At 36.9% G+C, this 225,000-nt stretch overlaps 1 long non-coding RNA gene across 1 annotated transcript; it reads left to right on the top strand.

Moving 5' to 3' along the window:
• The first annotated feature begins 85,546 nt into the window (after nucleotides 1-85,546).
• LOC122788322 lies at nucleotides 85,547-183,336 on the top strand. Its single transcript, XR_006362637.1, has 3 exons — nucleotides 85,547-85,659; nucleotides 108,204-108,260; nucleotides 183,213-183,336. It is a non-coding gene; the product is annotated as an uncharacterized LOC122788322 (long non-coding RNA).
• The last annotated feature ends 41,664 nt before the right edge of the window (nucleotides 183,337-225,000 follow it).

Below are 225,000 nucleotides of genomic sequence, written 5' to 3'. Positions count from 1 at the left end.
ATTCAGTGTTGTACAACTTATACACAAAGGTATGGCATTTAGGTCCATGGAAGCCATTGTTCCAGTGCATTTGGCATTCAGACCTATCATTGATTACAATGCCCTCTTTATTATGTACCTAACCAAGCACATCCAACAACTAGAATGTCCATAGAGGTTCATCATTAAAAGAAAACAGGCCTTAATAACATGTACTATGCAGACCGCCTCAAAGCCATGTCCCTCTTTTGTCTCATACAGGCTACTGAGGGGAGATTTATGCCTGGCATAAAAGACATTGTTGGCCCTCACTCTGATGGACCTCCTTCATATCTACAAAACAAACAGCACTGCAATTACCCATTCTAAAGACTTAAACTTTCCTGTGATATAAATAGGACTTGCTGGAGAGACAGTTATGTATCCCAGAGACTACCCTGTCTTTGGAACAGGGTCCCCATCCATGTGAAGCAGAGTTCCTCCATAACCCAGTTCAGGTGTAACTTGGACAATTGGAAGGGAAACAGGAAATTCATCCCTGGTTTGGAACTTATGTCTCAAATGAACAAAGGCAGCCCAGGTCTCTACTTGTAAATATTTCATCTTGCAAGTTCCTCCTTACACTTATCAAGGGTCAGAGATTTGGGATGCATGGCTGGGCTTAAAAAGGCCCCAGTGATCATTAGCCAAGTACATACCTGGAAACCTATGAACCTATGCGCAGTTACAATGACGTGTATAAACATTCTATAAAATTCAAGATGTCTACAAGGTTGCTATTCTTTGTTTAGTAAAAGTAGAATGTATTGAAACAGACCATTATACAAGCGTTTTTTTGAAATGAAGGAGTTGTAGTAGCAAATAAAGTTTGGAGCATATTTTCTACATGTATTACATAAAATATTTTAAAACTAAAATTGAGATGTTGACAATAATAAGATGGTGTTTTTGTGAAGTGCTAAGAAATGTGGTTACATAGATGTTAACCTATTTAAATCAAGTTTTAGCAAGCAGTAATTGATTGGTTAATTTTGAAATTCATGTGTTTGCAAACAATACCTTTAAATGAAATGCAGTTAGGTTCAATAGTCTGACGAAGTCCAGTTGCAAACTATGGATGACAAAACTAATTCTTTATATATAATGCAGGGGATTAAGGATATAAATTATTAATGAGCTGTTTCCTGTAACCAAAAGATGCAGGGTTTGATTCCTTCCACCTCCTTTTGCCTACAGAGAAGAGTCTGGTGAGTTAGTTACTTAACCAAACAGTGCTCTTGGATCTCCCTCAAAAAAGGACTGATGCCCAGTGGGTTTACATGATAAATAAATGTGTAAAATAAAGGTAAATCTGCCCATGTAGCTATCAACATAATATACATATATATATAGATATAAATATTTGTCGTGGGAGTTCTTCCAGTCAGTACTTTCACTGAAAGCTATCCAATCAAATGTAAGCTTCTACTTATTATTCCCTGAACTGATGAGTCCCCAAATACGTTAATTGCTATTTTCTGTACTGTGTAATCTCGGTACAATGGGAGTTACATTTTAATGCTTGCAGGGTGTTTCTGTTTTCCAGTTGCCCATGTGTCCATGGAGTCACCACAATTAAGTAAGAGTAGTATGGAATTTTCTCCCTCCCTCAACAGGGGTGCAGGCAGGCTTGCTTCTGCCCACAAAAAACAGTACTTTTCACCTTTTACTCCTAGGATTGGCGGGTTTAATCAGTGAGAATGCAGTTGATGAGGTGTGCAAGGATTTTTCTAAGCGTCTCCTTTGCACACATTTTGTTACTTGAGTAGCAGACCTATCTGCCTGAAATATTTCATTTGAGAACCATATGTCAGTCTTTTATCTATTCTTCTCTTTTTCTTTCTTCCATTTGTAGCTTTAGATCTCTTTTCCCTTGCAATGTCCTTATATCCCTACATACAAACAGCTTGCAAAGTGAACATACCATGTGTACTGTAGTCTATAGGTATTAAGGATATTATCCATCTCTGAAAGAGGTGTCCTGGTGCCTTAAGTTGGGGCATCATATGTTAGCATTTCTGTAGTGCCATATTATCATAGTGATTTTTAATCAAAATGCATACATTTTGTTTTATGCTCCACTCATATTAGGTTTTTGTATGGGAATTTGAGATCACAGAATACCCCACGGTCTGTGAGCATGCCTCCCCCGAGCACGATTATTAGGTTTTTGCATGGGAATTTGTGATCACAGAATATCCCACGGTCTGTGAGCGCGCCTCCCTGAGCACGTTGTGAAAGGCCTCCTACTTATTTCTTGATTACTGTCTCTCACACGTTTGCACATCTCTTCAAATGCACCTTTTTGCATACTTTACCCTAAACTGCAATAAAAACACAAAGCCGTCTGCATCGGGTTGAAAGTGAAAATGAGGACGTTTGTTACTTTCAAACTACTAATTCTGCTAGTAGCTTTTAAGCAAAACTTGTAAATTTCCAGTGACTGATGAAAAAAAGCACTTCATGCAATTTATGTAATTTACCACTAACCTTCTTTGATCAGGTTTTTGTGCTGTCTATTTCTAAACTGCATTCTGACTGTGGTTAGAGTATGTATATATTTTTAGATGAAAAGGGGTTACTGGCACATCCTCCAGACTTAGCATTCTGATTTACATTAACACTTTAGTACTTCGGGTTCACTTTTTATGCTTTGACGTTTTCTTAATACAGTAAGAAAGAAAACCGTGGTGTCAAACTGAATGATGGTGCTGTAGTGAGATACATGTGAAGAAAACATTGCACATTTGACAGAGATATTCATTCAATAATGATGTAGAAACAAATGCAGTTAAATGCCACATGCCACAAAGCATTTTAGTCCTTTGCAGGTAATAACTGGGTCATTTGTTTAAGCAGAAAAACAATATTCTTCCATCATTTTGCATACCTACAACATCAAATTTAATGCCATAGGGATGGAGCCTAATTTAAGATGCATGGACATTCACATGCATATACACACACACACACACACACACACACACACACACACACACACACACACACACACACACACACACACACACACACACACACACACACACACACACACACACACACACACACACACACACACACACACACACACACACACACACACCTACATCCAGACATACCCACACAGACAGACAGACAGACACACACATGCACATGCGCATCCACTATAACACTTGCGGTCAGTTATACATTGGCAGTTCGGCCAGTTTATATGCATGCAGGTCTTTGAAATCTGAGAGGAAATCAGAGAATTGGAGAGATATTTTTAGTGTATCTATGTGATCTGAATAGCTAGAAAGTTGCTCTGCTGACATCGACCTGACTGAACCTGGCTTAGTAGATGTCTTGACATGAAAAAGTATGTGACAACGCACATGGCTTGTATAGTGAGTCACTTCAGACACAAAATGGGCTTTTCACACTGCCATAACAGATTTTACAAAATCTCACCAAGACAACACTGATATATAGACTGTATTTTATATAACATGGACAAAAGTAGGTTAAATAATAAAAAAAAGCCAGCTGGGTGCACAAGTCCCAGGATAAAAAAGTGCCCAATCCTGGTAGGCAAAGTTGTGCCAGGACTAGAAAAAAAATAACAGTGTAGAATCCTGAAGACATGAAATATTCCTAAAATGGGGCTAGGCCAGGGCCAGGGGGAGGATGCCACCCCCCCCATTGTAGAAGGAAGTAGTAGTCCAAAAATAACTCACAAAAACTGACAGGCCAATAAATAGCTATAAATATGATAAAGTTGACTATTGAGGATAATTAAGAAATTATGTATTGCTACTACTATACTATTATGCAAGAAGCCCAGAATTTTTAGACAGAATACATACAAAAAGATTAAGAGAGAGAAATCAGAGGAAAGAAAAATACTTGCTCAAGGAAAACTGCCAAAAGCATCAAATGCAAATTTGTGTTCATTAATACAACAGATTCATGAAAAACATTTTATAGACCAAGAAAGTGTGAAAATATAATGAATAAAATCTAGAGATTTTTGAAAGGAATAAAAAGGAAATACGGATGTAGGAAAGAAAGACAGACTTGAGATGGTGCAATATTTATGCAAAGGAAAAAGCCAAATTAATCAATACAAAAAAATGATAGGTATCTGAAGAGAAATAGAGACAAAGGCAACCAGACATGGAAAAGTTTACAATACAAAAATCCGATCAAAAGGGGGAACATGGAACAGAAGATTTAATAAATTAGAAGTTAAGAAATAGAAGCTGAAGTTATGGGATACCTGCAAAGTGAAGGATTTAGTATTGAAAGTCTAACACAGGTTATGTCGCAGCATGATGGAACAATGAGTCCTCCAAGTTAGGAGAAACAGAAGGAGCAGGAGACATCTGAAGAACAAATACAGACATGGGCAAAAAGGATTTAATATGGTGCAACATTTATTCAAAGGAGAAAGCAAAACTAATCAATACAAAAAAAAAGCAGCACCAAAGATACAGGCAAAGACATTCAGTCTTGGAAAATTTTATAATACAAAAAATAAGAAAACAAAAGGGGGAAAGTAGAAAAGAGGATTAATAATGGAGAAGTTAAAGAAATAGAAACTGAAGTTATGGATTACCAGCGAAGTGAAGGATTCAGTGTAGAAAATCTAACTCTGATAACAACACAGCATGATAGAATAATGAATCCCCACTAAGGAAAAACCAGTGGAGTGGGGAAACATCTGATCAGTTGCCATATTAAGATAATTTGGAGCCTTCCATAGGAAACCAGCACAAAAGTTCTGTGGGAGTTGCACAGCAAGGGAAGTAACAGGAAACTGCGGCAACTCTGACGCTGTCAATGTGTAGTGATAGGCAGGTAAAGTCCCATATGAAAGAGCAATGGATGACACAGCGTTAAAGCTGAAGAGAATATGGTACAGGAAAACTTGCTCAAACTTTCTGTAGAATGCCCGCAGGAAACAGAGAACAAAGAATGTGCCCTTAATTTAGAGGAAATGATCCAAGGAAAAAATTGCTTGATTTAATAGAAATGGATAGACATATTAGGCTCAATGAAAGAAATAGACTACAGAAAGTTAACAGTCTGATAAAACATATAACCACAGTAATCAAGACTGTTCATAGAAACTCATACTCTATAACAAATAGGATATATTACTGTGCAGAAAAATTAATAACAGATAAAGTGTTACCAGAAAAACGGGACAGTAAGGGAATGGAAGGGGAGAAATCAAATGCCATCATGGAATTATCGAGCAAACTATAAAGCAATTAAGACAAGAAGTGTCACTGTTAGAAGATTACAGAAGAGGGAACAGATCAATAAAAATACTCAGAAAGAGAGACGTGATAAAAGCAATGCACAGTGTCAGAACAGACCAGGATCTATCGTACTCTTTTGTAAATAATAAACTAAATATATCAGCACAGGCAGAAAAACTTAGAAAATATGCAGATAAATATAAAGGAAAAGTATAATATAAACAATTTATTATCCAAAATAGTTTTATAGAGAATTGGGAAACAAGGCAAAAGGAATAGAAACACCACCAAAAAAGAAGAAATAGACACATTTTGGAGAAATATCTATAAAGATCCTGTGGAACATAACAAAGATGATGAATAAATAAAACTAAAAAAAAAGACGTTTAAATGTACAGGATATGAAATGGGATGAAGTAACGGATAGAGAAATTAAAACAAAATTTTAAAAAGCTCCTAATTTGAAAACTACAGGCTCAGATGCAGTACCTAACCTCTAGCCAAAAGTATTAACATCTTTACATGATGATTTAGCAATGAGTAAGAACTATTTATATGCGCACCCCAAACAGACACCAACCTAGCTAACAGGAAAGATCATGCTCCTACTTAAGAGTGAACATGCAAGAAATCCTAAAATCTATAGACCAATAACATGCCTTTATCCTAAAATCCATAGACCAATAACATGCCTTTATCCTAAAATCTATAGACCAATAACATGCCTTCCAGCGATGCATAAACTATACACTGGAATTGATCCTGACAGAATTTATGTTCGTTTAGATGAAAACATCATAGCAATAGAACAAAAGGGTAACAAAAGAAAGTCATATGGAACAAAGGATCATTTGTTGTTGAATAAAGTCATAATGGAGAATTTTAGTAAGTGGAAGAATCTAACTATGCCATGGATAAACTACAAAAAAGCATTTGACAGAATCCCATATTCATGGATAAAAGAGTGCTTACAAATGTATAAGACACGCTCTATACTGATTGATTATATTACAGTGACCATGAAACAGTGGCAAACTACTTGGAAGCTAAGCCATGATAAAGGACAAGTTATTATTTCAGGGATAACAATTCAAAGAGGGATATCCCAGAGTGATTATCTGTTACTGCTGCTCTTTTGTCTTTCCCTTAACCCAATAAGCTGTCTACTTAACAGATTAGGTCATGGCTACAATTTGGCTTCCAGAAAAATAACAAAGTGTAAAGACTTCTCACTTTCTTTCTGTGAATGATTTAAAACTGTATAGTTCATCAGACAAGGAACCAAAACCACAACTGCAAGTGGTCAAAACTTTCTCAGATGATATAAGAATGTTATTTGATCTTGATAAATGTGCAAAAGCAATCCGTTTGGTACAGGAATGTGATATAAAAGAACTTGAGCAAGATTTGGGAATTGATGAAGGATGGACAATAAAACATGAATAAATGTGAATGAAACTTAGTAAGCAATATTTTAGAAGATCAAAATTAATACTAAAAACAATGCTGATGTTTAGGTACAAAGTCCGAGCTATAAACCAATTTGCTCTTCCTGTTCTAACTTACAGTTTTAGGGTGATTGACTGACCCCAAAAGGTATTGGATCAGCTGGACAGGAAAACAAGAAGGATGGTCTATGCTTATCAAATAATTTATAAAAATCAGTGTATAATAAGATTATATATTCCCCATTCTAAAAGAGGTATGGGCCTCCTCAAAACTGATTACATGTATAGATCTGCAATCATAGGACTTCATACATGTTTGCTGACCTCAGAAGATCCAAACATAGAGAAAGTTTTAAACTATGAGGAGAACAAGTCTAAGATGACTTCCCTGCTTAGTTTAGCAGAAGCACATCAGTGTCAAGTGGGAATGGAAATCAAACCAGAAGTAGATAAAAATCAGGCAGCAATTGATTGTGCCAAAAAACAAAAGAAAGAATATAAGCTGAAGGATCAGATGAGAAGGCAAGAAATGTAGAAATTGCATGAATATAATTGCAAGTACAGAAAAATTCCTGGAACAACCTCATGTTGATCAGGATTTAATGCAGATGGGGTCCATTCCCATCATAGTATTAGAAACCTAAATGTCTTGGCGAAATTAAAAAGGTGAGCAACCATAACTATGAAATACCAGGGCAAGCAATGAGAAAGAAGCTGAAAGCAGAGACAGCCAAACATCCTCCAGAAGCCTGCAACAGCAACTCACATGAATAACTCTTTGGTACTGGTAGGTAATGAGATAATCTTGAACGTGTTAGTGGGCACACCACATCAAGTTATTGCCAGGTAGGCATTAGTATCAGCCAGACTTATGCCCACTTGTTTTTATGAAGACTAAATGAAGAAGACCATCCTATAACCATTACTATGTCCTCTGCACTATTCCTGCACCCTCACCTCCAAAGATATAAATAGTAACTTAAGTTCCAAGCACTTAATTAAAGACATACATATGATAATACTGAATGTTTGGGTTTAAATGGTGACCTTGCCCCCACTGGTGGCTCCAGGTTCCTTTTGTTGTCAGGACACAATATAGGCATAGTTGGTAGCTGGTGGGGCACATGAAGACAACAAAGTGTGCAAAGGTGTAGAGGATGCAGAGGAAACATACCATCTTGTAGCCAACTGAAATATGAGAATAATTTTTTCAGAATAATATGTCATCACCCTCGACTACTACACAATGTACTTGCCAGAAATTTAAGGAATAATTAATGTTTTCTCAATCTAGACTTTGAAGCAAATGTTGCAGAACCTTATACTTGGCTTTTCTTGATCTGTATCTATTCATGGAAATAACCTTTGTCGTTATTTTGTAAAGCTCTTGCTCATGTCCACGCCACTGGTACCTGTAGCAACGTCTTCCCTGACCACCACCAACAAAGAAAGTTAAACTAACCTACGCCGTTTTTTGATTACCTAAAAAAGGGCCTGGGCACGTTAAATCACTTACGTCTCATAAATCTAGTGAACTTATTTGGTATCCTCATGACAGCATGACACAAGACAAATTGTCTAAACACAACCTTTATATATTTAAAAATTCACAAGGCAACCTCTACAGAAGTACATGGAGTTTCTGAAGGCTAGGCACTTGAACATTCACCATTCATAGAGTTTAACTTCCTATGCCCATTGTAAAACAATTATTTATATTCACATTATCTGATCTTCTTTAGAAATGCCCCATCACTGTCCAGCATATATTTTCATGTTGAAGATGTTTAATAAAATATGCACATATCTTCCACAAACTACTCTTAACAAAGTACACTTGGGGATGCAAAAATAGAGGTATTCCAGTGTGTTTTAACATTATGAGAATATGTAAACATGGCTGTTAATCCAGGCTCTGATACCATATTTAGAATGAACCCACAGTTTAGAGAGTCATTGAATAAAGAGAATGGATTAAAGGGATATACAACTCCATCTGACAGATGCATACTTCCATCTAGATTTATTTTATTTACTTAATTAGTTTTTGTTAACTTTATAGGTAGTCCATTTAAACTCATCTTTTTTGAGCTGTGACTTGGTCACAAGACAAATGGAGCTTCACACAACCAATGAAACTAATCAGTATAATGCAAGCATGAACCTCATTAGAGCTGATATACAAAGCACAAAATGAACGTAATAGGAAAAAGTTTAGTTAATGGGCACTTTATTCAAAGTGTAGTAGTTTAAAATGTATTGCTGGATTCCTAATGCCTGAAGACCAAGTCAGAAGGCCAAGTGTTGAGAACCTTGCAGCAAATGCCTGAAGCTGAAACTATTGAATATATTACTGTGCAAACATGCTTAAACACTACATGTCATACATAGAATGGAAACTTGGGCCTGTGGTTAAACAGATACCTACAATCTTAAGGGACACTACACAATTGTTAAGTGACATTGAACAATATAATAGTGAATATATGGATGGTGAAGTTTTTCTAGTTACGTTGGATGTTAAGAATCTTTTTACCACCATACCAAATGATTATGGGATAAATGACATTAGGGATGTTTTGCATAGCTTAACTTGCATGAACAATGATGAGGTGTTTCTGATTTGCACCCTTCTTAAGATGGTACTTACTAATAACGTATTTGTGTTTGAAGACGGTCTTTATTTACAACAACGGGGTGTCGCTATGGGTACCCCATGTGCGAATTCTTATGCCTATCTGTTTGTGTATTTTTGGGAAACTTTACACGTTTTCAAAAGCGTCTATTATCCACACATTCTTTTATATAGATGCTTTGTAGACGATGTCTTCTTTCTTTGGAAGGGAGATGCTTCCTTACTATGTGATTTTGTGAAATACCTTGAGTATAGTACTAACTTCTTGAAATTTACATCTATTTATTCTATGCATAAGATAGATTTTCTTGATGTTTCTGTCCTCAAGAATAGCTCTGGACTTCTCAGTACCAGGCTGTTTCGAAAACCATGCTGGAGAAATGGGTTGTTGCATTTCAGTAGCATGCATCCCAGATTTATGTTCTTGAACATTGTAAAAGGACAATATCATAGAATAAAAAGGATTTCCAAAGAACAAGAAGCCTTAAATGATGAAATTGCAGACCTAGAAAGGCTGTTCAAAGAGAGGTTATATAGATAGTGTAATAAAAAAGGCTAGAGATCAAGACTTTAAGGATGATAACTTACTTATGAATAATTCAGCTGCAATGGAGTATGCTGCTTTTGGCAAACATACGGATTCCTATGGTAAGAAATTTAGTTTCATTATGAAATATACTAATGACAATGAAGCTGTTACTAGAATTACAAAACGAAATTGGCATGTGTTAACTATAGACCCTCCTACTGTAGTACTAATAGGAAGGTCACCTAGTTTTGTTTATAAAAATAGTTCTAACTTGAAACAAATTTTATGCAAAGAAAAGAAACAGTGGGTCAGACCGAAAACCATGATGACCTTTGGCACGTTTCCATGTGGATCTTGTAACATGTAAAAAGTGATAGATGATGTCAAAAGTTTTTGTCACCCTACTCTAGACTTTGAGTTCTTGCCTAAATTCTATGCTACTTGTAATAATAGTAATCTTATATACCTAGCTACATGCATCCGCTGTAGCTGTTTCTATGTTGGAAAAACCTCTAGAAGGCTTAGAGATAGAATTTATAATCATCTCTATGATATTAAGAATATTAATATGCAAAATGCTTTGGCAAAGCACATCTCTGAGTTTCACACACAGGCTTTTAGATTTAAAGTATTCCAGCTAGTTTTTGTCAGTCAAAGAGAGGGTAATATTAATAATTATTTGGAATGTGTAGAACTAAGTTGGATTTTTAAGCTACGAGCACATGTCTCCCCTGGCCTGAATTCTTTTATCAGCATCAAACCAGTTTTGGAAGCACGAGAATTTAAATGAATTCAGTGTTTGTTTTTATGCTGTCTTTTTATTTAAACAGTTCTAAGTCTTTTTACTTAATCAATTGAGTATTAGTCACCATGGTGATGTTTGATTTTAAGCTGTGGATTTGATGTATAAGTAATAATTATTTATTTATTTATTTAATTAATTATGTTAGGAGAGTTATTTAAACTGTAGGTTTTACTTCTGTAATCGAGATCTGAAGAAGCATGGTTTCCATGTGAAAGCGCTCATCTGTTTGTTTCATTAAATTGCTTCTATTTGGATATTTCCATTTCATGGTGGTTCTTCCTTGTCTGTTTGGTTAACATTATGAGAATATGTAAACATGGCTGTTAATCCAGGCTCTGATACCATATTTAAAATGAACCCACAGTTTAGAGAGTCACTGAATAAACAGAATAGATTAAAGGGATATACAACTCCATCTGACAGATGCATACTTCCATCTAGATTTATTTTATTTACTTAATTAGTTTTTGTTAACTTTATAGGCAGTCCAATCTAAAATGATCTTTTTTGAGCTGTGACTTGGTCACAAGACAAATGGAGCTTCACACAACCAATGAAATGAATCAGTATAATGCAAGCAGGAACCTAATTAGAGCTGATATACAAAGCACAAAATGAATGTAATAGGAAAAAGTTTAGTTAATGGACACTTTATTCAAAGTGTAGTAGTTTAAAATATATTGCTGGATTCCTAATGCCTGAAGACCAAGTCAGAAGGCCAAGTGTTGAAAACCTTGCAGCATATGCCTGAAGCTGAAACTATTGAATATATTACTGTACAAACATGCTTAAACACTACATGTCATAAACCTCACCCCATTACTTTGCAAAATGAGGTTATAATCTCTAATAGAGTCTCTACCCTTGGTTAGGTATAAACAGGACAACGTTTAATCTCATCAAGTGTATTTTCCTGATCTGCAACTCCGTCGCTGTTTTTAGTTTGGAGTGATTGTTTGTAAGGTTTGTATTAGTGTCTTAGCAGTGACTCAAAGATTTTGTGATTTTCAATCTTGTTGAGTGGTGGGGAGAGGGGTATATGATTCTGGAGATGATATATGTAAATAAAGAGGGTGTAGAAAGGAAATCACCATATGGAGAACACAAAAGCTCTTTGTCACATACAAAATGTTTTTTTTTCTTTTCATTTGGTTGAAGCTTCTTCAAATGGTTTATTTCATCTGGCTGAAGCTAGACTCAATGGGGACTCGTCCAGATATAGTGGAACCACCTCGGTCAATATAACAGACTGCGATGATGTTAAAGCTAAAGTTGACTACAAATTGAACTTTATAAAACACTTTCAATGAAAAAAGGTAATGAAAAAAATTAATGAGGTCCATGTATTCCATTCAAATGATATTTCATATGAAAAGCACTGTGGGAACATATGAGGTATTGAAGTAATGTAAAGTAGTTCAAAGTAAAAAATCATGGACTTCTAAGATGCATAGTGACCCAGTGTTCTGAGATGGTACATTAACTTTGACTGTGAAGGAAATGAATACATTTAGTGGCCATTTTGCCAACTGACAAATACTGCTCCCCAAGTGATCCTGTACTGGTATTTGCTTTGGTACATCACCTGCCAGCCAAAAATGAGACCCATACTTTCATTAACAGAATGAAAAAATACACAGTAATGTATTTCTACTTGCTGCTATAGGGAACTCCACCCCTACATCCAATGTCATAAAAGTAAAATAATTAAATAAATAAATAAAATAGATAAATAAATACAAATATATTGTGCTGCAGGCAATGTGTACTGACATAATGTAGCTCATACCTAGCTCTACGCTAACTTTTGTTTTTGAGGTATGTTGCATTTTCTATTTTATCTGCCTGCTACAAAAAAAAACACTTCTTATAATACAAGTACTATCATTCTTTGCTTTGTATTCTTATTTCATTCACATTTTGTTCTGTGCATCTTAATTTTCTGTAATTGCATTACCACTGCTTTTTGAATTGTGTCGGAATTAATTATTAACTATGTTAAAATTTGTTCTTGTGTCTGTAAAATATCAGGAGCTTTTCTCCTCGAGTCTCCACTGAAAATGGGCCTCTGGCTCAGTTGGACCAACCCAGTTAACAAATGTCAAATAAATAAATAAATAAACAAACAAATAAATACCACTGCCCTCTGACCTTTCTGGTTTTCTGGAAAAAAATATCTCTTTTCCCTTGTAATGTCCTTATATTCCTACATGGAAACAGCATGCAAAGTAAACATACCAAGTGAAGTGTATATAGTCTATATTTTCAGACACTAAGTTCCATCTCCACACCTCACCCAGCCACAAAAATGATCACTTTATATCAATCAAGCCTCAGTTTGCTATTTGCAGTTTTTCAACTGATTGCCTTCAAAATGTGTAGTACTACCTCTAACTCGGTGGGGAACAAATGGGCAAAATGTGGAACACAGAATACTTGCTGAATTCTGCTATGAAGTGTAGCACTTTCTTCATACTTAGTAAGAAGGTTATTTTGATGACATAATATGATTCAATATTATTCACTAAGACTGCTCATAAAAACCACACTGACTGTCTTATAGACCTTTTCAATGTGGAACTGTGTGGTACATGGAATCTTAAACATTTTTAAACATTCAGAATGAAGTACATTCCTTGTAATGAGGTACAGTTGAGAGGAATCCTTCCTCTCCTCACAGTCAGCCATTCAGTTTTGGTGATCAGCTATGATCACCAAAAGTGATAAAAGAATATCTATGACATGCATGCTTCTGCAGAAGGCTGAAGGTGCTACAATAGGGAACCAGAACAGCAAAAGTGATAATAGAATATCCATGAAATGTATGCTGCTACAGAAGGCTAATGGTGCTATTACAGGAAACCACACTTCTCGACTGCCTCCGATTCTGAAGAAAGTCACAGATTTTGCTTTATATTTTTGGCCTGTCCCTCATTTTCTAGTAAATCAACAAATATTACAGATATGTCAGTACTGAAAGACATTTACAATTCTTATTGCTAAGAAAGTGCATGTTAATGCAAAAGTTGCTGTTTTATTAACTTTAAGTGAACTAGAGTAATATTTAGAAATTATCCCGAGTTTTGGGGCCGTTACCCTCCTCATATGTCCATAATTCATGAGCAAAGAAGATGGGAGGTATGTAGCAGGAAACAATACCGCTCAGCTGGTTCTGTTTTTGCAGAACTTCTCTAATTTTGCTTAATATTTTTTGCCCCATCCTTGATTTTCTAGTAAATCATTGAGGATTAGGGAAAAGTCAGTAATGCCTGACATTAAGATTTCATACTTATTATTCAGAAAATGAATGTGCATAAACTGTTGCTCTATTAACTCAAAGTTGTAAAAGACAGATGAGGAATGCATGTTGCTGAAAAAGGCAGAGGGTGCCAGTACAGTGAACCATACTTCTCAACTGACCCTGATTTCACCCCATATTTTTGCCCTGTCCCAAATTTTAGGGCAAATTACTGAGGATTAGAGACAAGTCAATAATTCCAGACATTAGAGGTTCGTACCTATTGCTTACAAAATGCAAGTTCACACAAAACCTGTTGCTTTGTTATGTTTTTGAGTGACTTAAGTAATTAAGATAGGTATTGGGAGGCAGTGAAGAGTTACCAGATAGCTGTAGGGTTGCCATCTTCCTTCTTGGCTAAAACTAGAGTAAAGCCACACCCCTCGCATCACTACTAACCATGCCCATCCCACCCCTCTCCCACCCACATCCTGCCCATTTTCTGACATCATGATGATATCACTTGGCAGGGAACGCCCTCTTTTTTCATTCCTGCTGCCTGCTTTCTGCTGATTTACTATGCTTTTCTGTAAAAAAGCATAGTAAATCAGCCTATTTACAAACTCTTATAGTCTGTTTCCTTTTTGAAACAGAATACTGGAGTTTGTACAGTGTTTTCCGGACTACCAAAAAATCAGTTTGATTTCCGGATAGTCCGAAAAAAAAAACGGAGGGGTGGCAACCCTAGATAGCTGGGCAGGAACAGCAGAGGTGGTGACAGCTAGAAAGCTGCTTAGTGGGACATTTGGACAGAGGAAGGAGGACAAGGAGACCTGGTGGTGGAATGAGGAAGTACAGGAGATTATACAGAGGAAGAGGTTGGCAAAGAGGAAGTGGGATTGTCAGAGAGATGAAGAAAGTGCACAGTAGTACAATGAGGTGAGGTGTATGGTAAAGAGAGAGGTGGCAAAGGCTAAGGATAAGGCGTATGAAGAGTTGTATGAAAGGTTGAACACTAGGGAGGGAGAAAAGGACCTGTACCGATTGGCTAGACAGAGGGACGGAGCTAGGAAAGATGTGCAGCAGGTAAAGGTGATAAAGGATAATGAGGGAAATGTACTCACAAGTGAGGAGAGTGTGTCGAGCAGATGGAAAAAGTACTTTGAGGGACTGTTGAATGAAGACAATGAGAGAGAGAAGGTTGGATGATGTGGGGACAGTGAATCAGGAAGTGAAGCAGATTAGCAAGGAGGAAGTAAGAACAGCTATGAAGAAGATGACGAATGGAAAGGCTGTTGGTCCAGATGACATACCTGAGGAATCTTGGCGGTGTTTAGGAGAGATGGCAGTGGAGTTTTTAACCAGATTGTTTAATGAAATATTGGAAAGTGAGAGGATGCCTGTGGAGTGGACAAGAAGTGTTTTGGTACCTATTTTTAAGAATAAGGGTGATGTGCAGAGCTGCAGTAACTACAGATGGATAAAATTGATCAGTCACAGCATGAAGTTATGGGAAGGGGTAGTGGAAGCTAGGTTAAGAAGGGAGGTGATGATTAGTGAGCAGCAGTATGGTTTCATGCCAGAAAAGAGCACTACAGATGCGATATTTGCTCTCAGGATGTTGATGGAGAAATATAGAGAAGGTCAGAAGGAGTTGCATTGTGTCTTTGTGGACTTAAAGAAAGCATATGACAGGGTGCTTAGAGAGGAGTTGTGGCATTGTATGAGGAAGTTGGGAGTGGCAGAGAAGTATGTAAGAGTGGTACAGGATATGTACGAGGGTAGAGTGACAGTGGTGAGGTTTGCAGTAGGAATGACAGATGCATTCAAGATGGAGGTGAGATTACATCAAGGATCAGCTCTGAGCCCTTTCTTATTTGCAATGGTGATGGACAGGTTGACAGACAAGATCAGACAGGAGTCCCCATGGACTATGATGTTTGCTGATGACATTGTGATTTGTAGCGAGAGTAGGGAATAGGTGGAGATATGCTCTAGAGATGAGAGGAATGAAGGTCAGCAGGACAAGACAGAATATATGTGTGTGAATGAGAGGAAGGATAGCGGAATGGTGAGGATGCAGGTAGTAGAGGTGGCGAAGGTGGATGAGTTTAAATACTTGAGATCAACAGTTCTGAGTAATGGTGAGTATGGAAGAGAGGTGAAGAAGAGAGTGCAGGCATGGTAGAGTGGGTGGAGAAGAGTGTCAGGAGTGATTTTTGACAGACGGGTATCAGTAAGAGTGAAAGGGAAAGTCTACAAGATGGTAGTGAGACCAGCTGTGTTATATGTGTTGGGGACAGTGGAACTCACAAAAAGACAGGAATCAGAGCTATAGGTGGCAGGGTTAAAGATGTTAAGATTTGCACTAGGTGTGGTGAGGATGGATAGGATTAGAAATTAGTATATTAGAGGGTCAGCCCAGGTTGGACAGTTTGGAGACAAAGCCAGAGAGGTGAGATTGCATTGGTTTGGACATGTGCTGAGGAGGGATGCTGGGTATATTGGGAGAAGAATACTAAGGATGGAGCTGCCAGATAAAAGGAAAAGAGGAAGGCCTAAGATAAGGTTTATAGATGTGATGAGAGAGGACATGCAGGTGGTTGGTTTGACAGAGCAAGATGCAGAGGACAGGAAGAAATGGAAAAAGATGATCTGCTGTGGTGACCCATAGGGTCTATATTATAAACTCAAAGGTACAGAATTTTTACAACTGTTTCATTGACACATATGTGTCGAAGGTCCACTTCAGCGAATGGCCACATCATCAATTTCTTTCCAAGGGAAAGAAATCGGTTGGGTGTTATTTTAAATCTGCCTTTTTTCCCCACTGTAGTGTGATCTTGGAGTTACTGTTTTTAGTTAGGGGGGATGTGGGGGGCACAGCCCTCCACATTGGGGGTGTGTGTGGCAAAGCTCCCCACTTTGTAGTTTTTGTCTAATGCAGTCATAAAGCAATATAACCCATCTTTTCCATTTAGACTGCCATATGGCATTGGAGCAGTCATTCCATGTGTTATAGAAGATTTCAGTGAGAACCCTTTAGAGTTTACTTTATTCTCTTATCCACAGCTGAGATAAATTATGCCTAAACCAATAGAGAAGTATAAATGTCTCATATGGGGTGTCAAGAGGTTTATGCAGCACCTGTTTGGTAGAGAATTTAAGCTTACCACAGACCATTAGCCATTGATCTCACTTTTTAGTCCACAAAAGGGAATTCTCATCACAGCAGCTGCTCAGATGTAAAGGTAGGCATTGTTTTTAAATGGGCACCAATATAAAATTGAGTAAAATACAATTTTTTTTGTTTGCCATTACAGACTGTAAGTGATAAACATGAAGATGAGGAAACACGGGATATGTTTTCCTTCAGTCAAATTGATCGCCTGGCAATTACAGCAGATATGGTGAAAAAGACAGGCCAGACATGAAAAAAACTTATCAAGAGTGTCTATTGTGAAAATAACTGGTTGAACTGCCAAACACAAATCTCTACTATCTGATTATTATCCAGGATGGGATAAACTTAAATTAAATGCCAGATGTGTAATATGAGGGTTAAGAACTGTCATACTTACTGCACTATGACCCATAGAGTTGTAAGAACTTCATCAAGGTTACCTTGAAGTAGTCAAAATCAAGGCACTTGGCTAGAAGTTGCATGTTCTGTCCAAGCATTGTCAAGGGATAGAACCACTGGCAATGAAATCCTGTGGCTGCCAGATGGTTCAGAATGAATGAGAAAGTTCACCAGTTATAGGAAAGAGCTATATCACTTTGGCAGTGGATCCATGTGGATCATCTTGGTATGTTTATGGGGAAAACAATTTTGCTGGTAGTTGATGCAGGCTGTAAATGGCCAGAGTTCTTTACCATGAGCTCTACTATATCTGATCACAACAGTAATGTTAAATTTTTCTGACAGAGACAAATGCATATATTTTCAATACAATATACATACTATTGATCACTGTGAACAATGATTTAACTTTAAGTTGGACAAAAATACAATTTTGTACTTCTGTATCAACATGCCACTCAAAAACCTTTTTTTATAAAGTGTTGAGTATTTCTAAAAAAATGAGCGTGTCTCCTTCAAAAGATGTGTAAAGTTTTTTTCAGTAAAGATTGACATCAGTTCCATTAGCCAGCTTCATCTTAGAACAATCAGGTGCACAGAAGGTGTGGTGGCACTATTATGCAATTTATGAAGACTATACAGAAGCAGAACAACTGATTTACTTCCAGAAATGTAGTCAAACAAATCTGTTGTAATCAATCCAGTCAAATTAAAATCATACATATTAGCTTTTACATTGAAAATAATGTAATTTATTTTGCAGTCCTCTCATAAGCATCTCTGTCCCTTAAAAGGTGATTCATCTGATTCAAATAAAATATTTTAACCATCACTGCCTCTCTCTCACCCTTATCTCCAGGCTTTATAGCAATCATCATTAGTTTTCAAAGTTTCTAAAGTGGATAGTTTATCTGAAGTCAGATTGCAGATAGATATTTTTGGTATTATTCATAAGCTTGTCGATGTCTTGTTCACAGGCTTGTAAAATGCTTCTGTTAGTGGATAATTATCAGGAATAAAACTAGTTGGGTTTCAAAAACTAGTAGGTTTTAAAGGTGTTGGTGAAAAAAAAAATTTCAAATTCAAGTTCTGTACAAACAAATAGCAATCGCTTATACAATTAATTAAATTAGAGTCAGATGCTGGCATAAAGAAATATCCTTTATTTGTAATGATATCTGGTAAGGTGATAAAGAAACTGAGGAAATATTAAATGCCAAATGTTCTGTTATTAATATAGCATACTCTTGATGACCATTTGACAGTTTTAAGTGTTCCCAACTGTGCCACTTTGACCCCCTCTGCTACCCTTGCGCTTGCTGCAAGACTGTGCTTGTACTGATATCTGTTGTTATCTTACTGGTTATGATAATTCTGGAAAATCCCAGCCAGTCAATATAGATGTTTAATTCTATATTTGAACAAGGACATCTGTAACATCTTCTGAAGAATGTACATTCAATATACTGCTTGCAGGAGCTGTATGGGCATATATATTCAAGGACATATCTTCTTTCTTAGGCTAGGAAAATGATTTAAATGTTAATTATTTTTAACACCATGTTATTTATTATGTTGATTGTTTAAACCATGAACTAGCCTGTTACTATTGTGCTGATATAATTTCATTTTTATGTGAACAGATGACAGCACTCAACTATTTTAATAAGTGGTCATTAGGGAGGCATTTTTGCTCAAGTAGTGTTTTGTATTTATTTATCTTACTTCACAAGCAACAGTTTTGGCTTTAGTTGTTAATCTTAATAACATATATGTAAATAATGAAAATTAAATTCAAACCCAGTTTGAATCTCAAATCCATTTATATAAGTATTTTGTCTTATGACATTAGGAAAGGGTTCAACTATGTTGTAAGCAAATAAGGAAATTTTAAATTTATATCTATTATCAATCTCATATCCTTTAATATGTATTTATTTGTCTTAAGAGATTAGCAAAGGGTTCAACAAGTTGCATGGCAGTTGGTACAGAAGATTAAAGCTATGAGCTGTTATCAAGTGACTTCCTGTGGCAACCAGATTTGATTCCCTTAATCTTCACTTGCCTACTGTGTGACCTTGAGCAAGTCACTTAACCAATGAACTAAGTGGAAACAATAAAGAAGACATTACTTTATCTTGTCTTTATCCATTAACAGTAAATCCAATTTGATCTTCAAAAGTCTATAATGGAATAAAGTCATAACTGGCATAAATATTTTATTATCTAGATTTAATAATGAGCTACAAACTTCAGGGTTTTTAATCTTATTTGGGAGTTAGGACTACTAAAAGTACTTCTATGATGGACATGGGCAACCTGGAAATGGTTCATCTCCCAGACTCTTGATCGTAAATGTTTCTTCTCCCAAACCCCTGCTTACACTTGTTAAGGGTATCAGAAATTGTCAGAGATTTGGGATGCATGGCTAGGCTTAAAAAGGCCTTTGTGGTCGTTCACCTAGTAAATGTTTATGAACCTATAAGCTGAAATGTTATGCCAGATAAAAATATTATAACTGACATGCTCTAAACACATTCATGGTTTACAAATATTTTCATAAAATGTATAACAAATTATAAAGATATATACAATGTAAAGGCAAAACAATAAAACACTCAAAGCAATCATATTAATTTACATAGATTCATAGTACATCAGCAACACCTAGGCATTTTGACATCATAAATGTAAGAAATTTTATACAGCAATGCTACCTATTTTGTCTAGCAGTTATTTTTTCTCTCTTTTGCATAACATAGTAGTTAGATACAGAAAATATTTAAAGTTAAAAGAAACATCATTCTTCCATAGCTTTCTGGCAACTGACACCAAGCTTCATAATAATATATTTTGTTCCTTCTTTAATTTTTTAATAAACAATTTTCGGAACATAAAACTTTAAAAAATTCCTATTTCTGACAAAAATATTTGTAACTTCTTACAATCTAAGAAATATGTTGATTGTTGGTTTCATCTCTTTCTCACATAACCAGAATTTACTTGTACTTACTTTATATATTTTACACATTTTATCTAATATAAAGAGTACCATATGAATATATTCCCAAATAAGAACTTTCCAGTATAAACTAATTGTTAAACTTACTGATTTCCCCAATTAACTACTGTTATTATTGCTATTTTTATTTTCTAGATTACTCATGTTTAAAAAGTTATGCAACAGACTACACTCCTATGATACAACTCAGCAGTAGCCACCACCAAAACATGACACTCTTTAAGGATAAAATTAAAAAAAAAATTAATGAACAATAGATACACTTTGTGTAGATGGGGAGGTTGTTTAATCTGTTTTACTATATTTATATTTAATTGACGTAATTAGAATACATTTTAAATTCATATTATTGTGTATATATTTTGATATGTATTTGAAATGTGATGATGGTTTTGATTGGGTGAAACTGCACATGTGACTTTGATATTTTTAAATTCACTTTGTATCATGATTGTGCTAGTTCTGATGAAGTCCACTGTTGTTGAGCTGAAACTGCTTAACTATTGTTCATTAAAAGTTTTTTTTTTATTATATCCTTAAAGAGTGTTGTATTCTGGTGGTGACTACTGTTGAGTTGTATCTTAGGATGTTTAAAAAGTTTCAACAACTTTTTCTAACTTTAGTGCTGCCATACTATTAATGTCTATAGCTTAGAAAATCTTCTATTTCTGTTATTTTTACTTTTTTATAATGGAAAATATACACAATTCAATAGATATGGGCTTTTCTTCTTTAGTAATCATAGTCTACAGCTTACACATAAAATGTTGCCTTATCTTTTTAACAGCCATTCTAAATTTTAGCTTTTATACAAGATGAAATGATTGATGAATGTTTTTATTTATCCCATTATAGGACATGCTCAGTGGCCCAACTTTTATTTCTGTCTCCCACCATTAAGAATGGATCAACAGTTACATATTAACTATTTAATCACAATCACTGTGTTGACTTTAAAACAATCCAACCACAATATCAATAATGTAGTCATTATTTCTGTATTTGTGCTTTTCAAAAAACTATTGTATTAGCTATATGAACAGACAATACATTATAATTCCTAATAATTTTCAAAGTTGTTGTAATATAATTAGCATATATTTTACATAAAAATGCCATTCAAGTATAGCATCATGATCTATAGCATTCTATTGCCTGCTGTGTCTAAGGAATTAACTAGTTTTCTTTCCTGTACTACACACACTACAGATATGTTCATGAATATTCTTCCATTGTCTTTCATATGATTCATCAGTCCAGTATACCAAAGTTTTAAATACTGATGTAATGGCATAACGTTCAGTATCAGGGAAACAAATTTCTTCCCTTTTCCAATTCTGATATGATTATTAGGGTCTACTACATGCTTGAAGCTTGTGACACACTTACTCGCTGCCACTTGCTCAAAAAAGCAAGCTCAAACTCCCAATATCCAAATCTCTCACATTTACATTGTCCACCAAACATCTGACCTTATAAGACCGCATAACATTACCAGAACCTAAACTCTAACCCTGGAAGTCCCACCCAATTCCCAACCTGAGTCCCTGCTCTCTTACTCAAACTCCAACCCTAAAGTCTTCAATCATTCCTGAAACCTAAAACTCCAACCCCCCAGACCTAAATTCAAATGAAAACTCCCTAAACCTAAAACCTCATTATGCTCCATAACCTTAAAACTCACTTCCTGCTCCCTTGTCATAAATCTCTATCACACTCCAAAACCTTAAAATCCACCTCCTACGCCCACCTCATGACTGCTTTCCCAAACTCATATTCAAGTTAAAGCATGAGCAGCAGCTTACATGAGGTACAAGAAGCGCAAGTCTCTGGCTTCAAGAGAGTGGATTTTGAATGCTTGGGACTGGAGTGTTTGCAGTGCTTCCAATTATATGTTGTTCTTGGATTAAGGAGTGCTACTAAGATACATCAATAAATTATTAAGTATATTTAATAAGTTAAGATTTTGTTTGGTATTACAGGGGTTGCTGTTATATCATAATTTAGGAAGTATCATGTTTATTAACACTGAACTTGTCTTCAGATGTGAAAAGTAAATTATTTCATTTTAGCCATGCTATATACTTCTTCTGCAAGAATCTCAAAACTGCTTCAGATATTATTTAAATCTGCAGACATTTTTTTATCCCTAGATGTTTAATTGATTGGTTGTTCCATTTCATTTCACATTTTCTACTTAAAGATGACTTTATTTTTTATTTTTAATTATTTGTTTTCTTTATTAAATTTCATTTCAGAATTTTTTGAAAAGTTTTATAAAGTCATCAATAGCTTGAATTGATTTATTTATATCTCTCACCACTAACATTAGATAATCAACAAATAACTATTTTGGGTTGATAGTCCTCAGTAACTTTACAGACTTCAGTTTCTGGACTATTTCTAATATGGTTAGCAAAAGATTTTATAACCAAAGCAAACATCAATGGACAGAGTGGACTCCTTTGTTTTATTCCTTTATTTATTTAGTGATAATAAACACAGTGGTGCAGTGGTTAACATTGTCACCTCACAGCAAGAGGTTCTCCGGTTTGATTCTCGGCTGGGGTGCCTTCTGTGTGGAGTTTGCATGTTCTCCCTGTGTTCGCGTGGGTTTCCTCCGCGTACTCCGGTTTCCTCCCACATTCCAAAGACATGCATCTGGAGCATTTCTCCCCGGGCCTCCGCTGAAAACAGGCTCTGTGGACCCTAGTCGGACATTCCCGGTCAACAAATGTTAAATAAAATAAAAAATAAATAAAATAAAATAAAATTTAAATGAATGAAGTGATATAAATTGTTCCATCTTAATATAAGCTTTAGACACTATATAGATATTTTTAATCCATTTATTAATTTTTCAGGACATTCAAAGATCACTACTGTTTTAAATAAGAAATTACAATTCACTGTATCAAAAGCTTTATATATATGTACAAATTTATTATCACTAACGTCTGTTTTTAATGTTTGTATAATCATCTATTGCAATTACTCTCTTAAGATTATCTTGTGTTAGTCTACCACTTATAAAATCTGTTTGATCTTTACTTATTAAAGAATCCATTATGTATCTAATTCTAATGATTAGAATTGAAACAAGCATTTTGTAATCAACATTAAGTAAGGAGCTGGAAATATTGGCTATGATGGGTATATTTAAAGAACATTTCAAGATGGTAGTAACTATTTTGTGTCTTGCACTAAGAAGAAAGCACTTTTAATCAAGGTTATGATAAAAAAGTGTATAAAATTCTATAATAATACCAGTTGATACTAATACCTTACCCATTTTATTTGTTTTTAGTGTGTCTTGAATATCCACTAATGAGACTCCTTTAGTCATTTCTTTTAATCTGCTTACTGTTTGATTTTATACTTATATTTTTGTTGATTGTCTTTTGTAACACTACTGCATATAACTAGTATTTTGATATGATTTACATTTTTATAAGCATTCTATAAGCATTTCTAGATATTTAGAATTTCTAAATGTTCCAAAAGATTTTGTCTATAGCTGATATATGTTTTATTTCTAAATTAACTATATTATTAATTTGATTTGACCTATACAATAAATTAGATCTGTTTGCTAGTCTGTGCAACTCATTCAGAGTCATACCATATGTATGCAGTTTAATCAGTTATAACATATGCTTACAATTTATTTTCTCTAAAGCCAATTCAGCTTTACAATGTAATATTTTCTATTATTACTTTAATTTTCTAACCATATTAATATAATTGGACGCCTACTGGACTGCTGTATTTTATATATGTCCATGTCTCACTGTATGTCTATTTTATGACACCAACATTTCACTTTACAGCTTATACACATTTTAAAGGAGTATCCTAGGATTATATCACTTACCTCTCCATCATTATCAAAAATATTTAATTTCTTTTATGAGATATTCATTAAAGTGCACCAATTCAATAATATAAGCTGAAATCATGGAATGTAATATAAATTTCTTTATAATTGCTGTAATTTTAAAACATACTGCATTATTGTCAGATAATGATATAGGGATTACTGTAACCTCATCAATTTTACTTTTTAAAACATTTGAATATATACTCTATTGATCCTAGATGCTGTACCATATATAGATGAGTAACAAATAAAGTATAGTAAACCATTTTCTGTGTAGTTCACAATATTTTTATGATTTTAAACAATTTTGTCCATTTTTAAGTATTTTGCCAAATCTTGCATTTTTTTATTTTGCTTTTGCACTTGTATCATTACTATTGGTCATAGGGTCTATATTATATCATCGAACGCTTAAAAAAGCGAACGCTGATTGATCGACCTAATTTAAGCGAAAGCTTACAATCTCGAACTGTCAGATCAGCAATTTTTTTCCCAGGGGAAAAAAATCGCTGATCCAAAACACATACACACAACACAAGCACACCAAACAAACAGAAATCCACACACATACACCGAAAATCTGATACCTAACCCTACACTAAACTATGCACACACCACTAACTACCCACTTACCTTAACCAAAACCCTAACCCTAAGGTCTGTCACTATTGCACACTCACCTCAATCGCTCCCTAACCCTAACTGACTTAAATCCGCCCTAACCCTCATGTCCACTCAATCGCACACACACCTAACCTGAGCTCTAACCCTAACCCACCTAAATCACCCTAACCATCCCATCCAGACAATCACACACTTACCTGAATCTGACTGGTAACTTTCCACCATAACACTGAAAATACCGAAGCAACAGAAACGGACAACCAAATTCTTTCCCTAGGAAAAAAATTGAGTTTTTGCTGCTTCGATATTTTGCAGTTTCGTGAAAATAAGTTTGATCAATCAGCGTTCGCTTTTATAAGCGTTCGAGGATATAATATATACCCTAATTATACAGTTAAGTCTCCTGCTAAATTGCAACTGCCTTTTAAAACTGCTTATCAGTATTTCCAAATATTGTTTAAGAACTTTTGCCCCTATGTCAGGAAACCAGTAGAAATTTGACAGGGTGAGTGTATGTGTATGTTTGTGCATGTATATAAACACACACACACACACACACACACACACACACACACACACACACACACACACACACACACACACACACACACACAAACACATATCAGTATAAATCCAACAAACAGGGAATGTGTAGTTAAAGAAATGCTGCCAAACATGTATCATATCAGATCTGATGAAGGACAGATGAACAGTCCGAAAACGCTTATCTTTTTAAGTTGATTTTAAATAAAGAACAAGTTGCTTTTATGTTACAAGCCTTGGTGAACACTGCATTCTTTTACATTGTTATAATATATATATATATATATATATATATATATATATATATATATATATATATATATAAAAATCTTGGTAGTTCAGCCACACCATACAATTGCATGCACACTCACACCTATAGCCAGTTAAGAGTGTCCAATCCACCTACTGCATGATTTTGGAAAGTGGGAGGAAACCAGAGAACCCAAAGGAAACCCATGTGAACATATGGAGGAAATTCAGACTCCACATAAACCAGGGAACCTTCTCCTGTGAGGGGACAACACTATCCCACTGTGCCACTTCTATATATTTATATATATATATATATATATATATATATATATATATATATATATATATATATATATGTGTGTGTGTGTGTGTGTGTATATATTATATATATTTATATGTGTGTATATATATATATATATATATATATATATTCAAAACAAGTAATGGAAGCAGTCGCAGGAGATCAAAATCATACAATTCACTATTCAAGTCAATGCACAAACAGTTCAGACTTCTGGCAGCAAATATCGAAAATAATCCAAGGTCAGATAACTTAAAAATAGTTTAATAGATAAACGTAAGCGCTTTCACGGGCACCCTTCCCGCTTCCTCAGACGTTAGTAAAAATTCAGCAGTACAGCTCATATAAATAGTAAAACAATTAAGCAGAATGAATCATTGCTAATTGAATAATTAAGCACTCCTCATAAGTTAATACAACCAGTGCACTCTTAGAGTTTTAAGACCTATACAAAGTGTTTAGAACTCAATGTCTATGCAAAAAACATAAATAACTCATTCTATGTAATGTTTTACATAGAATGAGTTATTTATGTTTTTTGCACAGACATCGAGCTGTACTGCTGAATTTTTACTAACGTCTGAGGAAGCGGGAAGGGTGCCCGTGAAAGCGCTTACGTTTATCTATTAAACTATTATTTTCGATACTTGCTGCAAGAAGTCTGAACTGTTTGTGCATTGACTCGAATAGTGAATTGTATGATTTTGATCTCCTGCGACTGCTTCCATTACTTGTTTTGAATTTATCGTTGGGTGCTTGGTTGTTTCTTACATATATATATATATATATATATATATATATATATATATATATATATATATATATATATATATACACACACACACACACACACACATATATATATATATATATATATATATATATATATATATATATATATATATATATATATATACATATATGATATATATATATATGGGTCTACTTTGATTCACTGAAAACTCATTCCACTGAATCACATTTCACTGAATGCAAGTACTGTTGGGCAAATAAAATGTATATGCCCTTTTCCCCACTGTAGTGCAATTCTGGAGTTAGTATATATAGTTAGGGGGTGTGGGGGCACAGCCCCCCAGATTGGAGGGTGTGGGGTGTAAGTTCCCCACCTACTTTTGGTTTTATATTGTTAGGTGTCAGTGAAATGAGATTCATAACTATAAAAGCTAAAAAGGTGGGGTCTATGACCCCCACACCACTTAATGTGGGGGGCTGTGCCCCCACACTTCCCTAACTATATATACTAACTCCAGGATTGCACTATAGTGGGGAAAAGGACATATACATTTTATTTGCCCAACAGTACTTACATTCAGTGAAATGTGATTCAGTGAAATGAGTTTTCAGTGATTTAAGCTTTCAGCAATTTGGTGTCAGTGTTTTGAAATTCAGTGAAATGAGTTTTCAGTGAATCAAAATAGACATATATATATATATATATATATATATATATATATATATATATATATATATAGCTAGGTGTATTTGTTTTCAGATGTTCACAATGTCAGCATCAAAATATCAACAAAAAATGTTAAAATTTGGAATGTTAACATGTACTTTGCATGCTCCAAAGGTTACCTTAGAACAGGCTAAACCAGCAGCTGTGCACTCTATACCCCTGCTAACTATGCACACGAATACCAATTTCACACAATCCCTCAGAAAATGGAATATTCTCTTACCTGGAGATTGTTGATCTACTGCACGTCATCCATGTATTCCTGTTGAACAACTGGTGTAGACCAGACAGACAGACAAGTCTAGGAGTTTTTGGGCATGTCCTACGTTGGAGATATGGGTTTCTTAGTTTACTGATGGGTAGTTAAAGTCACCCAAAATAATGGAATTTCTGCTAATGTGGAGATCATTATGAAATCTTTAGAACACCGAGGGCTCTTATATGGACATCAGGAAATTTAGCCCTCTTCAAAAGGATCCTTGACGATTGGATGGGAGAAAGGAAATTCACCCCAGGGGATCACGTCAGTCGCCCTGCTAGACAGGGTACCAGGGAAGTAAATATTGTGGGAATAAATAGCCAGGGAATTGTTATGGCTAGGCTTGTATAGGCCCTAGGGCCGATAGCCTAGTACCAACCTATGAACCTATGAACCTGTGAACAAAGAAGGTTTTCTATAGCAAGCTAATATTTTGTTTGTTATAGCTTACTTAGAAAGACCCCTGCAATGTATGATGTATTTCTGTTTGAGCACTGGAAGGCAAATACTATACAGGAATCTAATACTAAAAGTAAGTACTAATGAATATCAATAATTGATTTATTTTATTACACTTTGCTGACCACCTTCGTCCCACTAGGACTGTGACCTGTTTTCAGAGGGAAATCTGAAGCAGTATTCATATTGACTAGGGGAAATTTGTGCATTGCAAAGGGAAACTTTCCATAATCATTTGTGGGGACATTGAGCACATTTCTTGCTTCTGGTCTGAGTGCAGAGGTGGTTCGAAGAAGCAGGGAGAAGTATGGAAAGCAACAGCATGGGCAAATATGATGTTGAGAGTAGAGCAAATGATGGTGGAGTAAAGATGAAGGCAGCTGAGCCTTCACAAGGACATTTGCAATCAGAGCAGTGGAAGGTGGAAATAGTTAAGATTGTGGCAATGCAGGAGAAACAAGTGAAGGTGTTCAAGCCTTCACAGGATACTGAAGTGTTGTTTCAACAAAGGTTTTTTGAAGGAGATACTGAATCACATTGGGAATCTATTGCTACAACCGTCCAGTAGGGAGGGTTGTGGGATGTTTATTTAAAAGATTTAATAGATCAGAGTGTACCAGAATGTGAGAAGGAAGTGTTGTGGGGTAAAATAATGGACAGGATAGAAGAAGAAGAACTGGAAGATATAAGAAGAGAAAGGAAGAAGTCATACAAGCAAACCATAAGAGAAGGAGAAAATTGGGAATACAAAATGGAGTTGAAAAGGAAGTATTGTATAAAAGTATTGCATAAAATAAGTAGTAAGAAGAAGAAGGAAGTTGACAGGTATAAAATATGGGTCAATATTATTTTTTAATCAAGACAATATATGGAAAAAAATCATAGAACAATATGAAATTAAAAAAAATGACAATCCTTGGAATTTACATATTGTACACGCATTTAATAAAGGTGTGAAAAAGAAAATGTATGTACTATTGCATACTGTCATAGAAAAACAGATATTGAGAGACTTTTTAAAGACTGTGTGGAAAGATGTCATGGACATTACAAAGATATATGATAATAGAGGTTTATGGACTAGGCCTGTGAATGTGGGGTTGTTTTACAAATGAAAAACAAAAGAAACAAAAGTTTAATATATGTACCTAGTGTGATTAATGTGAATGGAAGGTTTGTGAAATACAGGGGCAACCAAAGACATGCTTCTTTTGTGCTAAAAATGTCCATTTAATTAGTAATTGTGATAAAAGAAGGTGTTTTATTTGTGGCAAATTAGGTCAGCAAGCAAAAATATGTGAACCTAAATGTATAAAATGTAAACAAACATGACGTTCATGGATGTATTATGTAGTAAACTGAAAGGAAACAAGGGAAGGGAATGAAAGCCATGTGGAAAAAAATTGTTTTAGAGTCCAGTACAGAAGTTGGACAAGAGGAAAAGAAGATGGAAGATATAATAATAAAAGTCAAATAATTAGAAGTAAATGAGAGATATAATCGGGTAGACAAAGAAAAGGATTGTGAAATAAGCAGTTCTAGTGAAGAGGGGGATACTAATTGCTTGATGACTAAAAGTAAAAAGAACTCCATTGGGAAGAGCGTTGAGGATAGAAAACATAAATTTAAGAATATAGGTTTGCGAGAGAACAAAAAGGAAAATGATCATAAAGGTAAATAATTTTGCGAACAGTATAAAGAATGTAAAAAGGAGATTAATTATATTCGAATGGTGAGGGTCACTTGGTATAGATATAATAATATTACTAGACATAAGAATTTTAACAGATGGAGAGGGAAGACAAGCAAATTAATTATTGGTGGGCAGTCAATTAATTATTGGTGGCAGTCACATGGAATATAGGAGAAGAAAGGTGTTCAGTTATAACAATTTTAAGTTTAAAATAAATGGAAATTTTGGACTGTACTTTAGTGATATTAGATAGCATGACAATATTAGATGCAAGATGGAAGAATCATATATATTGAATTATTGAATTATATGCATATGTGTTATGGAAAGGAAGGGAGATGATGTTTAGAACAAGTTTTAATTATGCTAGTGTTAATATGCCAATATTATTGGGAGTAGATTTTAAATGCAACATAGGAAAAAGGAGAAAAGAAGGGGCAGATGTCAAGGTAATTTCTGAGATTAAAAAGTAGAACCTTATTGAATAACAAACACTGGACGTACAAAAGGGGCAACGTAAGAACAGAAATTGATTATTTTATGATTTCTGAAAAGTTTGAAAATGTATAAAGGGATAAACATAACAGGGTTTTCAGTTCATGCAGCAATTTGGATAGAGATAAAAGAAAAAGAAGGATACATAAAATAGGTAGTGGCATTAAATGTATAAATGAAACATATTTAAATGAACAAGTTAGAGAAATTATTACACAGTTATGGACAGATCATATAGATAGAAGAATGTTTTACAGGGATTGGAGAAGCTGGCAGTAAAGTCTAAAAGAAAAATATAAAATAGGGGTTTTAAAATGGCACAAGTTAAAGAGAACACAGGAAAAGTACAAGTATAATTATATCAGTATCCAGGCATCTAAAGATATAATAAGTGATAGAGAAAGATTTGTTGAAGGAGAAAAACAGATATATGAAATGAATCAGGAAAAAAATTAAACAAGGATATTTTTACAAAGAAATAAAGAAGAAGTAGCACCTTACCTAAATAAAGTGGGGAAAGAAAATAGGATGGTAATAAGAGAATTAACAAATGAGAAGGAAGATATGGTTAATACACAAAAAGAAATAATGCATGTAATAAAAGAATATACGATCAAAATATTTTTTGAATATATAACCAAAAAAAGGACATCCATGGACAGTAAAGAAATTAACTTAAAAAAATAACAAGGTAATAGAAAAGAATATAACAATGGAAGAAACAGAAAATGTTTTGAATATAGTGATTTGGAAATGGCTACAGGATTGGACAGAACTGAATATTTAATGTACAAAGATATGCTAGAGTGGCAAAAATATTTTATAGAGGTGTTAAATAAATGGTTAGAGAAAGGGTTTGATGATGAACGAATATGTATGGGAGCACTGAAATTTATATGGAAAAAGGAGACAAAGCAGATATAAAAATTGGAGACTTATAGTGTTGAGTAATGTGGATTATAAGATATTTATGAAAATAATAGAGAAGGGAATAGAAATAAATAAGTCACTGAATGAGACAATGTTTGGGATAAAGAGAAAAGTAGTCAGAACTGTTGATGATAATAAGGGAAGTGGTAGACGATGAGATAAACTGAAATTTAGACCTTAAAACTTTGAGAGAATATGAGACTAAAGCATTTAATAAGATAAAACAACACTACAACATGAAAAATATTGGAAGATTTAAAAAAAATATTACTTAAGTAATAAAATAATACATTTATCTCAGTGTATAATAAGAATAAAGTCAAATTAGTTATAAGTTTTTTGCTAAATGAAGATGTAGAACTAAGAAGTGGTATAAGACAGGGATGTCCAGCAAGTAGTATTTTATTTGTATTAATTATGAATGCAGTTGTTAATGAAATAAAATCAACTTTGAGGGTAGCTGAATATTGTACAGCAGAAGGAATTCAGGTACCAGTCATGTGTTCCTTTGCAGATGATGTAGTACTAATTACTAAAAACGAGGAATGGATGAAAATAGCTACTGAGAATCTTAGTCAAGAGAGTTAAAAGTTATTGGTTTACGTATAAATAATGAACAAAGTAAGAGATTAGGAGCTTTAGGAAAAATAACAGTGATTCAATTTAATAGACAAGATATAGACATTTTAGGTATAAAATTTGGTAATGAGCAACAGAGAATAATACAGTGGAGGAATATTATTCCTAAAATAAGGAATATTTGTATGTTTGGAGAACATATACATTTACATTCAGAAAAAATCAAATTTAATAAATTCACTTATATTAGACAAAACTGCATATTTAGCAAGTGTGTTTATGATGCCATGAGAATATAGGAAATAATTATTGTCCCTATTGTTTTCATTTATTTGGGGCTCAAGATGAAATCTAGTTAAAATAGTGATCATTTATTAAAAAAAACATGAGGGAGGATTGGGTTTAATTAGTCCTATTGTGCATATACTGTCATTGAATTTATACCAAGTGTTGATATGGTTAAAGGAAAAAAAAACCAATAGATTGATAGGATAATGAAATAAAAGTATAAAGAATGTTAACATTACTATGGAAAATCAATATAGTTAATAAAAAACAATAGAAGACAACGGTGTGTAAATATACTGAATAAATGTTATTATGTTTTTCCATGGAAACATTTTGGAGAAAGAAAAATAAAAGCTATAAAATCAAGGTTAGGGAGATGTAAGAGATATGTTGAATATACACATTTTGTGTGAGAATTAGTGATAAGTCAGCTACCAGTAAAGGCAAATATGCCATGCAAAAATATAAAAAAAAGAATTTGTATCAATTGTAATGAGGTAGAGACTATTGAACACATTTTTTTAAATGTGAAAGAGTAAAACAATTATAGCAAAAATATATGAAAATATAAACATATAGATAAACAATTGCTTTGTATAGTATAGATTATGTAGAATGAAAGGATGACTTAGATAAAATGTAATGGAAAATGGACATTATCAGAAATTTTGAAAAAAAAATATAGTTTTGGTTGTGGAGAAAAGAGTGGGAGGAATTAATAAGGTGAATGAAAGATGAATTACAAAGGAGATTTGAAAGTCAAAAAGTGTAAATAGTTGTAAATAATTGCAAATATTTTGTGTATGTTATATATAATTTACATTATGGATTTTAATAAAGAACCCCTAATCCTTTTGAAAAGTGTCATGCCATCTTTTACATTCAGTGGAGCTACCACCAGTTAAGGCAGATGGGGCCTCGGTATACACTGTATCCATTGGAAAAATTAGTCCATCTACCTGATTTAGGAATAGAACCCACCTCTGTCTGTGCCAAAACTGAGAATACTGCATGTTGAGCTAGTGAGACTAATAATAATTATAATAAAAGTGACAGATACATTATACAGTGCCTTCCAAGGATATTGAGTAAACTGCCCCTACTATAAAATGAAATCAGTAGTTCAGATCCTTCCAACATAACCCTGACATATTCAAGTAATATGAGAGTCAGTAGTGAATCTTAGTAGGAGTCCAAGCTGAAAGGATTATTTTCTTATTTTACTCATTATTTCCATCTCCATTTTTATCTTTTAGGGTGTTTTATAGGAATATTTATTCTTCCATAGATCCCCGTAAAAAATTAAAGAATAAAGATACATTCCCTAACTGCTAAAATAATTTCACACGGTATTTCCATGTTGTAGTTAGTATACAGTGAGAGTGGCAGTGCCTATTGTTAGATGAGTTTAAATAATTAATTAAAAATTTACCCTTCACTATAAATTATTTTGTGAACAACAACAGAACAACGTACCTCCCGTGTGGAACAACACCAAAAAGTTCACAATATGATCCACACCAGTAAGTCGAGCCACAGAACCTTGTTTTAGCAAAATAAATCCACCGGAAAGGCTAAATCCACGAATGTATTTAATAAAAAATACAGCAGTTTCAAACGTTAAGCGCTTTCACTAGACGCAGCTAGCTTCTTCAGAACGGTTAAAACAGCTGATTCCACCTTGTTTTAAATAACAAAGCGCGCCAAAGTGCTAAAATACCTTATTTAAAGTCATATAAGCATTATAAAAATAATAATATCATATGTAAAAAACAATTTGTAAATACTTAAACAGCAAGTATATACAATTAAATAGCTCTATACTCAACAGAAAAATATATAAGATATTAACATCTGTTGCTAAATCTAAGTTAATTAAATTTACTATGCTTAACATAGTGAGTCTATGCAGGTACTGTAGTAAATAAAAATGTGTATATAAACAATTGTGATATAATGTTATTCAATTAATGTTCAACATCAAGAGAGGCTTGATGGTAAAATAATCATTGATACCTGGTCTTTTATTGGCATCCGTTAGGATTTGCCAATATAACTCTCTAAAGGCAAGGAAATTTTTTATATTTCCACCTCTAGGGTTATCTTTAACTATCTCTAAGATGGCAAATTCAAATACATGTTCAATACCCTCAGTTATAACGTGTCTAGCAAGTGCATTCTTAGTATCTTGTTTTTTTATACAATATAAGTGGGAATATATCCGTTGTCTAAGGAGTCTTTCAGTCTTGCCCACATAAAAAGATGGGCAGACTGTGCATAAAGCGATGTATACTAACATCCTAGACTTACAATTACCCTTGACCGGGTAAATTCTAGTGCTGTTCACATTACCCAATTTTATTGTGTTCTTAATACAAATATTATTGCACTGTCTGCACGTCCCACATCTCGATGTATGCGTACTCTCAATGGGTTTCAGATTGCCACCTTTTTCTAATATTTTCTTAACATTCAATCCCATTTTATTCACAAATTTGGGTTCTGTCCCTAATTTCTCAACAACAACTGGATCGTTCAATAAAAGATGCCAATTTTTGATTAAAATATTCTTAATGTGTTGACTATAGGGGCTGAATTCTAAAATACATGCTCTATGGAATGTAGTAACTTTATCTAGTGAGACAACCTGATTAGTGTCCTGCACATCCATAATATTAGTATCAGCCATAATACTAGGTGTACTGTTTGTCCCTAGTAAAGGTTTATATTTCACACCCCATTGACTTATCACGTATGCTGATATATCTACCATCAAATCATTATCATAACCTCTATCCAAGAACAGTGATGTGATGTAATCAATTTCCTTGACCATGTCATTATAGTTAGAACACATTCTAACTGCCCTGACACACTGTCCTTTATAGATGTTTCTCTTCGTCTTTCTGGGATGATAACTATTAAAGTCCACATAGGAATTAGTAAATGTGTCCTTTCTGTACACTGCAGATTTCAATATATCCCCCTCAGCTACAATCAGGGTGTCCAAATAAGGCACTCCTAGTTTATTAACCAATGATGTAAATTTTAAGTAATTGGTACTGCTATTAATATAATCAATAAATGCCTCAAAGGACTCTAGATTCCCTTCCCATAAAATGTATATATCATCAAGGAATCTAGAATAGTGTACAAGGGAATTCACATAACTCCCACTCAAGACATGTAGTTCTTCCCATTCAAGCATAACCAGGTTGGCGTATATGGGAGCGCAAGCCGCTCCCATAGCCACCCCCCTGGTCTGCTTGAATATTTCCCCTTCATGGAAAATAAAGTTGTTATCTAAAATAATACTCATGAGCTCTGCCAATAGTTGAATTCTATCCCAAGACATAGTTGTATGTTTTCTCAAACTATTGGTAAAAGCTTCAATGCCTTCATCCATAGGGATGGAACTGAATAAATCAACTACATCTATAGTACTGAATAAAATGTCATGATGGTACTTATTGACAGGAAAATGTGATAAAAATTCCCACGAATCCTTTACCAGATGTTTCACTTCCTTATAAATAGGCTTCAATAACGTGTCAATTCAGTCGACTGAATGATTCTGTAACGAAGCATCATAATTTGAAGGATTTTCTTGGAAAGGAGTGTAAATTTGACAATGACCGGTGGGAGACTAATACTGATGTACACAATGGTGATAAAGGAACTCTAAAAGACATGATATATTTATTTGGGAAGAAAATTAACAGTATAAATGCTGTCAAATTAGATAATGCTTATTTAAATCATTGTCTTGTTTTGAATATAGTTCCTATGGGGTTAAGGTTTTTTAAATGCCTCAAGGAATTGATGTAAATATTGAAGTAGAAACAGAGTTCAATTCCATGTTTGATCAGTTTGGATTTCAGTTTATGAAACTTTTGATCAAGCATAATGATCTGAAATTATGCAAACTTTTACTTGAGGTAGAGAATTTGAACAATCTTATCACCAAGGATTTAGCCTTCCCCCAATGGGAGAATTTGTTTCATAAACAATTTTTAACTGCTGATAGTAGAGCAAAAAGTGCTTTTGATAGGAAGTACAAGAAGTTAAATAGGGACAGAGAACAGTATAGGAGAAATACTTGTTATAGATGGGATTATAGTAGGCACGACACAAAGTATATGGCTACTGTTGATTGTGAACCAGATAACAGTAGGGATGAAAATGATGAGAGGTTTTTTTACGGACCCGGGGAAAGGAATCAGGGGAAATGGAAGAAAGCAGGGAAGTGGAAAAAGAAATGGTAAATATGATGGATGAAAAGAACAGTGCACTTATCCCTTTGGAAGATACTGGTATTGTGACTAACAATGCAGTTAATGAATATAAAAGTTTCAAAATATACAATTTTAGTAGTTTGAAATTAAGGTCAACACATTTTGACCTTTTGTCCAAGGGATTTAATTTTATTCCAACCCCTAAATTTAACCTGGTTGACAACATTTTAGAATTTAAGAAATATACCAGAAAATTAAATCTGGCACTTATGTTTAGTAATAATAAGGAGAACGACCAAGGATATAGTACGGGCACGTTGGGGCTGAAGAAGCCTAGTTCTTTCATCCCAACAAGTCATCCTAGTGTACAATTATATGATCAAGTAGTTACTAATGAGATCTACAGATTTCATAAACGTAAAAGCAAGTGCCATATTAAGCAGAATTTATCGTTTGAGGAGAGGAACACTTTACTGGAATTACAAAAGGACAGAAACGTACGTATTATGAAACCTGACAAAGGAGGCGGCATAGTTATATTTGACACCATTAGTTACAATGCCAGCATCCTGGACATTTTACATCATTCAGGTAATTATTCCACTTCCTCTATTAATGAGGTAAATATAGCGTACCATAGAATAGACATGTACCTTGAAGAATACCTTTTGGAACACCGCATTTCTGAAGAAATGTACAGGTATATGATAGTTGAAAATCCAGTCCTAGCTACCATCATAGGAATTCCCAAGGTACATAAAAATCAGGTGAATCCACCTTTCCGTCCTATTATTTCAGGAAGTAGGTCCAAAACGTTTCCAATAGGTGTGGTAATTGACACGTTATTGAAGCCTATTTATAAGGAAGTGAAACATCTGGTAAAGGATTCGTGGGAATTTTTATCACATTTTCCTGTCAATAAGTACCATCATGATATTTTATTCAGTACTATAGATGTAGTTGATTTATTCAGTTCCATCCCTATGGATGAAGGCATTGAAGCTTTTACCAATAGTTTGAGAAAACATACAACTATGTCTTGGGATAGAATTCAACTATTGGCAGAGCTTATGAGTATTATTTTAGATAACAACTTTATTTTCCACGAAGGGGAAATATTCAAGCAGACCAGGGGGGTGGCTATGGGAGCGGCTTGCGCTCCCATATACGCCAACCTGGTTATGCTTGAATGGGAAGAACTACATGTCTTGAGTGGGAGTTATGTGAATTCCCTTGTACACTATTCTAGATTCCTTGATGATATATACATTTTATGGGAAGGGAATCTAGAGTCCTTTGAGGCATTTATTGATTATATTAATAGCAGTACCAATTACTTAAAATTTACATCATTGGTTAATAAACAAGGAGTGCCTTATTTGGACACCCTGATTGTAGCTGAGGGGGACATATTGAAATCTACAGTGTACAGAAAGGACACATTTACTAATTCCTATGTGGACTTTAATAGTTATCATCCCAGAAAGACGAAGAGAAACATCTATAAAGGACAGTGTGTCAGGGCAGTTAAAATGTGTTCTAACTATAAAGACATGGTCAAGGAAATTGATTACATCACATCACTGTTCTTGGATAGAGGTTATGATAATGATTTGATGGTAGATATATCAGCATATGTGATAAGTCATTGGGGTGTGAAATATAAACCTTTACTAGGGACAAACAGTACACCTAGTATTATGGCTGATACTAATATTATGGATGTGCAGGACACTAATCAGGGTGTCTTATTAGATAAAGTTACTACATTCCATAGAGCATGTATTTTAGAATTCAGCCCTTATAGTCAACACATTAAGAATATTTTAATTAAAAATTGGCATCTTTTATTGAACGACCCAGTTGTTGTTGAGAAATTAGGGACAGAACCTAAATTTGTGTATAAAATGGGATTGAATGTTAAGAAAATATTAGAAAAAGGTGGCAACCTGAAACCCATTGAGAGTATGCATACATCGAGATGTGGGACGTGCAGACAGTGCAATAGTATTTGTATTAAGAACACAATAAAATTGGGTAATGTGAACAGCACTAGAATTTACCCGGTTAAGGGTAATTGTAAGTCTAGGATGTTAGTATACATCGCTTTATGCACAGTCTGCCCATCTTTCTATGTGGGCAAGACTGAAAGACTCCTTAGACAACGGATATATTCCCACTTATATTGTATAAAAAAACAAGATACTAAGAATGCACTTGCTAGACACGTTATAACTGAGGGTATTGAACATGTATTTGAATTTGCCATCTTAGAGATAGTTAAAGATAACCCTAGAGGTGGTAATACAAAAAATTTCCTTGCCTTTAGAGAGTTATATTGGCAAATCCTAACAGATGCCAATAAAAGACCAGGTATCAATGATTATTTCACCATCAAGCCTCTCTTGATGTTGAACATTAATTGAATAACATTATATCACAATTGTTTATACACACATTTTTATTTACTACAGTACCTGCATAGATTCAATATGTTAAGCATAGTAAATTTAATTAATTTAGATTCAGCAACAGATGTTAATATCTTATATATTTTTCTGTTGAGCATAGAGTTATTTAATTGTATATAATTGCTGTTTAAGTATTTATATTTTTTACATTTGATATTATTATTTTTATAATGCTTATATGACTTTAAATAAGGTATTTTAGCACTTTGGCGCGCTTTGTTATTTAAAACAAGGTGGAATCAGCTGTTTTAACCGTTCTGAAGAAGCTAGCTGCGTCTAGTGAAAGCGCTTAACGTTTGAAACTGCTGTATTTTTTATTAAATACATTCGTGGATTTAGCCTTTCCGGTGGATTTATTTTGCTAAAACAAGGTTCTGTGGCTCGACTTACTGGTGTGGATCATATTATAAATTATTTTGTGGTAAGACTTTAGAACATCGAAAGAGGAAAATTCTTGTATCATTTAAGCCAGTGATGCTCTTCAAATCCCTGTCTTGGGATATACAATGCAGAACAAGAGGCTTAATGTGCTATTTCCTTCTGTTGACATGCATGTTATAGGGAACATAAATGTCATGGCAGAGTCATGACCAGTCTGAGCAATTATTACAGAAGCCCATCCTCGTCAGGCAGTAATTTTATGACTTGATACCACATCCTACATGGAGAAGAAGCTCCTAATATAAATAATGCTTTGCTCACTGCTTTTGCCCACTGCAGGGTAGATGACTTACCCAACTACATCCTCAACTCAACTTCCCACAGTGCCACTATGGTTAGAAAGGCTTTTCACTGCTTCATTCACCTACAACTTCCGAATTGAATGTTCTTGTATGCACTACAGGTGTATGGTATCTTTACCCTTTAACTTTTTGTCATCTACATGTGAATCATTGTTCATAAAAGAGATGCAAAATAAATTATTACACAGTCCTACCTACAATTTTAATTTATATGTATTACTGTGATTCAGTACCTTAAGTCTGAAAAGCAACCTGTTATGTAATGATCAATTTTGTGACCCAAATTGGAATTTCCTGCCACAAGGCTGAAGCCTTTGACTAACAGCAGCTCAGTAACAGTGACGTTTACTCTGCAGCTTTTTAACTAGGTCAATTGATTTGTTTCACATCCCATTTCTTTATTCAACTGACTTTGCAGGTGGCATAAAAGCAGTCATTACAAATCTTGCATTTCCAAACTTCCAAACACATGAAGACAAAAAATAAAATGATCTGAAGTCTGACTGTGAAACTCCACCTCCATTTAGCACCTTTGTGTCATATTTCTTTGAAGACCGTCATGGTTTTGCAGTCCATTACCTAAACTGGAAAACATATACTTCCTAACCAGCCATCAAGTGAAGACATGTGCCTAGGGCATCACTTTTAATTAATCTTTGATCTGACAAACATTGTCCTTTCTTACCTTTTTAACTTTCTGGCACCTTTTATTTATTTATTCATTGATAAATGGATGAAATACTGATTTAGTCTGGATCTTTTCATCCCACAAACCAGGCTAGAGTAATGAACGAGTCAGCACTGTATTAAAGTGAGTTTTATGGCAAAGTAAACATATAACTTAGACAACAAAACTATTCATATAAGTTTGTTTCGAATGCTTCAACAGACCTGCTGCCCAGGCTCAGGTAATAAGGAGAAGTAATGGGCTATTGTTTGTATCTAAAATATTAATATTTTAACAGAATATCCCAATAAGTAATCTGTGCCATTCTTATCTTTGTAAATACAGGCAAAATCCATGCATAACATCAATCTGTATCATACAATACAATGATAGTTTATTCTGGTTGTGACAGGTACTTTCACAATTATCACTGATTGCAAAAACACTCATTTCAAATGAGTTCACTGCTAATGAAATCCCTTGTCCCTCAGATGCAGCAATATTTTAGTTTATTATATTATTTAATGGCTACAGGACAAAGGACATGCAGGTGAATTTCACCTGGATGGACGGTGCACCACAATTTACATCTCTCATGTCAATGTGGGATTCATAATCTAATTATTTCATTTTTTTTTTCTAATTTAAGCAGACTTTGCACTCCTGATACTCAAAACTTTGACATGGAAACTGTCCTTTTTATTTCAGATTTTGTTTTCACACCATTTGTTACTGCTTATATGGCATTCTCCACGTGGGAGTTTTGCCTTGACTGGGGGTTTATGACTGATCCACACACAATCCATATATAATAAAGTGAACAAACTCTAGCAAATTAATAAGCTGTATAACAAAATAGCCAATGGTTAACCCTGGCTAGGAAAAGCCACATAAGGAGGCAAGACTGCACGGCAGTCCTCACTGCACCTTACAGACAAATGAAATGGACAACGGTACCTGTCTATCTCAGGGGATGAGGTGCAACAAAGTTAAAAGCATCACACATGATGGACACATCCCACCAATGTTCAGCAAAGCAGCTGCAGCCTGGTATGAGGCTTCCAAAAAACTGAAGATTGTCACTTTGTGAGCTGACGAACTGGTGTTCCATACATTGAAACAAGGCCCTGTCTCTTGATGGTGCATGTCATTTTATATTTTCCATAGTGAGGAGTCTGAGTAGGGAAGGGCTTCTCTCATCAGATTGCTGGGGAACACCACCAAAATGCTCTGTCAGATTAGTGTGGACATGAACATTTTGCCACTTTGTTGTTGCTACAGATTTGGAGTGCATATGGACCATCCATCCATCCATCCATCCATCCATCCATCCATCCATCCATCCATCCATCCGTCAATTCATCCACAACCCACATGGGGTTGGGATGGGTGTTACTTCTGAATATAGACTGGGAACATTACTCAAGCCCTAACTTTCTAGCCCAACGGTTCCTGGAGTTCATAAATTCAAATACCATGGAACAGCTAGTCACTGTTCCCACGAGAGGAGAAAATATGCTAGATCTCATTATCACAAACATGGGGACAAAATGCTCCACACAGGAAGTATATCCCTCATTGGTGAGATGTGATCATAAACTAATCTCACTGGAAATCCACATCCCGCCCCCACCCCAAACAAAAAAGACCACAGTGAAGAACTTCTCTAAAGCAAACTTCACACTACTCAAGACTGGTGTGGTATCCTTCAAAGCCCCTGAGCCAGTGGAAACCACAACCCAAGCTACGGAAGCCCTTACAAATGCCTTCTATGAACACCTCCAGGACTGCATGGATCAGGCAATCCCAAATAAAACCAAGACTCTTTCCACAAAGGGCAAATGTCCAGTCTGGTGGACCCCAGCCATTAACAAACTTTACAATAAGAGGAGAAAGCTATTACATGATAGAACAAAATCCATAAAAGGGAAGTCACCCCTGATCATTATTAGCAAAAAAATATGAGCACTCATAAAATCAACTAAGGCCAATTTTGAGAGAAAAATTGCCATGGATTCAAAGGACAATCATAAGGCCTTTTTCAGCTATGTTAGGAACCTGGGAGGAAACTCCCAGATATGCTCAGAATTAGTCCAAAATGATACAAAAATCACTGAACCCACAGACATTGCCAATATACTGGCAGACAGGTTCAGTGCAAACTTCACCCCCCTCTCCCCCCCTAAAAGAGAGATAACTATTCCAGCAGAGTGTAGCCTCCCAGACATCTCAAATGCGCAGGTGAAAGCTGCTCTCTCTAAAGCTAAAAACAGCATCAATGGGACCGGATGGTGTCCCCAGCTGTGTGCTACATGAGCTAAATGAGGAATTAAACCCGCACATAAGGCAGCTGTTTAATCTCAGCCTTACCACAGGATACGTGCCCAAGGAGTGGCGTACGGCAACTGTGGTCCCACTCCACAAAGGCGGTGCCTCTACGGACCCTGGTAATTACCGCCCCATAAGCTTAACAAGTCTAGTCTGCAAAGCTATGGAGAGGATCATAATGGAGCTCATAAACAAAGATATAGGGGACTTGCAGACATTGGACCCGACCCAGTTTGGCTTCGTCAAGGGCAGATCATGCCTTTTGAACTTTGTCGACTTCTTCGAAACAGTCACCAAGGCCATTGATGAGGGAAAGGCAGTCCATACAGCCTACCTTGACCTGGCAAAGGCCTTCGACACAATACCCCACTCGGGTATTGTAGAAAAACTTACCAGCTTAAATGTAAACCCATATGTCACAAGATGGGTTGCAAACTGGCTTAAGGACAGAACCCACAGGGTTAGAGTTGCTGGCGCTATGTCAGACTCCAAGCCGGTCACAAGTGGTGTCCCACAGGGCTCGGTCCTTGGCCCCCTATTGTTCAGCATCTACTTCTCAGAAGTACAGGCCAACATGGGAGGACTTTGGCTGACAAAGTTTGCAGATGACTGCAAACTGGGCGCCATAGTGGAAAGTGCATCGGACACGGATATCCTTCAGAAGGGACTCACGGAAACAGATAGCTGGTGCCAGAGCCATGGCCTGAAGTTAAACGCCAAAAATGTATAGTCATACCCTTCGGGAAAAACAAGGTAACCCCAAGCTACCATATAGGTGGCAATCCACTAAGCACAGAAGAGGTTATCAGGGACCTGGGGACCCAGGTTGACAGTGGCCTTTCTTTTGACACTCACGTTGCTAAAGTGGTTAGAAAGACCTTCTACATTGCCAACCTGATCATGAAGGGATTCACATCCAGATCTAGTGAGGTCATTGTTCCCCTGTACTCTTCACTTATCAGACCAATGATCGAGTACAATGCCCCATTCGGGATGTATCTCACCCGACATCTGCAGCAATTGGAGAGACCCCAAAAGTTCCTCACCAAAAGGATAAAGGGACTCCAAAATCTGTCATATGCTGCCAGATTGAAGAAACTCCAGCTCTATTCAGTTGCATACCGTCTGCTCAGGGGTGACATGTGCCTGACATACAAGGCCATGTCCAACCCGGAATTAATGGACATGCTCCACCTCAAAAAATCCAAATCCACCAAAATCACTAGAGCAAGCGACTTAAACCTTAGCATGGATATAAATAGGACGTGCTGGAGGGATAGATTTATCACTCAGAGACTCCCTATGCTGTGGAATAAAATCCCGATCCATGTGAGGCAGAGCACCTCGCTGGCTCTGTTCAAGAGAAATCTTGACCTGTGGATGGGAGATCATAGGTTTATCCCGGGAATCATCTCTGTGTCACTGCTGGACAGAGGCACAACAAACTAATGGGCACAGTATTTTTTCATATAAGGGGTGGCGTAAGCCACAAAAATTTGGGCTAGGCTTATAAATGCCTTAGGGCAGATAGCCTAGTATAAATCTATGAACCTATGAACCTATGAACTTCAGCAGTGACAATCACCAAGGGTTACACATGGACAAATAGTCAAATTACATGCTGGTTCAGCGCTATTCTAGCATGAGACCTGACCTTAATAATGTTTAGAAGGGTGCTTAATAATTGTTAAGAACCCCCTATGCACTGTTAACATCACATCTGGCACCAAAAGCTGACATTGCCAGCTAGTAAACAGCAGTGGCAGTACATGAAACTGCTTTGTTTCAACTCCCATTTCTGTTTGCTGTCTGTTACATTACAGCCAGTATTTTGAATTAAACTGCTTCCCTTAGACAGGGAATAAGTAAGGACGTGAACCACTTATTTCATTATTTATTTATTTCTGTTTTTATCTGGAAAGTCCAACTGGGTCTAAAATAGCCTGTTTTCAGCAGAGGCCTGGGGAGAAAAGCTCCACAGAGTATAAATTTATAACAGTACAATCTTTATATAAGATACATAATGTGAAACAGTACAGATATTCTTACAAGATACATAATGTGAAATTAATATGAGGAACATAATGTAGTGAAAAAAAGGATAAACATACAAAATTTGTTTAAATAGGTAGTACAATAATAATATTTCAGACAAATATTCTCGGGGTATAGAGACTGTTGCCTGAGGAGATCAAAAAGAACCAGACAATAGAAGAAGGAGAAGATGTACTGCTAGGAAGGGAGTAAGTTAAGAGAGCAATAAGGAGGGGGTGAGATAAGGGATGGGAAAGAGAATCTGCCTATTTAGAGCAGCTAACCAGGATTAGTGCAGAAGCAAAACCAATAGATGAGTTGGCCTATTGGTGTATTGCACTGAGCTGTAGTTCAGAGGGTCCTGGGATCAAGACTTGGCAGGGCTGGTTATTTGGATGGGAGGTTGGCGTAATGGCTAAGGTATTTACCTTACAGACACAAGGTACATGGGTTGATTTTCACATGGGGTAACTGGCTAGGCTTAAAACAGCCCCCAAGGGCAGTTAGCTTAGTACTAGTCTATGAAGCTATGAACCTAAGTATTATTAAGATGTTCCCTCAGCAATTGTTTGAATTTGGTTGTGTTACTAATGTTGAATACATTGTAAGGTCTTTCATTCCAAGGTCTGGCTAGGACTACAGGGAATCCCCATGGCAATTATTTGACTTACTGACCTTCAGAAGCAATTTATTAGATGGTCTTAACATTCTGCTGTTGGAGTAGGGCTGTACTAGGTTGCTAATGGATGGACAGTTGTCTGGGTGATACAGGGTGGAATGGGTTAGAACTAGTTGAGTGAAAGTTAGAAGGTTGGAAAGTTCTATCCTGTTGAGTTGGTGTAGAACTTTGATTGATGAGTTCTTGCAGGCTGGTTGGAAGCAAATCAGGCTATTTTATAATAGCAGGATTCTACTTTGTTTGAGTCACATTTTCTTAAGTTAGTGAAAATGGGAGAGGCATATAAGAGTGTAGGCAGGAGATGAATTATACAGATGGCATGTCTGGTGGAATCTGTTAGGAAGGGCTTTACTCTGTGTAAGGAGCCTTGCTTGAAATGGACTTTCTTGATAACTATGGCTAAGTGTTTATCAAATCTGAGATCCTTATCAGTGGTGACCCCTATTACCTTTGTCTGATCCACTGGATGGATAATGGTGTTGTTAGATGAAGAAATGGGAGAAGTAGTAGGGACAATAGTTTTTTTTTTTTTTGCTACTGGAGAAGAGCACTAGTTTTGTTTTTGAAGGGCTAAGAATCAGTTGTGAGTTGGAAAGGTATTTTCCATGTCCAGGAAGGATTGTTGGTTTTATTGAGAAGAGCAGGAAGGGATGGAGCACAGCATATGAGGGAGGAGTCATCAGCATATTGGACTATTGAAGCATGCTGGGTGGCTGTGCTGAGTTTATTTTTGAATATGGTGAAGAGGACAGGACCGAGAATGGACTCTTGGGGTACACCATCAGAGATAGGTAAAGGAGACAATAGTTAATTTTGCCATTTAACTGCCTGATGATGGTTGGTTAGATAACTAGTGAACCAGGGAAGTGTTGAATGGGAGAGGTTAAGGGAGGCTAACTCGTCAATGAGTTTTTGGTGGGAAACTGTATAAATTGTGTTAGGTAGATCAAGGAATATGGAGGAGGTAAGCAAACCATTGTTCCTGTGTTGGTTGACTATGTTAAGGAAACTAATTAGGGCTGTTGTTGCACTGTGTTTAGGATGGAAACCATGTTGGGTGATGGATATAAGGCTGTTTTCCAGGAGATGGTTATGTCAATACATTTTCCAGTATTTTTGGTACGAGGGAGAGGATGACAATGGGTCTGTAATTAGAAAAGTCTGTAGAGGTGCCACCGTTATGTAGCGGGATTACCTGGAACACTTTCTGTAGTGTAGACACATATTGCTCAGTGATGGACCAATTTATAAGGAGGGATATTGGGTAAACAATAACACCTTCAGCGAGTTTAAGGTATTCTTTGGGCAGTTGGTCAGTGACAGTGGAAGAGTGTTTAAGTTTGCAAAGGAGTTTTTTTTTTATGTGGTAAGTTTGTATGGTTTGAATGCTGAAGGAGTCAGGGTTTGTTTCTAATGTTGTGGGTATTGATAGATGAGAACTGATATCATTTTTTTAATAGTGATAGTGTAAAGTTAATGAAATGATTATTAAACTGAGTGGCTGTGTTGTCAGAGGAGTCTTAATGGGACTAGGGGTAGTAGCTTGACCTGGTTTGAGCAGTTGTGGCTTTCAATGCTGGCACAACACATTGCATTTTTTTTTAAATCTTCGTTTGTCAACTAGTAGGACATGGAGCAGATAAATCTCCGTGCATTAAAAATAATTATGATCATCTCTCTGATCAGTGTAGTATTATGTGTTTTCAAAATGGCTGCCAAGATTCACCTCCCAAGCGAATTTCTTGGCATCCATGTCATGAACATATAATATACTTTTTAGGATCAGTGACCCAGTCATAATCCTCTATATTATTCACAAGCCCTCTGATTACATTGTATATCTCTCCCATCTTTCTCACAGACTGGACAGGCTCAGTTTTCTACTCTGTTTTAGTAATTAAAGTAATCATGTCTGTTACAATTTTAGTAAACCTGTTGTGCTTTCATTCAACATTTTCATAGTTATTGTCAACATGGGCCTTCAGAACTGAGTAGTATGCACTTATGAAGTTTTTATTTGTGGTCTTGGATAAGGCAGTAACTAAAACAAGGGGCAGTGGATAGGAAACTAATATGAATTATAAGGAACTCTGCTAACAGATTACATAAAACTCAGAAAAATGCCCATGGGTTAAATTTATTTATATTTATAGTATATTAAAGATATGGTGTACAAAATTAAAGTTATGAAAAAACTTTTTTCTAAGTTTTTATTGATATTTATAAAATAGCAGTAACATTGTTTACTTTATGCATTACATTTTTAAAAGAAGTGGCCAGCTTTTTGGCATGTGATCTTACATTTTTTTAATATTTGTTGGCTTTGTGATTTTGTAATCTACTCTATGTCCATTGTTACTAGACAAAGGCTCTAAATCGATGTAAGTGTTTGGAGGTTATTAAATTGTTGAGAGCTTTGCAGTATTTCTAGATGGTTTTTTTTTCACTATCCCAGGTGGAGCTTTAGGTTACCTTATGTTCAAAAGAACTTTTCTGCTGACTCTACTTCTTTTCAAAACTGAGGATTAAAAAAGGTCATTTCTGCTCAGAATAGCAAACCACTTTCTGCAAATGTATCATCCTACTGTTAAATTACTAGACACCTCTAAATACTTCAGCCTTAGCCACAAATATAGTACAAGCATTCATCTCTGCAAATGAGTATTGTACTCCTATACCATTAGCACCTCCTAATCATGTCCCCTAACTCCCTGCACTCAAGGCAGATGCCCTCTTTGATCTATCCCGGTTGCATCTCTGATCCTATCTACATAGCAAATGCAGTGGGTAAAGGTAAAGATGATAGGCAATGCTTTTTAGATAATATGAACATCAACGATCCAAGTAATGAGTGCTGAGGCATCACTTTCTTTACTTGTTGAATTGAGAAGTATTGTGCAATGCTCCGTTTTGTAGACAGCTGCAGAACCATTTTAATTTATTATTAACTAAACCATAGACTGAGTTCTAGTATGATTTATGAAATGTTTGAATCAAATGTTCTGAAAAGATCTACAGATATGGCTCATCAACCAATTTTTGTCCACAGCTGTCAGAATAATAATCAGTTAATAACAATAAAGTCAAACATGTGACACATTTTCTGAATCCATGCTGGCAAACAGTAGTAAGGCTGCAGGAGTTGAGAGAATTTTCAATTTGTGTATCGACAGCTTTTTCCAAATTCTGGACAGAGGTGATTTTCATATTTCAGAAAAAATGCCTGATGGAAGAACGAGGATTATGAGGTGCTCCACTGAAACTTCAATAAAGGCTTTGCAGGTCTGTATGAATTTAGGCATACTTGGTCATAAAGTGTTACTTCTTGTGGCCAGTTATTCACACTTGATACCTGTGTGAAATGAAAGCATAGAAACCAAAAAAGTTTTTGCTGTTTTTTTTTCATGTTCTATCCTTCTGGAGTATCTTTTCAGCATGACTGACGGCCAAATAAAGGGGCAGTGCAGTGGTTCGTTTTGTCACCTTACAGCAAGAGGTTCTCCTGTTCGATTTTTCAACATTCCAAAGACATGCATCTGGAGCATTTCAAACCGGCTCTCCACTGAAAATGGTCTCTGTCCCAGTCAGACTTTTCCTGTAAACAAATGTTAAATAAATAAAATAAATAAAGAAAAAAATAGCAACATACTCTGCTTCAGAATTAGCTTCCGACACTTCCTAACCATGATAGTTACTGCATGTTTAAATTACTTAATTTTCAATTCGTCCTTGCATGTCAGGTTTTTAATCTCCTTCCAGAAACTCCTTTCGTTTCCTCACAAGGCTTTTTTGATTCATCTTTTACAACACGATTGTACCTTTATGGACATCTTTCCCGATGTAGCAGCTGTACCTATAGTTAGCTAAACAATTGTCTTTGCATTTCATCCAGCTATATCCATGTCTATTGACTGACTGACAGACCTTTGGAGTGATCCAGAGGACAAGGGTCCATTTTGACCCTTTCACTTTTAATAGAATAAAATATCACGTGGAAATAATATTTTCATCAGGTGCATAGGTGCTACACTTCAATCTTTTTTGTTCATTGACATTTCTACAGTCATCTCAGTCTATAGACTACAAAGCTGACCTTCTGTTACACTTTTACTTAGCTATATTTAACTACTCTATCTCTGTATTTGTATACATGTGCTGAGTAAACAGGGGGTATCATACAGGGGTCTCTAAATGCGGCTGCATCCAACCTCTTATTATGACAGTTATTTGATGTGTTTGTGAAGACTTGGTCCAGTGTGGAGAGAACTGAAGAATGCTGATGGGGTCTTGTAGGTTTACCCATCAGGTTGTAGAAAGCTGAGTCTTGTTGGAGTCTAGGGAATGCCGATGTAATTCCACATCTGAGTTTAAGTTAATCACCCATCAAAAACATTATGACATTTAATACTGGTACAATGGATTCTGTTATGTAGTTTGCAACTTTAAGGGTTGCTGAAGGTAGCTACCATAACAAGCCAGGCTGCTGGAGGTGTGATTAATACTAAAGCTTGTTCATGTCAAGTTGGTGTTATTAGGCTCTCTTACATCACATATAATTATATGTGGCGATTACTGTCATATATGGGGTATATAGCCTTAGGTATACTGATACCTAGGTACATGGAGCTGTATGCCATTTGCCATACATTCCCTCTAGAAGTCAGTTTGAGTAAGTACCTCATGAGGGCACACAACACATCCAAATTATTTGATTTGTCATTCTGAAAATAGCAGTACATTTACATGTGTGAGAGGAGAGCTATGAGATATCTGTAAATATTCAGAGTAACTCCTCGTTTTGTGTTTTGAAGTACAGATACATAATTTGCAGTAATGCTCCCATTGCAAACAGTGAAAACTGTATCACTGCAATGTAACTTTGAAGAAACGTATAAGGTCCAGTTACTTCCTTGCTGCCAACGGAGTAGGCCAGAAGCCTGAAAAAGACAATGTGCCACATTTCTGCATTTTACCTTGGAAGAAGCTTTGAACATATTTAACTATTTTACTTTTCTTTTTCAGTAAAAAGTACAAACAACATGCAGATGGTACAAAAATGTGTAGAGCAGAAATAGAAAGAAGCAGGCAAAGCACTTAAACAGAGCTAAATCATTTAACAGCACTCAGCCTGGAGTTGCAAAGAGTAATCACAACAGTGTAAATGATAAAACATTATCTAGCTACAGTGGTCTGTGGGTGGAAAATGCAGTGAAGCTCCATCAATTAACCCTGCATTTACATGCTATGTATCTTGTGAAGGTGACATTTTACATACATTTTAAATTATTTTTTTAATACAGCTTAGGATATATGTGAGTTTGTTCAAGAGTTTACATCTGGGATGGCAAATTTTCTATCTCCAAGTGATAAAATGGTCTAATGCTACACGTAGAGTACCTCTTTGTGATTTAAATATATTTTTTCTTCACTGGTCACTGAAGGACACTTAGAAAGATGCATGAGTTTATATGTGAAAGACAACTTAATGACCGGAGGGTAATGAAATTCCAATCAGTGAAGTTTTCTTTGTGATAGTCAGTGGTGATTTAAAATAAAAGATATATGGAGGAAAACTTTGCATTTCTGTTGGATATTTGTTTGAACCTATTTAGTAAGGAGGAAGAAAATGTTAATTAGAAGGTTAGTAAAGTAGATCACGTTGGGGAAAAGATAAAAGTCAGCTATGTCAACACACATTGTATTTGTAAGAAATTGGCTAGTCTCATACAGTCTAGTACAGGAACGTATCTAATTTAGTTCCTAATGATATTTGTGATGTGCTCATCAAACTTTAAATAGTTGTCAAGAAGTGTCCATTCTGCTGTATGTGTATATATGGATACCTGAGACAACAAAGACAATTCACGTGTGCCAGTTGGTGTTGATCCCACTAAGTAGCTCTTGGTATCAGAGAAAATCATCTATTTTCTTTGAAAGCAAAATTAATATTTTAAAGTAATTTAAAGTATCACTACAATCATTATTTAAAGCTGAGCAGACAGCAATCTTCTGTGGTCAAGGAGCAGGGAAACTCATTTTTTTTTTTTTGGCTGATGTGGTCAAACATAAGCATAAGTCATCTGCAATGGTCTTTAAGTGCCATCAGTGATGGTGACCCGAGTGTGCTGAGCATTGTAATAATATTCCAGTCAAAGCTGGTAGACATACGTGAACATCAGAAAGAACTTACTTGCACTTTAGAGACTGGTTTTAGAACTTGTCTTTGAATAATGACTCATTGTTTGCATAAGCTTTGTAGTTTATTGAATCATTTTAATAACATAATGGCTTGTTTGATAATCTGGATGTCTTTAAAGTCTGCACCAGATGGAGCATTGTTTCTACCTGGTTCAGGTAGGACAACAGTGTTTGTTTTGGTGAAGTGGCTTCTTCTCTGCATTGTAGTATCTCCAATATGTCACATGTCACATTATGCCAAAGGTACTGACTGGCTCTTTGGCACCCATAAAACAATTTAGTGAATTTACTAACTGTGTGCAATAAACTCCAACTTTGGATCTGGTGTGTCTAGGGTTTCTGTTGGAGTCTCTTCCTATGGTTTACTTGTTTCTACTGTGCAATAAGAATCCAGGTGGATATTATGCATTATGGAAGCAGAAGCGAATATTTTGCAAGAGTTTTTTTTATTAAAGGAAAAGGTGACTGCAAATTTTAAACTGCTGCAGCACGTTTTACTTTTTCTAGCTATAACAATTTAACTTTGACAGCCTTGAGTCATGAAAAAAATTGGATTGACCCTTTATAAGAAATGCAAAGTTTTAACAACAGAAAGAATGACAACTATGAGAGAAGTAAATACCTCAGTTGGTTATTCAATTTTTAATTTTATGACACTAGGCTGCCCAGAGACATTATCCATGAAATGAGAACCACTGAGTTATTATACTCATATCCATTTAATATTTTATAATAATGTTTATAAAATACTATTATTTAATAATTTCCTTAGAGTTCCATCACATCAGCACATTTAAAAGTTTATCAGCATAATTCAATATTTATTCTTACCTGCATGGGGACTTTACAAAACCAGGAACCACTAATTGAGGATTTTATGGCAAAACATTAAAGTTGTTATTTGGAAGTCTGTTAATCTATTTAAAGGATTTGATAATGAATTAATTTAAGACGAGTCATGTTAAAACTAACAAGACAGTTTAGGTATATTGTGTCTTGCAATTTAGGTATACTGTACTTAAATTGCAAGACAGAATATAAAATTACGGTAGTAGAAAAAAGGGCCTAAAAAACGAGAAAATGTACTGAGTTTTAATTAGGAAATGGGGCTCTGGTCCCACATCTGAATTACCACACCCACTTTCCAAGAATTGTATTCTTTGGAGTGGAGATTATGACATAATAATGAGCAATAGTTAAAAAAATGAAAGGAGTAAGTTCCAATTAGAAGAAATACATTAAGTAAAACGTATTAAAGATGATCCTGAGAATGTAGAGAGGCATTTTAATGATAACAAGGTTAAGACGGTTGTGAGTAAATTAAACTGTCACAGCACATGGAATGGATAGTAAACAATGTATTGTACAAAAATCATATACATAAATGGATGAAAATTATATTGTTTTTCTTTAAGAGAAGGGAAAGGCAAATGTTGTAATTCTTGTTAAGGAGGTATAGTGATTCCAAATTTATAAAAAGGGAACAGGAAAGACACAGGTTTTTATCACCTAGAAAGTTGTTAGAGAAAATAAGAAGTTCCATGCTGGTCACCTAACAGACAGTCGAAATGCATTTGAAGACAGGTGTGTTACCTGTTACTGGATCAACACACGTTTTATGCTTACTTGAGCTTTTGGACTAAATATAATATCGACAGGCATCTTGTAATTTGTTATTCATTATATAAGAAGACCCGATGAAAGAAACAATGCAAATGAGATTGTGTAATTTGCAGTAATCATATGTAGAAAAAATTCATTAGCTAATGCCTGCTTTCCATTATATCATTTTATTAAAAAGTATATGGGCTTAAGGAAAAGGAAGTTGTTTTATCATTTTTATAGAGAGAAGAGTGAACCTGCACTAACTTAGTAATGCACGTTAACCCTGATTCTAACCTGCCACCTTACCTTATAAAAACACACACACACACACACACACACACACACACACACACACACACACACGCACACACGCACACACGCAAACACACACACACACACACACACACACACACACACACACACACACACACACACACACACACACACACACAGCCATGTACACAAACATTCACACAGGCATACACACACTCACATTCACACAGACACATACATACACATATTCAGACAGACAGACAGACAGACACACACACACACACACACACATGCACACAAGCACTAAATCTAACCTTTCACCTAACCATAATCCATAAATACATACATGCGCATTCTCATTCCTAATACAAACCAATTTACTTGTTTTGCCAACACAGACATCTGGCAAAAACAAACATTTGGCAAAATGTCCTTCCCTTTATACTTTATGAACAAATGAAAATTTGTTAAAGTATAGGAGACCGATATATATATATATATATATATATATATATATATATATATACACACACACACACACACACACACACACACACACACACACACACACACACACACACACACACACACACACACACACACACACACACACACACACACACACACACACACATACACACACACACATATATCAATAGATGGCTGTAGGATTCTACTCAAAAGGATGAAATATTGATGTTCATAAAGTGGATGTACAAACATTAAAAACAAACCATCAAAAGGCTACTGTGGATGCTCCAAGGATTAACACTGGAACACGCAAAATAAAAACTGTTTTTGCAGTGGGGTAAGCCCCCCTTTCATCCTCCATGTGTTTAGCCGCACCTCCACACCCTCTGCTAATTTTATATACTAATGCTGAGATTGCATAATCCCCAGGGAAAGGGCATATTCCCCTACACAGAGAGTGCTGATCTTGCACACCTGATGATCATCTCTTTCTGCCAACCAAAGTGTGTCGGCCAAACAGACGAGGGTTTTTCTCAAGTGTGTGTGTGTGTGTGTGTGTGTGTGTGTGTGTGTATGTATTTGCTATAGAATTTGTCTAAGGATAAAAAAACACAAAGTAAAACTATGAAAAATAAAAGCCATTACATCCACTCCAGCTGCCATTTCTCAAAAGACTGGGCAATGTATTAGAATCAGAAGGTTAAAGGCCAATGCCATTTTTTAAGGGAATGTCAGATGAGCTAGTAAGCAAATTCCTTTATAGAGCTTATCCATATGTAACTATAAATACATCTGATAAATTTACATCTAAAAGTGGTACAAATCTAGTTATAGGCCTTTCTTTAATTGCAGTTTCAGGTAAAATTACAGAAATTTTTAAAATAATCAATGTGTCCTTACAAGTTAACAAACGTGGAAAACAACCTAGTTTTATCTACAAGCAAAATAAGTTTTACAGGAAATGTTTAGTAAAACTGAACTTGATTAAAAAGATAATTAAAAATGCTGGAAGGAAATATGGGCTTATACTTGCATTTTGTTTTCTTATTTTTCTATAGTGTTATTACTCAGAGAACTCAGAGAACTTATAAAGCTCCTTTTAATCTGCTTCTCCCAGAATATAGTATAATTGATAGTTGCTCATTACTTTAATCATTTTATATCAGTATAAAGTACAGGATTTTAAAACATCGTTATACAATTAAAAACACAACAGTGCTCTGTTTAAACATTTTTGGATTTGTGATAAGTTCATACAGTGTTTTTTATTTGTTTATTTTTAATTTTGTCACTCTAAGACCTAGCGGAGGTGATATAAAGAATGCTTTTGCCAAGAAAAATACAGATAGCAGGTATTGTTAAATACTTGCACATTTGAAAGGTTAAAATGAACAATTAAACGTATTCTTGAAAGAAGAACGTGAGTGGTATTTTACCACAGGATATTTATTACTCTTTTCATCTGACATGAATGCAATGATCAAAGTGAGGGGCAAAGCCTAGAAACAACGACATGATTTCAGAAACAAAAAAAACAGCACTTGTTATATTTTAGAGAAACATGCAAATTACAATTGAAGAAGGACAAAACTACCTACCTAAGAGCACAATTAATATCCAAAGCCGCTAATACACTTTTTTTGGAAACTCATAAAGATAATATGCTTTTCCAGCTGCTGTGATACTGCCTAAATAACAATTTATTGACTGTAATAACTAAAAGGACTATAACATGAGAATGTAAAACAGAGTATGCTGTCAAAATAAAGGTTGTAGAAGAAAAGCTGAGGCCCAGGAAGAAGGAATTGTCACATAGAATAATAATACATATAAATTTAGCATTAAAAAGCCAGCAGAGGTACAGAGAAATTCGAAAAGATAAGAAAAAATAAGATAAGATTAATTTATTGTCATTGCACAAAGTACAAGTGAAATTTGCAGCAATCCTAAAGGTGCATTCACATATAATGGACATAATTAAATAGAAAAAGACAATACAACACAATACAATACAACACAATGCAACAGCTGAGTTTTTGCACTTGGGTATATTGCACATGTAAAATTAAAAAAATGTAATTAGTAGTGTTAAAAATAAAAATAAATAAGATGCAAGAGAATGTAAACATATACTTTAAAGTGCAAGAGTGACTGTTGTTTGTGCTGATCAAAATCAGTCAGTGTAATTGCTGACATTATTCAATTTTCATATCAAAGCAAAACCACCAAATGAAACAGCTGTTTGTGAATCAAAAAAAAAACTGAAAGGGATTAACGGTGTAAGGCTGAAATACTCTATAATTAGAACATGCCAAGAAACAGAGGGTTTGAAGAGAAGGACAACAGAAAAGAATACAGATCTAAGAGCAAAGTACAGGGGAAATGTGTGTGCGCGCATGCGTATCTCTGTGTGTGCGTGTGTGTGTGTGTGTGTGTGTGTGTGTGTGTGTGTGCGTGTGTGTGTGTCTGCAAATAATTTCTAATTATAAGAATAAAGCCAGCTAACATTAAAAGGTATGTCTCTCAAGAAAGGGAAAGAAGGTGATTGAATCTATGAAGAAAAAATTACTTATTTTAATTAACATGCACAATCCTACAGATTTATCTTTAAAAACTTTTCTTAAGGTAGGCAATGCTATTATATACAATATAAACAAAAACAAAGTTGGGCAGTTTTCATTACAAATTTGATAAATTTAATATCAAGTGAAAATGTGATCTTTTTTGATTTTGAAAATATCCAGGGAGGTCTGCATAAGTGAGTGAGATGAGATCTGCGATACTGTCATTTATTCTGCAGATATGCCCAATTTTATTTTTAAGAATATGTGTACTTTTAAACTGCATGCACAGGATGTTGTTTCCTAATAAAAATGTTATATTGAGAAAAACTTTTAGCCCTACATAATCCGTTAAAGTTAAGTACAAATAAAAATAAAGGACAATATATAATGAACTACAAGTGTAACACATATATAGAAATAAATCAGACGACACTATTTAGCGTCCCAATAATTTGTACAGATATACCTGAGAAGCTTAAGAAAGCCCTGAAATTCTTATTTGAAATAAAATTTAGACAACAAATGACTATTAGAAAATTTAGCTGTATGAAGCAAATACACAGAGCCTCACAGACAAATATTTGGTGTTCTAACAAGCTGGAAGAAGAGATCACTGTTAACATGGAGTTCTTTAACAGGCTTGAACAAATGCTCTACACTTGCTAACCTAGCTGGTACCAGCCATAGCAAGCATTCTCCCAGTTCAAATAAGCCTACTGTTAGACATCCCACTCCAGGGTGGCACTAAACATCCACAAGGAGCCTGGCAAATATTACTCGACTGAAGTGGAACATAAACGAGTACAAGGCACAAGGACAGTTATCCAAGTAGACATACTTTTGCATACTCACCAAAAGAACAGGGCATTCAAACAAAGCATCCCATTAACCATTCCAAAAAAAAAAAAAAAAAGATACCTAATGCCAAGCAAACACGCCACTTTATGTCAATCCAATATTTTACTGTGATACTTGGCAAAAGAAATGCAAATCTATTGATGAATAAATTATTACAGTTACTCGTAATTCAGAGTAAATGGTAATTGTTTAGCGTATGATGATTTGTTGTCTCTGCTGGAACTTTATTTATTTGTTCATTTTTAAAATGGGAAGATGGATGCATTCAATATCATTTTTCAGCCATGACTGTTGCCAGTGGGAAAGATTTTGTGAAATGAGTGCAGCATATTAGGTATAATCTTTGGTCTATGCATAATGTCAAAATAATTAAGCCCAACATAGTTAATGAAAGTATTAGTTTTCTGAAAATTATAACATTGTGAAAACTCTGTAGGAATAAAAAATACAAAAGAGATGAAAACAGTTGACACATCTGCTGGAAAGGTGAGGTACAGTTTTAGATTAAAAGCTAGGTTAGAGATAAAGAGTGTTGATGAAAGAAAGCTATACACTTAATAAAGGTAGCACTAAATGTTTTGCATGTGCATGACTGGTCAAGTCATGAGCAAACAAAGTAATTTGCAAGGGTCTGTAGCACCAGGTTGAAGTGCGGTTACACTGGGTCGTAATGAAATCAGTTAGGGGATAGAAGAATGAGGAGCTATTAAATTCGTCATTCTTCCTGAGGGCTGGCGGAATCCCATTCCATGTTACTGTTGTGAGTAATGCAACAAATGAGCACAGGGTATTATATGATATTGGGGCAACACCACAAATGAGGCAAGAGCAAGTACAGTAAGAATAGTCACTATGACAAAGAATCAGCCTGGGGAAGTGTCAAAATCATTGTAGGTAAATAGTTTGAATTAAAATATTAACACACATCAAAATCCCATTTATTTTGTCACAGAGTAGAGTGCTAGTTCATACATTTGTTTGATGCATAACAATGTGTGAAAATGCCAGCAGACGATCTCTGGCTTCAGAGTTAACCTGAATATTTCACCTAGCTCATCACATCTACATCCTCCATTTTTCTCTCCCACGCCTTTTAATGCATTTTGTTACTATGCCTTCAACCACCCTTTTAGCAACATGTTCCTATTGTACCACGACCAGACATGATTTTTCAAACTGAATGCTAACACAGCTCTGTTCCTATTGTCAGCTATCCACTTCATGAAACAGAACTTCCCCTTGCCCACCTTGAAATGAATGTTCTACAGCTACCTACTTTGTCCTGCCCTTTACGTCTTCTAAGTGTCCATGTCATGTCCCCCTCCCACCTGTCAAAGAGTACTTCCTCAGGTTCCCATTTCTTTCTACATTTCAAAGTAACATAACTTGCACTGATTGTTTCCATAAAAAAGTAGTGGGAACATAGACTATAGAAATAAAAGCAAGGAGGAAACTTCTGTGTACCCATTTTTAAAAGAATTTAGAGTCTAGCATGCTGAGATATGAATCATCAAAAATCATGTCTGGTCGTGGTACAATAGGAACATGTTGCTAAAAGGGTGGTTGAAGGCATAGTAACAAAATGCATTAAAAGGTGTGGGAGAGAAAAATGGAGGATGTAGAGGTGATGAGCTAGGTGAAATATTCAGGTTAACTCTGAAGCCAGAGATTGTCTGCTGGCATTTTCACAGGATTTCAGGCTGAAATTCTAAACCTACCACCCTAGAACACCAAAAAGGAAAAAAAACTAAGGGTAATGCTGCTCAATGCCAGAAGTCTCAATCTCAAGATGCATGCACTCGAGGCCCTTCTCAATATGGAGAACATCGATGTCTGTGCTGTGACAGAAACCTGGTTCAAGGCTCCTGAGAGCACCCCAGCACTAACAGGTTTCACCTCATATCATGCGTTCCGGCCCCAAAATCCGGACAACACCAAGAAAGGAGGGGGGGTGTCCATATTCATAAAGGACACCCACACCTCAAGGTTGGTGACAACGCACGATGCATCGGAGACCATCCAGGTGCAATTAACCATAGGCAAGACTGCTCTGCAATTTGTAGCATGTTACAGGCCACCCTCTCAAACTCAGGAACCTCACATGGCCTTCCTGAAAACATTGGAGGGAATAAATGTATCTCCAAACACCATCATACTAGGTGACTTCAACTACCCTAATATAGACTGGGAACACTACTCAAGCCTGAACACTCTAACCCAAAGATTCCTGGAGTTCATAAACTCAAATGCCATGGAACAACTAGTCACCATCCCCACAAGAGGAGAAAACATACTTGATCTCATCATCACGAACATGGGATCAAAATGTTCAACACCGGAAGTATACCCCTCACTGGTGAGATCAGATCATAAACTAATCTCGCTGGAGGTCCTCATCCCGCCCCACCTGAAACAAAAAGACCACAGTGAAAAACTTCTCAAAAGCCGATTTCACACTTCTAAAAACTAGTGTGGTCTCCTTTAAGGCCCCTGAGCCAGTGGTAAACATTACTCAAACTGCTGAATCACTTACGAATGCCTTCTACCAGCACCTACAGGACTGCATGGATCAGGCAATCCCAAACAAAACTAAGACTCTCTGTACCAAAGGCAAGCGTCCAGTCTGGTGGACCCCAGCCATAAACAAGCTCTACAACAAAAGGAGGAAGCTACTACAAGATAGAGCAAAATCCTTGAAAGGTAAGACACCTTTGATCATTATAAGTAAAAACTAAGAGCTCTCATAAAATCATCCAAGGCAAATTTTGAGAGAAAAATCGCCAAGGACTCTAAAGACAATCATAAGGCCTTCTTTAGCTATGTTAGAAACCTAGGAGGAAACTCCCAGATATGCTCAGAATTAGTTCAAAATGATGTGAAAATTACTGAACCTACACACATTGCCAACATACTGGCTGACAGGTTCAGTGCAAACTCCCCCCCCCCCCCAAAAGGAGAGCTATCTATTCCAGAGGATTGTAGCCCCCCAAACATCTCCAACGCCCAGGTGAGAACTGCCCTAAGGCAAAAAACACAGCATCCATGGGACTGGATGGTGTCCCCGGCTGTGTGCTTCATGAACTCAACGAGGAATTAAACCCACAGTTAGGACAGCTGTTTAATCTTAGCCTCACCTCAGGATATGTACCCAAGGAGTGGTGCACGGTGACTGTGGTCCCACTTCATAAGGGCGGTGCCTCCACAGACCCTGGAAATTACCGCCCCATTAGCTTGACAAGCCTTATCTGCAAAGCCATGGAGAGGATCATAATGGAACTCATAAATAAAGACATAGGGAACTTGCAGACTTTGGATCCAACCCAGTTTGGCTTTGTCAAAGGCAGATCCTGCCTCTTAAACTTGGTTGACTTTTTCGAGACAGTCACCAAGGCCATTGATGAGGGAAAGGCAGTCCATACAGCCTACCTCGACCTGGCAAAGGCCTTCGACACAATACCCCACTCAGGTATCATCGAAAAACTCATCAGCTTTAATGTAAACCCATACATCACAAGATGGGTTGCAAACTGGCTAAGTGACAGAACCCACAGGGTCAGAGTTGCTGGAGCCATGTCAGACTCAAAGCCTGTCACAAGTGGTGTCCCACAGGGCTCAGTCCTGGGTCCACTCTTGTTCGGCATCTACTTTTCTGAAGTACAAGCAAACACAGGAGGGTTATGGCTGACAAAGTTTGCAGATGACTGCAAACTGGGCCATAGTCGAAAACACATCTGACACAGATATCCTCCAGAAGGGCCTCACAGAAATGGATAACTGGTGCCAGAGCCATGGCCTGAAGTTAAACGCCAAAAATGCATAGTCATACCCTTCGGGAAAAACAAGGTTACCCCTAGCTACCATATAGGTGGCAATCCACTGAGCACAGAAAAAGTCATCAGGGATCTGGGGACCCAGGTTGACAGTAGCCTTTCATTTGACACTCATGTTGCTAAAGTAGTTAGGAAAACCTTCTATATCGCCCACCTGATCATGAAGGGATTCACATCTAGATCAAGGGAGGTCATCGTCCCCCTGTACTCATCACTCATTAGACCTATGATTGAGTACAATGCCCGTTCGAATGTATCTGACCAGACACCTGCTGCAGCTTGAAAGGCCCAATAAGTTCCTAACCACAACCATTAAGGGTCACAGAAATATGTCTTATGCTGCCCGACTGAAAGAACTCCAGCTCTATTCAGTCTCATACCGCTTGCTCAGAGGTGACCTGTGCCTGACATATAAGGCCATGTCAAACCCAGATTTGATGAATATGCTTCACCTCTAAAATTCTAGATCCGTCAGAAGCACAAGGGTGGGAGACTTAAACCTTGACACGGTTATTAATAGAACGTGCTGGAGGGACAGATTCATCACCCAGAGACTCCCTATGCTGTGGAACAAAATCCCGGTACATGTGAGGCAGAGCACCTCGCTGGCCTTGTTCAAGAGGAATCTTGACCAATGGATGGGAGATCGCAGATATACCCCAGGGATTACCTCAGTGTCACTGCTTGACAGAGGCACAGCAAAATGATAGGCATAGTTTTTATTCAAACTAAAGGGGTGGCGAAAGCCACATAACTATGGGCTAGGCTTATAAATGCCCTTGGGCAGATAGCCTAGTATGAACCTATGAACCTATGAACCTATGAATCAGATGGAGTTAAACAACAAGGTAATGACAAGTGTGTCCACATCAGACAGGTGAATGTGAGATGCTTGAGACAAAGGAAGGTGTTATACGCCTATCAAGGAGTTCAACTCCAAATTGGTTTCCACCTTGAAGCTTTCTTAAACACATCTCAGTTGAGATGTACTCAAGTACAGGTGGTCATTAACTAAAAGGCAGAGCATTAACTGTATCATTCTCTTAAAATGCAGCTACAGTAAACCAAGTGTGGTTTACTGGAGCATCTGTGGTTACCAGCCCAGATTTGTCGATTGTCTGATATACATAACACTAACCCAGTCAAGCCAAGCAATGAACACAAAGTCAGCTGTTAAGAGACATCATATCTATTATGTAATGAGGATGAACAGTGAGTTCAATGGACTGCTGTCCAGCGGTGTTTTAATATTACCATCTACAAGTCCAACTGAGTATCCTTACCTTCTGTATAGACACAGTGCTAAGCAACAACTTGCTACTGATAAAGTGCTATGACACCTTCACTGTAGCTCGCTTTCGGAATAATTTCATGATTATTACCAATAATATTAGTTCAAATGCAGATGGAACCTCACTAAGAATTTGAATTTATATTGGGTAAAGCAAATTTCATCTCACCGAGTAGTATTATGTACATGAAAATCAGCACCACTGTCGAGCAGAGACACAGAAGTGATCCTCGGGGTGTATTTCCTATTTCCCATCCACTCATCAAGATTTTTCTTGAAGAGTGCTAATGAAGAACTTTGCTTGACATAGATGGCTAGCCTGTTCCAGATTATGGGAAGTCTCTGGGATAGGAATCTATCCCTCCAGCATGTCCTGTTTATTGTGGTGACAAGGTTTATGTCCCTAGAGCGTGTAGCTCAGAGGGATTGGGATTTCTTTAGGTGTAGCATGTCCAACAGCTCTGGGTTTGACATAGCTTTATATGTTAGACAGAGATCACCGCTGAGTAGGCGATATGCTATGGAGTAAAGCTGGAGTTTTTTGAGGCGGTCAGTTGTAGGGCATTTGTTTGAGTCCAGTAATCCTCTTTGTGAGGTACTTCTGTGGCCTTTCCAGCTGCTCCAGATGGCTTGTGAGGTACATTCCAAAAGGGGCATTGTACTCTATAGTGGGTCTAATGAGTGTCGAATAGAGGGGAATGATGACCTCTTTTTTCCTGGATGAGAACCTGTTTATGATAAGGTGTGCCACGTAGAAGGACTTCCTGACTACTGTGGCAATGTGACTATCAAAGGAGAGACTACTGTCCACCTGTGTCCCAAGGTCTCTTATCACGCATTCAGTGTTAAGTAGATTGTTGCCTATGTGGTAGTTCATGGTTACAGAGTTTTTACCAAAGGAGATGACACTGCACTTTTTGGCATTGAGCTTGAGGCCATGACTCTGACACCAGGCATCGGTCTCAGAGAGGCCCTTCTGTGGGATGTTCACATCATTTGGGGACTGGACTATGGCTCCTTGTTTGCAGTCATCTGCGAACTTCGTTAGCCAGAGGCCTTCTGTGTTAGCCTGTACTTCAGAGAAGTAGATACCAAACAGGAGCGGTCCCAGGACGGAACCCTGTGGTACTCCACTTGTCACTGGTTTGAGGTCAGATTTGGAGTCTGCAACTTTTACAGTATAGGTCCTGTCAGTGAGCCAGTTGGCAACCCATCTTGTGACGTAGGGATTTATGCCTAGTTGATTGAGTTTAGCTATAATTTCAGAATGGGGGATGGTGTCGAAAGCCTTGGTGAGGTCAAGATAGGCTGTGTGAACCATCTTACCCTCATCTATGGCTTTGGTGACTGCCTCAAAGAAGTCAATCAGGTTCAGGAGGCATGATCTGCCTTTCACAAACCCGAATTGGGTGGGATACAGAGTTTGTAGGTTACCAATGTCTTTGTTTATGAGTTCCATGATGATACGTTCCATGGCTTTGTAGACCAGGCTCGTCAGGCTAATAGGTCTATAGTTCCTGGGATCAGTGGTGGCTCCCCCTTTGTGGAGTGGGATAACTGTTGCTGTGTGCCATTCAGTGGGCACAAAGCCTGATGTGAGGCTGTTATTGAACATGGTGCTTAAGTGGGGAGCCAGTTCATTCTGAAGTTCATGTAAAATGCAGCCTGGGATGTTATCCGGTCCCATGGATGCTGTGTTTTTGGCTTTAGAGAGTGCAGCTTTCACCTGCATAGTTGTGATTACAGGGACTCTGCATTCTTCCTTTATAGATATGGGCCCTTTAGGGGGTGGGGGGTGGGGTAAAGTTAGCACTGAACCTATCTGCCAGGATGTTGGCAATATCAGTTGGTTCTGTAATTTTCATGCCTTTGTGCTGTAACTCAGAGCAGATCTGGGTGTTGCCATTGAGATTCTTGACATAGCTATAGAATGCTTTGTGGTTGTCCTTGGAATTAGTGGCAATTTTATTTTCGTAGCTAGCTATGGAGGATCTTATAAGGGATCTCAGCTTCTTACTGAGGCTGACCAGGGAGCTCCTCCACTCATGGGATTTTACTCTCTTTTGCAACAGTTTCTTCCTTCTGTTGTACAGTTTGTTTATGGCAGGCGACCACCAGATTGGCTTCCTTTTTTTGGAGGATAGTGTCTTGGTTCTGTTTGGGATAGCACGATCCATGCACTCATGCAAGTGCTTATAGAGTGCATTTGTGTAGGATTCCACAGTTGTAACTGTATTGTCCATCTGCATGGATGTCATGAAGTTCACTACTTCTGTCTTAAGAAGCATGAAGTTGGCTTTGGAGAATTTTTTTACTGTGGTTTCCTTAATGGGGGGTGGGGGTGGGATGTGGATATCAAGGGTGATTAGCTTATGGTCAGATCGGACGAACGAGGAGTTGACTTCAGGTGTGGAACACTGGTCACTCATGTTGGTAATGACTAGGTCTAGGATATTGTTGCCCCTGGTGGAGGTGTGGATAAGTTGATCTAGGGCATTGGAGTTTATGAATTCCAGAAAGCGTTGCACTAAGGAGTTGGTACACGAGTAGTTTTCCCAGTTAACGGTGGGGTAGTTGAAGTCGTCCATTATTAGGGTGTTTGGTTGAACCCTAATATTTTCCAATACATCAAGAAAAGAGGAGTGGGAATCCTGGGGCATGGTGGGAGATCTGTAGCAAGCTACAATTTGGATTGCAGTTTTGCCAAGAGTTAGTTGCACTTGGATAACCTCGGATGCATTATGCTGAGCAACTAGCCTGGAGGTGTGCATATCCTTAATGAATATGGACACACCCCCACCTTTGGTGTTTCGGTCCAGGTTACATGGCCGAAAAGTGTGGTATGAGTTATAGCCTGGTAGTGCAGCTGTGCTCTCTGGAGCCTTGAACCAGGTCTCAGTCACTGCACAGATATCGATGTTCTCCATTTTAAGGAGTGCCTTTAGTGAGTGCATTTTGAAATTTAGACTTCTAGCATTGAGTAGCATTACCCTCAGTTTTTGCTTGCCTGTTCCTGTTATGGTGGTGAATTTGTTACTTGAACCCTGTCTAAAAAAGGCACTATAGGGGCAGCAAGAGCCTTTGATGTTACAATGACTTAAAAATAATGCAGGAACTCATTCACTTTAGGACACCAGTTGTACCAGTACTGAGTTGGTTAGCTGGTATGGCTGAAATATTAGAATTATAACTCGTTATTGTACCTGACATGCATAGAAAGCATGGCTTTGATTCCCATATCTAATAGCATACTGTACAGTTCTATTAATACTGTTTACTTTCCAGCCTAGGTCATGCACTAGACTATAGATGTATGTATGTATAGTGTTTGATGGGATTATCATGCGAAAAAATATGTACTATATATTGTTTATCAATAATTTGTTCTAAGCAGAGGGTCCTGGCCTCATTGATATGCCCCTTTGAAGTGTACTGTACTGTATCATCTATGGTCCTGCACTAATTCTACTGGTGCTGTGAGTGTTCATTGCCTTGAAATGGTGTGGTTTAATTAGTTCAGTGCTAATAGCAGAAACAAAAACGTAGCCATCATATGTTAGCATGGTCATGGCAGGAGCATAGAAAAGGATAGAGTATTATAACAGACCAGCCTAAGGGACTTCAGGCATTTTTATAAGTACTAATCTTTTATTTTACTGCATGACATCACCAAATGATATCTGCAGTCATGAGAAAACGGGGAAATTAATGTCGCCTGCATCTGGGTGTTATTTTTCAGCATTATACTGCAGTGTAACTTGCCAAAAACAGATATAATTTTCTGTGTTATTTTAAAATAGGCTAGCTCATTGATACCAGATACTTATTATTCAGGGTAACTTTATTATTTCACATAAAATAATACCTACAAGCAGTGACATTCTATGGATGTATAATTAGGATATTCTTTTGCGTAAGTGAGGTCAACGCATGGTGTTGGTAAAAGCAATGCAATATTTCCAGAGTAAAACAAACTGCAAAGTAAGAATGCTTTAGTTATTATTTTCAGAGTAAAACAAACTGCAAAGTAAGAATGCTTTAGTTATTATTTCCAGAGTAAAACAAACTGCAAAGTAAGAATGCTTTAGTTATTATTTCCAGAGTAAAACAAACTGCAAAGTAAGAATGCTTTAGTTATTATTTCCATTGTAAAACAAACTGCAAAGTAAGAATGCTTTAGTTATTATTTCCAGAGTAAAACAAACTACAAAGTAAGAATGCTTTAGTTATTATTTCCAGAGTAAAACAAACTGCAAAGTAAGAATGCTTTAGTTATTATTTCCAGAGTAAAACAAACTGCAAAGTAAGAATGCTTTAGTTATTATTTCCAGAGTAAAACAAACTGCAAAGTAAGAATGCTTTAGTTATTATTTCCAGAGTAAAACAAACTGCAAAGTAAGAATGCTTTAGTTATTATTTCCAGAGTAAAACAAACTACAAAGTAAGAATGCTTTAGTTATTATTTCCAGAGTAAAACAAACTGCAAAGTAAGAATGCTTTAGTTATTATTTCCAGAGTAAAACAAACTGCAAAGTAAGAATGCTTTAGTTATTATTTCCAGAGTAAAACAAACTGCAAAGTAAGAATGCTTTAGTTATTATTTCCAGAGTAAAACAAACTGCAAAGTAAGAATGCTTTAGTTATTATTTCCAGAGTAAAACAAACTACAAAGTAAGAATGCTTTAGTTATTATTTCCATTGTAAAACAAACTACAAAGTAAGAATGCTTTAGTTATTATTTCCATTGTAAAACAAACTGCAAAGTAAGAATGCTTTAGTTATTATTTCCATTGTAAAACAAACTGCAAAGTAAGAATGCTTTAGTTATTATTTCCATTGTAAAACAAACTACAAAGTAAGAATGCTTTAGTTATTATTTCCATTGTAAAACAAACTACAAAGTAAGAATGCTTTAGTTATTATTTCCAGAGTAAAACAAACTGCAAAGTAAGAATGCTTTAGTTATTATTTCCAGAGTAAAACAAACTACAAAGTAAGAATGCTTTAGTTATTATTTCCAGAGTAAAACAAACTGCAAAGTAAGAATGCTTTAGTTATTATTTCCAGAGTAAAACAAACTACAAAGTAAGAATGCTTTAGTTATTATTTCCATTGTAAAACAAACTACAAAGTAAGAATGCTTTAGTTATTATTTCCATTGTAAAACAAACTGCGAAGTAAGAATGCTTTAGTTATTATTTCCAGAGTAAAACAAACTACAAAGTAAGAATGCTTTAGTTATTATTTCCATTGTAAAACAAACTGCAAAGTAAGAATGCTTTAGTTATTATTTCCATTGTAAAACAAACTACAAAGTAAGAATGCTTTAGTTATTATTTCCATTGTAAAACAAATTGCAAAGTAAGAATGCTTTAGTTATTATTTCCAGAGTAAAACAAACTGCAAAGTAAGAATGCTTTAGTTATTATTTCCAGAATAAAACAAACTGCAAAGTAAGAATGCTTTAGTTATTATTTCCAGAGTAAAACAAACTGCAAAGTAAGAATGCTTTAGTTATTATTTCCAGAGTAAAACAAACTGCAAAGTAAGAATGCTTTAGTTATTATTTCCATTGTAAAACAAACTACAAAGTAAGAATGCTTTAGTTATTATTTCCAGAGTAAAACAAACTGCAAAGTAAGAATGCTTTAGTTATTATTTCCATTGTAAAACAAACTACAAAGTAAGAATGCTTTAGTTATTATTTCCAGAGTAAAACAAACTGCAAAGTAAGAATGCTTTAGTTATTATTTCCAGAGTAAAACAAACTGCAAAGTAAGAATGCTTTAGTTATTATTTCCATTGTAAAACAAACTGCAAAGTAAGAATGCTTTAGTTATTATTTCCAGAGTAAAACAAACTGCAAAGTAAGAATGCTTTAGTTATTTTGCTCTAGTAGAGCAGCAACAAGGTTTCCATGAAGTACATGCTGCCCTCCTTTCTACCTAGATTTACTAAACAGAATAGTCGATGCCACACTTAATCAGGAATATGAAACATTGTATTAGAATATAAAAATGGGTGTCTGCCTTCCAAAGACTTATATATCAACTCAAATATCAATCTAGGTCTCCCTTATGGAATTGGCACTGTCTCCGTGGTTAGCAAGAAATATGCATGCAAGATAGTGCCTGTGGGTCTCTATAAATAACACTTCTCTGTTGCAGCAAAGAAGAGAGAGCCTTTTCAGTTGATGCTTTATATTTCCTAATTTATAGGATAATTAATGGAGATTTGATTATTATTTATAGGTTTCATGGCAATTAAGCTATGGCTTTATTACTGGTTGCAGGTTTTGTACACCATCGATTTGCAACAAGAAATAATTTTTCCTTGGTAAGTCTACTGAACCTTAATAGTACTAAGGAGAAGTCATCTTTTCAGAGGAATGCTGGGAATCTGTGGGCCTTCTTTGTAGAAGGAAGGCAGAATGTTTGGCTATTTTCAATCAATTATCAATACTTAAAGAACAGGGTGTATGACCCTGAAATGTATAGAGATAGACTCTTATATAGTGTTCTTTTTTAGGCTATGAATTTGTTAACAGATTACATCATAGGTTGGTACTAGGCTATTGGCCCTAGGGCCTATACAAGCCTAGCCATAATAATTCCCTGGCTATTTCTTCCCAAAATATTTACTTCCCTGGACCTGCGTCTAGCAAGGTGACTGACGTGATCCCCGAGGTGAATTTCCTATCTCCCATCCGGTCGTCAAGGTTCCTTTGGAAAAAGGCCAAGGAGGCTCTGCTTGACATGTATGGGCAGTCTATTCCAGAGTATGGGGAGTCTCTGGGTCAGGAACCTATCCCTCCAACATGTTTTGTTCATTGTGATGACAAGGTTTAGTTCCCTGGAGTATGTGGCTGTGATGGATTGGGATTTCTTTAAGTGTAGCATGTCCAACAGCTCTGTGTTTGACATGTCCTTGTATGTTAAGCAGAGATTGCCTCTGAGTAGACGATATGCGACAGAGTATAGGTGGAGTTTTTTTAGTCAGTCAGTATAGGCTATCTGCTTTAGGCCTGTGATTCTTTTAGTGAGGTGTTTCTGTGGCCTTTCCAGTTGTTGCAGATGTCTTGTGAGGTACATACCAAATGGGGCATTGTACTCTATGATGAGTCTAATGAGGGATGAGTACAGTGGGACAATTACCTCATTTTTTCTGGATGAAAAGCCCTTAGTGAGGAGGTGTGCCACATAGAAGGATTTCCTGACTGTTGTGGCGATGTGGTTATTGAAGGTGAGACCACTGTCCACCTGTGTTCCTAAATCTCTTATCACACTTTCAGTGTTTAGTGTGCTGTCACCTATGTGGTAATTCTTGGGTACATGGTTTTTCCCAAATGGTATAACTATACACTTCTTGGCATTGAGCTTGAGCCCATGGCTCTGGCACCAAGCATCTGTTTCTGTAAGGACCTTTTGTAGAATATTCACATCATTTGGGGATTCAATAATGGTTCCCAGTTTGCAGTCATCTGCAAACTTTGTTAGCCAGAGTCCCTCAGTGCTGGCCTGTACTTCAGAGAAGTAGATGCCAAACAAGAGCAGTCCCAGGACTGAACCCTGAGGTACTTCACTTGTCACTTTTCTGGAGCTGGATTGGTAGTCAGCTACTTTTACAGTCTGGGTTCTGTCAGTAAGCCAGTTAGCAACCCATCGAGTGACATAGGGATTTATGCCCAGCTTAGTAAGTTTATCTATGATTCCAGAGTGGGGGATGGTGTTGAAGGCCTTGGTGAGGTCCAGATAGGCTGTGTGGACTGCCTTACCCTTGTCCACAGCTCTGGAGACTGATTCAAAGAAGTCAATCAGGTTCAGGAGACAAGATCGGCCCTTCATGAACCCAAACTGGGTGGGGTCCAGTGTTTGAAGGTTGCCAATGTCTTTGTTTATAAGTTCCATGGTAATGCGTTCCATGGCCTTGCAAATCAGGCTTGTCAGACTGATTGGACGGTAGTTCCCAGGATCCAAGGTGGATCCCCCCTTGTGGAGTGGTATAACTGTAGCTGTGTGCCACTCAGTGGGCATGAAGCCTGAGGTGAGGCTATGATTAAATATGACATTTAGGTGAGTTGTTAGTTCATTTTATAGTTCATGTAGTACGCAGCCTGGGATGTCATCTGGTCCCATGGATGCTGTATTCTTAACTTTGGAGAGTGTGTTTTTTACCTGTGTGGCTAGGATTACCAGAATTTGGCAATCTTCCTGTATTGAGATGAGCCCTTTAGGAGGTGAGAGGGGGTGAAGATGGCACTGAATCTATTTGCCAGGATATCAGCAATGTCCTTGGGATCAGTATATTTAATGCCATTCTGTTGTAGCTCAGAGAAGATCTGAGCATTACCATTTAGATTCTTGACATAGCTATAGAATGCCTTGTGGTTGTCTTTGGAATCTTTGGCAATTTTATTTTCGTAACTAGCTTTGGAGGATTTTATGAGGGATCTCAGCTTCTTACTGAGGCTGGTAAGGGAGTTTTTTGCATCCTGGGATTTTCCCCTTTTCTACAACAGTTTCTTCCTACCTTCTGTTGTATAGTTTGTTTATGACAGGGGACCACCAGATTGGCATCGTTTTTTGGAGGAGAGTGTCTTGGTTCTATTTGGGATGGCACGATTCATGCACAAGTGGATGTGCTCATACAGTGCTTTAGTGTAGGATTTGGCAGTTGAACTTTCAGTTTCCATCTGCATGGGTGTTATGAAGTTTGTCACTTCTGATTTGAGTAGCATGACGTTGTCCTTGGAGAAGTTTTTTACGGATGTTTCCTTATTGGGGGGTGGGGGTGGGATGTGGATGTCAAAGGTGATTAGCTTATGGTCAGACCTAACCAATGAGGGAGTGACCTCTGGTGTGAAGCATCGATTTCTCATGTTGGTAATGACCAGGTCCAGGATATTGGACCCCCTGGTGGGACTATGGATTAGTTGATCCAGGGCATTGGAATTTATGAATTCCAAGAACAGTTGGGCAAAGGTGTTGGTACATGAGTAGTTTTCCCAGTTAATGACAGGGTAGTTGAAATCACCCAATACTAGGGTGTTTGGTTGTATCTTAATATTTTCCAGTATGTTTAGAAAGGTGTAGTAAGAATCTTGAGGCATGGTGGGGGATCTGTAGCAAGCTACAATTTGGATTGCAGTCTTACCTAGTGTTAGTTGCACCTGAAGAATTTCAGATGCATTGTGTTGGGCAACTAGCCTGGAGGTGTGAATATCCTTGGTGAATATGGACACTCCTCCACCTTTAGTGTTTTGGTCCTGGTTTGGTGGCCGAAAAGTGTGGTAAGAGTTGTAGCCTGGTATTGCAGGGGTGATCTCTGGAGCCTTGAACCAGGTCTCAGTTACTGCACAGATATCAATGTTCTCCATTTTTAGGAGTGCCCCGAGAGAGTGCATTTTGAGGTTTAGACTTCTAGCATTGAGTAGCATTACCTTCAGATTGTAGCTGTTATGGTGGTGGTTTTGTCCTTTGAGCCTTGCCTAAAAAAGGCACTATAGGGGTGGCAAGAGCCTTGGCCAGTAACCTGAATCCCAGTGGAGACAGGTGCAGACCATCACTGGCAAAGCATCGTGGTTTGTCGATCATGTTGTCCCAGACAGACAGATACTGGATCCCCTTTGAATGACACCAGAAGCTTAGCCAATTGTTGAAGTCAATCATTTTGTCCTTATACTGTGGTATCATTCTGGGTGAAGGCAGGATGCTACTCAGGGCTAGGGTCATACCTGCCTGGGCCACATGATCCAAGAGCTCTTCCATGTCTCTTTTCATGTAGTCCAGGGAGGTACGTCTCAAGTAATTCACTCTAACATGGACAATGACAGAGTCGTATTTGTTCTTGTTGTGGAGTGACGAGTGCATGCATTATGTGGCAGATCCTGCCACCGGACAGGCAGCTGAATGTAATTTTCTCCTTGTACAGCCTGGTGAGTGGGACATCAGTGTGCCGGACTATAGAGTCACCTATGACTAAAGTGTTGGGTACGCTGTTACTGTGTGGCACACTGATGTTGTGAGCTATGCGATACTTTGGTTGTGATTAGTGTTTGTTTGCATTTCAGCTTCAGAGTTCCTTTCTGTTTGGGCAGGTTAATATTAAGGGTCTCAGCATATGTGGGTTTAGTGTGAGTATGTGTGGGTGTTGGTGGTGAGGGTTTTGAAGGGCTATGTGTTGATTGAGGTGTAGTGCAGATGTTAACCTTCTCCTCTTGATTGTCTAGCACAATCTTGGCTAGAGAGAGCTTTGCTTCCTGTTTGGCTATGTAAATGCATCTCTCGCAGGTTTATTGTTGGATGGTAGAAGGAGAGAGTTGTCTGTGTACAAGAGGCAATTGCTGCATTGCCCCAGTATGCTCAGATTCAACAGGTGGACAAGAGAAATCACTGGAAGCTGACCCTTGGACATGCCTGGTTAGGTGCTTTTTTTTTTTTTTTTTTTGTAAAGTGCAAGAGTTGTTTTCCCTTACCTTGGCAAGGTACTTTTCAATTATAGGCTGTTTAGTGCCTACGATTAATTTCTCCTTATTAACAAGGAGAGTTGAGTGCTTGTATCAGTTTAAGGCTTCCTAGTGCTTTCCAGCAGGATTTAGAGCAAGTGCTACTCACAGGGACTCCAACCAGAAAGAGTAAGAAATCAATGCACTCTGCTCCTACTCTCACCAGGATCAGAATATAAGCACAGATTCTAAGCTGTCACCTATAAAGCAGTTATCAAACTTTCTGGTAATCAGCAGTCTCCAGGAAATAATGTAACTGCACTCCTTCTCTCACTAGGAGAAAACAGAAGCACTAACCCCAAGATGACTACTGAGAGGCAGAATGTGGGCTCTTCAATAACTGGTGGTCTTGCAATAGATGCTTAAAGGTAAGATGAAAAAAATGGTTTATCCTAAACACTGCAGTCACTAGAGGAATTAGATGTGAAAGTAGGTAACTTAAGTTTTACCTGTCTAAAAAGTTAAGTTTTAGTGGAGAGTCACTAGTTTTAAAACAGCAAGATAGATTGAAAGGGGGTGGTTACTTTTGTATTCTGGTACTATGGAATACAGTAAGATGGCCAATAAATTTAAATAGTTGAAGGGGAGTGATTTCACAAAATGATAATGTTGTGCTTACTCACACAAGCCAGTGAAAGCAGAGAGGAAATGAGATATATGGTCAAATTAACATAAGAGGCAGGCAACTAGAAAGACACTGGTATTTAAGAACACGACAATAAGTGGATGGGTGAGTGGGGAAAAAAAATTCTGCCTGACTCACAAGAGACAGAGCTGTGGTCTCTTTTCAAGTTTTAACATGCAGTTAAAAGCAGAATACAAGTAAAACACAAGGTAAAGAAAACAAATCACAATATTCAAAATAGAAAAAGGCAATAAAGTAATACAAAATACAACAAATAAAAAGCAAACTAACCTTTCCCTCACAGCAAAGTATAGCAGAGTCTGGGTGAGCCTTGGGTAAAACTGTAGTGAACCATTGTAAAATTCATTATTTCATACTAAGGGGTTAAAGCATATGAATACCTGAAAGTTTCATCTAATTTAGCTGAATCTGATTTTTTTTTAAATACAAGCCTTTTAATCATAGGCTTCCTTCAGCTAAGTGGGTTTGGACAGTGAGGTAACATTGTGACAAAATAATAATGATGATAATAATAATAACTTGAATAATCCTTTAGCTGTATGGGATATAGTTACTTAAACTGATCAGGAGAAGTGAAGTCAAACCAGTCTGAGCTCATGAATGGTTGTAAGTAAAGACACAACACTGCAAGATGATCACAATATACTACTCAGTATTAACAGTTCTATTTTCATAACATCTGGCTAAAACTGTTTTTATTTTGCTTTTTCATTTTTACACACTATAATGAATATGTTGCCTTATATTATACTATGACTATTACACAGACATAGGTACCATTTAGGTGATCAGAAGCTCAGTGATTTGGTAATATATTCTACTGCAAAAAGCTAACAATGGTGAATTTACACAATTTTCTCAGAGATCAATCTTTGCTAGACTGAGTGTGTTGCTTGTATACTGTTGTACAAGATTACCGCATGCCCTTTCTTACTGATGTATGTGCTTGGAGTTTACAAGTATTAAGGAACAGGGATGTGGGGGTGTGGGGAGAGGGCTAAAGAAATGCTGCCATAGTTGGGAGTGAGCTAACGAAATGCTGCTGTAGTGGGGAGGGGTAATGAAATGCTACTGTAGTGTGAATGGGGCTAATAAAGTGCTGCTGTAGTGGGAAGGGGCTAATGAAATTATGCTGTAGTACTGAGGGGCTAATGAAATGCTACTGTAGTGGGAGATGGGCTAATGAAATATTGCTGTAGTGGGGAGGGGCTAATGAAATGCTGCTGTAGTAGGGAGAGGGGCAAAGAAATGCTGCTGTAGTGGGGAGTGGGCTAATGAAATGCTGCTGTAGTGGGGGATGGGCTAATGAAATGCTGCTGTAGTGGGGAGGGGCTAATGAAATGCTGCTGTAGTGGGAGATGGGCTAATGAAATGCTGCTGCAGTGGGGAGGAGCTAATGAGATGCTGCTGTAGTGGGGAGGGGGCTAATGAAATGCTGCTGTAGTGAGGAAGGGCTAGTGAAATTTTGCTGTAGTGGGGAGGAGCTAATGAAATGCTACTGTAGTGGGGAGGGTCTGATGAAATGCTGCTGTAGTGGGGAGGGGCTAATGAAATGCTGCTGTAGTGGGGAGGGGCTAATAAAATGCTGCTGTAGTGAGGAGGGACTAAAGAAATGCTGCTGTAGTGGGGAGGGGCTAATGAAATGCTGCTGTAGTGGGGGACGGGCTAATGAAATGCTGCTGTAGTGGGGAGGGGCTAATGAAATGCTACTGTAGTGCGGATGGGGCTAATGAAATGCTACTGTAGTGCAGATGGGGCTAATGAAATGCTGTTGTAGTGTGTAACGGCTAATGAAATGCTACTGTAGTGGGGAGGGGCTAATGAAATACTGCTGTAGTGGGGAGGGGCTAATGAAATGCTGCTGTAGTGGGGAAGGTCTAATGAAATCCTCCAGTAAGGATGGAGCTAATGAAATGCTGCTGTAGTGGGGAGGGGGCTAATGAAATCCTGCTGTAGTGGGGAGGGGCTAATGAAATGCTAATGTAGTGGGGATGGGGCTAATGAAATGCTGCTATAGTGGGGAGAGGCTAATGAAATGCTCCTGTAGGTGGGAGGGGGGTAATTAAATGTTGCTGTAGCGGGGAGGGCCTAATGGAATGTTGCTGTAGTGGGGAGGGGCTAATTAAATGCTGCTGTAGTAAGGAGGGGCTAATGAAATGCTGCTGTAGTAGGGAGGGGCTAATGAAATGCTACTGTAGTGTAGATGGGGCTGCTGAAATGTTACTGTAGTGGGGAGGGGCTAATGATATTCTGCTGTAGTGGGGAGGGCCTAATGGAATGTTGCTGTAGTGGAAAGGGGCAAATAAAATGCTGCTGTAGCGGGGAGGTGCTAGTGAAATTCTGCTGTGATGGGGAGGGGCTAATGAAATGCTGCTGTAGTGGAGAGGGGGCTAATGAAATGCTGCTGTGGTGGGGAGGGGCTAATGAAATGATGCTGTAGAGGGGTGGGGCTAATGAATTGCTGCTGTAGTGGGGAGGAGCTAATGAAATGCTACTGTAGTGGGGAGGGGCTGATGAAATGCTACTGTAGTGGGGAGGGGCTAATGAAATGCTACTATAGTGGGGAGGGGGTAATGAAATGCTAATGTAGTGGGGATTGGGCTAATGAAATGCTGCTATAGTGGGGAGGGGCTAATGAAATGCTGCTGTAGTGGGGAGGGGTTAATGAAATGCTGCTGCAGTGGGGAGGGGCTAATGAAATGCTGCTGTAGTGGGGAGGGGCTAATGAAATGCTACTGTAGTGGGGAGGGGCTAATGAAATGCTACTGTAGTGGAAAAAGGGCTGCTGAAATGCTACTGTAGTGGGGAGGGGCTAATGGTATTCTGCTGTAGTGGGGAGGGCCTAATGGAATGTTGCTGTAGTGGAGAGGGGCAAATGAAATGCTGCTGTAGTGGGGCGGGCCTAATGAAATGCTACGGTAGTTGGTAGAGGCTAATGAAATGCTGCTGTAGTAGAGAGGCCTAATGAAATGCTGCTTTAGTGGGGTGGAGCTAATGAGATACTGCTATAACAGGGAGGGGGCTAATGAAATGCTGTTGTAGTGGGGAGGGGCTAATGAAATGCTCCTGTGGGGAGGAGCTAATGAAATGCTACTGTAGTGGGGAGGGGCTGATGAAATGATACTGTAGTGGGGAGGGGCTAATGAAATGCTGCTGTAGTGGGGAGGGGTTAATGAAATGCTGCTGTATAATGAAATGCTGCTGTAGTGGGGAGGGGCTAATGAAATGCTGCTGTAGTTGGGAGGAGCTACTGAAATGCTGCTGTAGTGAGGAGGGGCTAATGAAATGCTGCTGTAGTGAGGAGGGGCTAATGAAATCCTGCTGTACTGGGGAAGTGGCTAATGAAATGCTGATGTAGTGGAGAGGGGGCTACTGAAATGCTACTGTAGTGGGGAGGGGGTAATGAAATTCTACTGTAGTGGGGAGGGGTTATGAAATGCTACTGTAGTGGGGAGGGGCTAATGAAATGCTGTAGTGAGGAGGGGGCTAAAGAAATGCTGCTATAGTGGGGAGGGGCTAATGAAATGCTGCTGTATGGGGAGGAGTTAATGAAATGCTGCTGTGGTAGGGAGGGGCTAATGAAATGCTGCTGCAGTGAGGAGGGGCTAATGAAATGCTGCTCTAGTGGGGGTTGGGCTAATGAAATGCTGCTGTATAGGGTAGAGCTAATGAAATGCTGCTGTAGTGGGGAGGGACTAATGAAATGCTGCTGTAGGGTGCATTAATTTAGTTGGTGTAAATTATGCTGTGTGCGAGCATGTTTATAAGGGGTATGTGTTTGAATGAATTCCCAGTAAGTGTGGAATGTTTGCTGACGTGTGGTAGTGTTTGATGTGTTGTGCGTTTAAACAGTTTTTATCACATGTTCAGCAATCTTATTTGTAGTCTGATTATTCAGGCATCTATATCAGAACACTGAAGAGGAGTTTAATCGAACACCTCTTCAGTGACACATAAAAAGCAAACGCACTAAAGCATGAATGCTCAGAACACCAATTTCCTTCTCTGGGAAAGAAATCAGTAGCACAAACACACAAACACACACACATTCAAACATAACAATGTGGGGGGCTTTGCCCCCCCCCTAACTAAATATACCATCTCCGACATTGCACTACAGTGGGGAAAGGGGCAAGCACATGGGGATGACCAAGCGATTTCTTTTCCAGGGAAAGAAATTGCTGTTTTGAACATTTGCTGTTTAGTGCGTTTGCTCTTTATGTGTCGCTGAAGAGATGTTTGATTAAATGCCTCTTCGGTGTTCTGATATAGACCCTTATTCAGTACTCACACACACCTGTCTTTATACTGTCATAAGTTTTGGTGTAACAGTGCATTTTCTGCGACAGTACTGCATGGCTCCTTAAGTGAGCTTTTAACACATTTCTCCTTCATGTTTCACACCTTGGTGTGGGATGTACTCTTTGAGGAACTTTAAATCACCTATCAAGTATGCACTGTAAGAAATATTTAAATGTCTTGTTTAATGACGACCTCCTTGCCTGATTTTGTGTGTTTGCATATGCTTTCGTTACTCTGAAAAGAAGAAGAAGAAAAAGGTTTACTATCATGTTTGTAAACGACAATCGGACAGCAGGTATTATGCCAAACATCAGATTGTTGTTCACAAAATGTGAAATGTATTGCAAAGTCAAATACATTGCATTCGCATAAGTGTGTTTTACAAACTGTATGGAGATTGTGGTACAGTGAGGTTTGAAAATTCATCCATATCTCCACTGTAGTGCAATCTTGGAGTTGGAATATATTGTTAGCAGGGGCTGTGGGGAGCCCCCCTGCAAAAATGTGATATGTTGTATAGGAGTTTCATTTACATTAACTCCTATATGGATATCACGTGATGTTTTCAAAGACAATGTCAACTCTGCTGAGTCAATCAGCTGAGTCGACATTGTGACTCAGTTGTGATTCTGGTTTCAATGGTTTACTTTGAAATTGGGAATGGAAATTATTAATTCCTGCACTACTTCTTCCCTTATACAATGCACTGATGGCTCAAATGTCATCTCTATCTCTGATAAAAACTCTAACCTTCTTTCAATCACACAAAACACTTTCACATCTATTGAAAAGTTGCTAACAGAACACCAATTTATACTTAACCCCAAAAAGACTAAGCTACTACTTTTCCTTCCCAAATTCCTAACCCACCACAAAACCTTCTTTACCATTCCTTCTCTCAATAACACCCCTATCAAAGCTGATCCGCACACCAAACTACTTGGAACTATAATCAATGACCAGCAAAATTTTGACATCCATATACAACACTGTATCAAAAAAACAACCAAAAATTAGGTTTTCTCTATAGAAACAAAAAAATACTCGCTCCCAATTCCAGACCCTTGCTGGCTCAAGCCTTTTTCTTACCTTTCCTTCTCTATGCCTCTCCTATCCTTACCCACCAGACATCCCTACTATCCAAACTAAAACAAGCTTGTAGCAACACAGCCAGATTTGCCTGTAACCTATCATACAAATCACATCATTGCCTTGCCCTTAACCAACTCCACTGCCTTGAATTCCCCTAGCTCCTGCTACTTTCCGGCTACAGCTCACACTTCCTACTAAATAAATCTAGGGCCTGTCCCTCTCTTTTTCATTAGTATCCCCTTGTACTCCAGCTTGCTTGCTTCATAGCTCTGACCAGAACCTTCTGGACATCTATAAACCACATAAAAATATCGGCAATCTCCTTTATAAACATTATCTCCCTTGCCTGGAATAGGCTACCCCCTAACATACGTAACATTAGTAGTACCACCTGTTTCAAAAAGTCAAAACCTTCCTCCTGAAATCAAGATCCTGCTGTTGCCATAATCCTCCATGAATGCCTATCTTCACTCCAACTTACTTCTTCTCTCCTTAATTTCACTGAACTTGCTGTTTCTCTCTGACAAAAGACTAACACTGGAATCATACTTCCAGGTAATGAATATACTCTAATAACCTCAGCTTCATCATATTGTACATTTTTATTTGAGTTTTGAGCATGATATTTGTATTAAGTTGTTACATTTTATTTTGCATAGTCATGGATTTTTTCGAACTTCTGCTGTATTTTCTACGTGACTTTGACATTTCTGTGTATCTCATTTATTTTTTATTGTATATGTACATTGCTAATTTCTTATATTTGACTGGTCTGTAATACTTATGCTGACTTTAGTATCCTGGAGTTTTTCTCCTCGGGTCTCCACTGAAAATGGGCCACATGGCTCAGTTGGACTAACCTGATTAACAAATGGCAAATAAATAATAAATAAATAACTGGAGCTATTATTTTTATAGTACAAGACTGAATCCAGTATGCTGTAAGACGTTCCCCTGTTATGCTGCTTTCAAGCTTGTTTTCATAATTATATTTAAAAGTTAAAAGAAACACTCTTTTGCAAAAAGGGAAGAAATTAAAGAAAAGAAACTTGTGCCTTTTTTCTTTTTCTTTGAAATATAAATAAGATCTTTTAACTAAGGGAAATGGCAGAGAATGTTATAGTCAACATGGTTGAAACAGCAACCCATGAAACATAGCTCTAAATTTCTTTAGCCAGCATTTAGTGGCAAGGCCAAAATGGGAAGGGAAAAAAGAGATTTTTTTTTAAATATAGATAATAGCCTGTTAGAAAATTAACACTTTTTATTTTTTTAATATGTATTTTCTGAAGAAGTGTATAACTTGTATAATTACAACAGTGCCATGATATGTTGTGGCTTGTTGAGCTGGAAAAAAATGTAGTGCATTGGATTCAGTTTTATAACATCCTGTAAACCTCTGTTTTGAGCAGGTGAAACAACACTGCATTAACAAACATGGCAGCTTTTATCGTTAACTGTTGTCTCAGTCAGAGGAAGTTTTCTTTATGGGAGTGGGCACTAACCTTCCTTTTAAAATGTTATAAAGCAAAGTACCTTGTAGGTAGGTAGATCATTCAGTTACTGTCAGCCTTCTGAGGTTCTTGAGTAGGTTGGGCCTACATGTCTGCAAGAACAGTGAATCTGCAGATTTTATTTTCTTCTACCTGTAATGTTTTGGTATTGTAAAACGAGTGAGAGATTAATAACAGAAGGTCCTGTTCTAATTTGGGGAGAAGTATATATTTGCCTAAGGCAATATCAGCAGATATGGAAAGAAGAGCTGAGATTCTATAGCATGATTTTAGTTGTGACAGCACCTTATTAATGAGATTGGTGTGAGTGGTGAAAAAATAAAGAAAAAGAACAAGTATTTATAATCGGTAATGAAGGATATTTATTTTCATTTTTTTATTTTTATTGGTTTCTGGAGTAAAGAACTTATCTCCATCGACCATTTTCAGACTCAGGAGTGGTGTCTGGTTAAATGACTTGCTCAGAGTCGCACACTTAGGAAATGGTGGTTGAGGGAATCAAACATTGCACCACTGGACCACAGAAAACAACTTGTTAATAGCTGCTTAATCCTCTAAAGCAACTGCCAGACAGACATAGCATTGTTTTGATTGTCAGTTATTTTAGGGCCTGGCGGTCATGTATGTTTATGTGGGGTGGCAAAAAACATGACATTAATTTTGCTGTGGTCGATGAGAAGGTAGTTAGATTCAGACCATGAGCAAAGGGCAAAGAAACAATGTTGAGACTGTGTTAAAGGATGGAGGGAGGGTTAGATACTGAGGCTTTAACAGGAGTGAATAATGAAAACAGAAAGGGGTCTAAGCTAGAGCCTTGTGGAACCCCTGTAGTAAGTGTGTGACAAGACGAAAGACTTGGAATGTTCTATTTTTGAGACAGCTTTGGAACCACTTTACTGTACTTTGACCAAAGTTAATTTTTACTGTCTTAGTGGTGTGAAGCAGGCTGTGTTTTACTGTTTTGAATGGCCTAGTCACAGTAAGAAAAGCACCTACTCTAACAAGCTCATTCTGATAGTACTGTATATGGAGTCTTTTGTTAACTGTATTACCATAGTTGTGCTGAAAGCAGTCCTGAAACTGTGTTGTTAGTCTGACAGAAGGCCATACCTACTAATTTGCTTTTGTTTATAAAGCATTTTTTTTCAAAAATTTAGGATAGAGTGCAAAGATTGAAGATTTGGTTGGAAATCTTTTTGAGTTAAGGTGAGGTTACTTTAGGGACAAAAACAAGTAAAAATACAAGTGGACAGGGGAAAAATAAAGGCATCCACTCCATCCTACAGGTAATGGCCCTGGTTCCTGGGCATCTTGCTTTTACTTCCTAGAAAATAAATATGCTTCCTTGCATCAGTATCTGTGACATCACTATATGAAGATGACAAATAGAATTTCCAGTAAAAAGAAACTTGTACTGATTGCGTAACAGAGTTTCATTACTTTTTGTTGACAGATGCAGTAGCAACAGTTTTTAAACACAAGTTAGATGAAATAAAAGTGTTTTTCACCTGTCATCCTCTGCAGAACTACCTCACACACAAAAAAACCCTGAACTTTGGCAGATGTTTATAATGTCAGGAATAACTGATGTTCTTTACATCAGCATTTGTAATATCATTTTGTGAAGAACACAATGATTAGGATTTCCAGTAAAAAAAAAAAAAAAAAAAAAATAGATGTTCATACTCCTTATGTAATTCAGGTCTTTTAACGCCTGCGTGTGGTTTTACACCTTTTTTCTTTCACGACATTTCAATGTGGTTACAAACAAAAGAGAAAGGTAATAGAACAGTGAACTGCTGACTGTCTGTGTTTTTGGAGAGATAATAAACTGCAATAATAAAATAAAATGCAACATTTATTTCTTTATTTATATTGTTTATTGGCTGATGTTTTTGACATAGTCTTACACATTTCGGAACAAAAAAAAGAGCTGTTAGTTTATTTATTTTATTTGTTAACTAAGTAGGTGAACTGATCCTTGAACAATTTTCAGAAATGACTTGAGCCAAAAAGCAGATCTAGAGATAAATATACATCTATTTTAACAACAGTTGCTGGCCAACTGTGATGTGAGCTCAGTTGTATCTAGTACAGCTAGTGGAACTCAGAACAACTGATATCGCATGTGTGGTCAGTTAATACTCGTAATATTTCAACATACACAAATACAGATTGCTGAAAGGAGAAGTGTGCGCCTTAACATAGCATTTATCATTATTTATTGTATGGGAGGCACCAGGCACAGCTACTGGTGTTTCCTCTTGACTGCGCTACTTTTTTGTGCAGCTTGCTTTCGGGTGAGAATACCATCTGTAAGGAGCCAGCATGTCTTCCTTGTGTTTATATAGGTTTTTGCTGGTTGCTTCAGTTTTCTCTCACATCCAAATGACATGATGGAGGCAAACTGCATTGTGTGTGTATCCAGAGAAAGATAGACATCTTATCCGGGATTACCTTTTCTTCCTCCCTATCAGAAGTGCAACGGCAGATATGTAACCTCCTCCTTTGAATATGATGTGGGCCTACTACAAGCGCTCAGGTCCCAGGCACTTGAAGACCACCTGTCCCTCATCCAGGAAATGGGGCATCTTGTAGCTCACTTGGCTGCCATTCATGCTTGAACTTGAGTATATGTCCAGACAAAGTGTGGCCATGCAGAGAGATAGACTGTAACCAGAACCTAGCAAGGTAAGTGTGGTGGGCAAGGGGATGGAGTGGGAGGTTATATTAGGGTCTCAAGCAGGATAGGAAGTTGGATTTAGGTTTAGGAAGGGGAGAGTTTTAGGGCTAGGGAGTGTTATGAAAGTATAGGGTGAGGGGAATGATGAGGGACTTTAGGTTTAGGTTTAGGAAGTGAGAGGACAGTTACAAGTTTAGTCAGTAGGGGGTTTAGTGTTGTGCAGTGGGGGTGGAGTTTAGGGTTTGGGAGCAATCCTGAAGTTTAGGTTTAGGAGCAGGAAAGGAGTTTTAGGTTTAGAGAGTCGGAGTAGAGTTTAGGGTTAGGGAATGAGAGAAGAAATTTGGTGTTTGGGAGTAATTAGGGACTTTAGATTTATCAAAGGAGTGGTGGAGTTTTAGGTTTAAGGAGCCACTGGAACATAATTAGGGTTACTGAGCAGGAGGGGAGTACCATGGTTTGGTTAGGGATCAAGTAGACGTTAAAGGGTTAGATTTAGGGGTATGGTAGGGCTGTGCAGTTCAGTAAGGTAGGGGGATGGGGAGGTTAGGTAAGTAACTAGGGTACACTAATGGAAGCTAGGAAGCTTGCCATTTACTGCAAGTGCCAGTGAGTAAGTGTGTCGTGTTACTTGTACATGAGGACATTTTGGTGACCAAGCCTTACGTTTACACTTTGCAAATGCTTTTGCAGGAATCAAGACTCCTTGTAGATTAGTGTTGAGGTTGTACCTACCATATCCATTTTAATTACATATACTAACTCCAATGTCACTGTACATTACAGGAAAAGCAAACTCCAAGGTACTGCCACCTCTGATGTACTATAAGTGGTCTTCATTCTCTGTTGAACTCATACCAACCCATTATGGTCTTCAGAATTACAATACAAACCCAGCTTCACTGTTTTGTACTGCCTGAGTACCAGGGTAGGCAGTGGGTCTCTCTGACTGTAAACTGGATAAAGCAAGTAGTGCTGAATGAATGAATCCTGTGTCAGCCGAGATATTAACAATGACAGTAATGAAGTTGGAAAGCAGCAGCATAGTTTGGGGTCTTTACCAGAAGCCCTGGGAATAGAAACTTAAGGCAATTAATAAGTATGGGAGAGACATAATAGAAACTCAAACATAGTTAAAAGGATTGACAAATCCAGGAAAAGGGGATCTTTTAATTTTGCATGTACAATGGGTCACCGTTGTAAAACAGGTATGTGTATGTGTGTGTGTGTGTCTGTGTATGCACAGTGGGGGCAGGAGCTGCAGGTGATCTGGAACAAGTTTGCTCGATGATTAAGAACATATATAAAGTATTTTTTTTTTCTTTGAAGGGGTAGTAAAATGAATGGAATAGCTCCCAGGGATGTTGTAGACTCGGGGCTATAGAAGAATTCTAGAATGGCTGGAAAGCCAAAAAGAAAAGTTCTGGAGAAGCATTAGAAAGAAATAAAACAATGGATTGACTATGCTGGATGCATAGCACTCAACCTCTTAATGTAAGCAATCCGGACAAAGCCTAAAACAGTGGGGGAACAAAGGTCCAAAAATAGGGACAGATTTTAAATATTGTTCTTATAAACTTAGAAATCTGCTAGAATTACAGGATTTATGTCAGCATGCATTTTCTGAAGGACATGAAGTCAGAAACTCAAATATGTGTCATCATTTGAATGTTTTTAGTCACTTTAATCCTTCATGATTTGACAGAAAAGCATAGATTTTATGAGGAAGAGACCAAATATTTCAGGCAATAATCTGGAGATTCTGCGAAAATCTGTACAGTTGAGAGGTATGGCTGGATGCCAAACTGCAGAGATTAGATATACCTTATCAAGCAAAATACTTTGTATTTGCATATTCATCAGTTTTGTCACATAACCAATATAATATGCCTAAAATTAAATAAGTTTCTTGTTTAGGGAAAAATAAATAGGATTTTTAAAAACATTTGTTATTAAAATATGTACCAGGTACCTATAACCTTGCAGCAATTTTCTCACTTCAACCACATCCTGTCCCCCCCTTCCCCTTGTAGTTATCTGTTCTTAGTGTGGTTTGTGGCTTCAGAGATGCGAGCTGATTTACCTACGTAAAAAGGGGATTTTTTTTAGCTGCACTTTAGTGAGACTGAGACATGCACCAACACCATTCAGTAATACTCCTTGCTCTGCAAGGTATGCATCCTCTTTTTGCAAGAAGTAGAACAGAAACAGCGCTTGATGGTTTTGCTTTTACTTTTGAGTCTGGCTCATTTTTGAGAACATCACTGTAAGACAGTTTAGAGTACAGTTGCATTTATCTTCATAATCTTTCATAAAGTGAAGTAATGAAGCCATACGTTTTACTGTCAATTCTCTTCATACTTGGTGGTAAGTGATACTGATAAATTATATAAATATTCAGACTGTAGCTTATCAGTTTTATCAAAACGATACTACATCAGTGGCAAAAAAGTGCTGAATACAGGTTAACCATAAAAGCTGATCTGATATTATAACTTCTGTCCTTTAAATAATGTATTTAGTACAAGATAATTATCAGTATGAATTAGATGCCAACAATTTAATACTACTTTGTGTGTGTGTGTGTGTGTGTGTGTGTGTGTGTGTGTGTGTGTGTGTTTCTGTGTATCTATGCAGAAGCATGTGTGTAAGTGTGTCTGTATGTGCCAACACATTTGTTTTAATGATTTCTAATAACACATGAAAAATATGAAAAAGTCTGTGTTTGATAATATCTTTTATTCTTTAAGCCTAAAGTATCTTTATCTGCTATTATTTCCACGGAATTTCAGTATTTTATAATGATCAGGCAACAAAAAACATACACACAAACATAGACAGATAGTTATACTGTGCATAGGAGATTAAGAGGAGATCTTTTTTTGGTTTGTAACACCTTAACATTTAACACTGCTTAGTCGTAATCTAAAACGTATGGCTAGACTGTGTAAACTGCAACAAGATGGAAATAGACCATCTAGGTGCATACATGCATACACGATAATATAATATTTAAACAAACACATACATACGCGGGTGTGTGTGTGTGTGTGTGTGTGTGTGTGTGTGTGTGTGTGTGTGTGTGTGTGTGTGTGTGTGTGTGCGCACACGCGCGGGTGTGAATGTATGGAATTATAAATAATTTTGCTGTATTGTTGTACATCATCATAGATTCTCAAGATAAGATGCAGATACTAAAATTAAAATATAAAACTACCCCTGCATTTTTTAATTGATGATTTAACAACAGTCAATAAAAACATAGTACAGAGCCCAGGATTTGGGTTGTGTCTGTGTAAATCCCTTCACACACACAGATGGACAAAAAGCTCAGGGATTTGTACCACTCCATTTTTTAAGCGAGGCAGATCTATGAATTTATTGTGGGGATTTCTGCAGTTAAAAATGTTTATAAAGTAAGAGAAACAAGGCCCACAAGTATCCAAATGAGAAATATTCAGGTGCAGGCATTTCTGTGATGGAAAAACTATGATCAGTACCTTACAAGCAATCCATCATTCATACTGGGACATCCTCTGCATGTTTGCATGACCTTTGTAGTAAGTGTTCATTCTAAGATGCATATTGATTCTCAGCTGCTGAAATAAGGTCATTTACCCAGTTAGACATTGTCCTGACAGGTTAACTAATCTGTTTTCTATATTATATATTTATTTGGCTACCTTTTGTTATGATGCTTAATTTTAGTAATATCTGTTATCCTTCTGACTTATTCATCCATGGTTCTACTCCTGCATTAATTAAAGCACTGCTAATACTGTATTAATGACATCACTTTTGTGTGCTGCACAATGTACGTTAATATTTGTTGTACTGTTTTATAACAAATTTATTGGACTTGTTAATGTATAGCTTATTTAACCTTTTTTGCTTGCATCAGCATTTCTCATATGGTTATGAACATCAAATCTTTGTCAATATATACATATTTATTTTTATTCTCTTTATTGTGTTCTATAATGCTATTGCAGGGACTAGATATATTTAGATAAAAGATTTCAGCTGTGTTCCTTTAACTATATTATTTTATCCTTGTCATGGTGTTATGACTTTTATGTAGCTTTCAGGAACTTTTCTTTCTGGGCCTCCAGTGTAAATAGGCTGAGCCTAACTGAATCTGCCCAGTCAACTATATCACTAATTAAATTAATAAATTATTGTACTATACTGTCACAACAAGCTTCTACTTCAAATGTGTTTGTTAGGTCTCTCTCAGCCCACCCTTCTATGATTCAAAAGCTAATTATCCAATAGGTATCAGTCAATAAAATGGCACTCCACACTCTTTCCGTACCACAAGGGTCTGTAATGGGTTCCTTCCTCTTTAACATTTTCACCAACACCCTCTACACATCCACAAAACAGGCCTTCCTAATACAGTAAACAGATGACTCCACATTCAGCTGGACATCTGACAATATGATGCACCTCCAAAATATTGTTCAGGAAGCTTTAACAGCAACTGAAAAATGGTTTTGTAACATATAGCTCATGTTCAACCCTTAAAAATACTGCTTTCCCCCCCAAATCCATCTCCCAAGAAAAACAAAATTTGAAATCCTCTCTTTTGATAATACAAGTATTGAAGTCACTTCTCATAGCAACTTATTAGGGATGATAGTGGATGATAATCTTAAATTTGACCTGCAAATACAAAATTGCTTAAGAAAAACTCATCAAAAACTAGGGATACTTTACAGAGCCAAAACTTTTCTCTCTGACGCAACTAAAACTACACTTGCCACTACTTATCTCTGCTCCACGTTTCTTTATGGTGCTTCCATCCTTAGCAACCTCTAGTCTTCACAAAAATTAAAACTTGAACAATGCTTTAACAAAGTTGCTAAATTTGCAGCAAATACCCCTTTCAGAATCCACCACTGTATGGCACTAAAAAGCCTAAACTGGTTAGAACTACCATATCAGCTAACACATACATACCTTCTTATCACCTATAAAATTATCCTGCATCCACCTGCTTGCCTAGCACAAAATAACATTCCCAAACTAAGTTTGCTGTTAGTATTACAAACCAATGACCAAAAACTTCTGTCTGCAAAACTATCAAATCTGCTGGGCATTGCCTTTATTTGTACTATGTTGCTAAGGCCTAAAACACCTTATCTGTATCTATCAATACCCTCACTCCCATCCTTTAAAACCATTCTGAAAGACTTCCGAGCCAAAAGCGGACTCTCCTCTTGCTCAACACAAGGATACACTATATCCCTAAATGTAAACAAATACCTAGTCATACCTTGCATCTCCTTACTTTCCCCTCTTCACTCACTTCCTTAGTTCTAAGTGTTTCTCTCTCCGCAGCTTTCTCTCTAGATATACCATAAGCCTGCTTTTCTCTCACTTTGCCTTGCAATTCCTGTTTGTATTATACTAACTTACCTTTCATTTCTCTATACCCTATAAACTAGCTAAACTTCTCTAACTATTTAATTCATTGTCATAAAACCTGGATCTATTCTTAACCAATGTTTTCATATTATGTCTAATTTGGTATAATTATTTAAACTGTAGTTGTTTTTTGTATTATTTTTGAAGACTGCAAACTAATTATTCTTAAAATGTTTTGTAATACTTTGGAGCTTTTCTCTCTAGCCTCCGCTGAAAATGGGATCCTACCCAATTGGACTTTCCCAGTAATCAAATGTCAATTAATTAATTAATTAATTAATTAATTAATTAATTAATTCTGCTAAAAGGATACAGGTGGCTGTAATAAATAATTTATTATGTCATTATTACTAAATTCTTTATTAAAGTCCTGGAGCTGGTGGCGGGTTTAGATCTACTACACTTTGTGAGACTGAATGATTACAGCTAATTCATTTCTGGGGGAAGGTATCACTTTTTGGTTAGTGGCTGAAGAACCTGCTTTCCCAACCCAACTGTAGGGTCTTAATGGATGTGGTAATATGATCAGCTCTGTATGCTAGTGATGGAAATGTCAGAACTTGTTCATCTGAACAGGATGACTAGAGTGTATTTGTATCAGTGAAAGGGAGACACATTGGTCCATTCTGATGTACAAATGAAAATTAGATTCGATGCAGTCTAATTCAGCGAATAGATGTCAGAAACATGACATTCATTTAAGTAACTCTGTATTAAATGACCAAGTAACCATACAAAAGCCAACAACACATTATTTTTATAAAGCTCATTGGTTAAGGCAAGCAAAGACCATGACCATCTATTTCTATGTAGTCCATCAGTGGAGTTACAGGTAAGTAACAACAATCTCGGCTCTTACTAGAGTAGCATATTTTAAGTTGATGTTTTTGTTTATGTTTTATGATACCACTGCTGGGCTTTGACCCACCCTGCAGTTGCATTTACTTCTCCCAGGTAACACTGCAGGCACCATTGCCGGTTGTTTAACTAGTGCACAGGGTCATCTTTTTCATTACCTGTCACATGACTACTGACATCTTAAACAAACAATCTTTACTCACCTTGCCTACCCATCTCTTGAGGGTGTGGTAGAATAAACATGTTAAATAAGATGAGAGCTTCGGTAGGTAATAACACTTTTGTATAAAGCTGCATATATTGTAACTCTGAACTGTGTTTTTATTTTTGTGGCTATTGAAGTATTTATACCTATCTGATTGTACTGAAGTTTCTGCTCTTGTGCCCACTAAAAAAAAGCAATTTCCTGCTTAGCAAATTATTACTACTAAAACAAAAGATGGCATAACTCTCTAGGTAATTAATTAATAGGTAATTTATAATTCATATGGGTAACACCAGATGGGACCATCACTTCTACTATTCAAGTAAAATTCAGAACATATCTGGATGGACAGAAAAACAAATCCAAACTGGTCTACAAACTGCTCAATAAAAAAGGAAGACTTGATGATTTTGTTGAATTTGTTACATAACCTACATAACTCTGATAACCAATGGCTTCGTCTTCTGATAACATTTGCTCCACTAATGCTACTGTGCTTTGATGGAACCAGGCACAGACAATGTACTCCACTGAATACAGAAAATATTTTGTATAATGAGGTCTACTAGAATTTTAGTAATAATAACAATGACCATGTTTGTCCTAGTTTATAGAGCTACGTTTTAACTGTTTTTTTTTTTTAAAGAATGCAAGGTTCTTTCTCTGTCTCTCTAAAATCTATATTCTTACATTGAAATTAAGGAACACTGAACTGCATATGGTAGACCATATGATCAAATTTCCTTAATTTCAAAACAAATAAAATAAGAAAACTCCATGTTTTTGCTAATTATACATATCAGTTCCTAGATTGTACTATAGTGGGGAAAGTGTACAATCCCCTATTCCCTCTACACTGCGGTCTTCACATAACTAATTTGAACATATGAAGTTTGAGTTTCTGAAAAGCTGACCTTCCAAATGGGATCCATATATATGAGAGTGAGAGACAGATATATATATATATATATATATATATATATATATATATATATATATATATATATATATATATACATATATATATATATATATATATATATATATATATATATATATATATACTAGACCCAAAAGAATGGTGCACGTATCCAACAAGGTGCACGGAACACCATACTAAATAGAAAATCCAAAAGACTTCCAGCACTCAAAAAAACAAGGCCACACGTGAGTTAAAGGCTTTATTTAGCCACACAGTCTGCCCCACAGACCGGTTTCGCTTAACAAAGCGTCATCATATATATATGGGTCTACTACACATTGCCGACATCTCAAAATGCCGATAACCATATGGCTGACACCATATGATCGACATTTGAAATACTGACAATGGAAGTAGACCGCGAAAAAGGAAAAAAAAACTTCCTTTACACTGCTAGCGGGTGGCTACGTCCCCCCACGTAACTTTAATATACCAACTCCAAGATCGCACTACAGTGCAGGAATGGAACATCTTTCCATTCTGCACTGTACTGAGATGGTGGTTCCACATTGTCGGCATTTCAAATGTCGACCATATGGTGTCGGCCATATGGTTGTCGGCATTTTTAAGATGTCACATGTCTATAGAACAAAAATAAATTTAATAAACATACTAAAAGGGGAATAGCCAACCTTGGACTGGTTCAGTACAGGACTTTTGGCTTGGTCATAGTCAGCCCAGCCTCCTAACATCCTGTGTTGCACCAGCTTTTGCATGACTGCACTTCTTGTGGAGCAGAGGAGCTGGTTGATATCTGCTATGGGAAACTGATGGTGACATCATCAAGCCTGGGTCTGTGGAGATGCTGAGGGATGAAACTGCAACCTAGGTGACAAGAGTTTGATTAGCAGTCTTGGCACTAGAAGGAGAAGAAGTGAAGGAGGGTTGTGTTGTGTCATGGGTGCTCAGCAAGCACACAGGGTGGTACAATATCTTTGATGGAGACTAACAAAACCACCATCTGAGCTTCAGGATGGAAGGGCATGGCGGCTTGCTGACACCACCACTTGTGAATGGGAGGGATAACCAGTGTGGACAGCCCATTGCATGCATCCTTCACTCTTGGATGCTAAACCTGCAAAGGGACGTGATGGCTGCCTAAATGATAGACCCTCACAATTGATCCTCATGCCAATGATAGGGAAAAAATGGAGCAATTAAGCAATGATCAGAAAGCAGTGAGGGCAAAGAAAAACAAAAACTACTCTTGTTGTCTTGGCTGCTATCAGTACATGCCTCACTTCAGACCATGACAGCCATGGTTTCAGCATGTAATCTTGTGCTGCATGAGCTGAGGAGGTCTAAATGTAGCATGGAGTGGAAAATGCATTGGGATGAAATAACCAATGATAAGCTTGTCTTGGATGATCTTTTCTCACTTTACCAGCCAAGATTTCCTAGATAAAGACTATTTACTTGTGCTGGTAGACCTCTGGAGTGGAACTCTGACCAGCTACCCTCTTCTGGGTGGTCATAAATCTGTGCAATATCTACTGCTTGGCTATATGCTTTTACCTTCTGAGGAAGGTAACCCGGCTGCTCAATGATTTGCCACTAAACTTGTCTTGATCACATGAGATTTCACACACACTGTATCAGCACAGCATGTAGCTAGTCTTATGGAAGCATTGCCATCTTTGAGATGGTGAGAGTACTTGCTGCTCAGTTATGACATCTTTACAACTTTGTGTCTCTTGTTTCCTCTAGCTATACTATACTATACTATACTATACTATACTATACTATACTATATTGTTTGGTCTAGATGAGCTGATTCTAGTCCTGCACCATCCCGTTACAGCTTTTCTATGGGATGGACGTTTTCCATTTCTACTGAAGGAGCCCTAGCTTACTACTATACTGAAAAAGCTGGCGTAGACCCCAGTGATTTGGAAAACTATAGACCTATCATCAACCTTCACTTTTTCAGTAAGGTTGTGGTGAAGGTGGTTTATGTGCAATGGGCATCTTATTTATGAGATTATGACATTTATGATCCATTATAGTCTGGCTTTCATGCTAGACAGTACTGAAATGGCCCTCAGTAATACCTGTATTGATATCCTTAGAGTCAGATATAGTTATTCTTTTCTGGTCCTGTTGAATTTCTCATCTGCTTTTGACTCAATGAATCATGATATCTTGTTTGACCATCTTAAAATCTTCTATGGCATTAGCGGTGTACTGTGGATTGGTTTGCATCTTACCTCTCTTTGCACACACAAAGAATAGTGTCAATGGTGAATTCCTCTGCCCATTACTTTGTTAATTGTGGTGTACCTCAGAATTTAATTCTAGGCTCATTACTATTCACTGTCTCTATGCTTCCTTTAGGAGATGTAATATGAAGCAGACATTTCCAAAGCCATTGCTATGCTGTTGACATGCAACTCTACTGCTCCCTTGTCCTTGGAAAATGGTGTCTGATGTTAGTAATCCAGCTGAAGACTTGGAATTAATCCATAACCGCATGGCAATCAATTGTCTGAAGTTGAATATTTTAAAGATGGCCATCATAGCTACACATACAGTATGGCAGGGTTCCTCTGTTATTTTGTCCCCTAACATTGCCTACAGTGGTAGCAAAATAGAATTTGGGTCAAGAATGGATAGTGTGGATGTTGCGCTTGAGAACAAGTTAGCCATGCAGAAATAGGTCTCTATTGATAAAGAATCTTCTTCTTTCCATCTCAGGGACATTGCATTTATTAAGTACCCCATTTGACCTGCAGACCATCCTGTAAGTTCTCACACCCTGCTATCACCCTGTTTGGTTTACTGACATTATCTGTACCTCATCTTTCCTCAGTGCATAACATAATTGCTTGCGGTTGGTTCAAAGCTCTGTGGCCCAGTTATTTAAAGTGATATGCCATTAAAACATAGGATTTCAGTTCTGTGTGAGTTGCTACCCTGACACCTCTTCAGATGAAAGTTTTAGTCTTGTTTTAGTTCTACTCTTCTATTATCTGGGCTTACATGAAACAGGTCCACTTTATTTTTGAGATGTTCTTGCATGGTATCAGACACTGTGTTCTTTGCAGTCAGCCACCCAGAGGTTGGCAGCACTTCTAGAGGTATGGACAGTGGTGGATTATAATAGGAGCAAATGGGCAGCTGCCTGGGGCCCACAACTTCAGGGGGCCCATGTTCAGCTATTTAAATAATTTAATTTTCATTTTTTTCATTAACTTATTCAATTTATGTGACCTCTGTCTTGTGACTGAAGGTCAAGGGACACGAAGTAGCAGAGGGATGCAGCGCAATGGGCAGACTGCTCAAGGCAGAAATCCCTCCTCTGTACTTGTTGCTTGAGTGCCTTTAAATCAGAAGAGCAAAGCATGGAGCATCTTTGAATTTCCTCCTCTTGTTGCTTGAGGACAGAACAAAGTATGCAACAAAGTATCTTTGAAATCATGAGGGCATTAGTCTATGCTAGAAATGTTACTGCACTGTACTATACAGTAAATGGAAATAATGGGTGCAGATGGGTGCAGAGTTGTGTGTGTGTGTGTGTGTGTGTGTGTGTGTGTGTGTGTGTGTGTGTGTGTGTGTCTGTGTGTCTATAGATGAACGTGCAATCTGTTTCCTTGTCACATGACCTCCAATAGGCATCATGTTTTTTGAATGAGATTCTTCATTAATGAGGAGACTGTAAATAATTGTGTCCCTGCAAACAGATATTGGATGTGATACTTTGCATCAAGATTCAGTGATCCAACTGCATTCAAACAACAGTTATGTAGCTGTTGTTGCAAGGGAAAAGGGAACAAGTGGGAGGTGGAGACCTTCAAGAAATTCATAACATTTTCCAACTTGGACACTAGTACTTGTGTTGAAAAAGATGTGGCTTTTACGTCATGTCAGTTATCAGTACTTAATACAGGCGTATCATTTTTCCTAGTGCTGAAGTGAATATTGCCAGAACACTAGTCAGTCTTAAAACATTTGCAAGGAATATACATTTAAAATTTATTATGAATGATGCTAATGCATTTGAACAGAATTTTATGAAGCCTTCTGTATTTACACCCAGCTTAATCAATACAAATATCTTAGGATGTTTATGGGAAAGATACAAGAATTATGTTAATTAGTAAAGTTAAACACATTTCTTTTACAATTTTACAATACTTCTTGGAAGAAAGAAATGCTATGTATAATTTAAGGTATATGAAAGCTGATGAGGAGAGTGGTTTTGTGATCAATGTGAGGATGAATATATAAAACGCACAGAAGCCACATTGGCTAATAATGGTGAATATACTGTTGTTCTTTATATGGTAGTCATAAAAGATGTAGTTCTGTTGAAATTGTGCTATTTGTTATCTCAAAGCAAATTGATTGCCATAATTTTATGAAAGTCAATGCTCCTAAGATATGTTCCCATCACCCTTTAGGCCTATTATATCAACTGCAGGTAGGGATACTGAAGGCATTCTTTATAGTTGTTATTTTTTCTTACTCTCAAAGTACAACTCCTTTCTTCTTATATAAAACATTCTTGGCATTTTTAAACAAATTAACATATTTTTCCATGAAAAAATAGCAGCAATAAAGACATTATGTTAACAGTAGAAGATCCTTCTTTTTATACTTCCTTCTCTAGAGGAGAAGGACTTGAGTTTTTTTAAAATCTTTTCTTAGTAGGTTCACAAGCATGAGCAATAAATTGATTAACATACTTTGTATTTTAATGGATGTTATGGAAAATTATTTTTATTTAATTCAAGATTTTATAAGCAACTTAAAAGAGTGGCTATGGGGATATTGCATTGCTCTCATTTGTCAACCTAATTATGGCGTGATGGGAGACATGCATTTTATTACCACTGATGCTTATAAGAATGTCATTTTTTTTTTAAATGTTTATTGATGACCTCTTTATGTGGCCTGGTTCTATGGAAGAGTGCAATATATATATTCATAATTTAAATATATGTATGACTTTTTAGAATTTTCATTAAGTTATTTTGGTTCTGTTGTTAACTATTTAGATATTAACATTTTATGAATTTTACAAATAGTGCTGAGAGCAAATTATTAAGAAAGGATACTTTTAAGAATAACTATGCACACTTTAGTAGCAATCATCCCCTTTTTAATGAAATATCTCAGAGAACAAATGATTAGGGCTTCTAGATTAATTACAGTAGACGGTGATTTTAAGGTTTGAGACTGAGACGATTTTTAGTTTATTTTCCAAAAAAAAATTATCCCCAGGATTCAATAAAGCCTATATGGTTGTTTTTCACTGTGTGCATGTCACAGCTTGATGCACACATGGTCGCGGAAAGTTTTAGATTCAGTAAGCACAGTTTAGAGGTGCACACCCCCTCGCAAACCAGGCAAACACCAAGGCATGCTAATTACAGCATAAGCATATGAATTACATACTAATCAACCAATCCAAACATGGTGGAGCTATTCAATAAGTTATAAGGCATCTGTGTGGACTCAGTGCTGGTTTGTCCTGCATATACCAAAACATTTGGAATGCAGCGATGGAAAGGAGTCTACAGAGACAGAACCATGTCAACTGCTGCATTTACAAGGAAAGTCTTGAACCTGGAGTGTAATAATAAGAATGAGTGGCATATCCTTGTATCACACTAATATAGCAACATATTCTTGTTTGTGCCATAACAGTAACTCACCTTTGCCTACTCCACAAAAGAACAGTCAATCCTTGTTTGTTCCATAACAGTGACTCACCTATGCTCACCCCCAAAAGAACAGGAAAATGACTCAATTTTGCTAAAAATCCTCTTAGAAATGCTAAATGTTTTATCAAAAGAACTCTCCCTGAAATATTTGTACATATTTATCAAAAAACATTCCATTTTCATGTCTTGGCAATCATGTGTACCTCTGAAATGGCCTGACAAACATGCCCATGTCATCAGTGCACTTCTAACTAACACATAGATAAAAGTGTAAAAGCCTATGCTTCAGATATTTCTTAAATACATTCCAGCATATGCAACATGTAGCTGACCAAATGGAAGCATACCTTCTGAAGTGCAGTACTTCTCTGTAGAGATATATCCTGAAGAAGTAGCATTATGTGCGGTCTTTCCAACATAAATAAGTGTCCCCACCATCAGTTTGCCTAGCTACATGGTTGCCTTTATGGTGTAGATGTTAGCATGGTGAAAATGAAGATGAGCTGTGAACTCATTAGAATTGCTGAATCCCAAAAAGCTGAATCCATGTAGAAGATGTAAACAAAGTGTAGGCACTTCATTGTTGTTTGTTTTTAGTGGATTGCAACTGTGAATGATTAGTGGTTGGGAGAAGGAAAAACACAACAGCTTTGCAGGCTACCTTAGTTAAACTGGGTATGTCAGGTTAGATCTTCAAAATGTTAGATGTAAGGTTGGAAATGTAACCAAGCAGCACATGAGTCACAGGTTGTGTTCCTTAACATCCAGCCTGCCCTTCATTTGTTGGCAACTGCATACAATATTATTTCCACTAAATATCCTCACACATCTTAAGGCCAATGATATAGAATGGCATTCTCACTGCATATCTCAGAATATTGCTCAGATAAATGAAGAATGGCCAACAAACACACAAATGTAAGACAGAGCTGTATATTTGCAAGCAATAATCATGACAGGTTGTGTGATCACTAGGTGCACTACATCCAAAACTAATACATGTACAAATACTTGTATGGTTTGATATCACTGTAGATGCTATTGCAGTTGGTTGTCTGCATATTGAGTGAAGTTATATGCTTCAAAGCTGTTGGTGTGGCAAAGAAGGATAAGGCACCCATCCTGTATTCTGATGGTGCACTGGAGTGAGAGTTCAAATCCAGACCTAAGTAGAAATATCTCATGTGTAATATCATTTTCTGCTGTGTATGTCATAGATTGCTTTTCCTCATTTCAACTACCTCTCCCTTTTCTTTCTTTTTTTTAATATTGGCCAGTGTTTGTGCTATGCACCATGTAGCGCAAACAGGGGAAATGAAGAAAAATGAATGTCAGGTTTGGCTGTGCTTATCTGGTTTGTGTGAAGTGCGGCAGTGTGCAAACTGGACAACTGGCTCACACAGGAATCAGACATGACCCAGACATCAGATAATGTAGTGGAAAAACTCTAATGTTCTTAGACTATCATAATGCAACATGCATGATGTAACTGTGGCCCATTACATCTAAATCCTTGCAGATACAGCAAGAAAGCAAAATGGGAAACTCATTTTTTCATGTAGGAGAGTGGTCCTCACATCTCCTCCATGGAGACATCAGTGTCCCCCTGCATCTACCCAAGGTTGCCAAAAGCTCAGACTAATGCTTTTATAGCTATTATTCAAACTACTTCAGAAGTGAATACCTGGTTTCCTGCCACAAGGTAATGCAGCACCTAACAGTTCTGGCGTTTCAAAAGACTTCTATTTTGAAAAGTACCAAGCTGAAAAGACTTCTATTTTGAAAAGTACCAAGCTGACAAATACTGGATCCCGATGGAATGACACCAGTAGCTAAGCCAATTCTTGAGGTCAATCATTTTCTGTAGTATCATTCTTGGTGAGGGCAGAATGTTACTCAATGCAAGGCTCAAATCTATCTGCAACACACACATTCAGAGAGGCCCATCATGCCACTCTTCATATAGTCCAGGGGGCTTATATCATAAACTCAAAAGACTAAAACATCGAATGACATAACATCGAACCTGAAACATCGAAGACTGAGATTATTGAAGCTGCGGAACATCGAATTCTTACCTAGGGAAAGAATTCGGTGGGCCGTTTCCGCGGCTTCACTATTACCTCCACTGTGATGCAATCTAGGAGTTGGTATATTTAAGTAGAGAGGGTGTGGGGGGCAAAGCCCCCCACATGAGAAATAGTTTGTAGTGTTTGTGTATTCCGTGTTTATATTGGAAGAATTGTTGTGTGCTGCTTTGCTGCTTTTGCGTTTACGATTTACTTTCAGTTGTGCACATTAGACTAGTTCACATAAATGTTTGCAGCTTAGTGTTATTTGGTGAATGGATGGTGTTGTGATTATTACAGAGGTGTGGTTGTGTTTGTTAGAGTTACGTTTCAGGTTGCACGGATGAGCAGATGGCCAACCGATGGTATTCAGAGGTTCCGTTTTCGAAGTTTTAAGCTTTCGCGGTTATCAGCTTTCAACATTTGCAGTTCCATGTTTTGTCATTCGATGTTTTAGTCTTTCAAGTTTATGATATGAACCCAGTTTAGGGAGGTACATCTCTGGTCATTCACACCACATGGACTATGATTGAGTCATACAGGTACTTGTGATTGAATGACCTGAGTGTCCATGTGATTTGGTGAATCTTGGCCTCTCATAGGCAGCTGACTGTAACTGTCTCTCCAACCTGGTCAGTGCCTGATGGGGGATTCAGCTATGACTGAGCTGTTTGAATGTGTGGTGTTTTGCCTTAGTGGCTTGCTTGTGGAGACACCGTGATGTGTATTTTTATGTGTAGTGACTGGTGTTGACTTGGTTTTGTTTGCATGTGGTTTCTTGTGGCAGCATATGTGAGACCTCTGAGATTTTGGTGAGTTAATTGTGAGTACCTCTAAGTCTGAGGGTTTTTGTGTTTTAACCATATTTAATGAGGGAAAGATATGCATGTGCTGACAACCTGTTTGTTATTTGATTTGTGAGTATGTGAGAGTATGTGAGAGTTGTGTCTCAATTTTCATAGTGTAATTACATCTCTCACATACTGTGTTTGTTTCTTTTAGGATTAAGTGGTTGTTAGTATACATGAGACAATTGCTACATTAACTCAGGATGCCTATGTCCACCAGGCTGGCCACAGTGATAGTAGGAAAGTGACTGTCCATGGTTTCAGTTTTTTACTATGGTTTTAACCAGGGAGATAGGTTTGCTACAGCCCACTTATGCCACAAGTGTACAGTCAGAAAACCCTGTTAATGGAAAAATGCTGGTTTTAAAGCTCAAGATCAGGGAAACCAGACAATCTAGATACTACAAGTCCTGTAAAAATTGCAGAAACAATGTAAGTTAGTACTACATCACCAGGGAAACAGTTTAGCTTTGAAACTCTACTAAAGTATGAGAAATACAGGATTCTTATGAAATACACAAAATAATCAGCAGAAGTGCAAAATAATACTTATTTTTATTTGTTTAGCAGCAGCTGGTTCATAGGGTCATAGGTTCATACATGGTTACTAGGCTAACAGCCCAAGAGCCCTTACAAGCCTAGCCATATTTATCCCAAGTTGCCCCAATTGTCAGTGGTGATGTGAGTGAAATTTGCAGAGGTAAGGGTCTATGGTAGTTAATACTGACTTCCTCTGTCCAGGAGGGACATGAGCACCACCCCAGGAGTGAATTTGTGGTCACCTATCCATTGATAAAGTTGCGTTTCATTAGGGCCAGAAGGTGTTCTGTTTCACTTGAATTGGAAGTCTGTCTCTGGGAGATGTATCTATGTCTCCAGCATGACTTGTTCATGTCAGATGCTAGGTTAAGATCCCTGGAGTGAGTGACTCTAATACAGTTTGATTTACAAATGTGTAGCATTTCCATAAGGGCCGTGTCAGATACTGCCCTGTAAGCCAGGCACAGGTCACCCCTTAGCAACCTGTAGGAGATAGAATACAGTGACAGGGCTTTCAGTCATTTGTTTTGTGTACCCTGTAATTTCTTGGTGAGAAACCTCTGTGGTACCTCCAATTGTTGCAGTTGTCTGGTGAGGTACAAGCAAAAGGGAGCATTGTACTCAATTATTGGTTTGATGAGGGCTGAGTATAATGGAATTATAATCTCCTTAGAGCTAGATGTGATGCCTTTACTTACTGGATGTGCCACACAGAAGGATTTCTCTACTACTGTGGATATGTGGTGGTCAAAGTTCAGGTTGCAAACAACTTCACTAACCAGATCATGTACCATTGGGTTTACACTTGGGGGGTGCTGTCTATAATGCAGTTAGCAGGGATGTCAGCTTTCCCAAAGGGAATAATAATGCATTTTTTTGCATTTAGCTTTAATCCATGGCTTTGACACCAATCATCTGTTCGCGTTAACCCTGTCTGCAGTATAGTAACTTCACTGGGAAACTCAATGATTGCTGCTAATTTGCAATTGTCACCAAACTTCGTCAGCCAAAGGCCATTCAAGTTTGCCTGGACTTCTGAGAAATAAATTCCAAACAGTAAGGGGCTCAACACAGAACCCTGTAGTATTCCACTGGTTACTGGTCTTTGACAGCATGTGTCCTGTCGGTGAGACAGCTGGCTACCCATCTGGTAATGTAGGGGTTAATTTCCAACTGGGAAATATTGTCTATAATACCTGAATGGGGAATTGTGTGACGTGTCTTGGCTAGGTCAAGATACATGGTATGCACTGTGTTTCCTTTCTCCAAGACCTTGGTGACTTCCTCAAAAAGTCAACCATGTTTAACAGGCATGATCTATTTTTAACAAATCCATAATGGGTTGGGTCCAGAATTTGGAGATTACCTATGTCCTTGTTAATATGGTCCATAATAATTGTTTCCATGGCCTTGCAGATGAGGCTAGTCAAGTTCATGGGCCTATAATTCCCAGGGCCGGTTGATTCCCTGTAATCAAGAGCAGTTCTGAGGAACTGAGCACAAACCCATACAAACACTAGGCTTATACAGGATCAAAAAAACAAGTTTCCCAAAAGCAAGACCTACAGACCAATCAGGAAAACACACAATAAGCTTTCAGCCAGAAGCCCACAACTCAGATAGGTTTGCTAGAGCACACTTCTGCCAAAAGAGTGCAGTCAGAAAACCTTCTTAATGTCAAAATGCTGGTTTTGGAGCTCAAGCTCAGGGAAACCACACAATCTAGATACAACAGTCCTGTAAAGGTGGCAGACACAATGTAATTAAGGTAAAATAAGTTAACAGCTTCAAGGATCTGGGAGAGGTGGTTGAGGGAAAGGAAAGTAAGTCTGAAAGATGATACCAAAAATTGACTCATAGGGGCTGAAGCTACCTACCACAGAATGTCAATGGTAGTGTATGACAGAAAAATGCCAAAGAAGCTGAAAAGTAAGGTGCACAGAACAGTGGTGCAACCAGTACTACTGTATGGTATAGAAACCTGGGCAGTAAAGGCAGAGCAGTTGAGGAAGCTAGAGGTGATCAAGATGAATTGCCTTAGATAGGTGGTAGGATGTATACTGTGGGACAGATGAAGACATGAGGACATCAGAACAGAAGCCAAAGTAGCTCTAATTGCAGACAAGGTCAAATGAAACAGATTATAGTGGTTCAGTCACATCTGTGGAAATGTAAAATAGAATCTGGTGAAGAAGATTTTAGACAGACAGGAAGAAGGCAAGAGGAAATGAGGGTATCCGGCAAAGAGGAAGCTGAATTCTGTGAGAAAAGACCTGTAGCAGTCAGTCATGAGTGTTGCAGAAGGTAGGAGAGTAGCAATGAATCTACAGAGATTGTGACAGTTGACATGATACCTCAACACCATGATGAAAATTGGAAAAAGGAGGGTTAATGATAAGGATGATGAGGGGGAGACAAAGGGGGGTTGGGGGAGAAGTACAGGTTGCAGTACTAGGGAGATGGCAGAATTCCTTGAGAAAGTCAAAGGTTGAGAGGTGGCCTTGAGAGATCTGGATGGTAATGGGGAGGAGGTGGGATCTCTGGATTTTCAGCCTGTGAGATTTACTTTCTGCCAGAAATATTTGGGTTTGCCTGGTAGAGCAAGTTTTTGAAATATTTAGTTTTGTGCCTGCTTGTTTAGCTAGATTATTTAGAGAAGTAAAGGCAGTACAATTGTCTGTCTCCTTGAAGACCACCTCATTGTTACCAAGTTTGAGCAGAGCTTATAGTTCAGTGGTAGCCAAGAGCTTTTGTTGTATTTGAAAAGGTGATGTATATGAGGTAAGAATTTGCCTTGAAGCTGAAGGAGGCCTCGTGCAAGAGCTGTGGCAGCTGAGATGGGGTTCTGTTAGTTGGTTATGGGAGACCAGTCGAAACTGTTAGGTGATTTTGAGGTTATCTGTGTAGATGGTTGTATCTGGGTCTGAAGGTAAATAGTTTGGTGGGCAGTTTTGGTGACTGGTGGATAATTTGGAAGATTATTGGTGAGAAGTTACTGAATGAGGATAGATGAACAGATGTGTTGGAGGTGATTGGAGGATTATTAGTGATTGGCAGATCCAGGAATTACAAGCACAAAATAATATGCTGTGCTATTCTGACATGAATGCACATTTCAGAACACTATTATCTTGCATAAGCAGCCTGACACAGCATACACTGACTTCATAATTCACTGAAATGTTCCTGAATATTTTCTTAAAGACAGATAAATGTACCCATCAGTCTCAAGGATTTACAAAGAATGACTTTACTGAATGATTTTGAAAGTGATTCGCTTCTGGGGGCTACTATCACCTCTGTTCAGAGAAAGGTATTTTTCAACAGTGCAAATCAAAGCTCATTAGTGTGCACATTGAAGAAAGTTACTTTGTATATGGAGCAGGTGGGGTACTGAATCTAGAGAGGTTACTTTGTACATGGTGCAGCTGTTCTACACAATGTAAAGAAGTTACTTTGTACAAGATGCAGCTGGCGTGAAGAATGTAGAGAGGTTATTTTGGACATGATGCAGTCAGTGTTCAGAATGTAGAGAGGTTACTTTGGACATGATGCAGTCAGTGTTCAGAATGTAGAGAGGTTACTTTGTACATGATGCAGTCAGTGTCCAGAATGAAGAGAGGTTATTTTGGACATGATGCAGTCAGTGTTCAGAATGTAGAGAGGTTACTTTGGACATGATGCAGTCAGTGTTCAGAATGTAGAGAGGTTACTTTGGACATGATGCAGTCAGTGTCCAGAATGAAGAGAGGTTACTTTGGACATGATGCAGTCAGTGTCCAGAATGTAGAGAGGTTACTTTGGACATGATGCAGTCGGTGTCCAGAATGTAGAGAGGTTACTTTGGACATGATGCAGTCGGTGTCCAGAATGTAGGGAGGTTACCTTGTACATGGTGCAGTTGGTGTACAGAATGTAGGGAGGTTACTTTGTACATGGTGCAGTTGGTGTACAGAATGTAGGGAGGTTACTTTGTACATGGTGCAGTTGGTGTACAGAATGTAGAGACATTATTTTGTACTTGAAGAAGTTGGTATAGAATACATAAAAATTAAACTTTACATGCTACAGTTGGAGTACAGAATGTAGAGAAGTTAATTTGTATATGACCAAGACTGCCATTCTTGTAACCATGGTGAGCTTGTCAAAACAGTCACAATGATGTGTACTGTACCTTTCCTCCAAGACATTACATCTGGAAATGTGTTTTACAGCTGTACATAAGCAGTGTGTCACCTGGATCAGCCCCAGTGATTTTATGCAGAAATGTGCATCACTGAAGGAACTGCTACATAACTAGAGGAACTTTTAAATTAAAGATTATTAATGGGCTTCGGCTTAGAAAACAGATGGTAAAGTATATAAATAATTTCAGACTTGGCCCCAAAACACCACTTATTCAAAAGCTTGATAAATAATGGTGGTACATTTCTGCATGTTGCACATACCTTCTCATCACCGTGTGTGGCACTGTAAAGTCGGTTATTTCTTCTCAATATGCAGACAGGATGTAGCACTTTTTGAAGTGTGCATCTTTCTGTTGACGCTTGAGGTTTTCCATCCCTCAAGATATAAACCATTTTCTTAGAGAAACAATTTTATGGGTCAGTGTATCATGCACGACATGAAACACAGCTTAGTAACTTTTAAGTCAGCCTTCCTTAGACAGTTCATTTTACACAATGACTGAATGTTTACAGGTTAATTAATCACTTTCAGCACCTCTGCAGTAAAGTAATCTTTGAATTTTGTTAATATGTAAATAATGTGTTTTATGTTGTATTAAGACCCCCACTCTATTTGTTAGATCAGGTGGCTGTAAAAGATCTTGCTGCACCTACCACTGAGGGAGGCAGATGGGGCTTCCATTTAATGACTCCTCTGAAGGTGGACACACTTAGGAGTGCAGCCCCCCACCCCCCTATACTGCACTGCAGTGTCAGCAATCAGTGTGAATTAATATATACATTTGCTGCAGTAAAAAGTCTATAACTCTCATTACTAAGGGACAGAGCTAAAATCTGAGTCAAAATCAGGGACAGTTGACAGGTACGCTTATAGATGGTGCAGAGTTAAGGCTCTTGTCTCCTGTAGCCATGGTACAGGATTAGAGCCTGAGTAAATCAATTAACTAACCTGTCCTTTCTAACTAGGGCAATACACACACACACACACACACACACACACACACACACACACACACACACACACACACACACACACACACACACACCTTATATCTTACCCTGCAAGTTCGTAGCATGCATAATACTGCTACATAATCAAAGCTTGTACCTCTTCCAGTTTGGAAATCATCAATAAGGCTTAGCTTCTACCTGTGTGCTGCTATTCCAGTTAGGAAATCAATAATTCTGTGCATTTCTCTACTGGACTGGAAAACGTATAATGCATTTGTCTCATTGTCTGGGCTATAAGACGACTAAATATGCAAACATTTCTGAAAGATTAGCAAAAGAAAAAAGTAAAATAAAGTAAAATTTTTACTTGATATTTATAATTATCTAATTAAATGAATGTTGCAGCTACCACTCTTCTAAGCAGCAGGCCCTAGGCAGTTGCCTAGGTCACCTAGTGCTGAATCTGGCCCTGATGGGGATAAGAGAAAACGTACCTGTCCCTGATGTTTTGTGGTCCCTTTATAGTCACAATGCTGCAATCAGTGAGTAACAATCACTGAAACTGCTCAACAGAGTTTTAAACTGACATGGACTCTTTACATATCAATACGTAAATGTCTATAAACATATGTGAGCAACACAAAACACTTCTAAAATCTAATAACATTAATTGCATATTATTATTATCACTCTTATTAATAAGTAAATGCATTTTATTGCTTTCTATGATTTTGTTTTACATAAGTATCACCAGGTTGTAGCCAGTAAACTCTCTTAACCGGCACCCAAGGGGATTGGTAGATGCCGGATAACTTTCGTTTCTGGTTGCTTGAAAGTTACTGTTAAAAATAGGCCCGACTAATACTGTACCCTATGCTATTTGTTTAGTTTGACCTGTTCTTAGGTTGGGGAGAGAGAGAATTGATTCCTATCTTCCTTTATAAAACTCTAAAAACATAAGGTATGTTTTTACGGGGGGGGGGGGGCAGAAAGTGCAATTCATGAAAATTGCACTGTAGTTCCTTGATTTTTTTTTTCTGGTTGCTTGAGAAATCTAGTTGCTTAAGTTCCAGGTAACTGAGAATTTACTGTATTATGGTTCTGCTTTAAATTAATTTATCTTCCTCTTGGTAGCTTTGATAGTAGTCATTGAGGCTCTGTTAATTCGCATTTCATTTTTTAGTATTTAGAGTACAGATTTGTGCTTCTTCCACATTTAGGAACAATATGATGGAAAACATCGGTGAACTGTTTACAACCCTTGATACCCTTCCTTAGAAATTCGGTGCATTTTATCATATAAGGCACATGTGAGATCAGCTGTTTTTGCAGCTAAATACTGTTTTGAATAGTTCTTTGTTCTAAGCAACTTTTCATACTGCAGGCTGTCCCATCTAATCTTTTCTTTAAACAGTTAAGTCTTCAATGTTCTCTTATACAGGTCTTACACTACATTACCGTGGTACAGATCAAGGAGAACTTTAAATTGTTGACATCCTTATGTGCTATGTGGCACGTGTCTTTAAAATAATCAAATGGTTGGCACTCTGTTTACTCCACCTTGGTTTTCTCTTCAGCCAAATTCTATTCTGCCAAATTTTGCTGTTGCCTTTCTTCATCATACCATGTTAAAAGCATTTGCTTCAGGATACCAGAGACTTTTAAAATCGCTTAGCTCATGCTAGTAAGTTAATTTTGAGTTCTTAAAAGCTTTTTAATTTTGGATAGTACAGGAGTTTGGTTTGTTCTGTTGTTCTATCTGTAATCTGGTTCTCTTGAGTTCTGCTGGCAACCAGGCCATCAATAATATTTTTATTTGTTTTTGGAGCATACATCTCAGTCATCTGATGACCTGCAGCTTTTGGTTTCTATTATTATAGATCATTTATTCCTCTTTGAGTGGCTTCATTCCTTTCTTTGATATAAGCTTGAACCCTATATTCGTCTTTATACCTGCTGTCCCTGCTTTTAGTCTGTACCAGTGATATTTCCACAAGGACTGTTGCTTTAATCAAGAATGTCTCCAAACTGTTCTTCCTTATCTCTTGCTTTATTTATGATGGAAAGCATACATTGTCTGACCTCCTAAAAGTCATATCATTTTTCATCAAAGTGCTTTTATCTTCTTCTCTGCACTCAGGAAAAACTGGAGGAGTTATGATGGGCCCACTGGAACAGAACACATATGTTTAGGGAACGTTGTGTACTTTCTCTGTTTTGGGGGTCAGTTGGATATAAATTGTTACTGATTTCTAGGTGGCCTGGACTTGGATCTTTATATGTTCTGAAGAGTTTTAGTATCAAGTTAGATGTCTATCTTCTCACTATTGTCATGGTTATCAAAAAGCCATTATTCATCATCCAAAATGTTTTGACCCACCCCCCTCGACCACTACTGCTGATACATTGTGGGTTCCATTTATCACGCAGCTGTGAAGGTTGCTCAAAAGAGGGACACTAAATTAAGAGGACCTTTACATCGGATTCTTTTTCTTGACTTAGTTACTTAAGTTAATCTGTCTAAGTAACACAAGTGGAATACATAGACCAGCATTTTAGATCTGGTTAGACTTTTTAACAATAATGCTGTTTATAGTATCGTCTGAGGGCATGCAGTTTTTCTCCACTCTCCTACTTCACTTTCTTCTTAATTAATAATTCAAAGTGTCATTTTTTTTGCCAAATCACTGGTTTTACCCTTTGCTTAATTGCTTTATTTGTAGTTGTGGATTGCTTTCTCACTGTTCTCAAGTATCCATCATGAGTCTGTAATATAGAGGACTGATGTACTTTTGACATTATGGTTGTCAATTTTTTTATTATTTGCAAGCAATAGTTTTTACATATTTTTCTCTGTGTCAAATATTTATGAGTGTTAGTGTCATATATTCATATTATTCATAAAATAAATAAAGCTTTGCATAAAATGTGTTCTTGCAGCTTTAATCATATTTGTAGCCTTTGTCTGACAAGATATCATTTAAGCTGTGTCAGTAGTCTACAAACTCATTGTTACATAGACAAATTTCCTAGCAGTAGCTGCAGAATTCAACTATTTCACAGTATATAGTTAACTATGACTTAGCACCTCTGTTTCACTTGCTGCCAGTAGTTGTGTAAATAACTATTAAGTTTCACATTGTTAGTTAGTAATTTAATTACTTCTGTACCACAGGTCAAACATTTGAATTTCTTCTGAGTTGTCCAGATGTCATATGGAGTGAAACAACAGGTACAGTAAGTACATTTTAAGAAACTTTCAGACTTAAATGCCAGAACTGAAACTAGAGTAATATCATAATTAAAATGACACAATGTCTTGTAATTATGTTTTCTGTTTTTTGGGGGGGCTTGTCTATTGTTTGGTAAGATGTAATCATTCAATGGGTGAGCCAACTGACTCATTGGGAAATTTATTTTGTTACAGCTCAATATTTAGCCTTATGAGGGGTCACACGCAAGATTTTTATTTTTATTTTCATTTTTCCTATGAGGAGTTGCAAAACTGGAGGCAGAGGCCATCATTCTTGAGGTACCCATTTACATTCTGTAACTGTGGGAACAGCAAGTGCAGGGATAGTGGGGCATCATTCCCCATCCTATTTTACCCTAAGATGCGAGTTTCCTGCTTTTTACCAAAGATCATATGGACCTTCGGCTCCTCAAACCATTCCTCCAGGATAGGAGAGCTGACCAGTAGCTGTCTGCTCCTGAACTTAGAATGCTGATGGTGGAGATGAATACACTGTCTCTGTGATTGTCATGATCCATTTTGAAGGTACAAAAGTGAATCCATGGGAATGACTGCTTTCCATGATTTCAGGATTCTGTTATCAGTTCCTTGGATTGGTAATGCTTCTGTTAATTTGATGGTTTCTACTAAGCACACAACATCAGAATATTTTATGGGCCATATTAGAAATTACTGTGGTAGCGTTGTTGCCTCACAGTAAGACGCTGTCCGGTTTGATTCTCAGCTGGAGCTTGCTCTGTGTGGAGACATGCGTGAATGGGCGTACCTTCGTTGAAGGTTGTGCGTCAGAGCTGGCAACTCGGCACGTAAAAATCTACTGCCAATCATTAATGAACTGGAGTTCCGCTGTGGCCACCCCTAAACGGGAAAAGCCGAAAGACACAACAACAACAACAACAACAACATTAGAACTTATTCTGTACTGATGAGATCAGTAATTTGGTTACAAATTAAGTACATAAAAAATACATAAAATAGCATAGTCACAAGTCATAAATATGGTTCATTCAAATCAGGCTTCTCAATCAGTCGCCCACCCCAAAAAAGTTTTCATATTGTCTAGCACTTCATCATGTTTGTGAAAAGTGGTACAGTGCATCAAACCTTATAGTTACATAATATCTAGTTATTACATAAAGTGGTACAGTGCACCACGTCTTATATTTACATAATATCTAGTTATTACATAAAGTGGTACAGTGCACCACATCTTATATTTACATAATATCCAGTTATTAGATAAAGTGGCACAGTGCATCACATTATATTTACATAATATCTAGTTATTACATAAAGTGGCACAGTGCATCACATGTTATTTTACATAATATCTAGTTATTGCATAAAGTGGTACAGTGCACTGCATCTTATATTTACATATTTAGTTATTACATAAAGTGGTACAGTACACCACACCTTATATTTACATAATATCTAGTTATTACATAAAGTGGTACCGTGCACCACACCTTATATTTACATAATATCTAGTTATTACATAAAGTGGTACAGTGCACCACATCTTATATTTACATAATATCTAGTTATTACATAAAGTGGTACAGTGCACCACGTCTTATATTTACATAATATCTAGTTATTACATAAAGTGGTACAGTGCATCACATCTTATATTTACATAATATCTAGTTATTACATAAAGTGATACAGTGCACCACGTCTTATATTTACATAATATCTAGTTATTACATAAAGTGGTACAGTGCATCATGTCTTATATTTACATGATATCTAGTTATTACATAAAGTGGTACAGTGCACCACATCTTATATTTACATAATATCTAGTTATTACATAAAGTGGTACAGTGCACGTCTTATATTTACATAATATCTAGTTATTACATAAAGTAGTACAGTGCACCACATCTTATATTTACATATTTAGTTATTACATAAAGTGGTACAGTGCACCACATCTTATATTTACATAATATCTAGTTATTACATAAAGTGGTACAGTGCACCACATCTTATATTTAAATATCTAGTTATTACATAAAGTGGTACAGTGCACTACATCTTATATTTACATATCTAGTTATTACTTAAAGTGGTACAGTGCACCACATCTTATATTTACATAATATCTAGTTATTACATAAAGTGGTACAGTGCATCACGTCTTATAGTTACATAATATCTAGTTATTACATAAAGTGTTACAGTGCACCACATCTTATATTTACATAATATCTAGTTATTACATAAAGTGGTACAGTGCACTACATCTTATATTTACATAATATCTAGTTATTACATAAAGTAGTACAGTGCATCACGTTATATTTACATAATATCTAGTTATTACATAAAGTGGTACAGTGTACCACATGTTATATTTACATAATATCTAGTTATTACATAAAGTGGTACAGTGCACCACATTTTATATTTACATAATATCTAGTTATTACATAAAGTGGTACAATGCACCACATCTTATATTTACATATCAAGTTATTACATAAAGTGGTACAGTGCACCACACCTTATATTTACATAATATCTAGTTATTACATAAAGTGGTACCGTGCACCACACCTTATATTTACATAATATCTAGTTATTACATAAAGTGGTACAGTGCACCATGTCTTATATTTACATAATATCTAGTTATTACATAAAGTGGTACAGTGCACCACATCTTATATTTACATAATATCTAGTTATTACATAAAGTGGTACAGTGCATCACGTCTTATATTTACATAATATCTAGTTATTACATAAAGTGGTACAGTGCACCACGTCTTATATTTACATAATATCTAGTTCTTATATAAAGTGGTACAGTGCACCACATCTTATATTTAGATAATATCTAGTTATTACATAAAGTGGTACAGTGCACCACATCTTATATTTGCATAATATCTAGTTATTACATAAAGTGGTACAGTGCACATATTATATTTACATAATATCTAGTTATTACATAAAGTGGTGCAGTGCACCACATCTTATATTTACATAATATCTAGTTATTACATAAAGTGGTACAGTGCACCAATCTTATATTTATATAATATCTAGTTATTACATAAAGTGGTACAGTGCACCACATCTTATATTTACATAATATCTAGTTATTACATAAAGTGGTACAGTGCACCACGTCTTATATTTACATAATATCTAGTTATTACATAAAGTGGTAAAGTGCACCACGTCTTATATTTACATAATATCTAGTTATTGCATAAAGTGGAACAGTGCATCACGTCTTATATTTACATAATATATAGTTATTACATAAAGTGGTACAGTGCACCACATCTTATATTTACATAATATCTAGTTATTACATAAAGTGGTACAGTGCATCATGTCTTATATTTACATAATATCTAGTTATTGCATAAAGTGGTACAGTGCACCACATCTTATATTTACATAATATCTAGTTATTACATAAAGTGGTACAGTGCACCGCATCTTATATTTACATATTTAGTTATTACAAAAAGTGGTACAGTGCACCGCATCTTATATTTACATAATATCTAGTTATTACATAAAGTGGTACAGTGCATCACGTCTTATATTTAAATAATATCTAGTTATTACATAAAGTGGTACAGTGCACCACGTCTTATATTTACATAATATCTAGTTATTACATAAAGTGGTACAGTGCACCACATCTTATATTTACATATCTAGTTATTACATAAAGTGGTACAGTGCACTACATCTTATATTTACATATCTAGTTATTACATAAAGTGGTACAGTGCACCACATCTTATATTTACATAATATCTAGTTATTACATAAAGTGGTACAGTGCATCAAATCTTATAGTTACATAATATCTAGTTATTACATAAAGTGGTACAGTGCACCACGTCTTATATTTACATAATATCTAGTTATTACATAAAGTGGTACAGTGCACCACATCTTATATTTACATAATATCTAGTTATTAGATAAAGTGGCACAGTGCATCACATTATATTTACATAATATCTAGTTATTACATAAAGTGGTACAGTGCATCACATGTTATATTTACATAATATCTAGTTATTACATAAAGTGGTACAGTGCACTGCATCTTATATTTACATATTTAGTTATTACATAAAGTGGTACAGTGCATCACACCTTATATTTACATAATATCTAGTTATTACATAAAGTGGTACCATGCACCACACCTTATATTTACATAATATCTAGTTATTACATAAAGTGGTACAGTGCACCACATCTTATATTTACATAATATCTAGTTATTACATAAAGTGGTACAGTGCACCACGTCTTATATTTACATAATATCTAGTTATTACATAAAGTGGTACAGTACATCACATCTTATATTTACATATTTAGTTATTACATAAAGTGGTACAGTGCACAGCATCTTATATTTAGATAATATCTAGTTATTACATAAAGTGGTACAGTGCACCACATTTTATATTTAAATATCTAGTTATTACATAAAGTAGTACAGTGCACTACATCTTATATTTACATATCTAGTTATTACATAAATTGGTACAGTGCACCACATCTTATATTTACATAATATCTCGTTATTACATAAAGTGGTACAGTGCATCACGTCTTATAGTTACATAATATCTAGTTATTACATAAAGTGTTACAGTGCACCACATCTTATATTTACATAATATCTAGTTATTACATAAAGTGGTACAGTGCACCACATCTTATATTTACATAATATCTAGTTATTAGATAAAGTGGTACAATGCATCACGTTATATTTACATAATATCTAGTTATTTCTTAAAGTGGTACAGTGCATCACATGTTATATTTACATAATATCTAGTTATTACATAAAGTGGTACAGTGCACCACACCTTATATTTACATAATATCTAGTTATTACATAAAGTGGTACCGTGCAACACACCTTATATTTACATAATATCTAGTTATTACATAAAGTGGTACAGTGCACCACATCTTATATCTACATATCTAGTTATTAAATAAAATGGTACAGTGTACCATATCTTATATTTACATAATATCTAGTTATTACATAAAGTGGTACAGTGCACCACATTTTATATTTACATAAAATCTAGTTATTACATAAAGTGGTACAGTGCACCACATCTTATATTTACATATCTAGTTATTAGATAAAGTGGTACAGTGCACCACACCTTATATTTACATAATATCTAGTTATTACATAAAGCGGTACCGTGCACCACACCTTATATTTACATAATATGTAGTTATTACATAAAGTGGTACAGTGCACCATGTCTTATATTTACATAATATCTAGTTATTACATAAAGTGGTAGAGTGCACCACATCTTATATTTACATAATATCTAGTTATTACATAAAGTGGTACAGTGCATCATGTCTTATATTTACATAATATCTAGTTATTACATAAAGTGGTACAGTACACCACGTCTTATATTTACATAATATCTAGTTCTGATATAAAGTGGTACAGTGCACCACGTCTTATATTTAGATAATATCTAGTTATTACATAAAGTAGTACAGTGCACCACATCTTATATTTGCATAATATCTAGTTATTACATAAAGTGGTACAGTGCACCATGTCTTATATTTTCATAATATCTAGTTATTACATAAAGTGGTACAGTGCACCACATCTTATATTTACATAATATCTAGTTATTACATAAAGTGGTACAGTGCACCAATCTTATATTTACATAATATCTAGTTATTACATAAAGTGGTACAGTGCACCACGTCTTATATTTACATAATATCTAGTTCTTATATAAAGTGGTACAGTGCACCACATCTTATATTTAGATAATATCTAGTTATTACATAAAGTGGTACAGTGCACCACATCTTATATTTGCATAATATCTAGTTATTACATAAAGTGGTACAGTGCACATATTATATTTACATAATATCTAGTTATTACATAAAGTGGTGCAGTGCACCACATCTTATATTTACATAATATCTAGTTATTACATAAAGTGGTACAGTGCACCAATCTTATATTTACATAATATCTAGTTATTACATAAAGTGGTACAGTGCACCACGTCTTATATTTACATAATATCTAGTTCTTATATAAAGTGGTACAGTGCACCACATCTTATATTTAGATAATATCTAGTTATTACATAAAGTGGTACAGTGCACCACATCTTATATTTGCATAATATCTAGTTATTACATAAAGTGGTACAGTGCACATATTATATTTACATAATATCTAGTTATTACATAAAGTGGTACAGTACACCACGTCTTATATTTACATAATATCTAGTTTTTACATAAAGTGGTACAGTGCACCAAGTCTTATATTTACATAATATCTAGTTATTGCATAAAGTGGAACAGTGCATCACGTCTTATATTTACATAATATCTAGTTATTACATAAAGTGGTACAGTGCACCACATCTTATATTTACATAATATCTAGTTATTACATAAAGTGGTACAGTGCATCATGTCTTATATTTACATAATATCTAGTTATTGCATAAAGTGGTACAGTGCACCACATCTTATATTTACATAATATCTAGTTATTACATAAAGTGGTACAGTGCACCGCATCTTATATTTACATATTTAGTTATTACAAAAAGTGGTACAGTGCACCGCATCTTATATTTACATAATATCTAGTTATTAGATAAAGTGGTACAGTGCATCACGTCTTATATTTAAATAATATCTAGTTATTACATAAAGTGGTACAGTGCACCCCGTCTTATATTTACATAATATCTAGTTATTACATAAAGTGGTACAGTGCACCACATCTTATATTTACATATCTAGATATTACAAAAAGTGGTACAGTGCACTACATCTTATATTTACATATCTAGTTATTACATAAAGTGGTACAGTGCACCACATCTTATATTTACATAATATCTAGTTATTACATAAAGTGGTACAGTGCATCACACCTTATATTTACATAATATCTAGTTATTACATAAAGTGGTACCATGCACCACACCTTATATTTACATAATATCTAGTTATTACATAAAGTGGTACAGTGCACCACATCTTATATTTACATAATATCTAGTTATTACATAAAGTGGTACAGTGCACCACGTCTTATATTTACATAATATCTAGTTATTACATAAAGTGGTACAGTGCATCACATCTTATATTTACATATTTAGTTATTACATAAAGTGGTACAGTGCACCGCATCTTATATTTACATAATATCTAGTTATTACATAAAGTGGTACAGTGCACCACATTTTATATTTAAATATCTAGTTATTACATAAAGTAATACAGTGCACATCTTATATTTACATATCTAGTTATTACATAAAGTGGTACAGTGCACCACATCTTATATTTACATAATATCTAGTTATTACATAAAGTGGTACAGTGCACCGCATCTTATATTTACATATTTAGTTATTACAAAAAGTGGTACAGTGCACCGCATCTTATATTTACATAATATCTAGTTATTACATAAAGTGGTACAGTGCATCACGTCTTATATTTACATAATATCTAGTTATTACATAAAGTGGTACAGTGCACCACATCTTATATTTACATAATATCTAGTTATTACATAAAGTGGTACAGTGCATCATGTCTTATATTTACATAATATCTAGTTATTGCATAAAGTGGTACAGTGCACCACATCTTATATTTACATAATATCTAGTTATTACATAAAGTGGTACAGTGCACCGCATCTTATATTAACATATTTAGTTATTACAAAAAGTGGTACAGTGCACCGCATCTTATATTTACATAATATCTAGTTATTACATAAAGTGGTACAGTGCATCACGTCTTATATTTAAATAATATCTAGTTATTACATAAAGTGGTACAGTGCACCATGTCTTATATTTACATAATATCTAGTTATTACATAAAGTGGTACAGTGCACCACATCTTATATTTACATATCTAGTTATTACATAAAGTGGTACAGTGCACCACATCATATATTTACATAATATCTAGTTATTACATAAAGTGGTACAGTGCATCAAATCTTATAGTTACATAATATCTAGTTATTACATAAAGTGGTACAGTGCACCACGTCTTATATTTATATAATATCTAGTTATTACATAAAGTGGTACAGTGCACCACATCTTATATTTACATAATATCTAGTTATTAGATAAAGTGGCACAGTGCATCACATTATATTTACATAATATCTAGTTACTACATAAAGTGGTACAGTGCATCCCATGTTATATTTACATAATATCTAGTTATTACATAAAGTGGTACAGTGCACCACGTCTTATATTTACATAATATCTAGTTATTACATAAAGTGGTACAGTGCATCACATCTTATATTTACATATTTAGTTATTACATAAAGTGGTACAGTGCACCGCATCTTATATTTACATAATATCTAGTTATTACATAAAGTGGTACAGTGCACCACATTTTATATTTAAATATCTAGTTATTACATAAAGTAGTACAGTGCACTACATCTTATATTTACATATCTAGTTATTACATAAAGTGGTACAGTGCACCACATCTTATATTTACATAATATCTAGTTATTACATAAAGTGGTACAGTGCATCACGTCTTATAGTTACATAATATCTAGTTATTACATAATATCTAGTTATTACATAAAGTGTTACAGTGCACCACATCTTATATTTACATAATATCTAGTTATTACATAAAGTGGTACAGTGCACCACATCTTATATTTACATAATATCTAGTTATTAGATAAAGTGGTACAGTGCATCACGTTATATTTACATAATATCTAGTTATTACATAAAGTGGTACAGTGCATCACATGTTATATTTACATAATATCTAGTTATTACATAAAGTGGTACAGTGCACCACACCTTGTATTTACATAATATCTAGTTATTACATAAAGTGGTACCATGCACCACACCTTATATTTACATAATATCTAGTTATTACATAAAGTGGTACAGTGCACCACATCTTATATCTACATATCTAGTTATTACGTAAAATGGTACAGTGTACCACATCTTATATTTACATAATATCTAGTTATTACATAAAGTGGTACAGTGCACCACATTTTATATTTACATAATATCTAGTTATTACATAAAGTGATACAGTGCACCACATCTTATATTTACATATCTAGTTATTAGATAAAGTGGTACAGTGCACCACACCTTATATTTACATAATATCTAGTTATTACATAAAGTGGTACCGTGCACCACACCTTATATTTACATAATATCTAGTTATTACATAAAGTGGTTCAGTGCACCATGTCTTATATTTACATAATATCTATTTATTACATAAAGTGGTACAGTGCATCACATCTTATATTTACATAATATCTAGTTGTTACATAAAGTGGTACAGTGCACCACGTCTTATATTTACATAATATCTAGTTCTGATATAAAGTGGTACAGTGCACCACGTCTTATATTTAGATAATATCTAGTTATTACATAAAGTAGTACAGTGCACCACATCTTATATTTGCATAATATCTAGTTATTACATAAAGTGGTACAGTGCACATCTTATATTTACATAATATCTAGTTATTACATAAAGTGGTACAGTGCACCACATCTTATATTTACATAATATCTAGTTATTACATAAAGTAGTACAGTGCACCAATCTTATATTTATATAATATCTAGTTATTACATAAAGTGGTACAGTGTACCACATCTTATATTTACATAATATCTAGTTATTACATAAAGTGGTACAGTGCACCACGTCTTATATTTACATAATATCTAGTTATTACATAAAGTGGTACGGTGCATCAAGTCTTATATTTACATAATATCTAGTTATTGCATAAAGTGGTACAGTGCACCACGTCTTATATTTACATAATATCTAGTTATTACATAAAGTGGTACAGTGCACCGCATCTTATATTTACATAATATCTAGTTATTACATAAAGTGGTACAGTGCATCACGTCTTATATTTAAATAATATCTAGTTATTACATAAAGTAGTACAGTGCACCACATCTTATATTTACATAATATCTAGTTATTACATAAAGTGGTACAGTGTATCATGTCTTATATTTACATAATATCTAGTTATTGCATAAAGTGGTACAGTGCACCACATCTTATATTTACATAATATCTAGTTATTACATAAAGTGGTACAGTGCACCGCATCTTATATTTACATATTTAGTTATTACAAAAAGTGGTACAGTGCACCGCATCTTATATTTACATAATATCTAGTGATTACATAAAGTTGTACAGTGCATCACGTCTTATATTTAAATAATATCTAGTTATTACATAAAGTGGTACAGTGCACCACGTCTTATATTTACATAATATCTAGTTATTACATAAAGTTGTACAGTGCACCACATCTTATATTTACATATCTAGTTATTACATAAAGGGGTACAGTGCACCACATCTTATATTTACATAATATCTAGTTATTATATAAAGTGGTACAGTGCATCAAATCTTATAGTTACATAATATCTGGTTATTACATAAAGTGGTACAGTGCACCACATCTTATATTTACATAATATCTAGTTATTAGATAAAGTGGCACAGTGCATCACGTTATATTTACATAATATCTAGTTCTTACATAAAGTGGTACAGTGCATCACATGTTATATTTACATAATATCTAGTTATTACATAAAGTGGTACAGTGCACTGCATCTTATATTTACATATTTAGTTCTTACATAAAGTGGTACAGTGCATCACATCTTATATTTACATAATATCTAGTTATTACATAAAGTGGTACAGTGCATCACGTCTTATATTTACATAATATCTAGTTATTACATAAAGTGGTACAGTGCACCACATCTTATATTTACATAATATCTAGTTATTACATAAAGTGGTACAGTGCACCACGTCTTATATTTACATAATATCCAGTTATTACATAAAGTGGTACAGTACATCACATCTTATATTTACATAATATCTAGTTATTACATAAAGTGGTACAGTGCACCACGTCTTATATTTACATAATATCTAGTTATTACATAAAGTGGTACAGTGCATCGTCTTATATTTACATAATATCTAGTTATTACATAAAGTGGTACAGTGCACCACATCTTATATTTACATAATATCTAGTTATTATATAAAGTGGTACAGTGCACCACGTCTTATATTTACATAATATCTATTTATTACATAAAGAGGTACAGTGCACCACATCTTATATTTAAATATCTAGTTATTACATAAAGTGGTACAGTGCACTACATCTTATATTTACATATCTAGTTATTACATAAAGTGGTACAGTGCACCACATCTTATATTTACATATTTAGTTATTACATAAAGTGGTACAGTGCACCACATCTTATATTTACATAATATCTAGTTATTACATAAAGTGGTACAGTGCACCACATCTTATATTTAAATATCTAGTTATTACATAAAGTGGAAGAGTGCACTACATCTTATATTTACATATCTAGTTATTACATAAAGTGGTACAGTGCACCACATCTTATATTTACATTATATCTAGTTATTACATAAAGTGGTACAGTGCATCACGTCTTATAGTTACATAATATCTAGTTATTACATAAAGTGTTACAGTGCACCACATCTTATATTTACATAATGTCTAGTTATTACATAAAGTGGTACTGTGCACCACATCTTATATTTACATAATATCTAGTTATCAGATAAAGTGGTACAGTGCATCACGTTATATTTACATAATATCTAGTTATTACATAAAGTGGTACAGTGCATCACATGTTATATTTACATAATATCTAGTTATTACATAAAGTGGTACAGTGCACCACACCTTATATTTACATAATATCTAGTTATTACATAAAGTGGTACCGTGCACCACACCTTATATTTACATAATATCTAGTTATTACATAAAGTGGTACAGTGCACCACATCTTATATGTACATATCTAGTTATTACATAAAATGGTACAGTGTACCACATCTTATATTTACATAATATCTAGTTATTACATAAAGTGGTACAGTGCACCACATTTTATATTTACATAATATCTAGTTATTACATAAAGTGGTACAATGCACCATGTCTTATATTTACATAATATCTAGTTATTACATAAAGTGGTACAGTACACCACATCTTATATTTACATAATATCTAGTTATTACATAAAGTGGTGCAGTGCATCACGTCTTATATTTACATAATATCTAGTTATTACATAAAGTGGTACAGTGCACCACGTCTTATATTTACATAATATCTAGTTATTACATAAAGTGGTACAGTGCACCACGTCTTATATTTACATAATATCTAGTTATTACATAAAGTGGTACAGTGCACCACGTCTTATATTTACATATAAGACGTGGTGCACGTCTTATATTTACATATCTAGTTATTACATCGCTACCTCATTACTTTTTTTACATGCATTTCCTTTAAACAGGTTTTCACTCAGCAATATTCACTAACTGACACATACCATCCCAAATTCCTGGTCACCTAATTTTATGCATAAGAAATCAGTTCCCAGATCTTTCCCTCTTACATTTTCATCAGAAACTCTGAATGCTTGAGTAGGTGACTGAAATGAAAATTATAATACATATTGAATGAATTTAAGATGTGTTTTCACAGTACCTCGCCATCCTTGTTAATCTATTCTTTTAATGGTCACTCCTAACTACATTACAATTATTTTCAATTTTCCTATAGAGCATTCATCACATTTAATTACAATAGAAACTATAACCAAGTATATTTCAATAATGAATAAACAGAAAAAGTGTGCCCTGCATTAATATTCAGAAATGATCTTTCCTCCTACTAAGAAACATTTACAACACAAGAAAGAGATAGCCAAGTGTTCTTAATACATTGTTATTCTGTTTGGGATGCTGCTGTTATATTTTTCTTTTGTGTTGGCTTATGTAATAAAATGAGATTATTACTATCACTATTATTATTATTATTACTATTACGTTGATGCTATTATTATTATTATTATTATTATGTTTTACTTCTTGATAGACTACTAGATATGGTAGCACATTTGGTAATACCAGGTAACATCTAATAAGCAAATCTTTAAAAGAAAATTAGATAATGAAATCCAAAGAGGCCAGAGTAAGCCATTTGCACATTCCAACTTTAATAAACCACTCAAACACCAAAAGACATTGGACAATTTATTGTTTAACATAATAAATGATAAATGCATGAAACTTTATTAAACGCAATACAACTTCAATTCCTTAGAAGAGAGAACATAAAATAACTAACCAGAAGGGCAGCGTAACCACTCACCCTTGGAATAAGCAACGTCCCCCATTTGCTCGCTTATCCACACACTTACAAGGCAGCGTTCCACTGTTCACCTTCAAAATCTCTTCACCAATCCAAAACCACCAAGTCCAAAACACCTCCACCATCAATCTTTCACCACCACAAAATCCTTCCTCCAATTATCCGCCAGAGGGGGAACAGAAAACGGGTAAGCCTTCTCCTCCCACCAGCCCCTTGGTCTGTTCCCCCTCACACCTTACCATCACTAACCAGACCCTCACAAAACAACCCCAAATTCAAATTAAACAAATCAAGCCTAAATTCACTAAGGTGGACCCCATCTTCCCTATACCACATGAGATCCCTATCATCAAACTCACTGTGTCAGATAGTATGCACCCCCATCCCCTTGAACTGTTTTACCAGTGTCAAATTCACATACCTATGAGCCCTCTCAACTGCAGAAAGATTCTTTGCATCTCTCCAAACTAATCTAGGAATAATCTCTGAGCAAACCAGACAAACTGGTTGATAAAGCTTCCTTAAATCTAAAAAATCTTCACAAATATGATAAACTTGCTGCATCTTCGGTATCATGCCCAAATCATTCCCCGCTAGGTGAATCAACAAAATTCAAGGCAACCCCACTAGCACTGTAACATCGTAAATATTTGGATTATCCAGTTCCACATCAACCCTCTAATACCATGCCAGGTAACCTTCCATCTGAAATGCTGCAAGCCCAAATCCATGCCATTGGACCTAACTGCAGCCCACCTAGCTGCCCAATACATGAAGGAATGGCCTAAAATGATAATCCTTTCCCCTAAAAAAAAAAAAAAATTAACAACAAAATAAACATACCAATCCTTATTTAATATAAGTAAAAAATGCCTTAGAAGACTACCGTCCCACCTGCTTAATGACTTCAATCAAATTGCCTCCTTTCGCTAAATCAGATGCCTTATCCATCCTGTAAGAGTGAGTAGAAAATTTGGCCCCCTATAAACCCACACTGAAAAGAGCCCTTCTCATGACTAAATTCAACTGCTCCCCCATTAACGCCCTACCACCTACTGATGTAAAAACTAATTCCTGAACCCTACCCTGTCTAGCCACATGCAGTCTCCTTCCCCATGCTACCCGACACATCCATTTTGACCTAACTTCCCCCAAGACTATAGCTGTCCCTTTCCCTTCTTGATCGGTCTTCAATGACCTCCACCTAATGTGCACTGCCCTTGGCAATATCAAAACCTCATCCCAAACCAATGACCTCAGTAACTCTGACACATAAAAAACTCCACAGTGCACTCATACACTCAATGTACCCCACGTCACATATTCGTCTAAGCTTTTGCATACTCTGCTTAAACCCTGCAACAACATTCTTAAAATTCCTGTAGTCAATGGCCATCTCCTATCGCTAGATGGACCTTCCCCTCTACCCCAACCTTTCAACGTGTGCCCAACTATCCAGGACTTAGTCCAATCTTCTAACTTCGCCGACCGAGCAAACACACCAATTGCTTCCAAAACCACTTTCACCGATCTTACTGCCTTGCCCTGTACCCTCAGCATTGCTAAGTAATGCAACAATAAACCTTCTGACCACACACATTCATCTTCCATTAATTTTCTCACAAAACTATCAAAGTCATGCAATGCCCTACCGTATGCTTTCCTGGTGGATACCACCCATGACTACTCCACCATCCCACTGATCACTGTTGCCCAATCTGCCAAATCTCATCTGGAACCGCCACGGGGTCCCTTGCTGCTGTTGGAGCCACCTGCCGAAACCTGAAAAACTGAAAACAAGACAGGCTGTCAGCCATCTCATTCTTCATCCCTGGCACATGCACCCCTGTAAAAGAAAGATTAATTAACAAATTCTGCAACACTAGCTTATGAAGAACCAACAGCAATCATGCATATTTAGCCTTCTTAACCTGTAACACTCTCACCATCGCAATATTGTCCAAACTAAACACTACCCTCCTAACCCTCAAACAATCCTGCCATACCACTGATGCAGCCAAAATAGGCATAAGCTCCAGGAAAGCAACATCCTGCTCCAAATCCTTAGGCCAGTGAGGAGGTCATGGCACTGAAAACTATTGCCCCACAAAAAACGCTCCCACACCCAACCCTCCAGATGCATCTGTAAACAACTGTAAATACCCTTGACCTACCCTGTCTGTCTGCCAAAATGTGATCCCATTAAACTGCTGTAAAAACTGTAACCAAAAAGCTAAGTCCTCCAGTGCTAACTTGATAACCCTTACCCTATGGTGCTTACTTTTACCTCCTTTCAAAAGGAAATCCACCGACCTACAAAATGTACATCCAGGATGCACTGCCCTGCAAGCAAAATTCAACAACCCCAGCAACTCCATGACATCTCTCACCCGAACCTTATTCTTGGACCTCATCCACATTATTTTCTCCTATAGTCGAACCACCTTCTCTCCCAGCAAATGAAAAAAACCTAGACCTGCATCCACATTCAATCCTATGAAATCTAGCACCTTCGCTGGGCCCACCAGCTTATGTTTAGCCAATGGCACTCCCAACACCTCACACATCCCCACAAACTCATGGATCCCCACCTGTGCTCCCTCTTTCCCCTCACCCACTAGCAAAAAGTCATCTAGGTAATGTACTGCTCTCTGCCCTTCTACCCTCTGTTGCCATATCCAATGCAAGGCCGTACTAAACTTTTCAAAAGTGGAACAAGCCACTGCACATCCTATCAGCATAGCTGTGTCAAAATAAAAACTCTCCCCCACTACAATGTCCAATAATGGCCAATCCTCCTCCCAAACTGGCAAAAGGCGAAAAGCTGACTCAGTGTCAACCTTCACCAGCCAGGGATCCTCAAAACTTCTAATAATGCGGACCGCATCATCCAAGGACACATACGACACTCCGACTTCCTCTTCAGGGATGAAATCATTAACAGAGTTGCCTTCCGGGTAAGATAAATGATGTATTAAATGAAACTCACCCGGTTTCTTCTTGGAAACCAAACCCAATGGTGACACTTTAAACTGAGAAAAAGGCGGATTATCAAAGGGGCCCAACAACCTACCCGCCTGACACTCCTTCTTAATCAACACTCCCAGCACATCCTCCCTCCCTCGCACTGACTTCAAATTTTTTCCCACCTTACCATCACCTACTAAACTAGACTTGATCGAAAACCCCTCTCAAAAAACCCTCAACCAATTCTCTTGCCACTGCCGGCAGAGGATACTGTGCCAGCTCCAGCAGGACATGCATCTTAATAGGTGAATTGGTCCCCTGGGTGCCCCCTCGCTCCCCGAAAGGACCCCCCCTTTGGCCACAAAAATTTACCCTGCCCACCATCCCTTGCAGCCCCATGGGTGGCCCACTCCATCCTCTCTGACCAGTAAAGTATACCACCTGACCCCCAAACTGACTCTCACCCCACCCACATTGCATCACTTGATGCCCTTCCATACACTTTGAACAGGTATGTGTGAATCTGCAACCTGTCCAGAAACATCTCCTTGCATTTAAAAGCTCAACATACTCTGACATCCCCATCTGTAGGCTTAGCTGCTCTATTTTCCAAACCAAAGCTGTCCATGATAGTAGACAGCCAGATATCCGGGTATCTAACCTCCCACTGGATGGATTTGTCAACTGCCTTCCTCTTACAGAATTGATTACTTGTCAGGGCTGAAGGTGGTGCCACTGGTGTTTGAACCTGTGTTGTCCTCTCCTTCACTGTCAGCATTGGCCCTGGTCACTTGGCTCCAGATGCTCATGTACTGTTTTCCGTCTGCCATCTCTTCTGAGTCTTAGGACCCTGCGTGCTAGTAGTCGCAACCTCATTCGGCATCTCTCAGAACAAGTCCTATGCTTGTGCCATGATACCCCCCGTTTCTTTCTTAAAGCCTGTACCTCTGCCATGATTTTCTACTTCACTACCTCACCTTCTTTTGTAACCATCCAAGGCCTACCTTACTCCACCTCAGGCCATCAGATCCTGCTTCAACAAGATCACACGAAATATGATTCCCAACAGCCAAATCCCACCTCAAAAGTCTTCAAGACCCACCCCCAGCCTTACCTCACTTTCTCCCTTTGCCTTCAACCAGCTTAACCCTTTCATGCCTACTACTTTCAAAACTCACTTAACTACTAACCTTACCTGCTTCTTCCTCTTAATTCACAGCTTCCCCCTCTATTAAAGATGTCCTGTGACAACTTTGTCCCAAACTTCATTTCATGCAACTTTGACAGAAATGATGAATTCTTAACTACAAGATTTGCTGGAATATCCAGAGGCTCTAACCTTCTTAGATGACTCAAGAATTCTACAATATAGCAAATAAAATGTGAATAATCCCCCACTGATGCTTGCAAAATTGTAAGGGGGATGCTAATGAGAGCCGTAAAGCCTGTTCACAGATGAACGTAATTAAAGGACATCTTCATTCTCTGTTGTAGTCTACCACACTTCACAGATGTGCAGCATATTACAGAGAAACCTTTTAGTTCATTTCAGTTTCATTATTCCTATTTTTCCATACCACAGATTATGAAGGTCCTGCTATTTTACCAGATTTTTTGTATTGTTTCAGAAAAGAATGGATCTCAGCTTGTAAAGTAGAGGAGAGACTGGACTCTTTCTGTAGTATTCAATGTTAATCATCCATAGTTTTATATCCTGCTTTATATCCTGTGATTCTGCATTGCTGAGGTCAATAAAGTGATGTAAAACATGTAACGGAGCCTACCCTCTAAACCCACTTGAATGCAGACCACACTTTGTCAACCTTTTATCACTTATAGAAGCTAAAAAAGTGCACACATTTCAACAAATAACACTGTAAAATATCAACAGTTTAAAATACCAAGAACAAGTGCAATGAAGCATAGTGAAAGAATTGTCTGGTTTGGATGAGTCTGGAAATCAGCAAAAACATGCAATTTGAAACAGAGTGTTTTTGCTGATTTCCAGCCTCATCCAAGCCAGTTAAATATATTACCTTGCTGCATTTCTGTTGTTCATGATATTTTAAAGCAATGTTGATATTATACAATAGTATTTGTTGAGATTTTACACTCTAGTTTTTCTTAAGTGATCTAAAAGTTGGGAAAGTTTGGTTTGCTCTCCGGTAAGAGTAGGGGGTAGTCTTTTTTCTTCCATGCTCCAAATTCACTGTAGAAACAATGTGCTGTTGTGGTTTGACAGAGGTCTATTTTATGTTGTTTACTGATTTTCACTGCCTATATAAAGCTGATACATTTGCATGGTGCTGCTCTTTGCATGGTTGCAGTTGGCAGTGCTTTATATAGACACAGGTTCTTAGAATCTCAATTTTCCCTATAAAACCAATCTCTGAACTTTCTTCAGTACTTAGTTGCATGGCAAGGAACTGGTATGTTCATAGAGGAGTACTGTCTCATGAGTGTAGACCTAGAGTTTAGTCATTACCCATATAGCACCCTGGCAAGTCAGCTATAAACCCCTTCTGTACTCCCCCTTTGTTGAGCTCACAATATGTGTTTGCAATCATGGATATACACTTTCCTACCACTTCTGATGCCAGCTTGGTGGAAATGGGCATCCTGAGACAATGTTGCCATTTTCTCATGTATACTGGCAACCACCTAATTCTTAAGCAAACTGAAACAGTGTGTAAGAGATGTAGTTACTTATTATCACTTGAGGCAAGGTTTTCACATACAGAAACCACCAATATCAGAAAGTTTATCAGAAACATATAATATCACACTGTACCCATCACACACAGTACAGACTCAGACATGCTGAAGCTCCTAAATGTAGTATTCCTAAACTTCAAAGGCCTCCCAGATGCAAACATAGTGACAAATGGGTGTATATTAGAACATCAAAGTTTCACAACTTCGAATGTTCTAATATCGACCCCTGTTCAGCGAATGCTGAAAATAGCAAAGCTGCAGAACACCGAATTTCTTCCTAGGGAAGGAATTTGGTTGGCCGTTCCTGTGGCATCGCTATGTTCAGCACTGTAGTGGAACGTTACTGGTCGGGATCAGGTAAGTGTGCGATTGTATCGATGTGAGGGTTAGGGCGCGGGGTAGGTGGGTTAGGGTGTGGGTCAGGTAAGGGTGCGATTGTGTGGACGTGAGGGTTAGGGCGGGATAGGTGAGTTAGGGTTAGAGCGTGGGTGAGGTGAGTGTGCGATAGTGATGGACCTTAGGGTTAGCGTTTGGGTTAAGGTAAGTGGATAGCAAGTGGTGTGTGTACAGTTTAGTGCAGGGTTAGATGTAGGATTTTAGGTGTATGTGTGTGGATTGCTGTTTGTTTGTTTGGTGTGTTTGTGTTGTGTGTATGTGTGTCGGAACAGTGATTTTTTTTCCCTGGGAAAACATTTGCTGTTCTGCATGTTTGATATTGTCAGCGTTTGCTGAATAGGGGTCAATATTAGAACATTCGACATTTTAAAAAGTCGATGTTCTAATATAGTTCACAACAAATACCCTCAGCAACCTCAAAAGCACCTGACTCAAGTTGCAACCATCATGACACATGTACGTATAACTCACAGTGTCTCACTTAATAAGCCCATAGGGCAAACCTCCACATAAGAACATGTCCAAGACATAGGAGATTCCATTTTGAGACATACTGATGCACCACTCACAGGGCTGAGCAAATAGAGGGTCATTTCAATATGCCTGTTGGGTGTCAGAATATGTCACAAAATGCATGCACCCAACTCCTTACACCACAAGTACATATATGACTCAAGTCACAGTGCACATAGCAGTAAACCACCTAAGTCATGCTTTTCTATGCTATATGAAGAGAGACATGATGGAGCTTTCAGAATATATGTCTGAGGCAGATATGAACCTATCCTTGAGCAGCATTTTACCTTCACTTAGAACAGTGCCACAAAATGAACAAAATATCATTGACTTTAACAAATTGGCTTAGCTTCTGGTGTCATTTGAAGGTGGTACAATACATATCTCTCTGGGGGAATGTGGGAAATAGTCCTAGGCATGGCCTATTGTCCCTCCAAGACTTTTCTATATTGGCAAAAATCTTATCCTCCACATAGTGCCTATTTTAGGTAAAGTCAGTCTACAAAAGCTTCCAACATAGCAAAACAAAAGTAAGGAAACAGGAAGGCATTACTGCATTACACTAGGTGCCTAAAAAGAAAAATACACTCTGTACAGGCACTCCTTACCCTATAATATATTGATATATACATCATAATAGAGACCAGGTTCAAGAATGTTGAGAGTACCCTGTCAGTGCAAGGTTTCAATGCCTACCATGCATTCAGGCCTGCCGTACTAGCCGAAGGCACTAAAGGCAGCTCTGTCTCCATATTAGTGAAACATAACTACACCTCAGGAGTTGCTAGGCAGGCTAATGACCTGGAATCTCCATTTCCAGCTTATCATTAACAAAACCCCATATTATATTGGCTTCCCTCTATGAACCCCTTGACCCATGACTCCTACCTATCTAATATAAAAGCCCTAAGCATTCAGCCAAATGCCACTTTCTTAGAGGGCTTTAACAACCTATCTGTTAACTAGGAAACATATACATCCCCTAAAATATATGCCCAGAGATTTTTGGACTTCATGCATACAAATTCAATAGATCAGCTAGTCTGTACCCCAATGAGGGGAGACAGCATACTGGACATGGTTCTTACTAATATGGGGCAGATCTGTTCACCACCAGTTGTAACACCCTGTCTAGTAAAATCAGATCATAAATCAGTCATATTCACCATATGATTGAACCTGGAAGCATCTTCTAATATCTTGTTACTCAGAGATTATGCCAGGGTGGATCTATTAAAGCTGAGTGATGACCTGGCAAAATTCAGCTTTTACTTCCACTCTGAGGATCCCACTACAAATAAGCAATTCTTCATTGTCAGTTTCTACAAACGTGAAAAACAGATAGAAGCATCTGTCCCCCTCCAAAATAAATACAATTGCAAGTTTAAGAATAAACTCTTTTGCTGGAACCCTATTATAAACAGGCTCTACAAAAAAGGAAAAAATGCTAATTACATGTAGCAAATGCTAATTCTGAAAATGACAAAATGCTCTTGCAAAGGCTAACAGAGAACTTGGACCTTGATTAAATCAACCAAACCTAGATATGAGGTAAAAATAGATACCCATGCAAAAGACAATCACAAGGCCTTTTTAACTATGTCAGAAACCTCAGAAGTAATGTTCAAAATTGCAGTGATCTAATAGTAAATGATATCACATACTCTAAGCCCAAAGACATAGCCAATCTACTAGTGGATAAATTTAGCTCTACCTTCATCCCCCATTCCACCTCTTGCTCAGACCTCTTATCAGCATCCACACTTCCCACTCAAACCTCCCAGGAAGAAGTCCTCAAAGCACTATGCAAGGTGAAGAACACTATTTCCATGGACCAGATAGCAGTGTTAATGATGCAACAGGTAGCACTCTCTCCTTTGGTGCAGAAGGCTGTGGGTTCTAATCCTACACCAGGTAGATCGATTGCTGACACTGCAGTGCAGAATGGGGGGGGGGGTGCTACACTTTGAGGGGTTTGTCCTTTGGATGAGATGTTAAACCAAGACCCATCTGCTAGACTAGGTGGTAGCTCAGGTGGATGTAAAAGAATAGTTAAGTTCCCTGATGCCCTGGTCATATTTCCCCTAGCAGTATAAATATAAAAAAAACACACTGATCAATATCTATCAATTTTGGTATCACTTTTGCCATTCTTTTAGCCATTATAGACATAAACACTTTATAATCATGGTTTAATATTGAACTGGCCCTGTATAAAGCTGGATCCGATAGATCTTTACCCTCTTTAGGTATTACTGTTACCACCGCCTTCTTCCAGGATGCAGGTAATTCTCCTCTTAAAATACTGTTAACAAAACCTTCCAGATCTTTATCAGTTTTTTCCCTCCTGACTTCCAAACTTCTACAGGAATACCATATATTTCTGGAGACTTTCCTGTAGATTGGTTATACATAGCCATTTTTATCTCATCCCCTCCTATCCTGTTAGTAATTGAGCATATGTCTCTAACTTTGGCATAATTTTTCCATAAACAATTCCATTTGTACCTTTTCTTGATTTCCATATTTCTCTGCTTTATACAAATTTTCTTAACATTTCCAAAATATTTATTATACTTCTACAGAGTCTGTTGTTAACTTCCTTGTTATAGGCTCCCTAAGCTTGGTGATGCCCTTTCCACTTTCTGTTGCCTGAGATGTGCTAAAAGTTTTTGTGCTTTAGAATTATCAAAAAACAGTTGTTTAACAGTAATATTTCTAAACTTGTGCATATTATTGAGGTAATCCCTTATTTTCTGTTTAGCATTCTGCAGTTCCTCCTTTTCTTCTTCTGAGAGATTCCCCCTATTTTGCAATACTTTAACGTTTGTCAATCCCTCTAAATAATATTTGTTACTGTTAACCATATCTCCCTTTCTTTTATTTCCAACCAAGTTTTAAACTCCACTTTAATTTTATCCCACTCCTTAGCCATGTTTTCAGAATATAATTCTATCTTCTTGAGTAGCTTTGGAATTAATTCCACAACCCATTCCTTAAATTTCTCTCTTTTCAACCAATAGGTGGGAAACACTAGTGTCTTATTTTTATTTCATTACCTTGCATTTTTTATTTTAGTTATTATTGGTGCATTATCTAAAATAGTTATTGGGTACATTTCAAGACCTTCAATAAAATGCACACGTTCCCGTGAGATATAAAATCCATCTAGCCTAGCCCAGTTTTTGTATTTCAGTGAATAATGTCTAAATTCACTCCGAGCTCCTAGTACTGAATTCACATCTTTCTTACTAAACATTTTCATAAATTTCTTCAAAAATCTACTCTCCTTTGTTGTATTTTCCCTTCTAGCCCCCTAGACATATCTTCACTGTTGCAAACCAAATTCCAGTCTCCACCTATAAGTAATATTCCTTGCTGAAAGCTGATTATTTCTCCCAGAATTTTCTTAAGCTCCATTATAGCAGTTTTAGGGGGCATGTAAATGCATGCCAGTGTAATCCTCCTCCCTAGCCAGTAGCCCTTAGTACTATGTATCTTCCATTATTATGTTTTTTCCTCTTCTATCACTGTACTCCTCTTTCCCTTTGCCCCAGATATTCTGCTGAATAAGCATCCTGAAAAAACTTTCTTTATCAAATTCACATGTTCAGTTCTTTCCAGGTGTGTTTCCTGTAGCATAGCTATTTGCACTCTACATTTTTTCATATAGTTCACTACTCTTTCTTTTTTTTATTCATCTGTAAGGCCATTCAGATTGAAAGACATTACAGAAAGAATCAATTTCATATATAATTATTATTACCACCTTTTATATATAACTGTTCTTTTGCTAAATGTCTAGTTCCAACTTTTATGTTACATGTATATACTGTTCACCAGGTTGGTCTTTTATACAGTTGCTTCATGTCATATCCATTTGCACCTATGTCACATCTTACATAACTTTTTGTTTTTTTTTGAAATCCCTCAAAAAGAACAACCCCCCCCCACCAAAAAAAAAAAAACTTCCTAAAACCTATGAACTTAACACAGATTTGTCCCAGGGGTTCCACCTGTGTTCCTCATTGACATTGGTGACTGGTGCTGACTGAGATTTCTTTTGGGAATAAACTCTTGGCTAGGCTTCTAAGGACCCCAGGACCATTAGCCTAGTAACCTTCTATGATCCTATGAGCCTATAATAACACACAAAACTATGTACATCTTCAAATATTGAAGTTTTTGCTTCCTAATAAGAACATGATTTCTAAGTTGATAGCTACACAGACAGGCTAATGTTAATCAAAAAAGAAAAGTTAGTCATGCTAAGATGCATGGTACAGCCTGTGCTATTAGTAAGTGCTATTTGATTTTGTATATCTTTATAACTCTCCCAGTTGAGAAAACACTTGAATGCTTTCAGAAAACACTTTCCCCAAGTCATTTCTCTTTATCAAATTGCCTTCTAGTGACATACAAACCAGACACAAAACTGCTAAGGGTACCTTGTTTATCAGAAAAAAAGCCTTACAATGTTCAATATTCTTTTTCATTTACATGCTTTGTAATAAACTTGTTACTAGATAATGCCTAGGGTTTTTACCCAGTCATTTTCCCATGCAAGCATGGGAAAAAGCACACTGATTTTTCTTTTGTCATATGCTTTTAACCAGACCCTTCCACTCTCCCCATCTCCTCCCCTCCTATTTTTTTTTCATTGCAGTGCCTACATTTCTCAAAACTGAACAAATAAAAAGAGAGAAGAAGGGTGAACAAGAAAAAAACAAAACCTGTTTATATAAATATTCGCATTGCATTAAAATAAAAACTGAGAGAACTAAGAGAACTATAATTCAAGTCTAACTGGTTTTGTATTATCTTTAGAGCTGTCACACCTGGGAACCCCCTGATTGTTTTTAGGGAACATTATGTCCTAGTCAATTTCTCTGTTCGTTTTTCCTTCAGCCAATCCCCTTACACCAGACTGTCTCCAGTTTCTCTTTATCAAATTGTCTCCATGGTGGCATGAAGGCGAGTTGCAGAAATGCTACTTAGTATACATATTTGCAAGTGCTAGAAAAAATATTCAATATTCTTTTTTATTTACTTGCTCTCTGTCTTAAAACAAAGGTCCTTAATCAGTCATTTCCCCATGCAAGAATGAAAAAAGCACATTAATTTGAACTCTGTCATGTCCCCTTAACCAGGCTCCCTTTTACTTTTTTTTTAATCATTACATTGCCTATGTTTCTCAAAACTGCACAAGAAGAAAAAGAAGAGCGGAGAAAAATAAAAACAACACCTGTCTACAATCCCCTTACACCCAAAAGTAGCATGAAGAGAAAAACATGCAACACAGATAAGTACTATTAAAAAAGAAAGTGTTTTCTTTACTTACAATTAGCATTCTCCCCTCTATTCCTCTCCCTAAAGCATTTCTCCGAACATTAATGACATGACGTAGGGCATATATAGAGTCCCCCAATCAGCAAGCAAATTTTGAAGAAGGCCACTATTTACAGATTTTTTTGTTCCGTCATGTTTCACAAATATAATTATTGCATTGTAATTCCACGGTAAGTTACTGTTTTTTTTTTATTGTTCTTCTCCATCACCCAAATCCTGTCTGTGCTGCATTTCCAATATACTCTTGATTCTTCTAGTCAGCTCTCATGCTGCCTTCCTTCTCTCCAACATTTTCCATTGAAATACTAGAAAAGGTTTCACATGTACAGCCTCTCTTTGGTCTTTACTACCAGAAGAACCAGAAGCTGAATCTCCTTCTGCTTCACAGATCAGTTTTTGTTGGACAAATGTTTGTATTTCCTCCTTAGCATGCACTTCATCAAAAAATGATTTTGTCCCTCCAGGGAAGAATACCTTGAAGACAGCTGGATACAGCAGTTTGAATCTGACACCTGCATCTCAATATCCTCTGAATACAGGAATGAATGTACTTCTTTTTTGCCTGGTGTACAATGAGTAATCATTCTCCACAAAGACTCTGCTGTCTCCAGTTTTTAGTATTTTGCCCTTCTGCCACAGTTTTGACAAAATCAACTCTTTCTGCTGGTAGAATTGCATCCTTACTATTAAAGGTCTATGTTGTTTTCTTATAGCTAGATTTGGAGCGTACACACTATGTGCCTGTTCACCTAATGAGTCCTGCTGTGGAATACCAGTCTAGTTGCTTATTTTCATAAATTTAATGCAGTCTGTTTCTTCTAGGTTCTCTAGTATAGCTGAAAATCTCAAGTTTTCCTTAAGCACTCTGTCTCTTCTTGAGCAGTCTCATATTCAGCCAGCCTTTTCTTTATTTCAATCTCTGATTTTGTAGCTTTATCATCTCATCTGAATATCTGTTTAAAGCTTCTTCCATTTGTTCCAACCTTTTGTTGTTTGTGTTAATATACTCTGTCAGTGTTTTGTTTATTTTAACCAGGTCTGTATGCAGTTGTCTTATGTCATCCTGTAGTTTATTGGAAGCCATGTCTGAAGGTTACATTATTTTTTGCTGAACAGCTGCAGAACTCTCCCCAGTCAGTGTTTCTTCCTCACTTTCTGCAACTGATTCTTTTCCAGGTCTTCTGTATTTCTTTATTCCTGGCATCCAGGCAATATACTTACTAGCCAGTTACTGAAATTCACCCATAAATACAAGTATACTGGCCTTCTCTGCTGAGTTTCTGTTTTCACACAAGGGGTGCTAGAAACAAGCTATTATTCAGTGTGCAGCCATCTTGATGGATATATTGATACTGGCACGTATGGCAGTTAGAGAGCCCAAACTTGATGGATTATTTGGTATTACAAAAATCTACAAAGATCTTAGTGCCCACATATTTGACCAATAGTCCCTGGTTCTTGTTTGAAGACATAATATATATATATATATATATATATATATATATATATATATATATATATATATATATATCAATTTATTTAGAAAAAAACTGTAAATTGTATAACACAAAAAACAATCTCTTTTTTATAGATTCTTGTTTTTTTTAGATATGTTGAGGCAATACAAGTTCACTGGAGAAATAATTGGCCAGATTCATTAATGCCTATACTAAGTGTAGGCCATTCTGGGTGAACAGACATCACAAGCATAGCTCCCACCTTTTCCCTTCTAATTTTAGTTTCCTACTGATTTTCTTGCAAATTTAAATTCTGAGGCAGATTTATAAAGGTTACCACAATGTGTACAGTACATCTACATTTAGTTTAATCTTTTTGAGTGACTAGACAGCACCAAAATGAGGTAGGGATGTTCTTGAATATAGACTGTGTACATTAGTGCACACTTAGTGTAGACATTCATGAATCCAGCCCAGTATGTACACTATTGACATTATATCATTATACATGTCTATACCCCAGGATTTGAGTTTGTAAGACTATACAATATTAAGATACTTTCCATATCAATTTTATTTGTATACTTCTTGAGCTTGTGCTAGATAATAATTATTTTGTCCTTAATTTAAAATATTACCACAAGACAAGGAGTTGCTATGGGTATCACAATTACCCTATCTTTTGCAAACACTGTATGAGCATAACGGGAAAAAGACTGTCTTTATAACAGTTCCTTTTACATGTATATATAGCTTTATAACATTCTATTGATGATGTTTTCTTTATTTGGACAGGTAATTACAGAGTTATTAATGAATTTGCTGATTTGTTGAATAATAGCGCTGATGCTCTCAGTCTTACAATTGATGATATAGGCACACAGGTTAGTTTCTTGGGTATTTCAATACATTTAGATTTAGTACATTTAGATACTTCTGAGTAGACTGCGGTGGTGGTGCTACGGTAGCGTTGTCGCCTCACAGTATGACGTTGTCCTGTTCGATTCTCAGCTAAAGCGTCTTCTGTGCGGAGACATGCTTGAATGGGCGTACCTTCGTTGAAGGTTGTGTGTCAGAGCTGGCAACTCGGTATGTAAAAATCTACTGCCAATCATTAGCGGACAGGAGTTCCGCTGTGGCAACCCCTAACCGGGAAAAGCTGAAAGATACAACAACAACATTTAGATACTTCTGAGAGAAGATGTACTAGCAAACTGTTTCATAAACCAACTTGTGTAAATAGTTATTCACATTTCAATAGTTTATATCTGATTAAATGAAATATAATGTAATAAGAGGAAAGTATACACTAGCCTGATGCTTAGCTTCAGAGAAAAATGATATAAAAGAGAAAGTTGAGTTCTTGACTGAATTATTTGTTAATAGAGGGTATAATAAAGAAGAATTAAGAAAATTGCACAGGATGTTTTCAGAAATATGAATAATTAACAGCCTCTCTTAAGTGTTGGTTTGCCAAATAAAGTGGATATCAATAATAAGAACTGCACAATTAATGTTGCCTTCCCCATTTATGTTGATAATATAGCAGTAAAAGGAGTGATCACAGAAAATTGAATTATTACAAATGGGAATGTTGATATGTTCTGGATTCTAAACATTTGTTCTACAATGACAACAAAAAAAATCATTGTAGTACATGGAGTGCCATGATTATGCTCTGATACTGTAAAAAAGATGAACCAGTTAAGTACTTCTATTGAGTGAGATCCAATCTTAACAACTGTTAAGTACCATTGCTTCAGTTGTTAAGATCGGATATTGAGTTGGCCAATTAAACCTCTCAGCACTGGCCAGCAAATGACAATGACAGAGATAAAAACAGATTTCTTTTTGCCTGCTGTCTGTGCTTTTAATCTGTTCCTGACTTTCTGTAACATAAAATAACATGTTACACAAATTTTCTGACATCACTTGCTAAGCATTTTACAATTTAATGCTTTTTTTCTTCTATATCTAATAATGCATAACACACGGACCAGATAAAGCTCCATGCACTACAATGAATTATGACTGGGTCTCTGATCATAACCCTTTATTATGTGCTTCACTCTCAAGGTGAATTTCTTGGTATCCATGTCTTGAACACATTTTAAGCTGGTTATGATCAGAGACCTGATCATAATTCTCTGTACTGGAAAGGGATGATTTTTTGTGCCAGGTCCTATTTCAGATAAAAAGAAAGGGAGCTATAGTTGTGAATTATGTACATATTGTAATTTCATTGACTATAGTCTTTTTTATTTTTAGAACATATGGACAGATCCTGCAGTGTTCATGGACATTATGAATGTATTTCAACAAATGTGGTTAACATTGCTAGGTAGTGCTCATCTGAGAACTTCTATGTTGGTAAAACTACACAGAGGCTCTCACCAAGAGTATAATAATATTTATGTAATATTAAAAAAAAAAGACTCCTCTAATGCTTTATTTAAGTATTTGACTGAGTATAGAATTAAAAAATATATATATTCTTTCTTACTGAACAAGTAAGGGACAATTTTTAGAAAAGGTGATTTGAATAATAGCCTGAAAGTTAAAGAATTACACTGGCAATTGTGAATAAATTCAGATACATTGTGGTGGTTAAATGATGCTATAAATACAAATGATGCTATAACTATTAGGTGCTATCTAAAATCTTTACCAGAGCATTAAACGGTATATAACTAAATATTCGTGAATGATTATTGTTTTAAGGTTATTAGTGAATGTATGCATTACTGAACCATAATGGTGTTTTACATACAATGCTTTTTAGTATATGTGTTTCTTTAAATGATTAATTAACCCAAGTCACCAGAAGCATATAACTATGAACTTAGTTATCTATGTCTCAGTTCTGATGAAGTTCCTGTGAGATTTGGGGGACAAAAAATGATTAACTGAAGTAATAATGTGTGCTTTTCTCAGTAGCCTAGGTACAAGTACAAGTTTATTCCACGACATGGATTATTGCTGAGCTGTTTTTTGGGTCTATATTTAAAGACCGAAGAGGTGTTTCAGCAAACACCTCTTGGTCGACACGTAATGAGCGAACGCACTAAAGTGTGTGGACTCAAAACAGCGGTTTCTTTCCCTGGGAAAGAAACCACTAGCACAAACACACACACACACACACACACACACACACACACACACACACACACACACACACACACACACTTTAAAACATGACAATGTGGGGGGGGGCAAAGCTCCCCACACCCCCCACATCCTCCCTAACTAAATTATACCAACTCTGAGATCGCACTGCAGTGAGGAAAGGGGTGAACACATGGGGGTGTCCAAGCGATTTCTTTCCCAGGGAAAGAAATCACTCTTTTGAGTGTTTGTGCTTTAGTGCATTCGTTCATTACGTGTCGACCAAGAGGTGTTCGTTGAAACACCTCTTCTGTCTTTTAATATAGACCCTTTTTTTGTTGTTTGATAAATGCCAATATTATTCCCCAAAGTCTGTTGAACTGCAACAATAGACAATAGTTGAGATCAAGGGTGCAGAGGAAGGAATTTTCTCTGTACTTAGTAGCATACATTATTTTTTCAGACAATGTATTGTGAACATTATGGCTTACAAGGTCAGTGAGATATAGACAATATATACAATTAGGCAAAATCATGAAAAAGATGCTGACAAACCAGAATCTTCACAGTGTAATACCTTAAACCTGCTTTGAAAGCCAAGAAAATATGCAAATATTAAGCAACAGCATTCTTTAAATTAAAACAGTACAATCTATTTATGTGTGTTTTACACTTGCACTTTGTTTCAACATCTTTAGAAATTATAATTTGGTTTGTACTCCTGGGTGACTGTAGATGCCTTTTACTGGTACATTTTATTAGCCAATTTGTGAATGGTTGCACAATGTAAAAACAATTTCCATATCGATCCCAGGCTAACAGGTCTATTTCCTACCACACTCTAATAATATCGCTTCTTTTTAAACACACAGATCCAGCAGTTTGTTTTTAATTTAAAATGTAAATACAGTATAAATACAATATCAAACATGCCTTTATGCTTCAAAATGTCAAATTCTAAGCAAAAGAAAAAAATGTTTTTTTTTTTCTAAATGTTGTTGCGTCTTTTGGCTTTTCCCGGTTAGGGGTCGCCACAGCAGAACTCTGGTCTGCTAATGATTGGCAGTAGATTTTTACGTACCGAGTTGCCGGCTATGACGCACAACCTTCAATGAAGGTATGCCCATTCACGCATGTCTCCACACAGAAGATGCTCTAGCTGAGAATCGAACAGGACATCTTACTGTGAGGCGACAATGCTACCACAGCACCACCACAGCATGCAAATACAATTTCTAATAATCTTGCAAAGGAATATCATTGGTCCTGTATCAAGTTACATGTCTTCCTCAGCTCCAAAAAATGGAGTAATGCAGATGCCTTGGGGTTTATTTTATTGCCAGATTTTATGCTTTTAGATACTGAGTGCTGGACTCATCTTTGATGGATGACTGGAATGAAACACAATCTGCCAAATACTACAGTAGTACTTCAATTAATTTCTTTTGTATTTTGTGATTGTCCATGTATCTTATTTATATGATTTACTAACATGAACCTGTTTGTATAATATTTCTCTATAAAATGGCTGACTTTTGAGGGTTCTACTACATTTAGTTGTATCACTTTTAAGCAATCTATGTTTCACTGGATTAAATTGATTTAAAGGGCTTTCAACAAACTTAGGGCCAAGATGCAACACATTCTATGCACCTGGCTTTGCATCCAGAAACCTTTAACCTAATATAAGTACTCAGAAGCCACAAAACTCTCTAGGGTAAGCTAGAAAAATATTTAATGGAACCTTATTAATTAAGTGAGCTTGATGAATCAAGGAGTCAGTAAACCTGCCTCAGTTAAGTAAACAGTTATCTATTTGCATAGTGCAGTCATTTCATGGTGGACTTTTGAAACTATGTTGTTAATAGCATGTTGAGCCAGCTATATCACTTCAATGGTGTCCTTTGCAATGTTTTCTATGATTAGTAAATTGTGATGCCCTCAGTCTGGAAAAACGCCATAGTAAACCCACTTCCAAAACAATCCAGTCCTTCCAAACCATCACATTACCTCACAATTTTCATTTTCCTCAGCAAAAGAAAAATCTAACAGAATTCTTCGACAAATACAGTCTTCATTCACATAGACATGGCTTTTGGTTAGGGCACAGCACAGTAACAGCAGTTTGAACTCTCATAAAAGAAATCCTTTAAGGCATGAACAAAGACCTGTTGACAGGCACCATTTTACTGACCTATCCAAAGCATTCAATCTAGTGGATCACAGAATTCTCTTAAACCACCTACTTGAAATAGGAATTAGCCCAGATAGCATTCCATGGTTCCAGAACTGTCTGACACTTTACTGACAAAATCCAGACCTCACCCTCTTCTTCAGCTGATCTCAGAAAAGTTGTCCCACAAGGGTCTATCCTTGCCTCCCTCCTATTCTCCACCTTTTTCAATAAACTTCCCCTGCTATTTTACACAGCTGGTATAGTTCTGTTTCAGTCAAATCAGTCCCTCACAGCACTGCAAAATAAAACTGAAGCTGACTTCTTCTCCACTATACAATGGATTTTAAAAAACTACTACTTAAAATATCCAAAACAAAAAACATGCATTTTTGCTACCAAACAGAAGTTCCACAAAACGTATTCTCGGTCATACCGATTTTATCATAACAACACTGTCTTACAAAACACTTTCAAATACCTCGATCTGTGGCTAGCCCAATCTCTTAGCTTCACTTTCAATCTTGATAAAACCAGGAAAAAAATTGACTCAATGCTATTCTTGGCCAACTAACAGTGCCATTTCTATCCAAAGTATCCAGATCAGCAGTCAGTAAGGGCATCTTTCTCTCTCACCTGGTGTGTGGACTCCCCTTAATAGCATCTGCTTCAAAGAGAAATGCTACACACAGAGTCAGAATCAATCACCAATAAAATCTGCAGGTTGACTACTCTCTTCCCTAAGCATGAGCACCACTGAAAAAGCAAAACTTCTTCCAGTCAAACAAAGAACTGACTTCCTATTGAGTTACCAACTATTCAAATGTATATACAGCCTAATATTTTCCCCCTAAACAGCTAAACTAATATGACAACCTCCATGTTGCAACCTTAGGAAACATGACCCATTCAGCTGCCTTACCACTAGGCCCCAAAAAAGCTTCACTACATAGATCACTGCTTTTCTATTCTTGGCTTCAAACTCTGGAACTCTAGTCCCTCCTGTCTTTGAGAAATATATTCATACTCAGTTTCCAGACACAATTTAAAACACCAGAATTTCTTCGACCAACACTCAGACCACAGCTACAACTCAAGTGAAACAATTTATTGAAGGTTTATCGCTTTCTTCCCCTGATAGAGACTTCCTCAGAACAACTTACAATGAATTACCCAGGCCTTAAATATACATAAACCCAGTAATTAATTAATGGAATAATCACATAATTACACTAATCAACTAAAAACCACTTTACAATACATTTAAAACACCATTAAATATGCATACAAATAAATACAAGTACATAAGCTTTAATATCATAAAAACTCTTAATAAAATTTTTAAAAATCTTAAACAAGCTTAAAAAACATTTAAGCAGGTCCTAACCCATTAAAATGTTTTAATTTTAAAATGCATGCTATATTAGTAGCTTCATTAATTCCTGGATACTGAGTTGCATCTAATCTCAGTTGCCATTTCAATTCACATATATCCAGGTGCAAATCTACAATTTTTCCCTGGGGGTCCTTTAACAAATGTTCAACTACCAAAAACTTAAAGCAATGGTCATCGTGCTCCTTAATATGTCTATATAGGGCATTGACTACTTTACCTTTTCTTATATCATTAATGTGTTCACTAATGCGATTTTTTAATAACCTACTGGTCTTCCCTACATAAAAAAACAGGACACATTTGGCACTTGACCAGGTAGACAACATTAGAACTACCACAATTAAAATGCTCCTTAATAATAATGTTCTTACCATTAAACTTGTCATTGGTTTCCAAAATGTGGGTACAAAAATTGCACCTCCCACACTTAAAATTCCCTTTTGGTCTATTAGTATTTCCACTAAAGGTGCCCTTATTCAGCTCAAAGAGATTTTTAAAAGACCTATCCTTTCTAAACACTATCTTTGGGGGGCCCTACCCACTTTTTGCTCAACACTTGTATCATAACTCAAGATGTCCCAATTTTTAATAATAACCCTGGGTACCTTGTTTGCATCTAAATTAAAGGTTGCAATAAAACTTAAACCATAATTTTTGCAGACCTGCCTTCTATTGGTGTCTTGTCCCATACCAGACACCATGCCACCACCCAAAATTGGCTGATATATACCTTTCAAAAGCTTTCCCACTACTTCCCTACTTATTTTGTCCAAAAATTCATTAGGGCATCCCCTTTTAAGAAACATGTTAGTTATAAAACTAACCTCGTCCAAAATGTCCCAGTCAAGGCTCACCATTCTTGCTGCTCTCACCAACTGCCCCTTGACTATTGACTTTTTCTGGTGTATGGGGTGCCAACTACTGAATTCCAAATAAGAATTCGAAAATGCGAGTTTTCTATAAATTTTGCAACGTAATATACCTGTGTTACTGTCCCAAATTAAGTCTACGTCTAATTATGATATTTTTTCCTTGCTGTAATGATTTGTAAGCTGTAAGAATTCCATGCTGTTATTAATATAAATCAAGAATTCCTTGAGCTGTCCTTCAGTGCCTTTCCACAACAAGAACAAATCATCCAAAAACCTGGTGTAATGCAGGACATTCAACCAATACACACTATTCATTAGATACTCCTGTTCCCAAACAGACATAATGAGATTAGCAAAAATGGGGGCACATGCTGCCCCCATTGCAACTCCAGTTAGCTGCTTAAAGTACTGGCCTTCAAAGTGAATATAATTATTACCCAAAACAATGTCCATAAGAGCAGTAATCTTATTTATTGAATCTTGATCATATATGTGGGTTTTAAGTAGCTGTTTTTCCAACCATTGAATACCCTCAATGTGAGGTATAATGGAAAAAATATTTACCACATCAATGGTCACCATTATCACCCCAGGGGATAACTTAATTCTTTCCAATTTCTCCAATAAATGCCAAGAATCCTTAGTGATATATGTGGATTTTAATAAGCCCTTTTGCATGCTGTAATCTAAAAATGTATTAATAAAGCATGTCTTTGATCTGTGACCATCCACTATAGGTCGAAATTTTAACCTAGATAAACCTTTATGAATTTTTGGTATTCCAAAAATATTAGGTACCATGGGGTGATCAGTTTTCATATATTTGAATTCATCCAAAGTGATCTGGCCCTGGTATAACATATCATCTAAGGCCAAGTCAATCTGCCGATAGGCTATGTGGATCTCATTTAAGGAACTCTCTTCATAAGTTCCATCCATTAACAATGAATTCCTTTTATCCAAATATTCACTTTTATTCATCAATACCACCCCACTTCCGTTATCAGGTTTCATAATACGCACAGTTTTATCACTAATACATTTTCTTAATAGCTCTTCTTCCTTCACAGTCAAATTACTGCCATATTCCAACTGGAGAGGTTTAAAAAATTGCCTAATTTCCTTCTTACAAATTTTTTCATATAAGCGTATGACATTATTTAAGGGGGGATTGAAAGCACTCAGTTTTGTTAGCCTACCCTGACCCACTTCATGAAAGCCCTTTTGTCCATTAAACCAAATTTTTAAGTTTAACTTATGGGTAAAGCATTTTAAGTCAATTAGGGTGTTTACCATATTTCCCCTTCTAGATGGTACAAAAGTAAAACCTTTTGCCAAAAAGTTTGCATGGTCAACTCCCACAACATTAGTAGAATAGTTGAAAATGTTAAAATCACTTTCACTGTTATTAATGACAATACATGAATCGTGACTTTCATCTCTAATATTCGCATTTTCACCATACTGAACTAACATGTATTCAGAGTTAACACCATCAAAGTTAAGCTCAGAGCTATCTGTTCCAATTTCACCAATAACATTTAACATTGTTCCAAAAGCATTACTACTACCATTTATAGAATGTATAGCTGGCTCTGTGTTGTTCTTTACAAAATGCAGTTAATTTCCAATATCATTACCCACTGCAAAGGTGGATAAGCGATCATCAAAGCCTTCTAAATTAAAATAACATGCATTACTTTTCGTAGTAGGTACATCATCATTCCACGAATCAAAAACATTAAAAAGACTGACATTATTTACTCCATTCAAATTATTGGATTCACTCGATACATCAGCAATTGCCCCACTTGGGGGACTAATAGGCACCCCTGCACCAATGTTTCAATCAATCGCTTTCAAACCGCAAGTATCACTTGCATAAAAATAACCTTCTACATTAAAAAAATCAGCTATAGCGTAATCCATTAATTCATCTGCAGTTGATTGACATTTCTTGCACTTTATACCTTCTCCATCAACCCTCCCAACTTTGACAACCTTTACATTACTTTTATCCCAAACGTTTGCTACATTTTCAATATTCAAATCATTAGCAATGTCCAAGTCCACCCCATTCGGGGGAAATCAAATATGCCACAATGTCACTGTCTGATTCAATAATTATCGACTCACATGGTACTTTGCTAGAGCTACTTACATCAAAAATGCCACCTACAGCAATGTCTGCAATTTGGGTGGCTGTTAGAACCTGTTCCTTGTCTTTTTCGGCCTGGCTCCTTATTTCACATAAACCCTGTAGTTGCCTTCTGAAAAATGGGGTTGTTGGTTCTTGCCACGGAGCCTTTCAGAACACCTCACATCGTCTGCTAGTACACCAGAAGACTGAGAGTTCAAACGCTGTTCTCTTTGAAACCTCGGTGCTGATGTCACTCGCTCCACCCCTTTCAGCTACCCATTGGCTGCTTCTCGCCCATCTCCCTCGTGGTTACACAAGGAAAAGGGATATACTCTATTTGAACTGTATTCATTGCTGTCCCTTTTAAGTTTGTTTTGCTACGCAAAAAGATAGTGCTGCATACATTGTCCACATTTTGAACAACACCCACATAACTAACCCGATGCCATTCATACTCCAAATCCCCTTGAATGGATTTGTTTAAAATGTCCAAATTGTTACATCGGGTTTCCAGTACCTGGTTGTTGTATTTGATCATCAGACGCATAAGCTCAATGCCTGACTGATCAAATAGTGAATGAAGTTCCTTAAGAAACTCTTCATTTCCTTCAGCTCCCTTTGGATACCTCCAAAACCGCAAACCTCTGGGGACCTGCCCCAACTCGATATTCTTCTCCAAATATGCATTCTCCATCTGCAGTTTTTTGTAAACAATCAAGTCTTTTTCAAAGGATTTCAACTTCTCTGCAATACTGACAGGTTGTTGTGGGTTTTGGTCACGACTGCCGTTATCCACATGAAAATCAAAGTTATTTCTTCCAAACATCTCGTCCACTTTCATTCCTACTATTCTCATTATTTGTCAACCATTCTCTTTCTCCTGTGGGGCCATTCACACCCCCTCAGAGGTGTTAGCTGATTGCAATCCCTGGATAGTCTGGCTAGGCTGGGTTAAAGGAAACCCCAGACACCCAAAGATATTGTTTACTGATGGTGTATCATTTTTATCCATCAAGGTTTGTATGTGTACAGTATGAACTGCCGACTGCTGATTTATTTTTTGTAGTAAGTCCAAAACATCACTATTAGTAGCTGAAGAAGCCATAGTGCTGTGCAAGGAACCAACACAAGAAAAACAGTAATACCAACTCCAGAATTTCTTCGACCAACACTCAGACCACAGCTACAACTAAAGTGAAACAATTTCTTGAAGGTTTAGCCCTTTCTTCCCCTGATAGAGACTTCCTCAGAACAACTTACAATTAATTACCTTTAATTTAGATGCAAACAAGGTATCCGAGGTTATTATTAAAAATTGGGACATCTTGAGTTATGATACCAGTGTTGAGCAAAAAGTGGGTAGGGCCCCCCCAAAGATAGTGTTTAGAAAGGATAGGTCTTTTAAAAATCTTTTTGAGCTAAGTAAGGGCACCTTTACTGGAAATACTAATAGACCAAAAGGGAATTTTAAGTGTGGGAGGTGCAATTTTTGTATCCACATTTTGGAAACCAATGACAAGTTTAAATGTAATGGTAAGAACATTATTATTAATGGGCATTTTAATTGTGGTAGTTCTAATGTTGTCTACCTGGTCAAGTGCCAAATATGTCCTGTTTTTTATGTAGGGAAGACCAGTAGGTTATTAAAAAATTGCATTAGTGAACACATTAACGATATAAGAACAGGAAAAATAACCAATGCCCTATATAGACATATTAAGGAGCACAATGACCATTGCTTTAAGTTTTTGGTAGTTGAACTTTTTTTAAAAGACTCCCAGGGGAAAATTGTAGATTTGCACCTGGATATATGTGAATTAAAATGGCAACTGAGATTAGATGCAACTCAGTATCCAGGAATTAATGAAGCTACTAATATAGCATGCATTTTAAAATTAAAACATTGTAATGGGTTAGGACCTGCTTAAATGTTTTTTAAGCTTGTTTAAGATTTTTAAAAATGTTATTAAGAGTTTTTATGATATTAAAGCTTATAGGTTCATAGGTAGGTACTAGGCTATCTGTCCAAGGGCATTTATAAGCCTAGCCAGAGTGTGTCAAATTTTGCCGCCCCATTGATTAATTAACTGAGCCTCTGTCAAGAAGAGCCAATGAAGTGATCCCAGGGGTGTATTTTCTGTTACCCATCCACTCGTCAAGGTTTCTCTTGAAGAGTGTTAGTGGGGGGCTCTGCCTAATGTAGTTAGGAATTTTGTTCCAAAGCATGGGGAGTCTCAGTGACCAGAATCTATCCCTCCAGCATGTTCTATTTATTGTTGTGGTGAGGTTTAGCTCACTAGAGCGAGTGGCTCACAGTGACTTGGATTTCTTTAGGTGGAGCATGTCCATCAATTCTGAGTTGGACATGGCTTTGTAAGTCAGGCAGAGATCACCTCTGTGTAAGCAATATGCCACTGAGTACAGCCGGAGTTTTTCCAGTCGGGCTGCATAGGACATATGTTTGAGGCCAGTAATCCTCTTGGTGAGGTACTTTTGTGGTCTTTCCAGCTGTTGAAAGTGTCTTGTGAGGTACATCCCAAATGGGGCATTGTACTCTATGATAGGTCTGATGAGTGACAAATAGAGGGGCACTATAACCTCTTTATTTCTAGATGCAAACCCTTTAGTAATTAGATGGGCTACATAGAAGGATTTCCTAACTACTTTGGCAATATGATTGTCAAAGGAGAGATGACTATCTACCTGGGTCCCCAGATCTCTTATTACCTCTTCTGTATTAAGGGGGCTGCCAGCTATGTGGTAATTCATGGGTGTTTTTTTTCCCCAAATGGGATGACTATGCATTTTTTGGCATTTAGCTTGAGACCGTGACTTTGACACCAGGTGCCCGTCTCAGAAAGGCCCTTTTGGAGAATGTCCATGCCAGCCGGAGACTCAATTATTGCTCCCAGTTTGCAGTAATCGGCAAACTTGGCTAGCCATAGTCCTCCTGTGTTTGCCTGTACCTCTGAGAAGTATATGCCGAACAGTAGGGGTCTCAGGACTGAGCCTTGTGGGACACCACTTGTGACTGGTTTAGAGTCGGACCTAGAGCCTGCTATTCTTACCGTGTGGGTTCTGTCTGTAAGCCAATTGGCAACCCATCTTGTGACATAGGGGTTTATGTTCAGGCGGTGAGGTTTTTCTATAATTCCAGAGTGGGAAATGGTGTCAAAAGCCTTGGCAAGGTCAAGATAGGCTGTGTGAACCACCTTCCCCTCATCTATGGCCTTGGTGACTGTCTCAAAGAAGTCAACCAGGTTTAGCAGGCATGATCTGCCCTTAACAAAGCCGAACTGGGTCGGGTCAAGTGTTTGGAGGTTCCTAATGTCTTTGTCAATGAGTTCCATGATGATGCACTCCATAGCCTTGCAGACCAGGCTAGTCAGGCTTATGGGGCGATAGTTACCAGGGTCAGTTGTGACCCCTCCTTTGTGGAGTGGAATAACCATTGCTGTGCACCATTCTATGGGCATGTAGCCTGTGGAGAGCCTGAGGTTGAACAGTGGGTTTAAGTGGGGGGTTAGTTTGTTCTGTAGTTCATGCATTATGCAGCCTGGGACACCATCTGGACCCATTGACACTGTGCTTTTGGCTTTTGAAAGGGCTGTTTTCACCTGTGTGTCTGTGATTTCTAGGACACTACACTTTTCTGGTATTGTTGTGGGCCTTTTTGGGGGTGAGAGGTGGGTGAAGTTTGCACTGAATCTATCTGCCAGGATGTTGGCAATATCAGTAAGTTCAGTATATTTTGTGCTATTTTGCACTAGCTCAGAGCATATCTGCGAGTTGCCACTTAGATTCTTGACATAGCTAAAGAAGGCTTTGTGGTTATCTTTCGAATCCTTGGCTATTTTTCTTTCGAAGTTAGCCTTGGATGATTTTATGAGGGACCTTAGTTTCTTACTAATACTGATCAGGGATGTCTTTCCTTCTTGGGATTTGCTTTTTTTCTGAACTAGTTTCCTCCTTCTATTGTATAGCCTGTTTATGGCAGGGGTCCACCAGACTGGTTTCCTTCTCTTAGGGGAGTGCGTCTTGGTTTTGCTAGGGTTGGCACGATCCATGCATCCTTGTAGGTGCTCATAGAGTGCATTTGTAAAGGTTCCTGCATCTTGGACACTGTTATCCTTTAGCATGGGGGCTGTGAAACTTACCTACTCTGTCTTAAGTAAGGTGAAGTTTGCTATAGAAAAGTTTTTCACTGTGGTTTCCTTGGTTAGGAGTGGTGGTGTGGTGTGGACATCCAGAGTGATTAGTTTATGGTCTGATCTAACCAGTGACGGGTTGCCCTATGGTACAGAACACCTGTCGCTCATGTTGGTGATGACCAGGTCCAATATGTTTTTACCTCTGGTAGGGGAGTTTACCGGCTGATTCAGGGCATTTGAGTTGATAAATTCCAGGAAGCGCTGGACCTGGGAGTTTGTACTTGAGTAGTTTTTCCAGTTAACGGTAGGGTAATTGAAATCACCCAATATCAGGGTATTTGGTAGGACCTTCATGTTTTCCAGTGTCTACAGAAAGGTAGAGTTATGCACTTGTATTTATTTGTATGCATATTTAATGGTGTTTTTAATGTATTGTAATGTGGTTTTTAGTTGATTAGTCTAATTATGTGATTATTCCATTAATTAATTATTGGGTTATGTGTAGTTAAAGGCTGGGTAATTCATTATAAGTTGTTCTGAGGAAGTCTCTATCAGGGGAAGAAAGGGCTAAACCTTCAATAAATCATTTCACTTGAGTTGTAGCTGTGGTCTGTGTGTTGGTCGAAGAAATTCTGGAGTTGGTATTACAATTTAAAACACATCTTCTGAAACTCTTTAATTGATATACCCCTGGTCAAATTACCTAAGCACACCATATTTTCTCATGTCTAATAACTATACCATGCCTTAACATTTAACTGTCTTATGTGTAATGTATATAACTTCTACATACTGCATTTCAACTTTAGTTGATTGTATAATGGAAGTAATTTCTTATATTGGCTACTTAACTATACTGCCCTTGTTGTTAGTCTAACCTTGTTGTATATACCGTATTTCATTGACACTCTGTCTGGACTGTATACCTTATTTTATTGCAGAACTTTCACTACTTCCCTGGTTAACAAATGTAAATGTTTCCTAGAGGGATTATTTCGTCTCCCCTTTTCCAGGAAGTGTGGTCTCTTATGCACTAACTAAAATAAATAAAATATATAAATAAAATAATGTTTTGTCTAAAGTTAATGTATATTTTTACAGCAGTCCAGTAGCATGCTCTTCTCAAGTGCATACCTTTTCTCCAATGCCTCAATGAGTCTATCATGAAAGTGTCAATGCTGACTTGCCAACTTATTCAACAAATTCTAAAATTGTCTCATCTTTCTTTGATTTCTTTTATGAAATCTAAAATGGTCAACTATAATAGACAGCTTTATGTGTAAACTACTTTAAAGTTCCACAGAGTCTCAAAATGATTTGGATTTCTGCTTTTCTGACATTACTGCATGGCAGAAATGTATATTATGTTCTTTATGCCTTCATCATAGTGGCATTCAGAATATAATTTTATTCTCTCCACATTTGACGATCAGTCTTCCACTCCACATGACCAGCATAATCTGCCATTTTATGAATCATTAATAAGCTACACCCTAATACTATTGACTGACATTTTCAGAATTCAGTTTTGTGCTAATGAGCTTAATTGCATCCACAATTAATGTAAAACACAGTGATGATGTATGATCACCAGTTCATTTAACAAAATTACTTCTGAATCATACCTCTCAATTGTACATGTTTTCGCAGAATGTCCAGATTTTTGCCTCACATTTTTGGTCTGTTTATTATATATTTGTGGTTTTCTGGCAAATTAGTGGCAAATCATTAAAGACTGAATTTGAAAATAATGACAGACATTGGAGTTTCAGACTTCAAAAACTTCAGAAAGTTTATGCTAATGCAAAACCCTGTTATTCCATCAACTTTCTAAGTTTGTAAAAGCAATATTTAAAAAAATATTCCTATTTTTGGGCCTTTGTCCCACTTTTAGTTATGGCTTTGTCCAGATTTCTTGCTCTAAGAGGTTGAAAGATATGATCATATGTGTATCTTGCTTAATGGTCACCACTGTCTTCATTATCAGCCTCTTCTTTTCCCCATTTTTGCATGAGGTCAGGGTGTCACATCAACAGCCTCTTATTTTCCCCATTTTTGCATGAGGTCAGGGTGTCACATCAACAACCTCTTCTTTTCCCCATTTTTGCATGAGGTCAGGGTGTCACATCAACATTAGTCAATGCTATCAAATAACTTAGAGCCAGTGTTTACACTGCCAGTAGTAACCTTCTTATTTGATATGTGAAAAACATTTCAAAGCTTTGAATATTTTTCTCTAGTAATATAAGGGTTAATATTATGGAAACTATTTTTTTTTAATTTTGATATAGTCTCTTCTCATATGTGAAAGTATAGTTGTATCTTCAAACACACTGTTCTCATATGCAGTTTTGCATAGCACAATCACCTTGTGTTGATCAAGAATTATGTACATTTTTTATTTATATGTATAAGTATCTTACATATAATAACTACAGTTTGCCTATCAGTCAGGTACCCCTCTTGCAAGCAGTTGTATATTTCAGAAATAATGAATCTGCATATACACATTGACTAATATGTTTCCCCAGACAGGCTCATTAAATTGTCTGGTGTACTAAAAGACTATTAAGCAGATCATTGCTGTTGAGTTTATATAGTACTCACGCCATCATATCAGTTAATATGTTCCCATCAACAGGTTTCTCAGCATTTCCAGAGCTACTGCATTTCTTTCCTATTCTCCCTCCCCACCAAGATTTTATTGAAATTGGTGAAAATCACCTGCATCTATTGGTTTATCCTCATGACCAGTATGCCATCTCTGACCTAAGTCGTATATTTGTAACGTTATCTATACTTATGAGTCTGAGCTGGTTCCTACAGTGATCCCATGAACTGGCACAACCATCTGCTGAGTTTAGCAGGCAAGTAAGGAACAGAAGTAGATTGCCAGTCTGTTTTCCAATAAATACATATTGGAAGAGGAGAAAATCTGCAAGATGCTTACTAATGTTTTACATTATATTATACTACATTTTCTTGATGGCAAACTATACAATAAGCTTCAATACCCTGCCTTTTAACTGCATTTAATATTTTACTTCCCTTAAATCCTACCTCTACCTTTTCATTTCTTTCCCTAAATCATTTCATTTTGGATGTCTTTGTGGATTTCCAAAACACCATCCATTCTTGTAGTTATTTCCATGAGTCTACAACACTCTCTGTGAAGAAATTCTTTCACAGATTCCCCAGACAAACTATGTCTGAATCTCATCCTCTACCCTTTATACTTCCTGTTCAGGACAACAACTTCACATCTCCCTGACATGAGCAGTGGCGGCTGGTGACTTAAAATCAAAGGGCGGCTGCAGGAGATAGCCAAATGGGTGGGGTCAATGGGAAGGGGTGTGGACAACTAGAAAGGGGAGGAGCTATGCTCAAAACCACAAAAACTAAACTTTAATTAAATATGCTGCCCTGGGTGCCAAACCCTCATTATGAGAGTCTAGTCAAGACAAATGAAGTGTAAAAGAATAAAAAGATTTCAATGCATTGGCTGCTTGACAGCTTACTTAATATCTAGATGGAAACGAAAAAGGTTGTGAGGCATGAAAAAATAAATTACTTTTTAAATACATTACTGGAATGCCAGTCAAAATCAAGTATAAGAAAAACATGCAGCACTCAACTCAAACCACTTCTCCTTGCACTGCATTATAATTTATATTCAGCTTTATTAAAGTACCAAGTAACATGCTGAAAGTAGCAATCTCTGTGATGCTCCCACTTGTAAAAATGTTTCTTACCCAAAAAAGACCTGCTGCCTGACAACTATCTACTTGTTTCATGGGGAAAACATGATCAAAGTAAAAAATGAAAAGCAAACAAGCTCAAGATACATTGCTTAAAGGATTACTGTATAGGTTATGGACCACACATGAATGGCATTCTGTTTAGTTTACGGGTAAAGCCCTCAGAGATCACTGGAAGTCTCCAACAAGTGTAATGAGCTTCTTAAAATAATGTAATCCTGTCCTTTATTACAAATACAGTCATATGCATTTCAATACCCAATGCTTATACATTATCTAGTTAAGTATTTTCTGCATGGCAACAACAGAAAGGCTTCAATGTTGGCAATTCTTTAACAGTATGCTTATTAAAGCCTACTTGCATGTTATGATCTCAGACAAGCTTACCTGATAGTCATTAAAGCATTGCTACTTAAAACACAGAGCAACAGGCACTTTGAGTAATAAGCATAAATCAACAGTACAAAAATATGACAGAAACCAGACCATTCTGCAAAATCAAGAACAGATGAAAAGCCATTGTAGTACTTGTGTCTACCTTGGATGTGGGATACCCTGCACATTTACACTGCATGGGGGGATACCCTGCACATTTACACTGCACAACTGCTTCTTGCCTTGCTTGGACACATCCAGAGTCACTACATGGGGGAGTGGGGTGCAACAAGTATGTCACAATTTGAAATGTCTCTGGCTGACTGATGGCCCTGACACATTTGTCATACCTCACCCTCAGAGCAAAGCCATACATAGAAGTGGGACAAAGGCCAAAAAATAAGGAAAATTTTTAAATATTGCTCTTATAAACTTAGAAAGATAATAGAATAGTAGGTCTTGCATTAGTATGAATTTTCTGAAGGATATGAAATCTGAATCTCAAATATATGTCATTATTTTCTAACTTCAGTCTTTAATGATTTACCACTAATTTGCCAAAAAAACAATTTTATGAAAAATGGACCAAAAATGTGATGCAAAAATATAAAATAGCCACACAATACAGCTGGGAATCTGTCAAAGAAGGGACACTTTTTTAATAATAGTACTGCTAACTTGAGCAGCTGACAAAATAAAAGAATCTACATGCATTTCTGAAATAAAAGTAATCTATAACTCTGATTGTTACAGTTATTTCTAAATTGTAAACCCTCCATGTTTTCTTCCAAAATTGCTATTTTGCGGAGGGATTATTAGGGGAAGAGCAACATTTTGAGCCAAATTCGGGGACAGTTGAGAGGTTTGGCTATGCCTAATTCTATAAAGCAATTTATTTACATGTACCTCTCAACCTGTTAATGCAATAAATCTGGACAAGGCCAAATATATTGGGGGAACATAAACAGTACTAAAAATTGCTCTTGTATAAACTGAGACAGTTGATAGAACAGGTCTTACTTCAGCATGCATTTTTCTGAAGGTTACGAAGTCTGAAACTCAGTGTCATTATTTAGTGACTTAATTCCTAAATGATTTTCCAGAAAACCACAAGTATTATGAGGAACAAACCAAAAATAAGAAGTAAAAATCTATTCATTCTGTGAAAATCTAGACAGTTGGGAGGTATAGTTCAGCTGGGGCTGTCTTTGAGTTTGCCGCCCTTCCCCCTCACAAAATCATGGTCGAATGGAGCCCTCCCCCCTGCAGACATTCCAATGATCCATTACTTGGCTATTTCACTCCATTTACTATAAACACTAATGTGCATACTGCTTTACTTCTATGATGATCTGGATTTCATTTGAAAGTTTTATTTTGCATTTTACAGCACAAACACTAAGACATCTGCTAAACAAAGCAACACAGTCTCACAATGAAAACAGGCTTAGCATTAAAAACTTCTTTGCCCTTGAAACGCACATTCAATGAAACAGCATTGAAACCCACATTCAAAGAAAATACATTTTGCAAGTGGCAGATAAAGATTAACTTTGGGCTGTTTTCAAATCATAGGCCCCTTGCACATGAAACAGACATGTGCTCTTTGATACACCTTCCTGATTCTACTAAATTATATTCTTTGTACAATACAGTACAGTTGTTAGACGGCATTTTAAATTTATTGTTTTGAACATTTTTCCAGTAAACAATGAAACAAAATGCATGCACCAGTGACAAAACTACCCAGTTCAAAACATTTCCATCATAAAAGTCCACTCAACCTTCTACAGTCCACCAGTATCAGTAAATATGCACAATTTCTGAAGTAGTAAAAGTCATCTAAATAATTCCACATTAAAGAAATCTGTAACAATGAAGAAGTTGCTCCTAGCAAACAACTTTATATGTCACTGTTTATTCATCTACAAATAAAGTGCCTTTTGCCCTTGAGGAATAAATTGCCTATGTTGCATGCATTAAAAAAAAAATAAGCTAGTAATATCGCAATAAGGACTGTATGGCAAACTGATAACAGGTTCATAGTTACTATTCTAGGTATCTTTGCCAAAAAGGACTGCAGCATCCACCCACTTCACAACACAGTACAGTATCAGCAATGCATCTATCTACTGTGGGAGTAGAACCCACAGCCTTCTGCATCAAAAGCAAGTATACTACCTGTTGTGCTATTAATGCAAGCAGACTCAGAATAAGCAGCACTAAAGTTTTGTTCCCCTGCAGCTCTCAGCTCCTTGTAAAATCTACATGACACGCAGTTGTATCTCTGAACTTTGCAGCACAAGAAATCTGGAAAAAGCCAAAATTTATTGGGGGGGGGATAACCAGGGACACATTTTAAACATTGCTTGTATAATGTTGGAAAGTTGCTAGAATAAAATGCTGTGTTACCACCACACATTTCACTGCCACGTCTTTAACCCAGGGGACCCTGTGCAAAACAGTCAGAGAAACATACCACTATGCCAAATCAGCTGTTTTGTAAAAAAGAGGAAGACAAACTTAAATGGCTACCATTTAGTGAATTCAGTTCTCAGCATAGCTGTCAACCTCTTGGCACAAAACACCTGAACAAAGCCAATAATGGGGGGAATACAGCCCCCAAACATATTCAGTGAATTCAGTTCTCACTATAGCTCTCAACCTCTTAGCAAAACACATGTGGACAAAGCCAGTAATGGGGGGGGGGGATACAGCCCCCAAACATTCAATGAATACAGTTCTCACCGTAGTAACTCTCAAGCACAAATACCTGGACAAAGCCAATAATGGGGGAATACAGTCCCAAAAATAGGGACAAATTTCAAATATCCATGTTATAAAGTTAGACAACTGCTAGAAAAAAATTGTGTTACCATGTACTTTCTGAAGAATATGAAGTCTGAAATTCAAATGCCTGTTTTTTTTAAACATTTAACCAGTAAACTAGTCTGACTTGGAACAAAAGGCAATTTTCAGCAGAGCAGAGAGAAATGCCAATCACATCTTTGCAAGATGAGAGAACATGCAGACACCACACAGAAGGCATCCCAGCCAAGAATCAAACCATAGAACCTGTAGCTGTTAGGCAACAATGCTACCAGTGCACCACTACACCACTACACTACAGACTTTGCAAGGAAAAATGTACATACAGAAACCACAGATTTTATGAGGAACAGAACAAATATAAGGCAAAAATCTGCAAGTTTTTTTTAGAAATGGTGGTGGATAGGGAATTCAGGTCCTTGCCACCTGCATCCAAGGTACAGGGTTCAAGACTGAGTATCTCTATCCACCACCATTTGCTATCTCTAGCCAACAACACACACACACACACACACACACACACACACACACACACACACACACACACACACACACACACACACACACACACACCTAAATCCAGCCAGCGACCTGCAGTAATCCAAGCAGCAAACCCACCCGTGACATGGAGCAATCCAGCCAGCGACCAAACCCTGCTACACCTACCTCCTGAATGAGCCTGCACAATGAAAGTCCCGTGAGAGTAGCTCACCTCTCTCAGTCCTGATTGGATCTGCCTGCAGCCAAAGCAGTCTGGACCTCCTCTTCTGTGCGGTCGTCCCCACACTGATTCCTGGGTGCATTTGCAGCAATGATTGCTGGGTACCTGTCTATCTCTATCCGGACTGCTGATAAAGGCAGTCTGGACTCGTGCTTTTTTTTTTTTCTGTTTGTTTTTTAGTTTTAAAGATTTTTCTTTTTTTTTTCTAGGTGGGAGGGCTGCAGTCCGGCAGTCCGATACCACAAGCCGCCCCTGGACATGAGCCACAGCACCAAAACCATGTTTCTCCAGTCTATAGTAAAAAAAAACGGAGTGTATCTAAACTGTTAATGGATCATTTTCACGCCATACTTTGAACACCTTCTACTGGCTTTTCTCTGGACTCTATGCAACAGTTAAATGTCTATTTCCTTGTATTGTACCAATTAGAAGTATTCCTTCTTTGCTTCTGGAGTCTATTCTCCTGAGGATATAGACCAAACTTCTGTTTGTTGCTTTCACTAACTTTCTATTGTACTGCTGATGGCCCAGTCCAAGTATGATGAACACCCTCTGATCATTTCCTGCTCGACTACAAACAGTTCCACTCCTTTCCCAGATGACACTTGACAGCATAGTTATTTTGGTACAGGTTCAAGCACTTTCCATTTGCAAACAATGAATTCCAACTATCATTTTTCTACCCACTTGCTCAGCCTTTCCATACTTTTTCCTAGATTCCTTCACCATCCTCCACTATCGCACCAATCATTGTGTCATCAGCAAAGAGGTCGATGCCATTCTCCGTGCCCTCAGATATTTCTGAAAACAAACCCAGGAATGACCTCTGCAGTACTCTACTTGTCACATTCTTTATTCCTTTTGTTTTCCTGCCGCCACCACAACTCCACATCCCGCTCTGACCAACCCTTCAGCCATGCAGCCATCTTGTTCTGTAGTCTTGGAACTATTTGCAGATCCTCTGGTATTTCTGACATCTAACTGAGTTGGACCATAGCCAAAGACCTTGGTAATATCATTTTGTACATAAGGTACTTTGAAAAAAGAAACCAAAGATATAAAAATGACTTAAAAACACAGTCTGCTTAATCATTATAAAAGCCCATTCCATATGCTGGTGTGAGATTACTACCTAAAACATATGTTCACACCTTCATAGGTAAATATTAAGCAATCACTTTGCAGACTATTACAAGTATAGCCATAACCTGAGGTCAGGATCAAACCTTGTATATGTAAGGTGAAGATCTTAACCATTATGCTAACACCCAGCATGTGGTGCAAAAGACATTCTCTGTCCTTCCATTTTTACAACTTAACCACTGTGTCACACTACTAGCTTTCTTACATAAAATGTGAGAACAGCCCACAACACACAAGAACATGAAACCTTCCCCTTAAACAGCCTAAGTGCTAGACATTGCATTGCTAGCTGTATTGCATACCTTCCAAACTACAGCAGTACACAAGACCTGACCAAAAGATTTAGAAGGATAGATTTTTGTTGTTCAAAATGTTCCTGTTGCAGGTATGAGATTGGACCAGTAATTATTTTTTGTTTCTTTTTTTGCCTCCTAATAACACCATCACATGATAGTTTAAGTTATTAGGAGGCAAATGATAAATAACACCATCATGTGATATCCTTATCTTTCCAAATGTTGAACAGTAGCTATAAATTAGAAAATACATTTGCAATGCTCACAAATCTAAGTCACTGTACAATGTACTTTGTAAGATACCTGAATTTGAATTACAAACCTTCTGCTATGCATTGTTTTAAATCGATAAAGTAAATGGAAACTGACATTTTACTTAACATGTGTTTAAGCCTCAATTTATAGAAAAAATGAGAACAGTCTCAAAATAATAAAATTAAATATTTTTTTCAAATGCTGTACTCATTCATGCATCGGGTATAATGTCTATGGACTATACCTCTAACTTGGGCTTGAAATCATTGTCTGCAAAACATCAGAATACAAACTGTACACTATCAGTTTCAGGCAGCTGTAAGGCAAAACAACAAATCCAAAATGTTCACTTACAAGAAAATGTATAAGGAGTAATAAATTTAAAAATGTAAAATCCAACTTGGCTTAGTGTGAACAAAATAAAAAAAACGAATAAAAAAAAACCTCTTACTATATGAAGGTGATTTTTATTTGTTAACTGGAGAGATGGGCTGGTCTCAGGACCACTTTAAGCTATGACCAAGCCACAAAGCAGAGAAAACACAATTTCACTGTGTGTGTGTGTGTGTGTGTGTGTGTGTGTGTGTGTGTGTGTGTGTGTGTGTGTGTGTTTGTGTGTGTGTGTACATGTGTATGTGTGTGTTGGCACATTTCGTAATCATGCTTGTGGATAAAATAGTGTGGTATGCATTGGATGCAAATGACCACATAATGACATGCATTTCAGTATGAACATGCTAATGTGAGCTATTGCATATGCAAATGATAAAATTTAACATGGTGGCACAATTCCAAAGTGTATAAAATTAGCATGGTGAGCTGCAGTGATCAGCTTGTCTGATCATCATCATGCCTTGATGAACAGGTGTATTACTCATACAAAGGTGTTAGGGATAATACCAATTTAGCTGGTATTAGTTTTTGTTAGTGGCCACTTTGGAAACCAGTATCTGCAAATAAGCTGCCTCCCTCTGCATCACAGAAGAGTCCATCAGTGGACAACATACAATGATTTAATGACCAGGAAATACTTGATCTCTAGTACATGGATATAGACATCATACCAGACCTAGTAGACATTTACCATCCTGGTACTGAATCAGAGGGGAATGCAGGGACTGCATATCCTGTTGGAAATGAAAGGTTATGTAGATTTAACCATCCTTGCTATGAGGAATTTTCAGTGTCTGACTGGGGGCATGAGAAGAGTTTTGCAGGCTTTAGTCTTGTGAATCCTGTACCATTTCCTAGACATGATGTTCATGCCTGGGGAGAAGCTTAGTTGGTTTCAACGTGACAGAAGAGGAGAGAGCCACAACTATGCAGGCATTCTGTTTTACTAATGTTCTGGAGGCCACTGACTGGACATCTGTCGCTATCAAGGCTCCACTGACTACAAATTGCATCCGGTATATCAACTGAAAGGGCTTCCACTCCATCAACTACCAACTTATGTGTAGTGGACAAGTGTGTTATATACAATGTGTCTGTGTACCATCCAGGCAGTTATCATGATTCCCACATCTGACAAATATGTGACCCATACTGGTGATTTGTGTGTGGGGGATTTCAACAAAGACATTGACTTGGCAGGTGCAGACACTGCCAACCATGGAGGTCATGAAGGTCCACTCCCACGAGGTAGCAGATCATTAACAATGATGTTTGCTGTTGCATGTCATGCTCCATATGCTTGGTGCCATAGCTGATGACCCCCCCCCCCCCACCATCCACATCCCCTTGACGGTAACAGAGATGGCATGTCAGACCACACTGATACAAGCACAGAACATTGTTTAACATGTGCTTGGAATGCTAAAGTACCTCTTCTGCTGCCTGGAAAATCTGGTGTTGCACTGCAGTATACTGTAGAGACATGCAACAAGGTATTTGTGGCCCATACCATGCTGTACAATATGGTACTATAAGAACTGTTACAGCAAGAGGAGACCACAACACTTGCAGAGACACCAATACTAGCAGGTCAAGAGGAGCTGGGAGAAGAATCAGAAGATGCAGATGCAGCAGGCTTTTGTGGAAGGCAAAAGAAGGCGCAATCCATCATGGCACTATCAAAGAGGTACATTCTGGTCCACAACTATGGGTCATGATAAGACAAGTCATAGAATAAAACTGATACATGTATTGACACATCATGGCTATGTGTTACAGTGCACTGACTCATAACTCTGTACATTAGACATGATAGCTGATGACCCCCCCCCCCCACCATCCACATCCCCTTGACGGTAACAGAGATGGCATGTCAGACCACACTGATACAAGCACAGAACATTGTTTAACATGTGCTTGGAATGCTAAAGTACCTCTTCTGCTGCCTGGAAAATCTGGTGTTGCACTGCAGTATACTGCCTATAAGCTGGTTCCCCCAATAGGACTGCAGTCTGTCCCACCTGTTTTTGGAGCATTAGCTGGTTGTATCCTCCATTAAGTCTACAACTTGATTATCTGTTACCTCTGCCCTGACTGGTTGCCTACCCTTCAGACTACAATTCACCTTTCATATTCCCTGCACCCTTTTTATCTCAAGGAAATTTATAATGTTTAGCCTAGAACCTCAGTGAAAGTTACAAATCAGGAGTCAGACCTTAGCTGTTGTTAGAGGACAGTACAACAGAGATATAACAACAACACTGGGATAATACATACAGAGGAGTAACCACAGAAGTGTAGGTAGTGCATTAGTGATTTAATAATCCGCCAGGGTTATTGCAGTAGTATTGGTAGTGCAATAATGGATCAATAGTCTGGTTTGGCTGACACACACAAGTGAACATAACAGCTTTGTGAACTGATTCAGTTGCCACAGCAGTACAGAACTATAGTGAAGCAGTAACATAAGTCAACAAATACAATTAATCAAGTACAATAAATTGTTCGGTAATCTGGCTCTGTTTCCACAGCACAGCATATCCAGCACACAAATGCAGTGAATAAATGGTAATTTGATTTACTTTCCACAATAACCAGAAATACAAATACAGTGAAAAGTAACAGGCATTGGCAATATGGTAAAATAAGAATGGTAGTTGGATCAAGTGTGACTGCAGCAGGGTATAATGAAGTAAAAATAGTTATCGGGCTCAGCTACCAGAACAACATAGAAGTATGAGTATTTATACAGTGTATTGTTAACAGTAAAAGTGAAGCAATAACAGCAGTTTGCGCATCTTCCAACACCAGAATAACCAAAAGCAATGGAGTGGGGCACCAGTCAATAAAGTGTTTGACTGCAGTGGAACTCATTATCTGTTGGCCTACTGAGAACAGTAGTAATTTATTTATAAAGGTGTAAGCCTGTTTGTGCACCTGTGCTCAGCTGTGTATAGCTGTAGTCGGTTATGAATTATACTGATTAAGTAGGTGCACCACCATGAAAATGCGACCACCTCTTAAGGAGTATTTTGCACTTGAATGTCTGAGCATTTGGATCAGTCAAATTGTTCATGGGATCTGAATTGTGATCAAAGCCAGCAGCAGTTTTCAGTTATGTTTGTATACTTTTCAGCCCAGGTAAAAAGAGTGGCAACATCCATAAATAAAACAAGTTTATAAAACAGCAAAGAACACAAATGCCAATTAAAAAACTCTAAAAAACAATAAAAATCCTGAACACTTGGAATAAACGAGAACTTGTTTATTAAAACAAAACGACTAAGCGCTTTCACCTTAGAAATTTCAAAGGCTTCTTCAGAGTCATTCATAATAAATCCAACACCCCCCTTAAATAACAATACATAAACTGAAACAACCAACCAAATACTTCCTAGTTGTTTCAAACAGGCCATGAAATTTAAAGAGACATTACTCAATCAGTCATGTTAAAAAGAATGTATATGGTTTCCACATTTGTTTTTAGAAATTAAAACAACATATAAAATGTTTAAAGAACATATTTGAAATGCATGTGCCAAATAGTCCTTTTACAAAGGCATAAGTGTTAACATCTTTCTTCTACATTATATAAGTAGATCTCTTTGTTTCAGTATTGGCACTACAGAAATAGCATCATTAAGTCCTAGTGCAACTGTAGAGTTCAGTCTGAGTTGCTATCTCAACTGTCTTGCCTCAACCTCTAATTTCTCATCCCCACCTTTGTCTGACTGCAGAACTCTCTCTATCACAAAAAAGATGAATTTTTTAAAATCCACACACTTAGTGGTGTGAAGACAGAGGGCATTATGTATATCTTTGTTTTGTTTCCTTTTTAACAATAGATGTTATAAACCTAGTTTCTGTTATTCCACATGAGGGTGGATTGTAGATGTTTCAGGAGCGTTTGTTGAAAACCGAAATAATTGATTAGGCAAATGCCAGTTTTTTGGTTTTGATTATAGAAATAGTACTGAGAAATAAATGTCTTTCTTTTGAGGGGGAGTTATTCCATCAGTTATCAGGGGTAGCTATGGGGGTGAGGTGCGCCCCCTTATTTGCAAACCTGGTACCATTGGAATAGGAGAGAAAATTTATCTTTGACACTCCCATTATGGAAAAAATAAAGTCCTATAATCGATTTCTGGATGACATCTTGACTTTATGGCAGGGGGCTAAAAAGAAAGCCCTTGATTTTGTTGAATATTTGAATACTACAACCTCATTTTTGAGGATTACTAGTGGGTGGAAACCAAAAGAAATCGATTTTTTGGATCTACATCTTTGGGTTAATGAGGAGGATGGTAAACTGCACAGTACTATTTTTACAAAAGAAACGTTTTCTAATACATTGCTTCACTATAACAATTGTCATCCTCAACGTCAAAGAAAAAGTATCAAAAAGGATAGATGGTGAGGTACTCACAGCTTTTAAGTGATGAAGGAACCTTTAATAGGGAAATTTACACCTTAATAGGTTTGTTTCTGGAGAGAGGGTATCCACTAAAGGTATTGATAAAAGTTAGACGTGAAGTGACTAGGAAAAGACGTTTGTTGTATCAACCTGTTCTTGAGACTAGTGGTGGTTATTTACAATCTACCCAGAAAACAAGGGAAGGTCACGCTACTGATTTGCGTTATAATAATTTGACCCCGAATATAATCAATATTATCAACAAAAGTTGGAATGTTTGTTTTGACCAAGAAACTAAGGAAAAACTTGGGTCAAAACCCCAAACTGTATACAGCAGGGGTAAAAACATTAAAAACACCTTAGAAGGGCACAGAACTAAACAAATGGGGTACAGGTCATTAATGTTTAAATGTGGGGCTTGTAGGTTCTGGAAATTCATTAATGACAGCCCGTACATATCAGTGGCTAATTTTAATCTTGCCTTAAAATGTCCTGGTAAATGCAACTCCAATGCACCTATGGTAGTCTACTTAGCAACTTGTACCTCCTGCCTTGGGTTCTATGTGGGGAAAACTACACATAGACTCAAGGACAGGATAAGTGAGCACCTCAGACATCCAAAACAAAGATATACACAATGCCCTCTGTCTTCACACCACTAAATATGTGGATTTAAAAAAAATCATCTTTTTTATGATAGAGTTCTGCAGTCAGACAGAAGTGGGGATGAGAAATTAAAGGTTGAGGCAAGAGAGTTGCGATGGCAACTCAGACTGAATTCTACAGTTGCACTAGGAATTAATGATGCTATTTCTGTAGTGCCAATATTGAAGCAAAGAGCTCTACTTATATAATGTAGAAGAAACATGTTAACACTTATGCCTTTGTAAAAGAACTATTTAGCACACGCATTTCAAATATGTTCTTTAAATATTTTATATGTTGTTTTAATTTCTAAAAAGCAATGTGAAAACTACATATACATTATTTTTAACATAATTGGTTAAGTAGTCTCTTTAAATGTCACGGTCTATATGAAACAACTAGGAAGTGTTTGGTTGGTTGTTTCAGTTTATGTATTGTTATTTAAGGGGGGTGTTGGATTTATTATGAATAACTCTGAAGAAGCCTTTGAAAGTTCTAAGGTGAAAGCGCTTAGTCGTGTTGCTTTAATAAACAAGTTCTCGTTTACTCCAAGTGTTCAGGATTTTTATTGTTTTTTTGTTATGGTCAGTGTGTCTGTTGGCACAGTTTTTGTTTTTGCTAACAATTAAAAAACTCACTGCTATGTAGCCAACAGAAGCACAAAAACAGTACAGTATTTTATAATTAGAATTCGCTCACTCTCATTCAATATCACAGTAAAGAAATGTCTACTTCCCAGGTACTGTGAGATGTGAATTTCGTTAAAGATAACAGATGTGTCCAGGCTTGCTCATGTAGCTGCAGCCCAGCAAAGAAAAGCTATCATTATTGCTATCATTATTATCATTTTATCGCTGTCATTATCATTATCGCTGTCATTATTATCATTTTATCGCTGTCATTATTATCATTATCGCTGTCATTATTATCATTTTATCGCTGTCATTATTATCATTATCGCTGTCATTATTATCATTTTATCGCTGTCATTATTATCATTATCGCTGTCATTATTATCATTATCACTGTCATTATTATCATTATCGCTGTCATTATTATCATTTTATCGCTATCATTATTATCATTATCGCTGTCATTATTATCATTTTATCGCTGTCATTATTATCATTACTGCTGTCATTATTATCATTTTATCGCTGTCATTATTATCATTATTGCTGTCATTATTATCATTTTATCACTGTCATTATTATCATCACTGTCATTATTATCATTTTATCACTGCATTATTATCATTATCGCTGTCATTATTATCATTTTATCACTGTCATTATTATCATTATCGCTGTCATTATTATCATTATCGCTGTCATTATTATCATTATCGCTGTCATTATTATCATTTTATCGCTGTATTATTATCATTATCGCTGTCATTATTATAGCAATAATCCACGCCTGGGTGTGGGTAATGCTGGATTTACCCACGGTTGGCGTGGTTTGGTCCCGAGGGCTTCCTCGACCAAACAAAGCCAACCGTGGGTAAATACAGCATTACCCACACCCAGAAGTGGGTTATTGCTATTATACCATGACATTATTTAAGAAAAGAAACTATTACTTTTCTTCAATAATGGCATAGTATAATGCCTGTTTACTGCCCTTCCGCAGATGTCTGGCATCTGCGGCAGTTCTGATGTACTGCGCCTGCGCAGTACATCAGAGTTGTGCAAAGCAACGGAGAAAGCAAGATCTCCGTTGCTTTTTACTGTTTTGCTATGTTAAATGAGTTTAACATAGCGAGACAGTTTTAAAATAAGCAACGGAGATGTCCGTTGCTTATTTTAAAACTGTCTCGCTATGTTAAACCCATTTAACATAGCGAAACAGTAAAAAAAGCAACGGAGATCTTGCTTTCTCCGTTGTTTTTTTTTTAAAACCTGTCTCGCTATGTTAAATGGGTTTAGCATAGTGAGACAGCTTTAAAATAAGCAACGGAGATCTCCTTTGCTTATTTTAAAGCTGTCTCGCTATGTTAAACCCATTTAACATAGCGAGACAGTGTTTTAAAAGTAGAGTTATACTAATGGAAAAAAGTCCGGGCGACCGGACCTTTTTCCATTAGTATAACACGATTTACAATGTGCACGCTGGCCAATCAGCGTGCACGTTTTGGGGGGGTCATGGTATAATATCATTTTATCACTGTCATTACTATCATTATCAGTTATCAGTGGCTATTATTTCTGTCATCTTACTTTTAGTATATTTCTACTCACACTTCAACCATAATTTAAGTACATGCTTTAAATCACATAACTGAGATCTTACCATTTTGTTACTAGAAAATGCCCAGCTATGAAACCTTCGAACATGTGTCTTAGGTAATATCACTAACTCGAGCAAACAGTACTTTTTTGACTTTGTCATTGTTGTGATATTCAGTCCCTTCCATGTACACGAAGGCCTCCAGGAGTTTACCAGTTAGGTGGATTGAGAGAGTCTAGCCCAGTCAGTCTGGTCTTCATCCCTCCTGGTTGGCATAATGTTCAAAGGCCACAAGGTGCCCTGGCTAATTGCTCACCATGGACTTGGCGAGTGTTACCCAAGGTACCCTGGTTAATCACTGACCATGGACTTGGCGTTGTCGCTATTCCCTCAGCTGTAGCAGCAGTATAGTTCCCAACACTTGTTTTACATGCATCATCTTGGCATAACATGGATGTGCACACATAATGCACCAGTCACAGCAGCATCAGTATAGTTTCCATCACTTATTTTACATGCATAATCTTGGCATAACATGGATGTGCACGCATAATGCACCAGTCACAGCAGCATCAGTATAGTTTCCATCACTTGTTTTACATGCGTAATCTTGGCATACCATGGATGTGCACACATAATGCACCAGTCACAGCATACAATTGGCACTGTTGCCTTTCCATATGGTGAAAAATGTTGCCCAACTTTTAGGCAGCGAAAGGTAAACTCACATTCCTTGTACAAAATTTACAAGCTGCACACCCATCAATGTGGAGTGCAAACAAGGCAGCAAGGGAACATCATCCATAACATTTTTTTTTTTTGTTTATTAGAACAGAAGGGAGAACGGTAGTTGAATACTGCAAAGTCTTCTTTAGGACAGAAAAAATTTTACAGTCTCTCATTCTAGTTCAAGTTAAGACCCAGAATAAGGTTCCTTGAGGTTGGATTCTCAGCAGCATATCTCCATACTCTCTTATCTCCTGCAAATAATCTCAATTCTAGAGCAGGCTTCCCAGAACTGCTGCTCCAGCCAAAATCTCACCCTGCACTCACAGGCCAAACTGTCTGTTATCCAGGGCCATGGAAATCTTTTTTATACATTCCACTTACAAGTTAATTGCATGCTATCAGCACTGCTGTTTAAAGGAACCTCTCTAATTAAGAGACATTCTTGTCTTTCTTTAAAGGGCAACACAACATTTTCTCTACATTATTTATAATTTTATTTATAAGATGTAAGACATACTTTTTAACACATCATACCATTTGGTGCGGTGTTTAGTTATTTGTTTTAAGTTTAAATTGTACATTGTGTAGTTTTGTTTGGTAATGTATTATTAAGGACAGTCAAAATGGTAAGAAACATCTGAGGAAATGGCTGCACTGAACGGCAGGGCATTACTGGATAATAAAAGTACACGCTCAAGGAAAAAAATGGAAACCTTTGATAATTTCTTTCTTACAAAAATATGCAATTTAATCTTATGTGTTAGTATTTCTTCTTTCAGAATAGAATGCATATTGAATTCAGTATTCTTTCCAGCCATAATCTAGCATATTGTTAGTATTTGTCTGATAGTGTGCAATGCATATTTGTGATATCATGAAAGCAGAAGCTAAAAGGTCAGTGCTTTAAATGTGTTATTTCAAACTGTTTCTATGCCTTTTTTTACTTTTATTGAGCTTTCAGTTCTTGTTTTAACTTTGTTGTCATATTACTGTCACTTAATGCTTTTGAAAGTTTGCCTAGCCATGACTGTTCACTTTGCACATAAACATTTGGTACTGGTGTTCTCCGCTGAGGCGGTGCTTACCGGTGGTTGCACTATGTGACATTATCAGTCTGTCATAGTGGTAGAATACTTGCTGACAGTCTCCACTGCATATGCTGAACTCACTTTTCCATTGAAGTCCCGAGAATTTAAAATAAACACTTTAAAAAAGATTTCAATGTAGAGCAGTCCCAGCTTTTGCTGAAGTAAGTCTGCCCATATTGAATGAAACAGTCAGACTTGTGACCAGTTAAAGATTATCATGCCAGCCAGAACTGAATGCCATATCATGTTATGTTCCTGCAAGGCAGCAAGCTATACATCACATACACAGGAACAGACTGTGATGACAAAGATCACATGACCCATTTATTCTACTCATAATTTTCTGGATAAGAAGTAGATCCTACTTGGCTAAGAACAACTTATCATGCTCCCTTTCTTGTAGTGGTGCCCTTATGCTTCCCCACACATTCCTGATTCCATTCCCTGTTCTTGAACAACTGTCTCTGAAGAAAGGCTCTCCAATTACCCACCACCCTTTCAATGAAATAATGCTTCTTGATATCTTCTCTGTTTCACCAGTCTTGTGCCATCATGTCCTGACTCATTCTTTCTTTTTTGTTTTAAAGATTAAACCCATCTGAATTTCTTGAATTTCTCTGAGGTACATAAACATTTCTCTGTGTCTTTGTCCCCTTTCTTTGAAACTACATAAGTTAACATTTTTAGTACCCCTTTATACAAACATCTGATGTAGACATTGAACCATTTTTTTGTTTCTTTCTTTTGGCCTGCTTTTATCTTGCAAATGCTGTGACAGTTGTTTGTTCTTCATACTTGCAAACACTGTTCCACATAGGCACCTCCCACCTGTCTGTAAAGAGGGGCATGACCTTACCTTTCGTACTGATACTGACTGTTCCATATTCCTGTACCCCCCTATTCACCCTGCCATTTCTCATACTGCTTGCTTACCTTTAGGATCTTTGATAGACGTTCATTTCCCATCAGGCTTCTGTTTCTCAGATGCATTTTTGGCATTGGTGGTAACCTGCCATGCTTCTCACCAATCTTACAGTAGTGTCAAGTCTCTTGTTATTCATTGTTACCCTGATTTGTTCACTGTCCTTTTATTGGGCATGAATATCCTAAAGTTGGAGTAGAAGCAACTTATATGAGTAGAATCTATACCAATTTTTATTGCATGAAAAAGTAAACAGCGAACGCACCTAGCGCAGACAAACTAGTGTTTTCATGAAAGTGACATCATCATTTGAGTCATGCTTCAGAAAGCTAAAACTAATGTTTAAAGAAATAACGCTTTCTGACGTAATGGCCTGGTCTTCCAGTCACAGAGCTTCATTAAAACTGTCTGGCATGACCATCTTATTGTGATTCTCAACAGCTGTTGATTGCTGGTTACAGACACTGTTTTTCCTTTAGAATTGATTTTATAATTTTCTCTACAGCTAAAATCAAATTGACAAATCAATTTTGCTCAAGCTGTTGTGAATTTTTTATGCATATATATATATTTACTCACAACTGCCTGTTTATATCACAAAACCCTACATTTTACATATGATTATATATACAATTTGACACACAAAATGTATAAAATAATATACATTTTGTTGATATACTTAAAAAAGTAGCCATTTGAGGAGGTTGCTAATGCAAGATACAAGTCATGAAAATGCCACTGTTGAATACATTTATAATTATACGTTTATTTGGGTTTTTTTATAGTTTCCTAACCCAGAGACTCCCCAGACTCTGGAATAGATTGCCCATACATGTCAATCAGAGTGCCTCTTTGGCCCTCTTCAAAAGGAACCTTGATGACTGGATGGGAGAAAGAAAATTCACCCCGGGAATCATGTCAGTTGCCCTGCTAGACAGGGATCCAGGGAAGTAAATAGTGTGGGAAGAAATAGCCAGGGAATTGTTATGGCTAGGCTTGTATAGGCCCTAGGGCTGATAGCCTAGTACCAACCTATGAACCTATGAACCTATGGGTAACCATCTGTTTTCCATCTTTTCAGTCATTCTGCTAGTGTGAATAAAAGAATTACAGCAACATAGTCATCTTTTTATATGGGAGAGGATGGTAATTACAAGTGACTCACTGTCAGCAGATCACTGCAGTAGACTAAGATGTCCAAAGTACTTAAAATGTTCATGGGTCAGGTAGCTCATTAAGTTGTGAGTCAGTATTTCAATGGTCGGGGCTCATGTCATATATTCACAGTGACTTATGCTTGTAAATACAACTACTGGTGATATATCTGACCCTGTTCCAAGGGAGATCTGTAGAAAAAGTACTGACTTTGGTATAAAAGCTTGGAAGTCAGCATACTTGAGGGAAGAGATCCCTGTCATATCATCTCTTTAACGTAATCATATACTAATGCATTGCCTGAAACTGTTCTGTGATATAATGCAGGAGTGCTTTCATTTCCAGTTTTAGCATGTAATAACTACAAAATTCCAGTTAATAATTTAAAAATGTAAATGACAACGGGGTTGTGATTTATTTAGTTATTTGTTTTGTTAAACAGATTAATGAGCCAGGCAGAAGCTGCCTGTTTCTAGGTAGGAATAGAGAAGTACAGTTACAGGAAAAGTTATTTGTATTTCTTACAGCATAAACTAGACTAGGAAACATACAGTACAACATACAACAAGGCATGATGAAGCCAAGTTGTCAGGACTAGAAAATATTATAAAACAGTAACTTCATTATATTCGGTTCCATGCAACATAAGTGCAGTCAGTTAAAAACCTATTCTAAGATGATACCTCATTCTGTAAGAAATAAACCTTCTAAATTCAAGTATTATTAGCCCTCAGGGAAACATGTTATACCAAGTTTGCAAACATTCATAGAACATCTGCAAATCAGTGCGATGTGTTAACCCCAACTGCAGACTTTTCTGGAAGCCAGGGGTGAATCTATTTTTATAGAGAGATGCTTTATCTGCATAGCTGGACAGGCAAATCCATTTTTCTCAGCTATGACCCAGGTGTAAGTCAATGCATAGGTTCATAGGTTCATAGGTAGGTACTAGACTATTGGCCCTAGGGCCTATATAAGCCTAGCCAAAAAGGTACCCTGGCTTTCACCACCCAAGAAAATTATTTTCCTGTGCCCCTGTAGAGCAGAGCCAGAGAGGTGATCCCTGGGGTGAATTTCTTATTTCCCATCCAATCATCAAGATTTTTCTTGAAGAGTGCTAATGAGGAGCTTTGGTTAATATAGATAGGTAGTTTGTTCCAGAGTATGGGAAAGCTCTGGCACAGGAATCTATCCCTCCAGCATGTTCTGTTTATTGTGCTGACAAGGTTTAGGCCCCTAGACCATGTAGCTTGGAGGGATTGGGATTTCTTTAACTGGAGCATGTCCAAAAGCTTTGGGTTTGACATAGCTTTGTATGTTAGGCAGAGATTGCCACTGAGTAGGCGATATGTAACAGAGTAAAGCTGGAGTTTTTTGAGACGGTCTGCATAGGGCATCTGTTTGAGGCCAGTAATCCTCTTTGTGAGGTATTTCTGTGGCCTTTCCAGTTGTAGATGTCTTGTGAGGTACATACCAAAAGGGGCATTGTACTCTATAATGGGTCTAATGAGGGATGAGTAGAGGGGAACAATGACCTCTTTTTTCCTGGATGAGAAACCTTTTGTGATGAGGTGTGCCACATAGAAGGATTTCCTGACTACTGTGGCAATGTGATTATCAAAGGAGAGACTACTGTCCACCTGTGTCCAAGGTCTCTTATCACACTTTCGGTGTTAAGTAGACTACCACCTATGTGGTAGCTCATGGGTACAGAGTTTTTACCAAGGGGGATGATGACACACTTTTTGGCATTGAGCTTGAGGCCATAGCTTTGACACCAGGCATCTGTCTCCATGAGACCCTTCTGTAGGATGTCCACATTGTTAGGAGTTTCGATTATGGCTCCTAGTTTGCAGTCACCTGCAAACTTTGTTAGCCAAAGACCTTCTGTGTTAGCCTGTACTTCAGAAAAGTAGATACCAAACAGGAGAGGACCTAGGACTGAACCCTGTGATACTCCACTTGTCAGTGGTCTGAAGTCGGATTTGGAGTCTGCTACTTTCACAGTGTGGGTTATGTCAGTGAGCCAGTTGGCAACCCATCTTGTGACATAGGGATTTATACCTAGTTTAGTGAGTTTATCTATAATTCCAGAGTGGGGGATGGTGTCAAAAGCCTTGGCGAGATCTAGATAGGCTGTGTGAACCACCTTACCCTCGTCTACGGCTTTGGTGACTGCTTCAAAGAAGTCTATCAGGTTTAGGAGACATGATCTGTCTTTTACAAACCCAAAATGGGTGGGGTCCAGAGTTTGGAGATTACCAATGTCTTTGTTTGTAAGATCCATGATGATTCATTCTATGGCCTTGCAGACCAGGCTCATTAGGCTAATGGGGCGGTAGTTCCCGTGATATGCGGTGGCTCTCCCTTTGTGGAGTGGGATAACCGTTGCTGTGCGCCATTCAGTGGGCAAAAAGCCTGAGGTGAGGCTATGATTAAACATGGTGCTTAGGTGGGGTGCCAGTTCATTCTGCAGTTCATGTGGAATGCAGTCTGGGATGATGTCAGGTCCCATGGATGCTGTGTTCTTGGCTTTGGAGAGTGTGGTTTTTACCTGTGCAGCTGTGATTGCAGGAGCTTTGCATTCTTCCGGTATAGAGATGGGTCCTTTAGGGGGTGAGAGGGGGGTAAAGTTAGCACTGAACCTATCTGCCAGGATGTTGGCAATATCAATTGGTTCTGTATATTTAGTGCCATTGTGCTGTAACTCAGAGCAGATCTGAATTTTGCCATTAAGATTCCTGACATAGCTATATAATGCTTTGTGGTTGTCTTTAGAATCAGTGGCAGTTTTGTTTTCGTAACTAGCTTTGGAGGATTTTATGAGGGATCTCAGCTTATTACTGAGGCTGACCGGGGAGTTCCTCCAATCATGGGATTTTACTCTTTTTTGCAACAGTTTCTTTCTTCTGTTGTAGAGTTTGCTTATGGGAGGGGAACACCAGATTGGCTTCCTTTTTTTGGAGGATAGCATCTTGGTTCTGTTAGGGATAGCATGATCCATGCACTCGTGTAAGTGCTTATAAAGTGGATTTGTGTAGGATTCAGCAGTTGTACCTCTATTGTCTGTCTGTATGGGTGTCGTGAAGTTTGCCACTTCTGTCTTAAGAAGCATGAGGTTGGCTTTGGAGAAAATTTTTTATGGTTGTTTCCCTAACGAAGGGTGGAGGCGGAATGTGGATGTCGAGGGTGATTAGCTTGTGGTCATATTTCACCAACGAGGAATTGACTTCTGGTGTGGAACACCAGTCGCCCATGTTGGTAATGACCATGTCTAGTTTATTGCTGCCCATGGTGGGGGTGTGGATAAGTCGATCCAAGGCGTTGGAATTTATGAATTCCAGAAAACATTGAGCAAAAGAGTTGGTACATGAGTAGTTTTCCCAGTTAATGGTGGGGTAGTTGAAATCACCCATTATTAGGGTGTTGGGTTGTACCCTAATATTTTCCAGTGTATCAAGAAATGAGGAGTGGGGATCCTGGGGCATGGTGGGGGATCTATAGCAAGTTACAATTTGGATTGCAGTCTTGCCTAGAGTAAGTTGCACTTGGATAATCTCGGATGCATTATGCTGAGCAACTAGCCTGGATGTGTGTATATCCTTAATGAATATGGACACACCTCTGCCTTTAGTGTTTCAGTCCAGGTTAGGTGGCCAAAAGGTGTGGTATGAATTATAGCCTGGTAATGCAGGGGTGCTCTCTGGAGCCTTGAACCAGGTCCCTGTCACCGCACAGATGTCGATATTCTCCATTTTAAGGAGTGCCTTGAGTGAATGCATTTTGAGGTTTAGACTTCTAGCACGGAGTAGCATTACCCTCAGATTTTGCTTGATTGTACCTGTTAAGGTGGTGAATTTGTCATTTGAACCTTGCCTAAAAAGGCACTATAGGTGTGGCAAGACCCTTAGCCAGTATCCAGAATCCCAAGGCCAACAGGTGCAGGCCATCTCTGGCAAAGCATCATGGTCTGTCGATCATGTCATCCCAGGCAGACAGATACTGGATCCCCTTAGAATGACACCAGAAGCTTAGCCAATATTTGAAGTCAATCATTTTGTCCTTGTACTGTGGTATCATTCTGGGTGATGGCAGGATGCTACTCAGGGCTAGGGTCATACCTGCCTGGGCTACAAGATAGGAGAGCTCCTCCATGTTTCTTTTCATGTAGTCCAGGGAGGTACATCTCAGGTCATTCACACCAACATGGACAATGACAGAGTCATATTTGTACTTGTTGTGGAGTGACCTGAGTGCATGCATTATGTGGTGGATCCTGGCACCCAACAGGCAGCTGACAGTAACTTTCTCCTTGTTTAGCCTGGTGATTGGAACACCAGTGTGCCTGACTGTAGAGTCACCTATGACTAGAGTGTTGGGTACATTGTTATGCCTTATGGGCTGTGGTTGAATAGCACACTGAGATTGTGGGCTATGTTTCATTTGAGTTGTGTTGGGGGTGGAGGTTGCTTACGTTTCTGCTTTGGAAGTCTCTGTTGCTTGAGCAGATTTTTATTGAGAGCCTCCGTGAATGTAGATGTGTTTCTTGTTTCTATGTGTGTGCTTTGGTGGTGTAGGTTTTGAGGGACTATGTGATGAGTGTAATGTGGTACAAGTGTTTATCTTCTCCTCTTGACTGTCTAGTCCAGTCTTGGGTGAAGAAGCTTTGCTTCCAGTTTGGCTACATAAGTGCATCTCTCACAGGTTGTAGTGTTGGGTGGTAGGAGGAGAGAGTTGTCTGTGTACATGAGGGAATTGCTGCATTGCCCCAAGATGCCCAGATTCATAAGGTAGACAGGAGAAAACACCGGGAGCTGACACTTAGACTTGCCTGGATAGGTGCTTATTTATTAAGTACTAAAAACTGTTTTCCTCTAGACAAGTGAGGAAAGTTGAGTGCTGAAGTAATTTGTAGCTTATTTAGTGCTTAAAATGAGTTCTGAACAAGTGATGAGCTCAAAGAAACAGATTGTAGTGCTAAAACTAAAAACTGGCTAGTTCTAAGGGAAAATTTGAAGAGCAGATTTCATGGCACAGGGAATAGTTTAGCTCTAGCTAAGTGGCGATGCATAAAGTGTATATTTTTTTTATAGAACAGTAGCAAATGAGCAAACTGATTTAAACCAATTAACCAATAAAAAGCTAAAACCTAAGCCCCATTCCAGCACTCTTCGATCAGACAAGTTCTAACTGCACACTCTTGCCACTAGGGTGCAGGGGAACCTTCTCCAAAAAAGATGGTCTGGATTAGTGCTCAAGTTATACAAACAAAGCTAGATTTAGCAGGTCTGAATTTAGTCTTGTGCTACAGCAAACAAGGCATACCAATTTCAGAAAGAAACAGTTCAAATAAGCAGGCAAAATAAGCCTTTAACCAGAAACTCCCAGATCCGAAGGGCAGAATCTACCCTCTCCTCCCACAAGAGTGCAGACCACATCTTCTTAATGTTAAATAACTGGTCCAAAGCCCAAGTGCTTAAACCAGAATTAATACAATTTTAGAATAACAGACACTAAGCCTTCAATCAGCAACTCCCAACTTAGAAGGATGTGAGCTACCTGTCCTGCCACAACAGTGCAGATCACAAACCTTCTTAATGCAAAACAACTGTTCTGGAGCCCAAGTGCTTCAACCAAAGGCTTAGAATAACAATTACAATTTAATCAGACTACTAACAAGCAGTTATAAATGCAGCAGAATAAATGCAATTAAGTACTTTTAAGAACAAGCAGCAAAAGCAAAATGAAGTAATAAAGTAGGAAGAAACACAAATACAGTAAAAGCAGCTGAATAAAGTGCAATTTTTTATATAACAATAGAAAACGAGCAAACTGATTTAAACAAATTACCCAATTAACCAGTAAAAAAGCTCAAAACTGAGCCCTGTTCCAGCATTCTTCAATCAGACAAGTCCTAATTGCACACTCCTGCCAGTAGGGTACAGGGGAACCTTCTCCAAAGGAGATGGCCTGGATTAGTGCTCAGGTTATACAAAAAAAACTAGATTCAAGTTGGCTGAATCTAGTCTATGCTACAGCAACCAAGGTACACCAATTTCCAAAAGAAACAGTTCAAATAAGCAGGCACAATAAGCCTTTAACCAGAAATTCCCAGCTCGGAAGGGTAGAATGTAGCCCCTCCTCCCACAAGAGTGCAGACCATAAACCTTCTTAATGAAAAATAACTGTCCTGAAGCCCAAGAGCTTTAACCAGAATGAATACACTTTTAGAATAACAAACACTGAGCCTTCAATCAGCAATTCCCAACTTAGAAGGATGTAAGCTACCTGTCCTGCCACAACAGTGCAGACCACAAACCTTCTTAATGTAAAACAACTGGTCTGGAGCCCAAGTGCTTTGACCAAAAGGCTTAGAGTAACAGTTACAATTTAATTAGGCTACTACCAAGCAGTAATAAATGGAGCAGAATAAATACAATTGAGTACTTAAGAAGAGGCAAAAGCAAAGTAAAGTGCAATTTTTTTTTGTAAAGTGCAAGGAGAGAGAAGGAAGGAGGTTAAGAACCTAAGTGGGTTGGCCTTCTCGAATGTTCTCTCTGTATTAAGTAGAGTGAACACCAGACTGGGAGGGGTTTCCCACATCAAATTTACAGAAGGGGCGAGCAACTGCAAAGCCACCAACTATAACACCACCACAAGAATAGGGTGGGGGAGGGGGAAAACAGTTTCAGGACAGATGAGAAACTGAAAATGCCAGAAAATATATAAAATAATTCAGTCAGGCAAAATTAAGACAATGCAGAACTCTGACAGGTTAAAATGCCAAGAAATATACTTATTAATCAGTGATATATTTCCAGATTGTTTGAGAATCACACTGCAGCCAGAACACCAGGAGTTTCCAACAGTGTATGCAGGAACTTACAAACAGAAACTATTTTTAAATCAGCAAGCCTTGAGGCAGTCAGATAACACAAAAGCTGTTAGACCGGTTTTATAAACTTCACGACAGGAATAGAGGGGAAGCAGTGTCAGGACAGATGAGAAATAGAAAACAATCCCAGAAAATATATAAAATAATTCAGTCAGGCAAAATTAAGACAATGCAGAACTCTGACTGAGAGGCTAAAATGCCAAGAAATATACTTTTCAATCTGCAATATATTTCCAGATTGTTTGAGAATCACACTGCAGCCAGAACACCAGGAGTTTCCAACATAAACAGATTTAAGCAGCATCAACACACTGACATGGTTGTGCAAAGCAACTTGGCTTTTGCAGACATACCTCTCAACTGTCCAGATTTTTGCAGAATGTCCAGACTTTTGCCTTATATTTTTGGTCTGTTCCACATAAAACTTGTGTTTTTCTAGCAAATCAGTGATGATTGAAGTCTCTAAATAGTGGAATAAATTTGAATTTAAGACTTCATATCTTTCAGAAAATACATGCTAACACCAATTGTGTAGTTTTAGCAACTTTCTAAGTTTGTAAAAGCAATATTTAAAATGTATCCATATTTTTGGGCCTTTGTCCACCCGCCATTATTTTATACTTTGCCCAGATTTCTTGCACTGATTTATTGTCCCCCTGTACTCAGCTCTCATCAGACCCATTATAGAGTACAAGGCCCCTTTTGGAATGTACCTCACAAGACATCTGCAACAGCTGGAAAGACTACAAAAATACCTCACAAAGAGGATTACGGGACTCAAACAAATGCCCTATGCTGACCGCCTCAAAAAACTCCAGATTTTGCAGAACGTACCTGATTTTCCTTGTATTTTCTCTGCTCTCATATGTACTTCTTGAACTCTTAGCTTAAGAAATGTGGAGAAAGACATGAATACATTTAGAAAAATGTGAGAATATTTGTGAATTGTCTGAAGGAAAGAAAGTCTGAAACTGAAATGCGTATCATTATTTAGTGACTTTGTTCCTCAGTCATTTGTTGGAAAACCACAAATGTTATGAGAAATTAAGTCACTAAGTAATGGCACGTATTTCAGTTTCTGACTTTCTTTCCTTTACACTAATGCCTGAACAATATACCAATAAAAAAAGTCTGGCCACTCAATGGTTCTTCAGCAGCTGGACTTTTTTCTATAGGTATATGCTCGATTTACATTGTCCAATCAGCATCCTCGTTTATAAATAGTAATGAGCAGTTATTGTATAATCAGTTATTTTGTTTTCAGTGCCTACATAAATAAGAGCTGCACAAGTGACTGTTTCTAGGCATACTCCAGGCTAGCCTACAACCTAATTAAAAAAAACAAAAAAAACACCATTAACTAGAACTTGGTATCTCAGTTAGGAATAAGCACATTTTTAAATATTATAACCAAGTGACATAGTACAGCTGAATGCTAAAAACAAAGTTGCATGAGAAACTCTGCCTAATGAGTGTTATCAAGGAAGGAACAGCTACTTCTTGTCAAAATAAAGGTGAGAGTTTGCTCCATGAAATTTTTCTGATTTGTATTTGTTACTAGGGCAGAAAGGGAATGCTACATCTGCCAGGTCCATCTTCTTTAAGGTTAGAGATTTAAAAACTTGCAGACACTCTTTTCTTTTCATTGCTTCCTCTGATAATCTCCTGCCTGTTTATTAAACTAATATGCTTCACAGCTAACAGCCACCTGAAATTTGATTTTCAGGTCCAGAATGTGTTGAGAATATTGAAGCTTGATATGTAGTACAGAGCAAAGCCATTTTTGGCTGACTCAGCTCACCTGCTTCTATGCAGGCCTTCCTCTTATGTAGCTTATTATATTCTGTGCAACTCACAACCTGTATAAAAATAGAACAAGCCTATAACTGAATAGCAAGTTTTCCTTAGTCATCTGTCTCTAATGCTCTGCATTTGTCCAAACACTGATCGATAAACAGCAGGACTCCCACCATCAGCTACACCATTAACAAGTGTAAGGTGACTGCTACTGAACTTGGAAATCAAGATTTTATAATTCATTCAGCAGAAGTGACACCACATACCCCTCTAGTTATAAGCATGTCTTCAATGGGATGACGGTAGTTTCTGTAATGGATTTTTAACTTTGTATTTCCCCTTCACTGTACAGTGAAATCAGTGAAGACATAGGCCTCCAGCCTTTGGCAGGAAATCAGGTTGCACTGAATACGCCACCACTTCTTCTGCAGTGTAGAAATGAATAAACAGGCGTTGAACTCTATCCCCCCAAGACTTCAATGTCTTGTTGGTATCATGTTTATTTTATTGTTTCTATTCTAGTTACTTGTTGTTTTTTGAAGACCGGTTATGTAGCCTGATCAGTAGACCTCTCTCAGCCATGACCCAAGTTCTAACAGAGCAGTTACTTCAAGATATGTAATAGTTGAGATTATACCTGGAGCAAGTGAACTATACAATAAATAGCTAGATAGATATAGACAGATATATGGATATAGACAGATAGATAGATATAGACAGATAGATAAAGCAAACAAACTCAGCAGATTATTCCATGGGAAACGCACACCATCAATAGCATATGATGAAAAAGGTTTACGTATTATCATTGAGGCATATGAAAGCAGTTTCTTTGTGAAATTATTCTTTCGGTTCAGTTTCAAAATTATTATTTATTCATATCTGTTGGGAGATGATTCTATGTTGATGAGCCAAACTTCGAGAGAGATCATTCACTTAAGTGAGGTCAAACCAAGGTAATAATTTCAGCTGACTGCCTTTGTTTGATTTCTTCAAATTGTTGTTTTTTTCTAGCATCTCGTTAGCAATGGATCCCTTTCCTAAGATAGGATATAATTAAAGTTTATGAAATCAATTTTGCATCAGTCTTTGATGTTTTCCAAGAATGATCTTCTCAGGACCATCACAATACCCAGATGTGCCTGTTTTGTAGTTTATATTGGGTTACCTGTATTGGTAGCATAAATATAGTTGGAAATTAATTTTTATTAACCCAGTTTCTCTTGTTATCACTGGAAATATCTGGATGTCCTTATTTCACATTGTTCCAGTTTCTGCTTGTGTATCTTGATATTTTATAATTTTATTTTTTAACTGCCACAAAGTGGAATCCATTCTGTGTGTGTGCTAAGAAGGTGAAGAAAGGAAGGAAGGATGCTGTGGAAGACCAAATTATCTTTGCTATGTAACATTTAAAATTGTATTGATCCATTTATCTTTTAATACAAGGTTGGTAAGTAAGTTTATTTTTGAGGTGAGGCAAACAACATGACATTACATTTTGCAGGGTTTATGATTAATGTGCTACTGTTTGTCCTGTTACAGGTCTGTCATTGTTTTGGTGGAGTCTATCAGCAATAAATCATAAGCAAACATGACTATGTTAAGGGAAGGGAACCCATAAGTTAAATTATTTTAAAAATAAAATAAAAAAAGAGTAGGGGGCCTAACACCGATCCTTGAGATACACTGATGTTTAAGGCAGACATACCCAGCATTTCTCCCACCTGATGTTGTCCACCAATCTGGCAGCACTCTCAAATTTAAATTAAAGAGAAAAAAGAGTAACAAACTGCTTGTTCCAGTTTATAATCTACACAGAGCTCTACAGCTCTTCGGTATTGATCACAAATGCAATACTAGTATTCATTTTGGGCTTATTTCTAGATATGACAAGGGCTTTTAAAGAGTTAATCCTACACTGCTGCTTAACAAGTTTATCAGACTTAACTTTTGCAGTGGAAAACCATCTGCAGGACAGAATTATTCAAGTTTACACCAACGGTTCATGGTCAGCCAGAGGCACCTTAAATCAGAGGTGCAGTTAGGGTGGGGCAAAGGGGGCATGGTGGCAATTAGCAGATCCTGCTTAAACTTTATTTATGTGTTCAAAGATCTGTTTATAAATCAACTTTTCAAATATTTTAGTCAGAGGACAAAGATTTGAGATAGACCTGTAGTTCTTAAGGTTTTTAGGGTTTGAAGCACTGGATAAGGAAATTACAATGCTGCCAGTACCATAATAGAGGCTAATGGGAGGGTGGCCTAATGGTTAAGGTGTTTGCTTTACAAACACAAGGTGCAGGGTTTGAGTCTCACAAGGGATAATTGGCTAGGCTTAAAATGGCTCACAAGGACAGTTAGCTTTGTACCAATCTATGAACCTATGAACCTATTATATGTTCTATATGTGACTTATATGAATGAGAGGTTTGGCAATCTTACTAGTTTCCATATTGAGGAATGATGAGTAAAGTGCACTAAACATGACACCCAATAAACCATTTAGCTTTTTATTGGAGATTTAGTTTCCTTGGCTGATAGGCTGCAGGAGGGTAAAGCTGATACAAATGTACCTTGCATATTACCAGTAGGGCGAAAGGCTGGGCTATAAACTTACTTGCTAGATTGTTTACAGAAGTGAGGAGAAGTTGTTTAAGCTCTTGAGAAAGTTTCAGTTATAAGTACTAGCAGAAATCGTATTAGTTTAACTCATTTAATCCTGAACAGCTGCAGGCTAATTAACACATTTGCTTCCTGAGATATTCTAAGCCAGGAAATTGCTTGCTTTCTGAGAGGTTTTCTCCAAAATCTTCTACTAAAAACATACTTCATTAGATTTATAATTTAGCAATAACCCATGACTGGTATCACAGGATTTACCTATGGTTGATGTTGTTTGATCATGAGGGCGAAGTTTCTTTGTTTAATGTACCCAGCCCCAGCACTGTATTGTAAAACAAGGGCTCTCTTAAAATATACTGCAGGTACAACTGATAGTAAACACTTTGAGACAGCCTTTGGTTTACAATACAGCGCTTGAGCTGGATACATTAAATCTGGTGTAAGAAACAACTGGAGTATTTTTAGGACAACTACAATGATGTATAATAAATTAGGGGAAAAACTACTTTTTATACAAAAGAGCTAATGACTTGAAAAATATGTTAGAGAATCCCCTTTTCTGTTTGTTTGGTCCATATGTTCTCAAACATTAACAATAATAACAATGTGATAGGCCTAAAAAGTGTGGGGCTTGCAGACAATGTATGCATATATTTAATAAGCCATTTCTGCACTTGGTGAATGTCCTGAAATAGTAATTGGGCTACACAAACACTGGTATACATAACAAAATATTCTGTGTGCCTGGCTTTTTATGTAGAAAGAAACGAAAGGACACTAAGCAAAAGGGTAGAGGAACATTATTATGTTATTTCAAAATGTAATGTTGATAATGCCCTATACTAATATGTAACAGCTTGTCAGAGTTTCAAGAGATTTCACTTTGTTATTTTAGATAAAGTTATGCTAAATGTCAGAGGAGGGATATGGGAAAATCAGTTGGAATTCAAACAACTTCTGTGGCAACTTAAATTGAACGCTACTCTTGCCCCAGAACTTAATGACACGTATCAATAGTCTTTCTGTTCAAGTTAAGGGTGGGAAAACTATAACGATTAATATGGGGTATAAGTAACAAACTTTTAACAGATACTGTATTTTACATTAATTGTTTTATTTGATAGCTTTTAGCTTAATTGGCATAATAATAATTAAAAAAAAAATCAAGCACACTTGTATGTTGTCCAGGTATTTTTTATAAGCAAAACAAACAACCAGCTATGTTTTATGAAGTTAAAACAACCAGATCATCCATATTTATATTCATATTTGCATACTTGTAAATGTTTTATACACACTATATCGCAGTTTTATTTATCTTTAATGTTTCACTAGTTAAATATTTATGATGAAAGTCTAAAGAATCAGAAGTCATATTGTGCTTCTTTAAATGGGAGCAATCAGTTTATGCAACTTCATTTAAAAAAGTGCAAATGAATGCTTCCTATTTTGATTTTGAGAGAGTCCTTGTGTGATTATTTTTTTATGAGAAAAGTACAAAAGTAGTGTACTAAAATACTATTTTAACTACATCAATAAATTGTTTATAGAGCTGGATCTGAGCTTGGCAGTTTCCTTCATGTTGGTGTCCTGTGTTTACTGTGCATACTTGTGTTTTTAATTGTCATTCTTTTACTGAAATCACAGTTTCTAGTAGTATCTGAAAACAAACATTCTTGCATTGAACCCCAGAACTCTTTTATAGCTGCCTCTTTTTAAAAATGTGTAACCTCATTATGTAAAACTAAACCAGCATCTTGTAATGCCTCTCATTATATTCTGTAACTGCTAAGGGTTATCTATGTACAAAATCACAGCGACTAGTAATGACACTCTTTGTATCCAACCATTGTAGATGGTACCCACATAATAAATCATAATACCTGGTAATAGTTATTTTTTTTCACTGTTACATCTCATTTGCTTGTTACAGAATTTCATTTAGCTGTAAAAGCTGTGCAGAAATTGGATGTTTTTCAACGATACTTAATTTGTTGTTTGCTTTTGTGAGATTGTGATAGCATCCATTGTAAAATCATTTTCCAGTTTGCAGGAATACAAGAAGTCCAAGTAAATCTTTTTTGCTACAAGAAGTCTCCTGTTGGACATGCTAGTGCCATTTGCTCTTGGAATTACGGGGCTGTTTCATCAAATACGACAAAGTACCTGCTGCGTGTAAGGTAAGAAATGGAGCAATTTTCTTTTATACTTCTAAATGTCATAATAAGATATGCTGCTGTAGTTCTCAGCACTTGGCTATCATATAAATTTAGTTCTTACTATATTTGTTGTAATGACAAACCAAAGCATGAATGGTGTAAATGCATTCCAATTTAAATTAAATGATATGTGATTTCTTAGGAAGACTGCATGTAAACTAAAAATGTTGAAAAATAAAATTAAATCACAATTAGATAAAATATAAAGCTATACAAAGTATAAAAAGTGGTCAAAGCTCATTAAGAAGGGCGAATGGTGATGCAAAGGGAAAGACAGCAAAAGATGTTGTTACTCATGTTAAAACTTTATGAACAAGCCAAGAAGAAACTTTGCAGTGTGGAGGGTGTGATGTTCACTTCCTGAATTATGTTAAGTACCTAGTTCATTAATAAAAATTGAGCTGTAAAATGTGTGCTACAAAATAATAAAATAGAAAATAGTAGGTAGTCTACAGTTGAGTATTAAGGATCACTTGTTTGTGCTGAACCAAGGTCCTATATAATTCAGTCCGAAGGAATAAACTACAGAAGAAATCAGACACATTTTTACCTTTCCCAGAGCTAAAACCACAACAGACTGAGTTTACTGGTGATTACAGTTCCTTGCTTGACTTGACAACCAATCAGCTTCAAGAAGACAGACCATCTTATTCATACGGTTCTGAAATACAAAGTAATGCTTCAGTACCAAATAGACCTCTAAAGACAGTTCCTGTTTCTAATTCAAATCAAAATCTGTATGTGACATGGGAAGGAAGAGTGTGTAAAGCCAATCTTAAATATATCGTGAATTGGACTTCAAATCAGACAGGCTATGTCGAATTGTTAATACAATGTTTAGTTCGGGAATGTGTTTAAAGAAATTATTAAAGTAAATTTGTTCATATATTTTAGTCAAGGACAAAGTTAAAGAGGGAGTTTGTAGAACAGTGATTGTTTGCACCTTGACAACTATTGTAGTTTAAGGAAGCACATGGAGAAGGGTGGTGTTAAGCAAGTTCAGTTATATGCAAGTCATGAATGTGCATGCAGGTGCATTCATGTTGGCTGTACAATAAACTGCTGATAACTTGCAATCTCTGTATCCACTGGTCATTATACAAGTACTACTACCAAGATGTCCTCTGATCTCAGTTCTGTAGTTGCAATTTATGATATAGGGTAATTTTGGCTGGATAGAATTTTTAGATATTTTGTAACTTGACATGAGTTTTCAGTGTTTTTTTTTTTGAGCTTTTGAGGTTCAATATTTTGTGTTTTAGATATTTTTATGATATAGTTATGTATATACATACACTTTTACTCTTGTTTATTTATTCATTCATTTACATTTGATTACCAGGGTAGAACACTGATCAAACAAATTCCAATTACAGGTCCAGGCTGGGTTACATCATAGTGTAATAAAAGAATGAGCCGGATATGATAACAAAGATTTCTATTATGAGTAAGGACAGAATAACTGATAAACACTAAACATTTATGAGTAAGCACAGAATATCTGATAAACACTATACACAAACAAGATCTAAAAAATCAAATCTATATACAGTGATGATGCTGTTGTTGTGGGAGGGGGAGAAAGAGAGCGATTTGAGAATGGAAATGCAAGATGTAGGTTAGGTAAGATCGTGAAATGATGAAGCATTGCCAGAGCCATAGGTTTTAATGTTGTCAGAGTAGCGGTATGTGCGACTGGAAAAGTTGCTGTTATAGAATGTAGTATATATGAATGAACAGTAGAGTGAGTTTCAGGTGGTAAATATTTTGGTAGGAGGTCAGCAGGTGATATTCAGAGGTCTGTGGATGTGCTTTGACTTGAACTTGTGTGTCCTGAGTAGAGTTTAAAAGTTAGTAGAATGTTTGAGCTAAGGCTAATTCTTTGCATGTATTATGTAGCCTTAAGAGTTTGATTAGATAGTGAGATGTTTTTGATGTTTATACCTGTTACAGGATACTTATGCAGCAACCATTACACCTGTGTAGATAAAAACCTAGCTTTGTTTGTTTTTAGCATAATACTGAGAAAGTTCACACAGACTCTGCCATAGACTGCAGTGAGGGAAGGATTGGTTTGTTTTTCTTTGTATTGTTTTCTTTTATTTGTATATTGTGGTATATTTACATTGCACTGGGTTTTAATTGCATTCTGTTTTCCACTGCATATTTAAAGCAGGAAAGAAGCCAAAGCTGTGTGTCTTGAGTTTAAGAAATTAAAATAGATCACTTTAGGTTAATCGCCGGTGAAGTGAGAAAAGAACAAGTAACTAGACCTTTTATTAATGGTAAAGACAAATCATTTCACGGCTTTACTGGAAAAGCTTATTCTGATACAGACTGCTGTAAGGGAAAGATTAGTTTTTTCTGTATTTTATTTTCTTGTATTTTGTGTATTTTGGTAAATTTTCACTGCACTATAGTTGTACTGAATTCTGTTTTCAATTGCAAATTTAAACTAGGAAAGAAACCAAAGCACTGTCTCTTGAATCACTGAACTTAGATGTTTCCCACTTTTGCTGTTCTTTCCTTAAAACTCACTATCCCTTTAGTTGTTTGTCCCTCATTTTAATCTGAGCAGATAATTCCTTCCCTCTCTCCTTTCGTTGGCTGTTGTCAGTGAGCACAAAATTATCATTTTTTTGAAGTCAGTCCCCTCAAACAATTTACATTTATTTGCCCCCAATATATTCTATAGAGCCAGAATACTACTGAGTGCCAAACCCCCATCCAATCCATCTTCTTTTAAAATTAGTGTCTCACCCCTTTTAGACTGCTAAAACTTGAGTTACATTCTTTCATATCTTCCTAACTCCTTAGTCACACACTACAATTTTTAGAAAATGATCCCATTTTTCCATCCTACTTTTAAAATCTTCAACATCTGATGCAGGTTTACAAGTCACTGGAGAGGCTACATTCTGCTTCTTAGTAATCATCTTGGGATTAATGCTTCTATTTTTGCTCCTGGAGAGAAAAGGAGCGCAGAGACATTATTGCCTCTGGACTACAGATGACTGAAAGCCAAACTTGGGCAGAGTGTGTGTGTGCGTGGGACTTTACTCATTGGAGTGTGTGGTTGCATGGGACTTTACTCATTGGAGTGTGTGTGTGCGTGTGTGGGACTTTACTCATTGGAGTGTGTGGTTGCATGGGACTTTACTCATTGGAGTGTGTGTGTGCATGGGACTTTACTCATTGGAGTGTGTGTGTGCGTGGGACTTTACTCATTGGAGTGTGTGTGTGTGTGTGTGTGGGACTTTACTCATTGGAGTGTGTGGTTGCATGGGACTTTACTCATTGGAGTGTGTGTGTGCATGGGACTTTACTCATTGGAGTGTGTGTGTGCATGGGACTTTACTCATTGGAGTGTGTGTGTGTGTGGGACTTTACTCATTGGAGTGTGTGGTTGCATGGGACTTTACTCATTGGAGTGTGTGTGTGTGTGGGACTTTACTCATTGGAGTGTGTGTTTGCATGGGACTTTACTCATTGCAGTGTGTGTGTGTGTGGGACTTTACTCATTGGAGTGTGTGGTTGCATGGGACTTTACTCATTGGAGTGTGTGTGTGTGTGGGACTTTACTCATTGGAGTGTGTGTGTGCGTGGGACTTTACTCATTGGAGTGTGTGGTTGCATGGGACTTTACTCATTGGAGTGTGTGTGTGCATGGGACTTTACTCACTGGAGTGAGTGTGTGAGTGGGACTTTACTCATTGGAGTGTGTGTGTGCATGGGACTTTACTCATTGGAGTGTGTGTGTGCATGGGACTTTACTCATTGGAGTGTGTGTGTGCATGGGATTTTAATCATTGGAGTGTGTGTGTGCGTGGGACTTTACTCATTGGAGTGTGTGGTTGCATGGGACTTTACTCATTGGAGTGTGTGTGTGCGTGGGACTTTACTCATTGGAGTGTGTGTGTGCATGGGACTTTACTCACTGGAGTGAGTGTGTGAGTGGGACTTTACTCATTGGAGTGTGTGTGTGCGTGGGACTTTACTCATTGGAGTGAGTGTGTGAGTGGGACTTTACTCATTGCAGTGTGTTTGTGCATGGGACTTTACTCATTGGAGTATGTGTGTGCGTGGGACTTTACTCATTGAAGTGTGTGTGTGCATGGGACTTTACTCATTGGAGTGTGTGTGTGCGTGGGACTTTACTCATTGGAGTGTGTGTGTGCGTGTGGGACTTTAATCATTGGAGTGTGTGTGTGTGTGTGGGACTTTACTCAGTGGAGTGTGTGTGTGCATGGGACTTTACTCATTGGAGTGTGGGTGTGCATGGGACTTTAATCATTGGAGTGTGTGTGTGCTTGGGACTTTACTCATTGGAGTGTGCATGTGTGTGGGACTTTACTCACTGGAGTGAGTGTGTGAGTGGGACTTTACTCATTGGAGTGTGTGTGCGTGTGGGACTTTAATCATTGGAGTGTGTGTGTGAGTGGGACTTTACTCATTGAAGTGTGTGTGTGTGTGCGCGTGGGACTTTACTCATTGGAGTGTGTGTGTGTGTGTGTGCATGGGACTTTACTCATTGGAGTGTGTGCGCGTGGGACTTTACTCATTGGAGTGTGTGTGTGCATGGGACTTTATTCACTGGTCTGGTTGCCATCTATGGCATCTGCCAGAAGAAGGCTACATCAAGCCTACAGTCCCCCTGCAACACCTGGGATGAGACTACAGAACAGATCACCAGAGAGCCTGTGACCCACTTCACATCTCAGGATTAGTGCTACCCTTGCATCTGGAGAAAGAAGAAGCAAAGGGACATTGATTCCCAGCTGTGTGATGCTGTGGTTAGACCAACACTAGAAGTAGCCGGGTAGTAGCCAATAGATGAATCACCACTATTCATCATTCTTGACCAACTAAATTCTGTCTTTTTGATACATACTGCTAGATTAACTACAGTCTAGCCTTTCTTTAAACTCTGTCCATAGCTACTTCATCAATAAATTTTCAGGATGCACTATAGTTGTTTTCCTCCAAAGTCCAAGTATTAGACAAGTCCCCATTTTCCTCTGTCTGGCATCATGACTCAACAGTCCACTCTCACCCCATCTGCATCTAGTCTGAATGGATTAGGTGTTCTAAGGCAGTATCTGCATCTTGTCTGATTTGATGAGGTGTTCTAAGGCAGTATCTTTGTCTAATCTGATTGGATTAGGTGTTCTGAGACAGTATCTGTGACTAGTCTGATTGGATTAGGTGCTCTAAAACAGTATCTGTGGCTAGTCTGATTGGATTAGGTGTTCTAAGGCAGTATCTGCAGCTATACCTCTTGACCTCTTACAGCAAAAAATCTGGACAAAGCCTAAAATGATGGGGGGACAAATAGGGACAGATTTTAAATATTGCTCTTAAAAACTTAGAAAGTTGATAGAATAATAGCTTTTGCATTAGCATGAATTTTCTGAAGGACGTGGAGTCTTAAACTCAAATGCTCGTCATTATTTAATGCCTTCAGTCCTCAGCTATTTGCCAGAAAGGTACAGATTTTAGGAGGAACACACCAAAATTATGAGGCAAAAATCTGGACATTCTGTGAAAATCTGTTACAGTTGAGAGACATGTCTGCGGCTAGTCTGATTGTATTAGGTGCTCTAAGACAGTATAGCAGTTGTTTTATGCTTATCAACTGTTCACTACTTCTGCCAGCTAATACTATAACCTGCAAGAGATATAACTTTTTAAGAAACATGGAGGCAATCCTCTTACATCAGCCTACTATCGGTACGGATCATACCTCCACAACAGCAACACATCAATCCCAGCTCACTACTGTACCCATAGTGTATGCTGAGGCTGTAAACAAAAGTGCCAAAGTCTTCTAGAATTCACTACAAATTATCTCAGCCTCAGTTACTTGCAAGGTAACACCTACTCCTTCTCCACTCACACATACTGCAAATCCACAAAACTCACCCAGGAGCCATCATGAAAGCAGGTCTAAGCCCATAATACCCAATAAGTCTGCTTTCACACAGGGAAATGTTTTATTCATAGGTGACTCTATAATTAGACACCCAGACTCCATAACAGACTGGACAAGAGCAGGGTGACTGTAAGATGCCTTTCCAGTTCCAGGATCTCTGATATTACTAGGACCCACTGATCCCTTAAGCCAGACAAATATAACTACATCCTAGTAGCTGCCCATGTGGCCTACCTCTCAAGTATCCAGATTTTTGCTGAATGTAAAGATGTTTGCCTTATACTTTTTGGTCCTTTCCACATAAAATTTGATGTTTTCTGACAAATCACTGAGGAGTGAAGTCACTAAATGGCATATATTTGAGTTTCAGACTTCATATAATTCAGAAAATACATGCTAACACAAATCCTGTTATTCTAGTAACTTTTTAAGTTTATAAGAACAATATTTACAATCTGTCCCTATTTTTGGGACTTTGTCCAGATTCCTTGGGCTAAGACATTGGGAGGTATGCCATGTGACCTGCGACACTCCACTCTGAGGGACATGCAGATAGGTATGAATAGAACTTACTATGCATGTGTTAAAGGCAGGAAAGATACTGGTCTTGAGTAGTGTCTTTCCTTCACCAAGAATGATGCATAGATATAAAGATAATTGGCTTTATCAATTAGCTAAGTAGTTGGAGTAATTATAAAGGGACCCAGTCTGTGTCAGTCTTAGATGGTATGGTAGACAGAGCAATGTCAATTTGTCAAAGGTAGTTTCAACAAATGCAAATAAAACAAAAGTAGTTTGCTGAAATCATGTTCAGTGAACATTTAAAGAAATAATTTTGCGGGGGGGTGGGGCAAACCTCACAGAACCCCATAAGGTGGCACTCCCCACCCCCCTTGAATTTTATATACCAACTGCCAATCTTCACTATCAATATAAGTAGCTTTGCTGAACTGCTTTCTTTGTATTTGCATTCACAGAAACTGCCTTTGACCAGATGCTATATTCCCATTAGATAAGACTTCTTGTTTTTGTAAGGATGGCTTACAGCTGCAATACCAGAGCTTCTACATACTGGCTAAAGTCCTTAATGTCCTCATAGTTCCTTTCTTAGGCAGTCATCTCCTATCAGACTTTCCTACATAGAAAATTCAAACTCATATTTGGACAACATCATGGCAGCACTAAATGCTATGGGTCTAAATAAAAAGATGCCAGAACTTGAGACTCTCCTGCAACTTAAACACATTCATATTTGCATAATTACTGAGATATGGTTTTGATGCAATGACAACACCCGTCTATATGAGCGTTTAGTGCCTAACGTTTTCAGATCCTTGGCAAACTGTGAGGGTGTATCTATGTTTACAAGAAACAACATTTCTTCACATCAGAATACCCCAACTCTAACTTGGAGCTCAGGGAAATCCAAATCACCCTTAAGAGATCCAACTATCACTTCATTGCTAGCTACACATCCCCATCAATATCACCCAAAGATCACATAAATTACCACAACACCATTGAGGCATTAAACATCCAACCAGACATCTTCTTACTAGGGTACTTCAGTTGCCTAAGTAGTAATTGCTACATTACATCGCTAAAATACTTATGCTCGTTCTTTCCTTAACTTCATTAATACCAATGAACTGGCGCATGTTGAACAGTGGACCTAACTGAGAGAGCTGCTGCATTCACCTCTGACCTTTACCAGTACCTGGACAGTTGCATAGAAAATGGCAGTATCCATTCGCCTTAAATATAACTGTAAATGTATGAATGAACCTCTCTGGTGGAACTCCCTTTTTAAAAAACTGTAGAACAAAAGAATGAAAATAAGAAAAAGGACCAATAAATCCCCATCTCTGAAAACCAAGACTACTCTGAAACAAAAATGTAAAACAGAGTATCAACTTAGGTTTATATGTAAAGGAAACTACAAATCTTTCTTCCGTTATGTCAGAAAATTAAGGAATAATGTCCAACACTGCACTGAGCTCATCCATAATGAAATCACACATTTTGACCCCAAAGATATAGCTAATATATTAGCAGACAGATTTAGTGCTAACTTTACCCCTCCTACCCACATTGTTGCCCCCAGTTTACCTGAAAATTTAGTTCCCTCTGAAATCACCTTGGAATAAATCTTAGGATCCATGTCAAAGGCTAGAAATAATACTACAATTGGAATTGACAACATGCCAGGCTGTGTTCTCATCAGTGTCATGTATGCACTATCTGAGCCTCTACTTACTCTGTTCAGCCTCAGCCTATCTGCAAGGTTTGTTCCTGGTGCCTGGAGAACAGCCACTGTAACGTCCCTACATAAAGGCGGGCCCTCTACAGGTCCAAGTAATTATAGCACCATCGGTGTCTCAAACCATATATGCACAGCCATGGAACATATTGTAGCACAACTCATTTATGCAGATATAGGCAACTTAACTGATCTATATCCCCATCGTTTTGATATTGTGAATGGTAGACCTGTCTCCTGAACCTTAGTAAGCTTCTTTAAAAAGATTACACGGGTTATGGATGGTGGTCATTCTGTGAATATTGCTTGTCCTAACCTAGCCAAGGCTTTTGACACTATCCCCCATGCTGGTACTACTGAAAAATTTGACAAGCTTAATGCAAACCCCTGCATTTTACACCAGATTGCAAATCTGCTTTTAGTAGATCCCAAGCTGTGAAAGTTGCTGGTTCCCTCTCTGAATCTAAATTTCTAACTAGCAGGGTGCCACAGAGATCAGTTCTGGAACCTCTGCTGTTTTACATTTATTTTGAAGACAGCCAAGCCAATATCCCAGAAGTGTGGTTGACCAAGTCTGTTGATGACTGCAAATTGAATAATGTTATCGGTTCTTACTCTGATACAAACAGCTCCAAAAAAGGGCTGCAATATTCAAATACTAGGAGTATCAAAAACAGTCTCAAACTAAATGAAAAAAAAAGTGCAGCATAGTAGCATTTTGCAGAAAGGTTGTTGCCATCTCATATGTTATAAATGGTACTCCTCTTCAGACAGATTCAGTCATAAGAAGTCTAGGTACTTATGTGGCTAGCTTTCTCTCATTTAATCATCATATCTCTACCACATTCAGGGAATTCCTGTATCTGGTCCAGTTAATTTCCAAGGGGATATCTTCTAGATCCAAAGAAGTCATCCTACCATTGTACTCTTCTTTTATCAGACTAGTCATTGAATACAATACCGTACCCCTTTGGTATGTACAAATCGAAACATATCACTCAACTGGAAAGGCCCCAAAGATTTCTAACCAAGAAAATTAAAGGCCTTGAATCCTTCAAATTTCCCAATAAATTAGTACAACTCTCTTCATACTCCCTCGGTAGCCTTCAGGTTGCTGCAAGGTGACCTATGTCTCACTTTTCGAGCCATGAAAGACCCAGTCCTATTTTCCCTCCTATTTTTCTCAAAACACCTGCAATAAGGACTTAAATGTGCACCAAAAAATAAACAAGACTCATTCAAGAGTCAACATATTCATAGTCTATGGAATAAATTACTACTACAGATCAAACAAAGTACTAGTTTGGTTATCTTTAAGACTAGTTTTCATAACTAAATGGGTAGACAAAAACTTACACCAGTGTTATGATGTACGTCCCTGCTCATTTTGGGAAGTCTGCAGTGTTAAGTGCGTGAAAGATGTGACAAGAACTCTTAAGTTTGTTTGCTTCAAGATATATGACTATGAAACTTATGGTCCTTGTGATCTCTTACCTAGTATAGTGTGTTCCTGATTTTATACAGGACTTTATGGAGTTGAATGCACTGCAGAGTTCAGAGCTGAGGACAGGGGTCTACTTGAAAAGACTGAAAGCCTGCTTACCCAAAGATGACAAGACCGAGACGATATCACCGAATTTTCATTTAAATGAATCCTCATATAACTGACAATTTTCCCAGGGAAAATAAGCATACAGCTAACAATTGTAAGACAGCACACAGAGACACTCCAAACCCAAATATGTGGAGGTCTTTGCCCCCACACCCCCAATGTGGAGAGCTGCACCCCCACGCCCACCTAACTAATTATACCAACTCCAAAATTGCACTATAGTGCAGAAAAGGGCAAATTACCATAGCTGGATGACCACTTCCTTTACCTGGGTAACTTTTTGATTATGTGAGGATTCATTTAAATGAAGATTCAGTGTTGCTGTCTCTGGGTAACTGGGCTTTCAGTCTTTTCAAGTAGACCCAAGGACAGATATAATATCACCTTTCAGTTGGATGATAATTAGCATAATGTATTAGTTTGGCATCACCACAGTGGCCTATCATCCAATTAATGAACACGTTGAAGAATGTGTGGCCAAACACTGAGCCCTGTGGAGCAACTAGCATAACAGGCAGTGGGAATTTGCTTGCATCATCCCATCTAATGCACTGCACCCTACATTCAAGGTAGGTAGAGAATCATGTACAAGCAGTGACAGAGACCATATGATGACAGAACATTTGGAGGGTGAAAATGATTGACCAAACCAAATGCCTTACTGTGGTCTAAGAACAATTATCTGTCAACCTCACTACAGTTCAGATGATTTCTGTAGAGACTCAGATGCAGCAAGCAGAGATCAGATTTAAAACTGTACTGTAAGCTAAACATAGTTAACAGGATGGTGAAGGACGCGAGCATGTATGTGTTTGTCTAGAATGGTTTAGAAGAGCAAAAGGATTGTCAGGGAACCTTCTTTCTACAGAAGTATCACAACTGCCTGTTTTTAGACCACAGGTGAGCTTCCTTTTTTAATCAATTGATTAATTAGTATTGACACAAGGTACGTTATGGACCTATATGCTACCTTAAAGAAGGCTGGGGTTAAATTATACGATAAGGCTGATCCAGGTTACTTTTTTCAGATGAGTTTTTTTTTCATATAGTGGTCACCTGTTAGTGCTATTGATACACCTTTGTGGAAGGCTCTCTTACCTTGTTTTGATTTCCTTGTTTGAGTCCTCTTCAGTCCTTTCAAGATGTCTTCATTTTCACTACATTGGTGTCCAGTGACCAGTGACCCGGTTGGACAAGTATGACGAGAAGAATACTTCTGTCTGCATTTGTCATATCGGGAGGGTAGCCCTCTGCACATGAATTTGTTTCCTCAAGGATGATTATTTTACAAGAGGATACAAGGTATCTCCCAGTATTCTGGGGGCTTTCCAGCTACATAAAACATTCTAAAGTATTTATGGCTACACAAAGTACTATGGTCCTCTGAAGTGACACGACTTTATGTGCTTTGAGAAACTTATCAGAAATCTGTGCCCCCCCCCATACAAATCTACCTCAACCATTCTCCTTTATTCCTTTTCACAAAAACGTTTTCCTGCCATTAAGGGTAATACATTTTACATTGTCATTACTAGACGTCGCATTAAAACCTATTAATGCCACAAGTCTCTAAACAACATTACTGACATTAATGGCACTAATAGATAACCCTTAGCCTTAAGGAAATGAAACTGTGAATGGCCAATCAGATCACAGAGCAGCATTGTAGCAAGAAGACAAAGTGGTACTGAATATCTGATCACAAACAAAAAGTGAAAGCATTGACTATATCCAAGTACGGATAATGGTTTAAGTCACTAAATGGCTTATTAATGATGCAATAATTCATGGAGCCAAATTCAGGGAATGGATATTAAAATGCAATTCTTTTTCCATTTCCAGTGTCGTATTCAACCACGTCTTAACCCATGAAAGAAAAAAAATTATACACACACACACACACACACACACACACACACACACACACACACACACACACACACACACACACACACACACACACATATATATATATATATGTATATATATATATATATATATATATATATATATATATATATATATATATATATATATGGGTCTACCTAATAACACAGACACGCCAAAACACCAACATGAAAAAAAAACGACAAAAAAAGAAAGTTCAAAACACATGCCCGACAAACCAAAATCCCGACAATCAACAAAACAAATACCTTTCCTGAAAAACACACACACAACACAAGCACTCCATAAACCTTACAAACCTACACTAAACCTTACATACACAACTATCTATGCACTAACCTTAACCCAAACCCTAACCCTAAGGTCCGTCACTATCGCACAATTACTTTACCCGCACCCTAACCCTAACTCACTTAATCTGCCCCTAACCCTCAAGTCCATCACTATCGCACACTTACCTTACCCGCACCCTAACCCTAACTCACTTAACCTGCCCCTAAACCTAAAGTCCATGACTATCTCACACTTAGCTGACCCACACCCTACCCTAACATCCATCACTATCATACACTTACCTTACCCACACCCTGACCCTAACGTCCATCCCTATCGCACACTTACCTTAACATGTCGGTGTTCTCAGCGTCGGGATTCTCAACTGTCGGCCTTCTTCATTGTCGATCTTCCGGTGTCGGTGTTCTCATCATCGGCGTTGTGCACTTTCAGTGTTTTCAGGTAGACCTCTATATATATATATATATATATATATATATAATGCAATGACCGCCAATAAGAAGAAAAAATCAATGAAACTTAAACTTCTTTAAAACAAATGAACTGTAAAAATGAAAAAATGACGCAGACACCAAACTGATAAATAAGCTTTCGCTCTTATTTGATAGAAGAGCTTCTTCAGAATGAACTTGGAATTAACAGTTACAATTTAAAAAGAACTAAGATGACAAGTTTAGCACAACCAATAGGAATGTATGCATAAGAAATTAGCATAAAATTAATACATACATAAAAATAGACCAATAGTAAATTGAAACTCTCAGAACTCATTGTAATAAAATACATTAACAAGAACATGAGATATGGTAGAGAGTAGGAATATATCATTTATACCATTTAAGAGCACACTTAATGTTAACAGCTTCGTTTAAACCAGGATAAACTTCTGAACCAAGCAATAACTGCCATTTAAGTTCTTTAAGTTCAAGAAGCAGATCCCAGTCACCAAAGAAAAGATCAACTTGTTCAAGAACCAAAAACTGAAACTTATTAAAATTAGAACAATATAAGCTGTGTTTAGCTAAAGCATTGAATATGTTTTTAGATCTAATGGCTGCTAAGTGTTCTTTAATCCTATCTGATAGTTTTCTCGAAGTTTTACCAACATAAAATCCATAACATGTCATACAAATCCCTGCATAGACAACAACAGAAGAATGGCAATTAAATGTTTTGTTAAAAGTGATTTTGTAATTGCAATGAGGAAAAGTGTAATGAGACCCAGTGTAAATAAAAGGACAAACTACACATTTATTACAAATGGTCATGCCAGAGGGAGGTGAAGGTGAATGTACATTAAAAACAAAGTAAGGGGGGTCTCTGTTCTCAAGACTCATACGTATGGTTTTGGTTCTTTTATAAGAAAATAAAGGACTAGGGCCAATAGCTGAAAGCATGTGTTGAGAATCTAATAAAATGTCCCAGTTTTTTGAAATGACGTCCCTAATAGAGGACATGTCAGTAGAAATGGGTAATGGGAAACTAAGAGTCATGTCTGTCCTTTTAGAAATATCAGGTTTGAGTTTGGGGTTGAAACCAAATAACAAAATAGGTGTGTAATGACTGTATCTTAAGGAAGATACCTCATCAAAAATAGAGTTCACCAAAGATGTAGGATAATTCCTTTGAATAAACATATGTTTAAGTAATGCAGACTGAAAATAAAATTCATCATCCTGACTAACAATTCTAGAAATACGAATGAACTGGCTACGCACCAAGTTCTTTTTCATAAAAAAAGGGTGACAACTTGTAAAGTCTAAAAGATTGTTTTTGTATGTTTCTTTTCTGTGTAGAGTGGAGCATAGCACACCTGAAGAGAAATAAATTTTAGTATCTAAAAATGTTACTGAATTGCCTCTAGCAGAAACAATGAGGTTCAGAAAACCAATGCTGACTTTCATATCAGATATAAAAACATCTAAAGAGGACTGACTACCATGCCATGTGAGAAAAATATCGTCAATAAATCTTTTGTATAAATGAATTTGATGAAAATTGTTCACTAGATGTAACTTTTCTAATTCCCAAGTGCTAAGGACAATGTTTGCAAATGAAGGTGCGAGAATAGAACCCATAGCCACACCTTTAATTTGTTTGTATATATGGTTGTTGAAGTAAAAGAAATTGTTGTTAAGTACAATGTCAACTAAGGTACATAAAGTGTTAATTAGTTCCCCTTCACAAAGTCGAACGTTCAGAAACTCGAAATGCATATGGCCGAAGCATTATGCTCGAGTATCTGAAGCTTGACTTCGTGAAAGGGAGCTAAAAAAAAAAAAAACGTAACATAACAAAGTGTTTCTGCAGGGGGCAAGCCCCCCTGCACCCCCCACACCCCCCACTACTTATTTATTCCAACTCCGAGATAGCACAATAGCACAGAAAGGGAAATCTCCCATTCTGCATTGTATGCCGTTCCCCATTCACAGAGTCGAGCTTCCACAATTTCGAGAATATGGTCTCGGCCATATGACTTTCGAGACTGTGGCCATTCGACTTTGTGAAGGGGAACCATATATATATATATATATATATATATATATATATATATATATCATCATCATCATCATCTTCTTTCCGCTGTTCCCATTAGGTGTCGCCACAGCAGATCACCTGTTTCCATTTCTTCCTTTCCTCTGCATCTTGCTCTGTCACACCAACCACCTGCATGTCCTCTCTCACTACATCCATAAACCTTATCTTAGGCCTTCCTCTTTTCCTGTTACCTGGTAGCTTCATCCTTAGCATCTTTTTCCCAATATACTCCGCATCCCTTCTCAGCACATGTCCAAACCAATGTAATCTTGCCTCTCTGGCTTTGTCTCCAAACCTTCCAACCTGGGCTGACCTTCTAATATACTTATTCCTAATCCTGTCCACCCTCATCACACCCAGTGCAAATCTTAACATCTTTAACTCTGCCACATCCAGCTCAAACTCCTGCCTTTTTGTCAATGCCACTGTCTCCAACCCATATAGCATAGCTGGTCTCACTACCCTCTTGTAGACCTTCCCTTTCACTCTTACAGGTACTCGTCTGTCACAAATCACTCCTGACACTCTTCTCCACCCACTCCATCCTGCCTGCACTCTCTTCTTCACCTCTTTTCCACACTCACTGTTACTCTGAACTATTGACCTCGAGTATTTAAACTCATCCACCTTTGCCACCTCTACTCCTTGCATCCTCACCATTCCTCTATCCTCCCTCTCATTCACACACATATATTCTGTCTTAGTCCTGCTGATCTTCATTCCTCTTCTCTCTGGAGCATATATCCATCTCTCCAGGGTCTCCTCCACCTGTTCCCTACTCTCACTACAGATCACAATGTCATCTGCAAACATCATAGTCCATGGGGACTCCTGTCTGATCTCGTCTGTCAACCTGTCCATCACCATTGCAAATAAGAAAGGGCTCAGAGCTGATCCTTGATGTAACCCCACCTCCATCTTAAACGCATCTGTCACTCCCACCGCAGACCTCACCACAGTCACACTACCCTTGTACATATCCTGTACTACTCTTACATACTTCTTTGAAACTCCTGTCTTTCTCATACAATACCACAACTCCTCTCTAGGCACCCTGTCATATGCTTTCTCCAAGTCTACAAAAACATAATGCAACTCCTTCTGACATTCTCTGTACTTCTCCATCAACACTCTCAGAGCAAACATCGCATCTGTAGTGTTCTTTCCCGGCATGAAACCATACTGCTGTTCACTAATCTTGACATCCCTTCTTAACCTAGCTTCCACTACTCTTTCCCATGACTTCATGCTGTGACTGATCAATTTAATCCCTCTGTAGTTACTACAGCTCTGCACATCACCCTTATTCTTAAAAATTGGTACCAAAACACTTTTTCTCCATTCCTCAGGCATCCACTCACTTTCCAAGATTTAATTAAACAATCTGGTTAAAAACCCCACTGCCATTTCACCTAAACACCTCCATGCTTCCACAGGTATGTCATCTGGGCCAACATATATATATATATATATATATATATATATATATATATATATATATATATATATATCTATATAAAACTGTTAGACTGTTTACACATTCTCGACTGAATGGTTTCAATGCACTTTTTGTTCAAATTCTTGTTGTTTTTCTTGTTGTTAGTTACCTGCTTGTGTCTAGAATAGTTTACCTCATGTTAAATTCTCTGCATGCATTATGATAAATGTTCATAGCTGTCTGTATTGTAATGGAGCTTTTCTCCTCAGGTCTCCTCTGAAAAATGTGCTTTCGGCTTGGCAGGATTAAGCCAGTTAACAAGTGTGAAATAAATAAAATGCATGGTAAGCCTCCTACAACCTCATGCTGGAGGCTTTACTCTGTACCTCCTAAACTAACATAAATAATTCTAAGGTTATAAAACCTTCTAGTGAGTTTGAAAAGTTGTAGTCCCCTACTCATTCCCCTGATTTGGCCTGCCAGATTGTGATTTTCAAGGGAAACAACTTGATACCATTAATTAAAACTGACAGATATCTCAAACTTCCTGGATATTATACAGACCAAAACAGGTGCCATAACTAAGATAGTAAGCTACACCATGTGATGTTTCACTGGCATAGAGGTTCTGATAATTATCATCTGTATACTAAAACAGTACATTTACAATTGTTTGTTATTTACAGCAAACCTTAGTAGCAGCTGATTCTCAGACTGTCTTCATTCTAAATACTGTTTACATTGTTGCATAAAAAGCTTACCTAAATGCCAAGCAATAGCTAGTGCAGCTGCAACTTTTACATGATTACGTATAAGACCGATGACAGCTAATACAACATAAGACTGACTGTATAAACAAGCTGCAATCTCCTGTTATTCTGTAACATTTGATATTTGGCAGTACAAAATAAGAGCTGTGATATGATGCAATGCTGCCATCTCTATTGTCGATACTTTCAGAGTGTGCAATATTATAAAGGAACGTACAGCTCATTACATAAATATGGGACTCTTAATTAGGCTAAATGTTCCAAATATATGTACAATTAAGATAATATCAATTGTTTTTAGAAGTAAAGATGTCTAGATTAATGACCTTGCCTTAAGCTATAAATGTTTTTTGTTGAAAACAATCTATTCAAGTGTAATCTGGACCAGTGGATGGGAAACTGGAAACTCACCCCTGGTCTGGCACATATGACTCTGAAGGACAGAAGCAGTAGTTAAATCAAGGTCTATATTATATGAACAAAAGTTCATAATATCGAACGCTCTGAAGTGCAAAAATTCCAGACCTCGAAGTGCTTCTTGTGGGATCGCAGTACAGTGAAGGTCAGAATATTTGCCCTTTCCTCACTGTAGTGTGATCTTGGAGTTGGTAGATATATATATATATATATATATATATATATATATATATATATATATATATATATATATACATTTAGTGGGGGTGTGGGGGGGTACAATAAGGAGTTTGAGGTCTGGCATTTTCGCTCTTTAGAGCGTTCGATATTATGAACTTTTGTTCATATAATATAGACCCGTTAAATCATGCCGTATCTAATATGTACCCCCTTAAAATAACCACTAAAGTACAATAACTCATCGGAGACACTTAGGTTGCAAGGCATACATTACATTTCCTATTTTTTATAAAAGCAAAAGACAGCCTTGTCTTTTGAGGAAGATAATCACTGAATAAATATATATCTAATGGAAACAATGTAATTCTGGAGAATGGAGGATTTATTTGAGCCATTTAATATTGCTGGCAGTAATATTGTTGTACTCTTTTTATTACGTTAGGATAATTGAACATATGTATTATATCGGTTTGTGCTTATTGGATATGGACCAGCTTCCCTCATAATACTGAAGAAAAACAAAGTGGGTATTAGGAAATGAATGTTGCACAGTAGTTGTTATGTCTTTGACTTTAGCACTTTTAGAGTATTTACTTATATTTACAGCTGCACGTCCATATATTAAAAGGGGATGTGGGAGTAGGTCTCCTCACACACATCAAGAATGTAGGTGTTTGCACTCTGCAGAAAGGGGTTTGTGGATTTTTTATTATTTTCTTTGGCTGTGTCTTTTCATTGGGGTTGTTTCTCAATTTGGAAGGATTTGTTGTACATGGATTTTCAAGCATTTTCATCCCCATGTTTTAACATAAATTCTAATGTATGTTTATAGATACTGCTTTAAACTACACTATTTTCTTAGCAAGAATTTTAAATTGTTACAGATTTTTCAGCATTTATAAAACATAACACACTGGTATGACATCAGCATGTCAATTACTGGAATTTATATCTTGCCTTTCAGTTCATGAGCTGTTTATCTAACTCACTAAGTAACCTTCCATATTTAGAAAACTTTCAGAACAAAATGTCTTTTGCTATCTGTATAACTGTTGCCAGTATACTAGGAACTGCTTCTTTTAGTGACTCAGCAATTCATTAGGACTCTCTCGGTTTCACAAACATTTAGGAAGTTGCTTTCGGAGTATCTTCTTGGATATCTCTCTGGACCCTGCTTTGAATATCTCAGCACTTTTGAAACCATCATGAACACTGTTTCTTTGCTTTAGACAGTTACTTTGACACACATCCATTTTGAAATGAGGTCCAGTGTTCTTTCTCAACACTGGCATCAATGATTTAAGCCAAATGCCAAAGAGCACTGACCTAACAGCTGAATTTGTGATGGAACTACAACTTCAGTCTAGTCAATACTGTATTGATAATGAGATTTATTCATTTCTGCAGAAAAAAATATCCTGTTAATTGAGTAGATAGTAAAGGCGGATTACTATCTATTCATATCAAACTCTCCATGTGACATGTTCAAAACACCTGTCATTATCCATGTGCATTTTAAAAATGATAGCTCCCCAACACAGACACACACACTCACACACACACACACACACACACACACACACACACACACACACACACACACACACACACACACACACACACACACCCACACTCACACACACACACACACACACACACACACACACACACACACACACACACACACACACATTTTACCCTTCACATGGAAAATAATGAAGCCCTGCTTTACCTTTGAACATAGTTGGTATCACCTGTTGGAGTTAATGGTCTCACTGTTCTCCTAGTGTCTGTAACACTTGACATTTCTCTTGGCTATGCAGATGTGTTGCATTGCACAGTTTTTGCTGGATGAACCTTAGATCTTTTATGTAAAGTAAATTTTTTGTGTATGTGTTTCTTCAAAATAGCAAACGTTATCAGATGTGCACAAGGATATTCATTTAACTAATAAAATCCACAGAAACCAATCTCGGATGCAAGGTAAGGAAGCCAAAACACACTCTGTTAAGCTGTAATAGCACACTTTATTAACCAGCACACCACACAATCACAATGGCGGTGGTGGTGCTGCGGTAGCGTTGTTGCCTCACAGTAAGATGTTGTCTTGTTCGATTCTCAGCTAGAGCGTCTTCTGTGTGGAGACATGCGTGAATGGGCATACCTTCATTGAAGGTTGTGCATCAGAGCTGGCAACTCGGCACGTAAAAATCTACTGCCAATCATTAGCAGAACGGAGTTCCACTGTGGTGACCCCTAACCGGGAAAAGCCGAAAGACACAACAACAACCACACGATCACAATGCAGAATCAGAGTTTACCTAGGTTTCATCCACCATATAGGACTTCTTCAGAACAACTGATTGTTAAAAACCCACCCTTTTATATCTTAATAAATTAGTATTTTCCCACACCAATAATTAATTAATTACCTAATAACTTTAAAAAGATAATTAATAATTGTTTAAAACATAAATAATTCATAAAATACATGGATTTATTAACATAATTCATGTTCAATTATTCCTTAAGCTATAAAATGTTTCAATTTTAAAACTGGGGCAATGCTGATATATTCATTAAACTATTATTGCGGTTCATAAGGTTAAAAAGGTTAATTCCAGAGTTTTCAGCTCAAAGGCCATTGGGGAACAAAGGCTCCACAAATCTTTCCAATAAACCCTTTCACACAGACACATAATTTTTTAAGCATAGATATAGTATTAAATTTATAAACAGAAAATGGTAACCTGTTCCAAATATGGAGTATATGTTTAGTTACAAATTATTTTCTTAGTTCAGTCTTATAAATAAAACACAGAAATACATATTTCAATGCTTGTGATCATTTACTCAGTCATTAAACATTACATTTAAAACTTCCCTTAACTCTGAATTTTTATAAGTTTACACTCTAAAATGAGAATGCCCCAAAAGTAATGGTAATAAAACAATAAATGACAGAGATATTTACATTTTTCTACATAAGTCATGTTCTTTACTAATTGAATTCCCTTTATAATGTTCCTCTGAATAGATTAAAGATGTCTAAGTTGTCCAGAAGTGTAGCTGCAAAATAATGTATTATACTCTAGGATACACCATATATAAATCTAATAACCATAAATCCTATATTTTTGTTGTGATGTTTCCAAGCTATAGGCTTTTTGCCACATTGCACAACCTATAATAATGTTAACATGTTTTGTAAAGTATAGTATATAGTTAATAGTTATCTTAAGGTCCTTATCCTCCTCCATTTCTCCTAAAGTAGAATTCTTCCACTTGACTGGTTTAGTAATAACATGTTTTCCAAAAAATATAAGTTTGCATTTGTCTGGGCTAAACTTTAACTCTGTATCAGATGTCCAGTCTGAGATGGATGACAAATACATTTTAATTTCTTTAAAATATTTATTTTTATTATTAAGCATTCAATTTTAAAATTGTCAGCATATTTGTTTAACCAAAGAAGAAAATGCCTTGGTATACCTGCAAATACTAAATTAAATAACTTAGCACTCAGTGTAGATGCCTGTGCTACACCACATAAAATGTTATAAGGCTTAAATTTATGACCCTGGATCACCACAGATTGTTAATCAAGTTCCTATCTACTGTAGATATTGGACTTTTTGTTCATCCTAGGAAACAGACTCTAAAATGTTGTTGTAAAATAAAAATACATACATACAGACATAAACATTCTGTTTCTGTTGACTATTTAAGTAAAAGTAACAAAACTAAAAACCTTACAGGGTTTCTTTTAAAATAGAACACTGAGGCAAAACAATTATATTATATAAATAAAATCCATTGAAAGTGAACTATGGCACCATCTCTGGACAGAATAAATAGTTCAAAGAGAGAGAAGAGAAGAAAGAAGAATTAATATAATGGAAAAAAACTTGTATGGTAATGATTCAAGTTGTTTAACTGAAAATCATCAAAATAAAATAAGTTATAATAATACTTTTTTGTTTGTGTTTATGTTTTAAATGCATTAACAAGTGTTTTCCAAGTGTTGAATAAATAAGAAAAAAAAAATAGAAAATAGTGGTAGTGGAGAACCCATTATACCTTGGCAGATCTCATTTTCAGCATTCAGAGTAATTAGGCTAGAAATCATATAAGTCCCGGTGTTCTCTTAGCTTCAAAGTAAGTTATGATACAGTTCTCTGGCTCTTCCCTCCCACCTCCACCTCCCACTACATACCTCCCGAGGGTCTGTTCTAAAACTAAAAAGTACTAAAAAAAAAACTACTTGGTTTGCAATTCCAAACATGTTTGTGTATGTTGCATTCTCTTATTCTTGTTTTAATGTTATAGGTGTGAAATTCTTCTTTGTTTTAGTTAGTTTTCTTTCCACCTCTATTAAGGTGGTGACAATACACTATACCTTTGGTACTGTCCATCATAGGTTGTCACAAAACCTGAGTTGAAGTTTTCTAGTTTCCTTTTGTTTCCTAGATTCATCATTGAAATCTATTTTTGTTTCCAAGTATGATTGCAAGTGCATTTTTGCCATTTCTGTACACTTAGCAAACCTTAGCATATCAAGTCTATTTTGGATGCTCTTTTAATGTTACTAGCGCCAATAATATGACTGCCTCACTCATTGTTGTATAGATCATCCAATAATTTACCCTATCAGACTAACAACAACACCACTTAATAATCTTTTTTTCTACGAATTGTATGTCTGAGAATTTAATAAAGGTGAAAAAAATCTGAGTTCTATAAAACATGCTTTCTATATATTTTAATGACCATGGAAAATTGATTTTTTCTTTATGTTTGATCCAAAAAAAGCTCAGTTCAGTCCAAAGTTGTTGGGTTAAATTCGGAAGCCAGGTTGTCTTAAGAATTCAGTAAATTGCTGCTTCAACCATTCCATTCTCTTCCTAAAAAGCAGAAATCGTCAGATAGATGCCAAGAATCTGTGGTACAATTCAATGAGAAATCTGGTTTCAGAATCTCCCATAATCTGCAATATGCGGCATGGCTGGCATGTAATGGCCAATGCTGGTTTCCCTTGTGTGCATTAGCCTCCTTCTCCAATAGTAAATCCTTTCCTTGGGAAAAGTTCCATTAGTACCAATATAGTCCCAAATGCATTTTCCAATATAGTTTTTAACTTATGTCTTTCTTAGTCCCTCGCTCTCCATCTCACACAACATGCCATACTTCTTGATAAATCAACAACATCCTAAATTTTCAACATATTTATTTGAAATTGCCTCTTTATATAAATTTTACATGAGAAAATCCATGATTCCCTTAAAAATTTCCATGAGTTTATAGTTGTGTTTCTAGTTTTAATACTAACATGGTTTGGTAATGTTGTGGGGCAATGGTGCTGTAACTGAATGCAACTTGGGGACAATGACTCTGAGGGGGTGCACTTACTGGATTATGCACTGATACAACCAAAACGGAAACTTGAGGTTTTTTTCCACCTTAATTTTTTTGGTAATAATATTATCATAACAATAGGTCATTCAAAGTTGTCTGGATGTTCCTGTAAGTATTTTGAATTTCTTTTTTTTTTTCTAGGCCTAGTCTTTTTTTTGGTGTGGATTGTTCCATTCCCATTTTTTTTTGCATCATTGAGTTTGTTCCAAGGGACGCTCCCCCGCCCTGTCTGGCTTCATATTTTCTTACATTGTTACATTGTTGTGGTTTGAGGACCTTGATTTGCTCTTTGTCTGCTTTCATAACAAAAAATGTACATTTTAGTTCTTGTTTCTTTTCTTTTCTGTATTCTCTCTCAAGTGTCTCAGCCTGAGGGTGCAAGGGGATTTTGCAAGCTAGTTCTTAAATTTCCTGAATTAACTAGTTTTTTCTCTACCTCTTCCTATCTACTTTGTTAAATATGAATTATATCCATTGTTGATCAAGGATTTAAAAAATGAAATATTAGGCAACTGGACTTAGATAAATCCAGGGGAAAAAAAACTACCCCATTTGAGTTCTACATCCAGTGCTATAGTAAGCTGGTTATAACAGTGAATCAAACTGGTTAGGGTGGAGTGACCAATAACAAAATCATGCTGATACACATCAGTTTCTCTGATACTTTTCTTCCTTGATTTCATAATTTCAAGAAGGCATCTTTCGAAGCACTGAATGGCCTATAACTGCTACATCAGTTGCTTTATATTTTTTAAAGATATATTCTATATAGTGATGGAGCAGTTCATGATGTAAGTAGGCTGTTGGACAGACACTCAAGAAGATAACCCAGATCCATTTTAAGGATAGATAACATGTGACTAGTAAATTATCTGGACCAGTTGATATATTTCTCTGTTTTTCCCAAAGCAAAATTAACCAAATTTTGAGAAATAATCAGGCAAGTATCACCAGATAATAAATTAAAAAGGACAGTTTCAATGGATTTGTTTAAATCTTTATTTTTATTTATGAAGCATTCATTAAATGTGCTAGCTATTAGCATGGGGTTTGTTGAAGTATGTTTCCTAAAGTATGTTTCCTTCTGTCATTCTCTGTATCACGACTCTGGGACTCTCTTCCTCTACAAATTCATATCACCAACAACCGCTATACCTTCAAAACCTTACTTCATTCCCACTTCACATCCCACTGGGAATGCTCTTGTTCCCCCCTCCTAACTCACCTGTACTTAACCTTACTCTTCCTGTCCCTCTTCTGTAATTTCTCACATCTCATTCCCTCACCTCTACCACTACACACATTACTCTCACTTATCTTCTAATTCTCACCCCACTGTCTAGTTTACTACACCTTTCTCCTCCTACATCCAGTTTGCTTCCACATTTTATACCTATTTCCTCACTTCACCTATTTGTCCATTACTTTCTCCCTCTTCACTGATACTTCTCTCTGTTTTGTAATTTAATTGGAGAAGTCACTAATATAAACTATGTCAATTATATACACATATAGAAGCTACCTTGTTTACCCTGTGTATGCCTTTTATCTTATTATTACATGCTTAGTATGTTTTTTCCTTTATAATACTGTGTAACTTGTGTTTATATGTTTTTGTCTAATTACGTTATATCTTGTATAACCTTGTTGGAACTTTTCTCCACAGGACTCCATTGAAAATGGGCTCCTTCGACCCAATGGACCATCCTGGTAAACAAACTGTAAGATAAAAATAAAAATAAAATAAAAATAAAGACAAGAGTTATTCCTAGCTCAGTACTAGGGTTCTAAGGAAAAAAAAAAAAAAAAAAAAAATATATATATATATATATATATATATATATATATTTTTTTTTTTTTCAGCCCTAGAAAGTCTTCTTTTAAACTTTTCTTTCTCTTTTTAATTGTATTTTGAAGCACTTTCATTATCTTTTTAAGCTTAGTTTAGCTTTGTTTCTTTTCATTAGGTATTTTCTATATACGGAAAAAAAAATATTTATAGATTTTTATAGTGATTGAATTCTAACATGTTGGAATTTACATTTTTGGTAGTATTGGATTTGTAAAGCAAATTATTCTGTGCATTATAATCATAGACAGTTTGCTTTCTATTAATCAGTAAGTCTCAGTCAATAGAATGCAAATTCTTCCTTATTTGCTAATAATTTATTTTACTACAATTGTATCATCTTTTGCATATAGAATGTACTGTTCTGGATCCCGTTAACTTGAACTGCTACAATGTTGTTATCTGATTTCCCTATTGGTACACATACGTTTATACTCTACTAAATTATTTACTGAAACCAAATCCAAAATATTAAATCTTTTAATATGATTATGGACGAATTGAGTTTAACTGTGAAATGTTATAATACCTAAAAATATCCATGCTAAATTGGTAGGAGGACTAGAGTCTTACAATCAAAACAGGTATAGCTAAAATCCTCTGGGAATAAGCATTTAGTATGATTGAGGTTATCATACAAGAATTTCAAGTAGCCTTGATGTCTTGAGGAATGCAAATTGTGACAACGATAACATGCAGTCAAACATGCACAGTCTTTAAAACCATGTATATCTAATAATAAATCATCTGTTTAAGAATTAGAAAGTGAAAAACTAGAGTGTATTTGTTCATGAACAAGGATCAAAACACCACAATCTCTCCTCATTCCATATACATTCATATCTTACATAACCTGAAAAGAAAATTCCATGACTTCCATGTTTCAACTATTTTCTAAAAGCTCCACTCCAAAGAGTACTGCTCTTTCTATATGATTTAAAGGTATACCATATATAAATAATTTTTTTCTGCATGAATTAAAATTTGCTCAACTTTTTTAAATGTTCCCTTTCATGAGAGTTTACAAAAGATGTAGAACCTCATTCATCTTTAAACCAGTTAAAGAACTTTGATTCTGTCAAATTTCTTCTTAACGATTGTTTAGTAATGAGTCCCCCTAATATTAAAGTTTCATGTCCAGACTGAGAGATATCATGACTTTCCCCAGTAACATCATTGGAACTATGAATGTTATTGAGACTATTTCCATTGTCTATGCAAGGGTCACTTGATTCCTCTAATATTCTCTCTTTGTGTTTCCCCCTTGCCATTATTATAGAATTCAGAGTGTCTACAGAACTAGTGTTCCTAATACATTTTTGTTTCTTTAAGAACTGTTATGTTGTACAATAGGGGAGTTAGTCCTATGTTTTTTATTAAAATCTAATTCAGTCATGCTAATAAAAATAAACACAAAGACAGTTGTGTATTTGTAATGTAGGAACTGCATGATCCCCTTGTGAAACCTAACTTCTTTACATGTGTTTAAAGCAAAGGCATTGGAAAATAATGTTGAGAAGCTAGGGCCTTCAGTTACAGCTCGATTTCATGCGCATTGCTATGAGATACCAACCCTTGTGTCCCTATATCATTTAATAGTGCATCCTGGGTTGAATTTGTATTCTCAGTAATGTCTTCAGAAAAGACATTTATTGTATTGTCTTTCCTTTCCTCGTTCTAATGTGAGTGAAGTTCTTTTTCCTCTTATGATTTGGACAGAAATTTATAGTGTTGCCTTCTTTACTAGCCTTCACTTTTCTCTTGGCAGTTACCCTTGTCGCTTCTAATACTTTTAGAGTATTGCTAACTATCAATTTATTAATGTAATAATAAAGTTCTTCCTTCCACAAAGATACAGTTCAGTAACTGTTTGCACAGATTTACCAGAACTTCAAGAACACTTTGTAAAAGAGTCAGTCAACTTTTCCATTTCTAGAATTGTAATTAATTATAACAGTTTAGAATAATTCAATCATTTGGCAGGATTTCATCTTGATTTTTAATGTAATGATCATGTTATGCATTTATCTAAAAAAATATTATGCAACAGATCATAAAGAAGATAGCTTAAAGGAAAGCTTGACACCTTTAAAAAGATAAGGGAGAGCTCTAAAATTAAACAATTAACAAAGTATTGCTGTCCCCAGATCCTGGCAAGGAAGACATGTTAGACAAAAATAAAACAAATTCACAAACTGTCTTTTTCTTTTCCAAAAAATTAATATCGCATCCACATGAGAAGTCAGGCTTTAAACAGCCCTGAATATTTCTGATAGGCTCTCTATCCTATCACCAAATTACCAGGAAGAAATGTCATACCTGATTGAGGAAGCTAGAAGTGTGCACCTCTGTGATACTAACTGACACTGTTTATTTGTTCTAAATGAAGAGATCTGATTGGATGCTGGAATCTCATAGGTTGGTCATGTAACTTATTAACTGTTAGCATGTGGTAAAGCAGTGTTTTATCAAAATAACCTTTATAAACACTTGTTTTCAAAGTATTTTAGAAATATAAGGGAAGCCACTGCAATCACAGTCGATGTAAAACAAGAATACATATCCATAAGGGTCCAGTTGTTGGCACAAAGAATGGATGAGCATTGGGATGGCTGAAATATAGCATTTTCTCAAAAGATTTTAAATTATAAACTATGTATTTTAAAATGGTACAGTCATACACCACATTTGTAGGCATGCACATGCCTTCCTTTGAAATATATATCTCTACCAGTTGTTTAGCCACAGTAATTTGATGACTGTGGCAAGCAACATCTCCCCTTAAATTTCAAGCATGCTCATCACAGGAGTATTGGAAATACTTCTATTAACATGATTTTGCTTACATAGGCTACACAATGACTTGGCTTTCATGCTGAGTATGTTTGTATAGCATGTAATAAATTAATGCATTATTGCTAGATTTGTAAATCTGAATACAAATCCTTATATTGTATGATGAATTGCTAACTGTCTGTCTGAAAGAACCAATGTGGTTAGAGTACTAATACTGAAAGGAAAATAATTATGATGGTTTGCCACATGGCTCGGTTTGGGACCTCCTCTATTTGGTATATGTTTCTCATACCTTCAGACAAGTGCTTCTGGCCTGTGGTTAACTAAATTTGCAGATGGCTGTAAATTGGGTACTGTTATTTGATTTTCAACTGGCTTGCAATTGCTTCAGCAAATCTTAGTTCATGTTAACAATTAGTACAAGAACAATGGCCTCAAGTTAAATGTGAAAAATGTAGCAAAGTTCATTTCAGTAAACAAAACAGTTTCACTTACTGTATAGTAGATATGCCCATCCAATCAGCCATTGTTGTAAGGGATCTGGGTACTCTTATTGATAATTCCTTATCATTTGACCACTATATCTCCACAATACTTCAGAAAGACTTTTATCTGATTCATCTCATTTCCAAAGGTATCTCTACTAGATCCAAAGAAGTCTTAATTCTTCTTTACTCATATCTTATCAGACCCATTATTGAAGATAATACACCTTTTGGCATTTATTTATCTAAATCTATTATGCAACTGGAGAGACCTCAGAGATTCAAAACTAAAAAGATCAGCGGCCTCAAGCAGCTTAGTTATAAAGATAGACTGGCAGCCCTTTCTTTGTAGGCAGTCTTTTATAGACTCCTCCATGGAGAACTATGTCTAGTCTTTTATGTCATGAAAGATCCTATCCCGTTTGATCTCCTCTCCCCTCAAAGAACTAATGGTACATCAAATACTCAGTTAAGGGAACTAAACCTTTATCAGCAGATACATAAGACATGTTGGTGTGATAGATTCTTATCCCAACATATCCCTCATGTCTGGAACACTCTTCCACTACACGTCAAACAGAGTAGCGCTCTTGTCACCTTCAAGGTAAACCTAGATAATTGGATGGGCAGCCACAAATTCTCTCATGGTCTATCTTGTTGCCCACCTTGAGGCTAGATGGAAATTTTGAATAAAGTTTTTGGTTAGGCTTGAAATGATCTGCAGAATGATTGCCTAGTATTTACCTAAGAACCTATAAACCCATAAGCAAATTTGCAGTTGCTAAACTGATGACTTGCAATGCAAAATTTCTATAGTCCAGTAATGATAATTATGAATCCACATATATTTACTGATAATGCTTTGCATCTTCTTCATGTTTTGTACTAATAGTTGTCTACAGTATGCCAGCATGGAGTTCAAGAGATTTTTGGTACAATGTGAATTTTAATGCTATTTATAGTTTCAGCTACACTGGCAAATAACTATAGTCCTTATATTGATATTGTAAGTTATACAAAGGGGAGTTATAGCTCCAAGTATTAGATGCCAAATAGCTCCCTTTAATCAAGCATATTTTTAGAGGTCCCTGATACTTGTTTAAGAACAGAGAAAACATTGTTGAACTTTGAGCATACTATAGAATGCCCAAAGAGAGTGTTAGTAAGCAACTTTTTCTTAATAGTCTATGTTAGTATGCAGTTTTTCCTTGCATATTTCACATTGTGCCAGTTATGCTATATCACTGGTAGTGCAATTAAAGTGTAATGCTGTCTAGACTGGTAAAAAACACTAGAAAGTTAGCAAATTGCATATATGAGCACACACATACACACACACACACACACACACACACACACACACACACACACACACACACACAGATATATATATATATATATATATATATATATATATATATATATATAAAAGATGACTAGTAATGCCCTGTTCAGACATTATATAGTGTGCTCAAATTTCTAAAGGGTTTTGCTTTGAATTAATAAACAGGTAAATACACTGGAGAAGTCTTGAGAATAATTACTATGCACCCCACTCATATAAATGATGTTAGTATTTTTAATTTAAAATAGACCATTAAATTAATAGCCACTATTCTACATTATTTTTATTCATATAGGCAATATATTGAACATTTTTGTTATTTACTATCTTCTATCCATATGGGTTACATTTGTCCAACAGGGAGAATTTATGTATTTAAAGGTTTTTACTGTACTTTTACCAAATGAATATCATTGGCTTTATTTCACATGATTGGTCTGATTTTAAAACATTAATATTTAAATTATGTTACACATTTTTTCTGGTGAAGTCTGTGGAATATTGAGGATGAAAATGCTTGTTACTTGTTGTTTATTTATTCATTACATATTTTGTATATCTGAGTGTCCATTCAGTGAAATTTTTTTTTGTTTTACATCTAGTCAATCAGTTTATGCAGTTTAAGTAATAGTGAAAAAAATTGAAAAATATCTTATCATATCAGATTGTCTTATAAGTTCTTTTTAAACCTTTGATTTAGGCATTTGTACCACTACTCAGACTTTGATTCATCCACTTCCTGAAATCATTTCTGTGGCTCAGGTGTTATACTTAATTTTGTTATGCTTGAGGTAACACTGTCTCAGTTAATTCAATAACTAAATCATTCACTCATTATGCCCTTTTCTAATCATGCCCTCTAAAAGTATAAACTAATTAATATTTGCAACACCTTCAAGTGCCTTAATCATTTCTACAAGATTTCTCTGAAAAATTTAGGTAACTGATGAAATACTAAATGAAAGTTTGGGAAACCCAAATTATACTCCAGGTAAATTAACTGTACATAAATTGGAATTTTCTTCATCAAGTTTAATTCACAAAAAATCCTGGTTAGCAGCAGGTACAGAAAAATATGTTGCGCATGGCCTAGCTAAAACCACTTCTTTGGCTACATGATGCAGTTATGTTTTTACTTTATTGTTTTGTTAAGATCTTACATGTCTATCCATATATTGCCCTACTCTCTGAAGCTGATTGGTGACACTGGAGGGTAGTTACTGCAGTTCTAGTAATCCAAGATGGCGGAGAATAAATTATATTGAATGAATGGAATATGATATATGTCTGTGGTAGAAAAATAGAATGGAATGATGATTGTAACAAAAAAAGCAGGATGGAGGTTTAGCAACAGTGATATTAGTGAAAATATTTGATCAGTGTAAACTGTCTGAAGAATACAAAAAAGCTACTTGGACTGCGATGATGGATTGAGTTCTACAGGAAGAAGTAACTGTGAGCTCAGAGAATGGTTTAGCAGGAGTTGGAGAAAAGAAATCAGAGTTATTTCCATCTTGCGGAGTAGCCAGTTCTCAGGGATTATCTCTGCAACAGGACTTTGTATTCAAATATACATATGCAGTTGCAGTGAGGCAAATAAAACAAGAAAAATAAATGGTGAACGAAAACAGCCAAAACTTTACAGGTACTTTACTGACAAGAAATAGATGACCAGTGATAAGACTAATGAGTAAAACTGATGATGTTATAAACAGATATGAAATTACTGACAAAGTTATTTTACCAATTAGGAATGACTGTTAAAGACATAAGGACATTCATACATTTATGATTTGAAAGTTTCTGTGAAGTGAAATTTGAAAGTTTTCCTCTAATAGAATATTTTATTTGTGAATTTGACAAGCAAAATGCAGTGGCACCATGGAATAATTATTTACTGCAAATTTTCAGAAATTGATGAATATGTATTAAAAGCATTCTTTATTATTATATGTAGTAAAGTACATGATGTCAAAAAGATAATGATGACAGAAATGTGTGGACTCAGGGTGGGTGGGAAGTGTGGGCCACAATGCATGTTAATGAAGAAAACATTAATTCAGCATATTGCAAATACTGTGTTGATAAATGGGAAGTGGGTTGTTGCTAGATATTAGGTGGATGCAAAAACATTATTTTTATTGTCATGAATATTTTTTGGTACAAGACTGTCCTAAAAAAAAGATGTGGGCAATGTAGAAAGATGGAACACACTGAAAAAATGTAAGAGGTTGTATAGGAAATGAAAGAAGGTCAAGTACTTTAGGTTTGATTCGATCATAATGGAGAGGGAATAGGTAGAAGTCAGAGAAAGCATAGCAGAACGAGATGTATAAGATAATGTTATAATAGAATAAGTTACTGAAAAACCCAAAGCAGGGTTTGACAATAATGAAGAAACATACAAATGGAAGAAGTAGATAGAAATGACATAAGATTCCAGGTACTGAGTTTCAGGTACTAGAGCAACATAAGAATACTCTGTTACCAAGGGAGGAGGAGAAGGACGAGGAAGAAGAAGAAGAAGAAAGAAGAAGAAGAAGAAGAAGAAGAAAATATGGATATAAGGGCAAAAGGATGACCAAATGAGAAATAAATTAGAGAGGCTTAAAATAAGGAAAAGAAAAAGAAAAACTGGGAATAAAGAATTCACAAAAAGGAAGAAGGACAATATCGGAATTTTATCATTAAACGTAAACAGTATTAAAATGAAATAAGACATTTATTAGTGGTTGAGTGATGTAAAAAAAACAAATGATGGATGTGATACGTTTTCTGGATACTAGATGCTCTTAAGAAAAAGAAAGATATTTGATGCAGTACGGGGGATATCATTTGGACTGGAGGAATGAAACATTCAGAAATATTTATTAAAATGAGGATGTAAAAATACTGGATGTTATAATACTAGTTCAAAGACGGATAGTAATTTGTGAATATGAGAATATGAAAAAAATGCATGAGTGACAGTATTTTATGTATATACTAATATGACAGAAAGAAAAATTTTGTTTGAAAATATGAAAACGTATGTATTAGTGAATAGGTCAAAAATGATACCAATGAAAAGAAAAATACAGATATAAAGGTGAAAAGTGTTAAGAGATCTGATACGTATGTTTGATTTAGGGGTAGGAAAATAGGGAATGGACATAAGAAAGAGTTTGTTTTAAGACTGAAATTATTTATATAATACATTCTAAGGAGATGAAGAAAACACAAGGAGGTATTGAGATAGCTAATTTCTTGGACCATAGGTCAGTTTGTGCAAGAATAGGAGAAGACAGACCAATTATAAAAGAGGTAATAGGTGTGAAAAAGGTTAACAGGACATACAGAGGTTGTAGAAAGACAATTTTAATATGAGGTCTTTCAATAGTCTCTCTCATTACTATTATGTTATTGAATAATAACTTGTTCAGTATTGGAATTCAACATATTCAATGTAACAACTTAGAATACTGATAATGTAATCGTGCTATGTTGGTCAGGGTCACCGGTAAAAGGGTCTTACTTGTACCTAGCTGGTCAGCAAATATACACCTAACTAACTAACTAACTAACTAACTAACTAACTAACTAACTAACTAACTAACTAACTAACTGACTGACTGACTAACTAACTAACTGAATGACTGACTGACTGACTGACTGACTGACTAACTGACTAACTAACTGGCAAACTAAATGCGTCAGGATCTCTCTCTCTTATAGCCATAACCAGAGAAGCTGTATCATGGTAACATTTAATGTAACAATATTTATTTTGCTTGGTTTGCACTTCATATGGATGTTCCTCCCATCCTTACCTTAAATCTGTCTGAAATTCTTCTAGTTTAAGTAAACAGGGTACTCACCTTTCACCACCTACAAGTTTTGTCTGAGATTGCACACATCCAGCTTTCATCACAAGGGATATAGCCATAAACATCTTTATGAATGCAATGTAATTTCATAAAAGTAGAAGTTTTACTAGCTAATTAGCAAACACTGCATTGCAGAAGTCCATGAACAACTCTGCAGGTAGCTATTCACTGCATTGTAGAAGTCCATGAACAAATCTACAGGCAGCTAATCAAACACGAGGTTTCTGATTAGAAGCTGTATGGCAATGTCTTTGTTCTATACAAGCACACTTCTGGCCTTCTAAACATTTCCTTCACTGCATATTAAAGACAAAATATTAATCTACAAAGCATCTTGTTTTCAGACTCTCACACCCTGCACTATTTGAATGCTTTTTCTGAACTTATTTATTGTACTGACAAGTTGAGATTCTGCAGAATTCTAAATACTCTGCCTGAAATAATAAATAATAAATAAGAAATAATATGACTACATGATTAAGCCCAATAAATGCATACCGTATCTTAGGTTAAACAAACAGCCATAACATTTTAATACAACTAAATTATAACCAAATTTAATTACTACTAAAATTATAAACTAAAATTTCAAATATGTGCATATCTCTCCAAAAGAGGCAAAGATATAAAATTTAATATGACAGCTTTTAAAGTGATGATATTGTAAAATGCCATCTTTACTGCTGCATTTGTTACAACAAAGGCTGATTAAGGGATTTTATACAACCCAGTATTAACCAATAGATGCAACAGGCCCTACATCTTCTGTAAATGCTGTCACTGATTGCAATAGTGTAACCTCTTCCATAGAACTGTTCTTGAAGAGTTCCAGGAAGATGTAGCCCCGCACCTGCCTACACATAATCTCCCGATTGAGTGTAATACTGTTACATTCATGACAGTAGATAAGAGCACCATCTCAGTGTAACTGCAATTTGCAGAAAGAATAGCTGTGTCTTGTTTCTGTGCAAGCATCTAGAAGCTGTTCAGATTTCTTTAGCCTTTTTGGAAGATATGGAAAAGGTATTTGATAAGGTACCACCAAATAACTTGTAAGGTGGAAATGGTGAAGATACCTAGAGGGATGCAACTCACAGGAATGGCCTTTCTCTGATCTAAACCTAAACAGTGAATTATCAAATGTCTTTGCTGTTACACATTTCCCACAACAAACACAATTTTGGGGCTATTCATGAGTCCACTTGGTACCAGACACCCTTGGGGAAAATACCATAGGTTCATAGATTAGTACTAGGCTACCATTTTGGGCCATTTGAAACCTAGCCAGTTACCCCATGTGAGAATCAAACTCTGCACCTTGTGTCTTTAAGGTAAACACCTTAACCATTATGTCATCCTCCCACCCAAATCTGTTACTACCATGCATTTCACTTAGAAGTCCTGAACCCAGGGCCCTATGCACTACAGTCAGAGCAACATACCACTATGCCAAATCTTTACCTTGCAGAAATGACATGAGGTCATGTATTGTGAATACTTGGGTCAAAGTGCAGCAGAGCAGATCAGATTTCCCTGTCTCCCTCAACATTCCCCAGCTCATTCTATAGTATCCTCAAGCATTCGCTGGCAAACTGATACAATCCCTCCAGTATGTCCTGAGTCTACTCTGTGCCACCACTCAATGGACCTTATCTGGTACACCTCTCACAGGAGGATTACAGGGACTGTCCTTATTAGGAACTCAGTCCACCTCATCTAACTCATCTTAGCCTAGCTCTACTAAGCTTAGAAGCAAGCTAAGTCCCATGTTTCTGCACTGAATTGGTGAACAAAATAAATAAATAAGTCCCTTCTCCCATTTTGGTGCTCCTCATCTCTCTAACAGAGCACCAAGTCTGCCCCAGAGAAGAAACCACACTTCCTTCCTTTGTATCTGTGATGTCATGTGATGTCATCCTTTCAGTCACTACCTAAAGCTCCTCTCCATAATTGAGGATAGCAGCATAGATTTAGCACCATTACATTTGCTTGTTGGCAGAAGGAGACAGTAACCCTACCTAATTTGCTCTTTAATGATATTTAACATTTTTCAAATACAACTTAAACAAACAAAAAAATAAAATAATAAAATACCACCAAGACCACCGATCCAAAATGTAAGCAAACTCTTGGAAGGCTGTGTAAGCCAAGGCACTAAGTGTTTCATTAAATTTGCTTACTTTTTGGATCGGTGGTCTTGGTGGTATTGTAATATTTAATATTTTTACCTTCTACTTCATCCCTACCAAAATGTCCCATAGTATCATGAAGGCCTCTGCTGATTCCTCTTTAACCCCCAATTCTGGTAGCTCATTCCATAGACCAACAACCTTCTTTGCATTTCAGAGATTTATGTAATCTGTTGCTTGTGTCATCCTCTCCCCTTCAACCTTCGGATCCTTTTTCTTCTCCCTTTTCATCTGCTTCACAAAGTACTGTTTTAGCTCAAATGCAGTATTTCACATTTGTCTGCTCTGATCCTTAAAGGTCACATTTTTGCCCACTTGGTCAGTAAATTTTTAAACTCTGCCATTATCCTAATCTGTTATACATATCTTTAGCCATCACCAATGAGACTGATCCAGCTATTTCTTCCCTCATCTATGTCTGAAACTGAGAACAGACCCTGTAGTCCACTGGTAGTCCCATTTATTATTTCAGATATCTTCTTTCTCACTATAACCATCTGTGTTCTTCCCTTCATCCATGTAACAGTCCAGCTCATCATTGTTGGTTCTACTCAAAACATTTCTGACTGACTTGTTAGCTTCCAATATGGGACCAAGTTAAAGGCATATGTGAATTCCTAGCAGACTGTGTATAACTGTTCTCATGATCACATGTAAGCAACTCACAAATTTGGAACAGGTTTCACGGATGCCTTCTTCTGGCCTTACCACCATGTTGGTTGCTGTCCCTGGAAATAGTTGTCCCCTGGAAAGCAAATGTTTATTTTCTGTGGATTCTGTTCATGACTTTCCCTGATACTGCTGTTAAAGTAATAAGAACTTTCCCATTTTAAAGCAATCCCTGCACTAGGACACTGCACTTTCTGCCCTCTAGTCCTTATGCACTAATACACTGTCAATTGCTCTCTTAACCATCTTCATTGCATCATTTGAAAGCACGCTGGCCAGTTTCCTGAGCATATTGACAGTCGGTGCCCTTTCTGTTTGTGCTTTATTCTTCCTAAAGACAGCCAGTTACCTCGCCATTTCTTCTCTTTATCCTGGTCTGTGTTTATTGCTCTCGCTCAGTTGCCATGTACTCCCCAGCATGGCACACACACCTTGCTACCCTCAGTGAAGACTAAAGCAACATGTTCATGACTCACCTCTGCTTTTGTCCCAGTCACCCACCATTTCCCATATATCTTTGTTCACTCTGGTTTGGTCTGTGCCTTCTCTTGTCACTTTCTGCTATGAACTTAAAAGCTATTGTTCCCTTTTTTGTTTTTTAAACACCTTTATTATTATCACATATTTTCAGTAATGACATGAGAACACAATTACAGAATAGAAAACAAACCTTTGTAAACCTGTTTCGTTAGCATAATTATTTATATCATTCATTCCAACATTACATAAATTGCTCCAGTCCAGCCTTCCCATAAATTTCACTCCTCCTCCTCCTGCAGGACATTATTTTGCATGTACTGGTTCCACAGATTCTAATTCTGTTTCTATGTAATGTGCTCCTTCATTTTCTAACGGTCACATTTTTGCCCAGTTCCTTTATCTCCTTTTACAATATTTAATGCTTACAATATTTAACGTTTCACTTCTGGATTGTTTAGATTTAGATTTTAATTTTCTACTGACTGCTTTTTTGGCAGCAAAAAGCTTTAAATTTAGCAAGCTCCTAGTATGTCCAGGCAATTCAGATAATCCATCCCAGTTAATATGAAATTATTTGCTTAGTTACAACCATTTGATCCCTCAACATTTTTTCCTTTCTACTGGGTTCTTTTCAGTTTGACCTTTGCTACCTTCACCTTGCTACTCACCCAGCTTCCTTGAACGTTGCCTGCCCCCCCCCCACTTTTCTTCCACATCCTGTACACCCTGTCTTTTGCCCTAATTGCTAGGCTTGCATTCCTATGAAGTCATGCTGGCCTTCTCTTCTTTTTACTTTTTGCCCTTTTTTCACTTCCATAGCCCTGAATATCCAATGTGACTAATATGATTTATTTATTATGTTGAGCAGGTTGACTGGATTGGGGGAAAAGGTTGTGTTTTCATACATGAACTATCCCCTGACCTATTTCTATCGCCTACTTACTCCCTTAGTTTGATCATTCCCCTAACTCATGTTTTACCATCTTTCCAAACTCAGCATAATCCACTCTTCTATAATCCTGTCTACTACAGTCCTGTGCCACTCAGCCAAATCCTCTAAGGTTGAAGACTCTTTACCCTGGACCTCAGAATCTCTCAGTCTGCTCTTAGCCGACTCAGTTTTCCAAATGAGTATTACTCCGTACCGCCTAACCACTTTCCACAACCTCCAGTCTCATCACCTTCCTTCCTTGATGTACGAAGGGGGGGGGGGGGCTGATACGTTACATGAATTCATCAGCACTTCTGTCTTCAAGATCATATACTTCATGGGGAAAGTTGCCACCCCCCCCCCCCATACTATGGAATCAGTACCCTACATGGAATTTTTGAGAGTTTCCAGGATCTGTAATGATAGAGAATATCAAAGGGAAATGGAAAGAACTCTTAAAATATTTCAAAATAATGTATATGAGAGTGAGGCTATTTTGGAAAGGGTGAGGAGAGTTACCACACAAAATAGGAGTATTAATATACTCTTGAGAAGATCTATTTTGTTACTAAATATACATTGTTTTCTGAAAAAATGTATGAATATGGTTAAGTATTTTTGGGACATTCTTAAAAGAGATAATAGAAAATTCTTAAAATAAATAATAGAAAATAGATCCTGAAAACCCACTATTTAAGTGACTGGCTATATTCATGCCACTCACCAGGCTAAACTAAAGCAAGAGAATGTTTCTGTGTACAGCTAAATGTAAACAGTTTCCCTGAAAGCTTGTGAACCCATTGATATTTACCTGACAGAACTTATAACTGTAAAAATAATACAGATGCTGTTTTAAGTTTATTATGTGCCTCAATGGTGTTTACTATAAGAATTGTTAATCTCTAACATATTGTGTATGAATGCGTTAAATATGCTCTATTTTTTTCTTTTCTCTCATGTACTGTATTGTATTGTGGAGCTTTTCTCCCCGGGCCTCTGCTGAAAATGGACCTGTGTCCAGTCGGACTTTCCCGGGAAACAAATGTAAAATAAACAAATGTAAAATAAATAAATAAATAAATAGTTTGAATTTTTTTATATTCTAAAAAGTTGGCAATTTCCTATAGAAGGGGTAGAGGTATCAAAGATTTTCTGGTTCAAGGAAAGTTTTATATGCCCACGATTACAAGAAATAGTATGGTGGAGGAAAAGGGCACATACCTGTGTGGGAGATGTACAGGGTATAAATTTGTGGTGAGAAGTTTTGATTACATCAATGGAGTTAAATTTCAGGAGCAGGCATTATATAGCTGCAAGACTGAAGGGATCATATACGGGCTTAAACGCCTATCATAAAAATTATATATAGGAGAAACAAAAAAAAGTTTTTTGGCATGGCTTAAAGAACATATTAGAGACATTAGAAATCCAGTTGCTATACAGTCAGCAATGTCATAATAGTGATCCAGCAGGGCTGCAGGCTACCATTTTACATCAAGTTTGTAAAGAACATATGTCCCCCAAGATATTAAAAATAAATTACATAGAAAGGAAACTATTTTAATTTTAAAGTTTAACACTCGTTTCCCTGTGGGACTTAACAGGGAATGTAGTTGGAAGAGTTTATTGTAATGGGGAGTTGCAATAGGGAGTATTCTGGTATTTAATTGTTTAATTGGTTAATTATTTTATTACTATGTGATGTATAAAATATGCATTACTTTATAAAGGCTTTATGAAGCTGAGGTGATACGAGATTTTTTAACATTTTATTGTTTTTTAATAAATCAGTTAATTTAATTATACACTGGCCTTTTGCGTGGAGTGGTGCACTATAGCACTTCGGTCATCCTTTGCCTTAACTTCCAGGGTACAACCTAGGATCTGACCCTGCTTATTTCAAGGCTAGAGTTTCTCATCCTGCTGACTGACCTCACATTAATCCATCTCCAACTCTCTCTTTTTATTGTTACTTTTGAATAAACGGTAGCCTTACACCTCTGCATCCCGTTTCTGTGATATCAGAATGTCTGCTCTCTCCTCATACATTATTGCTTGTGGTTTCTCCAGCTTCCTACATGGATTCCATACATTCATAGATTAATGCTACCCAGCAACACTTGGAGTCACCTTTGCTTGCTCTGTTTGCTGTGTTGCATATCTGTTTTTACCTTTGATCTGCTTATTTTTGCTTCTGTCACATTCCCTTCCACTTCCAACTTAGTTTAAATGCAACTTTTTGTGCAGTTTCCTTGACTTGGATTTAAATGCAACGACACTGGGTTGTACCTTTCTAAGGTAGAACTTAGCACTGTTATTCCTTCTTAGGGCTAAAATGGAACTTGTCAATAGCATTGATACAGTCCCTCTGCCAGGTTTCCCCATCCCCCACCATCCACAAATATTTTTCCTTTCTCTGCTGCCACAACCAGCCATTTATCTACCTAATTCCCCTCTCTTTCCACTGCAAGCTGGTTGTTGACATAGTTAATCATTTTGAGAATGTTACCGCCATCCCCTTTTCTGGCACCTCTCTGCTACCTCCCTGACTTCACTATCACCTCCCTGGTCCTGATGCTGGCATTATTCTGAAAGATCACTGGTGCCTTTGTGAACCACAGCACACACACACATCCACACTTCCTCTTGGTAGCCACCTTGTTCAACACTTTCCATAACATAAGTCTAAGCCCACAGACTAATAGCACTGAAATTTAGTTTTGCCTTTCTCCCTCTCCAAGGATCTTAATATTCTTGGTAATTGTCTGATCCCCAAAACCCTGATCTCTGTTGGCACGCTGCCTCTCATCTCATTCACTTCCTGCACTGTTACACTACCATGTTATCTGTAACATTTCCCCACCTCCCAAATTCTTCTCATTGTGCTGATTGCCTCCCTCCCTGTGTTCCACTTTATCCATTGTTCATCCCTCACATACTCTTCTTGTAAGCCTTCTGCATTGTTCTGCCACTGTTATCTTCTGCCCTTCCTGTCTGGTGGAGTTTTCCTCCCTACCCATTTCCTCTTGTTATGTCTGTTGTGTAAAGATAGCCATGTCTGGCTCTGTTTCACCTTTGTCACTGCACCTGACCTTTCACTTTGGATTCCTTTTTCTTGTTATCTCCTCAAGGCTACATTTACCACTTTCTCTCTTTACTTTACACTCTCTGTAAACCTCTAATGACCCCCCCCCCAGCTCTTGTTCTCTTGTTATTTATCTTTATTCTCTCTACTTTTCCATCCCAATTCCTGTTAACTTGACTTCCTGTTACCTCATCCTTTCTAGTCCCACTTTTCCCTTAACTTGTCTGACTAGACAGTCCACTACAGTTTCTAGTTTGGATACTCTCCCATGAAGTTGCCCTTTCTCTTGTGGGCACCATTTTCTCTCCAAACCCAAAGCTCCTTGAGTCAAACAGTTGCGCATGTCCTCTACCTTTTCATTCCAGTCTGTGCTTTTCCCTTCTTGCTGTCCATGTTTGGATCTCTCATTATTTCCCTTTTTATTGTGTTTTTTTATTTCCTTAGCTTTATAATTTTCTCCAATCTGCCTCAAGTTTTTGTACCAGCAGGTTGCAGCGAAGTGGGCAAGTTCTTCCTTTTATATATTCTATTTATACATGTTGCTGTGCCTCATCAGGATGTAATATTATAGAATTTGTACCAGACCTTCAAGCAAATGCTAGATAACTTAACAAATTAAAATGCCTGTCAAATTCAAAATACAGGAAACTGAAAGGCTTGAATAATATGCCTTATCTTTCTTAATGTTGCACACTAAGTATAAATCAGAAATTCAATGTGCAACACTTACAGATCTAAATCACCACACAATTATGTGTTCTGCAATACACTATAATGTGAAGTGCAAATCAACAGCTGGAATTTATTCATTTATCATTATCAACAAGGGAGGTGGACTGTCCTAAGGACCATTTTCAGCCATGACTTGATGCAATGACAGAACTGGTGTAATACAGTAAAACAATAAAACACAATAGCGGTTTACAAATATAGTATGGTAAATACATAGAAATATATCAAAGGTACACAGAACGTCAAAAATATGAAGTGACATACATAACTGACAGGTGATAAATAAAAAGATGGCTCTTAAGTTAATTGCAATTTTAAATCAATAAACTATAGCTTTGCCTCTCAAGTCACCTCCACAGTGACCATCACAGCCAAGTACACTGCCTGTAATACTACAGTTGCCGCACCCATCTCATTGATGATC

Source organism: Protopterus annectens, chromosome 13.part0, assembly GCF_019279795.1.
Source record: "Protopterus annectens isolate FY-2018-M chromosome 13.part0, PAN1.0, whole genome shotgun sequence".
NCBI classification, from domain to species: domain Eukaryota; kingdom Metazoa; phylum Chordata; order Ceratodontiformes; family Protopteridae; genus Protopterus; species Protopterus annectens.
The sequence above is the reverse complement of the archived record's forward strand: the minus strand, read 5'-3'. Positions and strand labels throughout refer to the sequence as shown.